The sequence below is a fragment of the Ips typographus genome, linkage group LG4 (genome assembly GCF_016097725.1).
Source record: "Ips typographus isolate SLU linkage group LG4, UJ_Ityp_2.0, whole genome shotgun sequence".
NCBI classification, from domain to species: domain Eukaryota; kingdom Metazoa; phylum Arthropoda; class Insecta; order Coleoptera; family Curculionidae; genus Ips; species Ips typographus.
The window spans coordinates 11,284,851-11,555,361 of NC_138425.1; the positions used below are offsets into that span (position 1 = coordinate 11,284,851).

Genomic DNA, 270,511 nt, shown 5'->3' on the forward strand with positions numbered 1-270,511 from the left:
TAGGTGAAATAATATTAAAAGCTATTCGGGACAGAAAGACGCTAAAGTTCAAAAAGGGGCAATTTACCGGTGCCCTAGCCGTTTTATTTTTCGTCGGCTAAAGGTAAATCAAGCTTATGCGGCGCTTCTTTTGCATAAACGTATCCAGGACGACCCAATTTTTCATTTATGATACGGATATATTCGTACGGTAGTCGTTTGGGACAGTGCCGGTATGCGCTAATTAAAATTTATCGACATCAAGGCCTGGCTCCTGAATTAACCAATGGTGTTTGATTTCAGCGCTTTATCACAAAAAAAGAGCTGGGGCAGTTAAAATCGCCAATTAACATTACTCAATATGCGATTTATTCACCAATGCAATAAGGACACATATCAACGTTTGGAACTTCGGTTTGATTGAAAACTTCACCAATTGATTCACTATATTGACTCGGATTACTTCAGATAAAACGGTTGATCTCCATTTTATGACTCCCTATCGGGTCTTCCACTGACATAAAAACAAATTCAATTTCCTAAAAAATGTTTGTTTTGCTTTATTTTTATATGCGATTCACGATTCAATCCAGATAAAACCCTCCCCTCAGACTGAAAGACAATACTTTCACACACGGGCACGGCAAACTTTGAAAGAAATCTGCGGGGTGCCACATCCGACACAACACTCAATGAGCAAGCTATTCGATGAAGATGTGTCCGTCACGACATGAACATCAACGTTTCAAATACGGGAAAGTCATTTAACAAATGATGGACCGCGGTCCAAAAACATCTGAATTATTTTTCATAAATACTTCCACGGAGTTAAGCCGAATACAAATGAATAACAGTACGAATCTTGACATAAAGACGCGGCTGGTGGTAGATTCTTTAGCTCGCCCGGTGCAACCGATGATTAATATTGCAAGACTTTAATTAACGTTATTTGTTTAGATTATAAATCGAGTTTTGGGTGTCATCCACAACTTCTTTGTGTTTACCGGTCGAGGAATTTATATGAATCCATTTCAATGATAACGGTAAAGAAAAATTACATTTCTAAAACTAAAAATTTGGCATGGTCCTATAACTATACAGGGTGTCAGAAACTGTAAGGGAACCGAGTATATCCAATAGTATGAGAAAAATTAATAATATACCTGTATTACAATATGATAAACCTACCCTGTTAAATGCCGCTTCTTCGAGATACTGTCAAAGCCGAGAATTTTGTAAATATCTCCGGAACCGTTTGTTGCACTCAGAGCAACTTTTGCAAGAATAGTTTCGTGGGAAACGCAATTTTTTTAGTGTCTTAGGTGATTGAAATTTTTTTGTTACTTGAAGTTCAGTCTGTTATTTTAGTGTCAACTGTCAAAAACTCCACCATGAAATTGTAAAGCTGTAAAACTTGGTTGGGAAAGCAGAATCTTCATCAAATGTAATTTGACTGTGTTTGATTCATCCATAAGAGTCTTTTGACAGTTTGTAAAGCTGTATAATTTATTTGACATGTGGTTCAGTCTGTTGGTCTAGTGTTAAATCTCAAAAACTCCACCATGAAGCTGTAAAGCTGCAAAATTTGCTTGGAAGAGCAGAATCATTGAGACAAAATAATTTGACTGTATTACAGGGTGCTGCATTTTCGATGGTTTTACGGGGTACAAAGAAAACGGTAATAGATAGAAAAAAAGTAGCACACGTGTTCTGATCTCTTTTTCTGAGCTGAGATGATTGGCGAAAAGTGGGCGGCGCAAACTTCTTTTGTTTCAAAGATACGGGGGTTTTTCGAAAATTGGTAATTTTTGAACCTCTACTGTATTTCAGTTGCTCTTAAAGTTATCAAAAAAGGAAAAACGGTTCTCGGTAGAAGTTTTCATGTAGGATCCAATGGCGTAGTCAGTTTTTTTCTATTCCATTTAGTTTCTGACATATGACAGTAAGTTACATTTTTTTAAATGAAACATCCTATATATTTTTACGTCATTTAATTATGTTGATTTTTACCTTTTCAACGGTGTATTACAACATATAAGTTTGTAGAGATTAATCCTGTTATTTAAAAAAAAGACCTTTGCTAAGCTAAAAAAAGGCCAATATCTAAAATACCAAACAAAATCGGAAATCATATAAACTAACACATCAGAAAATTAAATATTTTTAATAAATCTTATTAAAAATCTAAGTTACAAACAGGCCTACCGTCACTTTAATAAGAAAAGTGGCCATTTCTATTTTCTACTATTTTTAAGGTGGAAGTTGAAAAAAGTGTTTATAAGCGACATGTAACATGTTAATATGAACATAGCCAAATTTTGTTTCGAGTGTGGGTATTTTTATACATATTATTTAGCACTTTTTTGTTAAGGAAACGCTTTTTTTCTAATTACCAAGATTAACGTTTACAAACTTATATGTTTTAATACGCCGTTGAAAAAGTAAAAATCAACGGAATTAAATGAACTAAAAATATATAGGGTGTTCCATTTAAAAAAAAATCTTAGTGTCATATGTCAGAAACTAAACGTAATAGAAAAAAACTGACTACGCCATTGGTTTCTACGTCAAAACTTCTACCGGAAACCGTTTTTAATTTTTTGATAACTTTAATAGCAAATGAAATACAGAAGAGGTTCCAAAATGACCAATTTTCAAAAACCCCCCGTATCTTCGAAACAAAAGAAGTTTGCTTCGCCCACTCTTCGCCAGTCATCTCAGCTCAGAAAAAGAGATCAGAACACGTATGCTACTTTTTTTCTATCCATTACCGTTTTCTCTGTACCCCGTAAAACTATCGAAAATGCAGCACCCTGTACAGGGTGGCCAATTAAGAATGCGAGGTTCTGTATCTAAGAAACCAAAAATGATACATGTTTGAAACAAACATTTATTAGGTAATATGGCCATTAAGGATACATCTAAAATATTTTCGTGATTCTATATAAAATCAGTGGCAACAACAGATTTTTGTTCGACACCCCTAGTAACTGATGCTATTTCTTGATTCTGTTGTCTAGAAGAAGTTTTTGCTTTAGTCAGTTTTTCTCTACTAACATGTTGTCGTTTTCGAGATATTGACTATTAAACATTGGAATTTTCACTATTTGGAAGGCTGTAGCAGGCAAACGGTTGAAGATAGAGCAAAACGGTTTCCATGTTCCTATCTTACTTTTTTAAGATCCATCTTATGATGGTATTATAATTTTTTTTATTTTTTTTGATCATTTTGAAAATCGATCATAAGATAAATTTCAAAAAAGTAAAATAGGAACATGTAAACCGTTTTGCTCTATCGTCAACCGTTCGCCTGTTATAGCCTTCCAGACAGTCAAAATCATTTTTGGTTTCCTAGATACAGTATCTCGCATTCTTAGTTGGCCACCCTGTACATGAGCGTCTTTTGACATTTTTTAAGTCTGTATAATTTATTTGACGTGTGGTTTAGTCTATTATTCTAGTGTCATCTGTCAAAATCTCTATGTGGGTAAAGATCAGAAAATTAACAGTTATCATGATCTCATATGATGACTTTTAGTGCATAATCCTTGATATCTCTTTTTTTGTAGAAAATTGACTTTTTGACGATTTCATTACCTACTTTTTAAATTAGATTGCTTAAAGTAATCAGTATATTTCTGAAACTAGGGTTACCCTTCCTCCTCTTAAAAATTTAATAACTTAATGGAATGTATACCAGGACAGATATAAACGTTAACGTCTAGTGCCAGGTGGTGTTAGCGATGAAGATCATTATAATGCGTGCATAATGATCAAACTCACCCCCAGTGTTTACACGCTTATTAATTATTAAATATGTAAGTATGACTTTCAATGAAAAATGTACGAGGCCGGGTATTAAAATTCAGTGGCCGCGCCTTTGATGTTAAACGCCAGCTTTTTTTTACGGGCTTGCATCGAGAAATAGAAAGAAGTGAATGAGATATTATCGTCTTTAGTAAACGTTTTACAATACAGCAGAAACCGTGGAGTGTATGTATACGAGGCTCATCGGCAAAGGCAAAACCGAAGCCATTCAAGTTTGAAGATAAGGCCGATGGTAATTTATTTGCCGTTGTTGTCAATTGTATCTTAAATAGTCGTTTGCGCGTTTGTCCTCCGTGGTTGATGTACCGGCAGCATTGTCGGGCTTTGTTTCGACGATGCTTTAAATATCGTCACATCGGTGCGTTCATTTATCTCGAAGAATGGACAAGAGAGATGCTACCGGCTTAGGAACTTACATAATTAAGAGTCTCTGGCATTTTCGGCTTCTTTCATGCCACACTCGGTATTTGCCGCTTAAAGATCTACGGTATTTTATTAGCGGATGGTTCACACAGTTTGCTACGTTCGATTATACGATAAACTCTTCCGAATGGCCGAGTCTAATTTTATTTTCTTCATAATTTCGAATTCATAAAACTGGCTTATCTTTAGATTCGACGTTTAGATCGACCATCATGCACCAAAACCATAGGTTTATTTATATAATCCTGTCGTAGTGGTTAGTGGTGGAAACAGAAGACTCAGCAAAGAGAATCTCAAAAAAAATCATTAGCAAATATGTCTCTAGACATTAAAAGAAAACCTTGTGAAGAAGCTAGAAGTTAGGTTCAGGAGAAGCGGTTGTTAGCACTCATTGCTATTTCAACTAAACTCCTTTTTGTTTTTACTTAACTCCGATCAATTAAACGGAATTATAACTGGTTGTTATTGTGAGTCTAAGCAAGCCTCATTAATGTCCAGGACCAACAAATTTTGTCGCAAAAGTTGTCTTTACGAGAAAAGTCGGTCGACCTAGAAAATAGAGCCCACTTGCTCATTAAAACCATCTAAGCTCTTAAGCAGCCACTACACAAAACCAGTCTACGTCTTTTGCATCTGAAGGCGACATTATTTTAAAGTTACGAGGACGAGTAAATGAGTTCGTGGCCGAGTGACGCCAACACGTCACGGTCGGTAAATCAGTGTCGCATTTGCCTTTGTTGGGGTGCACAGCTTGTCAGCTACTTCCATTTTCTTCGGAATGGAAAGTCAGCACTATGGGAACATAGGACGCTTGTTCCATAAAGCGTATTTAACCGATCGAACTAAAAACCAGACAGTAACTTTTGGTTAAAAATGCATTTCGAACTAATCGGACGGAATTCGCTAACGATTCGAACCGTTAATTGCAGGTTTAAGTATCCAGTTTCCGGAGCGCCCGAATATTGCTTGAAATTATTGCCGGATAAAGTTTTGGTTCTACGAGCACCGATATTGTTATAAGGCTGTAATGTTCAATATATGGATTTTAAAAACCCGTATCGACAATCGTTAAATTTCTTTGAAAGCACAATCCAAACTAAAAAATAAAGATAAATTTGGTTTTGAGTGTGACAGAACGAGTGAAAAAGGACACAGTCTGAACTACACGTAAGTGCAACGGTTGCCAGTGACTCACTCAGAAAAAGCTACAATAAAGTAAACTCTAACACCACTGAGTTTCGTTCCCCTTTCTCTTCCGGTTAAACCGGAAGTGACAGAATTTTTTTCAGATTAGCCCGCTTCAAAATTATCTTATTTCCAAAAGTTCAAATTTCTATAAATATTTGTACCTAATATTATTTTAAGAAACTGTTTAGGTGGCTAACCCTGTATCACAATTTGACATCAGAATAATATTCTTTATGACAGTTACATCTAGAAAATATTTTGATAATGATTAAAAGTTAAAATCTAAAACAAAAACAGTTATTGATCATCCAAAGATGTTTTAAAAATTTAAGAAAATTCGAAACTTTACGATAAACGTGTATGTTACGACACTTTTAAGGTTCAATATCCCAACAAAACTTTGTCGTTTACCTTACCTAGATTAAAACTTTTCAACTTGCAGTACAAGATTTGCACAACTTATTAAAAGATTCTCTCATAATAATAGCTAATTTATTGAACAAATCATACAAATGGAGTTTAACTTTTTTTTAAATTGAATTCCCATGACGGTTGTTTGCAAAGCGGACCATTTAAGATGAACCATTCAGAGTCGTAATTGCTGAAACAACAATTAGCTCTCGGGTCGACAGGTCTAGGACGTAATTGCACTTAATAGCAGGATAGGGCTCGACCTGACAAAAGTAACAACCAGCAAGACGGTTTGATTGCTTGGATGTTTCGTGTGAATTGGGGCAGAAGGGCCCATAAGGTATCAAAGGCCTTCGAAATTAATTCTGGGATTATATTGGGTGTTTGGGTGGCACCTTGACTTTTAGGCTATGTAATATATAAAAGCAAAGCGGATTCAAAACAAGGAAAATCCATAAAGCGTTGGATTGAAAAGCAATTTTCTTGGACCGGTATACACATGCATATACAGTAAATTTTAAAACAAATACGATTTTCCTTTTGGGACCGATCGTATCGGGACAAATGCTTAATCTTCCAGTTTCAAATTTAAATCGAGCAAAGCTTGAGTTTCTGCGAGTCACCTGCAAGACAATGGCTAGTCATTTAAAAGATTAAATCCGAATAGTATTGATTTTATTCTTGCAATAAGGACAATGCTTTTTCAAGTCTTTGTCAATTTAAAAAGATATATTTTAAAATGGACTTAACGTCCTGATTTACGCCAGTTGTCGTAAAGAAAACCCAAAGCAATTTACAAATAGCTTTCCTTTGGGTTATGCTAATACCCTTATAATATGACCCTGTGAAACTGGCAAAGGAAAGGGAAAGAAAACGGAAAATAGAATAGTTATTTATTCAGCTGCTTTCAGGAAAAGGATATATGGTCTCAAAGGATAACAAATCTAGTCCGGCACGCACCCTTGGGCATTTAAAAGAGATTGGTCCTGGGTCAGAGTGCTGGATTGAACACCACACTCTACACTTTAATGTAATGGTTTCCCCTCCACTGAAAAATTGACCTAAGTGAAAGGTGTTTGAGCGGAAATTCCTTCAGATCTGATACGATCGCTTGGAACTTCATTTAAAACTTTGAATTCGAGGATTAACCGAAGCGAACCGATTTGCGTTTTCTCGAGAAGGAAAATCTTATTTGTTTTCTCGATCTACTGTTGCAACTTTCTTCGCTGTTCCTGAGAAGGAAAATATTAGTTTTCCATTTTGCGTGTCGCGATTTTGAGGTGTTTGTAAGACGGGGATTTAAAGAAACGTGCACAGTGTTTACGTGCAGTGCACCTCATTTCCAGTTCAAATAATAATATGCCAAAATGATGACGTTGGTGTACTTACGTCAATTATTCCAGTTTGGTCTGGAATTATTTGAATTATGTACAAAATCCCGCAATGGCAAGACAAGCGTTTTAGTTGGCTCATCTAATAGTGATGACGAAGCAGGTTAACTGCTCAAACAAGCGCTAACTGGAGCATATTATCCAGACATGTCATTAACTACTAAGTTAATAACACATAACCGGAATGTCAACCTTGTCAACCAACCAAGGTTTCCTTCCAAACACTGTTATAATAATATAATAATCAGCTGTTGTCCAAAGTACTTTAATTCATAAAAAAAAGTCTGAAATTGTATTAGATTAGCAAAACCTAAGCAGACCAATTTTTGTGCATCAAACTGCTTCACTTAATAACATACATTTTGAGACATAAAGTTTTAGGTGAAATGTCCATTAGATCGACTGAAAGGTTGCACACAAATTATTTAAATTATAGGTGTTTCAATATTTTAATCGGAGCGTTTAATCGTCCAAAACTGGCCGAGCTCCCCACGAAAACAACTAAAATTACAGAAAATTACCGCTCGAGACATTTGGGTCCACAGCCGAATTAAATGCAGCCTGTTCTTTTGTACTTCGATGTTTTAAGTGCCCTTATTTGACTGAAAGACTGCTCGCGCTTACATTATAATCGAATTAAATCGGCAGACCGATTAAAGTGCATTTTTCCTTGATAGGCGATTTTAATATTTAGATTAGCTGCCTTTTCAGCAAAATTATAGTACAGATTGGTCTCATCAATGATGCCTGAATCACTAAACGATCCAAAAAAATTGCAGCCTGATGTGTAGAAGCATTTTTTTACCCGTTTTGAAGAGAGTTTCTAAATGTATTGATTATGGAGATAGTGAAAGGGGTGAAGAAATAACTGTCCAGGGGTCTAAAAATGAAATTAAAATCAGGCAATCATTCATTTAAAACCAACCCTAGCTTTCACCCTTACTCCAGAATGCTATTACCACAGGTCCACCCACTATCAGACCGAAAAGGGAGGATAACGCAATCGTCATCACGTTCAATTTCATCTTAATGAATTCCTTCCTTTAATTTGAAACTTCCATTATTAGAATATCTGTTTATTAAATATCATGGATATGCATAAGGAGATGAAAGACCTTTTATCTGATAATGATAAGCCAAAGATTTACTCGTTCGTATAGATGGGTTAAGTTGATCCAAGATTAGTCAATTTTTGATGGAACTCTACTGAAGCTAAAACCACTTTAAGCCACTTATCATTGGTGGATAAAATGTTAAACACTAAACTGTCAGACCCCCCCAAAAAAGACCAAAATCACGAGAACTAAAGTCTTAATCAAGAAAAATTAAAAAGCAGCCGTTATGGTATTTATTCTCGAAAGTAGAGCAATATTTCGTTTCAAAATTAAGGAAGTTCTTGATATTAAAAAATCCCGGAAACAAAGCGGAAGTTTCGTTAAGATTAAGTAAGGCATTACTGTACCAAAACGAGGAAATGGTTGTTTAATAAAATATCGCCTACTCCGGTCTTACTTAAAACTAAAAGCCGCTTATTTGGGAAATATGTAATAATAAAAATGTTTCTTGAGTAGCTTAGCAGTTGCAGAAATCAGGGTCTGTGGCCTTTTGGTCGACCATATGCTGGTGGCCCGCGGTGTTTTCTTCCTTCAGTTTTTACCGTGTCATTATGTAATTAGACAAGATTGCTCCCCGAAAGGATCGGAAGGTCAAAATTACTCCGGACAATTTGAATTTTTATTTATATGGCATATGTGCGCGGTATCATTGATGCCATCGACCAAATTAGTCCCTTGGAGGTGTAAAAAAGACTTATTCTCGCCATAAAAACACTCGGTTCTAGCCTACGGCTAAGACAGGATTAATGTTATAAAAGCGGGGAGAAATCACTTTTGTCACACTGGCTTTCGCCACATAATACCGGGGGTGCATAAAATAAGCCCCACATAACTGAATTACTTTTGCTTATTACGCACTTTACTTAGGAACATATTTCAAAGGGTATCTGACAGAATTGTCAGTCCCCTCTCGCAAATCTCCAGACCGCAACAATCAAATTTAAACCGCACCACTATATTTTTCCAAGTTTTACTAACGAACTTTACTGCTTCAATATCCCAAATTTATGAGGTTATAAATTCGTTCGGAATGAAATTTATCTAATTATACAGGAAAATTTAGAGGTACTTCAGTGGTTTCCGAAACTTAATAGTTCACAGCACTTTACTGTAAAGAAACTAACTTTGAAGGTATCTGGTATATTTCGGCTTTTTGAATTCCAAAGCCCAAGCTGCTCATTATTCTTGCCATTCAGAAATATTAACAGTTTCCTTTGCCCATTCTTCATTATTTTTGTCATTGCTATAATTAAAGAAACCAGTAGCGTATACCCGGTTCATTTTACTTAAATAATCAATTAATTCTGTTAATGACGCGACTCTGGCGCCGTGAAACTAAATTTAAACAGACCTCGGAGTTTATTAATTATGCTATTCCTTTGAAGCAATGATACGCTAAGTTCATTCTTATTATAAGACGAGTACATTTGTAAGCAACGTGCTTGAAATTAGCGTGTCACATCTCCAAAATAACTGTACGTTTCGAAAATTGAAAAAATGCAATTTTTGGCAAAATTTAAAAAAAAATTTTTCATCCAATAAGGTTCCAATGCAAAAAATTTAATAAATGGGGGGATATAAGGGGTCTTTTTTTACTACTTTTTGAAATTCAATATCTCGTTAAAGTGAGGAGCTAGAGAGGCAAATTTCAGATTATTTTGTAGTATTTTTCAATCCTTTTCTAATGGCTATTTAGCGAAATTGATTGGAGTTCAAATAAAAAAGTTACAACCTTTCAAAAACTGAAAAAATGACATTTCCATTCAACTCCGACCTAAGAAAACATTTTTTTTTTCTCAAAAATACCAGCTCTAAGCGGATTAAATTCCTGTTTATTCATGTAAATTTCGTTTTATCTCTTTGTCTATTTTTCCTAATGGATTTATTTTAAGCTAATTGATTTCGGGATAAGTCGGTCGATCTCATGGTAGCGCGGCGGTAGTACTTATTTTCACTTTAATTCGTGGAGCTTTATCGGTACTAGGCTTAATCTTGACGGTTTTATGACGATATACGATCAAACCACCGCCATAAAGTTTTAAAAAATTCAAAAATAACTTGCATTGCTTGGTAATCTAGAATAATATAATGTTTAGGAAACCCGTTTTGATAAATGCAGCTTATGTAAAATATGTCTGCTTTAATCCTTAGATTAGGCAACAGTTTGAGTCAGTAGGCTACAAATGTAATAATGTGGTTTTCAGTGATTATATTTTGGTTTTTAACTCTAAAACTCATTTTAGCAGATGTTGGTTATACAGGGATTGAATGACTAAATTTATGAAACATGTTGAAATAATTGAGCTGGCTAAAGAGCCAACCAAATTTAAAATAAAAAATATTTTTTTCAGAGTCAGAAAAGAAGAGCAGAAGAATATGTTGATATGATGAGCTGGCTTATTGAACAGAAATTTTCATAGAAGACTGAGTCACCGATTTCAAAAACCAGAAATATTTTAAAAAAGATTTTTTTAAAATAGTTGATGAATATCCCTAGAATTTTGACAGTGAATGGTCTATCAAAATAAGGTTAACCTACACGTTTATTTCCTTCTTCTTTTAGCATGTACTGGGTCAATCCATCTAAATTACAGTTAAATATTAAAAAAGAATACTTGAAAAATGGAAAACTGTGCTGTCAGTAATTATTTATATTGTGGTCTATTTTCTGTACGAATAGATATGCTTTATTTAAAATTGGAACTACAAGGAAAACGTTTAAATATTGCATAAAAAAAACAATGTTCAGCCGGTCTCAGTTTATTTTTCATCAATTCAAAGAGTAGATCAATAAGAGTTACTACCTACAGCAATATGCTGTTGGCTCTCATCCAAATCGTTCTAATTTAGAGATTCCTGGCTAGATAAATGTACATTTTAAAGTTTACAAAACTCTAGAAATTTTTCAGATTTTTATCCGGATAAACGTTTTGTTTGGACGCTTTTTAATTGATTGTTGAAGCGATGAAAGAGTCTTTTCTTGTCGTGGTTCTGTAATTTATAGCTCAATGGAAGTATTTTTATCCGGTATCGAATATAGAAACAATCTTTACATTGTACTCGTATATGCCGTTAATGTCCGCTGATTGGCAGAATAATAGCTGACAACAATTCCGACATTTGTACTTTTGATTCGGTTTTTCTAATTTTTCAAGTAACAGAGTTGTATTCGAACTTTTTCAGTGAAACAATATTGCTGGAGAAATACGGTTACGTGCTTCAGTGGAAATCCCGAAGCTTCAACATACTAAAGCGATTACAGAGAGTAAGCAACTGGAATAGACGCACCCAACTTTTAACTAAAATATGCAAGAAATTTTAGGTCTTCGTGTGGAATTTGAAAGTTTGTAGGTATTGAGAGTCTTTTAACTAGACAACTTTACAAACTGCATTCGAATTATTAATCTCCCTATTCGACCGACTTAATCGAAAGTAAATCCTCCGCCTCTTGTTGCCTAGAAAGGTCTTTTAAAGTTTGATTAGTTTTCGACTAAGTAAATTCCAAGATTTTTACTTTTTGCAGAGAAAACTTATTGTTTAATAAGATTGTTGTTAAACCTGAATTCATTCAGTACTTTCGGTTGTTCTTTCTTCGGTTTGTTTCTGTGTGCACCTGACGCAAGGCGGCGTGAGAACTACAGATGCGCAGGTCGTGACCCTATAGAGTACCCCGGGGCTGTCTACACCTCCATAGTCTGCGCAGTATGAACTTTGTACCAATGGTACTCAAAGTTCCACTAGGCGTCAGACGTTAGGCGCAAGTACCTTCTTCAACGGCGTAGTGGGTGCAATTCACGCAGCTGTCCATTTTTTACCTTTTCTTCACATGTACCCTAGCCCGTGGCAGATTTATATGGGCCGTTATATAAGGCCTTAATGGCTCGGCTAAGGTGCATGTGGGTGTCAAAGGTAAAATTTATATTTAGCAATAACGACCCGAAGCGATACAACAGGCCAGTTCCTCTTTTATCTATGCCTATATATTCGTTTCGTGCTCGCAATAAGTCTATCCATTGCTGACCTACACTACTACTAGAGAAACAGGTTGATTATTATATCTTTTTATGGAATGAATGGATAATTTGTCCCAATTTTTTCTTGTTAGAAAAATAGTTGATTTCAAGTACAATAATTAAGTAGTGTTATTCATCAATTTTATTAAGCTGTTTATTATCCCTCTAACAAAACAAAGACCTATTTAAGTTAGTAACGTGATCCAGGCACTTATCCCAGGAATATACCGCAGCGTATCTAAACACATAAGGAAATTCCAAGTTAGAAGGACTGTTTGGAAACTCGATATCCTCTTGGAAGTTACTTGAATTTGCCGGATGATATTGGAAATTGGATGTAAGATATTTCTTTATTATTTTAGTGATGGTTTCGTATGGCCTTTATGAACAGACCTGAATCAATAATTCATTAAATCCACGAATGTACAAGGCACACTGCAATGTATTTTATTCTTTCAATTATGACTGACATGCCTGGAAGCCAAAATACCGAACACAACTTTATCCGAGGGGAATCAGTTCGTTTAGCTATCAGTAAGCCGAACATCCACGTAACAGCCTCATGTAATGTTAATAGTTTTGTGGAATTTAACATAAAACTTTTATCCAGTATTCAACTGGTTTAGATACTGAAATGGAATAACTTTTAAATTTTAATTAACTTAAGTACTGATGTACGCGCGTTAATATTCAGTTTAGGTCAACTAATTGGATGTTTTACCAATTAATTTCGTTAAAAACTTGAATCTGGTTTAGTTGTAAAAATTTCAGAACTACAAACTTGGAATTGAAATTCTGTTATAAGTGCAGAAGTTTTTGACCAGGAAATGATACTGCAGTTTAGATACAACTTAGTAATTGCTCATTAACTTGCTATATAAGGTGTCAAAAAATAAGTGCCACAATAAACGTGTACAGAAATTGCGTGTTAATTATGGAAATCTCAGTTAGAAATCTGGCATGTTGGAAACCTAAAACGAATGTTAATAAACAAAAATCAGTATAATCCACAGCCTTTTTTGTAAAATCCGACAAACAATACCTAATAATGAAAGAAAAACTCTTCAGGTGTTCAAAGTCGACGGATATGCACCTTTGAGAAACCTAAACGATCGTGACAACCCACGCAATGGGTGCATCACTTGAATCGGGGCTTCGCCCTTAATTTCTCGGCCCGAGACAGCTCGGAATCCATTAGCGGGCGAGCATCGCAATTATTGTTCGGGGGGCAATTAATCTCTCCATGGGGACCCCAAGGCCCATTGTGGTGCACACATGGAATACAGTGGTGTCCGTCGTGTTCATCATCTCGAGATTGAAGTAATATTTTGGTTTTGTTACATGTCTGGTCAGTTTGTGTTCAAAGGACCCAGGTAGTATCAGTCAAATATTGCAGAGTTTGTAAAAAGTCCGAAAAGAAAACTGACATATTTTGAAAGGACTATCCACCTGGAAATTAAGTGAAAAGAAGAATGTATACCAGACTTCCAAATTTTATGTTACAAGTTTTATTTATTTATTACCTCTTCAGACGACTACAGAGTAATCATATCAACCAACAGACTTTTTCCTGTTTGATAATGTCCTCAATTCCACTAAATATCCAGTACAATATTATATTTTTTGTATTTATTACACTTGCTTGATAATTGAAACTCTTTCATGTCTATTTATATGAAATTATGTTATTTATTTATTATATTTGTCAGATCTGTTGAAATGTTTAATAGACCGTTAATTTACAATGTTTGTATGGTTAATTCGATTTCGAAACCAGGAAAATTACTTAATTAGGTTGGAAAATTATATGTATAAACTTTCGAATATATAGTAATTATGTGTAATATTTGTTATAGAAGAGTGGCATCAACAAACTAGATTTTGAGATGTTCGATTAATTAGAGTCAAGAAAACTCAAAACACGAATGAGCAACAACAGTAAAATTTATAGAGAACGTTAAGATTAAATATGCAATATTTGACTATTTAACAAGAAAAACATTGCCTCTTTTCCTTTATACATATTTCTTCACTTCTCAGACAAACACAAACAAGTTCTTTGTTTGAAATCCCCAAAGTGGGTTTAATAAATTTTATTATTCCATTCACCTGCAGATTGAAATTTTCTCGTTCATACAAGTACTCGCCGGAATTATGTAAAGTTTTCCCGTCGCTCCACCTGAATAAAAAAGAACTTTTTAACTTTTCCGGGCTTAATAAGAAAAGTCATCGGCCAACTGCTGTTTTCCTCGAACTGTCGACTCATTGCCAAACTGTGCCGCCCTTCTTAAAAACGACGCTTTTCACGCATTTACAAGGCCCAATTTGACGGTTTTCTGGCAACAGGGGTATGTTTGTTCCTTTGTTTTCAAGGTGTCAGCTGCCGCACACATCGAGCAATGTTGTAAAATTGGCAATACTCTGGGGGATTTCTCTTTTGCCTTTTGTTTTCTAGGTGTTTTAGTCACAAAATTGTTTGTTCTCTTGGACGTAAATTCAATAAGAAACCGGGTTAAATTGGAGAATGTTTTGCGCAATGTTTTTTGAACTGATTTTGCACCTTATTTTTACTATTGAGTAGATTATTCACCAAGAAGATAAGTGAACATTGTGTTTCAAAAGAGCACTTACATTTTTTTTCATTTGATGAGTAGAGGGAGAATAACGATTAATGTCCAAAAAAGTGCTTTCCAAGAAAAGACCAAATTGAATTGTAACTAAATCTCTATTCTGGAAACTTGAATAAAAAATAAGGAAAAATGAAAATTTTATAATGTGAACCCTTTTAAACGATAAAATATATTGTTTGTTGTTTAAGGGCTACAAATGCAATCTCTTGACTAAAAAATGTAGACAGTTTGTCAAACTCGGTATCTCCGCCATTTTTGGGGTTTCAGAGACTAACTACTGCGCGTTCACCTCGTGCTAAGCGCAACACGATCGAACATCTACAGGGTGTTCAAAAAACAAAAATAAAAACAGTAAAATTTGAAACGAAAGCCTTGCCAGTTGTGACCGGGTTTACCCTGTTCTAAGTAAGTGTAAACTCAGCCCACTAAGTGCAAGTGTCATTCTGATCATTTCTCGTACCCTGCAAAATTTTCGTAACTCTAACCGTTTCCGAGATATTCGACTTTTTTTACTTTCTTTGAAAATTGTATCCAAAATTTTCAAAATTCTGTATCCCGGTTATTTTTTGAGCTTTAGGAACCGTAAAAAACTCAGAATGTTGTTTTTTCACCTCATACTAACCGCAACACTAACCGTTTCCGAAATATTCGACTTTTGTTTTTGTAAATTGCTATACAAATTTTGAAAATTCCGTATCTTTGCCATTTTTGGGGTTTCACTGACTGTAAAAACTTCAAAATGTTCGTCTTGAACTGCTTTTTCACCTTGTGCTAACCGCAACACAGTTGAACATCTACAGGGTGTTCAAAAAATCAAAAGCTCACTGGGCTCAAAATCTCAATGCCAACTTTTTTATTCCAATTCTAACAGATTTTGGACAAAATTTAAGTAAATATTTTACTCTTTACAGGTAATGCCTCTCAGAGTGCTAAACCATTAAAAGTTTTAAAACGAATTTAAAGTTGCCCAATTATGGTTGTAAGAGGAGATTTGGAAAAGAGTACAAAAATGGTAACATGTCAATAAAGAGAATTCATATTTCTTTGAGCAAAACTTAGTCTTTTTGAGCAAAACCAAGTGTTAACGTTGATAATAATGGACTGTATTTATTTCTTTGATTTACACTTTATTTCAACTGAAATATACGGAGCAAAGGGGAGGCTCGTGTCCACCTTATAAGACTTGTAGATGCTCTGTCGGTCCGCGGTGTTGCCACTTCTCTCGCACCTCAACATTCCGCCCGCCTTGGAAGTACTCCGGTACTTTCGAAACTATTTAACTAACAACTAATATATAAATTTACGCTTTAAGTCCAATGCTACAAGAAACTTGAACAACTTGCTTATAACTAACTTAATCTAATATTATGTACTACTGTTTCCTTAAAACTTACATTATTGTCATTTAAATAAACCTAACAGTAGCGAAAAAACAAGCCAACAGGCCTTTTACATATCCTTAATATCTTAATTATGATCGGTCTTCTGAGTCCAATCATCATTTGGCAAAACACAAAGCTTGTTTACACCTCTCGTTACGTTGTTATTTCTTACGCGCACTTTCACAACACGTACCACACCGTCCGCTCCAGGCATTAGTTCGGTTACTCGTCCTAGCGGCCAGTTGCAGGGTGGTGCATGATCCTCTTTCAAAATCACTAGCGATCCAATTTGGAGCAAATCTGAAAACTTCTGTTTCCACTTGACTCTGGTCTGTAGTTCACATAAATATTCTTTATGCCACCTAGACCAATAGTGTTGACCCATTACTTGGAGATTCTGCCAGTGTTTTAAACGGTTTTCTGGCACTTGAGTTAAATCTCTTTCTGGAAGAGCTGTTAAGGATTTGCCAATCAGGAAATGCGCAGGAGTTAAAGCTGAACAATCTTCAGGGTCAGACGTCATCGGACATAATGGACGCGAATTTAATATACCCTCGATTTGTGTCAAAATGGTCGCAAGTTCCTCGAACGTTAAAGTCTTATTACCAATTACACGTTTAATATGCGATTTTGAACTTTTAATACCGGCTTCCCAAATGCCTCCGAAGCTAGGCGATTTTGCTGGGATGAAATGCCATTGAATTAGTTCGTTTGAGAGTTGATTGGCAATAATTTCAGACTTTTGTTTTAAAAATTCATAAACAGCTTTAATTTCATTATTCGCGCCTACATAGTTGGTCCCGTTATCGGAATAAATATTTACTGGTCTACCTCGGCGACTAATAAATCGTCTAAATGCAGCCATGAAAGCCTCAGTGGTTAGTTCAGTGACGAGCTCTATATGAACTGCCTTGACGGACATACAGACAAATAAGCACATATAAGCCTTTGTAATCTTTGCTCCCCGAGTTTTTCTATCCTTGATATAGAAAGGACCTCCGTAATCAGTACCAACATTTGCAAACGGTGGTGAACTGTTTACTCGACAGGCAGGTAAATCCCCCATCAAATACTCTAACGGTTTTGGGTTCGCCTTAAAGCACACCACGCAATTGCGAACAATATTTTTGCAAACACCTCGTCCCGATATCGGCCAAAAACGCTCTCTGATTGAGCAAAGAAGCGTCTGGACACCGCAATGTAATAGTCGTTCATGTTCTTGCGTTATTATTAATTTAGTTAACCGATGTTTACTAGGGAGAATTATCGGGTGTTTTTTGTCAAACGATTGACTCGCGTTCCTTAATCTTCCTCCTACCCGAATTAAGCCATCATCAATGAATGGATATAAGGTTAACAATTTACTTTTTTTATTAATGGGTTTATTTCGAGAAAGAAGGTCGTATTCGAGTGAAAAACATTGTTTTTGAACGGCAATAATTAAACATTTTAAAGCTTTGTCAATTTCTAAAGGTAAAAGTGCTCCTAATTGTCTCTGATTTTCTTTAATATTTTTAGTAAACCTTAAAACGTACGCAAGGATTCTTACAATTTTCGGTAGAGACGAAAATCTATTTGTTAACTCTGTTATAACATCGTTTTCTTTTGTTAATAACGTGCAAGTCAGGGAATTGCACTGTTCTGGTATAATTTCTGGCAAAACTTCCGTTGGTAAATTCCATTCAGAAAAATTGAGCTTGAGCCATTTGGGTCCAAACCACCACAACTTACTCTGACTTAAATCTGTTGCTAAAGCACCTCTTGACAATAAGTCAGCGGGATTGTCGCCTGAATTCACATGTCCCCAGTCATTGGCGTTGGACAACGTTTGTATCTCACTTACCCTGTTTGCTACGAAAGTTTTCCATCTGGTTGGGGTACCTCTGATCCACGCTAGTACAATTGTTGAATCCGTCCAAAGGTACTGCTTACTGGGCTTTATTTCCAACGACTCGGCTACCCTTTTTACTAAATTACTCAACAGAACAGCTCCGCATAACTCTAGCCGTGGTATATTTATTTGTTTCAACGGAGCTACCCTAGACTTTCCACATAATAAATTTGCAACCCACTCCATCGAGGGCAACTGGCAACGAAGATACACGCAAGCTCCATAAGCTTTGTTTGACGCGTCGCAAAATCCATGTATCTCAAAAGCAACATACCCATTTATCATGGCATGTCTTGGGATCCTAATGCTACCAATATTGTCCAGATCTCGATGAAACTCACTCCAGGACTCCAGTACTTGCTGTGGTATTTGCTCATCCCAACCTACCTTGTGTTTCCATAAATCTTGAATGACTATCTTTGCCCTGATTATCAGAGGACCTAAAAGCCCTAAAGGATCAAATATCTGACAAATTATTGATAATATTGCTCTTTTACTAAGACACTCAACATTTAACATATTAGGAACATTGATTTTATAACAGATTAAATCATTGTTGGAATCCCAGTATATTCCAAGAGTTTTATTTTGTTCTCCTTGGCCAATGTGTATCATGCTGACATCTAAACTTTCATCCAGCTCAAACCTTTTCAAGATGTCATCATCATTACATGACCATTTCCGTAGCGAAAACCCGGCTGATCTGAGAACTGAAGTTACGCTTTTTTGGAGTTCTAATATTTCTTCTTGACTGTTCGATCCTGTAAGCAGATCATCCATATAAAAATCCCTTTTTATTATTTTACTAGTATATGGATGCTCGCTTTCTACTTCTTCAGCCAAGTAAAATAAACATTTTACTGCTAGATAAGGCGATGAAGCATTGCCGTAAGTCACGGTATTCAGAGCATAAATCTTAAGTTCATCGGTTTCTGAAAAACGCCAAAATATCCTTTGATATTTTCGCTCATCTGTATCCACCAGTATTTGCCGATACATTTTTGAAATGTCGGCTGTCATGACATATAAATGAGTTCGAAATCTAGTCAATATAGAAAAAATATCTTGTTGTAAGGTCGGCCCTACATACTGGACATCATTGAGGGATAATCCTGTGTCAGTTTTGCAAGAAGAATCGAAGACTACCCTGCACTTAGTAGTTAGACTAGTCGTTTTCAAGACCGCATGATGTGGTAGGAAAAAACCTTCACTACTTTCTTCATCACATTCTGACATATGTTTAAGTTCGCAATATTCTCTCATAAAATCGTTATACTCTACTCTAAGTTCTGAGTTTTTAATTAATTTTCGTTCAAGCAGCTCAAATCTTCGCTTGGCAATTTCTTGGGAACTCCCTAACATTTTTAGATTGGGCTTAAACGGTATTTTAACAACAAACCTTCCTGACTCATCTCTTTTGACAGTCTTTGTAAAATAATCTTCACAAATTTTCTCACTCTCAGATAATATTTTAGTCTTACTTAATTCTTCCAATTCCCAAAACTTAACAATAATATTATCTGTTAGTGCGTCTGAATTTATCACCAAATTGCAATAATTAACTTGTGAAATTTGTGAACTGCCAGACATTCCTACTTCTCCTGCAATCACCCAACCAAATAATGTATTTTTTAATACAGGCAAATGTTTTCCTAATGTCTCGTAGCCAGGAATTAAAATTCTCCAAACAATATCAGAACCCAACAGTAAATCTATGTCACTTACCTCGTTAAATGTAGGATCTGCCAATTTCATCCAAGTTGGAATTTTAATTATCTGTTTATTAAAACTGACAGTTGGTAATTTGCATATTATATTAGGTAAAACAAGACATTTTATTTTTTGCTGAAAATCACCATTACACGATTGAATAGTTAAACTTGCTAATTTATTTACATTTGTAACTGTTTGACCAATGCCTTTTACTATATGCTCAATTGGAGTCGATATTAATCCTAAACTGTCGCATAACCTTTCAGATAAAAAATTTGATTGTGAACCCCCGTCCAGTAAAGCGCGTGCCTTTATTATTTTACCATTATCTCCCATTAGTAAAACCATCGCAGTCGATAACAAAACTTGGGACGGTCCGCCCAATCGCGCAACGTCGCATTGCGATTCGATTATATTTCGATCGGCCCCGGTCCCAACGCGTGCAATGGCGGCGGTCGAATTCTCGGGTGATTCTATAACGTTTTCTTGAGCGCCAGCGGTTGGCACATTTGGTTGATTGTTAGGAATTTCTCGGTCAAAATGTAAAACTGTGTTGTGTGCCTTATGACATTTGAAACATTTTCTCATTTTGCATTTCCAAAATGGATGTGTGTCTCTAAGGCAAATAGAGCACAATTTTAATCTCTTTACTTCGGAAATGCGCCCAGCTACCGACAAACCCAAAAATTTACTGCAATTAAATACACTATGTTCTTCATGACAGAAGTAACATTTCATTTTTTCAATAGCCGAAAACCCGTAGCCTCGAGTTTTCTTGCTAACTTGACTTTCACCTGAGGGTTTATTAAGTTTGCAGCTTTCCAACTTTTCCAGAATATCGCATTTTTGTTTTAAAAATGTATTTATATCATTCATCGTTGGTAAGTCGCCTGTAATTTTAAAACTTTCCCAATCGCGTCTAGTAACTGCATCAAATTTATTACACATAATGTATATAATTAAACGATCCCAAGATTCAGTTTCTTCTCCTAATGCTTTAAGAGCCCGCAAATGTTTTGTGTATGTGTCAAATAAATTTCTTAACTCAACGTGTGACTCTTTAACAATCTTAGGATGTTCAAAAATATCTCGAATGTGACTGTGAATAATCATATTTTTGTTTTCAAAACGATCTGACAAACTTTGCCAGGCAACAGCATAATTATCAGAGGATACTTGCAACGACTTAATACTTTGAGCAGCCTCCTTCACTAAAGAAGCTCTAAGGTAATAAAACTTCTGTATATTTGTGAGTGTTTCATTATCATGAACCAGTGCTGTAAAAATGTCCTTAAACTCTAACCAATGATTGTAATCACCATCAAAGGTTGGTATTGATATTGGAGGTAATTTTACCATAGAGCGAACCTGATCGTTAGACGTTGAACCAACCACTGATTCAGCATGAACCGCACTCAACCGATCCACTGCAATTAAACTCTCAAAGCGAACCTTTAAAATAGCCTTAACCTCGCCAATCAACTCAAAATATATATTTTCAAACAAAGTTCTTTCATTTTCGCCTGCGTCGGAATCATCTAGCAACTCTATATCTGACTGTAGTGTTTCAAACTCTTCGAAAAGAGGTTCTGTTTTTTCCAACCTAACTTGTAACTGATTGTATACACTATCAGGAACATTAATTTTTCCTATAACATTTTCCTGTAAATAAGTTCTCAAACGAGTTAGCTTGGATTTTACAGCACCCCTTTTGGCTTTCAATTCCGTAATGTTAGCCATTTATGACACAGTCGAAGGTATATTTTACAAAATAATAAATAAACTCTACTTGCCGTCTGACCCGTGGCGCAAATTTCTTGAAATTGCGTTTTCCTTCAAGTGGCGTCAAGTGCACGACTGCACCGCGTTAATAACTTCGTCGATGTGGCCTTTAGTTTCACTAATATGGGCACTGTTTTTGGTTTATTCTTCTCCAAACTTCACCAAAATCCGGTCGATGGACCAATGTTAACGTTGATAATAATGGACTGTATTTATTTCTTTGATTTACACTTTATTTCAACTGAAATATACGGAGCAAAGGGGAGGCTCGTGTCCACCTTATAAGACTTGTAGATGCTCTGTCGGTCCGCGGTGTTGCCACTTCTCTCGCACCTCAACACCAAGTTTATCCTACTAGTCTGAGTAATATTGCTTCTGGATGTTATTCAACATATTTTTTTGGATTTGTTGGAATCTGGCAATCTTTTCTTGATAAAGAAAAAATTAATAAATGGCTCATAAAACAGCAACCCTGGCAGCAAAACAGCGGTAGCAAAGAACTCATTTGAGATAATGAAGAAATAGTTGGGCAATTTAACGGTAATTACGGTTTAAATCAAAATTGAGGGCCAGGAAACAATGCAGTTTGGGTTTGGGACGAAACAATAGCCCAATGGTATTCGCATGTAAATAACTTGCATGCACCTCCGATAGAGTTTTATATCAATAAGTAAGCGGGAGTGTGTCCGGTTTTGCCCCACGGGCACTGTAATATTTCAGTAGAGAGATCCGGCTACTGGAATATTACAACGACCCATATCGTGTTCGTTGGCCGGTACTTGGTATTGTTACGAATACCGTAAATTTTAGAGGTTGATTTACCGTTCGTTATGGCGCAGTCGGGTTGATGATGACTCTTTCTCCCAAAAAAAAAAAGAATGCCCTCACTAATGAACTATGTCATGTGATGGTGACGGTAATAAATATACTGCTCCCTGCCGAAATAAATAATAATGATAAAATCCGTCTTCGGCTGCATAAAACGCAATATTTCATCGCAGAAAACGAGAAGGTCGCTGACAGTTTTGTCGGTTGGAAATGTAGTTGGGGCTTTAATTACTAAAACGCCCCGCCGCACTTTTGTTAATTCGTAAAGTGACTTTTTGGCGGTGCCTTAAGTTTGATGCACGGCTATTGTATCCTCGGAAAACAAGTTATTAATAAACCTTAAAAATATCAGTAAATTAAAAAGCTTAAGTTAATCTTGCACAAAAAATTGATTAAATCAAATACAAAAGTTTGTAACGATTTAAGTCATTGATTGGAAACAGTTTGAGAATTCCGTAATTAGTTGTAGTCCGTAAAAGGTCTTTACAGTTGATTAAGTCCCCAGAGCTATAAACCTAATAAATCTCCAAAAACCATAACATTCTCTTAGATATTTGGGGTTGGTTGTGACTTAGTTGACTATCAATGGGTAATGAGCTGTTAATGTCCAAAATGTTATTCAATATTCAATATAAAGGTTGGTATTACAGGAAATTATGTATACATATAAATATGTCACAACTCATGCTAGTTTAAGCCTTTAATTTATTACATTATTCCAGAAGGTATTATAAAACAGGCTTTACGTGCTAGTCGAAATCGGCATATCAGTCGATATTTTTTGTTTAGAAAAAATCGAGCCTCCTAACGATCACGTATACTGTATTTTAAACCGGAATAAATGTATTTCACACGTGGATTGGAACTGTTCTTGTAAGCACGCACCTCATAAAACATTGTGCCACTTTTAATTTACATATGATAAACTTATTTATAACCTTATATCTTATAAAAGTTGGTCGTAAAAAAAATCTCAGTTTGCAATATTTAGCAAAAATTTCGATAAAACAATAACACGATATTAATGGCACAAACAGCAATATTAATTTCACGGTTGCGCTAAATTTTTAATGACGTATAGGATTTTAGTATCGTTTCATCCAGATCCGTGGCTGCTAAACTGGATCATCCAATTTCAAACAAATTAAAAAGCCATTTAAATTGCATACATAATCAATAAAATATAATTGGACGGACATGTTATTAATCTGATTAAATATTTGCAGTATTGCTGCTTCCATGCATTCCAGACTAATAATGGCCGAAAGCTAATTAGGAGGCAAGCACTGATGAGCTGGATATTGAATATGTAGCTTAATTAACTTTCCGGATTCCAGATTTGCTTGGACTACTATTGCGCTCTCTAAAAAAAACCTTTGCCAGTTAAAGCCTTAAGGCATTGAATACATTAAGGCCTCCCATTCTACCAATTTAACCCCTTGTTTGTTCAGGGATTAAACCGGGAGTGCGACTTGATATTCTAATTAAGCTTTTCGTCTTACTGGCCCTCAGGAGGATTTCCATTTGACATTCCGTGGATGGACATTCGGAAAGCTTTTAATTACACCAAATCTAGAAAATGAATGGGAAAGGACATCAGGTTTGGCGTTTTCATTTTACAGTAGACAAAACAATGGTGATGGACAAGGTGAATTTATTTCCGAACGATTATTTCGAACGGGGCATTATTTAACGCGGTTTGTTTTGGTTCTCCGAACATGGCATTAGGCTTTTTGTTTATTGGAACACTACTAGAGCGATCGTCGATAAATTTTTGTTTTTCCGGAGCTTTGAATTATTTACTGAACCGACATGACGTGCAGCCAGTTTATTATTGTTTTCGATTTCACCAGTTTGCGTAGGGGTTTTGATAATTTGCATTATTATTTGAGGTTAATGTTTCTAGGTACAATGAATGTTTCTCGTGTCATCGCTCTATAATGCAACTCAATTTCTAGTTTGAATTATAATAGACCTTTATAATGTTTTATTAGCAGAAATTTAGGTGCGTATAACAGGTGACTGAAACTTTTCTAATTATGGGTTTCTTTCATTTTGCTAATTTTACCAGCAAATTATAAACAATCAACATTTTCCTCTGGTGTGCTATTTCTAAATTTAAAGCATTACTTAGTATCTGAACTGAAATGTATATGATTAAAATATTAGTAAGTAAATCTGAGTAGGAATTACCAAGTTCAAAACATGTTAACTTATACCCGGTGACATCGCTCGCTTAATGCGGCTTCACTAACGAGGTTCAGGCAAAGACTTAAAAAGCTGCAGGAATTTAATTTAATCTCAACAGTTATTGCTTTAATGCCAAGAGTAGGGAATACATTACTGTTAATTTTGATAGACAAGGGGAAGCAGCTGAAATCTCCCCGATCTACGGAGTGACGAGTCTGTCAGAAGGCTTCCCCTTTAAACGTAATCCTTTAATGGAAACGGCAATAGGGCCAACTAAATAGCTGGAGTATGAAATGCTCGGAAATTTTGCTACTAATTAAGCTGGATTTAAGTTTTCTGTTATAAGCAATATTGTTTGTCAGTTACAAATTGGATTGGAATTCACTGATCTAAACCTACGTTTCGTTTTCTTCTAGTTTGTTGTAACGTAAAAGTATAGGTACTAATCCTGCTTGCGTATCAAATCTGTCTGGGCTTTATTACTCCAGAACACCATTTTATGTGCATCTCCTGTAATTACTGTTTGAAATGCAGTTAAATCCTAGCATATAGAATAATCGTCTCAAATTCCGTTCTGAAGTTGCAGCTGAAATACTTATTACGTAGGCTTAAAGTTCGAAAGCTGATTTGCCTGTCGGCAGTCTGGAAACTAGAAAAGTGTTACACAACTCTCAACTTTAGACACACCATAATACGTATATTTATAATTATAATCCCTTTGCACTACACATTTCCTTATTTGTCTAGATCTGGAAGAAGTTTGTTCAAGTTTGCAGTAACACCAGCTTGATATGCAGTTAAAGTGGGCACGTTGAGTAATCGCCAAAGTTTCACTGCTAATTTAATTTTGGTGCCAGCTCGCGTTCTAAGTGAAGGGTCTCTTCACTGTCCAAAGCCACGGACAAAGGACTGCATTGTTTGATATGACGACCCTAGTAATGTAGTCATTAGGACATTATTAAGTACATTTGATTATACTTTAACATAGACAAAATTAGTTTTTGGTAACTGGTCTAACTGGTTATTAAAACTTACGTGACAAGTAAATCGAATTACAGGAATTTTAACCACCAGTCAAAGGTCCTATAACTGCATACGCATAATCAAAGGTAACAATAATATCTATTGTTATACCTTTGCGTTTGTTGTGCCTGTTGAATTAACTAACTTAAGCCCCTTTGATATTTTGTATAGGCCACTCCTATTGTGCTTTCACTTTGACGAAAAATTGCTAGTTTAAAATGACGTGTTTTGTTTACCATACTAAACTGTATTAGCTATGTTCATCTAACACAATCATCTGAACGGATTTTTTTTTCAAACAAAAAAAATTATTTTAAACTTAACACTTCCTAAGACAGGCTTTTATTTAAGTTGCATCTCTATTTAAAGCAAATCAAAGTGAAGGAAGAAGGCCAAAACCAGAACAAAACACTTAAAACCCATTAAGTTTTTTGTATGTATAATCTGAATTCGTTGTGGTTTACGACTGCACTCCAAGAATGGTAGGTTAAGTTACAGTATAAGAATGTAAATAAGACGATAAATGTGCTCTTTGATATAAAACTTAATAGGGGTCTGGACGACGTAGAGTGGGATATTTTTGGCTGAGGAAAAAATGTTCTACTTGCTTGAAACATGTGTGTTACAGTTCTAACCCCTTAATTCCTTAGGCTAGAATAATCGTTTTTTCACACGAGATGGTTTTTTTAGGATTCCATAAAAACAGGAATTTGGATTAGATGTGTATCCATGGCTTATCCCACGACGATATCACTCTGGCCTAGTTTAATGCCCTGAAAGCTTTACTTCGGAACAATGTAACTCCCGGAGGAGTTGTGTGTGGCAAATTAAACTCCGTGGGACGAATTTCTGATGAGGTAGATTATCTCGTCATCAGGTGACAGCACTTTAGTATAGAAGATTGGGAGAGACTTTTATCTTACTGTATGTATATTTCTTGTCTACGACCGCTAATTTTCCGCAAGTATAACCCTAAACCGATAGCGAAACCCATAAATCAGAGGTAATTCGGTACAGGTGACGGGCGTTTAAACTAAACTAAGAGAAATAGTTTAATTAAAGGAATAAAGTGGCACCGAACTTAGAAACCGCATTGTAGGAGCAACTTAAAGCGATAAATTTGCGGCGTTTTTATCGTAGAAATCTGCTCGAAGTTGGAAGGCTTTTTTTGCAAAAAATATTAGACTGGAGCGAATGTTGCAAAGTGCAGATGAGATCTGATGGAAGTTCGAAGATGGAAAAGATTTATGACTAACTTTAAATTGGTGCGGTGCTGGATTAATTAACATGTTTCTTCAGGCTGTTCTCTGCTAATTAGAAAAAATATGATTTCAGCTAGTAAAAACTTTGATAATTGTTTGAATAGCACTGATTTGCTTGAAAGTTGAAATATACCATTAACGAATAATTGCTTAGTATTAAACTAGTATCTAGATAAAAATAAATTAACTTAATCGGAGCACCAATCAAAAGTAGATAAAGCACGCGCTTGTTTTAGTACAAAAGACAGTGGACACAATATCAATACACAAAGGCAAAAAAAATCAGATCTTTTAATCTTGTGCGTGTTCATCATATCCGAAGCTCCTAACCATTCCTAAAATGTAATTAGCAACATTCACACTAGTTTAGAGAGTTAATGGTAATATTTTGTATTCTCTAATGGAATATCAAAAAAAATCTGTTTAAAAGCTGCACACAACGATAACAAATTTGGTATTATTTTGCTTCTTTACATTAACAATATCTATTTGAAATGTATCAAATAAATAGACTGTTTTATTATTATTTGTTAAAATTACTGTGTAAAAGGTGAGAGCAAAGCTTCCTCAAACTTAATAATTTTGTCTTTCAGTCAGCTAAGATTGGACCCACTGTAGGTAGAGGTATATTCGTATTTGATAACTAGAGTAATACCCCGAATAGGTAGAACACGGAAATAGCTCATGCATTTTAATGGATTTTGACATTATGGCCATCCGTATTCGAGCCTCGGGTATTACAAACTGTATTAGTCATTCAAATATCGATATTGGATATGTATCTATATGGTCTAGTTTAAGGGGGACAACAATTATCGTATTGTTAGTCTCAGACGTATTCAAATGACTGTTTAGATTAGGATTTTAGATCGGCACAACCAACGTAAACATTTATCTAGTCATGTATTTTCTTTGATTAATTGGTCTCTATAAAGTCCAGACTAGAAAAACCGGAAGAATTAATAGATCCCCTCGGTTAATAAAATCACTTAGTTGATCGACAAATTAATAGAGATTTCTTTTTTTGGAAATTATTTAATCTAGTAAGTTTTACTGGTTTTCCTCAGCAATCTGATGTATCATGTTGGATGAGGTCTTGGAACTGATTTAATTGACACAAAACCTTCATGAACTTTAGCAACTCAGTTATTCAGATGGAAGTTCAGTCATAACCTTCAAACTCTTATCCAGGTTTTTCAATTCAGAAAAAATATACTAACAATTTGATAACATCAAAACCATTCACCAAGATGATATGCATAACAAATCATATAAGTGAACAATATTTGAGATTGTTGTAATTGACGATGGGTAAACTTCCAGGTGGTAAGAATAATTGGGAAAGTAAATTTTCCGTTAATTATCACGGTACTGACATTCAAGTTCCTTTCCTTCAGCTACAGCCATTAACATCTAACTTTAGGGAACAAAATTGCAGCAAACAGGAACACATGTGTTCCTCCCAGACTGGCAACGGTTATTCCCCAATTAGTGGCCGGCCACATATCCCTTGGGAGAGTAAGTGGGGCCTCGGCCTCGCTACTTATTTACGGATTAGGTACGTATTAAACAGGGAGTAAAACGCTTGTGATTTATTTCGAGTTTGTTTCGGTATATCCGAGTTCAGTCGTTCTCAGAAGGAGGACTTGTAATTTCTAGACAAACAAAGCACGTACAAACTCGCTAAGCAGTCTCAGACGAGTGTTTGTGTTGCTTCCAAAAAGCTCCAGCGATTCATGAATATTAAGCAGAATTAGCGACTGTAAGGAGACCCTAAAGTTTAAGCAAACGCGGGCTCTCTATTTCATTGTGAACCAATAAAGTTTTGTCACAAAAGCGAAAAACATCAGCTCCGAGACAAAGGACGGTTTTGATTCAATTATATTGTTATAAAAACTCCGAGCTGATTACCATTTTAGACATAACAAGTTTGCGGTCTAGCTTTCAGACTCGGAGCAAAATCACGGGCGTATTTGGCTAGAAAATCGGATTTTTCGTTGGCCATTCCTTTTTCTATAAATATTTGTACATCAAAGCGTTTTCGCCAGGCCCTTTGGGGGTCGTTTGTCGGCGACGGCAAATTGCCTCGTGCTGGATAGCTTCGCACAAAACAAACAAATTTAAGCGGTACCATTGTGGCTTTTATATTTAAGGTACCATACATTTCTAACGGGAATCTAGAAAATTCAATTTAAACGGACAGAAAATCTCCGTTCACTTTTGCAAAACGTTCTATGCACATTTCGGATGCATTTCAATAAACCCGATACACGTCTTCACGAGATCAATTCTCGTCCGATCATACACGCGTCGATTTTAATGGAAATGTCTAACTGGAAACTTGACATTTATTTATTGAGCTTATTTTCCATTTTCGTAGCAGAGAAATCTTGTCAGTTCATTTTAAATGATGCCTGATCAACTTTTATTAACTTAATATCAGCTAAAAAAAATTTATAATCATTGAACAACAAACTAGTAATCTAAAATTAAATTAATTAAAACCAGTTCTTATTAATTATATTACTACTCTTAGCTAACATTTTCACTGCTTCTATTCTTAAACCGGTTTTGTTTGGTTGTTTTATAGTTTCTCTAGACAATTCCAGACTTAATGTATCTAAACCTTTAAGCTAATTTCAAAAATTTCTTGCGAGAGAATTCTTGAAAATACATTACATTTTGTCTTTCAATCAGACAAATTTGTTATTTCTGCATTAATATTAAAAACAACATTATTTCTAAGCCACCAGTCAACAAATCCTAAATTGCTTGTCCTGAAATATTTACTGGTTTGTTGAATATAATTAGCTTTGCTACATTTTACAAAATACGATTTTATTACCGAGAAGATAAAATGTTACGTTATTTTTTTATTTTTAACGTCGTTAAATAAAACTACTTACCTTCCACTTATAATCCAGATATGGCAAAGAGTTTTTTCCATAAAATATTCAAGTTGGGTTGAGTACAAAAATATTGTATCTTTTTTATGAATAATATTAGAATTTCAAAAACCTTTTTACCAACGAAAACGTAAAAGCTTCAAATTATTCTTACTCGATAATTTCCTTTGAGAAATTCGTTAATACTTAATGGAACTGTTAGAACTTAGTGTGTAATCAAACGTAATTTAGTGGAGACGTCTTTATGGAATTGTTCATGGCCTTTAAACGTAAATCAATTATTTACTTTGTCCGCGATCAATTTTTGTTCGGAAATGTTTAGTCGACTTGCAATAAGAAGAATTTAACATGCATACACTTAATATGTAGGCCATTAATAATAGTTTTCCAACCAAACAGACAATACAATGGGCTATCTTGGATATATGCGGCGGCGTAACACGGTATTTAGAATCGCCATAATTCATAATGCTGGACTGTAATTAACGCCTTACAACCAGTAATTATAATTAATTGTATTCAAATGTATGCGGTGTATGTAAAGGAATGAAGGCGTCAACTTTAACTCCATTTAAACTGGTGAATGTCCGAATTATTATGTTCTATTATTTTAAGTAGCCATCATTTAGTAGAATAATACGGTATATACAGTGTAATTAGGCTAGAAAAAAATTTAACACAAACTTGGTTAAAATCAAGCAATTATTTCGGAAATTAAAAAAGAGGTATTCTTGCGCTATGCTCTTGTCTATTAATTAACATTGTACTAGTTCATCTGAACATTTTTCAACTAAAACTACGAAGAGAATCCGTTTAATAACAGCCCGATAACCGCTGGAAATTCAGAAGGTCGGAAATTGCAATATTTAATCTCTTTATCGGCGGCGTTATTAATCATCCACCTTAGCCATTGTTCTTTAGCGATAAAACGCCACAAATTTCATTTAGCCATGATTAATTACCCGGCACTCGAAATCAAATAATTAAATTCCACTATAAGCTAATTTACAGTGCAGCTTTCCGTGCAGTTTGTCCGCGCACCATTGCCCAGTGATCTTTTAGTGTCAACGGCATCCCCTCTAGTTATGAAACATCCTCCAACCCCCCCGGGTATCTACTAGAGAAAGAGAAATATGAGTAATGAACTGCCTTGTTATCCAAAGATACGCATCTGTTATTTCGTCCTTGATTAGTCGAAAAGTTTATTTACTCGAAGGGCCTTTAAAGACGTAAACACCGCAGTTTTATGAACTTAATATTTAGACCGAAATTTGTTCTTGGTAGAAGATCCTGCATAATTCAACGCAATAAAGCAGGAATCGGGCCAGTGCACGGTACAATATCTGGACGTGTTTCGAATATTTAATACTCCACAGTCATAAAGTGTGAATATCGGGAAATTCAGCAGGGTGTTTAATACGTGTCCGCATTGTTATGGTTTCATATAACTTTTCAAGTAAACAAATCAGAAGTTACTAACAAATGCAAGGAAAAGTTGTTATAACGCAATATCATGTACTAATAATAACCTAAAACTCCATTATTAACAAATGTTTGTTCAGCCTAACCCAAGTTGATGGTAAATCAAGGCTTAAGACAAATCGTGTCCAGTGGCATATACAACTAAATAATAGCTGTGATTTGCTTTATCTTAGAAACTAGTGTAAGATTGAAACATATTTCCATCAAGCCGAAGGCAGTCCAAATCCTTAAATCTTCTTTCATCTTCCGGAACCAGTGCAATATGGAGGAATTTTCGAAGTTTCTAGCACTTTGAGAGCTCGGAAGAATTTTGTGTATTTCTACAATTCGGTTTCAGTTCTGGTTAATTTATCTGAGTCTTTTTGGCATCTCATCTAGAGCATAATTCTGAAAGGCATGAATTCATAGATATTTGGTGCTGCTAACGTCAGTACGAGTCAAGGTAAGTCACCGCATTACTCATGCTTGAATCTGGAAGGAGTCACATGTTGAACAATATTTCACATTCAAAATTGTATGTAAAAATTTTTAGAGCACATTGTAGTCCATAATTTTTAAATAAAATGTATGTGTGCTGTACATACAAAGAAAAAAATGAAATTATGTTGTTTGTCTTTAGGCAAATTTTGTTAACTTTTGTTGTCTTTGAATGTCGTTGTGAAGCAAAGCAGATTTTACTATATTTCTAGAATAATACAGTAACTGTAACTTGCAATATTAGAAATATTCACAAAGAATAACAAATACTCAAGACATAGTGTGGTTCCAGGCTTTAAGGAAACATGCTACAGCTCAGAGAAAAAAATTCCTGGAGTCAGAACCAAGTGGGGATGGCACAGATGAGGTAGTTGTCGTAAAAGAAAAACAAATAAATCAATCATAATTTAGTTTTTTTCTATATTCCTCTTTTTCAAGATCCTCCATTTCTAGCTCTTTGTTTATCAGGCTTTTCTCCTGTTCTCTTTTGTTTTTTTCTTGTTCTCGCTCTGCTTGTCTTCCTTCTTTTTATTGTGATATAAAGTAGATTATTATTATACTATTATTATTTTCATATTTTATCAATATTTTCCAATTTTGAATGTTAAGCAGGACCAAATTGCAAGTTTTTTAACAGACCGTAACCAAACCTTTAAAAAACCAAAAAAATAAAAATAAGTCATACACAGATTACAAAATTTTTAAAATTACAAATAGTTTGGTTAAGTAAAGTTCTATTAATAGTATTTGTAGAAACCATTTCTTTTTTTCATTATGCGACCGGTTTTTGCTGTGTTTTTGTAAAAATTACTACCAAATTCATTGTGGCAATAATTTGAATCAAATGATTGTAAAATGTATGGACTTAAAACGGCTCTAAGACACTACACTGTTTTTCAAAGAGTTTAGTAGTTTTGGAGAATTTAGATTTTCCATGTTGATAATTTGGTTCCTAATATTTTATGGATTTAAATAATTTTGATAATTATTACCATAAAAAGTTACTCCACTAGTCTTTTCTCTAGCAGAAACTGATATTAAATATCCAGTACATTCTGAAAGGGATATAGTGTTAATATCAGAAGGAAGGCAATATAATTATAGGGGGTCCCATCTATTCCGGCGATCATTTAAACAAGGTCGGTCCGGCCATTACAAGCCATAAATTAATAAAAGGACCAGAAAATAGACGTTTTGGGGACACAGATTTTTAATAGAACAATAGCGCGTAATTGTCACCATTCAGAAGATAGTAATGTACCTAAATTGTCACCCGCATAGTTTTAATGCGCCTTGTTTATTGCCTGAATTTGGGACTCGGGATGGCGCAACGAGCACGGATCAAGTCCTATACGTTTTCTTTTGTGATTTATACGCAGCATCCCGTAAAATGCTAGAAAAGAAAATACGGCCCTTTCGACTGAATACATTTCCTTATAAAATATTTTTGAATTAAAACTCGCAGCGGGAATCTGCCACTGCTTTGCCGAATTACTTTACGATTTATGTCTTTATTTTCACTTGGAAACCACGCCCTTATTCTGAACTTCATAGGGTCGGTGCCAACATATTTCATTGGAATATGAATTCGGGCCAAAATCCTGATGATACGAGTGTAAAAGTACGCCCAAGGTTTTAAACACACGCCCGCTGTTGGATGTTCATTTTCCGATAAATCCAAAAAGCCAGTGGCGTAACGACGGCTCCAACTTTCCGAAATGCCAATGTTGTATGCGATAGCGTAAAGTCTTTTAATATTTAGGCGACATATTTTATAAGATTTTGTTAGCTGAAGAAGCTGAAATTTATAACTGCTTCAGATATTGGTTTCGCATGGTGTACGGGAGATATTGTCGCAGAGATTTCCATTCATGTTTGCTGATTTATGGACGCCTTTGCTGCACATAAAGAGCGGAAAACGCGCGCTCCACTTCTAATATATTTTCTTATTTCTTTCTTGCATGTTGCGAAATTAAAAGCCCTTTTGCTATCCAAAATTACTTTACGATTTATGCGTTTATTTTCGATTTAAAATTGTTTTTTCAATAAACGAGTTTACAAAAGATGAAAATGTAAAATTGCTTTTACATGTTGGTGCTGCTTACCCTACAACCGTGATTTTATGACAAGGTAAGATCACGTTATAAAATTTGTAGGAATCAAATCAGAACTAACACAAATCGAGTTTGGAAACAACAGCTAACCTATTTGTTATTGATTTAATCCAATACTAAAGCTAAGAGTTTCTGTCGAACGTATTTTTTTCCAAACTTTGAAAGCCTTTTAGAGTGATAAAGCCTGGTAAACGAACTAAGTTACTATCTAGTTTCAAACGCCAAATTAAAAAGTAATCAATGTTGATCACTATTTCTGCTCTCTTCTGAAAGAAAAGTATCTGCAATCTTATCCAACACTATTAAAGAGATTACTTAGCAAAAAGTTTGATTGCGTCCTTAAACTTCCAGCTTTTTACCAATGACTAGTACGTACAACTTATAAACCAATCACGATTAACAGTAACTCACTTTCCTTTGATTTTTATTTAATGCAAAATGCAAATTTGTAAATGCTTTTTTAATTCTCTCATTAAAATACCTAGTTTAATAACAAAACAAAGTTCATCTAGCAAAATTTGTAATCATAAAAACAACTTAAATTATTACATTTTTGGTTAAAAAAAGTTTTAATATCCAAGTAATTATTTTATTAATCAACATGTAATTAAACACAAACCCAATAGCTGCAGGTCCATATACTCATCGTAAATGAATATTTCATTTATTTGTATTCTCTAAAATTGTCAAATTGTTTTTTGTAGTGGGGGTTTTAGAACAAAGTCCTGTCAAAAACATTATAAGTTGGTGTAATGAGTACAATTTGTGATTTTAATTATCAAAACTTTTATAACAATAATTTTCGAAATAATACATAAATTGGAATATCAGACAATTAAAGGTTTTGCATTTCAAATTAAGTTTTTTTAGATAAATGACAAATATACGGGAGATTTTAGAAACAAAACTTGGTGTTCTAACTAGCTATATATAAAACATTAAATCGTGTATAAGTGCCTATTCAGTGAAAATGTCCGGTCATTTCCGTCGAAACACATGCAAGCTTCGTTAGGCGGACTAATGCCGAGGCAAAATTAAATTTGCCCTCGCAAAAGGGTCCAGATCGGTTGGTAATTGAGGGGAAAACTCCTTCGCACCCCCAAATATTCAAAATCAGCCTTACAGATTGAACAACAACTAAAAGTGCTGAGTTTTTAAGTTCCACTCTAAATGCAAATGCGGATTTGCTAGTTTTAAGACGAAAGTTTGTTTGTTAGATATGCAAATAAAACCGTTTTGTGCAAACACTTGAGTGTTAACTCTCGTTAGTTCCCTGTTGTTTTTTGGTTTAAAGTGAGTCTTAACATGGCAAAGATATCAGTGTTTTTAAAGCATGGAAGCCAAGGGGTACGAGGTTTACCCCCTCAATTCAGACATCAAAAGAAAGATTAACTGGAATTGTCGAAAGCAAGCATAGAGGGAGAAAGAAAGGAGAGAACTCCTTAAAGGATCAAATCCTTTGACTTCTTACATGCGGGGCTTAGGAATTACATCTCTGCAAGTGTTTATACAAAACAAATTCCCGAGTTGGTCTTAATACCCTGAACGTTGTTAAGGCTACGCCACTGGAGATATTGATCTACTTAATTCACCTCTGTAGATGATATTTTAATATTATTCGGAGTAATATCTCAAAGAGCTCACATCTGGCTTAGGGGGAAGTGCGATCTCCTGTGGCGCACCCAATTGATTAAACGCGACAAAGGGACGAGGGTTGGTTTTACACCTAGTCCTCTTCGATGGCCAATATCCAGGATACAACTTTAAATATTTAGCCTAAACGAGGAAGCCTTAATTCAGGTATGTGGCGTAAGGCTGAGGTTTTGGGTCATGCCTGAAAGTACGGCACATTCGTGTTAAGCGTAATTTACAAGCGATTTCATTAAAACAGCCAATTAGCACTGTTATCAAGATGGTTTATGGTTTTGCGTGATCTGCACCCCACAAATCTACCAGATATGTCCTGCTTTTACTCAAAAATATATTTAATTCCGTTGCCATTGCCCACAGATTGTAGTTAATTAAATTCACACGGAACTTGTGTTAATATTGGTTCCAAAAAGTCGTCTTAAATCATTATGATTTATACTATTTACCACTGTAATATCCAAGAAACTTAAAGTAAAATTGTACATGCAAAAGGTTAAATCTGGTTGACTAGAACATTATTATAATACTAACAAACTTTTCCGGCATTTGTCTCAAAGTTTCTGCCGCATAAACCGACTAAGACAATCTCAATTGTTCTTCAACCCTAAGGGAAGCGGCAACCGATATTGGTTTGGGGAGAAAGATATGTGCCGTTTGATTTATTTGTCTAATTGTAAAGTTTTGGTTCGATAAAATCTTTAAAGCTTACATAATGATATATTGTAACTACCAACTAGCAAATCACACTCTAAAATTCCAAACAAGAGAAAATGATCTTGAGAATGTAAGTCTAGCATTTTCTTAGAATACGCACTACACTGAGCTGTACTTCAACGTGTTATTAGCCATGTTAGGTCCAGTAGAAGCACTTAAGAGGGCCCTTTCGGCCCTTAGGACCGGCAGGAATTTACTAGTCCATTTTCACAAAACTAGGGCCGCAATAAATTTACTTAAGGACTAGCACTGACTCACGCTCGGTTGATTGAGTTTCACACCCAACGATATTCCACATAATTAATAGTTCAACTCGTCTTCGACGTCTAATTGAGTGCCGGACTGTCATTCGAGACAGACACGGCTATTATTCCGGCGGGGTTTTATTTTTCCCTGATTGGATTGGTATTTAATTGATTGACTTACGCAGGAAATAACGTGATTTTCCTGGAAAATGCTTCAGTAAAATATTCACTTACTACATCGTTATTCGATTTGGTAACGTTTCCCGTAAGCACGATGTTATCTTAAAAACTACTTTTCCAATAGACACACAGATGTTTCTTTTCGATTTGTCAGCATTTTGGCAAGTCAGGAGTGTCGATATTATCACAATTCCCCAACACTACCGTTGCAGTCAACGTGTTCTGCATTTTTGGTCATTATTTATACCTTAAAGTTTTGATATCTTAATCACAAAAGGTGTGAATAAATTCCATATAAATCATATTTGCGCCTCTAAATGTGCAGATGGCATGAAAGCAAACTTTACACTGGTAAGGTATGTTCCAATGAGGTTTAAAGTTAATTTTTCATATTCCTGAACTGGTGACCAGGGTTTCTGCAATGTGCACGAACAGGGCCTTTCTATTAAAACTGAATTACAGACATCAAAAATTTAAAAATAACCGTTAATGCGGAGGTTACGTGACCGCATGCAGTTGCAAATTTCAGTCCAAACTTTCCCCACAAAAGGGCAACTCTTACATTACACCTAAGGGTGAATTACTATAGACGCATTAAAAATCGATTTACATAATATTAACTTTTTACTTCATGTAAATGAGACATTCGATAAATTTACTGCGCTAATATAGAGCAACCATGTAGGCGTGCAGACCTAATGGTAACACCATACAGCTATTGTTTCGAATCTTGTAAAGTAAAACTTAAATCAAACAAGGTGGTAACGCATTGTTGACAACTCAATAGAGTTCAAACTAACGCCTTTTATGTAAAAATATTCTTGAGATTATTGTTAACAATAGTTTTATCTTTGATAGGAATGTTTGTAAGCCTAAAACGTAATTCAGTATCTTTTATTTTATTTTATAATATAAAGGTAGATTTAGTAGCAAATAATCAGGCTCATAATGGATCGACCCATTTTAAAGTACATAGTTAAAATCTCTGATAAATCCAGTTAATGCTTACCAAAAACAATACTTCTTTAACAGTGTTTTTTTCTTGTTTTTTGATCATCTTTATGCAATAATTGTACACTTTCTTACAACAATTAAAGAAAACACACTTAAACACTTACTTTCCAACATTAAACATGTACAATGCAACAAACAGAATTTCAAAGTCAAAGGCTTTAAGAATGTCTATTTGTCATGAATTTGGCCACCCTACAAACTAGCTGATATCTTGGAAATTATGCAAAAATTCTGATTTAATATATAATTTAGTAAGTTGAGGAGCAATTCAAAGTTAACAAATCTATAAATAACATAATTTTAAATTACCTACATCTAAAACCTCTTAATAATATTTCATTTGCATCTAGTTTTAATAAGAGAATTGAATAGGTTATTCCGATTACCCTATTAAAGAGCGCATTATTATATTATATTTTAAAATACAATTATAGAATACACAAACCATTATTGGATTGGTAAAGTTAATTCCCTTGTGGTATATTTTATATTAGTTTGCTATTAATAAACTCAGAACAGATTGAACTCGCGCTTCGTAAAACATATTACATTGAATGTAGTTTAGTAGTCATTTCCAATTTTCAGATATTACACACAAAAATAACTGATAATAATAAAATAAATCTAGTATTAGATTATGTGTTTTTTTGTGCATTTAATACGCATGGGATTATCTTCAGTATTACTTTAAAAATTGTATGGGTTTGTTTCCTAGTAATAGAAGATACTTATATAAATCTGCCACTGCAGAATTGAAACGTTAAATGTCAAATTTTCATTATGTTTTCAAAACCGAAAGGAGTCGTTAAAGCCGCGTTGCAATAAGCATAGTAAAGCAACTAGACCAATGAAACAATTCACGGTATTCCCGGTTGTGCCATAAGACCAGAAAGACAATCTCGCTTGCCAAATGAAATTTTTTCCCGATAAAAAACCAAGAGAGTAGAAAAAGTTCAAACCCCCGATTGTCAGCTATTAAAACGGTAGGGAATGTTTCAAAGAAACAGGAAAATCCTATTAAAGGTGTCACAGAGAAGAACAACAGCATAGCAGGAGCGCCAATAAAGCGCACAATTTGCATTCGCCGTTTGTCTTCAATTATCCGGGCGATAAAATAGTGGAAACTCTGCCGGAATTTCCGGAGTGCCCAACAAAGGTTTCAGGTAATAAAAACTATCTCAAACGTGGGGATTTCGATTCTTTTCCGAATCGAATACAGGAACCGATGAATCGATTTCGTCATTTATAACCGAGTAACCCTGGATTTAGCTCGTACCCGAGGCGATCGACTTAACGAAGCTTACGTTTGCTTTAATTAGTACACCACCGTTGGCCGTTCGTTTCCTTAACAAAATAAACATTTCGCTCGCCCTATGTTTATGATTGGATTACCACCCTCCATTTCTTAATTAAGAAGAGAGAGTCACAAAATTCTTTATTTTTATGTACGAACAGCACATTATCATTTGTTGTGTAAGCTTCATAAGAAATCTTCTGAAGATATAAGTAATGAAACCAAAGCGGAACGTGAAGAATTTTCCAATATTCACTTAACTGTACTCAACTGACTTTGTTACAAATTGTCAGTAAGCGTTCTGTAAACAGCAAATTCTGTTATGGATTTTCAACTGAAAAAAACAAAAGTTCCTGTTTTGTACGTAACAGCTTTATTGATCTTTTACTTACGATCGTTAGTGTAAATAGCCAATTACGCATATTACACACGTTTCAGTTACAGAATGATCTGCTTTACCCACAGTTGTAAAAAAGAGCACAAGTTTTAGGATAGAACAAAAATCAACTTGTTTTGTTTTCTAAAAACATAAAATTAGTAGTTTTTGAGATATTTGCAATGTTCAGACTTTTTAGACACCCTGTATAATACTTATCTAAGCACGAAAACAGATATGCCATTTTTTTAACAATTGTAAGGTCATCACAGAATTATTATAAAAACAGCACTAATAATAAGATAACATAATTATATGAAACAAAGCATTACATCCTATCTAGCTCTAGCATTTGAAAATATACTATTTTCATGAAAAACGTTACGTTACGTTACGTGAGTTACAAAAACAGGACTTTACACTAGGTGGTAGGTAAAGTACAGTTCATCACACATGTTCTAGTGCATTTTACGCACTCATGGAATTACAGACTTTGTTTCTTACAGCACTAGTTTACTGATCAATGTAATATTTTTATTAGTATAAAACCAATACTCTAAAGACAGTCAATTAAGTAGATTCAAACATAATTAGTTAGAAAGATTACTTCAATCTGCAATCTTGTGGAAATTAAATAATATTTTACCTTGATTGCAGTGTCGCAGATATAAATCATCAAACTAAGAACATTATTTCAACTGTTCTACATTTTGAATGGGCAATTAAAAAGATAAATCGTAACTTAACCCTTCGACCGCACTAATTTAAGTGTTTGGCGACTTGAAGCCCTAAATAAACCACCCCAAGTCATTCGATAGTTATCTGGCCAAAGCCAGCTGTCGCACTTTTTCCATACAATGCCCGAAATAAAAAACAAACAATTCACTATACTCCATGTCGGTATCATCATTTTTAATTTACGACGATTCGTAAATAAAGATCCCTTTTGCATCGCCACCACGCTGGTAGCCTATGTAAATAGAGAATGAGTTGTTATCTTTAACGCCCCGCTGCGACTTTGTGTGACACTTTCGGGTGATTGAGTAGAGCTGAAAAAGGGTGGTGTGTTTGGCTCTTTTTGACTTCCAGAACTGCTGCCAAACGAGGGATAACCAAACACAATAAATTTTTCATATTTATTGTTGACCTATTAAGACTAGGTCCGGTCTACATAATTTTTGTTCACCAAGAGTAGGTTTTTAAAGGAACGATGCCAAAAGTCAAGACATTTCAATTTACGGACAGAGCATTGCAACACTTTGCTTTGATTACAAACTTTGTCCAATTCTCTTCAATATTTATTTTAATTGCAACAACCATTTTCATTAGTGTTTAACAGTGACTTTATTTCTCCTTATCACTTCAACTTAAAACATAGTAAACACTTCCTAATCTACATCGTCGGTTTTGGGTACATGATGCATGACATATCGCGTCCAGGTGACCCTACTAAAGTTGACAGCGTTTAACCATTGCTTAACTGATTTAATTGTGGCTGTGATTTATGGAGGGCCCGTGACATCGCATTGTGCGAGGCCCTCGTTTCGCATAATGCGAATTACACACAGATTTTACAGGAAGATTCAACCACGGGAGAAATGTACTCATTTCGTACAGGTTAGTAAACTTTAAGTGAAGCTGAGTCGTATTTTAAACCGAGCTTAAGTTTGGTTTGGTTTTGAAGGTGGGTTAAGGGGTTGTTGCACCGTCCTACTTGTGTCCCTTAAACTGATAGACTAGATTGTCATAGCAAATATCCTTGTAAAATTTGCATAAATCTTTATTGAAGTTTGAATTATTGCTCAATTATTGCACAAAAGAATTTTTAGTTGAAGCAGTAATAAGTCAACCTTTCCGTATAATCACTTCTTTTATTAAGAACGCGGCCAATTTAGGGTTGAATAAAGCTTGATTTTATTTAGACATCTTAAGGAAATATGCTAATGAAAAAGTGCATTTCTCAAGTTTGTGCAGCCGAAGGCGGACTATTATGGTAATGCTCCGGAAAAATAAGTCCGCTTTGATGTAAATTGCTTACGGCAAAGGGCGGCCCTTTCTGAAGAGAATAATCCAGAAAAGCGCACCATTTTTATTCTAAAAGCTGGATTTTTAATCATGGAATTAAAATCATTATTTTTCCGAGCGATTTTACTATTTAACTTCAGTCTAAATATGATTATTACTTGTGGTTTTACTCTCTTGAACAAAACAAAACTTTGGGTATCAGTACTTACAATTAAAGTTTAAACACTTCTCTTTTACAAAACTGGGGTTAAGATGCCTTATCAATATATACTTAAAAATAAGTGGGTAAACAACTGAATAGCTGGCTTCGCAACTAAAAACAACGATAAGCTTTTATCTGGCAGTTAGGGCTTTGACAACTTTAAAATAAAGACACGACAAAGCGCTTCTTTCGTTCTAATTAAGTGCCGGAAGCCAGACTTCATGAAAACCAAACAATAAAACGTGCTGAACACAAAATATCCATTTAAAGATTTTTTGCTGTCGTAGTTTTTAATTTCATCCGACTTAAAAAAAACATGGGTGTCGTATAACCTAAAATTATGTGTTTTTGAAATTTGATTAGAAAAACCTTGCTTTTGACGTCATACGGGAGCTTCGTTTAACATTTTAATTAATCTGCAAGAATTTGAATAACTTACGAATTTTCCATTTTCTATTTTGCATTAAACAAACGCTCCGATGATTTATTGCTCCCGGGCGGCAATAGATAAAACCTGGGCTCAGACTCCGCCATTATTTTTGTCTGCCGCGTACCTAATATTAATTTTTACTTGACATTTAACTTTGACGATGAATAAAGCCGAATACGAAAGGGTGAAATAATCCCCAGTTTTAGGAATCGTTCCGAAAGATTTGCTTGTTACACTAATATTGTTTAATTGGACGCCCGAGTTTATGGCAACAACAGCAACAAATTTCCCCTCCTTAATTAAAGGAAATTCGAGCGCTCCTGAGCTGATTCGCTTTAAACTCGATTCATTCTTTCATGAAAGAAAGTTGGCACAGATTGAGGGGAGGAGGACCTCTTTCGAGATTGAGTTTAGATGATTTCATTTAAACTCGGTGATCTGCGAAGATCTTAAAATATTGCACAGTTGTCACAATTTTACTAGAAAAAGTTTTTTAAACTGTTTTTGTTACTATTTACTACGGCTTTACGTTTAAGTTAGAGTATAATAGAAGGACAAAAATTGCCTACTACTAATAAATCAACAAGTGTGTTCTTTTCTCTTTATTGTAATCGATTAATTAGCTTAATTTACTGCTGCCGATTTGAAATATTACATTTATAGTAATTGTAATGTCCAGAAAACTCGAAACATTTCGAAATTGTACTGCTTCTTTCCTATCAATCGATTGATGAGTTCAAATAGAGGCTATTAAGCAAACTTTTCTATAAGAAGCTTTTAACTAAGTTGCTCTAAAACTTGCGCTTCGTTTTGTTGTAATAACTTTGTGTCGCCAATAAATGTTGTTAAGTAAAGAAGTTAACACAAAGCTGTTTAATGTGACTTAAAACTCTAGAAAAACTACTACACTAATACTGACATAATAAACCATTTGCTTCGCGAAGCTAAAATGAAATTTCCAGTTTAACTAAATTTACAAATAATATTCCTTGGTAATGTAAATTTAGATTTAGGTATCAGGATTAATTTTCCCCGTTTTCCTCGTTGAAAATCTGAGTAAAATCTCCTCGGCTCGTTATTGTCAGAAGACAGGAACTTCCTACAGTTAATAATTATTATTACCGCTTTGAATTTCCTGCTCGTAAAATAAGTCGGATATATTTAACATAAACTTATATTATATGGCTTTAACAGTTCGACTTGCCGAGCGAGCTTTCGAGTTTAAGTTTTAAGGGGTTTATTATCTCGATTTTATGCATATAGCTGTTATACGTGTATGTTTCTCGAATTTAAATTGCTTGAAAGGTTTGTAATTGCGTTACAACTGTTAAGTTTACTAGTTGGAATGATTGAACTGTACTTATTAGAAGTGATATTTTAAATTTTTAGCTTGACATTTTCCACTTATCTTGTTCCAACAAGTCATCCCTTTTCCCGAGGCTCTCTTCCCTTATTCAGGTAAAATAGTTAAAGTTTTGCCGGAGAAAGTTGCGTCCCACCATAGCTTTTCTTGAAGATTTAAATCTGCCGCTATCTCTGAATTACCCAACTTTAGACTAAGTGCTCTAATCTAACACTATTAAGTATTTATTTATTGCCCCGGATGGGATGTGTAGACGGCGAAAGAGCACTTGAAACTCTAAACTTTGGATTAATGTTGCCAATAAATTGTTTAACGCTAAACGGCTCCATCTTCTTTGTTATTTTAGGATTGTATTAATGGTTTGGTCATTTACTCTTCTAGTTGATTTTTCCATTGATAAAACAACAATTAGTGTGATTGGACTTTAATAGGAATTAAACTGAATTGAACTGCAAAACTCAAGCTAAATAACCTCAGTATTGAAAAGGTTTTGGATCCAACTTTGCAGTAAATTATCGTAGCTTCTACTAGTTTACAAAATAGACGTGGACTGCTTATTTAGATATTCCCGCTTTCTTGAAAAGACGTTGATTAACCTATTCAAAGAGATACCAAGTGCGACGACCGCACTGGATTTCAATAGGAAATTGCTCTAAAATAGTACAGTCTTTTTATTTATAAAACTTTCAGAAAATTTAAGAAAATAATGGCTTAACCACCTATTATCGACCAAATAACTCAACTAAAATCAAGAATAAAATATATAAACACGCAAAGGCGGAACAGCTGCTGCATTACCGCAGTAATTCACCTACTAGCAATGCGTTATTTGCTTTTACGATTACGTACAAAATTTAAATTACATTTTGATATGATTTTAATTTCCAGCATATTATGGTCACATACTGAATAACTAAAAGGGTACACGCCCGTTTTGGATACATGTTTATCAGTAATTGATGTGGTATCGTGACTGTTATAATGTTTGTCATTTGGATGCTTTACTAATATTGTTTTGCTACTTTTTTTGTGAATTTTCAAACAAGCAACATAAAAATTGTTAATCTCTACCATTTTAGCCCATCTAATCTAGAGCAATAAAGTCTTTAAAAGGTTTATTTTATTCAATTGGATTCCGATATTCGACGGAAGAGATTCGAACGATTGGCTTAGGAATTTGGGTCCGAATAATGGCCTTTCATTCTACCTTACGAAATGGGTAATTTTGTTTGCAATTGACTGGGACATCCAAACTGGTCCAAAAGCTATTTAATAAAGCTGAAAAATAGTTGCTCGTTTTGATTGTAGAACAGCAAGTTTTACTTTACCGTGATATTTACACTAACACTGGTCAAGTCAGTAATTTTTGAGTTCGTATAAAGAGAAACGTAATAATGTTTTTTAAAGGACCAGTTGGTGTGCGACCAAATATCCAATACACAAGCGAATAAGAGCACAAGCCAGAAATAGTTTCTGTCTGTCGAACGGTCGTTTTTATAGAATGCAAAGCGATTTTCCATAAATATTCACTGAGGTTCTGACACCATGGAATTGAAAACCGGTAACTTCCACTAGGGCCGAAAATTTATCGGGTTTAAAACTTTATTTATAGGCAACTTTGCTAGCGAAATGGTGCAAAAACCTTTCTGGCTCAATTAGCTCACCGAATGCGTTTTATCAAAGTGCTTGTTAAAATAATAGAAAAGCTCGAATTAAAATTATCGCTGCATAATTAAACCGCTCGCTGAATACTCTTGGAGTGCTCTTCCACGAAGCGCTAAAAGCAACAACTTTACTTATAGACGTAGAATTCCACTACTTTAATAATTAGCATGAACGAGTTACTTTTCAGTGGTTTTCTTACGGTTTTCGAACTATTATTTTCGCTGAAACTCAGCAGAATAAAAAGTTACATAATCTAGAACGTTACGACTGCCGCTTTGTTGTTTTCACAATTTTACGCTTTACGATTATCACTGTCCTATTCATCAAATGCCACTAGAGCTATCATAAGCAGCATTTCAATTAACTTATATCATCACGTTTTGTCGCTTAAACGTTTGAAATTGCATTCCAAGCCGCCAAGTTTGAACGGCAACGGCAGCTATCAAAATAAAAATTTAATTTAGCCGAACCTATTAATGGCCGTTACGTGGACTACATTTAAGATGAAGCAAACCGGAAGAATTTTTAATGGAATACATTTAAGAGGCAAATCATCGACGGTTAGAAACTAGAGCAATGCATAATTAATTAGAGTTATTGCAGTGGAAAATTCCTTTAGAAGTTCAGACGCCCAGAAATGTTTTCAATTAGAAGCTAAAAGCCAGCGACTTTATTTCACTACTTTGAATTTGCGTGCATTTAATTAGACTCCTGTGTAGTGCCGGGTCAGGGTAAATTATTTTCCGAATTAGAACGGAAAACGCGCAATCTGACCCGGAAAGTTATAGACGGGGGGTGCCTTTCGGAACGGCCAAAGTTATTTTGCTAAGCTGTAGAAAGTGAAAAACAGCCCGAATTAAAAGATATATTAAGACAAATGCCTTTCGAACACATTAAAGCCTCTTGGGCCCCTCTACTCCAAACACGCCAAATTAAAGAGAAATAACGTTTTGTAACGCGACTTGAATTACAAAAGAACCGAATACGATCGATTAGGTATGTGTTTTTACCTTTCTTTCAGGTAATAGAATACCAAGATAAGGGAAATATATTATTTCTGTACAGTTTTAGATTTGATTTTGTCAGCGTAGTTAAAATTATATCCTGCAACTGTTAAACTTAATAAAGCACTAAAGAAAGGAAACAAAACTAAATATACAATAGCTTCTGGCATGTAAACTTTATTTTTTTTTACTAATTAAAATTTTGTTTGCCTTTAGCCAGATTCGTGAAAACGTCAATTTCTTCTCGTGGAAACTTAACTGTAAAGTAGTTTGAACGCTGAAATATACACAGAAATTTAGGGAGGACAATACAGGTCAGTATTGAAAACAAATTAAGCAAAATTCTCACTGCAGATTTCGGACTTAAGAACAAATAACCATTTTTAAGCGAATTCTTATTTATAAATTGCATTGGACTTTATGCTAAGCTGTGAAGCAGATGTGTTAATTAAAAATTGCGCCTTTTAAAAACTGAAATATTGCTTGGCAACCTAAGCAAACCTGAAAGTCGGGTTAGTATAGATTGAAACTAACTGAAAAACCAACTTTCATTGTGCACGCACCACTTCTAGAAAACAAAGGTAGGGAACATCGTCCTGCAATTTGATATGAACGACTATTCTGAAGAAAAATAACAGTTATAGCCCTACCTGCACATCACAGAACTTTCCCAATACTTGGTGAAACATTCTGTGAAAAAGTGGAACTTATGCAGATGACACAACATTTGTACTTGCTCTGTACCTGGTTCTTATAACGAATCGTTTTACAGTTTTCAGCATTCGAAGTTGATTCCAAGAACTTTTATTGGAAGTAACCAGCTTTCCGAAATTTTATAAGAGAAGAAATGGTTAAATTTTGTTTGAAGGAACAAGGTATATTTGTGTTTGTGATTTAACAACAAACCACAAATCATGCTGTTATTTACGCACACTGCACATGTAGACTTAGCATTACCTACTGGTAGCTCAAGAATATCTAGCAGCATTATAAGACACTGGAGAATTTGGACAGCCATAATCCCGACTAATCTCCAATTATTAACAACCTCAAAATCATATGTTAATGTCAAACAAAAAAATGCAGTAAAAATTAATTTGAGTAAACCGTCAAAATTGAAGTATGTTTATAAAATCAGCCTCCATAATAGGGAAATGCAAGCGCAATTTAGCGACGATCCCGTTCCATCACGTTCCTATAGTTGTACAGCAAACAGGCAAGGGCGAAAGAGCTTTCGACATTTATTCTCGTCTCTTGAAGGAACGCATCATTTGCCTTATGGGACCCATAAACGACGCGACTAGTTCAGTAACGATCGCTCAGCTGCTTTATTTGCAATCAGAATCGACCACCAAGCCTATTCATATGTACATAAATTCACCTGGAGGAGTAATAACGTCGGGCTTGGGGATTTACGACACTATGCAATACGTCATGCCCCCCATATCGACTTGGTGCGTCGGTCAGTGCTGTAGTATGGCTTCTTTGTTGCTGGCTGCAGGAACAAAGGGTATACAGCTACGCTTTTTCTATTCCACACATATAAAGTAATTATTTCAACCAGGAATGAGGAATTCCCTGCCCAATGCTAGGATTATGATTCATCAGCCTTCAGGAGGAGTCACTGGTCAAGCTACAGATATTAAGATTCAAGCAGAGGAAATTCTCAAAATTAAACAGCAAATTAATAAATTGTACGAAAAGCATACGAATATGCCTCTGGAGAAGGTGGAGATTAGCCTGGAAAGGGACAACTTTATGACCCCACAGGAAGCTAAAGCCTTCGGGCTGATTGATAATGTTCTGTGCAATCCGCCTAAGAGTAAGCAGATGTCCTCAGGAGTGGATTTATCGAAAGGTAAACCTAGTGGTGTCAAGGCCCCTTTGGAAAATATGCTGTAAACTTGTCTCACCCCACTTACCTAAATAAAAATTCAGTTAGAAGCTCTTTGTGTAATGGATCATAACATGCATGACCCCGTTGCAAAGCCGGTTATTTATGGGCTGATAATTTAACTTGACGCAAATAGGAGTAGTTTTTCTGAATTATAAAGTGCAAAAGGAAACAAAAACGTTCTGCGTTACTAAAACTTAGGAAATAGCGACGTTTCGGCCGCCACTAATGCTCGGATACGATTACGGGTCCGATGAAAGCGCCCCCTGCAGGTCACGTGCCGCACGCTATTCAGCGATTAGTTTTATTAGAGTTTGCCATTGTTCGAATCGGGTAAATACGACGTTCATCTCCGATTTGAATGTTAGTTTTAGTTCGTTTAAATTGTATGGGATCGTTAGGGACGTGTTAAATCTCGATGGTTTTTTTTTTGTTCTTTTATTCGTCGAGTTTTCCCATGACGATCGAGCGTTAAGTCGCTTTCACGCCAAGAGAAAAAGGGGCGCTTATTCATAATCTTTACCGATTATCAACGAATTATCGTTGCTTCATTTTGTTGAAAAGGTTTTTGAAACGTATTTTAGTAGTCACATGTCTGATTTTGACAGGTGTCAACTAGCATTTACACTGTTGCAAGCTCAGAATTGCATTATGAACGTCACGTGATGTGTAGTTTACAGTTTCAGCTTTTACAACTGTCTAAGTTTGATTTAGTCAATTTTCAAAGTTTAAAACTATGTTTTGAGAGGAGTTAACTGGCTTCACAGTGTTGCAAGCTCAAAAACTGCATTATCAAAGTACCGTGACATGTCATATGATTTAGGTATCAAATTTTCAACGTTTTAACTAAATTTTAAAAGTCACGTGACTGATTTTGATAATTGTCAACTAGTCTTTACACTGTTGCAAGCTCAGAATTGCATTATCAACCTCACGTGATGTGTAGATTACAGTTTTAGCTTTTACAACTGTCGAAATTTGATTTAGTCAATTTTCAAAGTTCGAAGTTCGAAGTTCGTGTTAACTGGCACCTACAGTGTTGCAAGCTCAAAAACTGGATTATCAAAGTGTCGTGTGACATGTCATTTGATTTATCAAACTTTCAACGTTTCAACTAGATTTTAAAAGTCACGTGACTGATTTTGGTAGTTGTCAACTAGTCTTTACACTGTTGCAAGCTCAGAATTGCATTATCAACGTCACGTGATGTGTATAGTTTACAGTTTCAGCTTTTACAGCTGTTTAAATTTGGTTTAGTAAATTTTCAAAGTTTGAACTATGTTTTAGGGCCACGTAATTGTTTTGACAGGTGTTAACTGGCCTCTACAGTGTTGCAAGCTCAAAACTGGATTATTTAAGTGCCGTGTGACATGTCATTTGATTTATAAAATTGTCAACGTTTCAACTAGGTTTTAAAAGTCACGTGACTGATTTTGGTAGTTGTCAACTAGTCTTTACACTGTTGCAGAATTGCATTATCAACGTCTAAATTTGTTTTAGTAAATTTTCACAGTGTTGCAAGCTGAAAAATTGGTTTATCAAAGTCTCGTGATGTGTATTTCAAATTTCAGCTTTTATAAATGTATATTTGATTTTTATCCGCTATTTTAAAAATCAACTTTTAGTTCTTCTTTCGAGCTTTCTGGAATGTGTGACTGTCTTCTATTCTGTTTGTAGATTACACCACAGTAAACTGATAATTTTTTTTATTTCATATTTTAAAAAAACATCAAAAAATAATACACACAAAAGACTCACTTCCAATCCGAAAAAAATAGTAATGAAAACTAGTATGTATATGTATCCTTCTCTATCAAACGTCAACGAAACAGTACAGAAATGCTCCAGTTGTGAACCTAACCCTACAAATACAAAAGTCAACCTAACCGCAACTGGGATGTCAACGTCGTAAACCACGTCAAAAGTCAAAATAAAAGATGGAGACTATTATACATCCAATTGGCGTTTCAAGTTAAGATTGCAGCGCCAGTTGAACTAAAATCGGACAACCCTTTTCTAACCTATTATTATAAATGATATGACACTGTCAATTCATATTTATGAAACCAGTGCTAAATTCCTAACCAAAATCAATGTAAACAAACGGAGAAATGACAGCTGGAATTCCCGAAACTGTTTTCAAAACTGATCACCAGAGGGAGTATCTCTTATCTTGAAACGCCAATAGCAACGTTCAAAGTTAGCTACGTCATTTTACCTGCATCATCTGCAACTAACTTGATTTTTGGTTGAAAATTGAAAAATATTATATTTTTGCACACGCTTTCTAATAAAATATGTTTTTTTTTTCAATTTGTGGGATAGGCCCATTATTCTAATTCGCTAATATAACATCCAGTGGGACAGATATTTTTAATGAACATTCTGAGAACAAACACATTATTTTCCAAGAGAAATTTTCGTTTAATTTTCATCATTCATTCATTGATTTTCATTATTTTATTTACTACTCATTAACGTAAAATTAAAGAAAATAATTTGCGATTAAGTTGTGTCCTATTATTGCTTGTAGATTTATCTCATTTTTTTCATTTCACAATCATTCCATTTTTATTGCTTTTCAAAATAACGCTATAATATTCAATGGGAGTACACGAATGCCAATCAAAACTATTTATCTCTCTGAAAATGCCAAACCAAATGAATAAATTCTTAAACAACATTGATTGAACTTTTTTTGCAACAAAACTCATAAATCGCGTGAAGAAATCTGTACAGAATCGAAATTTTTCAGGTAGACTGCCGCCAGGGCTCGACAAATAATAAAAGATAATCGGTTTATGATAATTCCGTTTCCCGTTGTGGAAAAATAACAATTTTCCTCAGATCCCCCGGCATTTGCGTCGCAAAAACAGGGCTCGTTTTAGTCACAAATGACTTGTGTGCGTTACGCTCCGCAAAATCCTTTGTGGCGTTTTTTGCGTTTAAGTGGCATAAAGGGGGTTCACCGAGGCGAACTGACCCAAATGGGTCGGCGCCTCAGTTCGCTTTCACGTGCTCGTTTCATTAGAATCAGATGAAAAGGTCCGTCACACCTGACTGTTTCTACCTAAAAAAGCTTTACTCTCAATATCGCTGCGATCCATTTATAACACTCTCAAAGTGGGGAAATTGCGTCCCCCTAATCTGGATCCGACCCCTCGTTTCTTTATTAACAGTTCCTAATCCTCTCGACGTCGACGATTGTTAAAAAGAGAAACAATCGTAATTCAAACAGACATTCGTGTCATTCCAGTCGAACTGTGCCACAAGCAACAATGGGCTAAAATTCATTAAACTTTGCGAACAATGGGGCGCACTCGAGACAGACACCCCTGCGGGGCTGGATCGGGTGCATAAAAAACCCCATTGCGGCAATTTAATAATGTTTCCGCTCTCACGCACTCTTGGGGCCCCTTCTGTATGTTTGCTTAAATTCGATTTAACGCAAATATTCAAAGACGTTTTTGTCAACTTACAGTTACAGGTTGAGCAAGTAAAACGACCAATCAATTCAAAGGAATCAAAATTGCAGTAGCTATTTATTTTGTTCTCGAGTGAGTTCTGCTAACAGTTTACCAAAGTATAATGTGTTTTGCGCGCAATTTCTAGAGCTTACAACATTCAATAGATTATCCGATATTTTCCAACGTCGTTCCACAAAACGAGCTGAAACCCTTTTCCATTCCATTTTACCGTTAGTTTCATAATGGGTCCTGACAATTTGATCCCGTCCTTATCTATAGAAAATACGCTTCCCGCAACTTCAATTCTAAATTGACCATTAGTGCGCGTCGTCTGCGTGGAGACGAGCTTTGTCGAATCTAATAAACAAATTCCCATTTTTGCTGCCGCCTTTTGAGGTCTGGCATATTGACAAAATTGTCTCACTTTGTTCAGGACGAACACCACAATAAACTAAAATTTTGTTAACCCCTCTCTAGGAAAAAACCAATTGAAATGGTTGACAGTACTCAAGGAAAATAATAGATAAGTAGCTTTTATTGGTAAATATGCAAAAGAACAAAATAAGCCATTATAAAACGAGAAAATTCTCGTCGTTAATCTCTAAAAAGCAGATGTGCCGGCATTGTATCCAGAAAATAGGAACCGACACCATAAATTGCGATAATTGCCATTTCGAAAACCGTTCACGGAACTAAATTGTTATGGCCATTGTAATCAGGCTAACAGCTTCATTGTTTAGTTTGGCTCCGAATTCCCTCGTTCCGACAATTAATAGAATTTAAAAGACTTTTATTTGCAAAACGGGACTTTTTCCACCTGAAATCTAGCGATTAATTCGAAGTGGTCAAATGTAAATGGCACGCCCGAGGGATGACAAATATCGGGGGCTGATAAGGGTAAAGTAGCCATCACGCGAAATGGTCCATTCGCCCTTCAAGTTAAGCGCTCAAATGCGAATTATTTCGCACAAAGGCGAACGGTCGCAAATTCAATTATTTAAGGCAGATGTCTCCGGATACGGACGTTTTAGTTTCTATAGATTAATTATTTGGAATAATCTGAATAGCGATAACCCAAATACCTGAGTAAATTGCTAGCGTAAATTTGATTCTCAATTCGTTACGGATCACCGACGCAAATTCAAAATGTGTTGTTGTTAAATGATTAATTACCGGTTAAGAACGATGGTTAACCAATCGTTGTTGAAATCAACTCTAAAGATAATTATCACGTTACTTTCACCTGTTTACAAAATTAAATAAAAATTATTAAAATATTTCTGTATATTCTAAAACTCTTAACCCCAATCACTTCACAGATTGTTAAAATTAAACTGGTTGAATAATTATTACTAATGTTTTCAAACTACACATTTATTCATTAGTATAATACAATTAATCCTCTTCAGCTTATTTGAATTAAACGTATCATTTGTCACGGCTGCAAATATTGTATAATTATTATAAATGAATGTTCAATTTCCACAATGGATTAGAAATAGCCTTTGTACGCCATTTATATTGAAATCGAAACTATAGCGACCCAATTCTGGTACATTAATTATGGCTTTAGGCAAAACTATTTACACCCTAATTGACACAAAGAGCAAAAATTAGCTAGACATAGTTACGTTAGATCTCATCTTGTACAGGTTTTAATTTAATCACGACGACGTTAAAGCAGAACACATACTGACAAGCAAACTTCGCTCCACGAAACGATATTTTCATGTAAATAGTTGCATTTCGTGTTTAGTTTACTGCAGCACATGCAACAAAGTGCTGTTCCTTAGCTATTCCTGATTTCATTACGGGCGGCACCATTTTGATGGAAATTACTCTCTAACCTTTTATATGTGTTAACTTAATGGTAAAACTCCGCAAACTGCCATTATGCAAGTTTAACTTTAATCGTTTTATTTATTTATCATGTGATCGTGACGACTTAGTACTGAATAATTTTAAACACCTGGTTTCGGTAACCAAAGTCATACTTTGAAAATAACTGTAAAAGGCGGTTCTTATCGTCACGTGAAAGTAGCATTAAGGTTTATTAAAAGTATGTAATTAAAAAGCCATAAAGTATGTTAACCGTATTGTTGAGTTTTAATAAAGTGAGAATCATACCCTGTTAAGTTGTGTGCTGAAATATTACTACCACGATTTCATTGTCGTTTGAAAAGTATTAACTTCAGTTTTAAGTCATAATACTATGTTGTAAGACAGTGACAAACCCACTCACATTGGAGTCACGTAAAAGAGTCATAAACCATCACTAAAAATGTAATTAAATAGCCACAAACAATTTTAACGATACGGCTGCAAATTAATTAAATCGCATTTATCCCACTTAAGGTAGAAATATTCCGAAACGACTTCATTTCTCAAATTGCCATTGTAAAAGTCATTAGCAATGAAAATTCTTTTGTGGAACACGCGATGCATTGCCCCTGCATTCGTCTCAGTTAGGTTTCGTAAATTATCTCCAGCGTAGACGAAAGGAATTTATTTTTATTTATTGTAGCTACAATATGGCAGACGTATAAATTATCTAGTAAATAATGAATTTTGTTGTTGCTTTGAATTAGACAAGACACAACTTGAGATACCAGATAACTCTTAATCTAAACGAGTTCTGGAGTAGTTCGGGCACGTAATGCGCTTATTTAGTTTTGTTGCTGTACCGTATGTAATTGGTTGGATTATCAAACGACAATCATATCCTAAAAGATTGTGAAGTTTTAGAAGTTCATTAAGGTCAAGCAGTTGGTTGCGTGTTTAATGCACATTAAACTTTATCGCAACAACAGTCTTGTCTGCAGGTATGCTGAACTACTTTGATAGTCATCTTCGCTGATCAACTAAAAGTGTGATTGTTGTTTAAATTGCACAGAGAGACAGGAAATTGAACTGTTTTACTTTGACGTAAAACTCTGAAAAGCAAAAGGAGCAGCCAATAAATATTTCAAACTAGACATTCGCATTCGGAGCTTTTCATCTTAATACGGATTCCGTTTAAGCGAGCACAAATATTCGAAAACCAACCAAAAGCAAGTAATATCTGATTTACATTGTGATCTCCTTTCAGGGGGAAAATATCCGTTTGATATCGGAAGCCCTTTTAGTGCTTCGAATGTTTCTTTATGTTTGTGTCCCGCTACGTAAACATTTTTCGGCCTTTTGTTGTCAACGGTGCACATCCTGAAGGATATCCTGTTAGTGGAGGCAAGTTTAAATAAATAAAAAGATTTCAAAGGTAAAATCGTATTAAGAAAAAATTCTTTTTTTATTACCTAAGCAGTTGATGAAAATAATTAAGTGTTCTAGATATTTAATAACGTTAAACAATAAAAAGCAATATAAAACCACACACTTTATTTTGTAATGGTGATTGATATGCTGCAGCATTTTAGAAAAATAGCTTGAGAGTAATGTTGTTTGGTCTTATATAGGTCAAATGATAATAATACCATTACTTTGATTTGCCGACGTTTTGGTAAATATACTTTCGGTATAAAAGGTCTACTGGTTGTAGTATAGTCTGACATTATGTTTTCGAACAATTATTGGTAATACAGTGTGTGTCTCAAGCGAGCTTGTCAATGTTGATGAATAGCAATTTGAGAAAGTAACCAATTTCATTACATTAAAGCTTTTGCAAGTTAGTCACCCCTCATGATTGAAGTTTAAAATCGGATCATATTATAGCTGATGTCATTTAAAATCCTCATAATAAAGTAGCTGGAGGCAATGGGGTGTGCCATAATCTTATTTGAAATTATAATTCAAATGACTTTCTCGATACAACGTGATGTAATTGGACTGATACTAAAAGTCTTAAAACATTTATGTGACCAGATATTAATTGCTTTTTAATGCAGAAACTAACTAAATTAAATCAATTAATTTATCTACCCTTGAGGCACAAAGTTGAGCTTTCATTCATTATGAAAAGATTCTACACCTTAGCGTTTTCATCACCTGAACCAAAGTCCAAAACATCAAACTCCTCAAAAAGGAAACTTTCTAATATTTTGAAACTCAAAGTTTGTTACAACTTTTTGACATCCGGAGTTATGAAACAGAGCCTCAACTTGAGCGATCAATACACATAAAAACGCTTGTAAGTTAATGTAATAACGATAATTGTTTTCACCCTGACAGGGAATTTCGACTACTCTCGAAATAATTTTCCACTCAATACCCTCAAAGTCCAGTGTAGGCTCAACTCGAAAATGTCTCCTTAATCCCTTTATTTTTCCGTTCCGCTTTGTCTGAAAGGTTATTTTTACGAATGTATGTATTACTGCGATAAACTCGTGTATTAAAAAGGGTGCACGCCCTCACAAAAGGGGCGCCCAACAAGGGAAAGGTCTGATTGACAGCGCCCTTGTTATCTGCCTTAACACTTGGCGAATGTAGGCCTTAATGTGGAATAAAAATATTTCTTGACAAGAAAACATCCGTTTTTATTATATTATGCTTACATTCAGATTACTTTTTTTTCGTCTGTTATGGGTTTTATAGGGAAATTTGTAGTGTTTTAAGTAAATCAGATATAAATTGCTTGCCTTGAAACTTGGGTTTAAAATATTATCTATGCCAGAAGGAAAAACTGAGCTTCGGGCAACATTTCATAAAACTTTTTCGACTCTAGATCCCAAACTTTCTTCATATCGTAATAAGTAACAAAAGATTTATATCCACTTAAGCAAGTTATCTCAGAGTGCTTCCAATTTATTATGTTATATGCACGAGAACTTTGATTGGAAACGTCTCCTAGACGATTTCTTCGATGAGAACGGTTATTGCGACGTAAAGAAAAACATTCGTCCACAAAATGGACGTGACACAAATCAGTCTACGTGCCCCATTACAAAGGGCTGACAGGACTCATCTCATCATGAGCCTGCGGGGCCTGTAGGGCCAGTGAAAAGACTTTATGGTTGCGGCGCTGACAGGATAAACGGGCACGTAAGCGGTGTTGTCGGGTTTAATGTTTTAGGCCCTTGTAGGTAATTTAGGAGAAATGTTTGTATGTTTCTCATTCATTTAGAGTACAGCTTGGATTATTTATGACAGTGATGAAGGACGATTCTGCGCATTTTTTATTAAATAAAAAAATTGTATGTTACTTATTTTACATCTACGGCATTCAATACTTTTATGCAAAATAGTGGTTTTAGTGTCATTTTGCTAATACCCAACAGCAAGCTGATGGTGAGGTACCACCACACGTTGATACTGAATCAAAATTAATACTTTCTTAAAATATCAAAATAAGAATAATATCGTACACTTCATTTAATGCAGAATTTTGACAACTTTTGGAGTAATAATTCCAGTTATCTCCTCATCGACTTCTCATATGATTATTTTCTTTTCAACGCTTTATTCACCTTTCAGCTTCGTATAAAAACTCCAATTAACTAATTTTTTATATTTTTCACTCTCCAGTATATTTGCTTCAGAATGATATTTATTTTAAAATACCCAGCAGGGCAAGGGGGAGAACCTATTCACTTCCTTTCCAAACATGGTAATTTTGAGCATAGTTTTTGACAGTCATTGCTTTAATTGAAAAGTTAAAAGTTGATTTTCTAGAAATGGATTTTCTCCCAAATACAACTTTCTCAGTTTCAGTGTTCATATGCGGATCATGAAACAAAAAAACTGCCTCCAACATTATCTAGTTACAAATACAATTTCATAAATCGTGCAACATCCTACCCCAATATCGAATAAGACACCCGAAGCGAAGAATTCACGGTTGCGGCGTGCGTGCTGCCAGGCTCCGGATGCGTGTCCAGCATTTTTCCCGGAAAATATGTGCACGATCCCGACCCTCTATTATGTGATGCACATAAAACTGGATCGTCTACGGAGGACGAAACGGCCCCGTTGGGACGCAGTGAAAACTTTAAAACCCTTGTCTGGCCAATTAACCCTCACGGAATTTACGAGGCCACTAAAGCAATAATTCAGAATTTTTCCGCTAATATTTTCGTCCGAATCCTTTTGTCCGGCAAAGCGAATTCGTTTTGCTATTTGCCGATGTGGCCGGCTCAAACACAAATAGCCGTTATTATTATGGTGCCGTGGAACAGCCCAAAGCGAACCGATATTTTCTATTGTCCGACATGACCGCCATTGTGTTCTAGCTTTATGGGATTTTATTGCTGCTGGATTAATACGGCGTTATGCCTTTATTTTGTCAGATTCAAATGTGCGGCATTTCGATGGATTCTTTCCCAATACGTGTGTAGGCTTAGTTTGTAATAGGTTTGTCAATCAAGAGAGCGCATATCCGCTTCGAAGCGCAATTTCCACTCCGGTTTCGCGTCAATTATGTAGACTAGCGCATATGCATAATTCAAACTAATGCAAGCAAAGCTATATCCGTTCTGTAAACAATGAGGTGTCGCAATAGATATATATATTGATTGAAATATTCCTATTACGCCTCTTAGAAGCTCGATTTGCTCAAGGAACAATAAATTAAGACATATACGTGTTTCAGACGTCATCTAAATTTATTACGTAAGCGAATTTATCAGATTGATATAGTACAACTAAACAGTAAAATGACGTAATGCCATATAGTAAACAATTTTTCTAAAACTTGGTTAATTGTTAAAATGCACGAAACCAAATACAATCATATTTGTGGTACCTATTGCCACACCATACAAAAATGAAATAAAACTTTTCCAATTAATATCAAAAAACAAAGATGAAAAAGTTACATTAATTTGGATTTAAATCAATTTATAAATAATAATAATTATCGAAAATTTGTGCGATGTATGTAATATTTCCATGAAAATATACATAATAGTAAAATTTTAATTAAAATATTTCTGCGAAATAATAATTGTTTACATGAAATATGTGTTAGTAAGTGCTTTATACATTTGAACATTCGATCAATAACGGTTATTAAAAATACTTTCCAATAAAGCCCTATTGAAATGTATGATTCCAACTACAGGTTGTGATATAGAAAAGTTATATTTTAGAACTAAAATTACTATACTTTAGGAATTACTAAATAAAAAAAAATTGAATTACTGGATCAAACAGCCATGACTGATATTTTGCAACCCTCTACATAGCAATCAAACAACCTATCTTGTCTGAAATAAACGTCATTAAGACTACCTACATAACTACAAAAAATTCAAAAATGCCCCTAATTTGCTTTCCCCTGCTAACTGATGATTGACAGTGCCTTTTATTTTGCTTCACCCCTCAAAATGCCCAAATACACTTGCCGACTTGGGGACGATAAAGTTTTTAACTAAACCTGGAGGGGCCGGAAATACAAATAGAAGTTGATAAAAAAATTCCGGGCGTACAAAACTGAATTAAAATTTAAAACATTCGGCTGTGTTAATAACCCAATTAGGGTGTGGTTGCGGAATATTATAACGAGTTTTTTATCTCGATTGCTCTCTGGAATGACCGCAATTCAATTTTTATTAAAGTCGTCTTTTCAGTATATTTAATAAGGGAAAATTTCCCGCTAGATTTATAACTAAAACTTTATTATTGTAAACGTGGTATTCTGGCTAACAAGCAAACCAACTTTCTATTGTTAAATCGGAATTACAGAGCAGATGACCGGGCGCTTGTGCCGTTCCCTGACCGCGGAATATTTTCCAGGATATAATACCTTGGTCCCTTTTGTCTTAATGGATTGTTTTGTAATTGGATTGGACCCAAGCCGAGCCAAAATGAAAACCACATCAGACGATATAGCATTGCGCTTGAAATATACTAACCAGACCAATACAAAAGCTACAATTTTATTTAAACTCTTATCAGAAATCTTATTTTAATGTTATAACTTGCTTGCAATAATAAAAAACAACTCCTAGCTAGCTTTCTAATTACTGTTTACTGACTGACGACCTCACAAACTTCTACCTTATATTGACTGGGTTAACAGAATATAAAACAAACGAATTTCTAATATTTGCACGGTTGTGCATGGTATTGGACTGTTTTGTGTCCCATAGCAACAATACCCCGTACAATACAAACAAACCCATTTCTAGTTTAGTTAGCCTGACATTACGTTCCTCGTTTGAAAAAAGACTATAATTTGATATTAAGAAAAAATGAAGCTTAAAGTAAATCTCAGCGAAAAGTTAGAGAAAAACGTACCTATTACTTGTGTGGGATGGACCAGCACTGAGGAAGTATATTCAATAAGGTAACCTAATTTGTCCAACATTGATGAAAGTAACGCACAAACAATGCATAAATATGAATGTTCAATTTGACGAAGCAAAATGTAATTTAGTTTTAGATAATATTTATTTTTCTACCAGCATAAACTAGTACAAATAATGTAAATTACATATTTCAGCTGAATATTATGAATACAATAAAAACCAAATGAAAGGTTTTATGTCCTGGTTTTATCAAGTTGAAAAAGATAGTACATTTTTGTTTTAACACAATATATTTCCTTCATTATTTTTATATTATTGCCTTTTTTACATATTAAAAAGTCATCATCTTAATTTTAACCAACAAAAATCTTCATTTTAGTGACGATAATCAGCTTTTATCATGGTCGGTATCAACCAATCAACCCACGAAAGTGGCCCAACTGGACAAAGAAATTTTTGCCACTGATATGCAGTTTTTATCCAAACAAGGCACCAGCTTAGGTAAACATGGTGATCTTATCCTAGTTACATCTGCAGATGGTCGTTTTCACATCATAAACCGATCAGGACGAATCGAACGTACTGTGGAAGCTCATAAAGGGGCTATTTTAGTTGGGCAATGGGGAAACGATGGCAGTGGATTTCTTACTGGTAAGATTAACCAAAAAAGTGAAGTTACAGGCGTTGTACAAGTGGTTTTAGGAGGTGAAGATGGCTTAATAAAAATTTGGTCTCGCAGTGGAATGTTACGTTCTACGGTAGTGAATAGTGACAGTTCGGTTTATGGTGCAGCTTGGTCGCCAGACAGCCAAAGTATTGTATACACCAATGGAAAATGTTTAGTTATTAAACAACTAGCACCTAATACAAAACCGCTAAGGGTAAACCTCTATTACCACCTTCTTCATACAATCTTTTACTTACGAGGATCTTTACTGTGGCTTCATAAACTTTAAAACTTTATATATTTTAGTGGAAAGCCCATGAAGAACTAGTATTATGCATAGCATGGAGTGCGTCAGCGGACATTTTGATTTCTGGAGGTGAAGATTGCAAATACAGAGTCTGGGACAGTCAGGGCCGTCCAATGTTTTCTAGTGTTCATCACGATCACCCCATCACTTCACTGGCTTGGGCACCTGCTGGTGATCTATTTGCTGTTGGCTCTTATAACACACTAAGACTCTGCGATTATTCTGGTGTATGATAAGTAATTAGCAATTTGAGCCTCCAGGAGACAAATATTGTTATTCTAGTGGTCCCGGTCACTTGACAAGCCCCAATCTGGCAGCATTTACAAAATGGCATGGTCAAACGATGGAACTCAACTAGCAGGGGCCTGTGCTGGTGGCTATGTTTTCTTTGCTCACGTTGTTGAACGACATGCACATTACTTGAATTTCAGGTTTGTTATGCTAAATATTCTGTATACAGTTAATCAATCAGATTTTCAGTGCAACAGTCAGCGAAAAGAAGTTGGTAACAGTGAAAAACGTTCTAAATGATACTGTTGAGGACTTGGAATTACCGGAAAGGGTTATACAAATGGTGATGCGCTATTCAAATTTAGTACTGACAACACCAACTCAATGTTACATCTACAGTACTAACAACTGGAACACTCCATTTATATTTGATTTGAAAGATGGCGCCGTATTTCATTTAGAGTTGGCTGAGAAGTAATTATTTGCTTATTTTATGATTTGTCAAGTCCTCGAAAACTAAAAATAGTACATTTTTACAGGCACATGATCTTAATTGAAAAAACTAACGTCGGAATTTACAACTATCAAGGGAAATTAGTTGGTCAACCGAGATGGCCCAACATGAGACTGGAAAATATCCGGTCAGCTCTCATATCAATATCTAATGACACATTAGCAGTGCGAGACGCTAACGATGCAAAAAGTAATTTTATAGCCGAGTAAACGTACTTTCCGTAAAATTTAACTTGTAGCGGTTCATCTAATTGACTTGACTAGCAATCGAAATTCCAATGAATTAACCAGTAACATCCAGCATTCGTCACCGGTTATTCAAATTGCACTGGACACTCAGGGACCAAACACTGTCCGAACAATCGCATTACTAGATAAATCACATGATTTGTATATAACTCGTGTTAAGAGCGGCAGTAAAACTTTTATGAAACTCGGTGAGATTGGCGTATCCCAAAGCTGGTTATTTAAAAATAACAATAATTTATAGCAAGGAAAATTGATTCCTTCAAATGGAACTCCACTATAAATATACTGGCAGCTATTCAAGACGCCCAACTGATGGTTTGGTACTGTCCAACAGCAGGTTTTAACAGTAAATTGCTGCATATTTGTACACTACTGTACGATTCTCCGGAACTGGGTAGAAATCCTCGTATTAATGACTTTGTTGGAAACTCAGTGTCAATTAGAAGAGCAGATGGGTCTTTGATTAACGTGCCGATATCTCCTTACGCAGATTTAATTCACAAGTAAAAGTTATCATCATTAACACTTTTAAAATTACTACGTTATTTGTAGGAAAACTTTGGAAAACAAATGGACAGAAGCACTAAATTTGTGTAGAAGTATTAACAATGAAATGGCTTGGGCCTGCTTGGCAGTACTGTCAACACAATCTAACGCTGAGACTATTGACATAGCTGAGGAAGCTTTTGCTAATATCAACCACTATGAAAAAGTGTATTATATTCAATACATTAAGGTAAACTACACTTTGTGTAGGCTTTATTGATAGTTAAAGCGTAACTGGCTAAAACTCAACAAAGTTAAGCAACAAAATTTAAGTGGTGGTCGTAAAAGTATAAGAATCTATTGAAAGTTTCGGGCCAAGGAATATAGTTTGTAGGATCGTCTATAATAAAAACTTCACTCTGACCAACTCCAAAAATACTCGACCTGCCCCATAAATTTCCCTTGAACGTTTGGGAAAATATATGCATTAGATAGGAAACAAAGGAAATATGAATTTATTATTGAATATACTGCATATATCCTTTGATATACCGTAAAATAGATGCAAATCTAAAAAAAAATAAGAATTTAAGTTTAAATAACATTCTAGAGTTTAACGTCAAAAGCTGAGAAAAAGGCTTATTTAGCACTTCTCGGTGGCAAACTCGAAGAAGCCGAATCAATTTTGTTGCATAACGGCATGGTTTTCCAAGCAATTTATCTCAATATTAACATGCACCACTGGATCAGGTAAGCTGTTATCTTTGTTTCAATTTTTTCAAGACCATTTAACAATTAATGTTTTAAGAGCATTAGATCTGGCCCTCAAGCACAAAACGCACATTGACACCGTATTATATTTGAGAGAAAAGTATTTGGAAACATTGGGAAAATCTGAAAATAACAACAAATACCGTACTTTGAAGGAGAGTACTATTGTGGATCCTGAGAAGGTGCAGGAAAAAATTGCTGCTGAACAGAGACGCAAGCTCAGCCAATAATATTTGTATAATAGTTGTTTAACCAATATTTAACAGTAAATCAAAAATACTTAACATTTAATTTTTTTTTTATCTGCCTCAGCTTTCAGTGAATATTCCAAAACTTTGATTTGTCTAGTTTGTCAGTTAATGTGCATATTTCTAAATGTATTTTTGGGTGATAAAAGTAAAAAGCTATAAACTGACCAAAAGTGAAGCTTTCTTGCCTCCCAAATAATCCATCAAAATGATGCCTTCATGTGAGCATCAAAAATTACTTAAATCTCAACACTCTACATAAAAACTGTAATTAAATACATAATTAAACAGTTCCAAAACTGTAACCCTTCAAGCAGTTATAAAGGCTTAAAATAAAACTCAATTCTGGGCAGAACCATAATAAAAACCACTGCCCAAAAATATTATAAATATAAAGGAATGTAATACCGTACTAAACTTGCTCATTCATCTTTAGTTCAGCCAGCTTCAAGTAGTCTTCATACTGTCCCTTGCGAGCTGGATCTAACTTAATTAATTCCTTATAAAATTGTACTCTCCTATCAACATTCTCACTGTCACTTAAAACCAAACTTCCAGTTAACCAGCATTTTGCTAAAACTATCCCTGCAATATGTAAGTTAATCACCCATTGCTAGTAAAATAGTCAAATATACAAACTAACATTTGCAATCAGGTTCTAACTCTTGCAATTGTTCAAAAGAATCTAAAAGTTCTTGACGTTTTTCCTTACTCAAACTTGGATGGCTCAGAACCCATCTCAAGTAAAACCAAGCACTACTGTCTCCAGGATCAGTAAATACAGCACTTTGCACCAAATTTAACTCTTCCTCTATGCAATTTTCATCTAAACTTCTTAAAGTGCTACGGTAATGCCATGAAGAATAGTTTGAAAAGTTGTTATTAAGTCTTTCAGTAGAAAATTTTAATTCCATTGGTAGAGTAATTCCTATTTTGTTTACTAATAGCCTTCGATAGTCCCAACAGTGAACTAAACTCAATAAATTCATTCACAAATACTCACTTACCCATACTAGGTGAACTTACAATTTCTATCATCATAATTCAAATACTTGGTGCACAAATTAAACTCTTTTTCCCAATCTGGTTTTGGATGGATCAGAAGAACCCAGTATCTATGATGCCAAGAACCATAAGATTTAGGATTAGCAACAAGACACTGTTCAGTAAGAGCAATTTCTTTATCTAAAAACTTTGCTAAATGGTCTTGTCCTTCATTTTCATCATGCTCACTTAAAATGATTCAGTTAAATACACAAAAAAATTATTTCTAGTTAGTTAGTACCTTTTATTTTTTTCCTTCAAAGCTACTTCCTTCCGATAGTTCCATAAAGTGTATATATCTGGATTGATGCACAGCAACTGGGTAGAAATAGCAAATGACTCAGGATCATAAGAATCTTGTTGTCTGGTTGATAAAATTTTCTTCATACCCATCCGATAAGCTTGTAATTTCTTCTGCTGCTCTCTATGCTTTTCAGCCTTTTGTTCTTCAGTTGATTTAACTTTTAGACGACCGTGCTAAATTTAAAGCAGGTTTGTGGTATAATTAATAAATACCATTAAAACATACCATTTTCAATTCAAATAGTTTCAGTCACTGGAACTGCAGTCACTACACAATTCAGACTTATAAAATCAAATAATTATCAAGCAAGTTATATTATAATAGAAAATGTATTAACATTATTAATTTTAATTAGAGATTAGAGATTGTAGTAAAAAATAATCATAATAATAAATACCTTTGTTTATTCTAAATTCTGAAATTTGCAAATAATGACTGACATGTGTAAATTCATTTCAATGTCTCAAGAATTTGGTATTTCAATTTTCGCTAGAGTTAAAACGAGACAGCCATATAACTAGACGAAGAGTGTGTGACATTTGACAGAATTCCTCTTCTTTGTTCTCAATGACTTCTCATAAGGTATAAGTTGGAAACGGAGAAGTTAAAGTTACTTATTAATTAATCAATTTGAATTATTCACTACTTGGTTCTTGCAAAAATATTAAATTATCATTCAAGCATGTTTCAATGCAAATGCTTCTCTGAATTTGATTACAATTCTTTCATCGATACATGTGTTGGTGTAATGGTATAAAGGCATAAAAAGACCAAAAGAAGATTAGAAGAAAAATTCCCAATTCCCACAAAAATCTGTGAGATTAGTGAAAAACCGAGTTTTTCTGATCCTGTTAAGATTATTTTGTTTAGTATTTTTCCTAGGATTATTTGAAAAATCTTTTGTGCAGAAACCGAATTAAGAAATACAGCAATCATTTAATACAATGGGAGTCCCAAAGTTCTTTAGATACATCAGTGAAAGATACCCATGTTTGAGTGAAGTTATAAGAGAGTACCAGGTAAAAATGCTTTTTTAGCAATAATTATACTATCTCAATTCTAATCACTTTCTTTCAATAATCAATTCACAACATAGATTCCGGAGTTTGACAATATGTATCTGGACATGAATGGTATTATCCATATGTGTTCTCATCCAGATGATAACAACCCTCACTTTCGAATAACAGAGGAGAGAATATTCAAAGATGTATTTCACTATATTGAGGTGTTATTTCGCATGATTAGACCACGTAAACTATTCTTTATGGCAATTGATGGAGTGGCTCCAAGAGCCAAAATGAACCAGCAGAGAGGTAGGAGATTCAGAGCTGCCAAGGATGCAGAAAAGCAAGAAGTAGAAGCAATCAAGAAAGGTGAAACCTTGCCCAGTGAGGCTAGGTTTGATTCAAACTGTATTACACCTGGAACAGTGTTTATGGCGCACTTGCATGAGCAGTTAAAGTATTTTTGTGTTAATAAGATCTCTACTGATCCTTTATGGAAGGATGTTTCAGTTATTTTGTCAGGACATGAAGTAATTAATTTCGTTATTTATAGCTTGTTGGTTTTATTGGTTCCATTTTCAGACCCCTGGTGAGGGTGAACATAAAATTATGGACTACATTAGATACTTAAGAGCACAACCTGGTTATGATCCCAATACCAGGCATTGCTTATATGGTCTAGATGCTGATTTAATTATGTTAGGACTTTGTACACATGAACCCCACTTTAGTTTGCTTAGAGAAGAGGTAGAATTTATTTTCTATACATAGTCTCAGTTCTAAAACTTATGAAACTTTAGGTTAAGTTTGGAAAAAAATCAACAAAAAGGCAATCAGTTCCTGAAGAGATTACTTTCTTTTTGTTGCATTTATCTTTAATGAGAGAATATCTAGAGCTCGAATTTGCTTGTCTGAAAGACACTTTAGTTAACTTTAAATTTGATTTGGAAAAAATTATTGATGATTGGGTAAGCAGTCATTTATGTAATTCTCATAAAAATTATTATTGTGTTGTTTTTTATAGGTGCTTATGGGGTTCCTTGTAGGGAATGATTTTATTCCAAATTTACCCCATTTGCATATAGCTAATGGAGCACTGACAATACTGTACAAAGCTTATACAGAAGTTTTGCCATCCTTGGATGGTATGTTACACTTGCATTTCCTATTTTTCAGGTGAAATTGTAACTTTAATTTTAGGCTATATAAATGAAGGTGGAAATTTGAATTTAAGCCGTTTTGAGAAATTTATGCAACAGTTGGCTAATTTTGATTTGGATAATTTTGATGAAATTAGGGATGACATGACTTATATGGAGTCTAAAACAGGAAGGAAATGTGATGCTCATATGAAAGTCTCTATGGTAAGATTTGGTCAACCTTAATTTAATTTTTGAATAAATTTGGAATACTGTTTGTTTTTATTTTTGTAATTGATTGAATTCAAGTCAATTGTTTGCCTAAGAGTTTTATTTGTGTTCTAGAAAAATGTTTTGGCAAGTTTAACACTTGTATATTACATTTTTTAAATGGTTCAATCTAACCAATTTTGAAGGTACAGGTTTATGTATTTACTGTGTGTTTATAATATCACAGTTCAAAGAATACAGACTTGTTCAACTATTCTCGCAACTCTGCAGGGTTTCTTCTCTTTTTCTATTCCCACCAAATCATCTTTTAACCTTCAAAAGATCGGCAAATGCATACACTGTTTTGATAGGTTTACAGCCGTTTATACGCGATATCTTTCTGAAAAAACTAAACGGTATATACATCTATTATTTATTTGTAATGCTGCTCATCAATTGAGTGAAATCTGGGCTTCAAATATTTTTGTATTTTTTAAATAAAGGGCTTAAGAAACTTAGAAGCGTGGGCTGATGATTCAGCACCTGTTGGCGAATTTGAGTTACTTGAACCTGAGGAGGTGTCCAAGCCTAGACGAGATCCTGGTTTAGACGCTTTAATTCAAGCCACAGATGAGCTGGTAGCTAGTTTTATCTTCAAATAGGACCTTATAAATTATTGTACTTGGTTTTCTTTAGGATACCAGTTCTGATCTTGATGAAGATTCTGATGAGGAAGATAAAGCGTTCAAAAATTTTAAAAAGGAGTACTACATGAATAAACTAGAGTATTCGAAAGTCACTCCGTAGGTTTATTTGTACAGTAGGTGGTAAATTTGTAATAACGATACTTTTAGTGAAGTTTTACGAGATCAGGCTGAAGGCTATGTAAGGGCTATTCAGTGGAATTTACACTATTACTACCACGGTTGCTGTTCTTGGTCTTGGTTTTACCCACATCATTACGCGCCTTACATTAGTGACATAAAAGGTTTCGCGGATTTGAAGCTAAACTTTGATTTAGGGACGCCGTTTCGACCTTATGAACAGGTACAATTGCGTTGAACTGTTGAATACATTTTCTGAAGTTGAGTTTGCTAGCTTTTGGCTGTATTACCGGCAGCAAGTAAAGTACTATTGCCTGAAGTATATCATAAATTAATGACAAGTGAAGAATCTCCAATTAAGCAATATTATCCTGAAGACTTCCAAACGGACAAAAATGGTAAAAGACAAGAATGGGAGGCCGTGGTTTTAATCCCGTTTATGGATGAGGTTATAGCGATTTTTTTAAAAAACATTGTGTTACGATGAAAGGAACTTTCAGAAATCGCTACTTGAAGCTATGCGAGAATGCAATGAACAACTCACAGAAGAGGAACGGCGAAGAAATTCGCCTGGACCTATGTTAGAATACAGTTACACGTCGGAGGATTTTGGAAAGTATGAAGCTCCGGCATACTTTCCAGCAATTAAACGCAATCATTGCAAAGTGCAAGCAATGACTGCGGACAGTATACGAGTTCCTAGAGATAAATTAGTAAAGGGACTTTATCCTGGAGTGTCTTTGGATGTGTATTTTCCTGGTTTTCCTACAATGAAACATTTAAAGTATACGGTAAGTTTATTTTTCCTACATCAGTTTTATTTGATTTTTGTTATCAACACTGCTATTTTACATCCCAGAACTGTATAGTGTACTTAATTTGTTTCGTTTTCCGGAAACTAGAAACTTCTGACAAAACATTGTCTTGCAGGCAGAACTAAAGAACGCTCGTGTAAAAGTATTTGAGCAACCAAGCCGGTCAGAAAGTATGATAATAAAAATTGAAGAACAATCTGAACCAGAGGATTTCCCTTGGGAATTAGTAGGCGCCAATGTTTTTGTAGGTTGGCCCCACTTAAATGAAGCCAGAATAGTTTCGATTCAAAACGACGAAACAAGATACGTCAGTGTGGGTCAAGGGTCACAATACAACTCCGAAGAAGTAAAGAACGGTAAAGCGATTCTCAAACAGGAATCCTCTGGTGTAGTGGAACGGTATTTGAACCGACTGGGGGTGGACGTTGGTCCGGTATATTTGCTGTGCAAAGTGCAAGTAATGATTGGTAGAAAGTACGTTTTTTCTCCCAATGGGAGAATCTCTTTGGAAAAGCAGTTTTCTGAACTGACCGCCAATTATCCGCTACAAACTGTGGTGTCAAAAATTACTGCCCATGATTCTCATCACACTTTGTATCAAGATATTACTGAAGTGTTTCCGGAAGGAGAAATTTGCTTTATTTTATGCAATCCTTACTATGGTGCTCAAGGAATAGTAAGTTTGTTTTACATTTAAATTATGTTTAGGTACTTTTTTTTGGGTTATTTCGGTTTTAAATTGACAAATCAAATAATTTCAGGTAAGAGATAACAAAGAAGCTTGTAAAACAGGCCGCATTAAAATTTCCGTTTTTATCACTGACGAACCAAACTTTGACATTGTAAAAGCACACAAAGAACAAATGATACGGACCTATAAAACCCTCTATAACTCCGCCAGTCAATTAGGCATGAGCTCCCATTTGTACTCTCGTATTACTGGTACACTGTTTCTTGAAATGCCCAACGGCGAAGGTGGTTTTAAGAATGTAAATGTTGGACTAGACTTAAAGCTTAATAAACGCAATAAGGAGACACCGGGATACACTAAAAAAATTGAAGCCACTTGGTATTACACTGATAAATGTACAGAAATGGTTAGGGAGTATTCGGAAAAATTTCCGGAAGTGTTTATTTATTTTGCTGATCATGGAGGAAACGACAACATAAAGGTGGAAGATGTGTTTTCTACTGATGATTGGTGAGTAGCTTAAAATTACTATTTTCTGTATACTTTAAAACTGAAGTCTGTTTACTAAACATTACTTGATGCTGGTAAGATAATAAAGCTATTAAATGCATACTTATAAACAGTTTAAGTGAAACACATTCTATAAACAATTATTTCTTGATGACACAGCGTTCTTAATGGTACTTTTAGGGAGGAAAAAATCAAAGAATTACAAACTTGGTTGCGTAGTCTTCCAGTAGCCAGTGTAGAAAGACAACCATGCGGCAGTCAAGTGACCGAACTAGAATTGGTGGAGGAAATTGAACAAATAGTAGACGAATTCTACAAACTACCAAATTTTAAAAACGTTACTATGACCATTAAACCCGCTTTTCTTTATAAAGTTAGTTTGGTTAACTTGTAAATTTGCTGATAGTTGAACAAGGGAATTATTTTAGCCGGATTTACAAACTGGAACTTTGCCACCGGATCCTAAAATGCAAGTGCAATTATTTGACCGAATCGTTAATACAAGAAAAGGGTTTAGTGTTCCTTTTGGTGCCAAAGGAACTATTATTGCCATCGCCGATTCTCCCACTAATAACGAAAGAGATACGATGTATGATGTGGTTTTTGATAAGCCTTTTGATGACGGTATGCAGCTGAATTGCTCTCCTAGACGCGGTTATAGATTACCCAGGACTGCGTTTATTAATATTTCGTACGGGAAGAGAGTGTACGAGCAAAAGTCAAATAAAGAAAGTGAGTATTTCATGTTGTCTTTATTGTTTAAGCTTAAGGTTTAATAATTAATCTATAAACTATTCTTAATTTAGGTACTCCTGTGGCAAATCCATGGCACAACACAAACGGACAGAAGTTTTTCAATCAATTCTTAGATACAGCTCAGTCTAAACCCAATCACCGGCAAATTCCTGATCAATATCAACAACGTCGTCGACCGTTATGTCCAAAACAGTCCCAACGAAGCGAAGAATCAGCCTTTGCTTCCTTCAACAGTAGTCCGAAGACTATTCACAATACTGGTTCTACTAGTTCATCGTCTGGCAATTCTTCAAATGGCAACTGGCGAACTGACGAGAAGAGTCTTAAACCGGAAAGAGTTTTTAATAAATCAAGGCAAGAGGAGCAGTTGAAGTCTAGTGAAAGTCAGGTGAGTTATGTCGCAAAATTTAAAATAATTATTTCGATGTGTTCTTAATCATAAAAAATTCTAATCAAAATGGGGTTATTACGGTTTTTGTGCTATCAGTGGTCAGCTGAGATTTAGAACATCCTGTACACTGACATGTTATTTATTTTCTTAAATTGTGACATAAGTGTAAGAGTAATAGGTACTGTTCTCGCGGAGTGAGTTTACCCGTGCGTCACGAAGGCTACGTCATTTATAATCATATGAATCAAATCAAGTTTTCGTCAACAAACCTGTTGTGTTCATATTATAGAAAAGGGCGTGTCTAAAGCTTCGTCACGTTTAAAATTTTGCGTGTATTGTCAGTCAGAAAGTAGAGATCTTTGCACTAAAACAACCTTATACCAAAGCAAATCAAAAATATCTTGACCGAAATAACATTTTTTATTTATGAGAAGTCTCCGTTTGGATCATACAATTCCGTCTAAATTTGAAACCTAATTTATTTACCAAAATTCGCAGAGATGTATCACCAACATGTAGTATTTCTTTAACTTTAAGCTCTTGATTTAGGTTCTGGATGGATACATGTTTCTCTAAAATAAATACAACAAATTAATAATTCAATAAGACATTCTGAGTGATGCTGTAGTATCTAATATTTCATTTTCAGGTTGCAATCCACTTATTTTATTTTAAGCCCGCTGGAAAACATTTTAGACGCTTATTTTATTTTTCTATGACTTTATTATTAATATGTTTCAAGAAATTTTTATGAAAAATCTATAATGCAACCCAAAAATCTCAGTCTTTGGAAACAATGAAATTTTAAGATGTTTCTATGAAAGTAGATATATTTTTCTATTCTTAGTTTAGTGTTTCTATTCTTAGATGTTTCTTACAAAAGTAGATATATTTTACTATTATTAAGATACTATCGTTGTACATATCATATAATGTATTTCGAACATCCATTTTAATGCTTTCAGATAAATCAGTGTTCTTGGCCCGTCGATAATGACTCGATTTACGTTTTCTAGGTGAGGAATTCATAAGATTACTTGCTTGCTTTTTCCGAATCGAATACAGTTTTGCGGGAAATTTTCAAAGCAGCTGCAACCTACTAGTATCAAAAAAAATACATCAGTAAGAATATGTAAGGTCTTAAAATTTCTTATTTTCTTCCTGAACAGATGATAAAGCTTCTAAGGGTCCTCCATTGGTTTTTTCCAATTCAAAATATTCACAAAGGTTAAGAATTAACTGCTGGGCTTGTCTGTGGAGAATTTTTCAAGGCATTTTCTAAAAAAATACTGTAATAGTAAGTAATTCCGGATTTACGAAAAACCAAATGGCTAAATAAAAACCATAATAGACACTCCCACTTTTTTTTCAAAACAGGTTAGTAATTGTGTCAATTTTGGTTAGATCGTGACAGCCGACATAAAAAATAAAAATATTAATAATAATATTATGAAAGTACTTACAGAATGTTAAAAGCGTAGAAACAATAGCTCTTAAAATAACTGTGGTGGTGTGGTAAATAGAAAACTTTATAAATGATTAGCAACACAAAGAAACGGAAAAGAATTAATAGTAAACAAATCAAATAAATTTCAATGGTTTTCAAACTGACAATGACTGAAATAGAAGCGCTAATCAGTAAATGTTTTTTTTTTGGAAGACATTCACTTAGATATTTACCCTTTCTGAAAGTGAACAATAGACAAGGATGAAGTCAATAATGCATGTCTACTTCTAAATCACAGGGGGATGACGCACGGGTAAACTCAGTCCGCGAGAACAGTAGAGTTAGTATTTCAAAATTATTAATATTCTGATGTTCTAAGTTTGACTTTTGCCAATTAGTTTGAGTTACTACAACGTACGATGAGAACACCATTACTTTCTAGCACTCATTGCAACCGTTGGTTGACCTGAAATCCGATCGACCCTCAGTGAATACAAACTTTTTAAAAGACTTACTGAAGATCAACGACACTAAATCAGACACACCAGCAAGTGAGTCCAAAGCTCGCAGTCCTCAACCGAATCTTAGTTTAAATGTTTCTTTTGAAATGCTGGCGGTAAGTTCATGTACATTTGCACTAAACTTTCTCTAATTGTATTTCTCTCATGTCATAATAATTTAGAAAAACGTTGCCAACACATCAACCAGTGTTCAACTTTTAACTTACTACCAATCTAATGGTTTGGGCATTCCAAGATATCAGTATTTTCAAAAAGGCGACAAATACGAGGCACAAATTACGCTTCCTAGCGGACAGCTAGTAAGAGGCAAAGCTTCTTCAAGTAAAGAAGAAGCGACAGAAAACGTTGCCAGTGATGTTTTGAATTTAATGAAAAAGGTATGTTGTCACAGATTTAAAATATTGTCAATACTACTAAACAATTTGTACGTATGTTTGAAACAAAAATTTCAATTTATTCCAGGGCTTATCAACTGTATCAACTTCATCAAGTGAAAATGGTAGTGCTTTGCCTGAACCACCCAAAACCTGGGTAAAATCACCAAAGGAAAAAGGCCGTGATCAAGCATTGAAAACTGCATTACACAATCCGTTTGTTCCCACTCAGGTCATCAAAAGACAAACAAGCAAAAACTCGGAAGAACGTTCTGTTCCTGATGTTAATAAAAAACTGGTAAGTTTACTATGATTTTGCTTTCACGATTTTATATTGTTTTGTTACTCAAAGCCTTCAGAGCCGACCTCTACAAAGGCCGCCCAGAAAAAGCAACCTAGAAAATCCAGGATAGCTGCAAACTTTGGAAAAAAAATCTAATTTTTTCTCTAAAGACATAACCTTTTTTGTTGTAGGGTATGCTTACACATTTGTTTTACATATTAAGCATATCTATAATGTATTTAAGGATTAACTATTTTTATAATTTAGAATATTCTTGAAGACATTATACACACTTTTGTTTGTGTGAACTACTTGCTCGTCCTTTAAGAGTGTTTATTTTGTTTTCTTCTATAGTTTTGAAAAATATTGACTGATTTTTAAATTGTGTTTAATTACCTCAAAATAAACTCAGTGGTTGCAGACTGTTAATTCCTGAGAAATTCGGTAAGATTTCTGCTTTATCTACACTGTACTGAGGTAATCAGGCTTTGACATATCTTTCAAAGTGGCTACATACGAAATTTCTTAAATAATAAGACCAATTAAAACTAGTATATTAGCTGAGTGAAAGAAAATTTTATTTACTACAACCGGTAACCATTTGGGAATCTTATTAGAAGTGTATTTAACAGTAATAAGGCATGTCGAATAATCGATACAAAATCAAAATTAAATTTTATTGCAACTATTGATATCGATTATTATCGTCCGTTTATCAATGTTTTTATACAATACAATAGAGTTTAAATTACGCGCAATCGTAACGACGAATTTTAAATCCGTTTGTTAGACTTATTAAATTTATAAGAATGACATTATTTCTGAGTAGAAATTGGTCACAGTTTGGGATTCCAGCAACCATTTTCGTCCTTTACAAATCTTAACAAATGTAACCAAAGGTGGCTGGTGTTCCTCATACATGTTTACACCTTAATTTACAGTTTAAAAACTATTCAACATTCCCGCTGAAAAAGTTTTAATTTAAAACAATTATCCAAGTAACAAGTGTTTTTTGCACTAATCGATGCAAATCTATTAGATTCAGGAAGCGATTTTCAAGCTCTACTTGAAAGTAAAATGGACGTGACAGCCCCGAGTATCACTATATGGTTGTGCAAAGGTGAACTTTTCAAATCCTAGCTAGTTATATACATATCATACGTAATATGTCATCTTTACAATTTTGAGGCAGCTTAATAGTTCAGCCGGCTCCGGAAGTTAATGAACGATATAAAATACCCGATTACACATCATTCGGAACAAGTCGTTGCCGCACAATTTTAAAATTTTATTTACATAGAAAAATACCGCGTTTACTTTTAACCTACTTTAGCTAGTAGTAACGTTCCTATAACAGACAAGTCGCGTGTACCCGTTTTAAATATCGACTCGCAAGAAATAAGTTATATGTATTCTAGTAAGAGGAAGAATTTTAGGAAAACGATCGCAGAGGATAATAAAAGGGATCCGAATGGAGCATATAAGTGCGATAAGACAAAAAAATGTTCAAAGCATAGTTACTACTGTACGAAGTATCTTTAAAACACTAATCAACAGACTTAATAGTAAAACTTCGAGAAAATTCAACAATCCTACCTAAAAACAGCTAAAAGTCACAGCATCCATTTTGATTCTTAAAACGAAGACAGATTTTCCTAAAATTTTGTGCTGCAATTACATTCATCTATGCAAGTATGGACAATCTTTCAAATATCATTTAGTAGTTTTGAGCATGAAATACGAACTGTCATTGTGAAAACTTGAATAGAGACTGTAATATTTAGGTAAAAGTGATTGCTCGCACCCATAAAGTTTTTGAACATTTAATTTACTTGTTATTAAGGCGTTGCCAAACAGAAATTTAAATGTTTTGTTTTTGATAAATCTGAATTTTATTGCCACGTAGGCACGAGCAATGACGAAAAAAGCATCCATTTTAAAAAGTTTTTCATAGATTTTCGGCTCACTTAATCTAACAACCGAAAGCACTTGATGCAGCTTGGAAAAACAAGTGGTCCAGTTCGTTCTTTACCGAAAATGACAGAAAACTTCTAGTTACGGTCTGGTTTGTAAAAGAAAGAATAGAAGTGTTAGAGTCTAAAATTATGAACTGGACAAGTTTGTATAACCACAACTAAGAAAAGTCATCTACAAATCACACACATGAATAATTCTAAATCAAAACCCTAAACAAGAACTTCCCGTTCCGCAATCATCCGGTCTCATACGTTAACTGGAGTGACTGCTTTCTTATCCTTTTTCTTGGACACAAATGGTTCGGTGGTACACTTTGGTCCTTCTTCTGGACTGTACGACCATCTGACTTTTTCTTTTACCGGCTTTTCGTCCGGCGTTTTGCTTTTACGAGTTTTTACAAACTCGCTTACCTTTTGTCACTGAATCTCGCAGAACGGAAACTTCTGACTGTCTTTCGTTTCTGTATCCGCGGTGCTCACGTCATCTTTCGGACTTTCGGCGTTACTGGTGCCACCCTGGCCACTAAAATCACAAACATTATTTTTAGTTGTCACTCTGATTATACGTCAAACACGCGTAACAATGATATGACATGTTTATGTGATGGCACTTACCTAACGGAGCCAGGGGGGCACATTGATTGTCATCTAAGCGCCAAAGTGGACACCATTGGTGGACGAGTAGGTTTATTTTCTAAGATTTTCTCGATATCTTGGACGATGTTGGTGTTTAGTTTCGGAATGAGCTGAAAATTAAAACAAATTTTCAGGATGAAAAATACTCTGGAAAACTATCATAACTAATAACAGAATTTGTTTGAAGCTCTCTATTAAATACATAATTAATGTTTATAATTATGACGTAAAAATTTTAAATAAAAAGTAATTTTCCAGAATGGTCTACCGGTTTCTCTCAAAAATTAAACGTTAATTATAAAGTTCTAGTTATGGACGGCATAAATGAGTAATAAGATAAAAAGGATTTTTTTATTAAGCTTCGGAACGAGTGCAGCGAACCAATTTATATGAAAAGCTTTTGCAGTAAGTGCTTGAAAAGTCAATTAGTTTAAGAGGGATTTTGTTCCGTAAACGTTAGACCACAATTATTTTATTAAATAAATGTTGCCTTTTAATGCTGAAGTCTGCTTTCTCGCTGTAACAGATCATTTGTAAACACTGTTAAAACTTTAGTCACAAATAACCAAGTAGGTCGTGCAACTGAAAATATATTTACCTTATTCTAATTTAAAAATTCAATATTATTCTAAACATGGTTTCGAAACGTTCATATTAGTTTTGGCAAGCTTTTGCTAATAAAAATATAAGATGAAAGAGGGTTGCACAGGATCCGAAATTGAGAGCAATTTGTATGAAGTGGACTAGTTATTCAGGACGCGAATTAACTCAATTAATTTGATAGCCACTTTCGATCACAAAATGTGCTTCATAGATAAGCTAAAAATGAATTTGAAGTACAAGTGGCTTTTAAGTCGAGGATTTTTAAAAATTACAATAACGAGCTACTTCAACTAACCTGTAGAGCTTGAATGCTTTCATATAGCTGTTCCACGTTGCTTGCGCCCAAAAGGAGGCATTGAACCGATTCATTCTTCAAGCTCCATGCTATCGTGAGTTGAGTTAATGAACATCCAAGTCGTTCAGCCAACCCATTTAATTCCCGGACTCGTTCTGAATGTTTTCGACTCTCTTCAGGCTGAATTCGCTCCTTTATCCAACCGTAATTCTAAAATTTCTGTCAATGCTCTTCAACTCTAAACTTAACAAAAGTACCTACATCTTTGTTTGCTGCTGCAGTTTCGTCTTCAGTCCACGAGAACGAACTGTACTTATTTCTAAAACTAGCCCGAGAAAACAACTGTATGTTGCTATCGTCTTTTCCTTGTGACAAACCCATGGAAATTGGAGACCAAGCCATCAAACCTGCAACTAGTTTTTTTAAACTCAAAGATCCAATCCGCAGTTGCGTTAGCCTTACCAACACCAATTTTATTATACAACTCAGGCATGTAAAGCTCAGTTTTTTCTCTGCAAAACAAGTGGTATTCGGCTTGTTCTACTATGGGGGTAACGCAGTTGAATTGCCTGCAGTTAGTGTAGGCTTCCATAATTTCTACAGGAGACCAACGGGCTGTGCCCCAGTACATAACCCAGCCTTGATTGATCACGTAGTTCATTGCCCTGACAACCTCTGAAGAAAATTTGTAGAAAGTGACTCAATACGAACAAAACAGTCTTACCTTCCATAGGACACATGGGATCAGCTTTATGAACTATTACCACATCGATATAGGAAATTTGCAGGCGGCTTAAACTAGCTTTCACGCTTTCAATTATGTGTTTCCTGGATAGACCTCTTTCGTCCGAACTGCAAGAAAAAAATGTGGAATTACTTGTTAGTTAAATTTACTGAATAACTCACCGAGTGCTCCAATATATTTTAGTAGTAACTATAAAGGTTGTCCTTTTCCAACCACGACGAGACAGAATTCTACCCAGTTCTACTTCAGCCCTCGTTCCTAATAATAATAAGTTTTATCAATCTTTGAAATAGTATTTAAAATCAGGAGACAATATTGTATGGTGCTAGGTAAATCTGTTATTGTAAAAGTCAACAAACTAAAAGTTCCATTCAGTTTATTGAGAAGTATGAAGTGAGACAATATCGAACTGAAATAAGTACTATATTATTGTCTCTGATATGGTCAAAATAAGTTAATATCTTGAACTGTTAGCCTAAAGACCTCTTATGTGCTTGAAACGCCAATTTACCAGTAAAATCTTATTTAAAACTTTAAAATAATAATGTATATCAATCTTACCTGAATGAGCTTCAGATAAATCAAATACGTTAATGCCACTTTCTACTGCTAAAACTATTATTTGTTCTGCTTGTTCCTCCGTTACATTTGGACTAAAAGTAGGCCAGGTACCTGGAAATTGAAAATGGTTATGGATTATCAAGTTGAATAATTAGTCCGACGTTTATGCAATTATGGAGATGGTCTTGTCGAAAATTTGGAAGCAAGGATTAGTGAAACAATGGAAACTCTAGGTTACAGTTTCAATTTAGTGACGTGGATTTAATAAATGTTCGCTTAGCCAATTTATGCTGATTATGTGAATATCAATTACCCAATGACTGGTTCATCTTAAATCAGTTTCACCTGAACCACAAGACGAATTAAATTATACGTTCTAAATCTTAATAATTATCAGCTTGACCTATTTCACGAAGGAAGATTAATACATTTTTCACTGAAGTAGGGTTTTCTTAGTGTAATTAAAAGTTGGCTCCATCGCTGATGTTTTGTGAAGTTAATTTAAGAAGAGGCATTGATTTTCCGGTGAACAGCACTGCATCAACTTTAAAATGCATTGAGTTGAGAATTTAATTCATTATTCAAAGGCTGTTTTATAAAATAATTTAAACATTCGATAAAGGGAGAGTAAATTAAAAGTTTCCACCCCAGTTAACAAATAAGAAAAAATAAACTATGTAGCTATTTTATGCACTGTATTTTAAAGCAGCGTAGTAATATATCATTAATACAGAGAATAATATATTTAGAAAGAGAGAGAGAGAGAAAATGTTTCTAATTAAAAAACAAAAAAGAATGATTATTTGGACTATTGAGATTTCTGTCAAAAATAAGTAATAAGCCAACCAATGTGTTCAATTCAGGAAATGCAAATCAAATTTTCATCTGTTCCACATTTTAATACTTGGTTCCATACTTATCTTTTCAAGTCACATGAAAAATTCAGTAGCTTCACTCAGAATTCTTACAGCCAAGCTATTTCTGAATATCAAAAATGACTGGAAGGTTTTATTTTCGTTTGGCGTATCATAGAGTGATGTCTATTAATATAAATAACTTAAAATGATGTTGCTATATTTGCAGCATTTTAAATCTGTAAATACTATAAGCCACATGGAAGTTAATTTAACTTTTTCAATTCGAAATTATTTTTAGATTTAGGCTGTCACTGTAAATTTATATGTATGAGAAAAAAAACTTTTGTAGAAATATATTTATCAGAAGAATATTTAGTTATCTTATTTTTTAGTAATGTGTAATAATTTTAGGAACAGCAAAAATTTATTTAACCAGATAGAGATTAATTAACAGTTAGTTAAATTATGTTTTGTTCTGAAATAATGCAGATCAATAGAAGTTTAACTTCAAAAACATATTGTGCCAAACACATCGATCAGTATAAATCGAACAATCGGCATTAAAACGATTGGCAAAATTCCAACTTTAAGAAAAATTACGATCAAATGGGGCAAATGTCCGATTCGAATTAATTTATTACTAGTATACAGTCTATTAATTTCAATTACCATATGGCTGTACTCACCTAAGCCTATATTTGACACTCTCAGTCCGCTTTTTCCCAAGTTCCTATAACGCAACCCAGGGGTGGCGTTCGTGGACCGACTCAGCTGTAGAGGCACCCCCGGTGCCGAATGCGTTAGACCACCCAGTAGAAGTTGTTCTTTTGTTAGACTACTTTCTTTATCGGCTAAACCACTCAGTCCGCTCCCAGTACTAAACTCTTCCATGCAATCTAAACTCGCGATCGGTGCCCGGCACCTGTAACAAACAACAATTTCAGAGTTTACAGTTTTTTATGGCACTGAAATATGTAAATTACAAGTATGTAGTACAAATTACGTTTTCTTCCACATCAATTCAATGCTAATTACTAATTAGATCGACTGTTGAAGTCTCTTATTAGTTTTGTAACTTGCTTCTTCTCCGAGTTCTTGTACATTCTTGAAGTAATTTACATATTGCAGTGCATTCCTGCTCAAAGTTCTCAAACTTTGCTTCCGAAACTAACATGACAATACCGATTAGTGTTATTTCAACCTTTAAGATTATAGCTAAACTAATTTCAAAACTAATAAGTGACTTACCTGTATATCGTGGGCGGATGTGAGTCTTCGCTAACATTATCGTTATTGTTATTGTCGTTACTTGAGTAAGTACATAGAGCTAAATGCGACATTATATACTGATTTAGATTCCAAATCAGCTTTTCACTTTTAAATCCTAACTATAAATTTCTTCTTAAACCTATATTATTTAATTGAGTGGATAAAATTTAGGCACTACTCGAACTCTTTATGGTATTAAGGCAAGTGAGCGTTTCGTAACAGGTTATAAGTTCTGAAAGTGAAAAAAAGCGAACATTAGAGGGGTGAGGATGGTCGACAGCATGTTACCAGGAGGCTTTAAAATTAGAATTGCCCTCGTCATAAGTGGATCAGCTCCCCGATGGCACTTGAAAATTGGAAAACTTTTCCCTGCAGGTCAAACACGACTAACAAAGAGAATGACAAATGGCTTTTGTCCAGTTAATCTAATCAAAATTGACTAAAAGTTTGTCTGTGCTAAAACTTGTGCCACTTGATAGAACAGAGTCCTCTCCAACTTACTTAAACTCTCTTAAATTTTTAAAGTAGTTTATTTTGGTGTTTGTATTACAGCTATTCACTTTGGCATCGATTCAAAGAAGAAACCTATAAACTATGTGCAGTGCATCAGCTTTATTTATTATACATCCATTATGGATTTAGTACATTTTCATCAATATTTCCTAGTACATTATATTTATCGCTATTGCATGCAAAGTTAAGTACGGTGAAGTAGCATAAATTTTAATATTTTAATTGGAAGCTTTTGAGGACAAGTATCCATGTCAGGATATGAACACTAACCGAGTCTCAAGATGGAAAAAGTATTTCAGAACTAAATAAAGGCCAGCGCATATGCCAAGCGGAAAATTGAAAATGTTACCTCGCATTTTCTTTAGGGAATATAGAATGACGTTTGCATAATTTAAAAATGCTTTGCTTAAGAATAAATCTACCGTAAAATTTATTTTCAGAAATAGTCTTCTTTCACAGAATATGTAGCTGCAAAAGATTATACTAACTGTACTGGAAGTCATAAATTTGTATTTCAAATGTTTGGCATAAAACAATTCAGAGATCCATTAAAACAACGAATTGGCCATATTTCAGTCTAAAAAAACATCATCATCGAATATACAAATTTTATAATGCTTTTGTGAATTTTGTTCACCAGCTGTTTGATTTTGGAAGAGTGTTTGATTGTTTTCTTTTTCCAAAATTGTCGTTAAGAAAATTCCCATTACTTACCACGTTCTGTCATTTTGGACAGAATAGTTGTTATCAATTACAGTAAATAAAATTTTGGTGAAATGCTGTTTCTGTTAAATTAAAAAAAGAACTACATTTACTGTGTTTTAAATATCTAAAATTTTGCGAAAATGATGATGCAATGAAATTTGGACATCATCTTGAAAACGAACTAACAACATAAGAACTTCTAGTGTCAGAAAAAGCCAAAACGGCCTCTTTTGGTTGTATATCATATTTATTGTGTTCACTGATATAAGTTAGGTTGAGGCAAATTACTAACTGGTTGTATTTAAGTCTGAGGATCGAATAGGTAGGTAAAGAGAATACACAATTTATTTAGTGTTGTAGTCTCTGTTCTGTTCTTGCTTTTATTTTTTTCTGAATACAGTAGTTAGAAGGTAAAGAGCCCATAAAGAGAAAACTTATAATACATTTTGATGATCTAATTAAATGGAAATTTGAACAAAGTTGGAAATAGTGTAGAATTCTTTGTATTTGTATTAGTGCAGAGACGCCAGGAAGATTTAAGAACGAAAGATTTTACCGCAATATTTTACTGTGATTTTACTTGTAATAACAGAGACACATAAAACCAATCTATACCAACCCATTTGTTATCGCTAACACTCTATCTCAATTCTATTTCGATTTAGCTACTATCCAATACTTTTCCACATATTTACTACTGCTATCGGGGACTTTCTGGGCTATCTATTTCTAGAAACAATATTCTGGTAACATGCTGGACAAATAATAAGTATGTAATTATTATTGCTACTGAAAGATACAAATAATGTTTTAAGATTCTAAAAAAGTTTTCATTATCAACGGAAAATTATTAAAGCATTATTTTCCTTTAGTTTTAGTATCTTGTTGTAATCCAGAGATTTAAAAGGTGGTTTTTAATTTTTTTAAAGTTTCTCTAAAACTATGAATTACTAAAAAAACTACTGTATGAATTTAGGAAATTATATGGTTAATAAAAGTTCTATGTTCTAGTAATCTTACGTATTTGTAAATGTAAATCTATTGGGACCCTAACTTCTGGAAGACCAAGCACTACTTTGATAATTAAAAAAAAACCGCAGCAATAACAGCACAATTCAAAGTATAACCTTTAGACGAATTGACAGACGGTGGAAATGGAAGGCCGCGGATCGTTCACAACCCTAAATCCCTTTAGGGGGGATTCGGCGACGTGGTCGAATTTATAAAAAAAACTACCGAATCACATCCTTTTAACTACTAAAATTTACAGTTTCGGGGGCGAATTGTGACACACGAACCGTTGGATTTCGTCATTGCAGCAACGGCTACGACTGCGTATAAGCCGCTTTCCTGCTGCTGTAAAACTGGAACGTGCACGGGAATTCACGCGACAACTTTCGTTTCGGGGCCGAACCGATGTTGTTATGTAATCGCCCCCCTGCTCCCTGGATATAGTTTTCTTTTGCTTGCGACCCTTTCCTATTTTTATGGCTAGCCCCACCGATGGATGCATTGCAGAGGACTGAGCTTTAACCTTATAGCCTCATCCTTTAAGCGCTCAAATTAGGATTGTTACAGGAGACCATCCAGAATAAGACACAAAGTCTAAATTTACTTATTATTTTACAGTTAGGTACTAATTTAGATTACTGGACGGTTTTCAATAATGGATCAGATGAGGTAGAGCTGTTATTGGCCTTAATGGTTACCAGACCTAAATCTTCTGGATTCGACCGATAAGTCATTCATGAACGAATTACAACAAACCTCAATAACTTGCGCCAGCTGTAGTTGCAGATAAATTATATAATCCCTCAGTAGCTTTTATTTTTAGGAAATTAGGTATATAATAGAAAATATTATATTAATATAAATTCAGTTCTGCTTGGAAAGAACCCTGAAACCAAGCGAATCTATCAAAGAGTTTAAATACATATTTGCTTTGATGCAAATCAAAAAATATCATGTTTTTATTACTCGGATGTATTTACGTCTGTGTTTATTCAATTCCTCGTACATACATATTAACAAATTTCCCTGTTTTCGCTTGTAACGATTTTAAATTGCAGAAATTTGATATTTAAATTGAATTCTAGAAAATGATTTAGTTCGATAATTGCAACTAGTTGCAGGCCACTATTATAAAGTTAATTTAATTGCATATTATATTTAGGCTTTTATTAAAACTAAACATTTGACATAATTGTAGTTAAAGCAGTATTTCTAGGAAACAAATCAATTTTCTTCTTGGCACCGCCACATAACTTCTAATCTCTATTAAGATAAGGACTGCGCCTCTAAGCTAGCGGATATTAAGCAATTAACCAATCACCTTAGGAAATGTTGCTTTGTCATTTCATTTTGAGCTAACTATATGGCACAGGTAATTACAACGTGTTAGCCTGGCTCAAAAAAATAGTACTCTATCTTCGTTAGTCGTTAACGGGTGCAAAATGTGCTCAAAAAGATTTACGATACAAAGTAATGCGATAGAACAAGCAACACTTTATTTTGTTCTAAATGTAGAAGCAACTTTGCATGTGAATAAATCTTGTTAATGCGTGTGTCAAGTCGATTTTTCAAATGTTGTTAGCTCTAATTGGAATATTACGTTAGAGCTCAAAACTATATCCTCTCTTATGTTAACCAACAAAAAAAAAACAATTTTGTGTAAGACACAACAACTTTTTTCATTACTGTTCCAGAAAAGCTTTTAACTGAGAAACACAAAACGTTAGCTAAAAAGTTTATAGTATATAAAAACAAATTGCCAAAGTATGTACATAAAAGGTTGGTTTAGTTACTCTGATCCACGTTTAAGAATGTTGTTAAAATAATTCACTCCATAAAGTTTATTTTCGAGCTATTTTCTTATTTAACCGTTCAAAATTTATAAACAAGTTTTTGTACTTTAACAAAATAGTATATTAAAAACAAAACTACTGTATTTAATAATGTAAATTTTTTTAACGCTTATTTGGAAGCTCTATTTGAGGTGATTGATTGTTAGATCAATATCACGACCTTTTTTGCATAAAAGGACCAATAATCAATCAATTTTTTTTGGTGAATACAGTGTGTTACAATTTTTAGTTAAACTTTCCTTTAATTGTAAAAGCATTATTTGTCCTCTTGAAACTCTTTTACAAGTCTTGAGTAATACCTTATTTATTTTCACACAAAGGTCAATATTTTAAGGATCCACTTTGTTAGATCTCAAATTCACTTTAAAAACCCTGACAAAACGCGAAACTCGTTTACGTGACCTTATTTAACTCAGTTTGGGGTTCTGTTACTTCTGTTAGTACAGAAAGCAACACTTTATAATATAATTTGACAACACCTACAAAAAAGTTTGAAAATTGAAAGAAAACTTACCATTAAACTTATACACTGCTTCTACGAAGCTCAAGAATGATTTTCGCAATAACATTATGTGTATACGATATAATAAAGATTAGATCCATAAATAATTCGTTTGATGTTCAAACCGTTTAATCTCTATAAGAAACAGGAACTAAAAGAAAAATTGCTTACTTTGATAATAGATTGGTGAAAATGTTTACATTGATATAAATTAACCACTGCAACATTCGAGTTTTAGTTTATTTAAGTTTGAAGTTGATTCATCTAAATCGAGGATTTAAGACTCCTCTAAACTGTTATGTTTGTTTCTATAATTATTTATTTCAGAAGTTTTTTGTAGTAAAATTACTTGACAGGTGCATTCTAATGGATTATTGTATAAAGGAGTTTTAGTGAAGAGATCTGAAACTGTCTAAACCTCAACACTATTTACCCTTCATGATTAACAGAGTAGGAACACATGAAATTTTAAGATATTGTTAGTACGTTACTTTACTAAAAGTACAGCCCTCATCACAGTCTTTAGAGTTTCTCCTTTCCCTATCAACTTAGTTGGATGACTTATTTTGTCTAGAGTATTACAACCATCCAAAGTTGACTTGAACAGTTCAGGTCCAAGAACAAAAGACTTAATGAAGTCACTTGGGAAATGGAGATTTATAGATATTAAAACTTGGTTTGAGATGTTCAGTGAGGAGAATACTCCAATATCAACTGATGTTTACTTTGAAAACTTTACTATAAATTTTAAGGTAGTTTTGTTTTATTACCCGCAATCTACAGTTGTTTCCCGACTGATTCATTATCGAGGAACGGATAAAGGTTTGCTTAGGAAAGTATACAGTGGCTTCGATCACGAATCGACACAGGAAAGTCAGGGAAAAAGAAACGACTTAAATACTAAACGTTCCAGACCTACGGACGTCGACGCTGGCCGGGTTTTGCGGATGACGTAATAGGCGTCTCGTGACGTCAAATCGGTAGCGTCGATACGGACAGCGTCCGTGACAACCGCACTGCAGTTTGCATTCACACCGTAATTCCTGTTGAGTAGCCTGTAAACATGCTTCGTATGCTAAGAATACTTCAAAGTAAACCAAACATACTATTGTCCTGTCGGCATTTAGTGACTCTTTGTGGTGTACCTTGCTTTATCATTTACATTCCAGGGAACAAAGGTGCGAAACGAACAATGACAAGAATTTTCCTTATGTAAAGAGAGAAATTCAATGTAACGACCATCAAAGGAAAAGGCATATAATTTAAAGTGTGTAAATATATTGTAGAAGGCTGTGAAGAATTCATCTTGAAGAATCGACTGGCCAGGAAGATTGCTTTAATGAAAAGAGTTTTTGTGAAGCAAAACTTTTACTAACCAAACCACATGGAAAGGGATGATATTATCAGCTTACAATTAAACCTAAAAGCTAAATTATGTCCTTGATAGAATAATGCATATGCTACTATATTGCTACATTCTATATGCTACTCAGTGCGGTTACAAGTATTAGTATGTTATCCTAGTTTTCAACAAACTACACGTGTATAGAAAGTACACCAAGATCGAGGTGATCACCTTTAAATTACAATTTCAATTCATGCATATGGCATAGTAGTCAATCATTTTATTTATGAATTTTCTTGTGTGAATCACTCATCACAAAAACGTTTTTCACTGAAAACTACGTATATCAATCACATGGATTCAGAGACAAATATAACTTATACGAATAAGATTAATTGAAATTTCGGGTATATTTTATCTGGCCAGGAAATATGATATGCAGAGATTTTCTTTTTCTAAAGTGATATAAAACTAAAGTCAGCCAGCTCGAGTTGCTGTAATCAGTCACTGTAGGCAAACTTTTTTACTGGTTTACAAAACAAAACAGGACGAAAATTATTTGCTTTTTACTTTTATGAAAGCTAGCTTATTCGTAAGTTATCCTAGTTTGCACATACGAAAAACGTGCTTCTTTTACTGTTGTAATTTGTGCTGCAATTAAACCCTTAATATACTGCACACAATGCTTATAACAAAGCATTTCAACGCCAAATTTTTTCCAGAGACTAGTATTCGTAAAATTATGCATCCACCAAATGCTAGGAAATTATTTCTAGGAATCCATTCCTAAAATCAACAAAAATACTTGTAGTATCATTTATAAACAGTATGCACATATAATATTGAAACAGTGTAATGTTCTACTATAAGTTTCTACAGAAATTTTCAAACCTTCCCGATATGGAGGTGAAGGAAAATAGCATATATCACTGGCAAACATATTCTTGTAGAAAAATAAGTATACAAAATGAAAAAATAACAGACTATGTCAACTTAATAAAATTAGCTGTTTAATATACCTCTGAATTACGACTTCAAGATGGAGGAGGAACATCACATGCAAAACCAAGCTATAAATCGTTCAAGGAGCCCAATTCCCCGCCTAAATTCGATCCCTAATTCCCTAAACTATAAATCATGGTCTAAAGTCGATATGTCTAGTTAGAGATAATGGATGTTAGCTTTAAACGGCAGTGTTTTATTCGTTATATGATTAAATCTAATCCACCGAGCTATAGATAAGAAAATAAAAAAATTCTTAGGACGTACACGTTCGCCGTTAGCAGAAGGAAATTGGGTTCTGCCGCTGCTTCACAAATTGCCCTTTGCAAGACGCAGGAAATTAGTATTTCAGGAGGCTATTTACACCTAATCAGGATCGCCTACAAAGCAGTTACCTGAACATATTTGAGGAAACGAAGAGCAAAGTGAAATTAGACTAGGAAAGTTACTTTAGTTAGTATTCTGAGAAACCTTATGGTGGTTCTATATTATGTAGAAAAATTCCTTGCTTTTATGTTTATACCTACCTTTTTATATCAGCCCTATTTATTTAACTGCATAAATGTGTATAGAGAGATTGGATAGCAAAGCATCGTTACAAGCAAACGTCTACCAATTGGAAAACTCAAAGATAACGTACCTTTCCTTTGAGAGAAGATTTCTTTTACTGAAAAAAAAAGAAATCAAGATTAGATTGTGGTAAACTCTACTTACATTGGATGTTATATTGAGTGCAACTCAAATGAAAATTGATTCAAATAGATTATTCCGGTTGGAAACAATTTCCGGATGTATTTAGAAGAGATTGCTATCCAGTTTTTCAGGCTCACTCGTCGGCACCGATTCTCGTTTACAGGATTGCATTTGAAACGGAAGTAGATAAAATCTGACTGCAAATTGGTTCTGCATCTTCAATTCCGTAATAAGAAATTGGAGTCCAATCAGCTGATGATGTAGAATTGGAGTTTTGTTATTAATTAATGTTAAAAATTTTGATAATAAAATAGTTAACATTAGAAAAGAAGGTCGTGAGTATGATTGATGTGATTATTAATGCAAGCTTTTGCGCACAAAACATAAAATCCTACCAGTCCCAGGGTGTATTAAAGGCTTTACTGACGCTTTGAGATGATCCCATAAAGCAAAACGTCGTAAATACGGAATATGTATTTTATGGGCCTTCCTTTTTCTTGGTCATGATGAAAATGGTTGATTTTCAGCATGATCACACTATTTTTTCTTGTCTTACCACGGATGCCTAAATAAATCCGTAAGTTGCACTTAAGATTTAAAGGGCTATTATTTCATCAATAATCATCATCATCAAAACCAACAGACACACCTATTAAGGTCAATTATCTAAGAAATAATACCTTAGGACGTAATTTTCCATAATGGCCTCAGGTGAGGGCATTATTTTCTATAATGCCCTCTGACCATTTTTTAAATACATATCTACAGAATGAAAGTCGGACATTAAACATTGAAGACACCACAGGCATTATAAGAAATAATGCCCACGGTCGAAGTAGACCCTATCGACCTCATGCATTATTGTCCTTATAATGCCCTTGGTATCTTAATTACTATTAATTTACACTTACTCTCGAATGAACCGCTAGAATAAAGTTGTAATGGCGCTGCTTCGGAAGTAAAATGATGAATGAATATTAATGCTCTAGGGCTCTTTTTGATAATGTGCTTTCAGGCAACAATTTTAAAAAGTTTCCTTTTTTCCTGTCCGCTAAAGCTACGCTTTGCAAAAATTATGAAACAAAAAAGTCCAATTTTTTAATAACATAAAGAAAAGTCAGCTTAAATTATTTAATTCTGGGAGTACAATGAATATTTTAAATGAGAGATTTATCACTCAAATAGAAAATTAAAAAATCCGGGAAGAAAAATTTGGAAAAATGAACACGAATACGATTTATGTTCTTTAATTTACAACCTCCTTACCGTGTTCAACTGAGTCAATTATTATCGAAAGTAGTGGTTATCGTATATCTTGTTATATCTGAGACAAGGTCAACAGTTTTATTAACAAAGAGTTAAGTAAAGAGTTAACAATAATTGTCGTAACTTAAGTCAGGGTTGTCAACTTCTCAAACACTGGCATTTAAGGATAAAAGTATTGATAACTAATTTTGGTCTAGAATCTTTGAAGGGTGCAAATTTTATTATTAGACAATATTTTTCAGATAGTTTTTGTGGCCTTTACAAGGAGTGCTCTTGACTAGTGAAGGTTGTAAATATAAGTATGGTTGTGTGTTTGACGACCAAATTTTTAAATTTTGATACCTTTTACGTATGCAAATGGTAACTTTTACATTACGATGAAAAGCCAGTGGCTTAGTTTTGATTACCAATTATCATTCTTTATTTACAGCAACATGCCAGATTTTTGTAATGTTGCATTAATTGATGTGATTAATTTCTAGTAAACACTGTCTTTATAGTGATTTTTAAGGCATATAGATAACGTCTGAATAATCTCAGCACTTTGGTAAATTGCTCGTTACAGAGTGGAAATAAGAGAACATCAATCTGATTCGAAAAGCATACTTAACGCAAAACTAACAATTAATCACTTACGGGAGTTGCACATTGGTGGCATCCTGCTCGTCCGCCAACAGGAGTCTCTGTTCAGCCAACTCCTTCAGTTCCCGTTCTCTTTCCCGTTCTGATTGTCTTTGTTGCAGTAAATCGTTGTCAAGTTGACGGATCTCCCACTGCTCCCTTTGGGAACGATGATGTTCCTGCGATGGAAACGCAATTTAATTGAACGTAGAAGCTGTCCGGCGCTTTTCTTCATTAGCGGTTTGTCGCAGCTTTCGTCTCAATTAAAAATAATTGTCGAATCATTGCTCAAACAAAACTTTTCCTCACATTCGCTTCTGTACAAGGTAACGTTTTTTCCCGCATGATTCGTTCAGGTCTAGAATTTTATGAGAGTGACAAAGTGGTTTTTTAATCACGCATACTGGGTGAACCAGAAGAACTTTCAGAAACAAAATACGTCAATATTATCAGAATTTTTAATAGTCACATCATCAGCGTAATCTAGTAAACAATGGTCTAGTTTGGTTAGATTTTTGCATTTGGGATTACTTAAAGACTAATTGCAAATGCATTAAAAGTAAATATTAATAACACTTTCTCAGACAGCACATATAAGAATAAATATATCTTTCTGCAACTATATGCAAGACAACAATGCAAATTTTCACCGCTCTGACGTCAATCTAAAGTTTGATTTTTAACTTAAATAATCATGCAATCCTTGCATATGCAGATGCGTGAAAATACACGTGTCTGTATGATATCAACAAGTTGATAATGTTAGATTGCATCATTGACACACACGAGTTTCAAACATATTTCAATGCATATTGCTTAGATAGTTATAAACTACACTTATTTCTAAATTAATTTTGAAAAATAAAAATGAAAAAAATGAGTAGACACATTTAGGATATGCTTAACTTACCACTATGACTGTCATTACTTATGATTTGTAGTTATTTAATTACGTTACTACTTAGCAAATGGACTATTATATTAGTAATTATAAGTTTACTTTAATCACTGTTTTTTTGTTGCATAAACCAAAACGGATTTGGTTAGCGGATATGCTTTTTAGATAACTAAGTTCCAGTTTTATGTTTAATCTATAAACTATAACGTACCCATCTAATTTTCCCTTACTGGTACGCGAATTAAATATATAGTATGAATAAACTTTGACTTAGTAATTACGTATGTGCAAATTGCATTTAAATTACTCTATAATTATCTGTTTAGGAAATTTTGGAACGTATCGTATCATCTTAAAGCATGTTCTCTGTCATTACTTACATAATTCAATACTCGCAAAGGTACATATAAATATGGAGGAAACTATAAATATTGCTATAGTACGACGCAAACAGTGATTGAAGAACTAAAAGTCATGCCGGACTGCATTAAAGATCTCGAGTCGGTGGTGTTGCCTAGTTTAGTAAAGTCTGCATCTAAAATTTACATTTCGGACATAAAAAGTTTAACGACCGCTGGGGAAAACTACGGTTCCATTTTACTGTCAGTGAATATTGTAATAGAGAATCGTTCCGATGGAAAAACCGAGACAATTAAAGCGGTCGCAAAAGCGGTGCCTAAAAACGACTTTATTAAAAACTTCTTTATGTCCTCTTTAACGTTTAAAAAGGAGCTTTATTTTTATCAGAACGTAATACCCGCATTGAAGAAGTTCCAAACCGATCAGGGAATGAAGAAATTGGTTGATTTTACCGCGGAATTTTACGGTGGTCGTTTAAGTCTGGATTCAAATCAGCAGGAATATGCCGACGAAGATGCCGTAATTTTAATGGAAAACCTTAAAGAGAGTGGATATCAAATTATGGAGAGAACTCTTGGCTTCGATTTTGATACCACTTGCCTAATTATTAAGGTAGGTTGAATGTGACTTTATAATATCTAAATGCAAATTTGCCAATTTTTTTTTAAAACAACACAACTGTATTAGAAACGTTATGTCTTATTAAAACTAGAGTCTAATCATCACACATAAATCAAATTAATAGTGCACGTACAACAAAATACTATGAATATAATTAAAATTTCCTGCTTTAGGTATTTAATATTATATCGAATGTATTCAAACAAAAAACTAATACTACAAATAGTAACACGAGCTAAAATAGATAAATAGCCAATTTCTTCAAATGACTAGTGGGTTTTCCGCCTGTACTAGCAATACAATTCTAAGTTTAAGAAAAGTGTTTGTGGCAAGCATTTGTGGAAATAAATGTCAGTGAATTATTTACTACTTGTTGACTGCTGAATAAGTAATGAAGCTTCAAAAGTCAATACCAGGCTTAATATTAAAGTTTGTGTAAACTGGTTAGGTAAATGCAGAAATTTTCCAAATAGTATCGTACAGAAGTGTTATTAATTAAAATTGATTATTAATGTGGAAAGCGTTCTAACTAAATCTATTACACAACAATTAATAATTAACAACCCGAAATTTGCGTTTCCTGGACCAGCAGTAGTCCAATTTGATTGCACCGGCTTTTCTATGATAACGCTACAATTTATGTTTATTTTCTGTATAAGTTTGAGCTTGTAATTTGCCAGTGCCTATTTTTTTTTTTAATAAATACTATTATTAAATTTCAATCAAAATACGACTTAAAAAAAAACTGTTTGAGGTAAAAATTATTGATGCAGTCTTGGAGAATAAACAGTTTATCTGGGTTAACTGGTAATTAAATAAAACGAAAGGTTAACACTATTTTTGTCGTAATTAAGGACACAATAACTATAAAATATAAATTATCTTTGGTTAGGTTAGGGTAACCGTATTATGACCTTTTCAAGGTGCTCCATAAAAAAACAAAAAGAAAGTAACTTATTGTAATAAATTACACAACTAATAACGGGCATTTTGGATACCTTGTAATTAAATGCCAACCTGTTAATCTTGACCAAATTTACGAATTGCAACAATGCAGACAATTTTGTAATGAATCATATTTTTTTCAGAATATTGCTCAATTTCATGCAGTACCAATAGCTATGAGAATTAAAAACCCATCCACCTTCATGGAACTAATTAAACCCTACCTACAACACACTGACTTATTCACTCAATCTATGCCTGAAGAAATGCAAAACTCATCTGTAAGTTTACTTTACAATCACAAAATAATACCTGAAATCGTTGTTGTCTGCAGACTGAGGATATCATAAACTTGGCAAGAGAAAATCCTCAATGTGCTCCGTACGTAAAAGCTTTAAAGCGAAAATGCGAAAGCTGTTACCGAAGTAGCAAAAACCCAAAAATAGGGAGAGAACTATTTGCCACCATAACGCACAACGACATATGGGTGAACAATCTTTTAATAAAATTTGACGAAAACGGAATACCGATCGGGAATAAATTGGTGAGTACAGTGTTTTTCACACAAAGCGCTGAAACGACTGTTTATTTTTGTTGTCGCTCTATAATATTAGATAAATCAAAACATTTCAACTCAGTTAACAGATGATTAGCAGGGGAAACTTGGCAGAAATTCAACTAGAAAATATCTTAAATAAATGACTACTATTATTTTGGTGTAGAAGTGACTGAAATAACATTAAATTTAGCATCAAAAACATTTTTTTAGGTGGACTATCAGTTCCTTAACTACGATTCCCTAGGGAAGGACCTGATTTTCTTTCTATTTGATAGCGTCCAAAATGAAGTTATTAAAAGAAAATACGACGAAATTCTTCGAGTATACCACGCCACATTTATATCCACCCTTAAGCAGCTTAAAGTTGATACTACACCCTACACATACGAGAAATTGTTGGAGGAATTGGATTTGGCTGCGAACAACACTTTCGCCATAGGGCAAAGCTTGGCAATGCTACGGCCAATTTTTGCTGTAAAAGAAAACGTCAATGAAGTGGAAAACTTACGCGACGACAATATTCTACAGTACAAGGAACCTACCAAATTTCACAAGGAGAAATTTTACATGCTGATTGAAGAGTTTGCAAAAAGAAAATGGATATAGTTTTTGATGTTTTGTTTTAATTAAGCCAAAAATATATACTTTATTTTTACAGCAAAACTTTTTTATCAAATTTTTCTGACGGTGATAATTTTTTTTTTATGTGAAACGTTGTAAAAGCGCCGTATCCCAGGGGTAAAACGAATGAACCACATAAATTAAAAAGTTATATACAAATCCTGGACAATCCGGACCGTAACATGTTTACAGCGTTAATTAAACAGAAGTTTAAAACACACGTAGCAATTCTGGTTTTAAAATAAAATTAACAACAGAATAATTGGAAAAACAATTAGAAGTTAATTTATCAATCAGCTGAGAAAAAAGAACAAGTTATCCACCACCGACGATAAAGGAAATAAATTGCCAAGAAGATACGCTTTTGTCTTTTTTTAATTTCGACCTTTCTTACTTTCCAGCTTCTTTGTGGAAAAGCCCCGGATAGCATTGAAACATCGATTCATTTTTTGCCTGGGATCATGTTAGGTGGAGCTTGTACCACGCCGATAAGGCCACAAAGGACTACTTTTCAGAAAAACCTAGTCTTGTGCAGTTAACTTTAGAAAAGAATGGGAAAATTCTGGAAACGGACTTTATTGTAAAAAATAGATAAAGAACCAAGTGAAATAAGAAAATGCAAATCGGTCTTATCTTTTATCGATTGTATGCATTCTTACTCTAAAGCAGGTTTTAAACCGCAGTTTGAGATCAAAGAATTTATTCATAAAGCAGCTTCAAGAACGAATTTCATCAGTGTAAAACTAAATTTTATGTACGAAATAGGATACGTTCCAACTTTTTTCATATCAAATTTTCTCTTGCGAAAGTTCTTTACTTTTTCAAAGATAATTTTTACGTTTGCGACACATCTGTAGGTTGTTGTGAAAGTCATCTGTAGAAGGTTTAATTAAGTATTTCATTTCATTTCATCAAGCATTCCAAAAACCCTGAATTACAGCTTTTATTGAATCAAAACATCAAAAATACAAAACAAAGAAGTACAGACAGTTATTAGAACCTAAACACTAAACTAAATTCTCTTGGTTGGTGAAGCTGTTGCAAGCTGTAAAGGGGATTCGTATGTATAGTGAATTAGAACAGCTGCCAAACTGTACCCTGTACCTTATCCAAGTTATTAGATTAACGTAAATTTACTTATAGAACATAGTTTGATCTTGAAATATATCAGATTGATCCATTTCTGATCGCTGAACCTATAAAATGAAAAATTTTCCATAGAATTGAAGTCAAGATTTTCTGTGTGTCACAACCACTTTGATACAAAACATCAGCAAACCAAGCAAAATAAATAGACGTCTGAAAGTTATTCAAATCGAAAAATCCCAAAACACTCCGTCTCTACGACATGCAGAGTGCCCAATATAAAATCGGTGGCTGTCAACCCGTTTTTACGAGATTTTCAATAGTTGACATCGAGACATGTATTATACCTTTATGGCAGCATCGTATTCGATCTGACGTTGCTCTTTGGATAGTGGCTTTTTATCGTCGTCCTTTTCTTTTTCCTTATCCTTAGAGCTGGTCGAACTTCCCGCCCCCGGCGGCGGGTATGAGATCCAAAACTGATGGGCCAGTTTGAGCTCGGAATTTTTCTAGGTAGGGACGCCACCACGTTTAATCTGAAATCAAGATGACCAGTTTATGGTAACCTTACCATTTTAGATAAACGTTAAAGTTGGAGAAACCATCAAATAAGTCATGGAGGAAAAATCCTACACTAGCAGATCCTTGGTTAATCATTGCAACCTCTGCAATAAATTCCAATTTTTAATTAAAGTGTTTCTAGAATGTTATCTACTTCTTCTACATTTTTTGTTATTTAGTTTTGTCCACCAAGTTGATAAGCTTGCATTTTTTCCTATTGCAGCCATTCAAATAACAGTTAAGTGCTAAATTTAGAATAATCATCGATAAACGTTCACATCAAAGTCAGGACCAACTATTTCTGCATTTAATTAATGAGGCCGCTGATTTATCGACAGTGAGTCTGCATCCATTTACGCGGGACTAATTGCATATACGAACTCTGACAAGTCAAGGAAAAATTAATTAAACGTGTTCTCTTCATTGCAACTGTGAATTACTTTAGCTTAACAAAGATATTTTATTTAATTATATTTTTTATTACGAATTAGTAAGCAAAATTTAGAAATGTTTGATGATTATAAAAACTGATTATTGTGTTGGTATTTTAGTTTAAAAACTACCACAACGTTGCTACTAAACCGTGATAGAATCAATTATACGGTTTATAAGGTTTTGAGTTCCTCAGGCTCTTTTAGGTCCTTAGGTTTACATATGTTGCAATCAAGCGTACTAAACTCGATTGCTCACACTCGGAGAATTTCCGGATTTCCATTATTATTAAATGGGTTAATTTGGCCTTTACGACAAAACAAAACTTTAACAAGTATAATAACATTCAAAGTTGTCATGCTGCCTTAAGGGTCCACAAATTGGACGTGCTTGAAAGAACTAGATGGAGTGTCTCAACTCAATTTCAAAACTAAACGTTTGCAGATATAGAGTTCTGTGCGTCTTTTCTTTCTATTAATATTTTATTGCCTCCAAGCAGTTTACTATAACTTTTGCTGCACACAGACAGTCTGCTATAAACTTTTGTTTTATATGAAAATGCTTCCATGTAGACTAGTGATTGAATTGCAACAATTGCATTTTAAGCGTAGCGAGTTCGACAAAGTTATTTATTCTTTTCGTGTTTATTGCTCACATTAATTGATGTTCAAATAAATTTATAAATATTGTTCCCTGGTAATAAATAAGTTAAAAAAAATAATTTTGCTTTGTTCGGACTAGGCCATAACTTATCACAATTTATTGCTTTTTCTATTCTAAACTATTTTACAGAAGCTTAAACAAAAACAATCATAATTCAAAATTTCCAACAGGATAACAAAACATATTATATTAATAACCTTAGATGGCTTGTAAGTGCGTTATAAAGATTTGATCGATATTCCAATCATCAATATATCCCCAGTAAGCACCTATAAATAAGCACTAAAAACAGAAAACATAAATATTATACTTAGTTCAAGCAATGTTTAGCAGATACTACTAGATCTCCATTAAAGCTCCACCTTTCACCAGGTCGTCTGTTAAACGGGAAATCTACTTAGGATAATAAATAATGTTATAAACCGAGAAAACCAGGAAAACTCGACGTTCTCAAGAAACGTTCCTCAAGAAGTCCTTACTCACGTCACTTACAAATTCTTAATGAGCAATTGAAAGCTTACATTAAAGTCGATCATGAAGTGCTTTTTGAAGTTTGAAGTAATTTCCTTTCATCGCAAGATGTTTTTCCAATAACACCACTTTGTTTGCTTAAAGAGTGTTACAGTTTGATGATAGATTTATGGTATTGCAATTTAACGAGCAATTTCAGAGCGGACAATGCGTCAAGTTTATGTGCAGTTGCGGTATAACAAAGTTGCAAAATTTTAGAACTGTAATTATTCGAAGTTTAATCATAAATACCGCAATACGACTGAAACGTTTATGTGTGAATTTATTACGGATCCTAAAATTCAAAATAGTTGTTTATTTATGGGACGTCTCTGGAAATCGATCACCACCGATAAATTGAACATATGTTTGCAGTATTATTTTTAACTACCAATTTTGGGTTTTGGTTTTTATTGTTCAAAGCTTTGTACACAAGGTTTCCTAATATTGGAAAACAATTTAGATGATTATTGCTACACAAAGTTGATAATGTGTTTAAATTTGCCTTGCATTAGCTAAATATACTTTCAAAAAGTTGGAGTTAAGAAGGTTGGTTTCTAATTTTTAATTTTTCATAAAACAGACAATTCAGTGGGACATGGTATGTTAAAAGTAAACAGAGATAGGTAAATTTCATTAACAATAATTGGAGCTGATGAAATCAATTAAACCTTTTAATGTTTCGGTTAAGCTCGGAAATTTGTAACAATTTAATGACAATGTGTAGCTATTGAAAAAACCAGTCAATTTCTATAATTTCCTTTAGCGGAGTTGTTAGTTTATTATACCAAATTAGATGCAGGTTATTCGTAACTAGAATGTTTCAGAATTTCAAATCAGCTAGCATTACTAAGTTAGTTATGTCATTCTAACATAACTCTATACAACTGTGATATATACGACAAAATATTGAATCGTATGTTGAACGAAACGTTTAAAACCTGTCTGACAAAATCAATGTCTTAAGTCCTATTCAAATAAAAAGCATGAATTTTTCATCAAATTAAGCAAAGCCCCTGAATTTTAAAACAAATCCATTCCCTAGATCTCTCTGGTTTTCCAGATTATTCTAAATAGGAACAAACATAGCCGCAAAATGATACTCTCTGTTTGCAGGAGCAGTTTAAATTAAAAACCAACCAATAAATTGTGTTTATCCCGAGCGCAGCGCTGCACAAACTTCATAACTAGATTAGGAGTCTAGAGCTAATTGGTGACGTCAAAAGCTGCAAAGCTAGCTATTATTTATCGTTTTGTTCTTTGGGACGCATGTCTAGGGGCAGTTTTATCTGCTAAAGGGAGTGAAACACAAATATTTTATCAGACGTGACACGTTTCATGCATAATGCAATAAAGGTCTCATAAAAATGTTACATAAAGAGCTGATGATCGATTACCCCCGATAGCGGTGTCATCGTGTCGTGTTTGGTCTTTTCTTTTGCCTTTCAAGCCTGGGTAGTATCCTTATACATTTTTTAGTAAAAGATCACGATGTTCCTGAAGAAACGTCGAACTCTATCTGCTGACTAATCCAACCCTGAAAGTACTTCCGGTAATCCAATAATAGGGGATATTTTTAAAACGATGTTGTTTGATATCTATTTTCAGCTATAGATCGATCTTTGTCAAATGTCAAAACTGCAAGGTGAATTGTGTCCATTAACTGCTACTTCGGTTGACCAATAACGAAATTATTTACGATGCTTTTGACAACCGTTCTCTGCTCGTATTATGAATTTTTTAGACACTTTATATTGGCCGATATCTGAAAATAAACAAACGCTACAATTTTACTAAACTTTTTATCGACTGTAATATATAACATGCCGTCTAATTTAGCTTTCTAATAATTTAATGGGTTTTCCACGTCCCGGTTTTACTTCCCAGTTTGAAATTAATTTCTCGTTAAAGAGGTGCAGTATATCAAGGAAACATGCTCCATTTTGCCTGAGCCGATCATGCCTTGAGCGATTGCACAGTAATGAAGAAAATCACACTTAATCTAATAAGTTTCCTAAACATTTTTTCTGGCATTGCTACAAAATTCTGTAAGTTGTTTTGACAATAAAATTAAATAATGGTTATGTATCGTGGGATCTCAGCGAAAAACTGGGGACCTGGGCGTATTTTTAGGTTTAGAAAAGTTGTTTACAGTGTTAAATTAGCTAATTGGATGAAGGTAGAGTTGGTCAAAAGAAAATCACGTTATAAATTTGGAAATTTAATTAACCCAGCTGTTAGTGCATTTCAAATTCAGTGTGTGAAAACTTCATTACTGTAAACATCTAATCTATTTCTATTTTTATGAACTTAGAAGTAATCAAATAATAAACAGTAATGAAAAACGTTCTGTAATAATGTAATTAAATGAATCTTAATCATAAAACTCTAAAGGATTTAAGTCAGGAAAACTAGCCTGCTAGAGCTTTTCCGACAAAACTAACCACAATTTTCATAGAAATTTATTTGAAATTAGTTTATTCTGCGGTAAAAGTAACATTTTCTGCACGAAAATTTTAAGTAATATTTTGCTTCATAGTTTTAAACTGCAAGTGGAAAACCATGTTTCTACTTATTGAGATGTAATCAATTTGAGACTCAATGTGAAGAAACTTGGCAAATTTGCAAAGCAATTCATTTAATGCATTTCATTGAATTCAAAAGTAAAGCAGAGGCATTAGTAATTGAAGCCAAAATCCCCCGTAATATGCTAATAATATTAACGCCCAAAAATCAGATATCTTTCTAGAGTGAAACAATCCGAACGAAATTGGCTGACATCAGAAATATGTAACAAAATCCCGAATTTCATCTAGGCTGTTGAATAAATTTCATTTAAAATTCTCTCACGTTCATCATAGTCACGTTATTCCGGTTGGAGAAAAATGGGAAATATTTATTAGACTGAAGTTCGAAATAAAATCAAAATTAAACTTTCCGTTGGAGAATTAATGTAATGTAATAAGTCTGCCCGCTTTTAGTCGCGATAAAACAAGGTAACCCTTGGGTTTCTGGCTTTAAGCTTTATCAGCCAACTGGAAAAGGGCACTAATGCGCTCGATATGTGTTGCTTTTCTAGTTAATTCAACATTGTAGTTAGAGGGTTGGTGTATGTAATGTAATTAAATGAGGACCGAATTTATACTCACATACGTATTATTTTTTTCTAGTTTAGTTTCTAGTATCAGTAAATAAGAAAAAGCACATTAGTCAGTTTAAATTTTAGTTATATGTATAGTTACTACTGTGAATATTAGTGTAACAAGAAACCCTCAGATTTGTGTGAATATTAGTAATTCCGTTGGCTGCATATTGGAGCAATTTATAATGTCTGGTTGCACTCTCAACCTTCATTTTTAAATATTTTAGTAAAAACAGTGTTTATGTTCTTTTGCGCTCTAATTTTTAACTAGCAAGCTTTTATCGCCCATTGAACAATATTTAGCTTGTAAGTTGCGTATTTTTTAAACTGGGTGTGCTTTTTACATAAAAAATCCAAATTTTATGTCTGTTTGTGTCTGCTAAAAAGTGCTGAAAGCTTCAGTAAATAATTGAACTGTCGTGTCTACTGTCCATTATAATAAAAGAATTCAATACCATGGTTGAGTAAACGTGACAATTTAAACCAGTCGCCTAGTATCATAATTTTGAAAACAAAAATGCCTGCCATATTCAGACAAAAATGGGAAAGAGACATGATTGTTATTTACACGTAAAAATATTCAACAAATGCAAACCTATGTGTATGATTAGTGCGTGGGCAGAATTGCATATTTTAGAGTCTAAATTGCAAATATCGGATTTGTCCAAACCTAAAATACTTCAGTGGCAGAAACACTCTAAAATTTCTCAAGCTAGTTATTTCTTTCATTCATAAATTTAGACAAATCTTAAAAAGTGTGCCTGAACATAAACATATCTGGAGGTAATTAGAAGAAGTAAGAAAGTAAGAAACATTTTGAAAGCGGTGGAAAAGGTTCGAAAAACCAGACAAACTGTTTTGTAATTGGAAATAGATGGATGCTGCAAGCATATCGATCCTCCAAAACCTATTAATAAAAATGTCTTTCAGAGTGTCAACGCCAGATACAATTCACTAGAAAAATTTATCTTCAAACCAATATCCATGTTTAATATAACATGTTTTTAACTGTACAAAATCTACTAACAATGGAACATTAACAATTAAAATTAAATTCAACAAATATGCAATAATGTTTCGCCTCGAACATATACGACATTCTTATTTTTGGAACTGTTTAAACTTTGTCTTAAATTTCTACATGATGGAACAGTAACAAATAAATACTTGCCAACTTTATGGCTTTTACGTATTTTCTTAACTAAGAAGGTTTGTTGGGATATCCGGTGTTTCCACTATGAATATAAATAGTTTAAAATAAGTTTGGTTAGCAACTCACAGATTAAGGTTTAATTTAATGATTGTTCCAATCAAACTGATTTTGTTCAAATGATATTTTGTGTTATTTTCTGTATCAATTTTTCTAGAGTTACACAGGGGCATTCTGAATAAAATTACACTATACATTCCATAAAAAATAGACTGATTGATGATCGACTGATGTGAAATCGGAATTTTTGATCCGTGTTGTGGAAAGTCATTTTTGACCGGATGCACCGGATGTACGATCATTTATTTTTTACAGTTACTAAACATATGGATTCAATGCAGATTTTCCATTTTGCTTATCGAACGTAAATACAGCAGTTTTATTATGATTGGCAATAATAATTAATGAAATTATTAATTTATTCGTAAGTATATAGCAGCATTTAAGCGAAAGTTATGTTTTATTAAGTGGGTTAATAGGAAATTTACATTTTACTGCAGAAATTAATGCTCATCAAGCATTTTTAAACTCTTGATTTTACTGTAAACAAAGAGATTTTCATAAATGCACCTGCTTAAAACCCCAGGTGCTTAAAGTAAAGTTTACGATCCATCGTTGTGGTTTAAACTTCTGAAATATATAATGCGTTTATTTTACAACTTGCGTAAAAACAAACCTATAAGAACAGGTTTGTGAATGGAAACGCAATTTGTGCCACTATCTACTTAAAACAAACATACAAAGAAAAACAATCAGGTTAAAGTTAATAGTTTTACCTTGCATAAGGACCTAATCTAAAAAGCATCTATTATAAAGATTAAATCATTCCATTAATGGGTTGATTAATTAATTGCATGTTTCAATGTTAACGGTATATCAAACGTGTGTTTGTATATGAATATGAGTAAATTGACATAGAACAGGAATTATATCTGAACAAATAACAAGTTAATTAATATCCTAAATCCTACCTTTTAGAGGATAAATTGTATTAAGCTTTTCACAAGAAGCCGTATACAGCCAAGTGTATTATTTAAGACAAAATTCTAAAAAACAGTTTTATATTAAAGTGACTATAATGCTCAGAAAACTTCTATTCTTATAATGATAAGCACATATTTCTAATCATTTTCTATCAGAACATTTAAGCTTATACTCGTAAATTATGCAACTAATCTATTATAGTGCTTTCATCAAGCTCTTTGCAATCACATTCTCATCTTCTGTTGATAATAATTCCAATAAAAAGTTCAATTTATACCTGAAAAAACACAAACATATAAATTTAGCACATAACGGTGTGTATCCCGTAGCGATTTCAGTTATTGTTTTTATTTTAGATACACATTTTCTCTAGCTATTACATAAGTATTTGCCCTCCTACGCACTCTTGCGTGTGTGTTAGACAAATGTTAAAACTGAAACAATTTTTGAAATACTGCATTATTTGGTGTACTACTTTTAGCACCTCCGCACATTGACAAACCAGATCCATTTGGCCACCAAGTTCTCCAGATCGAACGCCACCAGATTTTTTCTTGTGAGGAATGTGGGGACATCTACTGTAGCCTTTACTCTGCCTATGTGTGATTTTGTTCATTTATTGTCTAGTGCTAATAATGCTTTTAAAAAATATAATATTTTTTAACAATTACCATCCTGCACCCATAATATCCTGTTGTAAACTGGCTATGAAAAAAAGCAGAGCACTAAATTGATCAATTATTAAAGACAATAACCACATAATTCACGCGAGTGTAATGATACAAATGCAATATTTGAATCTCATTCGAAATGTTGATTGAAATATCATCAGCTATTTTATTGGTCAAAACAAATTCAAAAAATTATATTGAATTTGAGATACAGTGTGATACCGATAAGAAACCCTCATCTCAAACCCGTCAATTTTTATTGTGCAATTTTTAAATGACATAAAATTTATACAGAATGGTTAAATTGAAAATTACAACTTAGCACTCTCAATGTGATATAGTTTTAATATATCTGAATTTAACAATGACCTTTTTTCAAGGTAATTCTTTTTCTTTTTACTTAAAACAACGTAAAATAAAATGTTTAAATTGAGGGCACTTTCTTTTTTTCAAACACGCATGCAGTCGTTGCGTTTGAGCGTAAAATTGCATTTTTAAGTTTCTCTACACTAATTTTTACTTGACGTCAAAATAAATACAGAACCAAAACAACTTGTGGATTTTCTTTAAGTCTAATATTATATGCACTCTGCTTAAGACTTATAGGAATTTTATCAATGACACTGATCTACATTTACTACTAGTAAGTCATTCTCATTCACTACAAAAGTGTGCATTTGCCATAGTAAAGAGAAATTGTGATTCTACCTTAAACTGACAAATTGTATTATTTATCCATGAGGGTATTTTTAAGGTTAGCGGAGATAATCGATGCGCCTAATCGAGATGAGGGTATAACGAAAAGATGACACCGCACTGCACTGACTGATTTCGATCTAACGCACACCTAGATAACACTAAAAAATAAGGGATTCGCGGCGTTTACGGGTGGGTTTCACATTAAAATACACGCACGCCGAGAGGGGGTTTAAAAATAACTGTTCATTTTCCACGGAGAAACGTTCCTGCTTTGATCCTGCGGTGCCGCATCAGCGCCCGTTGCGGAAAATCCCGCGAACTAAACCGGGAGAAACGGAGTCTGGAGCAACAGGATATGGCAGGACTCTAATTTGCCACTTTTTTTCAGTCAATATTTAATTTTTTTCTTGAAGTAAAGTTGTAATTTTCAGTCAGTTTTTTTATTTATGGTATCTTATTTTTTTTCTGAAATAAAAAACAGCTAACATTAATGATTTTAAGATAACTAAAAACCATGTAGATAGTTTTTGATTTGGGATTGCATTATGTAAATGGTTTAAATTGGTCAACGCCAGTTACTCATGTCAAGTTTGGTAAAAGTAATAAAGGATGGGTGCAAAACTTATCATTTTATTACAAAAAAATTCGACAATTAAGAATGTTAAATAATAAGTTTACAGTAAAAATGATTCTGTCCTTAAAAGTAAAATAACAAACACTGAACATTCTTCTCAACAAAGTTTTTTTTAATGTGGAAACTGACAAAATTATGGAGTAAGTTCATAATATTGTCAAAAATTCCATGATACTGGACAGGGTGTTCCAATACGCCGTGCGGCTGTTCTTTTATTTTGAAGAAGTATTGTAGAAATGTAAAAGAAAACAATCTACCTTAATGATATTATAAACAATGAACAGTTTCTAAGAAACAGTTATTGAAACACCTTGCCCCATAATAAACATTTTGGAGATCTGCTACTAAAAACATACGTTAACATAATCTTAATTAGGAACATTTTACAAACTCAACTAGTGCAATGCACATTTTAATTAATTATTCTACATGCTTCAAGCTGTATATGGTTTTTAATCAAATCCACTTTGATCACCTTGACTTCCAGTACGTTACCCAAATGCACGTTCAAATTGTTCATAAACTTATTATGAACCAAACCGTTATGTTGCACTCCAATGTCTACGAAAGCACCAAAAGTCGTGACGTTCATAACGCGCCCCGTAAGTACATCGCCAATTTCCAAAGTGTTAATGGAAGTTACGTTCTTCTTAAACAACGGAGTATTACTGATTTCCGTTCGTAGGTCGTGGTTTAAAGTTTTGCTCAAAGCGTCAAATATCAGTTGTATGGTCGGTTTGTCAGTTTTTAATTCTGCACTCAACTTGTCGATATCCATCGTTGCTGTACGAAATTGGAAAGCTGCAATAAACTTTTCACTGCCTATGTGTTTGACTGCCAATCCCATTTTACCTGAATTTTAATGAAAGTATTCTATAGAGTATCCTAACAATTGTTAAACAAACAATATATAAATTACGGATAACTTACTAAGAATATTCTCTACAATGGGGTAAGATTCGGGGTGAATAATTGTGGCGTCTAGAGGAGTCGTAAATGGCTTTGAGTAAAAATCAAAGTCGCAAAGATCGATAGGACCGACCCTCAAAAAACCGGCACATTGCTCGAACACCCGATCCCCAATGCCGAACACTTTTAGTAACTCGCGTCGATAAGTAAACGGGCCATTTTTCTCCCGATAATAGACAATTTGTGTGGCTTTTTTATCCGACAAACCAGCTACCCTCCTGTAACCGCCTACTTCTAACCTAAACGTTCAATTGGCTTTAAACTGATAACATACCGTAACAAACATTGAGAGGCGGTGTTGAGGTCCACGCCCACAAAACTGACACACTCGGACACGACTTCGTTCAGTGCTTCTTCCAACTGTTTTTTCTTTAAGTCTAATTGATACATACCAACGCCTAAATGGCAAGGTTCCACTTTTACTAATTCCGCCATAGGATCTTGCACTCTTCTAGCTAAAGATACTGCAAATTATAAAATATTAGTTCAATCCCTGAGTTAAACAAAATTATTACCAGCACTAATAATGTTAGGGTCGAGACTGCCAAACTCTTTCTGAGCCTCAGGACTGCAGCTATAGATCGAGGCACCGTCTTCGCTGATAATAATATATTTAACATCCAAAGGTGCAAAGAAATGAGAGCGGATTAGGTTTGATATCCACTCTTCCGTTTTACGACAAGCTGTGCCGTTACCGATAGCTATAAGGCTACATCTAGAAAAGATCAGTCTTATACAAACACTGAGTGTGAAAGAAACGGGTGCAAAAAAGTTAAATTTTCAAGTAGTCCCCAATTAACCAATCATTTGTTTTGGTTTTAATTTATCATAGAGCAGTGTTGTCTGGGTCCATATTTCGGGACGTTTTTGACCGTTTCTCAATTAACGTCTTGTGTCTCAAGAAATATCGATTTATCCGGAAAAAGCAACATAGCAGTGCTCAACCTCGAATTAAGGCAGTAGCTTTGATCTGTCATTATATGTCAGATGTAGGACCTATATTATGTGTTACAATGGTCTAGTTTACACCGTTAGGTAGCTTGGTTCGGTACACCGGAACTAAAAGGGAGATAGGATCATATGATTGCTTCTTGATCGTTTATACCGCAAAGTCGACTAAACAAGGAAAAAGTCAATGACTGTTGTAAAAGTTGTAATAAACATTAAACAAATAAGCATTAAAACATCATCAAACACAGCCTATAGTATAGGTTTTCTATGGATTATTATTTATTATTATTATTATTTATCGATTTTCTATTCGTCTACTAAAGTATGCGTGTACACCACTCCACAGAGCAATGGTTCGTATCAAAATGCCTTGCGTATCAAACTTAAAATAGTTCGGTACACATTTCTAAGAGTACCAAACCAAAAGTGAACTAGCTTAATACACCACTGTTTACACCGAAAAGGCTAGAACTTTGATTCGGATATGGTTCGGGGTAAAACGTTAGTAGGAATACCAAGTTAGCGGTGTAAACTAGACTATTAAGTCAACTCCCTTGACCGATCGAATCATACAGGGTGTCTAGGAACAGTTAAACTTATTCAAACAATTTCCAGCTTTACTCACTGTCTCTGGACACCATGTAACTATCAAACATAAGGCTTGTCCTGAAAAGTACTCAGATTATGTAACAGATAATGTTGCATACAACCGCATTTAAATGACATTTCTAAACCTGTTGATATGGCTTTTAATTCAAGATTGAACACTATTATATCCAATTTTCGGATATTCCTTACGTTAGAAAAAAAATTTAAAATATTTATGGGTAAAGTGACTGTAACTTAAAACTTTTTTGCTAAAAGTTTTTTTTTCTACTTTGACTGTTGTTAGACACCCTGTATGGTCTTATCGGTCATGGGGTTGCGTTCAAATTATATAACTAAACACCATGAATAGAACAGAGCGTAAATAGTAGAATATAGAACATAATGTGACTAGATTTTGGCCTAATCCGACATAATCAATCAAAACATTTTTTGGTTTAAAATCAGTGAAATACTCACTTGTTTTGCATTAGCAGATCCTTAACAATCTGCTCTCCCTTGTCATTATTGAAAGTGTGAGGATAAATGACGTTATGGGCCAGTAACGAACCAGTAGAAGAAATAAGAGCCAGTTTGCAACCGTTTCTGTAACCAGGATCGATTCCCAAAATTGATTTTCCCTTCATTGGAGCAGCGAGCAACAAATGCTTTAAGTTGTTACTGAATACTTTACACGATTCTTTTTCCGCTTTCAGTTTAAGAGCGGCACGAATTTCTCGAGTCACAAGAGGAGTTACTAAAACAGTTTCATAATCACAAACCGTCAATGACTATTTAACTAGTTAATTACTTATTCTTTGATACATATCCTCGATAGCCGCGTTGATAGTTTTCTGCCGATATTCATCATATTTGGACAAATTTGTCCATTTTTTGGTACAAAAGTATTTAATTTGCTTTTCAAAAAACTCTGGTATTTCAATTTTTACACTGATAATCTTTAGTGCCTCCCCTCGATTTATTGCAAGAATCTGGTGTGACTTTAAGTAGTCAATCCTTTGATTATAGTCAAAGTACATATCAAATTTTGACTCTTCCGCAGCAGGGTCTTTAGCGTGACTACCTTTATTTTGTAGGGTTTTTGTCTTTTCCGTCTTACCTTGGCGAGCTTTTTTGGTTTGAAGACGAAATACAGTTTTGGATCGTCTAAAATTATGATACAAGAATTAGCAAAAATTAAACAAAACCAACCATCATACAAATCTCTTAAAAACTCCAGTAAGTCTGGTTCCACGGACATTTCAGCAGCAATAATGTGTATTAAACCCTTTTCAACTTCTGTGATAGTTTGAATTTCTTTGATATTAGTATCAACAAATTCATTTGGGTTGATCATTGATGTATTGTTAAGCAGATGCAAAGCAGGTTCATCTAAACCACATCGCCTAGCTCTGTCTGCTAATGAGCCTTTGGAGTCTGGTTTATATGGAAAAAACTGCAATATTACAAAGACATATTATCTCACAAGATAAGTAATATTACATGATTCTTACTAAATGGTCCAACTCCTCAATAGTCCGGGCAGCACAAATGTTCCCTTGCAACTTATTATCTAGTTTCCCCAGTTGTTTTACCGTTTTTACAACAGTGCACATTTTTCTCTTTAAGGTACAAATTTCATCATAACTCTCTTTTACTGTTCTCAAAGCATCAGGTGTTAAATTACCGATAACATTCTTCCTGTACCGCGCTATGAACGGTATTGTGTTGCCTTCTTCCCAAAGCTTAATTAAGTTCTGGGCTACTTCTTCTGGGGTTTGTGTTTTTTCCGATAACAATTCAGCATCACTCCACGCTGGTGTAACTCCACCAGCTGGGCTGTCAGACAAATCTAAAGAACTTGAATTTCTTTTTCGTTTGACTGGCAAATGTGGTGATGTATTAGATGATTTTCGTTTCTTTTGAGCTGTAGAACTTGATGCAGTTTTTGGTACTTTTGATGTGACCCCAGTTTTAGTACTTGCTTTGTTCTTTTTCTGAAAGTACAGTAATTTCATAAAAAAGTTTGTGGTGTTTTTTTACTTACTGTTTCAATGGGTTGAGGATTTATGGGCAAGTCATCCTCATCACTTGTCAATAGATCTATCGTTTTGATTTTCTAAAAGAAACACTTTAATTGAGTGATCTGTATTTAAAACACAGTCATAAAACATTTATTTTTTGGGGTTTGGTACATTATGAATTAAAAAGTTTAAAATGCATAAACGTAGTTTACCTTTGGTTTAATATTCTTCTGAGTCTTCTTGGGTTGTACTTCATCCTCTTCATCACTAGTTATTAAAGATATTTCTCCCAGTAACTTTTCCTACAGATAAAATAACAAATCACTACTTCAACTATTTGAAGTCAAAGTAAATGAATATTAAATTTACTTTCCATAGTAGTTAATAAAACATAGCAATTTAACAATTTAATAAAAGTGGAATTTTTGTATGTATTATCTATTAAAATAAAAATCTTTCTAATCATTTTTATAGAAATATACAAAACAAAATATTGTTTTTCAACAGTATGTTTATATGTTCAGGTACAGATAAGGATAAATCAATACTACACACCTTTTTTGTTGAACCTGAGTGAGTACTTTTTCCGATATACATACTCACTATGAAATATATTAGATGTATTCAAACCAGCAAGAGGGTGGTTTCATTTTGTGCGTTGTACGCTGTATGTCTTCTTTTAAACCCATATTCCAATAGGTTATGGGCCCAGTCGCGCTGGTGTAGTGAGTTAGTGTTGTGAAGTTGAAATGGAGAGTGAAAAGTTGACAAAGCGAAATATTAAACCATTTAATGGTGAAAAGTATGCTGTATGGAAATTTCGAGTGCGTGCCCTCCTAGCAGAAGAAAATGCATTAAATGTTCTCGACGATGAAGAACCTGATGTGCTTACCGAAAAATGGAAGAAATCGGAGCGTATTGCTAAAGGCATTATTATCGAACATTTAAGTGATCAAATGCTTAGTTTTGCGACTGAAAGTGAAACAGCAAAAGCAATAGTTCAAAAATTGGACTCTATCTATGACCGGAAAAGTTTAGCAACACAACTAGCAATGGAAAAGAAGCTACTAACTTTCAAGTATCGTGGAGATACCCCTTTAGCAAATCACTTCATGTTGTTTGATGAAATGATAGTTGAGCTACAAGCAGCTGGAGCTTCGCTAAATGAAATGAGTAAGATAGCGAGACTTTTGTTAACTCTACCAGCATCGTATGACTCAGTGGTCACCGCAATTCAAACAATGTCGGACGAAAACTTAAGCCTAGGTTTCGTTAAAATTCGCTTGCTGGATTATGAAGTAAAACTTAATAACGAACAAATGGATACCAGTGGAAAAGTGCTTCTATCAAGTACAGACTCTACAAAAAGAAATCAAAAACCTGGTGGTAGCAAAGGAAAATGGAAGAAGTTTAAATCAACCCATCAGCAGAAATTTTCAAGAGCCTTTAAAACTCAGTATCAGAGAAGAGGATATGATGGCCATTCAAAATCCATGAAATGTGATCATTGTGGCAGAAGAAACCACGAGAAGAAAAATTGCTATTACTACAAGAAAACGTTACAAGTACCGGATGAATGTCCTCAAAGGGTGGCTCAAAATACCCTATCGGCCGGAACTAGTGGCAGCTTTGTTTTTGGAGCTGCAACTACATTTTCTGAATTCAATAACAGAACTAATTCAAGGGAAGTTACATTTCTATTAGATTCCGGCGCAACGGATCACTTAGTCAATAGTTTAGACTACTTCTCCACTGTTGTAGATTTGCCGGTACCTCTCAAGATTTCAATTGCAAAGAAAAATGAGAGCATTAGTGCTTTGAAACGAGGATCAATTAACGTCATTACCAATCTGGGAGTTTCTGGCACACTGGAAAATGTTTTGTATGTACCTGATATTCCGTACAACTTACTATCTGTTCGACGAATTCAGGAAGCCGGGATGAGTATTCTGTTTAGTGAAAATGGACAAGTAACAGTAAGAAAGGATGGCGCTATTTTACTTACTGGTAAGTCAAAACAAAATCTAATAGTTGTCGATTTCATTATAAATAACATAAGCTGTAACCAAGTTATTAACGACAAAAATGAATTAGATGCAACTTACCAGTTATGGCATGCAAGAATGGGTCATATTGATAAATTAAAATTTCTTGAAATAAAAAGAAATAATTTATTCTTAAATATGGAACCAATTAAACATATTAACCCATCAGATAAACTTTGTGAAGCATGCATTTATGGTAAACAATTTCGATTGCCTTTTTCAAAAACACGAGATAGAAGTCATGTAACAAGACCTTTATTTATTGTTCATACTGATGTATGTGGCCCTATAACACCATCAACCATTGATGAAAAAAATTATTTTGTAACATTTATTGACGAGTTTACGCATTATACTGTTGTTTATTTACTTCAAACCAAAAGTGAAGTCTTTAACACCTTTCAAGATTTTTTGGCAAAGAGTGAAAATCACTTTAATTTAAAATTGGCATATTTATATTGTGACAATGGAAAAGAGTATCTGTCTAACGAGTTTAAATCATTTTGTGGGACAAAAGGCATTCAATACCACTTAACCGTACCATATACGCCTCAACAAAATGCGGTTGCTGAACGCATGAACCGAACCTTAACAGAGAAAGCCCGTGCTATGATACATGGAGCTGAATTAGGTAAGGAGTTATGGGGTGAAGCAGTTTTAACTGCTGCTTATTTACTGAATTTAACACCTACTAAGTCTCTTTCTTCAAATAAAACTCCTTTTGAACTTTGGCACAATAAAAAGCCAAAGCTAGACCATTTAAAAATTTTTGGGTCTACTGTCTATGTTCATGACAAGAACAGAAAGAATAAATTTGACAAGAAGTCATATAAAGGTGTTCTTGTAGGCTATACGCCTAGTGGCTATAAGGTACTAAATGTGGAAACGAACAACTTTGTTATAGTTCGTGACATTATTGTCGATGAAGTAAATTTCAAAACTTCAAGGCCTACCTCACAAAATGATTCTGATCTAAATGATTTAGTTGTCAAAAGACAGAAACAAAATCATATCAATGTCGATGAAAGCAATGATTTAATAGAAGTTGCTAATAAATTTGATGTCTCAAAATCAGATGACATAACTATTAGTACGAACTCTTTTCCGGACACACCCAATTTACGGAGAAGTGCACGACTCAAAGGCAAACCAATTGTCTCTTATAATGAAAATGACAGCATATTAAACAACTGTTATATAAGTGCTCAATCTGTAATTGGCGATGTACCACAATCCTATGCGGAAGTAAAAAACCGCGATGATAGAGATCAGTGGGAGAAAGCGATAAATGATGAATATAAATCGCTAATTGAAAATAATACTTGGACAAAAATACCTCGTCCAAATGACAAAAATATTGTCAGTTGTAAGTGGGTGTTTGCAATAAAACGAAATGCTAATTCTGTACGATATAAGGCAAGGCTGGTAGCAAGAGGTTTTAGTCAACAGTATTATTTAGACTACTTTGAAACTTTTGCACCGGTTGCTAGAATTACAACATTTAGAATAATTGTGGCTTTTGCAAATCAGTATAACCTGTTAATACACCAAATGGACGTAAAAACCGCTTTTCTAAATGGCGAACTCCATGAAGAAATTTATATGATGATACCTGAAGGTGTTAAAGCAAAAGAAAACCATGTATGCAAATTAAATAAAGCGCTCTATGGACTAAAGCAAGCAGCCCGTTGTTGGTTCCAACATTTTGACACTCTAATAAAAGAACTTGGTTTTGAAAGTTCATCTGTCGATAGATGTTTATATATTTTAGATAAAGGAAACATCTCTGAAAATATTTATCTATTGCTTTATGTTGACGATATCATAATTGTGACTTATAAAATTGATATTTTAAACAAATTTAAACATTACTTACAAAAGCAATTTTCAATGACTGACTTGGAAGAGATCAAAATGTTTTTAGGGATAAGAGTCAATAGAATAAACAACATAATTACCTTAGATCAAACTAACTATCTTGAAGGTGTTTTAAGTAAGTTTAATATGACTGAATGTAACCCAATAAATACACCTTTACCAACAAAGTTAGATTATGTAGCATTAAATAAAGATGAGTTTTATGATGCACCATGTAAAAATCTTATAGGTTGCTTGATGTATGCAATGCTGTGTACTCGTCCAGATTTATGTATGGCTGTAAATATTTTAAGTCGTTACCAAACGAAAAACAATAAAGAGCTGTGGCAAAATCTTAAACGAATATTAAGGTATATTAAAGGATCAATAAACTTAAAGCTAGTATATAAAAGAAATGATTTTAAAAATATTTTATATGGATATGTTGATGCTGATTGGGCAAATGATCAGTTAGATCGTAAAAGCACCACTGGCTATATCTTTAAACTGTTTGATCAAAATACAATATGCTGGAATACCAAGCGACAAAACTCAGTAGCAACTTCATCTACTGAAGCTGAGTATATGGCCCTTTATGAGGGAATTAAAGAAGCTTGTTGGTTGAAAAGTCTTTTAAACAGCATAAAGTTGGAAATTTTAAATCCAATAATTATCTTTGAAGATAATAATGGATGCATTGCTATCGCAAATAATCCAACAGATCACAAGAGATCAAAACATATTGATGTAAAATATCATTTCTCTAGGGATAAAATAGCCCAAAAGGAAATAATGCTTAAATATATCTCTACAGATAAACAACTAGCTGATCCATTTACAAAGCCACTTCCTGCAGTACAGTTTCAAAAGTTGAGAAATGAATTCAATTTAATATTATGAATTTAAGATAAACTTTGATATAACTGATTGATTTATGCTTGTTCACATTGTGATTATAGTTTTTGTTTTGTTTATTAAAGTTAAAAAAAAAATTATATTATTAATTAAGTTAAACAGTTGATTTGAATTGTTAAAACTGTATTATTATGATCTAATTGGGTTTTTCTGAGGTTTCCCCAATTCTTAGCAACAAATGTTGGATCATTGTATTTTTCCTCAGATTAAAAATTATAAAGCTGGTTTAACTATAGATAGTTAATTAGACTAGAATTTTTGTTTTGAGTGGGAGTATAGAAATATACAAAACAAAATATTGTTTTTCAACAGTATGTTTATATGTTCAGGTACAGATAAGGATAAATCAATACTACACACCTTTTTTGTTGAACCTGAGTGAGTACTTTTTCCGATATACATACTCACTATGAAATATATTAGATGTATTCAAACCAGCAAGAGGGTGGTTTCATTTTGTGCGTTGTACGCTGTATGTCTTCTTTTAAACCCATATTCCAATAATTTTTAAATCAATACTTCTCAAATTTACAAACTGTTTCAAAACTTTTTCATTTACCTTAATATCTTCATTCTCACTGTCAGAAGTTAGTTCAGGTTCCTGCATTTTTGCTAGTGTTCCCTGAAAAAAAAAACACAGTAAATTCAGATTGAAAAAAAAGCTATAGAATAGTGAAAATTATTTTTTGGTTTATATAACAATTATTATAACCAAAATTAAATAATATGTAAGGATAAGAAGCTTATAATTAAAATAAAAAACATGATACATAATAAATAGACAAATAATATATTTTTAAAAACAATAAATAAATGGCACAACAGTCAGAAGTCACAACAGAAAAATAATGTTTGTTTTGAAGTTGTTCATCTGGATAAATTATAAAATAAATTGGATTAACTTTCAGGTCTATAAGTTTTAAAATAAAATTATTGCGTTCTGGATATATATTTAATTTTTGAGTAATTTTTTTAGGACCTAACAGATATAATGTGAATGCAAACTGTTTAAAATCCTCAAAATATCTGCTTTTTTTAGGAGTTTTGTTTACAACAACATAACAGCTTGGGACCCCTTCTTTCTTCTAAATAACTTACCTTGAAAACCTTTATTTTGAAATTCAGGTTGTTTAGACACTCCAGATTGTTGAATGTCACTTAATTTGTAGTCATTAATAACACTTGTTAAAAGTAAAACTTCTAATTCAAGGATCAAGTTACTTTTAGGTAAAAATGCGGAAAACGGATGATGTAAAGCAGTTATTATCAAAGTGGTTCCTGCAGATTCTTATTTTCTTGCATGCTTCTGTTGTTAAATTTGCGTATCTATGATTTCCAACAAAACCTAAAATAACCTTCAATTTTTGGCATCTTAAAATAATAGTTAATAAATGATATAGTAAATCAAAACTAAAGATATATTTTATAGTTTACAGGATCCTTAGGGAAATTTCTATCTCACAGAGGACAAAATAAGGTTCCAGCACAAACAAGGTGTAGGAACAAAAATGCAATTCATAATATTCAGTTAGGAACTGCTAAAATTCAATTGCTATTCCGTTAGAATACCTAGAGCGAGAAGAAAGGCACAAACAGGGGCTCTAAACTTTTACAATGCTGCTCAAGTGACTGGACTGATATCCTAGGTTTAAGTAGATGTAAGGTAGGAAAAAGTATTATAGTGCAATGGGCCTAAAAGCCAGGTTAAAAGGTACATCTTGTAACAATAAAAGACTAGAAGTATTTTGTATTAAGAAAAAAAATACCTTTGCCATGTTGGTAACAGGTTCCCTCTTTGAATTAAAATGGTATACACTGAATTTTTAATAATACTTCAGCGTTGGTAAAAATTTTGAATATTATTATTATTATTATAAATTAACAGTATATGCTTAATAATAATGTTTTTTAAAAGAAACAAATGTAATTCAAATGTTTTGATTAATTGGAGACGTTGAGCGTTGAGGTTAGAGTGTTAACTGTCAAACTATTTTTTTTTTTTTTTTTTGCTCTGTTTAATGGCGTTACCAACTAGGGTATTTTGCCAGCTCGATACGAAAGAGGTTCAGATAGTCGGGCTTGTGCCCCTGAGCCCCAGATAGCTACTAAAAGTTTTAACAAATCGCTTAAAGGCACGATCCGAGCAAAAGATGTAGTCCTTCCTCGTGGAAACTATAACCGTCACTGTCACATCCACGTGGTCTTCTCCTAGGTTTTCACCCTTTCCGCCTTTTGGAAGTGCACCGCACAAGACAATTCCCCGTAAACTTTTAGGAATCGACGTTCCCACTTAGAGCTCCCACCATCTCCACTCGACCGGCTGCGGAGTTCGGTCGTCAACTTCAAATTTCTCTGAGCACCGTTTCAAGAAACGTGGTTTCTTAGCGACAAAAAAATGGCACCCACGAAACAGACGTGCGATACGTTTCAAGTTGAAAACCGGACTGAACTGTCAAACTTAAAATATTCTTTTTTTTGGCAGTTGCCTATCAATTAGAAAAGAAGAAGTCAATATAAATTTAAACGTCAACATCTGTCCCTTCTGTCACCTGTCAAGGTGTTATTGCTGTCAAACAAAAATAAAGAGTTTCTGTATCATCATATAATTGTTTTTGTTTTTTATTAATAATATAAGGAAATGTTGGTTAGTTAATTCAGTTTATTGTTCTTATAGTGCATCCAGGAGAGTTTGCAGTACTACTAACTACGAAATGTAAGTACAATCTATTTAAAACAATGCCGTAAACTACATTGATCATTGATCCACTCCTAGTCAGCTTCAAAGTTTGAATTTTTTGTTTATTATGGGATTTCAGGGTTTATTACATACAATCATACTTAACATACATAACGGACGTTTAATAAAATATATGGTAGTCTAAAATTTATTATACAAATATCACGCATTTTTGGTAAAGTGAAGGGTGAATTCCTAAAAGTTGTGAGAGGATGTTAAGCTCCAGTTTAGTACAGTGTCCATCAGATACTTAAAACTTATAAACAATTTATAATTGTTTTTTTATATGGTAAATTTTTCACTTTTTATATGTTATTTAGTTGCTCTATTACACTCTAACACCTCTAACACAAGCTGATCAAAATCTTCCTCCAATTCTAAATTTTTGTGAATGTGAAGGCTAAGATTATAAAAGCTTCTTTTCTGGAGTGATCTACTAAAACATGCCAAAACATTATTTTTACAATAAAACCAAAACAGCAATACTTATATCAATGAGTTTATTATTTTTATACAATTTGCAATGTTATAACAATTTTTTGACAGTCCTCATTGAGTTAAATGGATGTAATCTACACTAATAAGCCAAGTGCAAACAGAGCACATTAAGTTTGTCCTACAATACAATTACACACTCACACTCATTCATTCTATGTAAATTGAGTTATTCTTACTCTAATAGATTAATGGGTGTTTACATGAAATTTTAACCTACCAATATAAGGCAATCATAACTGTAATCAAAAAGTGTTCTTGGCAAAACAACATCAATTTCCTGTTTGGCGGAAGAAAATTGAAACACGTAATAAGCCGGAAAATCGAGAAAACACAACGAAATTACAAGTGCAAAGACTAATGAGCTATTAAGGTCTCCAGGAGAGTTATTTTTAGCGCCATTGTATCCCTAGGTTTAAAATAACACGCACGCACACTCCACATAACAATGAAAACGGTGAAGGATTATAAACTGAGATTTCCCGCTCAAAGTTTCCATTTTCTGTCCAGTGTCGCGTTGTCAAGACTGGTGGGCCGTTTATAAGCGCCAGTCTAGTGTACCGGTCCGATCCCTGTCATAGATTCGTGTCTATTTGTCAATTTATAATTGGTTTGTCGGAAGTAAGTTTTTTTTTGGCATCCTCACTTTTGTGTACCTACATCATTAGATGATATAATACAGGCAGTCCAATTTGTTTAATGTGAGTATTTATTTTAAATTTAATGATATTGTGTGAATAATTAGTTTGCATAATATCAGAAAGTTATTAATTTAATACTTCCAGACTGCCTGTATATTTCTTTCGGCACAAGGACTAACGTTTTCGGTTGGACTTCCAGAAGGACCCTTTGGTCATATTATGCCTGAAACCCTATGGACCAATCTAAAGACATATTAGAATTAAGTCAGACTTTCAAAATCGACCTCAATCATGTGCCCTATATTGGCAAAAGCAGTGAAAAGAAAAAGGTGGCTAGAAGACGGTGGGCGATCTTGGCCAAAGCCCTAAAGGTATAACAGTGTGGTTTTTAACCCTTATTGTCATTTAGACCATGAATGTATGACACTGTTTTAGACATGTGATCTTGGGTAGTTTGTAGTGCAACTGATTTTTAGCTTTGATAATATTTTTTTGTCAATGTGTAGTTTTTTAGATGTTTTATTCTGAAATAGCTAGCTCATTACACATTCCAATTTAGCATGATTGGATTAGTTTGATCTGAGGAAAAGTGATGGTAATAAATAATAAATCAACCTATTTCTATTATTCTTTTAGTGCAAAACTTTTACAATGATGTAACCCACAATCAATACCGTATAATGACGCATTTTGGACATTCTCGCGTGTTTTCTTTTTTGTATTTGATTTATTTGTCTTTCTGTAGGTTATCGATATTTTCACGCGACTAGGGCGGTGACGCCGATTCCTATAAATATCTTGAAGGGTGACATTCCCTGCCACACCATTGAAAAATGTTAAATTATGTATACAATATAAAACCACCATTACAACTGGAAAAGTTTTCCTCATTCCGCAGTTCTATATCATGTCCTTGACCGTTTGTGCAATAACTCTAGAGTTTGTTTTCCCTTGTCAAGCAAACAAATCATCCCCCTTTTAATGACAGGAATATGTTTGCTGATACAGAAAACGTCCAGTCCATTAACTTGACTGATTGGTTTTGAAGTTCAAAGTATATCATTGGATAGTAAAAAAATATATATATGTCAAATACGTTTCAACTTAGGTTTATGACCCCATTGTTTAGGAAACAATAAGAAAATCCCACTATTTAGGCTGTATAGCCTATAAAAACATCAGATAAAGTGTCAAAGCCAACGTAGCATTGTGTGTAGGTTTTCACGTTCCGGAAAATCATCAAAAACACATAGATACACCAGGCCAGAGAGAAGTGACAGGTTGGATAATAAACAAACTTTTTCATGTATTACAGTAATTTACAATTTTTGCTACTATTTCCACTTTGTAATAGAGATTCTTGTAGGTTGGTACTTACATATTACTATACTTATAATAAAGCAAACAATCTTAATCGTAGTAGCTTATAATTAGACGTTCTATTGACCTAGGATTCTCCTCCGTGGTTTTAGTTAGCTAATAGTGAACATTTCAGAGACGGCACTAAATACACATACACAATGTTGTTTCATTTATTAGTAGATATAAATATACATCCCATTAAAGCGTCAACTTGTCAAGATTTGGCCTAAACGGAGACAGGGATTTTGACTTAAAGCTATTTCGGTACGGTTCGATATTAAACTTATTAAGGCAAGACGGTAAATCCTGACAAGTTGGATAAATGAATCAAATTGCATTTTGTCATCTATTGTGTTTTTTACTGCATTATTTTGATAGATAAAATGCACGTAGGTACAGTGTACCACATGTAGCAATAAAGATGAGCACTTTTTTAATGATTTGGGCTAAAGCCAACATGCTCGAGCCAATAGGTATTCCTAAACTTCAACATATATTTCACATTCGCACCTATAAAATTATTATTATACGGGGTGAAGAAATATACTTATTGGGCCGAAACGAACGGTCCAAACGCCTGATTGAAACTGTTTTTTTATATTCTCAGAGTCCTTCTGGAAGTCAGCCTTCGAGTCCCACCGATGAGATCTCCGTTCGAAGGATATCGTCGTTTATGCTTTTAGAAACTAGAGAATTGTTAGGCCCTCCCATTGAACACGTAACGGGCCAAATATCTAAGAGAACTTGGTTTGAGTACTCGATAAGTATCGATCAACGGGTATTCAAACTGAATATTGGTCATCGCAATCGGACATTTAGCGCCGAAGACCTTATGGGGTTTAATAACACTGGTAATGTTTGTATTTGGCCTTCCGAAGAGACGTTAAGTTACTATGTTTGCTTAAACCTTCCAATTTTTGCTAATAAGAGTGTACTGGAATTGGGTGGAGGCATGTCGTGTCTTGCAGGGTTGTTCGTAGCCAAGTACAGCACAGCAAACGAGGTTTTAGTAACTGACGGTAATAAAACCTCCATGGAGAATGTGGAGGCAATTTTACAGTGCAACTCTTTTGCTTGCAATACTGATTGTACTGTCTTAAAGTGGGGAGAACCCAACAACTCTTACAACATGTTTGATGTGATCATATCAGCGGATTGTTTGTTTTTCGACGATGCCAGATTGGACTTTGTCAACTGTCTTCACCACTATTTAGCTCCGAAAGGATTTGCTTTAGTGATGGCCCCCCAAAGGGGCTCTACTCTAGACCGTTTCATACTTCAGTCTGAAAGTCGAGGTCTAATTTGTAAAAAAGTTATGAATTACTGCGATATAGTCTGGCAGAAGAGATTAGATCTTCTGAATAATTGTGATTATAACGATAATATTCATTATCCGATACTCATTGAAGTGACCAAACCCTAATTTAAGTGTCCTTAGATGTTTAATTTGTTAGGAGGGATTTGACCGCTGTTTCATGCAAATACCATGCGGATACATTCCATAGCACATTTACAGTATTCACATTCTCCACGTATATGCAATTAAGTACGGCCCATTAATGTGATAAATTGCTTTTTTGTTACGTTAATGTGCTGTAGTTCATTTAAAAGTTGTTATTTGCGTGAAACAGTTTTTTTGGCAGATCTAAGGAGTGAATACTTCCAAGCGTGAAGTTTTCTTGTATAATGGGTGCACTCAGTTCGATTTGAATGGCTAAAGTAACATTTGTGGGGTATACACACTCAATAATTTAAACCGAATTGAGCGTTCAATCATGTGTTAGAAATCTTAGATATGCCCTTATTCCTATATACCCTAACTCTAATATACCTATATCTAGTCTGATTAACCTAATCTGTGATATACGATACCAATTTTTCCTTGTCGAATTATTGTAGTTAATGACGAATTGGAGGTTGTTAACTCAAAAAGTAACGGTTTCTAGTCACACAAAGTTTAACATGTTAACTGAAGTTTGTATTGTACTTGTATGTTGGTGTGTTATCCATGTAGCTAGTCAAATATTGGAAAATGTTTATCTATAACGTTATAACATTGGGTTTTGAATATTTTTCTTGATCCTGTACAATTTAATAAACAGTTTATTGTTACTGGCATATCATTGTGGTAATAACAGAATGTTAGCTTATTGTAATAGTTCAACCCATTAGTTTACATAGAGTAAAATTTTCTAGTGAGCTTATATTTATTTTGTATGATCAGTGCAGTTGCGTCTTTGGTTACGTAAAGCATACCATTCCAACTATTATCATTTATTAACATTTTGGCACCCATTTGTATTTAGAGCGTCATTACAATAGACGTACAGTTTGATGGACCATGTTTTGTAATCATATCAAAATTCTTTCAATTTAATTGAACGCGGTTTGTGCTACCAAAGTTGAGTTCCTATATTATTATAGAGATGTAACGGAAATTACAGGGATTATCGTAAGATATCATTGAGTACAGGTTGTATCATCGCCAAGTTTCGAAGTAATAAAGAACTTATATAAAAATGCTTTTTTATTTTAACTAGTTTCAAATAACGACCTAGTAATCCTGTTAGGAAATCCAATTTCTTCACAGTTATTGAGGTCGATTGGGAAATACAGATTATTTATATTGGAATATTAAATATCCAGATTTTCACCTTAATGTCAGCTTTCCAGACGCTCAATAAACATGCTTCTATAAATAGGTCAATCCATTGTTATTACGGTCACACATAGAAAAATATATTATTTGTATTATGCCGAAAATTTCCAGTATTAAATTTTTGAAAAGTGCAGAATAATAGCAAGAAGGCACTGCGGAATAACTAACAAAATTGTATTGATGAGACAAACCGCACTAGAAACACCCTGTATATTCGCGGTAAATAAAAATAAATCGTTCCGGATATAATAAATTTCTTGAAGCCTTATTTATTGGCAGTTATTTCAAAAGGGTACTTGAAAGTCCGATTATCAAAAATATAAATAGATCAGACATAAAATCATTAGTCCCGTTTGTGTCTGGGATCTAAAACGATCACGGCAGATGCTCGGATGAGTCAAGGATTGGAAGTAAATTACTTGTTCGTTTTGACGGCAGTGAGTTTCGATTGGCGTCCATTTCCCGAAATGTGTGCGGACTCACATCGGTGCCAAAATCTCAAAAAATGTGTTACTTTGCTGACGTTTTTGATTATCTGTTTTTAAGAGGAAAACGCAATTTCTTCAACCCCTAATAATACTCTGTTCTGATAACATTGTGATATTTGGTATCATACTCAAAAAGTTAGATAAAATCTCACTCACAATCAGGCTTGTCTCTTGATCTCACATTGAAACAGCTGCGTTGTTAATCTAATGCCATTTTTTACTGCAATTTTAAATATTACAAGGTTTTTCCCCCCATTTTGATTATATCATAAAGTATAAAGATTTATAAAATAATAGCTATCATCGTTTAGCTTTAGGTGGAACAAGATGAAAGGGCTTTTGTTTAACGAATCACTATACGAGGTGCTTGAACTAAAAATAATCGACGTTTTGCGTAAATGGTTGTCGGTTTATAATATTTCAACGTTTCACCTTTTTACAAACGTGTTGTAGAAATCTGTCTTCTCTTAATGAGCCAGAATAAGTCGATTTTTTGTATAGTTTATGTAGGTTTTTTTTATTATATCGTAATGCTCTTCAAACTTACAAAATGCTTAAAAATACAATGTTTTAACGATCTTTCATATAATTTTAAAAACCAATAAACCATCTTGCAATAAACTAACATTTTGTTAGAAGTGGACCACAGTCAATAACTTAAAAACATGCAGCTCCTAATATTATTTATGTTCAGTTGTTCAGTGCAAACTGCTGTCAAAATACAAAAACAATCATCTTTTTTCCTTTGAGATTTATTTTTCGCGCGGTTTGCGATGTGTTCATTTAATGTTTAGTTATTTGTTATTCGAAGCAGGTTACACATATAAACATACATTAAAGCGGAATTATCTTTTGTCTAAAGTAACAAGATTATTTTGAATGGAAGCCAAATTTATACGGATATATAAAAACACTATTTATAGTGTCTGTTTATATCTATAGCATGTGTGTATGTTTAATATATTGCTAACGGTATCAAACCGAATGATTAATCTTTTAGAGAGAAAGAATTATGGACAGTTTTTGAAGTTTTATAAACATAACACTTAAAGGAATGTGTTTTATTATGCAATTATTGGTTATTGAATTATAATGTAATAAATTATTTTTTAGGGCTGACTACTGGAAATCTCAAGATCGCAAATATTGCGACTTTTGTAAATGTTGGATCGCTGACAATAAACCAGTAAGTAGTTTTTGGAAAATATTTACAAACTACAACGTTTTACCTTTTTCAGAGCAGGGATTTTCATGAAAATGGCAGGCGACACAAAGAGAATGTCAAGAAACGGCTCAGGAACATATCCAGAGAAAGCGCTAAATCTTTCAGGGAAACTGAAAAGGTAGAAAAATATATAGAATTTTTAGTTTCATTAACCAAATTTAATTCTCTTCAATAAGGTTGATGCAACAATTAAAGCTATGGAAACCGCAGCACTGGATGCTTACCGAAGAGATGTAGAACAAAACTCGACTGCTGACCTGACCTCTATTGCCATAAACAAAAAATTATCCGATGATAATCTGCAAATCGCCGGTGGTAGCAATAGGAAAGTATGGCATGAAGTGGTAGGCAGAGATGGTAAAAGTTACTATTGGAACACCGTTACTAATGGTACTTACAGCAGTGGCTTACCAGTTGTGTGGGTATTAAAATGTTTTTGATTATATGCAGAAACCATATGGACGCCTCCACCTGAAGGATACATGACAATAATGGAACAGAAATTTGCGAAAAGTCAGGAAATAGCCAAACAGTATCGTGAAGTTGAGAGGTTTAATAAAAAAGAGGAGCGTCTGAGGTTGGGTTTTTGAAGTTTTGTACTCAGTGAGCGTGGCAAATGTGTTTTTTAGGATGCAGGCTAAAGAGCAGGAAGATGCAGAAGAACGAGCCCGATTAGCACGTGAAAAACTGAAAGAAAGAAGAGTGAAAGACGACACACCACCTCCATCTTATGGCCCCATATTAGATCCAGGGAAAAATGACCCTTACGGCAAATGGCAAACTGTCAAAGAAACGTACAAGTTCTCTACTCATTTTCTATTACTTGAAATCAAAAGTATTCTTTTTTAGTGTTCCTACTTTTGATTTGCAATTGCCTCAGCAAGACTATTACGATTGTCCGATTGTAGTCGAACCTGAACCAGTTGTTAAAGAGTTTAAAGAGAAAACTATTGAGAGTTTGGATACTTCAATAAAGGAAGAGAGCAGTTTCAAAAAGCGTAAAATTCCTTCAGTTTCTAAAAGGAATATGAGACAGCGACTAGATGATGATTAGTTTGTAGTAATAGCAATTTTTCGTTCTTAATATATTTTTAACTGAAAATAAAAGATTGGTAAATGGCGGTTTGTTTGTCCTCCACGCTTCTCCCGTCTAGGGGGCGTGTCTATTGTTTATATCAATCAGCTGATCTGTTAGAATTCTCTAAAAGTAGACACACTAACCTAACCTCAACTACTCTAATAATAATAACAAAATAACAGTAATTTTAAATAAATCCAAACAAAAATAATGAGTTTTGACTGGGCAAAACCATATCCAGAACTATACAAACAATGCGTTCTATTCGACAGAACCGAATTGCAAAACCCAGTAAAATGGAAGTATCGTCCTTTAGGCAGCTATTTGCAGAAAGGTCCCCAATGTGGACTAGTGGCTCTTGCTATGTTAATAGGTCAACCTTGTAAAGCCACAGTCAATTTACTGCTTGATCATGCTCTTGTCTCTAGATACACTTTTATGGGTGAAATATTCAGCTGCAATTACATGCAATCAATGGCCAATGAATTTCTTAAAAATGCAAAGGTTGAAATTTACACTGGTAATATTAATACTAAAAAAATCCAAGACTTTCTTCTGAGTGGTGGGTGTCTGCTAGTACCGTATCCTTTGAAAACAATCTGCTTTAGAGTTGCAACTTACTTTTATGAACCTTAATTGTTTAATCCAGTTATGATACAGACAAGGATAATTCTCCAGGCTTGCATGGTGGGCATAGAGCTCACTGGTGTGTGGTTTCTGGAGCAGTAGACACTGGTGATGAGATTTTTGTTCTGGCAAGACATGGAAAATCTCAGAATGTAGCAATATGGCCATTACATACTTTAGCACAGAGTAACCAACAGCTACTAGAGTTTAGTCCAAAGAGGCAGTTATATAAAATTGATTATAAACTGCCTGAAGGTGGTATCCAAGGACCTTTGGGTCTTAATAATAGATGTGTTTTAATTTATGAGTATGGTTTATAACAAATATTTTTTTATTACAAAAGTATTAATACAGTGAATGTTGCAATAAATAATTTAGATTTTAAGATTAAAATTGCTAACTTTACGAGAAACAAATATTCTAATTAATTTGTCCCAACTGCAATCTGCTATCCCCCCCAATGAATTTGGACACCAATCAAGACCAGTGACTACTCCCAGATGGTGCGTAAATTTATCTATCAAGTGAGACCCTCTGATGTCCCATATTTGTGTGGATCCATCATCCAAACCCACAGCTAGAATGTTAGGAATATATGGTGAAAATCTCACTCTTCTGACAGGCCGGTCACTTGCTTTAAATTGAGTTATTGGTAATCTGGGATTCCTAAAATCCCAATACCTTACTATACCATCAATACCACCAGTTGCTATACAATTTAAATTGAATGGAAAGAAGTCACAAGATAAAACATCCACGTCATGTGACTTGATGGCAAAAATGCATTCATTAGATTTAGTGCTCCAAAATCCAAGAGTGCCATTTCCGCATACTGACGCAAAATAGCTTTCTGACAATCGAACTTCATGAACTAAGTCATGGTGTCCTTCAAATGTAACCAAGTTTATTCCCTGAGTTAGATCCCAAGTTTTGATAGTTCCATCCCAAGATGCACTCAAAACATTCTTAGAGTTCCGGCAATCAATGGATGTTACCTCTTTAGTATGTGCTGCAAGACTTTTAATAGGCTGATCATAAGGATTATTCAAGTCCCAGAGTTGCACCTTGCCATCCCCACATGCAGTAATAAGAATCTGATCAAAACTGCTTTGTGGGATCCAACAGACATCAAATAAAGCATTAGAAGTGTTGTACGATTTTATCAGTTCTAGTCTGCTGTAACCTGGTATATTACGCAGAATATGTAATGTTCCTTTACCATATAAACCAAAATTTTCACTACTAACAGCAGCTAGAAGTTGTGGGTCCTTAGGCCAAAATTTTACATTAAACACGTTTTCTTTGAAATTAAAAAATGAGGAATGTGAAGGCATTGACAAATTGTTGTTTTATTTTTCCTACAATTTTCTCTGGATCATCTGATGGAACACAATTAAATAGACACTTTAAAGAAGATATGATAACCCCTTTTTATATTATATTTTGTCACTAAAATAATCAATTCCCACACAAATAAAAAGCTGTATAAATAAACGTCTCACTTAAATTACACAACTACTTTTTTTTAATCCAAAAGCTCTCAAAAATCTTAAAATTAGCAAGTTGATAACTTTAACAGAGTTCTTGAACAGAGCTTTTTGACGTCACGATGACGTAATTTGGGAAAACCATAATTTGACCAATTGTCAAATTACGTCATTATGACGTCAAAAACGCTTTGCTCGCTCCATGGAGTTTGAAAACGAATGCGGCCTACAATTCTAACCTAATTTTTGCAATTGTTTAAAACAGCTGATGATACGTATATAAACAGAAGAAGAGATAAGTAAAGTGAGGTTATGTTGTATTTCAGCTATTATTATGTCAGAAGCAGAAGTGTTTTGTGTTTACATAAAAATGTTTTAATAATAATTTGTAGAACAAACAATTATAAATTATATTGTGAGAAAATGTAGGAAGTGTCTAAACCCATACATTGTCAAAAAATGACCAATTGCGTGCTGATTTTATCCGTGAAATGAGCAAACCAACACCGGAGAAGAAAAAACGGGAAACCAGGTATATAAAACAGAAAACACCCCTAGCCTAGCATACTTTTCAATTTTTTTTTAAGTGTACTAATTTAAACTTGCAGTAAAACTCGAGTGTGGGAGAAGGAACGTAGAGATCGCATTAATGATTACTTTAAAAAACTATGGGAAGTATTGCCTATGTATGATGCTTCTAAGCCCCTTTCCAAACCTGATATTCTCATACATGCTGCTTCAACCATTAAAGAACTTGACGAGAAACTGAAGTCACTGTTAGTTAACACAGAAGGCGAGAAAGATACAGAGAAGAAGCTGAAAGGTACATTTGTATGCTTTGGTTAATGTTAAGTGGTAAAATTATGAATAAACTTTGCAGTGTTAGCAGATGTGGTCAAAAAATTGCAAGATCGCGTTAAAAAGCTTCTTTTACGCAATGAACAGCTTGCTAGTTTGCTTAGTACCACTGGCATCAAAATACCATCTGAGTGTGGTGTTGTTAAGAAATCCAAGAAAACTCACAAGTTTTTAAATGCAATTTCTGCAGAGCAACAAACTAAACTGTTACAAAAGGAAAGTAAGTACAATTTTTATTGAACAACCAAAGGTGTGATGATTGCATTTTGTGGTTTACTACTAAAGTTTTCAATTAATAAAAAAAATCATAATGTTCATAAACTTTCACTTCAAAGTTATCAATTAAGCTCATTATTGAAGTTTAACTAAGCTTCAGGGATATTTTCTTGTATGTTTTAGCTTAATTTATTATAAGATAACTTTCTGATAGGCAGGTACAAATTCTCGGAAAAAAACCCATGCAATTGTAGATCTGTAAATATTCAATTTAGGTGTTTAAACTGGGAGCTACTCTGTCTTCTAACTTACTTAAAATTGGTTAACTATATTATTTAATATTGTTGTTGTAGAAGAAAATCAAGCAAAAGTTGCAAAACCTAAAATACCTAAGCCAAAAGGAAAAGCAAAAAAGCCATTTGTCAAAGCCAAAAAACGGGTTTCAAAAAAGGCTCTACTGTCTTCAAATTGCTTTCTTGTGCTGTCACAAGCAAATTTCCAAAGTAATCCATACTTTATATTGTCCAAACCAAGTCGACGTTCGAATCAAACAGGTAACAATATTTTTTAATAATTTAAGCAAACAAAACTAAACCAAAAGAAATTTTAAAATTGCTTTTTTCCAGTATTGACAAACTCATTATTGGTGAAAACTCCTTTAGTATCCTCACAAGTCAAGTCATCAATACTACCTGGATCATCACAGTTATCTAGTTTGGGACCAGGCACTCTAGTTTTTGCCAATGGGGCTGTTCTGCCTTTACTTCCACCTCCTATTCGCCCTTTTTCATTTTTTCCCACCCCCACGCCGGCTCCCATTTCCACTCTTATTATAGTGACAACCAAAAATGTCACACACCCTCCAACTGCCCCTCCAATTGACACTAAAGTAGTTATTAAAGATGTTGCCACTGCCACTAAAATTAACAGTTATCCGGTGTTGAAGCCTAAATCAATTACTCAAACCACTCAGGTCAATAAGGTTCCAATTCCAGCTCTCACTGCAAAGTATAATAAGCATAAATGTTTGGAAGAAAAGAAGGCTGTATCTGTCAAAAATAGTGACGTCAAAGATGTGGGTGGATCTGGGAAGAAAGTAGCTGAAAGTGACAACCCTGATAAGGGTGCTAAAAAGTTTAAAAGTAGTCAAATTGAGCACAATACTGAAGAAACTATTGATGTTGTAAAAAAAGCCGAGGTAGCTCCAAAAAGTTCAGCAAACACAGAGAAAGAAGTAGCCAATCACAGTGAAGAAGTTATTCCAGAACTCTCCAGATTGTCACACAGAAAATCAGTTGAAAATGTTTCTGAAGTGACCACGGCTCCATCCAAAATCACTGAAAATCCTTCATCATCACAAACAAGCTTGCAGATTGATAATCCATTCCAGTTATGCTCTGAACCGGCCATAAATCAGCCAACAATTAGTTCAGCAAGTTTCGTGTTAAACGAGTTAGCCAGTCATGAAGAAACCAAAGGGCAACCTAAAGACTCTAGCAAAGATTGCGTCGTCGATTCTAGTCAAAAACACGTTTTAAACAACGAATTGCAAACTGAGCTAAAGTCTTTGGAGTTGCACTTGCCTTCTGCGGAATTGTCTAATGATATATTTGCCTCTTTTCACGTACCACCAGGCTGTCAAAACCAAGAATCAACATCTCCCACTGCAGCATTTCTTCTCGCTTTTCCTTTGGTTTCTTCAGGTACTAAAGTGGCTGAGGTAATGGAAGAAAATGCTGAAAGTCAAGCAGGCACACCAAACTTATTACAAATTGGTACTATGGACATAGCCAAGCCGACTCAGTCGTATTCAGACGGATTAACACCAAACTTGTTGAATTTCGATAACTTCAATTTTTTTGGGTCTAAAGAACCCTGCAGTGGATTTTATAACTCTGGAAGCTCTGTCAATACAACAGGAAAGAATATGAGTAATTTTGCTGTTAGTGGTAATTTTGTGCAGAATAAGAATACTAAAGTGTCTGGTGAGAATAAATTCACGGCAGTTGCTGAGTATAACAGGAAAACTGAAGTAGCTCAAGATACCAGTAAGCAAACGAATCACAGTGGTGGCAGTAAGTTCCCGGATTATCACATGCAACAAGTGAAAGAAACCAACAGTGCTAGAAGTGCTAAAATGCAGGGATTGATACAAGGAAACACTGTGGATATTAGCAGCGATATTTTTTCGTTTAAAACTCCAGTTAATGACAATTACACGAATAAAAATTGTTCTGGGTATCCTACTGCTAAGTTTCCATGTAACTATACCAGTTACAAGACTGGTACCAATTCCCAACAATTTATGATGGATAGTACAAAGCACCAATACACTCCAGTTTACACTAGTGCCTCTGTTAGTAATAATTTTTTCAACTCCTTCAGTGCTGATGATTACATTAATACAGATGGTTACACCAATGATTTTCAAACTAAAAAATCCTTGACTTGCAGTGCTCAGTCATACCAAAAAGAAAAAGCTCAACATAATCTGCATCAACAGAAGACTAAGCCAGTTACACAACCTAACAAGCTGATCAACTGGATGACAACTCCTACTACAACTACTACAACAGTTTCGTGTAAATCTGACTACTTTTTACCACCAGCCCTTCCATCAACAAACTCCACATTCACCAACACCATGTCTTCAAATAACTACTTTAACTCTTCAGTATATTCGAATAGTAATGATCATCTTACTCATCAAATTGATCCAGTCTTTAATAAGAAAACAAGTGATACCAACTACAATACTAGCGACGAAAATCAGTTTACTTGGTCGCCTAGTAAAATACCGCAATTTTTGGACACTCAAAGTCATTCTTTTGTTCCCTCCACTCTTCCAACTTTAGTCGGAGATTTGGCTTTGAATACCACTCCGTTAGTGGAAAATAAAACTTACAACAAAGAAAGAGTGAGCAACACATTGAATCGTCCAAGTCGGAAAGTTGGTGCTTGCGAAAATCAAAATCAGACCAGCTTTTTTTCAGTCAGTCAACTGGTGGAAAACCAAGAAAGTGGACCTGCAAAAATTGTTTCTAGGAGAAATAGTGGTAACAGATCCAAGAATAATACTTCTAAAGGTAGTAAGAGACCTGGAACGCGTTCTGATGGTAATAAGGAAGTGTTAAGTGGTTATCAAAAAAATGAGAAAAGCGGGTTTAACATTTCGGTTGCAAACAATCTGTTTAGTGGTGATAAACAACCTTCTAGGGCTAATAATTCCAAAAATATTCGTAGCAGTTATTCCGCTGAAGCTTTGATCGGAAATCACGTTCCGACTGAATCTTCAGTAGCACAGCGAAATAACTTTTGCCAAACACACTCAACTAATAAAGGGTTAGTTTCTAACTTTATTAATGAAAGTATGTATTTTCCTTCTATTGAAGTAACTCAGGATAACAGTTATTCAACTCAAAATTACCATCATTCGAATGTAACCACATTTCCTCAACACTTTACCACCACTTTCAATTCCGGGTATTCTGGTAATAATTTTACCTCGACTTTTACTTCTTCTTATATGCCAAGTAATACATTTATGACAAGTAACACTCAAGATTTTTTGGCTGATACCTCAAATTTGTTTCAAAACAATCCAGCACCAAGCAAGGAGAAATGTAATTTTCCACCTAAAAATTACTATAAACATACAGATAAAGTGGCGGATAAAAACCAGAGTTATAATTGTAAAAAGTCAAAGAAACGTCCTATTAACGATAACGTTTTACCTTCATTGGACATTCACTTTTTATCAATGCCTGGAACAATTAACTCTCCGATATTACCGGACGATTTCCACGCTACTTACTTGCCGCCTAACACGTTATATCCCTGCAAAAATCCTTTGTACACCAAAAATTCCGACACTGTACCAAATACGTTAATTCCTCCATTGCATTCGAGCATTTCGGGGGGTAGGTCGGCGATACAGCATCCACAGATGTCACCTTCTGTCAATTCGGCTGGAAATACGTTGACTAACTTTAATTTGAGTACCATTTGTCCTGAGATTGATAAGGTATGTATTTGTGTTAAATGGTGCTAGGAAATGGTCAGAAGTAGAAATTTACCGAACACGTGCAGAAAGCTGTTTTTTTGTCAGTTTACCTGCAATAGATAGAGTCAAAATATTTATGGGATTTTACTTTTTGCATAAGAGCAGGAAAGTAGTATTTTTTTCACTACACCATTTACACATGTAGTTTAGCAAATATCACTTGGATTTTAGAAAACTTTTATTGGTATAATTTTTTTTTGTTTCTATGTATGTGTATTTGTTCAATTTTTTTTATCACATAATTTTAAACACTTTGAGTGATTACAAGCTTCCAACCGAAGAACATAGCCTCTTAACTCTGTCACATCGTTTTTAAAAACTTACTAAAACTACATACATACATAAAAAACAGCACAATTACCTTTCACTGCAAATGTTAATATGAAAATTTCTGAAATACAACCTAAAATCAAACTGATCTTTTCTGTAATACAAGAACCTTTTCTGAAATACAACTTTCTGAAATCCATCTTATGGTTTTTAAAATCAACTGACGCTTTCTAAACTACATGTGGAAAGGGTGTAAAGCTGTAAAGTTGGACTTTCTAAATTAAAACGCTTGCGGATAAAGTGAACTTTTAAACAAACAAGTGGAAAAAACAATTAATCATTTTGTGAATAATGTACGAGTAATTTCACAAAACATCTACCTACTAAATTACCATGTTCTTTTGGAGCATAGCTAGTTATAAAGGGTATAAATTGTTTTTAAATTTTAAGTAGGAAATACATATTTTTACCTTTTAGGGTCTGGTGCAAGAGTCATTTCCTCAAAGTAGAATTAAAGACTACAACACGTCAAGTAAATCATTCACCAACACGTCTTCGCATCATATTGGAAGTTTACCATTTGTATGATTGATCTAATGAGATTTTTGTATATGTTAGTATTGTTTTCAAGCAACGGCTGTGATTTTTTCTAAATAGATTTTATACAAAACTTTATAGTTCTTTGATCGTTATTGTGTAGTTTTGTAGCGTTATCGCAATTCTGACGACTAACCATTAATAATTCTCCCCAGGCTACGAATATCATAATTTCGTTATCATAATAACCACTATTGAAATAGCGTCTTATTACAAGGATAAGATTTATGAAGCATTGAGCCCGCGCAACTGGGTAATTAGGCTAGTAGGGAATTTCTTGCCAAACAATAGTCTTTGTAACCATCACCAATCAATTATCCCAATTTCGCCTCCGGATTTCTACCTTTCCCGCTTACGATATTGTTTACATGTACTATCTTATTATACTAAGTGACTGATCGGTTACAGTGCAGTTGAATAGTGTCGACATTATAGGCTACACCATTATCACTACTAACAAACCATACATTTCAGACCATGCTGTTCAAAAATAATCAGCGCATTTGTAATTTCATCTTAAAAGACAAAAAAACAACGGTTCTTTATAGGTTGGATGAAAACTGGTAAGAATTACCTAGCTTTTGTTCACACTGATGCAATCTCGGGCTTATTACCTGCTAATCTGATCCGCTCCGTTTTCATATTATTCGCTCGGAACATTATCACCCGACTAACTCCAGAGATAGAGGAACGTAAAAATTAATTTAAGTTAGAGGTGGAGATATTCATCCCAACGTGTAACTCTACACAAAGTTTCCTATTTAAAATGAAACTTTTGACTTTATTCCGGCCCTTATCGCGCTGTTATTTAAAAGGTCTCCTCACTGCTTTGAGCCGGATAAAATTTTCACTTTGTGTCCATTGGACTTGGCGTAAAAAGTTTTTGTTTAAAAAGTTCTAGCGCGACTCTATTATCCGATTCGAGATTGTCTCAACTTTGTTTCGTGTTACACTTGTCGTTATTAAAAAATCATGACAAATGGCAGCACTATAAGCATTATTAAAACATACTTTATTGTTTTTTTCTTGTAAACTGCTACTAATTTAATACTTTTTGTGATTTATAAATAAAACGCACCCACTGCAAGTAAACGCAGTTGAACAAAATTGCAGTAAACTTGCTTTCCGTCTCTTCGGGCTGACACAGCCAACTGTTTCAAACAACTCGGAAAGTTTAGGACTTGTATTAAATGTTCCAGTCTTATAAACTTCATGTTTGAGAAGAAATAATTATCCAGAAGGGTGATAATATTGCTTGAGAGTTAACGCCCAATTATTTTGTTAATAATCGTTTTTTTTCAATACTAACATGATAAACATATCATTATTGATTACGATTAGTAACTTGAGAAATTAGTTTTCTCTACCTTAATGGTCATTGTTGACCTATAACAAAAAAGAAAATATTATTAACTTAATAAACTTAAAATTAACCTTGGTTACTATTATTGTATTGTGTTTTTAATTGTTTAGTTTATTCAAACTGAAAAAAAATCGTTATTTTAGTATAACTTATTGAATTTACCTTCTTACGCAAACATTTTCAATAAATCAAACAACAAAAAAAAAGAAGAGGAAATGAAATATTTTGGTTCAACAACCGCTTTAGGACCTACATATTATACGAGTATATGAAAAATCAAGGCGCCATAACTGAAATAAATCTTTGGCACAGCGGAGTGTAAAGAAAGCAATAATTTTTAATAAAATACTGTTCTGCCCCTTGAGCGTTCGTTTTTGGCATTTTTGTATTCAGAGATAGTTTATTATCTCTTATTAATATTCCGGAAAAATACCGGATTTATAACTGGCCCAGCGCGGCAAAGGAAAATATAAATTCTTGCTTGTACTGCGACAAACCATGGGTGGCCAAAAGAGTTTTTGTCTAAAAAATTCAACTGTATATGATATTCTTCAGAGCCAAGTATTTTCCAATTTTTGCACCACTTTACTTTTTAATAGGGGGTCTTTGATGACATTTAAGACTATAAATATTATGGTGGTTGAACATAAAATGAGGTCGTCGATTGTGTTTTATTATTTGGCCGCAAATTCAGCTCTAAATTCTTGAAGTAGGGAAATATATAGCCGGGCATGCAAATTGAATTGTTTTCGATTTATTGTCTTATGCTTAAGTTGATATTTTTCCGGAGGGGATTTATTTTATTGCTTTCCTGTATTTATGTTTGTTCTGGAAACACTAGTTTATACGCATATCAGTTTCCGGCTGATTTATGCGTCCTAGTGCCGCTTCCAACATTTATCTTCCGGTTTTTACTTAAGCCATCGCCAGAGCGATAGCAATTTTGAGTTAGACTTATCGTTCATCTCTCTATGTTAAAGAGCCCACTCTGATCTGCATGGGATTTTTCGGTTTTAGCACGGAAACAAATGTTGCCCTTTATTCTTCCGTTATAGCCGAGAACATTAATTGAATCTTTCCAACTAAAGCAGTCATAGTCTAATGGGAAATTTCCCTCTATCCATAATTACGGTATACTTGCTAGCAGTTGGTGCATCATAAATCTTACCCTCGGAATAAGGTTGCGCTTCAATAATGGAAGTAATGATTATCCGAAATTTTGCCCCAGGAATATTAATGTGAAGAAACACCCCCGTTAGTAGATATTCCCTAATATTTCAGAAATTATTAGCTACGTCATTTATTCACGCCGGACTAGAGAGGAATTACCGCCTTCCTAAATACCATTGAATTCGGATATTACTACTTCTCTCACACTTTACTGAATATAATGTTTAGTGAATGTTTTAATAAGCAGTTTGGATCATTTATAGTGCAAACCAAATAAATGAGTAGTTGATACCATTTTTTTGTCAAAAGTGCAATTTATTGAATAAATACGTTAAACTTGTGTCTTATTTACCCCCAGACCTTCCAATAAAGAGTTAAGCTAGTTTACCTTCTTTCCTTTAACGTATTTAGGTTTACGGAGATTCCTGTAGTTCCAAACATCCCTAAAAGCGACATGGTGATGGTAGTGACATAACTTAATTGTATTTTTATTTCATCAGGCCGCCCCCCACAAACGATCGGTAATTCCCATTACTAAAAACCGGCAATTTCGTCCGCATGGGCATGTTCATTAAACTAACAGGATCGAATACGATATTGGCATTAATTAATTCTCTGTCAACAAACATTTACGAGTAAACGTAGCGCATACATTATTGTAAATAGGTAGAGCGGTAATAAATTCGGCTAAATCGTTATAAATCGCCGAGATTAGAATAATACATTATAGTAACTAAATTTAATGAACTTTGCAATTTATTTATGTTTCTCTCCCCTAAATAAAATTAACCGCTGACAGAAACCCTAAATAACAATAAATATTCGGTAATTATAATGGCTTCCTAACATTTATCACCGGAATTATATGGAGAGCATACATATTTAATGTTTAAACGGGTGCAGCGGTTAAACAATTAAATTTTAGGTGTAAAAATATGGCTGTGGGTGACAATGATTGTTTAATGTAATTTAAATATTGGTTTGTTTTATTATTTTATATTTACAAAAAAATACTTTAAAACATTTGGACAGAAGTTCACTGACTTTTTACACTTAGAGAGTACTAAATATTTTAAGAGAAACTAACTTTCTCATAAAACGAGTAAACTAAGAAGACTTTTCTAACCAAACCGCTAACAAAACCATCAACGGCTGAACTTTACGGCTTATAAATGAAACATTATAATTTTATGACATGGTTCATGAGTATTCCAGCTTCAAAGAAATATGGCATGGCAGATAGCATCGCCTTAAATCTCCAAGCTGACATAAACTTAAAGTGGACTTTTTTAAATGGGATATTTTTAAGATGGTATACGTTAAAGCGCAATATAAAGTAGAAAGTTTCGTTTCAAATAGAAAACTTACTCGGTTTATATGCTTTGAGATAGAAGTACATCTTCTCGAGAAACTGAAATTAATTTCCCGTTTTATCAGGATGCAGTTTCAATATAAAGACTTGTTTTTCTCAAAAGTAACTAGAGTTTTAGGGGTATCCCCATTTGTCGATCTTGGACCGACTGGAACTAACCTTGCAGGAGAAAATGTATTTTTCCTCGCTGGCTTGAACAAAACTAAACCCGTTATATTTTTCATCAGCAGCTTTATAAATATTTCATGAGTTTAGTGGTTGTAAAAGGACATCAGGTTCTCAGGCAGACAATTTGCAATTTCTATTTGTAACATTATACTAACAATGTATTCCAGAGCATGTCTCGCGAATATCGGTTATAATTTAGTGACCGACGAGTCTCGTACTAATATAAAGCAGATTGTTTTCATAGTTCAAGGTCCTGAAAATGTTTGTTGTTAGCAGAAGAAAAGTTTGCTATAAGGGAGAAAAGATGATTATAAAATCAAGTCTGGAAGAGTACTCATTTTAGTTCATTCACCATCATCAGTTCATAGTTCATCTAGTACTACTAAATGATCATTCCTTTATTGTCAGTTCTAAGAGCTTTTAGGCATGGTAGAATAATTACATAAAGTGTAAAGCTTAGCTTATTATTTATTTCCTTCACCCTCAAGTGTCATCCCCTCTGTGCATCTTCTCCATGTAGTTAGTTGGGAAAAGAAGACTTTTCAAATGTTTTTACGTAGAATAGAGAATATACAATTTCGACATAAATAAGAGTGAAATTTTTGCGATGAAAGTCGGTGCCCAACACGTCCATAAAACTTCATTTACGTTAACTGGGGAAGTTTAAAAAGAGATATAACTTAAAAAAGGAATCTCTTCTGGCGTCTTTTACACCCCCTGACTTAAAGTTCTATCCCGGCGAGAGATAATATTTTTATCCAGGTTTATGAGCGGCATTAGTTTTAGGCTGTCTTCACGGTACCAGGCCGATTAAGGCACAATTAAGATTGTCGAGGAAAAATATAGGGTAAACTTTATTTTTATATTAACCCACTAAGGTAATCGAAAATCTGGAGGTGAAAAATGTGTAATAGTGTAATCAGAAGGGCAGAGAATAAACCCATCTTATTATACAAGAGAAATATTACGTCGAAAGAATTTTGGAAAGGAATTTCTAAAGTGTGATCGACTATTTCTGCTCATAAATATTTCATGAATTCCGCGATAAAAATAAGGCTATAAAATTTTAAGTATTTATTAAAAATCGATTTAGGCCAGACAAGTGCTCTTTATTCGTAAATTGCCGAAGATTTATTGTGAACGACGTCTTGTTTTTTTTTATTCCTCGTAAACTCTCATTCGACATATTTAATTTAAACCCTCAATTATAAAACCGTAGTTTATGTTACTGTCACTCTTTTCATTTGGTCTTAGACTTTACTGATTGAAAAATTTAAGCTCCTTGACTGAGAAATCAAAAGAATTCTCGTTAAGACTGTTTTTGTCAATGGGTATTCCTCAAAGAAAAATTATAAGTTTGCGTTTGTATTGATATAATGGTTTTTTTTTGAAGCTTGATGCCGATATAATGACCGGACAAAAAAAAAAATTTTCTATGGTAAAGTATGTAAATGTATCCACGAATGGAAATTTTCAGGTTTTACCGCTTATGTTGGAAAAGGGGAGCGCCAGATATTTTTAAACTGTAATAGTCTCAGACCCTAAGCCTAAATGCAAATATTTCCAATTATTGTTTTTATTAAATGCCTAATTGTTTAAAATATTAATTACTCTTTACGAAGAAATTGGATAGATAAAGCTGGATTGAAACAACATAAATTGAGCATAGCTTATTGAAATTTTAATTTACAGATTTCTTTGGCACAGGTCAACAAAGGGTCTGCGGTCTGAGAAGTAAGTTAATTAATAAATTATTAGTTTTGAATGACATTTGAATATAATTAACAAAAAAGGATTCTTCTTTACCATAAAAATAACTCGTTATGATTATTTAGACACAAGTACATAGCACAAAATGGCATAAGGCATAATTTACATGTGTATGTTCTATGTTTTAAGTTGTTATATGTTATGTTATGCTTGTGCTTGTGTTGTGTTGTGTCGATCTAAATCCAGCTTTAGGAAAATTCATGAATTCTAATCAATATTAGTAGATAACTAGATGAAAATTCAAATTAAAGAAAACACGTGCACTAAATCGAATGTATTCGTTTATCAGGATATTTTTCCATAAATTTACGGAACCAGCTGACGATCTTTTAATTTCATTAAATGGAAACCATTCGAAACAAAAACACGATGTTAATTAGTGCACGGGTCAACTTCGTATATTCCGCGTAATATACATTATCGCAATTTGTTTGCCTCTATTCTGGGGACCGTAATTACACCAAAACAACAATACAAAGTCGTAAATTTCAGTTTGTAGCGGGCTTACAAGTTAGTTCCTTTATGGAATCCAAAAATGCAGTCGGTTTTATTCGATTAACATCAGCTGGGGCTTGTATTTTTTGGATCTGTGCCCATCTACGTCGAAAAATGTATCGACCACTCCTTGTTATAGGATACTAAAAGCAGAACCGTGTCGGCCGTTAGATTTTATCGTGTTGAATACGGTCCTGGTTTTAGTCAGTTTTTTTTCGGAAATTACTAGAAAATACTTGTTTCAGAAGTGCATATACACTTGTTAAGCTCTGATGATATTTCCAATATAAAACCAAAACTAAAGTTTTTCCTTGTTTATTTCTGGAAACAATTTTTTGGCTTAAGGGATGGAGTTAACTGTTTAATTGGTTTCGACACGGACGATTCCATGTTCAAACGAGTTTTGAAAACTTTTATGAAATCACATCAGAAGTTCACGGGCAATTAACAATGGCACGTGCTGTGGTAAACGAAAAATTAGGAAAGTTTAGATAAGCATTTTATTGTTAGTCGTAAAAATAATTACGCTGATTTGATTAAAAATAAATAAACCTAGACTACTAGACATAAGTTATTTATTTTCAATCTATTTGCCTCATCTGGATATTTGCCTGAAGTATCAGTGTTTACTTTTCATTGTCCCTTCTTCCTTTTTGGATATGCATTGGAAACTATTATGTCCTGAGCAACAGAAAGACCTGATTGTCTTGGATTGACCGTATTCATAATAAGCTTAATTGTATTTTAAACAACAATTTTCAACACACTGGCACTTTATAAACTTGCCAGTTTTTTACGTCCCTCTTTAGAGTTTAATTTGAAATACTAAGGAATTTCTTTTCAAACTTAAATAGACACTAAAAATTGGGTTATTTTTTGTCAACCTCGGACGTTCAAACAACAACAATAACAATCGCCACTCAGACTTGAAGGAGGTACCAAGACGTAAGCCGGAAAAACGTTCAATACATCACTGGAAGGCAGGACTTTTAATATTGTTTTCTTTCCATTACGTAGCTAATCCGGAGACGTCCTTTTCCATTCAGGACGACACGAAAAAGGTTACAAAAAAGCAAGCAAAAACACTGTTAAAATATGACTAACCGGCTACAATCATGTGAGCCGACCAAGATGTCGCGGCGAGACAAAGGGGATTCGTCCGCAGACATTTCGCATTTGTAATCCCCTGTCAGCTGTCTTTGAACTCCCCAGGGGGTGTTGACGCCTTTCGGCCCCTTCTAACTGGCAACTGATAAAAACCGGTTCCTGTGAGAGAATGGCAGGAATGTTGCTCGCATTCTTCGGATCCCTTGAATCAAATTAAACGCCTCGAAAGTGATTTTTTGAAGTGCGTCTGATACTGATTTTGATGCTTTGAATTTTCAGGAGATTTTGTGAAAATGTTTTGTCCTGTTCTTCCTACTAATGATGTCAATTTACTGAACTAAATATAAGACAAACATGAACTGACTTATAAATTGGATTATAAGTGAGGGGAAAAGAAATGAAATCTATTACAATCTTGACGGTAGTACATCAAATTTTTACGGAGAGACATTGATTGGGTTTATCGTATCACAACTTTGACTCGATTTATCTTTCGTGTCAAGATTTAAAATCGTTCTGTTGCAATGAAATCAATAACGAACGGCGGCTCATTCGAAACACATCAAATGCAAAAGCACTCTATCAAAATATTTGAAATGCGCCCCCCAACTTTAATCTTTTACCGCTCTCTGATATCGTGGCATTTTCAGCGCTCTGTCGATAAAATCCTTTACTTTGGGTACATTAAAGGTTTTTATGCGGAATTAGTACGTTTCAATGATGTCAGATGGTCTGACAAATAGCGAGTATTTTGAGCCGCTGAAAATGCATTTCTTCGATTTCTGTAAATAAATGCTCCATTTGGAGACTTTATTTCCTTGGAAAAATGTAAATTTCATTTTACGCGCGAAATCTACGTATCAAAGTGCACATTCAACATTTCTGAAGCAGGACTTGGTAACAGACAGCTCAATTTCGTTCCTTTTTCGTTATTTTTATATTATTCTACAGCGGCAGTGTCTTTAAATACAGAATAGTTTATCAGCTGAATAAAATCGTAACGTGTGGTTTTTGGTTCAGTTTAATTAGTTTAACACTAGGTTTGTCGGCTGTGATATTTACGTATTCTTGCATGAAGTTAAATTAATTTTACTCTGCTCTCGGTCAGACGTTCTGTAGTTTTGGTCGATTCTAATTGTGAACTCATCAAAGCATAAAACCAGAACGGACCGCAAATAAGCAAACCACAACGAGATGTAAGTGAAAATTACGTATTTTACGTTTGTCCAACCCTGTGGCGGTTGCTAAGCTTAGTGAATGTGTCAACGCTAAACTAATCAATTGATTTTGTCTACGACTTCTGTAGAAAATATAAATTTTCTCCTTTATTTGAGGGGTGAAAGTATTTTTCTCCCTAGAGAGTAAAAGGGCCACCAGTAAAAGTAAAATCATGCAGTGTCTCTGACGCTTTCTTGACAAATTGACAAACATAATATCATTGACTTGTAGTAGTAGTCCATGTTCTCAGAGTGGAGGTAAATGAATACAAAAGGGGGTGAGGAACACTCAGCCTGCTCCACAACAAACTTTATTAAACCTCAATTAAAGAGGGTACGCTTACTAGTTTCGAGTACATAAATACTTATCTTCAGGAGCTTAAGATGTAAAATTTGTGCCGGCTGTCTTTTTTAAAAAAGGGTGAGACAGCGAGACCCAAGGTAAATTAAAGATAAAAGCATGTGTCCAATAAAGGGTTAAATAAAACTTGTCATGGAGAAAAAGAGAAAAGAAATTGACAAAATTCACTACATACTAGTACAAATCTTTAAAAGTTTGTTAGTTACACATTACCAAAAAAAAAAATTTATTGTTGGGGTGACACTTAAAATTTACGGTCGACATTATCAGGAATGTCTAACTGCAGGACTCATAATATCATTGGTAACATCACCTCCTTTTTCATCCAGGTACCATTATTACCTATCCATTTTTATACATAACGTAGGGTGTTGTTTGTTGTTGTATAACCCAGCAGAATCCTGAGTCTTTAAATACAGCTTCCAGTTTCTTCTAGCAAAACTCTGATAGTAGCTTAGTTAAAAAACATTTTGTAACTCTTCTACTGGGATGATAACTAACTCCATATCATAAAATAACTTGGACTGATTGATATAGAGGTACTTAACTAATTTAGAGCAACTACATGCCGCACTTCAGAAATTCGACTAGCTATAAACTGATAAATCAATCAAATTTCGCTTATAAATCCCCGAATATCGTAAATACTCCTCCGACGTAAAACCCACGTCTGTTGTTTGAATCGAAATCGACCCCGAAACTATGATGTAACACATTCTAATGAGCTTCGGGCATGTGTGCATTCTTGTAAGCCCCTGGCACCACGTTGGGTTTGTTTTCCGAACCTAATTTTCTATTTGGAACACGTAACTGCATGACTGATTCGGTCTGAGGGGAGTTGCGGCTTAATCTATAATAATTTTCACTTACACCCCGTTTGCGGTCTGTTTGCATTTTGTTGCGCTGTTTAGACTCCCTTCTATTATTAATGTTGCTCTATCTAGTATTTAGTAGTTTAATAATTAAATTCCACACACTAAAGGATAACTGTGAATAATATAACTTTACCATTATAATCGTATAATACTATAACAAAGGAACTAATCCGGAAATAATAAACAATCTAGTACATCCTATAATATGTTTATTTAACGATGTAGATTGCAATAGTTACTAAATATTCAATTAAAACCATTATTGGGTGTTCATTACTAAACCATCATTTCCTACCAAAATATTACTAACACTGATTTAAGCAAAACATTATTGTATATTATTTCTTTGAATGTTCTACGAATAAAAAGAATAACATCAAAACAGCAGATTTATAAACATTCATTATGCATTAAGAGAGAAAGAAATGCAGCCCGAGAAAATTCCGATCGCAACTTTGGACTAATTTAAATTTAAGCAGCAAGCGCTTCTATTTATGTTATTAACTTCGATGAACGTCTTACTTTAACATCCACTCGGGATTTTCCTAAAATATGTAATTTTGAAATACTTTCGTATTGAAAGTATGTTGTAATAAAGGCCAAGTATGCACGAAAACTCGAGGGTGTAATTACGTGAAGTATTATTTATGGATGATAAGACGTCGAAGTTTCTAATTGAATCGGGAATCGATCGAGTTGAAATTTAAGGCTCTAGAGAGTTAATCAACTGTTTTTTTTGCTTCCAAGTAATAAATAAAAGATGTGGCATCTAGGGAGTTCGGACTTGTTACATCCATTCCGAACTTATTAAAGTTACAGTCAAAATTTCTCAGCACATATAAATCCGCAAACAGTTAATCAGCTTTGACGTTGTTTCGTGCAAACGAATAACAAAACTTATCTTCTTCTTCAAGGAGCTTCACTATCCGCTAGTTAGCTCTGGGACATCACTTTCAATAGATATTATTCTGCCAAGCGAAAAATTGGAAAAGATTTGTTTTTCTTATTTTATAAAACTACGGTCGCAAGTCGAAAGTGTATTTCATTTTTCAGCGCTCTTGGCAGTGTAAAATAAATTGTACTCCTTTTACGTGCTTTTTGTTTTCCCCCTGAAAAGTTCCGAAACTTTTCTTGACGGACTTTCCCAATTAAGGATTACAATCACCTTGCTGGAGATTTTTTTTTGTTTCCCGTAAGCACCGTAACTTATAAAACACAGGTGTTTGATCGATACCGGTATAAAACAGCTTTAAGTAGCGTAGAGAGGTTAGTAAACGGGTGTCAGTTGTCAGTTACCCAAGGAAAATGCCTCAGGAAGACGAAAAAAGAAACGTAAGCTATTCTAGCATTCCTAGAAGGAAAAAACGTAGGAGGAAGAAGCGTCAAGATTTGTTAGATATTCCTGGGGTTAGGAAGATTACCTTATCGGAGTTAACACAAAAAATAATAGAGTAAGTTTCTATTTAACTATAAAATAATTGTATTAAAAATTTGTCACTTATAGATGTGTGGTAGGCGAGGACGTAACATCCGAAAGTCCATGGAAATACGTAAAGAAAGAACTAGTGCAAGACAACTTAGAACTTCACGAAGAAAGTTCCGAATTTTTACCCTTAAGGGGTCTCATTTTAGCTTACCCCAGACCAGAGCTTCTAATTGGTAAGCGAAACTGACACTGCTTTTTCCTCTAAAATAGTTTGAATCTAATAGGCTATATCGTTGACGAAACCCAAGAAAATGATGATGAATTCTACATTTCCGTTACTGAAGAAGCCACTGACACTGTACAGAAAATCATCGAACGACTTCGTCAAGAACAAGAAGACCGCCTTTATTATCAACTGTACAAAGATATTCGAGAATGGTACGTGTTACCACAAAGTTGCTCAATCTTGCTTTGACAATTTCTATTTAAAGGCAGTCGTTGGGTTCTGAATTGGAAGTTGACGAGTCTTTAGTGAAAAACAATCGACCATTATTGGAAGTTGAAGTGGAAACTAAATATCCAATTTTTCCTGGACGAGTTCAGTTTAGGTTGCTCCCTGCTGAAAACAAACGTGATGGATATATGGAACTCAGATGTTCTGCAGAAGAAAATTTATCTAGCGTTCATATGAGAAGAATTGACAATGCAATTCAAGTTGCACCTGCCATAGTATCTGCAGAAGCTCAAACTACCTGTCCGTCAAATTTTCCAAACCAAGAAAAAAAGATTATAAATATATATTTCAGGTACTTATCCTAGAAATGCATCTACACAATACTTGTACGAAACTGGACCTACTGATTCTCTATTCTCCGAATGTCAACCGAAAATTGTTAGATACGCCAACGAGCACTTAGAGGACTTATCTGATTTACTTAGAGTAAGCAATAATTGCTTAGTTACAACAACCATTAATATCGTAAAATTGTAGGTTAATGGTGATATCGATTTATATGCCAACGATTTTGATTTGCTGGTGAAAAATGCGGATTTACATGAGACTTGTGATTGGACAGAGTTTTCTAGAGGTTTAATTGAGTACCAGTCTCTTATGGATGTCAATTTGTGTAAAGGCAAAATGATTTCCGATATTTGCTGGCATCGAATGTGGTCAGGTACTATAGCTATAGCTTATTGCGACCTTAGCCCTAAAATCTTTCGTGTTGGCCCCAATAAGGATGATGAGGTAAGAATATAATTATTTTGTATATAATTAAAATTCACTCATGATAGGTTCATAAAGCGGTGCATTCAGTTAACATAGTCCTGATCTGGAGTTTTGTGGATGCTTTAAAACCAAAACTTATCCTAGAGTCCCCTAGAGAAATCGAGAGGATATCCTTTTGCAAATTTGATGAAAACATCTTAATTGGTGGTTGTAAAAATGGACAGATAGTACGTTTACTATTATTTACCTGGTTTTTCCCATTGTTGAATATTTTGATAATAGGTCATATGGGACATAAGAAATAAATTGCAAAAAGTGGAAGAAAAAGAAGTTTTGACAACTGCTCAACAAAAATACAGGAATTTTATGCATAGCCTTATGGGTTGGATGAAGGATACTCATAATATTGCTATTGTCCGTCCTGCTGCCGTTTCTGACTTAAGATATTCCCACAAAAATATTATCACTGGTACGTTTTGCCTTTAATTTTTTTATCCACCCTGACTTGGTTTCCACAGGAATATCTTGGGTTGAGCCTCACCACCAATTCTCCAAAACTGGCAATCTATTTCAGCTAGAATCAGAAGAAGACGCACCACCAAAATATTCAATGCAATTTTTAACTAGCAGTTTGGATGGAAGTATTTTAATCTGGGACTTGAATGACCGGCCTTCATTTCAACATGGCGACTACAGACCTAAAAAATTGAAGCGACTTAAAAAGAAACCCAGCGCGTTGCAAGTGGACGTTTCGCCTTTCAGGGTGTTAAATCTCAACTTGAAACCCAAATATCGGATTAATGTCACTAAAGAGAATAAAAAGAATAAGATTGTGGCTATAACGAGGAGTAATTCAACGTTTTGCTCACTTCGTTATGAGGAGAAAAACCCCGTTCAAGTTAAAAGGAGAGACGTAAAAGAAAGGGTGATATTTAAGCCTATTATGACGGAGATGACGGGCATTCAGCCTAAAATTAAGATAGGAACTGTAGAAGGTCAGTGAAATAGTTTATTAAATAATGCAGTAGAAAACTGGTTTTTTTAGGTACGTATGCGGAGTTACAATGGGAAGGACAGGACTTTGATTCAGGAGAAATGGTCAATTGCGAACAGGCCAAATATATTTTCCAAGCAAAATATCACGACGGACCAATAACTTCTATTTATACGTCTCGAGAAGTTGGTTTCACTTTAACAGTCGGTGGTAAAGTGTTTGCTTTATGGAGGAGTGATTTTCCGGGCAGACCAGTTTTATGGAGGAGAAGTCGACAGTTTTACACAATGGGAGAAGTTACTTTTTTTCAAGTAAGTTCAAAATAGTATCGGTTACTTTACCTCTAATTGTCTGCGATAGCCCTTTAAACTTGTTATGCATTCAGTGACTGGAGTTCTAAGTAGATGGATACTTACGATTAACAGTAAAGCTCCTGTTTCTACTCAAGTCATGTCGAATGGTTATTTGACAGCTTCAGCAATAGAACCACAAGCTAGAGAAAGAATTATTTATGGTATTGGTGATGAGCAAGGTAAGATCAGTCCAATAGGTTTTGGTTTAGTATTTTATTTGCTGGATTTTTTTGGACTAAAAAAGTAAACTTTAACAATTCTAAAAAAAGTAGTAACTTAATTACTATTAGATGTGATAAAAATTGTAGGAGCATTCCGTTTATTCTACGTTGATCACTTTTCCCAAACTCAAGTGGCAATTCTATCCAAAGCAATGAAAGATTTCCTGGATCGTGAAGTGAATCGCAAAAATGTATTTTTAAACTGGCAAGTATGTAGTGTCAACTTTATGTCTGTCCAGTTGAAACCCATACAAATTTTAATAGGAGAACTTTAACAAAAGGAATCAAATCAACTTGCAACGAATGAAGGAAGAAGCTGAGCAAAAAGCAATAGAAGAAGCAGCTAAAGAAGAAGCTATAAATAAAGAGCAGCAAATCGTTGAAAAACCTGTGAAGAAAGGGCCTCAACCAGGTTATACTATGCTTTTAAAATGATTTGTCAACCAGTCTCACATATTGTGTTATTAGGAAAATTTGTGGAGTGGATTACAGAACAACGTCAGCTAACTGAGGAAGCCAGAATCAAAGCTATGATAATAAGCAAAAAACAGCTGGATACTAAAGAATTGGAGAAACGTCGAAAACCCTTGCAGAAGCTGGATGAAGAGAACGAACGAAAAAAACGCAAACAAAAAGAAAGGTTTAGTTTTCACCTCTTTTCATACCTTTTTAAGCAAGTTATAATAAAAATAGACTAAAGCAAGGAGAGACCATTTTCAAAAACACCATATCCAGTCTCTTTCCTGATGTTGTTAAAGAAAAACCGACTCCCCCACCTGATCCTTATGCTGGAGGAGATTCGGATGAAAGCAAGGAGAATTGTTACAAATCCTTTGAGGCTTTAATCGAAGACACAGACGCTTTTATCGCCAATCATCCGTTTCACTATGACTTTAATTTTAAAAATCTCTTTAAAAAGTGGGGAGTTACAGCTAGCAGAAACAACAACAAGAACAGTTTTTTTCAACATTCCCATGCTAAACGCTACGAAACTGAGAGAAAATTGAAAACAGGCGAAGGAAGTGATGAGGATTACAGTAAGAAAATTGCCACTGAGGAAACGGTTCTTGAAGAAGATGATGTTGATGTGCTTTAAATGAAAGTTCATTAAAAAATTTGTATTTGTGATTTGCAAAAACGTATTTTTTTTTGTCAATTTTACTACAAAAAAGTTTTTTACATGGAACTTGCATTTAGTACTTGGAAATAGTATATTACATACTCAGGTGGAAAGTGTTTGATTTCTGTCTAGAAATTCGGTTTTCGTTTTAAGTTGAACTTTATCTCGAGACAGAAATTAATCTTTCTGCCGTGGTTTGTATACTATTTTATTTTCAACCATTTATCAAAATCTCATCGAACTTTTAATAAATTATTCGGTTGAAATATTGATTGCTAATAGTCTCTAGCAATAAGGTAGTATAGGTACGAGTAGTTATGACTTCAACAATAATAAACGACTGGTGATTTGTTTACAATCTTGACAACGTCATTATTGTGCTATTCTGTCTTTAATATTTTGAGCTGAAACGTTTCTTAAAGTGCTTTTAACATGGAGATTTCTGAAGACGCAGATGTTATTCATCATCACCTGAGCTGCGAGCTGTTGCAAAGGTGGCGGCACAGTCTCTTAGCTATAAAAAGTAAGCCCAGATATGACAAAACGCATATTGACATTCATCCGGGTGGAAAGTGACATTTACCCGGGGGAAAGTGAGTACTTTCCACCCGGGTGGAAAGTAAAAGCAGGTAATTTTCTTCTCCAGGTCTTTCCACCTGGTTTACACATAAGAAATAACGTTATTGCATACCTGGTTGAAAATAAAACAATTTTAGTGCTTTGAGGATCATATTATTAAGTGCTGTTTAAGCATAGTTATTAAGTATAGAAGAGCAACATACTAATTGTTAAATACATGCGTTTAAGAAAGGTTATAGATTCAATTTACATATTTTAATTGAGTACAAAAGAAACGTTTGTGAAATCCATTTATTCGTAACCAAGTTAATAAAAGTTAGCAGAAGAGATTTTTTCCGGGCTTGAACGGTTGAAAATACTTTCGAAGCTTGGAAGCGTTATTTACGTTTGGAAAAATAAAAACTTTTCTATATCTCGCTCCGCTGGATATTATCAATGGATATTGGAGGTGCTGTCTCGGGGTTAACTAGACGACGTTTTTAAAGCTGGCGAAACCTCATTATCTATTTTCGTTTTGCCAAGATTTTCCAAAGGAAAAATAAATACGTGAACGAAATTGAATTCATTAGAGCACCTACTGCGAGTGGAACCATTAATTTCGAATAGGTTATAGTTTAAGAGTTTGTAAAAAGTTTCGGCAAGCACCCACATAATAATGAGCCACGAAACCCTGAAAGGTAGATTCCTCAATAGATGATGTGCTCTCGGGCGTGAAATGGGAAAACCTTTTATTTTTCTAACTTAGGTGAATACGTTTTTAAGCTCAAAGGTATATTTCATTTTCAAGCGCAGAGCGGGAGCGTTTTTAAAAAGACCCTATTGTTAACTGTTATTAGTTTTTTTTCCCTACAAAGAAACCACCGTGAAGAAAAAGACTGATTTTATTATATGGATATTTGCAGCACCAGCTACAGTAATCTTGAGTAAATTATCTCTGATTGTTTGCTGTATTAAAATCATCGGATTTGCCGCTGAGATTTAACAAGATTTTGTAAAAAAAATTAAACTGAAGCCTCATTACTGTAAAGTACACTATACAATGTTTGCATTTTGTTAGAAAATTCTAGGAATACTGATTTTTTTTTAGTTTTAATCTACATATTTTCTGTAACATGCAGTGCGAGAATATGACAAAATGTTTCCCTGATTCTTGCTAATTGGATGCCATTAAAATCAAGAAGCATAGTTAAATAATTAGACGGAAAACTCAACAGCATTCCTGCTACTAATTAATAAGTTTGCTCCGAAATTGACGTGAAACTCTGAGACAAGGTATTAACTGACAAAAATAGCATGCAAACCTCGGACCGAGTTTCCTGCCGGAAATTAAGCCCGGCAAGCAAACTTTGCTTTAATAATTTCCAATCACTTTGCAACATTTAAATATAATAATTTAGAAACACTTTGAGTCGCCTCTCGAGCTTTCCTAGCAGCCGAGAGTCAACTTTATGTCCGCTCGGGATCAATTGCCTGGCAAATTAAATTTCTGAAGGGCTTTCCAGCTTCTCTGTTAAGCTCAGTTACTTAGAATGATACCGGGGAATTAAACTTTATTGAAGACTCTTTGATTTTATCAAAGAACACATCATAAAATTCACAGTTAATTAAGAAGTTTAAGAAAGAATAACTTTGTTTTCTTATTTCAGATTTATTGTATGAGACAAGCTTTTCTCTTAAATCCATCTACTTTCGCTCCTCCAAAATTGGAGAAAAATCATCCGCTGAACTAAAACCCGAATCGTTTTAAATTTTGTGGGAGTGGAAATTGTGTACTTTGAGAGTAATTTCCTAATGTCCGTTTTAAAAATATACATCCGACGACATAAAAGCGAACCGATTTTTATTTCGGAATCGATTTGGGAGTAACAAAAAAAATAACTCGAGTCAAGAACCACTCCAGTCGAAGGCAAGCAGAGCCAAACAAATTGGAAAATTTTCAAAGCAATTTGCAAGTGAAGGAAATTCATTGCAGCATCTATAAAATACTTTCCGGTTGGCTTGACAGTTTTCTGCTGCCGGTTAAAGTTTGCGAGTTGCTAATAGGAAAGTCTGACAAAATGTTTACATAACGGCCCTCCAGGGGGATTATGTTCCGCAATATGTAAACCTTTTAAAGGGATATATCGCGGCCATTGTGCATTATAAGTTGGAGTTCAATACCAGTTTATATTTACGTATTTTTAGCAAAAATTGAATTAATCCAAAAATCATTCAGAACTCACCTAGATTGTCCTGGATTTCAACGCAATATATTGTGCGGAATGGAACCGTACAAAATTGGTTTCAACGTTTCGTCCGCAAAATATATTTAATTATTTGGAATTACAAATGTAAACTAATGGAAATCCTAATAAGTCATTGGTTTGGAAATGGATCGAAACGTGTAACCGGGCAGTTTGCGATACGAACTTTAAGCGCGATAAATTGCTAAACATTAGCACATTTGGTAAAACCGCGTTGTATTGAAATAGAATGTTAATAGGTTTATGTTTGGAAAATTGTATATTACACACTTTCAGTGTATTTTTTAAGTATTTTATACATGACAATCGTATATATCGGCATTTTAAACTTTTGGTTTGTCATTGAGTTATAACAAAGAATTGAACTGGCCTGTTAATTTTATTAAATTAAATTGTTTTTTAGCTGTATCTATTGATATTGTCTTCTGCTAACACATACATATACAAATGTGGATATTTTTTGCTGTCTAAGAATTTTGTTGTCCTTTTTTTCGGTCCGATGATTTCTTCGATACATATATTATGTAGCCCTTGACAGTTTTGGGTCACCGGGCATTTCTGTAAACGAAATTGATAGATTCCAATATGTAATGGAAAGTATCGAGCCAAAAAATATGATTTTAAAAAAAATCAATCAACTAATCAAACACTTAATTCGAAAAGTAGAGCGTAGTCGATTATTTCAGTCAATTTTTTTCGTTCAAGTAATTCCGCACATCCATTACTTTAACACGATAAAAGGTCCCGTCCGTCCAAACTTCAATTTGGTTGGCAATTCTTTTCCCAGTGACAGCCGGATTAGGCGATACCAACGCCTGATACTTTAAAAAAAGGCACAAAAAGAAAATGCAATTTAAAATTTTGCTTTGATGTTAAATTACGGTATTTTTAATAAAGGAGAGCGCTATATCTTCACCTAAACGGCAGGTTTTAATTTCGAAGAAGAATGGCGGGACATTTGTTAGGTTTTACTAAATAAATGTCGACTTTTCGAATTTTGTTCATCAGTCAAAGCGCAAAAGTTGGATGCCAGAGCTCCAGTTTCTCGTTCGCGATAAGGAAAATCGGATTTTTTTCTTTTGATATAAATAAGATTCGCCTGCGATATCGCGTAAACAATATAAAGCAAAAAAGCAATTAAATTTATCTGTTGAATAAAGGCGGAAAATTTATTTTAACAATTTAAAAGTCAAGCAGCCATTAATAGTTCAGAAATGTCTTGATTTAACAACTTTGTAACCCAACCTTGTTGATGTTAAAAACACGATTTAAAACTACAAATAATTCAACTAAAATTTGATCAAACAGAAAATAACTGTATTTTGAGTTGTTTGTTTATAAATCGTTTATTAGAGTAGACCAAAATTGTCCCTTTTTCAGCATAACAAAACTGAAACCTTTCAGTGACGTTTTCCCATCAACATTTCCACCCCCCATCATCGTTCGCTTTCGCCTAATGATAAACTTTAGACCACGGCGCCTGAAAGGGTAATATAAATTCCTCTTAATATAATTGACGATGTTTATGAAGAGAAACAGATGGGAGTAACGATAAGAAGTAAAATATTTCCCTTATAAATGGCCTTTTAGTACCCCTTAAAATATCGCGAAAAGATTGGAGGTCGTAATAGCTTTCCCTTTAGTCGGGACTCTTACAACTTCTCTCGGAGTGGTATTAAATAGCTCCTAAATTTTATCTCTCTACGAATTTAACACCCAACCTGAAAAATAAAAGCCACTGGTTACTCTACGTATACTTTCTAGTAGATTAGAGCTGTATTCAGCAAAGTGTCGTTGTCCCTTGACGAATCTCGTTTCACGGTTGAACATGAACCAAATAATTTATCTGCATTACGTGACACTTCTGTGCAAAGAGCTGCATTATTAATACTTTCGTCACTTGCTGACAGGTTAAATATTAATCTCAACCCCAGCCGGAAAAAGAAAAATAAGTTACAATCCCGACGTTTCTTTCTTTATGAAGCCGTAAATAAAATATTCCCGGGGTTTTCTCTCTGTTTCCTTGTATTCAATTTTTTTCTCCTAACGCGAGATGAGTTGCTTCGAGATGAATTTCTCATCTTTACTGCTTGAGAGAAACAGACACAACAGAGTCGTGGGAATCTGATATTTTTAATGGGATTGGTTTTAGTTTTGGTTCTTAACGCAAACGTGTTTCTTTGTGGCTTTTCCAGACGTGATCTTAATATTAATTATACAGCAAGATGAGTTGTTGAAGGACTAAAAATGTACAGCATTTTGACATGAAAGTCTCGGGTCAACGTCGTAATAAATAGGAATGACACGTCATAGAAGAACAAAAAAGAAAGGCTGTAAAATATGCTGTATTAGCTAACAGCCACCAGATGACTCAGCCACATTCCCAACAATATCGGTTTTAAAGTTGAACCTTAATAGCGGTTTTTTGCTAAACGGCCGAGCTTCATGCACATTATTAATCCGGACAAAGCCGTGGTGCCCACTGTTGAAAATGATTATTATTATACCAGTGAGATTTATGATCCTGCTTTATTAAAACCCAAGACAGACCGCCGCACAATAACTTAAAGGATAGGATATGCCGCACTGACACGGGTTACGACACGAGGATGACTAATATTTTCTAGTTATCGGTTTCACGCCTTTTGCTACAATGATTTTAATCCGGTAGTTAAGGTTGATTGAATAATGACCTAAATCACTCATATGCAGTTCTAACACAACGTTAAAAAGCCATATTTTTACAAAATACTCGCTAATTTGATAATCAGAACTAATAATTTAAAAGCACCATTTAAAATAAATAGGTTTCAATTCAATACTAATCAAAGTAAGGTAAATGTTAGTACACCTATTAGAGCGATTAAGGGTAAGAGTTTTAAAAAAATTACAAATTAGTTATTTTTATTATAATTTACATTGAGGTTCTTAACAAATTGACTGATAATATCTTCTTTTTGCAAATTAGGGCCTTATTATACCTATTCAATGTAGGTCCTGTCTCATTGTTGTTTTTTTTTTTATTCAGTGGAATATTACGCTCCGTTGTGTCATAAGTCTTGGCGTGTTGGGAATTTGCGGGCCGAAAAACGAATATAGTGAGGAATATTTGAAAGTACGACGCAAACGATAAATCACACACTTAATGCCTCGGACTAATTCTGGAATAGATCGGTTCGCATTTTTGTATTGGCTCTAAATCAGTTTGCCAATTTAATATCCCGGAAAATAAATATCCGACAAGGGATTCCGCTAAAAATATATCACTTTGCTTTTATAGCGTTTTCCCCAAAAATAACTTTTAAATTTGACGGATTTACACGTAAGCAAAAAGAGCCACATTGCTTTTTAACTGCAATTTTTATTTTTAACGTATTAAATACTTTTGTTATGAAAGGTGTGCATTATTCCACTACTGCTTTCTACCAAAATCCTGCAGATTGTGGCTCAGATGTGTACGTAGCCAAATTAAATATTTGATAACATTTTAGAGAAGGTCAGCAGCAAAGCATTTTAAGTTTAAGCTGCTTCGAATAATTTACAAGCCTTTGCCCTTACAAATTACTTTAAACGACGCTACTCTTGAGGGCACTCTAACAAACTAATAAAGAAGTTAACGGTTAATGTAATAATTTAGAAAAGAAGTGCCCCCATTTATTTTTGGAATGAGCTTAATGAACACTTGGCACGAAACTCTCTGATATTGTTTCAACCGACTTAAAGATTGTTTTTACGACGGGCAATTACCTAAGAGTTTTGTCTTCTCGACAGTTTTCACGTCCCAGTTTTATTGTTCGTGAAAAAATCTGCTCGACTTTTAGTGTCTTTTTAGTCGCTAGTTTTTTTCCCCCCTTGGCGCGGAGGCTTAAAAAAATACAAGTGTTTGAAAGCGGTCGATTTTCAAAATGGAAACGAATTAACTTTTGACCTCAGCTGAGGAAGCCGAGTAATTTCCAATTTAAAACGGATTTCCGCCTTAATTGGAATTTTTCTAGGGCGTCGATACAGATGAAATAGCCAGCAGAAGTCGAAAAGGATTAGTTTTCCTGACGGTATGATTATTGCACGAAATCTTAGATTTAAAATTTTATATCAGAAACCAATCAAACGTTAAAGTTAATATTTTCTTCCTAGTCTAAAAACTAGTTATTTTCAAATAAATTACTGCAAATTTTTTGAACAAAAATTGTATTTTAAGAAATCTTGACTCTTATCTGCTATACACATTTAATACTTTAGCTGAAATTAATCACAAAAATATATGCTCTTATAAACTTGATAAAGGTTTCACAGTTAATCGCTGATTTCTGAAGGTCCATTAAATGAAAATTTGGCTCTCTAACCTACTTTTCCTTAATTTGCAGTCTCATCATCCGACCTACTAACATTTATATTTACGTTGGGGGCGCAGACTGGAAGAAAACAAATGATTTAATTATCTTGGACCTCCATAATTAGCCGAAATTGGCAACAAATCGTCATCCAGACCCCTGGAGCTCGTTAATCTGGCACGTGAAGGCTGTCGACTAAGGCTTGTTCGAATGGGCCAGGGTTAGCGCGTTACCCATTTTAATGACCCACGCTTAAGACTAAGTGATTCATCTTAGGTAAGAAAGGAAGGCTATGTTTTACTTTCTCCACCTGGACACAAAACATTTTTTATAAAAACTAAAAAACCAAAACTAGCAGCTCTTTGTTACCGTTAACGAGTTCAGTACAAAAACAAATACACCAGATAATCGAAAAGGGCCACTGCATTGTGGCAATTTAATGTTGCACAATCTGGAAAACAGCTTACAGTACCGGGTAGTGTTGCGTTAAGCGCTGAACGATTGAAGAGATGTGATTTACAATGGTAGATGGATGTGAATGCGGCTTGAAAAGCTTTGTTCTAGCCATGTTTCAGTCTAAATACTGCAAAATGAAAACAATTAGTAGTGTTTTTAAAAGAGGTATAAATGGGATTTTGCTGCAACATGATATTTTCTTTTTTTGCTATACATTCTTATGTAATGGAAAAAAATCTCAAGTTTTGATTGCCTGAAGGATTTTTGACCACTTTAAGCTTTATGGTAAGTCCTCCAGTATTTGCGTAAATCACAATTTCTGAATCACATAGTTTGTAACTGATCATCATCATGTGGACTTACCATAAAACTTGATAAAACAAATGTACCCAAATAGTCAACTAATAAACAGTTTTTATTTAAACAAATCATTCTAATTATTATATTTTTACTTTTGAATAACTGCTGCAACAGCGTAATTTAACCTCTATTTTATTTGTCAAAAACGTTGCACTAAATTTAATGATAAACCGAGTTAAAACGTTCCCCAACATGTAAACAGCATAAATACACAAGCGAAATTAAAATAATGAGAGTTTATTAAAACTTCGGGTTTACTAAAGTTGGTTGCAATATTTTAATGTGATCGTAAAACACCAAACTGTCACGTGCCTGCTATCCTAAAAGTTTATTAGACGATTAATTACTATAAAATTGCAAAGAAAAATTGTTCATTAAACCCTTAATCAGCTATATTCTGATTAGTGCCGACGTCCCGTTTCCCGAACATCAGATTACCTCAAGGAAATGGTGTTTTAATGATCTTTCCCTAAGATTAAGCGATTTGTCTGGTATAGTGAAAACGAGCAATCCTGTTAATGTACTTCAAGAAGATTGCAGACTTTAATGGATGGATATTAGATAACTAATAATAGAACATAATCTAATTTTCGGTGGTTATTGTTACTCGGTGTGGAATTAAATGAACGTTTGGAGCTCTGATTGGAAAAAATCATAGATTTATTAGCATATTTTCCAGCGTGAAAGGCATATGATTTCGAAAGGTTTGTTTGATAAATCATCTAGTCAATCCGGTTATATCGGTGGCAAATAAACGAGTCCGCTTGAAAAGTGGCTAAAATGATTTTGGCCGAACATCGCTGAAGAAGGATGATAAAAAAGCGAGAATTAATTATCAATCGTTAATCTGCAATTCAATCTTCAGCCCTTAGGGCAGGCTACCAGTTTTATTAGTGAATTATTTCCAGCCATTCATTAAAAAAGTGATGGATTGGCTTAAAAGTCGAGAGTTGTCGGATTATTTACTGTAGGGCCGCGATTTTTACGTTTGGCGAGAGTTTTTTGGGTGGAGATGTTTATAATTAAATAACCCGAATGATAAATTGCCACATGGGGACCTAAAAAAGCGGAGAAAATGCCATTTACCTAAATCCTTTGTAATTTATACGCCAAATTAGCGATAATGGTGGATGATTAGTCAAAATATTTGGGAAACAGCGTGGTCGTTTGGATTTTGACCATTTACCGTTCAAATTGCTTTGTTTTGTACAACAACTGACCAATATTTTGCCTGTTATTTACGCAACGTCCTGTTTAGTTCTCTAACCATGAAAGTAAAGACCAAATAAAATTTTGGTTTGTCACAAATACTGGAAAAATACACATGGTTATTTACTCTGTTAGTGAGTATCATTAATCGATTTTACCAGCAAACAAACTCGTATATCGTCCTGTTTTAATTTTTTTTTTGAAAATTAATTTTGCTGGATACAGCTGTAATGAATTTATTTGGAATGTGTCTAAAGAATTTTTGGCGAATACAACGTTAATTGTGCTGAAATGTTTGTGTAGGAAGGGTGGAAAGTGCGAAAGAATTTCTAAATTAGGATGCTAATGTATTTTACAATTTAACAAAATACTGATCAAGTTTGCAGACATTGAAGTATCATAATATTTTTGTGAAGATTATAATTTAACTATTTCGTGACTTAATTAATCATTTTCTTTAAAAATGTACGGATTAAAATTTACAAAAAGTGATTTAACCCCCTCTAGAATAAAAATGGGTTTAGCGGTCTCAAATTCGAGATTGCGTAATTCTACCAGCTAATCAAGAGGGAAATGAATATTCGTCAGTTCTAGTTAAGAAAGATTAATTGCGGCCCTAAGTTACTTTAGCTTTTTTTCGTCTTTTCGTGACGGTAATTCATATTTTTTTAAACAGAGGGCGTCGGTAATCTAAAGGATAACGGACGTAAATGAAAGGGGATGAAAACGTGCGTTGTTTAAATTGCCAACCCGACGCTAAATTATTATCTTGATTTTGTGCACTTTTGGGGTTAGAAATTTTAAGTGTATCATTGGATAATAATAGGTATTAGAGCCCTTTTTGGCTTTCGACCTTCGGGAAGACGCAATTTATTCACCCTCAATTTTAAGGGAGAAGAAACCCCTTAAATTTAGCTAAGCCTGAGAAAATAAATGTTCAACAATAGAGATTATTAAATTTGAAGCGACTCAATTAAGTATTGTTTAGTTAGTAACTTTAAGAGTAATTTGAATAAACTTACTCTAATGGATAACAATAAATAAAAAAATTGATATATCGCTGTTCCTGTATGTAAAGATTACAGTTCAAACCCATATTAAATAATTTAAAATAACTAAACGGTTCTTACAAAAACAGAAATTTTTAGTTTTGGCTTATTGCACCACTGAAAACACCATTTTGTAAGAACACAACGTATTTACGGTCAAGAACCTTTTGTAAAATTGTTTTTCAGTTTTCTATACTTCATAATTTAAAATGATCAACAAAATAAAAAAATTAGGTTCCACCGAGATTTGAACTCGGATCGCTGGATTCAAAGTCCAGAGTGCTAACCATTACACCATGGAACCTGAGTGATTTTGAGAACCAATTAACCAAGCACAGTCTTGTCAATAGATTACTTATCTAAAGTGAGACACAATAACCAACAATAAAGTCAAAAACTTTTTATTTCACTGTTTTTTACATTTTCTTCTTAAAATTTGTCTTCTACAAATTATTGAATACCCTATTTTTAAACTAAATACAAACAAGAGAATTAGCAGGGATAAAGCTCCTAAAACATCCAACATATAAATTTCCACTAAAGATAAGCTTACAGCTGCCACTTTTAAATGATCAGCACCATGGTACTTTACCACGTACTCTATCCAGTAAACCGCATTGTCTATAGGTTTCAATGGTCTATCTAAGAACATTTGAGAGCGCATTTTTGCGTTGTTGCTATATTTTGGGTTTTCCAACAATTCCTGAATCAATGCGTAGAGGTTTTCTTCAGTAATCTCCTTGTAGGGAAGGTTTAAGGAGTATCCATACAATTCGGCTTGAAGTGAGTTTTTCAGTTCATCTGGGAAGACTGGTAATGTGAGTGTTGGGACTCCACGATGAACTGTTTCAAGAAGACTGTTGTAACCTCCTTGATTGATAAAGAGCCTCACATTTGGATGTGCTGAAAAACTTACTAAATAACTCTAAAATCTAACTTCCTGAATTAACTACCTAGAAGATCTCGTTGTGGGGCCCATCGTGTGGTAAAAACATTCTTCAAGTCTTCAGGCAATTCCTCACCGTCAATCTTCCAAATTACCGTAAGTTTCAGTTTTTTAAACACATTCAAGAAAAGCTGTTTCTTAGATGTAGGAATGTTTCTGGTACGTACACCCAATCCCAGGCTAAAGAATATCACACCTTGGGTGGCTTCATCTAGAACTTTTTGAAGGTTTTCGTACAGTTCTTCAGGTGGATCAATGTGGAACCCGGCAATCTCGATTGCGTTAGGTACTAAAGGAGTTGGTCGAAAAGTGGGATGTGAGTTCAGAAGAAGTAAAGAAATCTTCTTTCGTAGCTCTACAACATCAATCTTGCTGTTAAATCTTTTCTTATACGCTTTTTGAATGATTGTGTTATGCACTGGAATTAGGTAAAATTTGTCATACAGAATGTTTCGAAAATACACTATACAGTTGTGGATTCTCTCTTTGAAATTTATTTGGCTTTCTAGCAAAGGGTGCTTGACGTATGAAGGTGGCAATAAATTGGTAGAAAAAAGGTCTCCATTGGAGGAAAATATTACAGCAGGACAGTCAAATATTTCGGAAAATACCAACAGGCTATCACTCCATAAGTTGTCAATTATGACAACATCAAAATGGTTCTTTTTACTTTTCTTTATAAAGTCTCGAACCTTTCGGTGCCAAAGTGTTTTATTATAAATGTGTAGCACTTTCTCCACGGTAAAAACAGGTTCATGAGCATCTTCATATGATATTTCCGCAAGTTCTCCTGAAAAGTCACGTTTAGTTCAATCAGAAAATCTTAACAACGTTGTCAATACTCACTGTCGTATTTGTCAGAAAACCCCGTCAACACCACATCCCTAACTGACCCATTACTAATTCCTAAATCAAACAAATAAGGACTGATGGAAGTAACAGTATGACCGGCATCAGCAAGCCCTTTCAATAGCCTTTGGTATAAATAATTAACACCTCTTCCGGGTAATGGAAATACTGCAAGAATGTTACTTCCAAATGCACTTTGAATATAAATTAAGTATAGTATTAAAGTAATAACTTCTAGCTTCATAGCTGGACAATGTTTTGACTGCAAGTGGAAAAATGATCTTACAAAATTGATAAGGGATTTGCTGATCTGTAATCGAATAGTTGTGTTTGTTTAGTGGTGATTATTGGATTAAAAACCGTTTAAAAGATAATCATTATTTTTATCTAAGTTTGGTGTGTATTTAAGATCAAAAGAGTAAGTTCCAGAAAAAGTAGGATCTGTTAGGTGAGGTTTTATATTTGACTAATTTAATTAAACATTTTGTTCGATTATGGTGTAAGACGATGGCGCTTTTGTCATAAAAGAGAGTAGTTGGGAGAAAATTAATTACTCAGGACGCACTTACTTACTTTATATCCTTAGCGAGGATTAATATGTTTCTTTACCTTCCTCGGAACAATAGAAAGCAAAACCGGAAAAAGGCGCTGCAAATCTGGGTTTTCAACCCTGATGTGGTAATTATGTAAATTATTCAGTTAAATTCGCGAAGTGTTGGGAAGTCTTGCTGGATGGGTCCGTTTGTTGCGGCTTAAGTTGTTTCCAGACAAACATTAGAATAATGCAGTGCTTTGTTTAGGAAAATAAAATCATGTCGTAAATACGTGCCGTAGAAACAAAGGCTGATGACAATAAATTTATCGCACAGGGAGAGAGTGGAGAGACTTTAGATTAGAAGCCACTTTTCTTACTTGGGGAGAGGTATTTACTAAATGAGTATATTCTTCACTAACAATGGATATGTCGTCACCTCAGCCATTTGCTTTAATTGACAAACAAAATTATACCATTTAGTCGAATCGTGCTGTCGGGATGGAGTCATAAACGAAAAAAAAATCCATACAAATAACCCCCTTGGAGGATATGACGTTATTTTCGAAACACACCATAAATCACGAAATAAATTGCACGACATAAACCCACCCAGTTTTTATTACATGCATACATACATATCCTTATCTTCTTTGTCTTTCTGAATCTCCCTTGATATTATTTATGAAGCTATAAAAGCGCGAAAATACGTAAGGGGTCCCCCCAGAATATAAGAACTAATTCCGGAAATAGGATAGAAAAACCTTAATGTGCAGTAAAACTTAATTATGTTGATGACTATGTTTCAGACTTATCAACGTATCTCAAGTTAGTTTTACTACTAGTCCTCCTCCTAAATAATCAATTGTCTACGCTTTTTTACCTTGTATAAACTCTTTTCAGGACTTATAAAGCAAAATAAGTAAGTAATCTTCAAATGGTCCTACGTAAAATTTACCTTAACCAGATCTTATACCCCCCAGGGCTAATCAATTCGCGGATGAAAATCCTAAAAAATTACACTTTTACCCCGTAATATCGTGGAACTGGATGTCAATATCACTTTATTACAAAGTCGTTCCGAGAGTTAAGTATTATTTGATGGTGACGAACATTTCATTGGCCATATAAAAGAGCTTGAAGCGACAAGACAGTTTTGCAGCGTTAAGGCAAATATAAGCAATAAAAGACGCTTTGAAAGGGGTGACGAGCTTGTTCTGGATTTTTAATAACTTTCAGTGCTCACTAAAAATGACATTAATATATTCTTCTTTAATCCTAAATTGGAAAAAAAACAAAAACTTTGTCTGAACCGTCTATTCATCAAATTAAAATCCACATGATGCACACAGCCGATTGTGCCAGAACTCCTTGAAAAGTTTGTATTTGACTGCGGTAGCCGCCAAGAATTTAAATCCGGCACAATCGAACAGACATATCCCATAAATTATCCTTCAATGCATAATTCAAGTCGGAGGACTAGCACCTTATATCCCGGAAATAAATTATGAATATTTCGGAGCAGTAAGCTGCAGAAAAGCCAAACAGGAAACACTTCATCGCTTTATTAGGAAATATGTCTTGTTCCCAGATAGTTTTAGTTCAAAGTAAAACGGAAATATTTGTTTTGTTATGAGGTGGCATAAGTTTTGATTTTATTTTTTGTTTCAGTATTTGAGTGAGAATTTTACCTACGAATTGTAATAAGTATGATCATGTTTTAAAACTGCAACATCAACCGAATTGATTCATTAAAATTCGAATCTATTTGAGGTTCACATAACAGGTGTCCAATCAATACAAGAGAGCCATAAACTAAATTAGGTTGGCTCAGATTTATTGGTACAATTTCCACATTGTCATTTGGCCTGGAAACCCCATAATCTATTATACATCACGACTATTCGGTTAACCGATCGCGCGGTTTTAATTACTTTTGGTAAACAAATTAAGTGCCATTACGACGCTAATTTGCTGACCAAGAACTGGCAAAACTAGACATTCCCTCAATTTATTGTTCTTGTTTGTGTTCTTTTACTAAAAACGGGCAGTTGCCCTTAAAACAAAGAAAAATCGCAAACAAAGTGTATAATTTACTTCGGCATGGTGTATCTAAATAACTCTCCAAATTAAAGTCTTGAAAAGTTTCATTGCAACCGAGGCGATATTTAATTAATTTTCCGGAGTCGGTCCGAAATTGTTCTTACTTGTTAAGGCCGCCTCTACGTTAATAGGAAATGCATGCACAACTGCGAGCAAATCCATGTTTACACCAACTTCTGATGTCCAAATTCGGATTTTAATTAAAACTAATATTGCCCTTTTAAATGAACTAAAATGTGATTTAGCTTTCACCGCAGCCACCTTTCATGTGTTGTCTCATTTAGGAACTTACCAATTTTCCTGTTTACCTTTATTGGAAATTCGTGTTTAACGTTACGAGTTGCAGCAGTAAGTGAAATTTGCGATTGCACATTTCATGTATGAAAATCTTCAAATTGTGTCTTTCAATGGATGAAATTAATATTGAAAGTATGACCTAAGCTATTTCATATTCTGGTTCATAAAGGAAAGCGATATCATTCTGCTCATATTCTATTAAATATGATGATGGAAGTTTATTAAAATCCACAAAAAGTACACGGACTTTAACGAAGTATCCCTCGTACATTATCAAATTTCGTTTGCTTTCCATGGCACGATAACGGTAAAGAGAGAGCATCTAATTTCAGGCTAAATGGACTGAAAATCATTTTACGGTGTCGCTATATTCACTCGAATTTCGGTCTTATCGGATTTTCGCGCTTTCGAACTTACTAAATCTTGTAAACTATATCGCTGTTATTCAAAATGACCCGAATCCAGTTAGAACATAAATTTCCTTTTATGGATGAAGCCTGGATGCAACAAATTTGCCTCGGTTAAGGGTTATTTATCAACCTTCTTCAAGTGCATGCACACTTTTACGGGATTAGTTTATTTAAGTGGCGTATCTAATTTGGAGTGGCCGGTTTTATTTTCAAATTTCCAGGATGGAACAAGAAAGTACCTACCGTTTTTCAAATCTTTCCGGTCGATTTACACGAGAATAAGAAGGCGAGAAAAGGTCTAGAAATGCCATAAAACTTTTAGTGGCTTACTTCCTGGACTAATAGCTTACTAAAGACCACTGTGAGTAATGTTACTGAAGTTATTAAGGATCTTTTAAATTATTATAAACTAACCTAGATGATTATCAGTAATTCAAATTGAATATAAAGATTATCTATCTGGAGCAACTTCCGTGACAGCTTTTAAGTAGTTTCTGGTGAATTTCGAATATCCACTTGAAGATGTTTCTAAACACTAAATTTAAGGTAACTGGAAATATTATTTATCTATTTAATTTAGATTCCAGAATGACTTTAACTGACATTTCTCGGTTATTTCTGGCGACACTATTTTGAACAAAATATCCGGGAAAGACAAAACCTTCTCCTAGCAGGTACTCAAAACACCATCGAGCCCTCACTCATTACCGTCATTGTTTCGAGTTATTATTGTTTTAATTTGCAGCCTCTCGCTCTAACCTCTTCATAATAAACGTGCGGCTCCTGCTTGGGATACAATTGTGGAGTATTCTAAGGATTAAAACCCGGTTTGAAAGCGCCAGAGCCTTGATAAGTCGCTACTTTAAACGGACCTTTGTTTATTGATTCCGCAGAATAAACTTCATACGATAACGGTTTAACGACTTAAATTATAAGAGAAGTGGGTTACGTGCTGTTTTTATGCTACAAATTGACAACTAAATAAGCAAAGTTGAAAATTAATATTACTTTATCGTTATCACTTTCGCAGAGTATAACGAAACACTGTAAATGGATATTTTACTCTCAATAATATTGCTTAGTTTTCTAACAGTGTAGAGAACGGATTGGGCAATTAGTTTTAGCTAAATCATATCCACCGTTGTTTAAGAAGAGGTAGTAAGTAAGGTAAGTAGTTTGTCACTCAAACTCCCAGTCGTTTCTGTCTCTTGGAAATTCTGGACAATTAGCCATCAAAATCATTTTAATACATTTAAACATCAGCACCATATTATAACAATAGATAAAAGCAATACATTTCACGGTGACATCTATACTTAAACACGCTGTCCGTTTTGATAAATCCATTCGACCGAAAACCAACAATACAGCCGGGGGCCCCGAGTCTCCCCAAGCAACTTTTTGTCGGCGACGAAATCCCCCTTCACATCTGAATGTATTTCCCCACAATACTTTCGAGAAGGCGAAAACATGCCTTTTCCGACAAGTTCGCTCTGGAAAATCGCACATGACGGATGTGTGGTGGTCGGTCGGCTCGGCTGGAGTTCCAAACACACTTTCCAGAAAAGCGGAAACTGTTTATTAAGTAAAAAGGGCCAGAAAGTCCGCCGAGGCCGGAACTTTTCGGCAAACTTAAAAAAGCTCAGTCTTGACGAGCGTTTGAACGCTTCGAGTGTCACGTTCAACTTGAAAGTTTTTCCGATGTCTGGTATAGTTTTTTAATATTAAGAAATGATGATTTATTTGGCTAACGATTTCGATTTTTAGCGAGAGAACCTGCATCTTTCAGTAATTGGAAGAAAGAGCAATAGATCTTCGAGCAACTTGTGTATAGTATTCCTAAAGGAAAGCTTCGACAGGAAATTAAATTTTATGGTCGGCCATTTGCCATCTCCAATATTTATGTGACAATCCTTTACTCTTGTATTTTTATCTGGAAACAATTTAATGGATGATTCTGCCTTGTAATGGAGAACATTGCTTTTATAGATTGCTTTCCAGTGTGCTTTATGTAAATTCTCTTTGAAAAATGGGCACTTGCGGAAAGAGTTTGATAAGGAATTTTGATTTAATAAGAAAGGTGGCGCGCTATAGATTTTACCCTTTATTGGAATTTTATTTATTGCCCCACATATAAGTGAATTTATAAGGTAACTGAGTAAAACGCTTTTTAATGTACGTACGGTTAAAAGCGGTACACTGGGTAAAAAAAACCAGGAAAAAGGCACAAAAGTTTCTTTTGTCGATGAAAAAATGCGGACAAAACATGGGGGCGATATTTTAAAAGCACGCCCCATTATTAAAGAAATCTTTCAGGGCTGAATAATGCGTTTAAATCAAGATTATGAGCACAATCAGTTTAAAAGCGTTCCCTAGTTTCTTAGCAATATGACTTAATTAGGATGCGCTGATAATATTTTGAGCTAGCGTAGGGGTTTTAAGTTTATACAGCCTCCCCACTTCTTGATCCATTTTCTTAATGAAATTCGCAACATTTTAATTCTGTCTTACATTTTTAGTAATTTTTTCCGAGTTCTACTTAAATTAAAGGAACTGGAAAAACAAAATATATGACAAACCATGTTTTAGGGTTGTTTCAGAACAGATTACACTCTACTACAGAAACGGTTAACGATTTAATAGTTTAACAAGATTATACTTGCCGAAATTCGTTTTTATCAAGTCTTCATAAAGGTGTTGGAAAATTGACATTATTCACACACAAACACAAATCTGTGCAAATTTTCTTTAGCAATTAACCTATTTTATTTGAATAAATCTTTTTTTTTTAAATAATGTTGTAAAACCTGTTTATATTGTTGTTACTTTCATATTTTTAATTAAACAGTAATTTTTAATAAAGAAAACAAATTAGCCTCCACCTGAAAAGCAAAAACGATTATAAATTATATTCTCACTAAATGAATTTTCACTTCCTCTTTCAGTTTATTATCCCGAAATTTACTACAGTTATACAACCGGCGGCCACCGAAAACTCCGGATTTATGAGACATTTCAAAGGATGGGAGTGGAGTTCTCTATTAAGTTGACTGTTCAAGTTATTATCATGCTAATTCAGGCCTTTTTGGTCTAACAGAGACACCAGCAGCCGATGCTAGGTTAAGCTGTGACTACAATACCGCCGTAATACGAGAAGATTAACTAGAGGGTTAAAGAGTGTCGATAGAGTGCCATTTTATTATAAAATCGTTATTGGGTTTTGTATTGAATTGGTTAATAAGCTAACCATTTATAAGAAACTTAAACCTTTAAAAAATGTGAAATGTGAAAAATACTATTTTTTTTTTCAAAATTGTCAATTTTGATTCCAATGTTCAGCAAAGCACATCATAACAACACAACATATTTGACAGTAGTAACAAGAATATGTTTTATTTCAAAAATTATTATTTCCTCCTTGTCAATAATAAAAATAAGCCTGATTCTCATAAACGAATCGTTTGATTGATTTAAACTTTTTACCAATTTCGGGATTTTTGCAATATACATCAAGTTATTTTTAATGGTTATTGTGTCTGTGGCACCTTTAAGAACTCAAATAATTACCATGTTAATGTGATAAAACATCCATTAAAAAGAGAGAAATTGAAAAACGTGGAATATGGGTAGGTACGGATTTTTCAGCTTAGACCAGAACCAGAAGCTTACCACACCCTTAATCAAGAAATGCGTTTGGATGATATTTGAATGACTTATGACATCTGTCACTTTTACCAAATTTTCACACTTTTCGTCCAAATATTCGTTTATGAGAACCAAAAAAACTAAACCTGTTTCTCCCATTAAATTAATTCTTTATAGCATTCAATTCATACAAAACAAATGCGTAGTATAAGATAAAAGAGCCTTTTGCTTGTCCCTAAATAACTAGTTTGAAAGAATAAATGCTGAATGTTAAAATAATTTGTACTTTATGTGTGGATGAAATTAACATTTTTGTAGGCTAGCATGAGAAGATTGGCCCTTTAATCCTGCCGAAAAGATTAATAATAAATCAGTTTTAAGGGCGCGGGGAATAATAAAACAGCGATCTTTCAGATTTATGACCCTTGCAGATTCGTACGAGATTTGTCTGTTTCCGGCATAAGGGGAATATTAGAAATGAAAAATTAAACAGGCCGTAAGATCCTTTCGTGCTTTATTTAGGTAGGTGAAAATATTTCTCTGCGTGTTTATGTATGTAGTAGATTTATTCACTCGTTACGGACCCTTTTTGAATAAATAAACGGAAATTTATTACTATTATTGACATTTTTTAACAGCCATTAAAGCATTCTCTACCATTCGATAAAAACCGTTTGCAATCGTTGAAACTGATATGCATTTTGTTTGTTGTTGAACGGACGGTTTGGTTGGAACACGAAAAAATTAAAATTTCCCTTTGAAAAGTTTTTATTTGGATGGTTTTCACTGGTGTTAAAACGATAACATTCAATTCACGCAAATTAACAATCAGTCATAAAATAATTTACTTAATGTCACAATGGTATTTTGTTAAAAATATAACAAAACCAGTTTTGAATATAATTTTTGTCATCACCCAGAATAACAAATTTGTGAAAAAGAGAAAGGAAAAATTCCAATTTCGGCAAGTTTCCTGTCTGCGATAACCAAAATGGCAGTAGTGCATCATTAATTCCCACACTATTTGTACTTAACAAGATGCCAGTTGTCACACCTGACGACTGTAATTAATGGACTAACTTTCCTGCCTGCCAATCGGGACAATTTGTTACCTATTCCTTGCTGATCGAGTCCCAATGGGAACCAGTCGATATAATAGTAGTAATTCTCATCAACTTTCCTCAAATCAAATCCTGTTACGTAAAATAACCAGGCTCTGAAACTAGGTCGAATAAGTTCGATTGAAACTAGTTTTGTTCGAAAAAACATCGACTCCTAGTAAATAGGATTTTCGAGAACGATTAAAAATAAGTTACTAAGCTTCTGGTTTTCGGTTTCCTGAAAAATCTATTTTTAAACATCAACTTTCCAAGTGCTTTTCGCGTATATCCGGGGTACAAGAAATACCAGGAAAAGTTTCGTGCCACGTTAACTCAACCCTCTTCGTCCAACTTTTGTAGCTTAATATACTCGACTGAAAATGACTTTTTGTTGTGTGTTGCGTATATAATTCTGACATTCGGCATAAAGTTTCTTCCGGACGTATTTATACGAGCAGGTTTGCTCCTGGATTTAATTGGAGGAAACTTTTCAGTAACTCAGTTAGGACTTCTCTCGGCTTTTTCACCGATTAACATTTTGACTTTCCCTTCTTTCGCTCTTAGATAATCCGAGCAATAATTCAATCGCCAATTCCCTACTGACTTTTTTCTCTCTGAACACGCCTACACATGTCATATTGATTACAACGCAGCAAAATAACAACCCTCTTAGTGTTAAGTTTCCCCAGATTGTTTACTACCCTCAAAACCCAGCCCCAAAATAAATCACAGAATCAAAGCAAGAACTCGTTAATTCCTACACCTTGTTCCATGCAGGATGCCTCTTGTCGCCTGTGACGTGATGAAATTAATGGGCTACTTACGGAACCGTCAAATTGAGTGATAACAATTTGTTGCCGATTTACTGCTGATTAGGGGACAGTCCGCCTAATTGTGGCTATTGATCAATGTCCGGATAAAGGGTTACGCTAAAACAACAAACAATTAATTCTTTTTTGACTGGATTTACTACTCTTTTTGGATGTTTTTTTCTTGACCACTCACTGTTTGAAAAGGATGAAACAGTTTCCATCGAAAAATCAAAACAAACAACTTCCTCTCAAAAGGAATGAGCAATTTTAAACAGTTATCGAAAGGTTTAACACACTTGTATGCTCTGACACTTTTTAAATGGTTTTCAATAACATTTATAGGTTAATGAAACTTTTAAATTGGTCCTAGAGGCCTCTGGAAATTTAAAACAGTTATGGGGAGGTTTAAGACACTTGTAGAGGGCTCTGGAAGTTTTAAGAAGGTTTTCAATAGCATTTAGCGGTGTATGGAAGTTTCCAAATAGTCCTAGAGGTTTCTGGCAATTTCAAACAATTCTAGGAATGTTTAAAACACTTGTAGAATCCTCTGGCACTTTTAAGAAGGTTTTCAATAGAATTTAGAGGTTTCTGACTTTCAAGATAATTCTAGAGGCCTCTGGCAATTTAAAACAGTTATAGAAAGGTTTAAGACACTTGTAGAATACTCTGACACGCTTTAAAAGGTTTTCAATAACATTTATAGGTTTATAAAACTTTTAAATTGGTCTTAGAGGCCTCTGGAAATTTAAAACAGTTATGGGTAGGTTTAAGACACTTGCTCAGAGGTCTCTGGCAGTTTTTAGAAGGTTTTCAATAGCATTTAGAGGTGTATGGAAGATTCCAAATAGTCCTAGAAATTTCTGTCAATTTCAAACCATTCTAGGAACGTTTAAAACACTTGTAGAACCCTCTGGCACTTTTAAGAAGGTTCTCAATAGAATTTAGAGGTTTCTGACTTTCAAAAAAATTCTAGAGGCCTCTGGCAATTTAAAACAGATGTGGAAAGGTTTCAGACACTTGTAGAATACTCTGACACTCTTTAAAAGGTTTTCAATAACTTTTATAGGTTTATAAAACTTTTAAATTGGTCCTAGAGACCTGTGGAACTTTAAAACAGTTATGGGGAGGTTTAAGACACTTGTAGAGGGCTCTGGCAGTTTTTAGAAGGTTTTCAATAGCATTTAGAGGTGTATGGAAGTTTCCAAATAGTCCTAGAAGTTTCTGTCAATTTCAAACCATTCTAGGAATGTTTAAAACACTTGTAGAACCCCCTGGCACTTTTAAGAAGGTTCTCATTAGAATTTAGAGGTTTCTGACACTTTGAAAATAGTTCTAGAGGCCTCTGGCAATTTAAAACAGTTATGGAAAGGTTTAAGACACTTGTAGAATACTCTGACACTCTTTAAAAGGTTTTCAATAACATTTATAGGTTTATGAAACTTTTAAATTGGTCCTAGAGACCTCTGGAAATTTAAAACAGTTATAGGTAGGTTTAAGACACTTGTAGAGGGCTCTGGAAGTTTTAAGAAGGTTTTCAATAGTATTTAGCGGTGTATGGAAGTTTCCAAATAGTCCTAGCAGGTTCTGTCAATTTCAAACCATTCTAGAAATGTTTAATACTTGTAGATCCCTCTGGCACTTTTAAGAAGGTTCTCAATAGAATTTAGAGGTTTCTAACACTTTAAAAATTGTTCTAGAGGCTTCTAGCAATTATAAAACAGTTATGGAAAAATCTAAGACACTTTTTGGCTTTTTTTTGGATGGATCTCAGTAGCATTTAGAGGTTTCTGACCTTTTCAAAATGATTCTAGAGGCCTCCGGCAATTTTAAACCCTCATGGGAAGATTTAAGACACTAGTAGAGGACTTTGGCAGTTTTTAGATGGAACTCAGTAACATTTAGATTTCTCACACTTTCAAAATGGTTCTAGAGGCGTCTGTCAATGAAACAGCTATGGGCAGGTTAAGACACTTGTAGAGGCAATTTTTGAAAGGTTTTCAATGGCTTTTAGGAACTTTCCAAATGGTCCTAGATGCTTCTGACAATTTAAAAGAATTCTAGGAAGGTTTAAAACACTTGTGACACTTTTAAAGTTCTCAGTAGCATTTAGAGGTCTGTGGCCCTGGAGAAAGTTTTTTTAGTTTTGGAAAATACAATAATACAATAATGTTTTTTTGAAAAATTTTGAAGTGAAATTGATTGTCAACTTTTATGATATTTCCAGGTTATTTTCAGTTTAAACTGGTATGATAAATTTGAAATCTTTTCCGACCTAATAAAGTAAAACACGAACACAGCATCTACCAGAGTTTGACGAAAATTTTAACCGATAATTGCGATGACGTTATTGGCTGGCAAAGAGCGAGCAAACCTCGCCGACGTATACAACTTATTGAATTATTGCTGTTGAAGGCGTCAACGTCTTTCTTAATTAATCATTTAAATTTGCAGCAAATTTTCAATAGCTTATTCATCTTGTGACTTTTTAAATGGCAACCGTGACGTCCGGATTAATATGGTGAAAGATACGCGTTGCAAGCGACAGTTAACTTGAAAATTAAATTAATGATGTCCCCTTTGATACTGTCAAGTATTAATAGAGATACAAAAAATGGGGAGAAAAGTTGTAACCGGGGGCAAAGGCAAAGTGGTTCTCTTGAGTTTTGCGTTAGTTTTGTTGGGTAAGCCCTAATAAGAAAATTAACTTTTAGGCCGAGTGCAAATTGCCAATTAAAAACGCCACGTTTCTAAATAACCATTTAAACTGTTGCCGTATTTCTGAGAAAGCGTTAAAAATTACATCTTTTATAAAAGGTTAGCGCCGATCGGCCAATGTCGATATCTCTTCTGAGCACAATGGCAGAACAGGGATAAATCGTCTGTCTGGAGAAATTAAGAAAAATAAATCAAGGACTCAATGCCCTAATGGGTGATCTAATGGTCCTGTTACAACTGCGTTGGCCATTATGTTCGTCCGTGGTGTGAAATGTTATCTAAATTGGGTTGTGATTACAGAGAAGAAATTCGCCCGGATGATTTAACATGGTTCACATTAGTTTAACAGCGGACATTAGTAACCGGATCTGATAGGTTAAGAACACCTTTCAGTAACCGAATACGGTCAACCATCAATACATTTAATTACACCAATAATGTGAAGATAATTTTATGCAATTTCTTGTTTGTAAACTACACAATCGCTCTTTTACGCATTCTTGTCGAAAGCTTGAAATAGTGGAGATGAAATACTTGTTGGCTGAAATTCTCTAAAACAACCTGTAAAATTTAACTGAATTTTATTGCATTTGTCAAATATTTTTGCCCCTTTTATTGTAACAGAATTTACGACCCCATTACAATAACTTTTCATGATAGACTGGTTTTCTCGTTATCATTTTGAACCGCACTGTGCCTTATAACAATTGAAGTAACATTCTCAGATAAAAATCCTTAAAAGATTGGCAATAAAGTAGTACAGTCCAATAGAGTGACAATCGATAGAGGAACACAAGGCGAATAGCCAAAAAGAAGTCGGTTTGCCGCAGTAACGGCAGCCTTTCCAATAAACCTCCTGTAAATTCATAGATAGTGCTTGACTTCGAAGGAAAATTAAATTTTATGGCCGGCCATTTGCCATATCCAATATTTATGTGACAATCATTTATCCTTTTATTTTTCTCTCGAAAACGTTGGTAATGGATGGATTCAAATTGTTTCATTTGGAAATTAGTTTAAACCACTCTATTTTTAGTTTGGAATTTTTTATGATGGGCACGTTTCAATTATTATCTCATACATAATCTGTGGTGATATGACACACCAATAATTATTGACACAGAAAAATGCTTCTTTCTCTGTCGTAATTCCAACAAAATGTTCTCCCTTTCATTAACACAGTTGAGCAACTTAGTTAAGAAAACACCCTCCAACCATAAATTTTCAGACTTCGTCAGGTTCTCATAAGGCATTCGCGAGTATTCCAAAGTAAAACAGCTTTTTGTTTGCATTCGGTGCTCGGCCCCCGCCAAATCCGCAACGGAAATAACTTTTTGGACTTGATCGTGAGCTTTCACCTTTTCCGGGTGTTTATTTTGACGCCTCCCTGATTTAATTTAACTTTTCATTGAAGGGGCGCACTAGATGGGCGACAAAATCGAACTTTATTGTCTGGAAATATTCCACGCATGACATTTCGTGATTGTGCAGATTTGATGCCTGGAAAAATTTAACATCCTTGCGATAATCTGCGACCTTTGTTACCCGAGAGGAATAAAGAGAACAAGGAAAATGCATAAACCTGCGAAACATGGTTTTTAGTACATTTTTAAGTGCATTTTTTTTTTAATAAAAATCGCGGTTTTCTGACTGTCTCTTTTCCTCGTCTCACTTGTGCCGTTGAAATTACGTTACGAAAGTTGGAAAGACGTGAATTTTGCAAACGTGCATGTCTTTCAGGTCGAGAATGTCAGGAAAATGTATACAAATAGTCTTTGTGCAATTTGAAAGCACTTAAGGCGTGCTGTATGTCGTTTCAGTAAACAAGATGTGCACTTACTTCGCACAGGAAAACCTTAATAACAGCGAGCAGGATTTTTCTTTTGTGCATACAGTAATTACATCAAAACGACGACGTTATAAATTAAAATAGCGATTAGGGCACTATAAATTCTACTTAACGAACCATTTAATAGTTGCTAACATTAGTTTTTTCGTATTTAGGAATATGATGGTAATGCAGAATTGTTACCTTAACATTTTCTTGATAGTCAAGCAGAATAATAACACATTGAACACAAAAGCCAAACAATTGAGAAATTTATTCAAGGTATAATTTTTGAATTATTATAGTAACTAAACGCTCTTGTATGCATTTAATTTATCATTTATTTTGCACGTCAAAAACTGATGGTATTATGCATTTGTGCAAGAGTTAAATGGGAATAATTTGAATTTTCACTAAATAACTTAAATTAACATTAATGATGGTATTTGTAATAGGCAATTTGAAAAAGGTTTTCTAAAGTAGTACATACAAAGCACTTAATCTATATTTATTTCTAAAAATACCTAGAAACAGCATACCTAACTTAACTTTTTAATGATATAAAAAATGAGAATACATATTTACTTGAGTATGAAAAATAATTAAATCATAGATTGAAAACTACCTAAAAACTTACATAATAAAAATAATAAGCATAAACACGAACCAACATTTTCGCTCTAGACTCCATTATCAAGAACAAACATAATTCTACCGGTAGTTGCATGAATAATGTTATGCAAAATCTCTTGCATAATGTATCGTTTAAATGTTTACTCGATCCAGAGCAATGATTTGCTCCCTGTACCAAAATGAAAGAATATTTATGGCAAACTTCGCCGAATGGCCGACAATATAAATCGAATCGATAAATCTGAACAACATGACGTGTGAGAAGTAATAATTCGTAATAAAAGTGGTTATTTGGGTATGTATGTAGCATTCCCTTTCTGTGTTTATTTTTGGCCTTTGGGGGCGTTTTGTTGGTGTCTCTCGTTTTCCGCACCGTAAATTATTTCAGTATTTACATATTCAAGGGTAGTTAAAATAAACTAACATTGTAATACCGCTTAACGTCCGGAGATTACCTTGAGCTGCAGCACAGTGCAGATTTAATAACGTAAAATCCTTGGCAGGGTTTTTTTTTTTTAAACCTTCAGCGCGGCTCTTTTGGTTCCATTAACATTCCGCTCTAAGTAGTAAAGGGATACATATTTTTTCCGTATTCCTACTTAAGCGAAATTAAAAAGGTTGCTCACTTTTAGGGATGTTAATAAAATTGACTGCTTTCGCAGCATTCCACTTTAAACTCGAATAAAACACACGATGAAATTGTTTACGAGCCTGTAAAACTAGCAATTTTAAACTAGAGGAAACGTACTTGACCTAATCTCAACATTTGAACAGTTCTGGTATATCATAAAAACAGTAATTAGAAATGTAATAATAAACTGGAATCTTTGACAATACAATACGTTCCTACATCATAAATCATCCTAGAAAACATTCTTCATCATGGTGTTTGTGACAAAGGAAAAGTTTGGTGTTGGAATGCTCTGTTTCTAAAGTTTTCATCTAAACTCTTTAAAAATGTCCCCCCATTAATAAAGAAGGTTTCAGGTATACTTGTCGTAACATAATTAAATGGGGCGACACCGAAGTTAAGAGGAAAGTTTGTCATTCTTTATGAGTGCGAGACTGGCATGGAAGAAAGTTTGAGAATTAAACCACGTTATTGTTTTGTTTACGTCGAGTTTAAACTCTGAATTTGAAAATATATGAACCGAGTATTATTTTGATATTTGTCTGGCAAATAATCTTAGTTTGCCAAATATTTTTTTTGTAAGTAAATCCTCACTTGGTTTTCGTTTAAGAAACAAGAGTGGCACAATATATGGCTTCGTGGCAATCATAAAGCATCAAGGGCGAAGAGAGAGGGACTCCTGTAGGAAATTGTTCCGCCATCCGCGCTTCGAGTGCTCGTTTAGGTTAAAATTTAACCTGCAGGGCGCGGAAAGAACGCTCTTGAACCGCGTCGGAAAAAATAAATATTGCATTAGCCCCAGGGGAAAATGTAATAAAATTGCAATTTTTTATTACCTATTTACACAAAATGGCAGTTTTGGCCGCGATGTAGCGGCGACATCTTCGAAATATTATGCTAATGTCAAACGGTGCTGGAGAACGCGTTAGTGAAGCCTCAAAGTCAGGAAGTCACCATCACAATTTATTTACATGCTCATGAAAATTTGCTTATTATTTTCGTTACTTTCGGTCAAAGCTGTTTTTTGTTAAAAACCGTCTTGTACTCCTCTTTCCAGTGGTGTAGACCAAAAAATTATAACTTAAAAATTGCGTACAGGGTGGCCAAAAAATCTGAATCACTACAATTTTCATGCACCCGCTGTATAATAGCGGCACTGACAGACTGTAAAACTTCCAGAAATAAGCTTAGCAGTTCTTTACGAACATTTAGAGTATTTTTCACATTTTTCGTAACTTTCACCGTTTCTGAGTTATTTAGCAAAAACTGGTTTTGATGCAACAAATTTTCAAATTGTGGTTTGAAATTTGAGCACAACTCGGTTATTTTTGGGAGTTTAAGGACGTTGAATCACTCAAATTAATCGTCTCGAGTTCCTCTTTCCAGTGACGTTGAGGAACAAATTCTATCTGAAAAATTGCTTTATACTGGAAGCCAAAACCATCTTGAAAACTTACTGTGCTGAGTTAAGGAGTTGATTAGGAACATTTTCGGGCTTTTGCAAATTGGTGCAATGGTGCAAAATCAGTAAAATTGTGATCAGAAACTTGAACACGGTTTAAAGAACTGCCAGGGACAAAACCAACTGTAAAACCCACTTGGAGAGAGAAAATGACTTTTTTAAGCACATTTTTGGAATCTTCATTAAATTTCCTATCCACTATCATAAAAAAACTACAAAATTTGGTACAGTCCGTGAGAAAAGAGGTGTCAAACTTGAAACTGCCGGAAACTCAGTTTAAAAGGACAGTAAGAGATAAAATCGTCTGTAAAACCTACTTGGAATGAGAAAATGACTGTTTTAACCACATTTTTGGAATCCTCATTAAATTTCCCATCCAATAACCTAAAAAAATCTTACAAAATTTGGTACAGTCCGGCAGAAAAGCGGTGTGAAAATTTGAACTGCCAGAAACACAGTATTTGTAATTTACTCTTAATTTACCTTTCAAAGAGACAGACAAATGTAAGTATTATTGTTATTTATAGTTTGTATATTACAACAATAGTTACAACAATATAATAGTCGACCATGTATCAAAACGAAAAACTTTAAATCAGTCTGATCATTCATCCTGTATATAATCACATCACAGTGTTTAATGGGTGGAAATAAACTTTCCAAACGACACATAGAAAAGTTTTCAACAACTTTTTGTCAGCGCGCTTATAAGAAATTGCATTTGTGATTCAGCGAAGTGAAAACGTGATTTACGATTTCATTTATTCGTACACTGAGATGGTAAGAATACATCCAGGCCATCCTAAAGGTTGAACATTTTAAGGTTTTTGGTCTGATATTGACAAAACTTCTTGTTCCATTTCGTATATAAAAAAAAATGTAAATATGAAAGGACACATACGTATCAGACAATAATACCCAGCTTTTCTCTGAATAACTTAATGTGACGCAATTTATTTTGATCGTCGAATGTTCATTCGTGTAACAAGATACCGAGAAATTTATCATCACGAAAAGGGACTTTAATCCGGGAGGGAGAACAAGCTAAAAATATTGTCAGATAACAGAATGACTCTTAAAGAGATTCGGTCCCATTTGTGACAGAGTTCCTTCTGCTAGGGCTCAACAAAAGGATAATTAATCCCCAAAGCTGATTATCCTGCGAGTAATTTCATTAACGCGACCAATACATTACTTAAATTAAGAGCAGGATCAGAGATAATTGAATTCGCTACTTTCTTTATTCTGACGACTCTTTGACTGTTTTCCTGCAGTTTTGGAGAGTAAATGGATTGCCTTTCGGTAACTAAAGTTTTTTTACGATGCAAAAAATTACAACGGAGAAACAACTTAAATGCAATCAAGAAAAGAAGACAAATTATTCACTGAATTCAAACTCTAAACAATTATCTAATAGTGTTTTTCTTTTTTATGATTAATGTTTTTTATTTCGATATTTGCGGAGAATTTCAGAGTTTTTGAGTATAATGTTTTAAATCTAAGTAACATATCGAAACAAACAACGGAATGTAATATGAAATTTCGAGCCATTAATAACTCTTCAGCGATTAAACGAGAAGCAAGTTTGGAACAAAAGCAATTTTCACGTACGAAGCTAAAAATCTGGAACGGTATTTTCCGTCGATAATGCGGCTTTATCTGCTGAAACTTATATCCGTTCCGCACACCATAAACAACTCTAAATCATGTGCAAAGTAGAAACTCCTTCCACAAACTGATGCCGAAGTGAAACAGCTTGTATTGACGAGCGCGTTTTGGGCAAATAGCCTTCTGAATAAACTAAGTTTGCATAGAAAATCTTCTTGGGGGCGTTTCACAACAACTGCATCAGTCAGCTACAGTTTTGACTTTATTTTGAATATATCTTAATAAAACGACCAAAATGTATAATTAATTTTTATGTCAACTTAAAATTTTAATTGTTTCTGATGATCAAAATAATTTAGGTAAAAAAAGTTTATAAAAAAAATGATTTAATTTTAGTGTTAGTAATAATTGAATTTAATACTAATCTTTTTGCGTTTTTCGCACCTGCGGTATTGACAATCCAGAATCGATAGATGAATATTATCACAAAAATGATAGTTTTCATATGATTTAATTATCTTTTCAGTTTCGTTTTGGGTCCTGGCTTAAAGTAAAGGGATTGCTGCTACAAGCTACAAATTTTTATTTAATATTTACTATTTATGTACAGGCACTTGCCAGTCTGTATGTCATGTAACAACCACCATAAATTTATGATTTATAAACACAGTTAAGATTAATATTATTACTAATTTTGTTTTATAAACCAGGCTTTATTTTAAAAATTTGGTGGTTTTAAAAAACTAAACTATTCTCCAACCTGTAAAACTTTTAACTTATCCGGTACTAATACTAATTTGATACTCAATAACCTGTTATTCTGAAACTTAAAGCCCTTTAGATACGTTGCTGAATAAACAGTGAGTGGTATACCGGTTAGGTCAGTTAAATATTTACCAAGTTTCCATGTGGCAAAGCGCTAATTTAATCGGTAAATCGTAGGTTCAAATGTAACAGCTCAAATTGACGGCTAAGTTTCAGAGAGGTCGCTTTCAAAATTAATGAAGTTTACGTAAACTTTAGCGAAACCGGCCGCATACAAATCTTGCTAGTAAAAGGTGAACTTAGTTTAAGAACTACAAGTTTACGGAGAGCGACTCTTTGTGCGGACGTTGCTTCTACTCGAAGTTTATGTACTTTTCTATGGATTGTTCTTCTAATTTCTAACTACGTTTCATTTAGATTTTCCGTAAGTTAGTTTAGGGTTAAACCAAGAAATCATTAGTATTTAACCTTGGACAGAGTTAAAACATAAACTGTTAGCTGCACTAGCTGCAGTTTCAACTGCTATCAATACAAGAAAAGTTCTTGTCACCTGAACAATAATTACCTATCAGAAAATCCCAACTCAAACCGCAAGTAACTCGAAAAGCAATTAAGCCCCGGTTTCAATTGCGATGACGTGCTAAACTCAGCTGACCGCCCGGCATTAATTCGAAGTTGTAATTTCGAAACTTTATTGTATGGAGTGCGCCTTAAGAAACTCCATTTAAGTTTTCCCCTTGAATTGTTATGTTGTTGGTAATAGCGCCGATCCTTGGCGAAAACGAGCCTAGTTTCCTATCTTGGCTTCGGTTTTAGTACCACTCTAGATGAAATAGATTACCGCTCACTCAACCCTCTCAGTATCTAAACTTTTATTATTGACTTACTACATTGATTAAGGCGAATTCATTCCAATTTAAAAGGCAGAAAACGTAATTGTGACGTGTTAAATTACAAAGGAAAAAAAGGGAAATTCTACCGTTCGATTTCAAGGAGCTAATGAAAATCCTGACGGTGAATGAATCTTCAGCACAGCTGAAGTGTGCAAAAAGCAATAATTTCTAATAAAGCGCCAGAGTGTCGAGGACAAGGCTTTTACAGTGGCTGCCAATTTAGGATTGTTCCCAGCCAAATTGCCACGTATTCTATGGAACGTAAGATTCGTTTTTCCCTATTGTAGTTTACACAATCACAGAAACATTTAATTTGCATGGTTTTGTGTAATAATTGTACAAAGATTGTTTTAATTAGGACTTATTTATGTGTCAACTAATATATTTTCAGAGCGATGTGGGGAGAGAGTTTCTCAACTTAGCGGCTTGAATATTTAAAGTGATGATTAGGTTAAATAAGTTAAGCCGGTTCAATACTAATTTTAAACTTTTTTAAAGATTTTCGTTGTCTTACTTAAGATAGTGCAATTTCCCAGTTTTTGCCTTAACTGAATTATTAACAATTTTATGTCAACCTAAACATTTTAAAAAATTCATTGTGACTTTCTTTGCTACCGTAAATTGAATTAAATTTGGTTGAATAATAAATGTGAGCTCACGTCGCTTTGCCTTCTCCCATCTTAAGATCATAAACTAATAATCGCATGCCTGTTCGCGCTCAAAATATCTAAATAAGCTGGGAAATAGAAACTTTTGTTCTTCATCCGACACTCAAGATAATATAAATAACTTAGTGAAGCTACATTTAACTTGAAAAGCTCCGCTAATGCAATACAGCGCGATGATTTTTGTCACTTTTCAAGAGTTTTCCTACTTGAATTATGATGGGTCTTTCTGTCGTTAGAAGTTTTTGTTACCTAATACGGCAAACTGGTCGAAAACAATGCAATAAAGCTTTGCAAGTTGCAAACTTTAAGCTTGTTTGCGATTTTGGAAGTTTCGAATATCCCGCGATTAATGGCAGCTTTAAGCGAGTTCTTTCGACCCCATTAATACAATACTTCAGTGCTGACTGGAATGCCATAAAACATTTTTCAATTATTATAGCCGACGATAAGTAAACTTTATGGTTCTATAAACTAGCGAGTTGGAACCCCGGCTGACTAATTTTGTTTCGCCGGGTTTAGAGTCTCCTCGGGGCTAACTTATTTATCGGCGTCCTCAGGACATTAAGGTAGGTGACTTGAATTTTGAGGAGAATGCCAACTTTGGGGTAAGTTTTCTTTGAATCGGAGTTTACGTCTAGTTTAACCTACTTCCCTCGCAAGAGCTGTTTCTAATGCGTCTTGTTAACGTGATCCAAAATTTTTCAACATACGTACAACTCAAACTTTATGGTACATATAAAATCACTGAAATGAAACTGAAAAAGTAAACGTGCAGCAAACTTTTATCGCGTCACATTTGAAGAATATAAATAACGTACTTGCCAGATAGGGTAAGTTTATTTCGAGTACTAAAATTATCTCGTCGTTGGAGATCTCTTCAAAATTCGGGTCACCTACGTTAATGTTGCACGGAGGCGGTTAACTAATTTAACTTAAAACTTTTTCGAGATAGTTGAGCCAGAGTAAACCGAATGAGCCGGCAAACAAAGTTCACTATTTCACTCTACTGGATTGATCACTAGTGTGATCTTTCACGTTTTAGAGGCAAACATTTAATTGCATTTAAACTTTTATGAATATTTTTAAGGTGAACAAAAATCAGGTTTAACTTCACCGGAGTATCGGTTTTCCAGAAATTCCAATATCCAACCAGTGTGGAAACAACAGGGGAATCGTTAAAATTTTATGGAGCGAAACCGTTCCAATGATAACAGTAGTTTAGTTATAAATAACATATTTGCAGCGTTAAGCTTGTGCAGTGATTTGTAGCTGTTGCACCTTATTCACTCCACGATTGAAGCAAAAAAACACCACTTTTTTACTTTATTAGGGTGGCGTCTGGAATTAACAGGAGGCGCCGTTGTTCATTGATATTTGGCACGCATCCAAAGTGTGTCGAACACATTCAAGCCACTAGGTAAACAAATAATATGAGTCCTGGAAATCTAATATCCTGTAAAGTGAGCTGCATTTTAAATAGAGCCACCGTTGGCGTTTAATTAAAGGCGTATAATCTGACGACGTTTCGTGACGTTACTCTGTTCTGGTAATGCTAATTTGCAATTGGCCCCGTTAGTAAGTCGTCTACGTTTGCTTTGAATTGAATCGTATATAAGATTAGAATATTTGCTTGTGGCGCGAATTCGCAGAAGCATCTGCCGAGTATTGTGCAGATATTGCACTTTTTGTTCTCTCCCAATTTTCTCCGTTTAATTGAGCATTCTCGTCGTTTAACTGAAATGTTCACTTATTGCTAATCGAATTTTATTTGCTTTGTTCGATTATTTGTTCGCGTTTCGTTGTATTATATTTTTTTATACAGTGAAAGCTACAGGTATTGCATGTAATTAATTAAGAATTAGGAATATTTTTTACTTTTTGAAATTTAATATCTCGTTAACACAAAGAGCTAGAGAGGCGAGTTTCGACTCATTGTGTAGTTTTTTTTATCCCTTTTCTAATGCTGATTTAAAAAAACTACTTTGAACCTTTCGAAAATTCGAAAAATGTCATTTTTTTTCAAAATTTTCAAATTTTTTTTTTGCTCTAAAAGGGTTCCAATGCACAGCAAAGGGCATAATTATACCAAAAAACCTTAAATTAGGTGAAATAAGCACAAAAAAGCATTTTAAAATTTTTCATTTTTCAGAAAAATTTAAAGAATGGGTTTTAGGGGTCTTTTTTAACTACTTTTTAGGTTACAGTATCTCAGTAACATCAAGAGCTAAAAAAGTTACAATCTTTCAAAAATTGAAAAAATGACAGTTTAGCTCAAAACTGCATTTTTGGCAAATTTTTATATTGCTTTATAAGTTAAGTTAAGTACATACAAGTTATACGTATGGTTAACTATACATGATTTTGCACCATTTTTGATGGAGGACCTTTTCAAATATTTGGACACCTATTGCAGAAGATCTAAATTTCCCTTCCATACTTGTATACATTAATTTTCCTCTAACTTAGCTAGTGACGTACTTTTTTTATTCTAAAATCCTTTTTTTATTGTAAAAACATCATAATGATAGATGGTTGGCAACTGGAATAATGTAACGAGTTACACTCTAAACGAATCTATTTACTTGGCAGCATCACATTATTCCGCGACCATAATACTCGTGCCACAAAGTGCAATCGCTTTAAAACCTCATTTAAATTTTCTCGTAGAAAAGCCGCTATTGCCGGTTTTCGTAAATGCTCCATCGTCATTATAAATGAAAAGAATATGTATTATACATAACGTCGTTAACGAGAGTTGTAAATTCGAGACGCCTCGCTAGTAACTTTCTTGTAACGCTATAGCGGATAATTAAATTATGCCGCGCAAAATGTTAACAAAATAATTCGAATTGCCCAATTTTCTATGCCGGGGAAAACTTTCGGGCTCGGCATTGTCAATCAAAACACGTAAATGTAATTAGGAGCGGGAGAGCTTTTACACTAACTCGATACAGTCTCTATAATTTTGTTAAAACAAGGTTAGGTGGGATTTATGTTTTCACTTTTTAACCCCGAGGGTTAATATTATGTTTGTCATTTTTTTACTTGTTTTATAGTTTTTTAAAATTAATTCTTAAACTGGTTACAAATTGGATGGTCATATCATAACCAACATGCTCCGCTTCAACATTATGACTGGCAATTTATTTGAAAGCCCGATTACATCTATATTACATTTTTATTATCTTCTGAGTGTCCTTATCTCTAAGCAGCTCATTTATTTTAATTTCAAATTTATATGACGTCCTTAAGGGCATAACGAGTAGTATTTCTGCTTTCTGGAAGACTGAGTATAACTAATGTCTTAAGGCACCGAAAGAGCTCTCGAGATTTTCTCATAAATCGGATTTTTCGAGGAGAAGAATTTGTGTAAAATTCGATGTCTGGTCGGGGCTCCGGGACGCTGTATACGATAAATAAAATCCGGCAGCATCTTTCGGTTAAGGTTATATCCATACAGGTGAAACGTATTCCAGTCGGCTGATTTCAAAACAGATACCGAAAATATATCGTTTCGAAACTAATTGCAGTTTTAATTTTGACGTTTCAGCCATTAATTTAAAAGAAACGTCCTGGCAGGAGCATAGCTCGATATTGTGGTTTTTACAGGATTTGAAACGCAAAAATTTAATAGCTAGCAATTTCATTTTAGAAAGTTTTGTTTACTTTGTAAAAGCCAATTTTAACTCAGCTATTTCTTACTGACGCCAAAAAGCTGCAAAAGTTTAGAAAATCTGTTAATATTGCCCACTTTTTTCAATACCACATTTCTAGTGAAACGATTTAGTTCAAACTTTATAAATTTCATCGAAAATTAATCAGCAATTTACGCTAATAATTTTGTAATTAATTTTACATACCGCAAAACAGCAACGCAAAAACCGTTATTATAGTAAAGTATAAATAGAAACCCGGTTTATAAATTAAAATTTAATTGATCTACCAGTTCAACTGATATAATTATATTAACGAGAAAATATGTTAAATATGTTAAACTGGGCTTTAGTGTCACATACATAATATTTAATGGCACACTTTGTGTACTTCTTGATGTAAAAAGAAATCCAATTTGACATCGTTGGGATAAGGAAATTCGTCGTCGGATAATAAAAACCTCCGTCACCAAATCGTAAGAAACGATTTGTCTTCACAGTTTCCTACTTTTATGTTTCATTAAGTTTTTCCAGATATTTACCAGCGAGACATATCTTTTGTGCCTTGCCAGCAATAAATTGTGGCAACTCATCGTCTATCATTTATTCCATTAATCAGTGCCATCACGTAAGATGTTTGTCGTATATCACATATTAAAAATCATGTGAATTTGAAGTTTTGTTTAACTAATCCAATTGCGTGGTAAAAGAAAAGTGGAAGCAAATTTCCATTCATAAAAATAAGTCTTAATTCAGCGGTAAACGTCATTACGCAAACCAATTTACATAAAAATTGTCGTCGCTTCTGAGACCTAGGGCCGGAATGTCGTCAATAAAATCTAATTTTCAGTAAACACGTCGTATTTTACGTGTTCCTTTATCTCTAACGGCAGCTTTATGAAATATTTATCAGCCGGAATATTACGTGATTATGCATTCCGTAAATGGCCAGCAAACTGGAAAAATTCTGAGTGCGGGCTCTTCGAGCGACAAATACAAGGGAAAAACAGAGGAAAATCAAGGAGTCGTCTAGGAGACATAAATCTAGTTTCATATCACCTGTCTCGCTTTTTATCTCTCTTATGGAAGTTTACTATTGCATTTTATTTCCTTCGTTTTTGAAGTGCGACGACAAAAATGGAAATTTTCCAAACGAGGTTTTACGAGACGTTTGCCGGTTCATTATTATGTTCTCACACTCACTGTTCAAAGCACCCTCAGTAAAATGACGATTATTTTGCCATTCTTGGACGGATGTAACTGCTTTTTGTATCGTGCACATTTCACTGTGCAATTACTCTAACTTTAACAAGAAATGTCATTATTATTTTTTTTTTGCTTACTTAGGGTGTTATTCAGCTAGAGAGCAGACTAGTTGCAACTTTAAGACCACACTAGTTCTATCAACATTTCCCAAATAACGGTCTTTTTTAAGTTTATTATTTTAGTTGCACTTATTTTACTAATAATGAAATTGATAGCGTATGGCACAAAGGACTACTATACAAACTACACAAACTGAATACTCCAAAATACCTAATCCACATTATTAGAAACTTACTGGAAAACAGACAATTAGAAATACGTATAGACAACACCCTTTCCTTTCCTTTTATTCCTGAACAAGGACTACCACAAGGATCGCCTTTATCACCCTTCCTCTACAATATCTACTGTCATGACATATACAACCACAATCTACTTGACAAAAACTACATAAGCAAACATGACTACATTCTACAATATGCTGACGATACAGCACTCATAGTTCATGCCAAAACTACGGCAAAAGCTGTAGAGGAGCTTCAGACATTAACAGACCACACGACGGCATGGTTCTACAAATGGAGATTAACACCAAACCCCACGAAAAACCAATTACTCTTACCAAACCACAAAATAAAAGACAACTCTCCTACAATAACAGCAGACGGTAATGTAACTACACCAAGCCCAGAAATAAAATACTTAGGGATAACACTTGACCAAAAACTCAAATTTACCAAACATACACAAAACGTAAGAAAAGAAATCATAAAAAGAACAAAACACTTCAGAACACTTACATACAAAGACAAAGGAATAAGTACAAAAACTGCAACTAAAATATACAAATCTATTTGCAGACCTCTACTCGACTACGGACACATACTAAGAGTTAATGCGACCAGCAAAACAAAAAAACACATACAAACTACAGAACAAATTGCACTTAGACTAGTAACCAAGATTAGACATCCTCAAAACCCGCTACATAACCCAACCAACGACTTACTCTACGAACGGACACAAATGACAAAAATAACAGAACGATTAACGAAACTAGAGGCAAAATGGAAAGGCAACCCCCACAACTGGACAATTATAAACCCCATCTCCCTCACAAGACCAAATAGACAATCTCGCTACGCCTTTCCTCAATATACTCTGTTGGAACATTTTACCTAAAAAAACGGACTAACTATTAATTTTAACCTTTTCTTTGTAAAACATTATCTTTTTTTTTTTTTTTTAACAAATATTTATGTAGATACATTAAGTTTTGTTTCTGTAACATTGGCAGAAAGACCGGTAGGTCGATAGTTTTTTTCCTCGGAAATAAAGATTGTTTATATATTATATATATGAAATTGATAAAAATGACACTTTCAGTAGAAAGAAACGTTAGGGGCTGGAAAAATAAAGAGAGAGACACTTAAAATTGATTTTTCTCAAGCAACGTTTTTATCACTTGTATAAAAATTACTCATGTATGTTATTGAAAGAGCTGACATTAAGAGGTCATAAAATTGCCATTTTGAAGGCTTTGACACACCATAAGATTTCGTAAGCGTCATCCGATTTTTCAATAAACATGTACACGTCCTCGGCAATTTAATGGCGCAATGTTTGCACTCGTTCCACACGTACACACACGTTATTTTCCTTTCCATTACTGCATTTATTTACCTCCATTTTCTGACCCAAAACGAAATCACTTGCGTGCAAATACAAAACTTAAATGGACGTGCCCCAGACATCAGTTTGCCTCGCGTTTTGAGAATATAAATAAACTAAACGTTGGGATAAGTGCGGGTCTATTTTTCTGAAAAGTTTAAAAATTCCAGAGCGAAAAGTTAAAATTCCGCTCACCTACGTTAACGACGTGAGGTGTCGGATAAATAATTTAACTTTGAGACGTTGTAGAGATAAGGGAATTTCAGGTAGTTTAAATGGTGCCGTAGTGTAAGGATAAAGGAAATTCCGGAAGTTTCACTCTCATTACATGTATAATTCAAATAAGAATAAAAAAATTCTTGAAATTGAATATCATAATCTGAATGAAAATGCATTTGTTGGCTATCCTGCAGATCAAAATCAATGCACGTTTTTAAATCAATAAAGCCGGATACTTCATTATTCGCCTTTAGAGTTTGGTCTAATTTTCCCTCAGACCGAGCACGTTCATTGTGCTAAACCGATATTCTCTGTTTGCCTTCGATAAACAGGTAAATGAATATTTCATGAGTTCGGGAAATATAAAAGTGCCCTGTGGGGCTCTGAGGAGACTCAAGCGGTTGCTATTTATGTCATTAAATTTACAATGTATTCCACAGCAAGTTGCCAATATCCATGGATGTAAGCCAAATTGCAGGAAATTCGGTTTTATATAGTTCCTTCGGGGACATTTAAACTTTATCGTGTATTATTATAATGCTTTTAAAACTCCAGGTCCAGTTCTTAAAGGTTGTTCAGTCTAGCGGTATTATGCGGGTCGCGTACAATTTTAAACTAAAAAGAAAAATCGTTAAAAACAAACGTCCACTGGTTTGAATGCCCTTTAAGTGTAAAACCTTCTAAAGTACCTTCGTCGTGTAATCCTTTAATTAAATTCTCATGGGCATGCCGGAATCCGCTTAGTTAGGGATTTGGAAAATGCAAGGTTTAAGCTGCAACGAAGCATTTTCTACATAAATGTATAATATAACAAAAACGAGTGTATGGGTGGGTATTCAGGCAGGAACTGATAAGTGTTTTAGTGCAAGAATCTTATTAACAAATTTTCGCTGCTATGATTTTCTTTGGTATTAATTAATATTTAAATAAACCAGATTCTTTCAGAGAAAATTACGAAATTCAATTTCATTAAATCAAACGTCCAAAATATTAGGAAGTTAAATTATTTGCTTCAGTATTTGTGTTCTTAATTCATTTTTTTTAGATATTCAATTGAAATAAAAATATTGTTGCAAATTAGTTATTTGTAATTTTCCATTGAAAGTGTTTTTCTTCTAATTAGGTTTTTATTTCAAAATCGAAATTTAAAGAATATATTTTCTTCAATTAGCTGGTATAATATTTCAATTTCGTTAACATATCCTCGTTATACACCCTGAATCGATATAAATCTGTGTACCTAAGTAATTAATTTAGCAGCAAGGGGGATACGTTCGTTAACACAATTAAAATCAGCACCAGAGGGAAGCTGAAAGCAATTGCTGAAATTAGCGAACAAATAATATGGGATATAGGACCGAGGGGCGTCTAAATTACTAGGTAGAATTTTAAATGTTTATTTTGATGAAAGATTCATCAAACAAACTCGCTGGCTACAAGGACGACACTAATTATTGGGTGCGTCTCTTCTTGGTGTTGATTTCAAGGTATCTTGCGAAAACAAAGTATGCTGGTAGGCAAAATTGCATTAGCTATCAAAATATTGAGTTTGTTTCGTTATTTCTGATTTAAAAAAGTAAGTAAAAACTTTCTAATTAAATTCAAATGAAATATACCAGCAAATCAGACTGGAGTTTTAAACAAATACATAAATACGCAAAATTAATACTGCAATCAGGTAATTAACTAAATAAACTAAAGCTGGTCATCCATTTACTCTCAATTAATTAGTTTGTATTTTCCATTAAATTCAGCTTTGTAATGCATCGCAGCAAAAATAATCTAGCAATTCGTTATTTTCTCAGAATTATTTTAATATAATTGTTCTCTTTCTAATCGAGTTGCAACAATTTTTAAAACCTGGAAATGAATACTTTGCAAAATCAGTCCTAGATTGACCTTAATTAAACTCTCCCCCAATCTAATATTTAAAAAGGAAGATCCCAGACTAAAAAAGGGCTAATTAATAATTATCCGTAAGCAAATATAAAACGAAAAGCTCCGATGAAAAATGGAATTAATTTTTCTGCCGCCAATTTGCAATTCAATTCCCCAGGAAGGGGAACGGAATTAGAAACTCATATTAGGTCATTTATTATGTAAAGGTGATAATGGATCGGTGGCCCAACACCAAAAGAATTTTAAAACTTGTTTTAGAGTGTTTTACTGCTCAGTCAAGATTTGAAACAGCAAAGTTTACAACTATAAACTCGCAACAATTTCGAATCAAAACTAGAGCCGAAAGAGGCATTAATGTGACTTAAAACGCAATTAACAAGTGAAACCTGAACTTCTGCAGACAAAGGGAAGTTGCTGAATAAACTTCGTTATGTTAAACAACGAGATATTGTTTCATTTACATTTCATTAAATTATAAATCTTGCGGCTTGTGCTCATTAATCTACAGCAAAGGAGCCAGCAAAGAATTTACTAATTGTTTAATTTTTGACTTGTTGAATTTTCAAAATAAAATAGTTTAATACCTATTATCCTGGTTGCATTGGAAAGATTCACTATTTTCCTGACTGACTTTTGCAGATCGAATTTTCAATTATGGTATAACACAATAGAAATCGCAACGAGATTATTGAGACTACACTAGCGTACCATAATTGCCATTGTAAATTTAATTCGATCTTCTAAACACGCCAACCGATAACTGAAGTGTAATGCGACCCCATTCAGTGCAAAGGTCGTAAACTTACCGAAGAGGCCAATTACACCCTATCTGGAACACCACAATGGAGATAGACTTTCCAATAATAATTATTATTTTGTTTCGGCAATCGGAAATAACCCCCATTTCGACGATTAACTAGGGACGTTTATAATTCGTTGAGCAATTTTCGTGTGCATAAACAGAAGACAATAAAAAACGAGCAAAAAACCTAACAGTTTGCGTTTTCAGCGCTACAATAACCGATTTCAAAATCCATCCGAGCTGCAATTAAACTGGAAATAATAGACCAGTTTCAACTGGCCGTGAATTATAACTTTTACCGGTCGAGTTAATTTTTTAAAAACTCCTTTTGACTCAATTAATTTAGAAATAACTGGAAGAACCGTCACGAGTATAATTGAAGCAAAAAAATAGTCAACAGTAGTTGTATAATCTGCATTTTAGCGTGAATTCATTTTTAAAACTATTCCATCATTTCCGTACAAAACCACTTTAAAAACTTCCATTTTTCCAACGGATTTTCCTCTCGACTTTAATTAAATTCGCGTCTGAGGAAGATTTAATTACAAAGGACAGACAGTAACTTTTCGATTAATTTCCAACTGCTTGCGGTATGTGAAAAATTGCCATTCTTAAATCGTTACAGTGTCATTGTACTAGTACCGACTGACGCGTTATGACGTGATAAGATTAATGTTGAAGAGATTAAGGTTATTATGAAATACTAAGTCAAAATAAAATTACATTAATTTTCAGAGAAAGTAACAAACTCCAAACCAATCTTGAAGAAACCAACTAATTTGGCGTAAAAAAATTTGATATATCACATTCCTGCTGTTTTTCGGCGCGAAAATAACCGGGCACAGTTATCGTATGTAAATTAGTGCTCGCAAATGCACATACAATAACAGCGTCAGTAATTTATATCCCTAAAGCCAAAAAGTTCTGCAAGCATGTAACCTAAAATTATGAGAGTTTTAATTTACACGATTATTGCACCGGGTGAGAGAGCTCTGGCGTTTTTAACGACTTTTTGAAACTAAAGTGAATATCACATTTATCTTGTAATTGCCTTTTAATTGTAGAGAAAATGAGGAATTGATGTTTTGTTCGAAACAATTTTTAACTCGATGGAATCGGGAGAGCGCAATTTGTACGTCGTTAAGTCACAAAGAGGTCGTTGGTATTTGGCGAAGTTTGTTTGCAGAAAGTAACATTTTCATTTTTGCCGCTTCGTTTCACTACAAAATTAAAAAGGAAATAGCAAGTTTGTCAGGAAATAAGAAATCAACGTTTTGTTTGTCAAATGTAAAAAAAAAACGTGAATAGCTTATTTATAAATAAAATTTTAGGCCAAAAATTTAAAGGTACTTTTTTGCTGTGTAAGGTTTAAACTCCAAAAACCTGTTTAGTTCTAGAGTTTGTTAAGTAAACACACGCAAATCGTCTATACTTCGAGCAAATAAACCAAATTGCTACTCATTTAGAATTCCTACCAGCCAGTAATAAACTGAAAGGGATATCGGAAACGTTTCCTAATATTTACTTAGTTGGAAATACTTTATTTGCGACGATATTTCGAGTTTCCACCGATATCGTTCGGATACCGTCTACGTCGCGTATCTAATATACATTTAAGCCTGAAAATAGGTGTCTGGAACCGTTTTTCATCTGATTAATACCCAGTACTCCCACCTTTTTATTTAAATAAATACTCAAGCAAAACGAAAATTCAGACTGTCAGCAAATAGAAAAATAATTAAGTGCCAACCCACTACAGCCAAAAAAGTAATTTTATTTTAGATCTGGTTAAGGCCATGTTTTATAGTTTATAGTTAAACATCAATCTACAGATGTCAAAGCTATGTCAAGTAGTGAAGTGCTTTATTATTCTATTTTCTTGGAGTGGAAATTTTAAGATTAACTAAATCAAATCAATGGAAAAAGTAGAATCCATGTAAAGCAATACAGATCAACGAGAGTTTTAACTAAAGTTGGATTAGACTTTTGTTTTGTTTGTATTTAATAAAACTTTGTAAAGGTATTCAGCATAGAAATGTACCTTACACCTCCATGAAGCAAATTTTGACAGTAAGACGTCAAAAGTGACAAAATTAGTTTCATAAAGTTTGCAAGTGCATTTTTTGTTTAGTGACACTCGTATACGTATTCAGCTAAAAAAATCACTTTATACCTCATGAATCAATATTTGACAGCTGCTTGACACAGAAAATGTCAAAATTCGCTTGGCTGCACGATTTTCAGTCAAGAAATATACCTTAAACTTCAATGCCTCAAAATTCTCTAAAACTTTTGTATTTCATCTTATTGGACTCACTTTGTACGCAAATCTGGTACATGTTTAGTTTTTGAAGCTTTAATTGGTTTCATACTAGATTTAGCCAATAATTCCACACTAATTAGTTCAAAAATGTTTGCCGAGTGAAGTAGCATCGGAATCTCCAATATAAACGCGGTTGCAATACTGTTTCCATATCGGCAAAATTACGAATAGAGTCGCAAATAAAGTATTGGAACCTGAATAAATATTAGCGAGAGCATCCGATGTACATTTTAGTTTTGAATTACTAGCAATTTCCCTCATAGCACACTGGCTGTGTGATTTTGTTTTGTTTCAACTTCCAGATTACTGCTGCTACTGTTGTGGCAAGAACTATCGAGGGGGATTTCCCGAATTTTATATGGAAAAGACTAAAATCCGGTTGTTTATCAGTTTGGCGCAGAATTTTCACTGCAGTTAATTAATAGCATTTTTAGGTGTTTGTGGTTTTTTTTTGGCAGCCGGAATATAAATGAATTTTCTCTGAATAGAATCGTTTAACTTTTAATTAACCAGCGAGGGCACGTCGATGTTATAAATATTCATCGGGCTTGGCACTATATAAACTGCAGCAGTTTAATTCTGCTTGTAAACCAAACAACCGCATCTATAGCATATGATGAGTTTGCCGGCTTTAATTTAACCATCCGAAGGGTTTTTTCTGCTGAAAGTTTTATATCGAATCGAAGCAGCAACAAACCAAACCGCCACAAAGCGAATTTGGCGGTATCAGGAAAATTCAATGTGGGCAAATACTTGAGACGTGTAGGATATGAATTCACGACATGGCGCAAATTGCAAATATATTCCTTCTTTTCCCAACTGAAAAGTTCGCCGCTTGCGATGCAATGACATGAATAAAATATGCTGAAATAATTTACCTTTTCGTAGCGCCGAAGTTAACGCATCCTCAAACTTCTAACTTTCAATGACAAGTTTTGCCATGCACTTTGAGTATATTTTATGCATTTGCAGCAAAAGAAGTTAAGCTGTTTATATGACGGATTTTGCCAAAAGTTTCTAATTTAATATAAAAAAAACCGATCCATCTAGCTGGAAAATCAATATTATTTTAACATCACCTAGAAGAATTTTAAATTAAATTTATGCAAGAAAAAGGTTGGTACTCTTTATTCACCTTTCAGTGTGCAAAGGTTTTGTCCTGTTTTGTTGGGTAAATTATTTTTTATTATTTATGGTTTGCTCAAGTTTGAGAGAATTTTTCAGATTTACTGATAAATAATTTACATTTTAGTAAAACATCGGCAATAGAATTGCCTGCAGCTTCTATTTCACTAAATAATTAGAAAAATTTAAATTTATTTAAATAGAATTCCGTACGTTTTTCGAGAAACAACCGCCTCTATTTAAATCCGCCACCGGGAAACATTACAGTAAAGAAAATCAAAACGGAATAAATTCCGAACAGTCAATTCCTCCAAATCAAAACATTCGATTGCCATTGAGATTCCAAACTCATAGAGTTCTTCGAAAAGCACAAAACAAAATACAACAAACTGCAAAATGCATCCCTTGCGCGATTCTGGAAAGCGACGGGCTCGCGACGCTGCCTCAGTTGCCTGGATAGCTGAGTTTCTCTCAGTCTCATTCTGGATGCCAGCATCCAGACGTCGGATTTGCTTTGAATTAGTCACGCGACGATTTCTTACCGGGCCGGTTCGAAAAATTCGTTGTCGAGTGACGAATAGTTGACAGTGGGTGAGTGAGTGAGTGGAAAACGTGAGTGAACCAACTGGATTCTTATCTAAGGTGTGTCTCCTTAAAGTGGTTTTTCAATTGTTTATTAATTTAGAGTGACATTAGTATTATTGTCAAAAATAGAAAAAGTGCACCAAAAACCACTTTGTTACAAAATGTTTTACCAAAACTGTGTACCTAAATGAGTTTAACACTGATTACAACGAATGAGAAAATAATTAATGCGTTTGGCATTAAATGGATTTGTTGGAAATTTACCTGTTTAAAGTAAATTGTTGTTGTGGTTGGAAACTGTAAAACGTACATTACAGACTTCCACTAACATTTTTGCTTAAATATTGTACATTTAGATTCTCCCCCGTAATATATTTTCTGTTTCCGAATAGTCATTCCTGTATTTGTCGTTGGGGAAATCTGAATGTTCGGAAATTGAAGCACCTCAAGTAGTCACATATATAAAGTATAGAAGGGCAGTTGTCTCGAATTGCGGAATTGTGCAAATAATAGAAAATTCAGTCGTCTGGGAGGCAATAGAAGTAGCAAGTTATATTGAATTTTTAAAAGCAAGCTGTTTATAGCAAAATGTGACTGGCAGTGAAATTTTCTGTCAATTTAAAACATAGCTGTATGTACATATTACCAAAAAAAAAAACGATATACGAATCAGATTATTGATTTTTCAGTTACCAAAATTTTAATTTTTTTTTCATTTAGCCTAAGATATTTGATATCATTTAGATAAACCTTATAAAAAAAGAGCAAAGATTCTCCCCTCACTAACAAGTTGTACTGTCAAAGATATCTCTATCTCAAGGATATCAATATCACGTTATCTTAAAATAAGTGGCTAAAGATGAAAAATCCCTGCTTCTCGTTAATTCAAGTTACAGAATTGAATCCCAGGAATATTAAAGTACAAATCAAAAATTTAAGCAAATATATAATGTTACTAACCCATGTTTTTTGGGCTTCTAGACTGTCACTGTCTTATTAGTTGACTTTCCAGAATTTGGAAACATGACCGTACCGTACTAATAATCGCTCTTTCTCGACTCGATCAATCTTAATAGAATCAATCAATTATTCTAGCAGATTATTCACTGTCGGATAATTTACTTACACTGTATTAATGAAGCTACTCAATAATACACAGTAATAATTAATTAAACCGATCACATCACTATGAATAAAGCCGCAACTGCAACATTTCAGTTGCATGTAAACAGATACGAACTGAATTAGTCCTTGGCTGGCCCAACTAATTATAAGACAGGTATTTGCTGCTTCTACGTTTCAATTTCAACAATATTCATAACTTAATGGGGTATGACATACATTGGTTCTTTATTGACTGAACAAACAAATCTAATTAAATTAAAATCGATTGGGAGTTACACCTGATACAGAAACTGATATTATTGATACCGTTTGAGTAGGATAATGTCAAACTAGTAATATCAATCCAGTGTAATTTGTACCTAAATTACAAATATCAATTAATAGAGATGGGAATTGCGGCATGTCCATTTACCCGATATTTTGGTAGTTATTTTAACATTAGATCTGGTAATTACACTGCAAAATGTAGAACTGTTTGAAAAGCTTGCAATACTACTGATTTCGAAAAAAAGTGTTTCAAATACTTCAAACTAAATAGATTTAAGTGATCGGACTTTTGTCGTAAATTTGCGTATTTCAACAAGTTGTTGCCAAGTTTCCTCCCCGACTATTAATACATCAACAAGCAATAAATTATTTTTAAAGCCCTTCGGTGTACGATGAGAAAACCCCCGCGAAGATTTGGAATCCCTTAAATTAGCGCCACTCTATTAATCACAAGAGAATTGGCAACCAATCAATTCCGACGCGGAAACAATTTCGGGGTGTTCTTAATTCTGTGCTTCAGTAACAGGAAACTCCGCGAAGTTCGGGCCAGAGCTCCCTTTGGTTTAATTAAAAAGCGACAAAACTTTAATAAAGTACATTTTTGAGATGCCGGCCGGGTCGAAGCTAAAGTGTCTGAAATATCGCTTTAAGAAGTAGTTTCGTCGATGTAAACTTTGTTCTGGATCGGTTCTGGAAGTCATTTAACTTGGCACTGATAGTCGTCATTTTTCTTAACAATCAAAAGTATTTGTTTTTAAAAATCTTTGAAACAAGTGTTGAAGTTAATAGAATAGATTTCAATTTTTATTAAAATTTGAAATGTACTATTTTCTTACTGTTGACTTTAACATTTGTTTGACTATTAACTTGTTATGTTTTAGTTTCAATATTTTTTCATGTACCTTTTGCGTCTAGTACTTTTAAAATCATTTTTCTCTTACAGAAAACAATTTTTGGTAAAATCTCTTTTTTGTCATGTGGCTCATTGTACCAGCAGAAACGTTCATCGAACTAAAACTCCCTTAATATTCATCGAAGCGTAACTCTCTTTGGAGAAACATTAAATTAGATCCTTCGAGATAAAGGGAGTCTCGACGCAATCAAATATGTCACAATCTCTTCTACGTTGTTCTCAATTAGCTCCTTTATCCTGAAATCCTTGGTCCCGAATATATATCTCTAAAGAAATAAAGTAAAAACCGTTTCCTTTCAGCGGACTAAGTTATTTTCTATCTATTTCCTAAATTGGACCCCCATTGTCGTCTGTAACTCTGGATGAGACTCGCGAAATATACTTAAATTTAATGTTCCGAAAACGGTTCAAGGCAGTTTTTTTCGCAAGACAAAGCACCTGCATATAATTTCTATGAAAAGAAAAATAACACTTCTTGAACCGGGCACGTGAAGCATTTCACGTGGGTTTTACACGAAAGTCACGTCTTTGATCGATCAGAACCGTTCTGTTGTGAAATTTTTCAATAGCCGATTTTAGTGTTTCATCGATTCGCATCAATCACACATATATCAGCGTAAAAGGCTTTTTGTGCAGCTTCACGTAAGTTACCGTAATCAGTCAAATAGTGATGTATCAAAGAAACTTTGTGTAAACGTGACTTACTGATGATTTCTGTCTTAAATAAAACGAAAACAAAAATCACAACTTATCATAAAGGTTTCCTAACCATTCAACAAATCCATTACGCAGTTGCCTACATGGAAGACAAATTCCCTCAGCAACTCGAAACCACATCGAAACTTTGTAACCCCGAAGGAAAAGAATGTATTATTTTATAAATTTTTAATGTGGAGAATGAGTTTTGCGGAACAAAACTTTGCTAGCGGGGGTTTAGCATAAAAATCTGAAGTGGCTTTTCCTTTCCAGATTACTTTTGGACCGACTGCCTTTTTATTGTGCTCGAGTTCGGAATACGAATTAGATTTGTGCAAAGTTATGCATAAAAAAATACCTTTATATCCAGTTACGCGAGAAATTCATTGCATTAAGGTTGACTTAAATTGTTTCGAAATCGAGTTTAATCCACCACGAAATGGAAAACGTTTTTTTCGTCTGTTCCGCTCGGTTTCTTTGAATTTGAGGTAACCCACGGAGATAAAGGTGCTAACAAATCTTCGTACGTTAAGGCATTCCACGGAAACCTTTTCCAATTGCGGAATGACCATATCTTGGAAAACCCTGAAAGCACCGATCCTATTTTCTAAAGAACATCGACAATAACCCCCCACGTTCTTTTCTGTTTTCAAACGTCTACTCCTCTAAAGCCGTTCAAAGAAATATCGCCTCCGGAACCGTAAATTGGCGTGTGTTTATTTCGTTAGTCTGATTGGAAGGCAGTTTAACACGACAATATAGGGCCAATTTACGATATAGATAGAAAATAAGTCACTCTGGTAACGGAAAGGCATTTTTTTCTTTTCATTTTATCAGCTTTTGCTCTTTTACCGTACTTCACTTTGACTGATTCAACTCACACTTATTTTCAATATCACATTAATAATTTACACACAAGTTTTGCAAACAATTCCTAGTCATATAAAAGAATAGAAAGAAACAAGAAAGGCACCGAAACGAGGATTCATATTCTGCCGCTTTAATTTTCCTACTTTACCTATATTTTTCTTTCCATTATTTTCTACTTCTATTTCTGAGCTTCAAGTGTAAAAGAGTAAAATAGTAAATAAAGCTGTAAACGCTGTTGCCCCACGTGTCATTGTTTGCAGTTTACTCGGTTTGATTCACTTTGCCAGATTAAAAAGAACTAAAAGGCGAAGAGAAAAGTAGGAAAAGAAGAAAAGGTTAAAAGTTATAATTTTTGCGCTAAGAACTGTTTTCTACAATATTAAAAGAAGAAGATTTGAAGAAGAAGAAAAAAAGAAGAATAATTATCTAACCTGTTGATTATAGTTTTGTGCCAAAAATTGTGCTTTTACCAGATTTCAAAAAAGTAGTAAAACTAAAAAAAAAGAATAGTCACAAAAATTATAGGTTATAATTTTTGCGTCAAAAACTGTTTTCTACCTGATCAAAAAAAAAAGAATAATTGAGAGGCAAAAAAAGAGAAGCATAAAATGTAACAAAAATTGGTTATGGGTTTTTGCGGAGAAAAAAAAGGGAGAGAATACTTCTTTTCTTCTTCTCAAAAAAAGACTTGAATAGAAAGAAAAAAATAGAAAAATAGCTTCCAAAATTAGAGGTTATAATTTTTGCAACAAAAGTTGTATTTTAGCAAATTAAAATAAAAGAGAACTGGAAAGTAAAAAAGGCACCAAAACTAGAGATATTTTTGCGCAAAAAGTTATATTGTTACCAAATTAAAAAAGAAGAATAATTGAGTAAATCGTGTAAATGAGAGGTTAGAGTTGTGTATTCTACCAGATTAAAAGAAGAAGATTTGAATGGAGAGAAAAACTGGAGAAGAATAGTCGACAACATTAAAAATTTTATTTTATTTTTTTTTAAATTGGTTAAAATAGTATATTCTATATTAAGAGCGGAAAGTATATATTTGCCGCTTGCACATGAAATTTGCAGCTTGAGGCGAAGCCGAACGCTGCAATCATGTAAAAGCGGCAAAAGTACTTTTGGCTCGAAATATAGACGATATTTTTTCGACGACTGCTGTGGGGTGGATTAGAAGGACAACTCACATCATTTTCGTCGCTCGAACTCATTGTCACCGATAAATCACTTTGACGGAATGTGGTTATTTCAAACAGGTATGTCAAGCGTTGTTATGGAAACGCCGAAAAAAGTTGGTGACTAGATTGTTAGTAGAAAGCGAAAACGCTCTAGAGCAGAAAATGATTCACTTTCTGCGCACGTGCGGCGAATGACCACTTTCTGCTTTGAAATGGAAGCGTACATGAGGTACTTTCAAAGTCAGTCGTCGAAAAAAGATTATTATTTTTTAAAGCTTATTTTCGTTTAATTATATTTAATTTATTACCTCCAGTTCAACGGTATTTCATAATTAATTCGAGTCCTTTAATCATCCCTGTACAATTTCTGAGCAAAATCGAAAAAAAAACTTATTGAAATATTTTAAGATCACTTTTTCGTTATATTCAAATTACCTTTTAATACCACTTCATAAGCTTTCGCTCGTTATCCGTCCGTAACTGAAGGATACTCAAAAAGGTTACGTTAAAGTTTAATTACTTTTTTTTATAAGACTCCAGTAAATTTCATATTACCGGTAAAAAGCCTTCCGCCCTTAATTGTGTTTTAATCTTCCGTGTGCCGTAAATTACGAAAAATTTGCCTTCTAAAATCCCGAATAATTATGGATAAAATTTGGGCAATTAGTAGCGGCAGTTTTTGCCAACTTTGATGTCGGCGATTTGGGCAATTAGTACCCGCTAAATTATTCAAAAAAAAAAAAACACCAAAATTTGGTTTACGCTTTTTGTTTTGCGGCACATTTCCATCAATGTCCCAAATAACGAGACACGATAACCCGGTTCCTTTACGTGCGGAGTTTTTGAATACGCTTAAAGCCCACTTGAAAGTCCGTTTCTGTCGAATATCTTCGTATCCGCACTTTGCTGTGGAAAAACTTTCACGTTTCAGTTTCCCTTTTGAGCGTCTGGAGATTTCGAATCGTGATTCCGATGATAATAGGATTAAATCGAGAGGGGGATCTGGATCTCTCGGGCCGAATTAACGGTAAACAAATTCTCCCTTATGTGGACAACTTTTCGCTTCGCTAAATTACCGTTTTGATGTGCGGCAATTTTTTTCCTTTTTCTCTGTCTGTGCACTTTCCGTGTTAAGGCATGCAAATAGTCTGTTGCGCGGAAATGCTGAAAGACCACAGGAAATAGACGAACGATTGCTTTGGTTCGTACATTTTGAAGTTTCGTAAAGACTTTGACAGTTCCCAACTAGCCATTGTGGTTTAGATGTAAAGATTACATGGAAAACACAGAATCGTAGACAATCAAAACCAAAGTTACTCATTGGGTTTCCATTAGAAGTCTGTCGCATAAATCTAAATTAAAACCATAAAAAAAACCCGACCGTCCATTATCCTGACAACTCCAATATCAAATTAAAATCTCAATTCAAAGGATCCTCAGGTTTTAATTAAAGGAATTTCCTATCTGACCTGACCGAGCGTTGTCCATCACGTAAACCAGTAAGCACAAACCAAACTCGTTCACTTCCCAACTAATCAAAATTTGCCTTTTATTTCCCCGCTGATTAAAAGGGATAAATCCGCACCTTAATCAAATCAAATTGCTCGTAAAAATATGGTTTTTGTCTGTAATTCTACTATTAAACTTCAGTAAAGTATCATAGGTTTTTCAAGTTTTTCAAAGTGATAAAGAGTTTAAAATATCAAGTGATATTTGATAATCAGGATGAAGAAGAAAAAAAAGCTCCAAGAACTGTATTTTACCAGATTCAACGAGGAAGAAGTGTAGATAAGTTGCCAAAATTCGGGAATTGTATATAATTTTCACACAAAAGTTGTATTTTATTAACTTGATAACTACATTATTTTGAACACGAAAAATAAATCTGCAAACTTCAACCACACAATTTTTGTGAAGCAAAGGTTCTTACGTATCTAATTGTTACATATTAACCAATATTATACAAGTAACCATATGAATGTTTCCGAGTTAGTAGATGTCAGATATTCTTCTAAACTTGCAAATTCAATCCTACACAATGGTCAGCTTGTCATTAAACATTCTTCATAGGGCATTCCGATTAGCTTTTGTGGTCAGGGAATATTTGACGGGATTGATGTGGGTTCGGCCCAATTTCCTGTTGATTATACGCAGAAATCCGTTGGGATATAGGTAAATCAGAATCGCATTTACTTTGGAGACTCCGGTTATTAAATTTGGTATATGGGCTTAATACGTAATCAGTGTAAAACACTAAAGACACACCTCATTCAGTGTGAATAAGTTTATTTAAAGAATGTTCAAACTCCCTTAAGTCCATATTTCAAGTTTTCCCTTATAAAGGGAGCTCTAGATAAACATAAATAACCGGTAAGATATCTTTAGGGGCTTTCAAAGTTAGTATATCTAGATTTTTTCTGCTTGAGAATATCGACACAAAAGGAAGGGCTGAATACGCTTTTAAAGCGGCGGTAGTAAATTTAAGTCCGTGTTTTGGATCAAGTTGTCACTGGAAAAGTTTCGAAAATTTGGCCTCTTAAGGGCTTCGCTTTAACCTGATTTAGTTTTTGTTTTATTAAACTACGCAAAAAACTACTAGTTTGAAGTGCCTCAAAAGCGAACAACGACCATAAATCAGCAGAAACTAAGTCTGATTTCTAGCCGGTCCAATAAATTTCTCTTATCGAAGAGCCTTCAGGCGTTCTTCTTTAACCACGTCTTCTACTCCACATCGCCGAATACTTCTAATTAGCAGGAAATTGGTAACAAATCTTGAACGGCCCTAACAGTGAACCCTTAGTTCGAAACGTGACTGACGCAAAATCCCGTATATACAGGTTAAGTAAGCAAAGAACCGTTTAATTAAAAAACCGACTACATTTTTTTTGTTGGTCTTGTTGATATTTCAACGGCTAAAAACGAAAAAAAAATGTGTGTTTATTTTTTAAGTAAACTATCAACACACCACAAAAATCTCAACTTAATTTTGAAATTGATAGACTGATTAGCTACAAAGAATAAAACCTACGATAAACAAGAATGCTTCTAGACAGCTGCTTTTCAAAAACTGCTTAATAATATTATCACTGTAAAGTAAATTCCAAATAATTTGAAATGATGTTTTATAAACTTAAGAAATGCTAAAGCACTCAAGTATTCTAACTTCAAAAACAATTTTAGAAACTGCAAAAAAGAATAATGAGTATAAAGATTTTTGGGACCTGGAGATAACACAATATTTAAACCTCCTGTAGATGTGCCAAAAACAAAAAGTAAACTTCACCTTTGTTTGTTTTTAAGTATGGGCAACAGGCAAAACAGCAAGTGTGATCAAACATATTCGATGAAAATAGTATAATAATTTCGTAAAACGTAAAATTATTTGAAGGTAAACTTGACAAAATTCATTCTTCAAACAGCTTTATGATTAAAATCATAAAGTTTTTTGATATCAAATTGAGGTGTAAAATTTGCTTTAAGTTTTTTGTTTGTTTTAAATAAAATGCCAGTAATATTTAAAATAATCATCTAAAAAAATTAATCAAACAACAAAGCTCTTACGTTAATAAATAAATCTCTATTTTCTTTTGAACAACAGAACTATAAAACTCCCTGTATATGTACCGTATGTGAGTTATGATAAATCACTGTTGATTTTGTCGTAAATCTCTCTGATGATAAATGAACGTGCCGTATCTGGCTGCAAATAGTTTATTGCGTTATTATTAAACGGTTGTGGACAAAGCTAATTACAAATTACAGATGTTGCTATCAAACTAGGACATCTAAGGAGGTCACAGATGAAGGATTATAATATCCGTTATTGAATGAATACTTAACGTGTATAGTAAATGTTTCATTCAATTCATTAAGAAAATTATCTTCTAAACAATTAAAATAAAACGTGTTTTCTTTATTTTTAGATTAACTTTGCTTGGACCAAAGTTCTTCACTATGATACCCAGTAGTTGGTTGCTGGTTGCGGTAGTTTCTCTGTTAGGAAAAGGTAAGTCCCAAGATGTATTGTACCTAAAACCGAACCGTACAAAATCCGATTTGAAACCGACATCCATTCAGCCAAAACAATCCCCATCCCGTTCTACTCCATTCCAGAGTATTTACAGGACGTTCAAATAATGTTCCTCTAATGCCTCTATTCATTGCGAAAACAATCGATTTGTCTTAAGACTGGTTGGTATATTAGAAATCCCACTATTAATCATATTCGAAATTTCATTTAAGTCTCGGCTACAAATCGATAGGCCTAGTGCTGATTGGAGCTTCGCTTAATATTCATCAATAAGGAAACGCTTAGGGGTTTGATTATTCCCAGGAAATTGCGGGAGAATCCCTCACTGTAAAATAGGTTTTATTTTGGTATCGACGAAGCTAGACATAATAACGGAGCTCGGGGAAAACTTTAAAACTTTTAGGAATAAAGCCACATTTGCCATAGATTTGCTAAGCGAAGTTGGAAATTTCGTAATCGATTTACGAGAAAAGTCAAATGGGTTAGGTTTGTATGTTGAATTAGTTCCGGACTGATATTGAAAAATTTTGGTGATCCTTTTGCCAATACCAAAATTGAATGACTTAGTTCCAAACTTGAGTAGTTTTATAAAGTACTTACTTCAAATACATTACGTAATAAAGTTGCCAAAAAACGCAACTTTATTGAAAAATATTGGCCACTCAATTCGATAAAACACTAACTGGCCCTTTCACGTTGATTGGAGTTAATATTTGAACTTATCTCCAGTGCAGACCCTTTTAAACTTTTCAGGCAAACTTCTTATGTACGAAAAGTAAACTTTCTGAAAACTACCGGATAGAGCTTAAAACATTTTTCTCGACGTTTGTTCATTACAGTTAATTTTGCCGGGCATACTCCCGCGTCTAATGAACGCGCTAAAATCTGTCCAGAAAGTTTAAACTAATTTAGTTCAAAATTAAATCGTTTTGGGGCAAATTAGCCAGTTGGCAAAAGCGCTGAGACTATAAATTTATTTGGTTCGGACATTGGACCAAACGATTTTGGCGCATGCAAACTTCTGCACTAAACTTCCTATGTGCATAAGCAATTTAAGTTTCCACGCTCGTATGGATACTTAAGGCACATGAACTTCCTCGTTATGGTTTACGTCGATCTGTTTCATTGCTTTTATGGTTTGCCATTTTGATGTTTATCTTCGTATTTTATTATGCACCTCATCCGAAACTCTGAGTTTTATGGTATCTAATTTTTTTAGAATCCACGTCTTGCAGGAATATTTTTACTTACGTTTTACCAACTTTATAGGAGTAATCAAAGTTTTTAGTTTAAACCTTATCCTCTTCCTTACTGAACTTGTAAATTACACACAAACAGATAATGTGCTTAAGAGTCAAACAATCAATGAATTGAAAAACTCTTGCTAAAACTAACTAAATTGCGTTAGTAAATAATTTCCGTCTTGTTGAAATCCGTATCATTTTCGGTGTAGAAGTTAGCCTATTAAAAGTTTTCGTCGTCAAGTATACGCCTTCGGGATTTTAAAAAATTCTTCGTTTTCCACTTTTTCTTTTGGGGAAACTCCCCAGCGCGCCCATTCAGCTTTGAATAAACATGTTTCAGACGCCCTTTTTCCTTTATATGATAGAAGAACTCCGAAAGTGCTTGCATTTTAAAAGATATACGATAGCGTATTTTGTTTCGCCCAGATAAATTTCGTATGCAGCGTGGATTTTTAAAGTGTGAAATATTGAACGGAAAAGACCAAGGGAAATATTTTCTAAACTGCCCTGAATATATTCGGCAACCAATTTTCCTTTTTATATTCTCAGCAGTTTATGCGGGATATTTATGGCAGAGAAATCGAAAACGTCGGAAAAAGAGACCCTTTAAGTTTGACGCATTTCTACAAATATGGGGATAATACTCGCAGTTATAACAGCCCTTATTCGAGTTTCCATAAAAGTCACGCGTTGTTTCTAAACTGTTTGAGCAGATATTTTAGGGAAAAAAAAACAAATCGCAAAACTCAAAAATGTTTTTACTGTAGGTGCTTTATTATCGTTGCTTTCATACTCAGCAAAACAAAAATTCAGTTCACTGAGCTGATTTGCTCACATTGGAGTCATTCGATTAGGGCCTATTAATTTAGTGCGATGATGGAAGCAGATTGTTTAGCGTTGTTTGTAATTGGGTTAACAACTTTTTATAATACGTTAACGATGCTACAAAAATAACGATACAATTGTCAGGTATTTAACATTTTGGCTCACATAACTAAAGTTCGAAAGTTAGGCTATTGGAATAGAGGCGTTAGTTTGCGTGATGGGAAACGCGTCTTCTCCTATTTGAATATTTAGTTATTTTAACAAAATTTCGCATCCGGTTGTTGTTGAGTAGAACTCGTCGCAAACTAGCAAAACTATTTCCATTTCGAAAACTTTCTTACGTAGTTATAAATTTATTTCAGTTATTTGCTATGCAGCAGGAGAAATTCTAGCAAAAACGAGGGCAGATAGTGTTTGAAACTAACAAAATTAATTATTTCGACCCGAAGGAACTTATTGTTTTATTTTAGGAAAAGGGGCTTTGTTCCGGTACCGGCGCCGCTTCTTTATCTGACTTATAAGGTTAATTAATTGCTTTAAAACAGCGGCAAAAATGTGCTTTACTACTACAAGCTTTCTAATTTAATTGATTTGGTTTGGACTTAACCAAACCGAGAAGAAATCATTTTTAATTAACTAAACCTAATCGACATGTATGCATATTAATGAGCCTTACGGTGGCTTATTCGTGACGCTAGCTCGTATTGCCAGTCAAATTTCAAATTTGCTGTGAAAATTAGGTTCGAGGTGGATTATCACATCGGTGTTGATTATTATTTTGCTCTTGTACCCGAATTCGAGGACTGAGCAACTCTTAATTAGATTTAATTGGAAATAAACTTTGCAAGTTTTAATTAACGATACTGAATTGAGCGGGGAAAAATAAATTTTAAAGTTTTGCTTGGTTTTGATAATGAAATAAATTTTTAGGCACCAAAAATATTGAATATTGAAAATAGAAAAAATAATTCAATTTCGTTGATTTGTAACGGAAAATGTAATAAAACGTTTTACAACATTTGCAAAGTGACGTGATTGCAAAAGTTAAATCACTGCTTATTGAGTAATGACGTTAAATAGACGTTGATAAGAGTATTTCTTGCAAACGTTGAATGACATTTGCAAATCAACGTTGATTCAATGGTAATGTTACAATTAAAAATAACATACTTGATGTTTGTAATTAAAATACATTAACAAATCTATTGTATCCTTATTACATTTTATTTTGACCAGTTTTTTAGGAGTAAGTTTAATTTGTTTAGGTTTCTGTCAATGTATTTTTAGTTTAATGCATGATTTTTTAAAGTTATTTCTTAAATATAATTTGTTTTTTTTTAGCTCTCTTTTCAATGTTAAGTCACTTTTGAGGCATTTTACAAGGTTTTGTAAATATCAGGTCTAAAACCATTTGTTTCACAAAGTTTTTCAAAATAATTTTCTAGCACTTTTAGCTAGCTCAGGCTCTTGAAAAAACAATTTCGAGTGTCCCCTTAAAATATCATCTTCAAAAAGTTTATAACATTTTTCTTAATTCGTTTTAAAGGTTTCAGCTTTAAAAAACTAATTTTAGTAATAATTTTAGATTATTTTAGAAATCAGTAAAGCAAAACCATTAAAACTCCTTTCACTTTACTGACATGGAATAAAATTTGACTGAAAACCAACCAACACTGGTTGAAAGTGTTGAAATCACAAACCATTCAAAAAACCACCTACTAGATCTGCAAATATCCATGTCGAGGTAGCTCGAATAGAAATCCAATCAACTTTAACAGCCACACAACGTCGACTTTTACATGGAAACATTGATTCTTTTATTTCTGTTTCGTGTTTGGTTTTCGTGGTCAAGGCACAAGCGTTTCAGCCACAATGGATCAGACAAACAGTGTTTTCCTGGATAATGGATTGGACGCCGTTAAAATGTGATTTCCAGAAACTGTTTCTCTCCTACTTGGCGTAAAGTAGACCAACGCGGCTCAATAAAATATTAGTGTCACTTCTCTCCATTAATATCGCGTCTGAAGGAAAAACCGAGGAGTGAAATATAAAATCGGATTCAACGAGAAACGCTGATGTTCTGTCTCGCTTGACCAGTGGATTCAGACATAAAATAGGAATAAAAGAATCTATGGCTCGCAATGAAGTATATCCGTCGTCAAAAGTCTTTTATAGCGTTGTCAGACGAGCTGGACACAAATAGAGCCGACTAAAGTTGATTGGATTTCTGTCGGAGATAGTATAACATGAATCCGGTCCAACTTTATAGATTGTTTTTCGTAAATTAAGTGCAAAATAAAACAAGTTTGACCGATAAATATGTTTCAAGTTTTTACAGGCCATACAGGATGGTTATTAGGACAAACTAGGATTTCTCTCACTCCAATCCTAAGCAGTGTAATAAAACTTTATACAAATATAAGCCAAACAGTGCATTTTGGTGAGCCAACTGAAAACTCCTGCATCCAAACAATTTCCATAAGTTTCACTCTTGGGTTAACATGAGCAGAAAATGTGAAACTGCTGTCTTTGGCCGATGCCGTTGAAAATAATAGTCCCTAAGGGTAGATACTTTCTTTACTGCTTGCCTGTGCAGGATCAATGGAAATTGTTTCCGGAAATCGGCATTTCGGGAGTTTACATAATACTCGATATTCGCTTGTTAAGTTTTATGCAACATTTCTCTTTGATGTTTTTTTGTTATACTAATCCACTTAAATTTCAACGTAATTGAAAGTGGCTTGCTCCAAATAAAAAGGTTGGATTACATCATCATTTAAAACACTCTAAAAAGTGCAAACAAGTCAGATAGAGCCATTAGGATAATATCGATTCACCAATAGCACCAGACTGTTGAAGTTTCCAATTTCATTCTAAACCTTTTCAAACTTTTCCTATCACAAGACGAGATAACAGTTTTATTTGAATATCCGCAGCTGCCGCTTCTATAGAAATAGCCTGACCTTAGGCGTTCAAGTTCTGGCAAATTGTTTTCATCAATTAAAGCTCTTAAATTTGCTACCACCACCCTTATGAAGATTAACCCCGCCATTATCAGGGCAGCAATTTTCAGGGTGGAAACATGAATACGTCAAAACCGAAGGGGGATTTTTAAATTGGTTGGTAACCTGAAGAATTTAATATTTCATCGTCCAAAAGCAAAATTTGCTCGATATTTTGAATAATTGGGGTAATGACCTGGAAAATTAAATCTCACCCCACTTGTCGGTACCCTTAAACTGATTTTTACTAAAATATGACTATGGGAAAAAATCCCTTAAACGCGTTGTTGCAACACAATTAGGTTAGATCACTAATTATCTGAATGACTGAACCGGTGTTTTCTGAAGCTCGTTTCCCTCCTTAACTCGTCAGCATGAAGTTCAAACACCAACTGCAATTTATAGTCACAAACTTTCGGTAATTATGCAGCTACAAACTTGAACATTAAATTTCTGTCTTGTTAAACGTTTGTGTTTACATGTTGTCCTGGTTTAATTGCAAATACAAACCTACACAGCCATTGGCTAGTTATATGTAAGAAATATTAATGTTACATGAGTGATTTTCAAACATTTTGACAATCAGATAAACTTTTCCAATAAATGTGACCAACGGTGCAATGTAATTTCACGAAACGATAACTCATTTTTAATAACTTTCATCTCACCCTTTTTGTTGGTGTAAAAAAGGACAAAACGCGACCGCAATACATATTGTGCAGCCTCCATCCAAAGTAATAATAATAATAACCTCAAAAGGCGAGGTTGTACAGTCGACAGCTGCATTTTATATTAAAAATTAATTGATGCAGCTGGAAAGCCCATTTTCCGGACCCCCGTCAAAAACTTAAAGCGCCGCAGTAAATAATGCTGACTTATCCTGGACACTCGCAGAGAACTTAGAAAAGATCTCCGCAGTATATGGCAGACTTTTATTGTTGTTTTCATTTTATTGCGCTGTAAACTAGCGTAAGAACATCAAAAAGTTTTAAGTTATGCCGCTGCGCCTATCAATGTTTTGCAGCAATACTATGGGTTTTAAGGTTGTTTCTAGTTTTCCACTCGGGACTAGTTTAGGAAAGTTTCTTAAGGAAGTTGCAGGAACTGTTTAACATATATGACGGTCATATCGCGTATTCTTCACGTTCAACATTGTAATAAATTGTCCACTTTTATTGCCTTATTCATGCTTTTGGTCGGTCATAAAGTTTACATACTATACAACACATAAACAACTTTACAATCAGTAATGCAATTAAGGTCATTTTTGATGGTTAGAATAAAGGAACTGACGTCCAAAAATACTTTTGTTTACTTAAATTAGTACATACATATTCAGGAGGATAATCAACTTGAGGTCGATACTGACTAGATGTTTAATAAGCAAACTCTCAGTTTAATGTTGATGTTTCATGACCATGATTAGCAAACCTTAATGGATGAAATGATACCCTTGAGTTTGTGTTTGCGTATAAAATTATTATACCAACATACAACACTTCTGTATGTGTTTGATTCGCCTGAATTTCATGGTATGTCAGAAAAATCTAAGCAAGATATCACGGTTCTTTATTTCGATTGAAAAGCAGCGATCGCAGGCAAAAAGCTGAGACTGAGAAAACGATTTGCCGAGTGTCGTTAATTGCTAATAAAATTGTCAAACGCAGGCCTGCCGGTCCCGCTTTTACAGGCTGGTCATTGATTTGTGAGATCGCATTGTTTGATATGCAAATCCCATTCAAAATTATTCGGATTGCCTGTGCAGAAAATAATAAAGTAGCTTTTGTCGCGGTTAGTCCTGCTAACGTTTTGTTGTGGTATTTACTTCCATGTAAATTAGTCCCATCCGAACTGTTCTGTAGTTAAAACGGTCTGTTGATGCATTAACATTCATTGCCTTTAAAAGTAAATGATTGCCATCCTCGAGGTCTTTTTATTATCCCAAATAAAAAAAATTTGGCTCTCACTGGGTCTAGTCAGAAAAACATTTCTGATGAAGATGTTATTAGCATTTCCATTGTGACTCTTTAATTACTAATAAAGTTGTCACGAGCAGATTTCCTCGCTCCTGTTTCGCCAGCCAGTCCCTGATATGTGAATTAGCATTGTCAAGAATGCAAATTCCATGCAAATTATTTAAATTAATGCATGGAAAAGAGTTTCACATCTGTTGCAATGCTTCGACGATTTCTTTAAACAGTCGGCATTTATGGAAACTCTTGTTTACACCCCGGAGATTAAACTATAAACATAACAAATTACTTTCTACTTTTTGTTACTAAAAATCTGAAAATTAACAGAGCTGCAATATGGACCAAAATTTCGCACCGGAAATGATTTATCCATAGTTTGCCTCAGAAACGAACAATGTATCGTTGAAAATATGCGAAACCGTCCACAAGAAAAGACGAATAAATTTAAAATATTTTCCATCCTCGTACGTATATACGGCAAAACTTTATTACGCCGCAAATGAAATAAAGAACTTTATACAACACATTGTGGACAACTTGGATCATAATTCTTTGCAGTAGCGCCAGACTTTATTTAACGATTATATATTATATTTTTAGATAAAGAATAATTTCCTGGTTGGAGAGGTCATTTTGGCATTTTATGAGCCCTCGCTCACAGTAATAACTTACACTCTTAAATTCATTTACTCTAAGTTTTATATTGTGGAGTGAGTGTAGCAGGAAAAATGAGGTCAGGCTAAAGTGAAGATAAAAATAATTGAATTAGATCAAATATGAAAAATGTTAAAGTATAAATAGCCTTGTCAAAACGTGTAAATAGCTATTACTCACAAAAATGAAGTTTAGGACACGAGAAGTAGACCAGGAAGAAGACAAAAATTAGAAGTCTTATTGGAACTAAGAAGAAACTCTTCTACATGAAGACATCGAAGGTAATCATCCTACTGACTGCGCCAATTAAAATGTTTAAAATTAAATTTAGGTTTTGAATTTTTTTCTGCCAAAAAACGAGAAAAGAATGGTACTAAAGAAGTTAGGAATAACATGGTTAACGTATATTTATTAAATCCTCATTTGCTGGGCTTGCATGGCAATATAGAATACGTGAATAGCATGGAAACTTAACTAAAGTTAGGTAAAATAACTTCGTGGGAATGTAACTCTAGTTATTCCTGATTATGACCATTTGGACAAAAATTGGCTAAAAAAATATGGATGTGAATTCTGATGGAAAATTTGTTTTGGAATGTTCTTCTAATTCAAATTTGAGTTTTTTTTAGAGAACTACTTACAGTGCTTCTACGCAATCGTTCATCAATGAGTACTTCGTAAAAATCTTCCTCTCGTGTTTTTTTGGTACAAATATTATGACAACAACGAAAAGTTTTCGTGTTTGAACGAAAAACCTAATCAAAATCCAATTAAAAACCAATTTCCCACGAATACAGTCCCAACGAAAAAAAAAACATGTAATTCGTTTTGCGCAATTCTTTTTGCGAAAATTTTCACCTTTGAACGTCTGCTGAATGGAACAAAACAATCCATTAGGAAATTGACAACAATAATAACAACATACTTTGCAGAAAGACGAGGGGTGAAAATGTATCGCAGCAGGAAAGTTGTCCGAACTGTGGTCTTTTCCCCTTTTCTAATGGATTCTCGAGTGCTAAGTAATGGAAACCAGTTGAGATTTAATTACTCGTAGCTGAGTAATTTAATTCTCTCGTAGTCGTTAGAGAATTAGTATACGGTTAAGTCAAATGTCGACTCCGTAGCTATTTGTCTGGCAATTCTTTTTCTTAATGTAGGTTTTGTGACCGCGTATAATTAAATGCTGATTTTTCAACTTGGTAGAGTATCCAGCCTTGGGAGTTGGTATTAATTGCTAGCTAACCGGAGGAAATGTTGTTCTATGCAGGAAATTTGTTGTTATCTGCTTAATATTCCTTTACAGTTTGCGGACGTCTCGAAGGAGAATTGACCCTAATTTCCCGAACAGTAATACAGCTACACGGAATTTCAGTGAACAATTTTAATAACAATGTGGTTTCCCTCTGAAAACCACAATTATGCCTATTTAGTAGAAATATAACATTAAAGCTTTACAACTTCATTACAAATTCACTAATAAAATAATTATTGCTTTCCGCATTTCAAAACTGAAATAACAAACATCAGTTTGCAATAATATTATATACGCATATAAAGGATAAATGTGGTAGAAATATTAAATTTTAATGTTGCATAAATAGCATCAGTTTTTCCACACAAAATACCCAGTTCCGACAATGACGTATTGAAAATGGAGATTAAAACTTTATTATCGAAACAAATATAATCAAATCAGTAAGTTTTCGCTCTGATAAATATTGTTTTTTGTGTAGTTTGTTAATTAAATTTTGCTGTGGTTTGTTTTGCTGTTTTTGGTTAGTTACTTGAAAAAGGACAATGATGTTTTCAATAACAAAGTGTTTTAAAAGCCTTTACAAAACAATTTATAATTGCTGGGCAGCAAAACGATCGATAATTTTCAAAAAACCACCCAAAAAGTGAAACAGAATAAATCGACAAAGCGTTTAAGTTAAATTTGCTTACTTAAACAGAACTGGTTAGCTGGAAAATCGTTCCTTTTGAAAACTCCCTCTTTTCTGCAATCTTAAATGAGCGCCAGAAGGCAAATTAGTATTTCGGCTGCAATTCTTCCATTCTTTAAAGATTTTAAGTTGCAAATAAGAGCCTCGGAGTTTAAAAGCGCATTTTCGAGCTGCCTCGGTTTTGTTGCTGCAATTACATTTTTGTTGCAGGGACGTCGTCCCTAAAATCGATGGAGATTAAAGTACCAGAAGCCGTAAAAGTGGGGGACACTGCCACGTTAAAATGCGAATACGATCTAGAAGGCGTTCCTTTGTATTCAATCAAGTGGTATTGGAATGACGAGGAGTTTTATCGGTACATCCCGAAGGAGTCGCCACCATTCAAGTCTTTTCTGGTTAAAGAAACGGAAGTAGACGTAAGTTTTTATTAGTTAATTTTTGGAAATTGAAAATCGTGATCGAATTGAAATTCCCACCCGATAATTCCAACCAGAGTTTTGTAGTTCGCTCTACAACACCAGGGTTTAAAATCATCAATAAATTACCATTTTCGCTAATTGGCGCAGGAATAAACCGCTCTAGAACGAGTGATGAGAGCAGGATTTGTGGAATTATCCCTCTTTTGATTCGCTATTCCATTCAAAATAGCAACTTTTGTTTGCACTTGATTTGAATATCGAGTAGCAAATAAAACTAAGACAATATAGTTTGTTCTTTTTTTAAATCTTTTGAAATAGAAATACCTAACTGAAACTAACTGGATTTCGGAGTAGCTAGTTGAACTGTATCGCAAATTGCCATTTCAAGCTAATAAACTACCCTTGTAATCGAAACGTTCCATGTATAGGCTCTGATTATTCCAGTATTTTGAACCGTAAGTGCCATAAAGGGTAGCTACCTTTATTATCAGGTCAAATCATTCAATTAGCATCGTCCTCATACATTAAAGCTTGAACAATTTCGTCCTTTTGTAGCCGTATTTTCTAGTTAACAGTCAAGAATGTACGCACCAGGCACTTGACAAATAATGCGATTAAACACTATTTGCAATGTTAGTGTGATTAAATTAATTAACAGGTCCAGTAAGGCTGTTGTTTCATTCTAATTGCACCGACACATTAAATAGGTGTAAATAGTAGAACTAATTTGAGTCCAAACAATGTGTCGCTATGTAGCTCACTTGCTTTATCACGCTACCATATTATTATATTACTAAGGTAATCTCAATTAATCTCTTCGTGGATACTGGCAATCATGTATGGTATTAAGGGAAACAAGGTGCTTAATTATTTGCTGCAAACACACCATAAGAGATTTCTCTGATACTTTAAGACTAAGAAAACACTTTGTTTTGTGCTTCTAGAAACTTGACGTATCATAAACTTTCCAGCCAGTATAATAATTTTCAACAAACTAATTTATTAGCTTTAAAGATTAAAAAATTCCGGAAAGTCCGGCGTGAAAACAGCGAATTCCTGCGCTAAAAAGTTACTGGTTCGCTGTGCAACAAAATACTTGCAGCTAGTTCAAAAACTATTTAAGAGCCTTAGCAAGTGGTGTCAGCAAATATTCTCCAGAGGAATATGGTAATTACCGAGTAAAACTTTAAGCTCAACTAACGGTCTTATTAATTAAATCTTGCTCTAGCTCCCATAATAAAACTATTAAGTACATAACTTTGCTGCATGACAATGTCGTTGCTCAAAAATAAATAGAGGCTAGTTTATGCTCAAGTTCAGTTCAGACTAAAAAATTTAAATTATCTACTCAAGAGTGTACTTGCCTGAAAATGATTAGTTTTAATGAACTACTAGGAATCACGGTGTTGGCCAACAAAAGATTGTTAGAGCCATACAGAGTAGCACAAATTCGTGTGTAGGAAGTATAGATAATTATGGCGCAATTTGGAGTAACAATATAATAACATGATGTCTGAAGATTTCGAACATATCGATTACTTCCTGGGATATCTGAAAGAAAAACAGAATTTTTATTGATTTATTGGATGATATAACTTTGCCTCTTCTGAAACGTGGCCATATCATATTTACGTTCAATTTTTTGGTCACCATAATCAGCTTTATTTTATGGATTTTGACATTTTCGAATAGGGTTTTTTCCCACCAAATTATGCCATAATTTAACCAACACTGACACACACGAATTTGTGGCACTCTGTAAAAGAGGCATTAATCACCATACGTGAAACATACTCAGTGGTTAATGGTACGAAAACCATCTTATAAACAAAATTACTCACACCTTTGTTGTGTCTGGGCAGCTTAAACGGCTTATATTTTTCTACTCAGTTTAGCCCTCTATCGCAATAAATTGTGGAAAAGGTACAAGAAACGATGGCAGGATTTGGACAAAAAAAATGGAAGATTAGGGACGAGTAAAATGGCAATAAAAGTAGTCGAATATCTTCGCTTACCGAATGCATAAATCTAGCGGAAAAATTTATTCATTGCGCAAAGTTATGCAAGCATAAAACGTTGTTTTACCTAAAGTCCTTGTGCTATTTTACCTGTCGGAATAACGAGGGTGTGCTCGTCGAAAAATGCCAACAAAAACACGACAATTTTCTAGGAGGCAGAGTAAAATATAAAAATTTATAATGATGCATTTTCCATCCAGATAGAACACTTTATTATCTAGATTCGCAGGACATCGCTTTAAAATTCAATCTCGGTTGAAACGTAACGAGGAAGATTTTACTCCTGCAGACAATAAAACAAAATTAAATTCCATTAAGAAGCCTTTATCTTGATTGGTAAGGAACTGGGACGGCCGGTTTGTATTTCACTGTACAGGTCCGTACGTGCATTGGTTTCCAATTTCCCACGGGTTGTAAAAGACCCAGAGGCGACTTTCAAAATGTTCTAGTGCTTTTCTAGACCGTAAACGCTTTAAGTAAAAAGATTAACATTAATAATATCGTTTTATGGAATCGTAAAACGTCCTCTGTTTCCATCATGTGATAAATAGCACACTCCTATATTTCTATTTTAGACTTTCAACTGTTACGTACAGTATTATAGTCTTGAGCGTGCTAGGAAATTCTCTCAAATCTCTTCTTAAATTTCCTTCATTATCTCCGGGAGAAAAATGTGTGCTCGTTACGTGCTACTCAGATTGAATTTTAAAGTGGTGTCTTAAGAACCGAAATAATAAAAGGTCGTTTCTTGGCTATGGTTACGCTCCACGTTTTAAACTTACTTTCGGGGCTTGTTTGATTAGGGTTTTAATTAAAAGCAACGTATATGTTTGACCCTTGGTTTTCCACGTTTCAGTCAACAAAAAGTTACTTTGTTAGTAAATATTTAAACTAAAATTTTGAATTTACAGTAGTTTTTTTGGGAACATTTTATTGCAACGTTGTTTCAAACAATTTAGCTAACTAAAACAAATTCAGATAAACACTTGCTAAAATTTTACTATATTCCTAAAAAAAGTAACCAATTTCCGTTACCGCAATAATAAATTGGAAATATTTTGCAACGGAAAAGTATCTAGTTTAAATAGCTCGTCTTTCTCGAGCTGCATAACAATGCCAGACTATTATCCCTACTTTATTACCTCAATTCCGGGAATAATATCATTTTAAAATCCGATTTAAGACCGAACCAAGCTGAATAGCGACTTTTCTAACAAAGCTTTTAAGGGAAAACTTAGAATGCTATTAGAAAACGCTCGTTCTTTCGATGTCAATGACACCGGAAGGAACGATGGTGAGCGGTAAATTTTCTTTAATGAGATTCTATAAAAGTGACAAATACTTGCCTGAAAATTAATTACAAACTTTTGTGTTAATATTTTTTTATCAAAGTATTCAAGTCCAATCATAAATATGTAAATACTGATGACACTCGTGACAGTGCTCAGAATCTGTTTTAAAATTAAATTACAATAAAAGGTAACGACTTCCAGAATTTGAAATAAAAATCACACATGTATTCATTAAATTTACAAGCCTAAAGTACAGGTGTAAACCTCATAAATGTCCAAATGTCGTCCCTTGAAACCCAAAAGTTTTAAAGGAAATTTAATTGCCTCCACTTGAAAATCACATAGTTTGCATGAGGCATGTTAGGCTAAAGGAATTTGTGGGGTAATTGGTAACGGAGGACAAACACCCAACTCGGTTAAAATTTTATCCCTCAACTTCCTTCCACCTTGAATTATTCGTGGACCTGTGTTAGCAACCCATAGAACTTTACAGCATGGCAACCTGAAAGTTTCTTGAAACGATTTAGGTAATGGAACTTTAGTGATTTTTTCACATTTTTATTTGACCTGCTTTTATAGCTCAAATAAAAGCAAATTCAAGATAGTATACAGGGTGGTCCAGTTTTAAGTGTCAATAATTGACCATTTGATAGCCAATCAAAAAATAAGTTGACTTGCATTGTGTCATTTTTCTGAAAAACGTTTCCTAAGGAAGATACAGTCCTCCAAATTTCAATTTAAAAAATTGTTTTATAGTTTAAAACTGAACATTCAAGACTTGTGAAAGTCCAAATTTGTACTGAATAGTCTAAAAACTTTTTTACTACTAGGAATGGTCTTATGATTCGCTTTCTCAGACTGCCATCCTGGTTGAGTGTCTGAAACTGGCATTCAAGAACTAAAAAAAGTCCGGAAATCAAGACAAAGATTGTATTGTGCATGAAACTCATTTTTTACTACTAACAATAATATAAAAGTTGACTTTTAATGCTAGAACTGACTTTACTAGGACTAAAGAGAGTCCAAAAGTATATTTTCAAAACTTTAATTGGTGTACAACTCAATTTTCGGACTATTTTATTTCTAAAAATTAGTTCTCAAGACTATTATTCTAGCATTTGGTACCAAAATTGTTTACTTTTATTACTGAAGAAACTTGACTTTTGAAAATAGTCTTAAACTCGATTTTTCAGTCTTAAAAAGCACTAAAAACTAAGAATTTCTTAGAGATGCTACAATTTATTGCACCTATGTAGTGTAGAAGTCAATTTAATAGTGAAGAAGCTTGGAATAACATTTTCAAGACTATGGTCAGTGGACAAACTGGCTTTTAGGCCTGTTAAGTCAAAAACTTTGTAAAGATAGTCTTGAAACTCGATTTGAGGCACTGAAAACAGCCTTAAAATACTAAAAACAGTCTAGTTTATTAAGAAATACCCGAATTTTTAGCACTGAGGTGTCTAGAAGTCGATATAATAGTGACAAAGCTTGGAATGCTATTTTAAGTCTATGAAGAATGTAAAAATTGTTTTTTAAGTTTGCTATGTCAATAACTTGGTGAAGATAGTCTTGAAACTCGATTTTCCAAGCTGAAAGCAGTTTTGAAGCACTAAAAATAGTCCAGAATTCGAAGAAAATGAAAAGCAAAGTAAAAAGCACGAAAAGTTCGTTTTCAAGACAATTTTCATGAATCTAATGTCAATGTCCTGCATCTAAAACTATGTTCAAGACTAAAATATTGAAATTTGTCCTCAAATTATGAAAACTTACTTCAAATGCAAATTTTAAGCTTCTGATGTCACTTTTCATTAGTTCAGACACATTTTTGGGGTTCAAGTCAATTTTTAAGATTTAAATGTATGAATTTGTAGTAACAAATTCTTGAAAAAGTAGTTTTTATGTCTACAAGTCAATTTTTAGTATTAAAGTCTCTCGATTTGCATGAAAACTGGTTACAAACACAATTTTTAAGCTTCTGAAATTTTTATTTTTTCTAATTCAATTTTCAAAAGTCTTTTCGTTTGCCTGGAAACTATGAAAACTGGCTACAATAATATTTTTTAAACTTCTTAAGTGAATTTTCCGTTTCCATGACAATTTTTAAGTTGGGTTAGGTTAGTTTTGGGTCTTTGACCGTAATAACGTGTAATAAAGTGCTTGTTCCAAATTTGATCAATATTGCTCCAACGGTCTGACAGTTATGACAAAAAAAACGATTTTTTAAACAGAAATTATCGGACTGTATTTTCCTTAGGAAGCACTTTTCAGGAAAATGATATAATGAATGTCAACTTATTTTTTAATTGGCTATGGATTGGTGAATTATTGACATTTAAAACTGGACCACCCTGTATATCAAGAAGTAAGAGTTATGAGTACTTTATTAGTTTTCGAACTAACTTCGGTTTAAATTGGATTTTAGAACGTAGAACGTAGGTAACGAGCAACTCGTTCCTAACTAACCCAATGGCAGCAAATCGACTCGAAGTCATCATTTTGTTCCTCTATTGACGTTAATTGCTGCACTGAAATCACAAAAACCGAAATCTTTCAGGATTGGTAAATATAAGTCTTTCATTAAAACTTCACCTATGCAAACATTTTATCTCGAGTCAGCGTTTTCGAAAGTTCCGCAGAAGTTCTGCATACGTGGGGATTTCCGTCCACGTCCACTCTTGCGCAATTACTTAAAACACAATTTTATCTTTAATCCCCTCGTCCTCCAAGTCAATCCTTAAAAGTGATTTTGCTTGTCTTTACGTCCTGTAAAGACTTGTTTATAGGACACCGAGATTCTTTCATATAGTGTTGACCCAGTTTCGTCCAAAGTAAATTACAGGTTGCTCTATAAAGAGAAGCTTTTGGGTGGAATTTCCGACCTGTTTTAAGTTTTTTTTCTAGTATAATATGCTTGCAAAATAATTGAAATCATAGAAAAAATAAAACACATCATCTATAGTATTAGCTTTTAATTTTTTAATTATTTATGGATGGTCTGTAATAACAGCAGCAACGTGTTTCATGTGCTTTTATCATAAGTTTCAACAATAATATTTGATCTAATACAATACAAACAAGACAAGAATACTAGATTTAGAGGAACTTAAACGTTTTCCTCTTGCTTCTCAGTCTTCCCTAATAAAAATTCGAAAAGAAACACCAAACTAGAAATCAAATAACCCAGCATCAACGTCTGCAATGCTCCTGAAAATCTTGCTGGTGTAATCCTGGCATAACCGACCCCCAAAATTTCAGTAGAAAAAAATTTGTCCTGCTCTTTCCTGTTGGACCAAATAACGTCTCGCACCCATTTAGACATAATTCCTCCTTCTAAAATTCGCTTGGCAACTGCATCAAATCTGTTCTTAAACGGGGAATTTTTTTGTAGAGGAAATCCAATGTAGTTGTTGAACAAGCATTCCTTCAAAGCTTTATACCCTGTCAGTTTCCGTGAATTTGTAACTTGGTTCAGGCCCGTAACCTATGAATTTTCGAATGTTCTTACAGCCAAAGCAGGATTGTCACCAGGTTTAACGTTGTTTGTATAAAGCTGATCCAGTTGATGAAACAATGACGAGTTGATTACTGATAGGTCTTCTTTCAAATCAGTGAACTCTATGATAGGCAAATTGGCATCCACTACATCTTGCAACGTATTAATTTGCCTACTATAACGAATCACAGCCAAAGAACTGCTAAGCCTAGCACTGTAATACGTCACAAGCAGAAAACTATGCAATAAAACTGACAAGAAAAATATCCTGCAAGATTGCCAAGTCAAGTCAAATGAAGTAATACCACCAGCGCAGTAAATCTTCACCAAATTTATAACAACAATACTGTAATCTACCTTAAATCCAATCACCCAGAATAAGAATTTTGACATGAAAATTAATAAAATTAGACAAACAGTGAAACAACCCCAAACTCCATATTGGTAGGGATGATACAGAAAGTAGGTATCTGAAGCCATTTGGGGTTTTGGTACCAAAAAAGTTCTGCAAACTTGGTTTTGATTGATCGTGAACGATACGTTTCTTGCCCACAAATCCCTGATGAATTGGGCACAACCTGCCATGTCGGAATCAAACTGTTCTACCGAGTCGAATAGTGATTTCCATGGATTCTCTGAAACAAAAATAAAGTAGTAGTAGTTTGTCAGTTTTTTACAACTTTTGTGTTGGTTTTTTAGTATTAATCAAAACTGCAATTTTACACCACTAAAAATGTAGCTGACAGTTAACAATTACCTGTTAGATTATCCACATAAACAAACTGAACGGGAAACCCCTCAATCATTTCCCTAGCCAAATTCATTTCCAACCCGCCTGAAATATTGCCGGTCTTATCGAAATTAAAGAACGGATCGCAGTTGAAAACGGCGAATCGAAACGTGTAATTATTCCTTTTAAACAAATTATCCGGATTCCATTCCTTCCTAACAAACTTTTCCCTGTCAATAAGGTAACTTTTCTCACTGCTGTTCCATTGGAATAAAACTTCGCCGTTATCGAAATTAATGATTCGATAGTATCTTTTAAGGTCCGGATTAAAATGAACTTCAAATTCAATGACGTCCAGTGCATAAATTCCAAGTAGTTCCTCGAAATGAACTTTAATTGGACCAGGGTGTAAGAATATGATCGTCCTGTGGGGTAGCATAAATTGCTTACTTTGAGATATGTTTGAAAGAATATTTTTAAGGGGGTTTAGGTTAGTGGCCCCTACAATGTAACCCTCACAATGGTGAAGTCGTCGTTCTGATGCTGTTTTTGGGTCACTAATCTCTAAAATCACAATTGATCGCCCAATATGAGCAATCAGTAAGTCAATGTTGGTAGAATTGGGATCACAAATGAAACACACAAATTTTTGGATGGGGAAAAAGAGCTTGAATATTTCTTTCATCATTTCTCCTTCAAAATTAGTGATTTGGTGATAAGTATCGAAAACTACAGCTTGGCTTGTGATAAAGCACAGTAGAACGAGTAATAACATGGCTAGTACAATAACTCTATAATTCTAGGTTTCAGTTCTTTTATACTTTTAGGATTATAATAATTTGTTTATTCAGTCTAGATAAAAATCGAAAGGACATAAATAAAATTGAATAGAATAATCCATTATTTCAATTAAAAACTTTTGTATTACTAGGAATGATTTGCAGCTCTGATGTGACTCTGTCAGTCAAAAGCAATTACTTTATTACTCTATTTTTTTTGAATTGACTAACACTTATCAATCTTATCATAAATCTATATTCTTATAACCTTCTTACCTGCTTCACTATCCATATAAACAAATCGAACAGGAAATCCCTTAATCATTTCCCGAGCCAAATTCATTTCCAACCCTCCTGAAATATAGCCAGCTTCATCGAAATTAAAAAACGGATCGCAATTGAAAACGGCAAAACGAAAGGTGTAATTATTCCTGATAAATAAATTATCCGGATTCCATTGTTTCCTAACAAACTTTGCTCTATCAATCAGATAACTCTTTTCGGTGCTGTTCCATTGAAATAAAACTTTACCGCTATTAAACTCAGTGATTTTATAGTGTTTTTCCAGGTCTGGATTGAAGTAAACCTCAAATTCGACGACATCCAGAGCGTAAATTCCTAAAAGTTCTTCGAAATGGATTTTAATTTGACCTGGATGTAGGAAAACCATTCTTCTGTGTGGTAGCATGAATTGTTTACTTAGAGATATGTTGGAAAAAATGTTTTTAAGAAGTTGGAGGTTGGTAGCCCCTACGATGTAGCCTTCACAATGATGTAATCGTTTTTCAGTTGTGGTGCTTTGATCACTAATCTCCAAAATCACTACAGGTCTACCAACATGTCCAATCAACAGATCAATGTTAGTAGAATTGGGATCACAAATAAAACATACAAAATTTTGGTTGGGGAACAGAAGTTTGAATAATTCTACAACCATTTCTCTTTCATAGTGGGTGACTTGGTGGTTTGTGTTTAAAATGGTGGCTTGACATGCATAGTAACACAGTAAAATAAGTAAGAACATTTTTAGTTGCAACCACATCCTTACTTCTGTTCGTTAAAAGCTCAAACACGGTTTTATTCAAAACCTATTATTTTATGTTTAGTTAAGAAATACTACTTTCAAATGACACTTTACGTTTAAGTGCTCTGGTGGATAGTTTGGATATTTAAAGTCTTGTTTTCACACGTAATTGATAGTCAGGAATATATCGTGCTGAATGTTAATTTCATTGCATAGAAGTCGGTGTTACGGTTAATATGGTTTGAAACACTTGCATGGCATGAATAGGCATTACACATCCTTTCTTCAAACATCTCTTTTCTATTTATTCTGTAAATGGGTTTACTGAGACAATATACTTTATGTAAAATATTTCTAGAACAAACACAATAATCGACATAACATAACCTGTAACAAGTAACGCAAAACCCCCACTTAGCCGATCAGCCGAAATGATACTAAATTTCATATTGTTAACGTAAGGATTGAAAAAGGAATCTTGCACTTTCTTTTGGGAGTACAATCGGTCCATTAACCATTTAGTCAAAATGCCACTCTGCATAATTCTCCCTGCGATTTTGTCAAACTTTATTTTAAATGGGGAGTTCTGTTGCAATACTAAACCCATATACATATTGCCTACACAATCTTTCAAAGCTTTGTACTTCTGCAATTGGTTCAAGTCAAAACCGTACAAATCCGTAACATACGAGTTTTCCAAAGTTTTAACTGTTATAGCAGTGGTACCATCCAGAGGTGTGGTAGCTCTGTCACCTTCCCTGTACAGTTTAGCCAACTGCAAAAATAACGTAGAGTTGATGAACTCAAAATCAGATTTTACGTTTGTCCATTCCTGGAAAGTAATTCCATAAGTCACCATGTCTTGCAATGTATTAATTTGTTTGGTCAAGCTTGGTATGGCCAATCTGCTGCTCAATCCCGCATTGTAATACGTTGAGATAAGCTGACTAAAGATCAAAAAACAAACAAAACAAAACCTCAACGACATGTTAGTATTTGTCTTCCAAAATACGTGCACGTTACCAAAACTGTACAATCGTACAACCGACAAAAAAACCAGACCATACTGAGGGTTTCTTTTAAGTTGCTCCATCACTTGTTTATGACGAGCCAGAAAAATAAGATATCCAATAAGAACAAACAGGGAAAAGACGAACCAGACGAAAGTGTTGAAAGGTTCAACAAGGAAAGTGAAAGAGGTGATCGGTTCAGCTTTGGGGACCAAGAAAGTGTTGCAGATTTGGTTCTGGTTCAATGTAAAGTCGACCTGCTTCTTCCAGAGGTTTTTGATGAATTGAGAACAGCCGGCCATGTCTACTTGTCTGGTTTCTACTAATCCTAGTACATGACTCCAAGGATTTCCTAAAAGAAATAAAACTAAAATTTGTAAAATTTTATATAGGAATAATATTGACTATGAGATATGGTAAATTCAAAAAAGGTCTTATGAGTATAGTATGAATAAACGTTAACTTGCATGGTTAGGTTTTACTAGTTAAATTAATTCCAGCCTAAATAAATTTACATTCATATATTATTAATTAAAATATTTTCAAACACATTGTCGATTCCAAACTGTTTTTGTAATAATTGTTAACAGAACCACTAAATTTACTTTAGTTGTTTTTGTTTAATTGTTGCAATAATAATTCATATTTTTTTTCCAGTTTGATATTTATTCCATTATAATAATAATAGTTTTAAAAAATACAATTTTTTTAAATGTTTTGAAGTATTAAAGTAATCATACTTACTTATTTTTTCGTTGGTAAACACAAATTCCACCGGAAATCCTCGGGTCATAGCTTGAGCTAAATTAAATTCAGTACCACCAAGCAGTTTACCATCTTGAATGTAAATGAATGGTTCGCAATTAAAAACAGAAAATCTAAACTTGTAGTTTGTAGTTTTAAAAAATTTCTGCATATCCCAGGTTCTGTAACTGAAATTTTCCGGATCGATGTAGTAATCTGGTTGTGGGTGTTTCCACTGAAACAGCACTTTGTCGTCATACAATCTAACGACTCTACAGCCCATAAATTCCATGTGCTCGTTATAGTATATCTCGAACTCCATCACATCGATCGCGTATAAGCCTAACAGTTCTTTAAAACGTACCGGTGCTTTGCCATTATACAAAATGGCCATCCGCCTGTGACTCTTGATAAATTCCACGCTCGGATCTCGGTTTTGCAAAAGCATTTTAAATGCTTGCAAGTTTTTAATATTCAAAATGTACCCCTGGCATACGGTTTGGTTTACTAAGTCGGTGGTGACGACTTTACCATTGAATTCCACCCTTAAAATCGGAATTTTAATGTGTTTAAGAACGATGTCACTATTTCCCATATCTTTTTCGTAGATGTAACACAGTGCAGTGCAGTTTTTGAACGTTGCTTTGAACAGGCTTACGCTAACGACTGAGGATGATGCATTTATACTTAGGAAATTTTGTCGTTGGGTTGCCGCTAAGTAACGAAATGATAGAAGGAAAAGTAAAAGTTGCATGTTTGATGCTTGAAATGTAACAGAACCAGTGATAACTGGATATCATTTCTATAATCTGAAAGTAATTAGAAGGGTGACAACTTTTGTGTTTTGTGTGAAATAATGCTAGAGTTGGTTCAAGAAAATTAGAGACTACTAAATGACAATGTTGTTTTGATCTATTATTAAATGTAGCTAGAAATTTTCTATCTGTCTGTAATTTAGACATTTCTTAACAACTAAATTATTCAGATTAAATAAGCAAAAACTTGAATATGGTTTTTACACTGAAATAACAAATCAACATCCAAGAGACTACGGTCTTTTAGCCATTCTATTAAGAAATTAGGGTCATAAAATGAATATTAATTCAGTCCCGGAGCGGAGGCCGATATTTTCCCCGGGAACTCCCACTCTCCCGAAATAATAGCCACTCCTCGATAGATATATTTGCGAGATTAACTTTATTACACTTTCAAGTAAGATGGAACAATAACGATTAGAAACTTTGTTCTCTGAGGCAATGTTGCAAACTCGTATTACTGTAATATGGGCAAAACGACATTAAAGTTTATTATCTTCCAACCACACTCGAACGTTGCCTATCACTAAATATAATCTATAATTCACATTCAAAAAATTTTTAAGTATAACAATAACAAACTTTAAAACTTTTTCTTTTTGTAAAAGTCTTGTCCTTCATCGCTTTTTAACAAATTGTGCATGTTTCGGATATTGTTAAAATTATGTTTCGAAGCAAAAACCTGATTTATATTCGACTAAACGGATAAAAATCTGGTTATATATTCAAAACGTAGGCCTTCAAGTATAAAAAAATTTGGGATGATAAATCGAATTTTCTGGTACCTAAAGGGGGCCCAGATACTTGCCGATTTGTTTGACCTTAGCCTCACTCGATAAATTTGTTCCAGCTCACAAAATCGGGCCCGAACTCCGTCACCTTAAGGAACCTTCATCGTCAACAGACAGGAGATTACAAATGTGAAGTGTCCTCGGACGCGCCCCTTTTTCATACGGAAATCCTGATGGCCCATATGATCGTAGCAGGTGAGTAATTGATGATTACGCACGGATTGGTAAAAATTGCAAAACCCAGAAAAAACTCTCGAATATGAGTGTCTAAGCTTGAAAAGGGACATTTTACGGTTTCCGCCTCGCCGGTCTTTGCTCTCTTTTCTAACATGGCAAAAAGACATCTAAATCCTTAAATCAATAAATGCCGAAAACTCCCAAGTTATTTTCTCCATCCATTTATATTTCAGAGGCGAACAACTTAACTGTCAGCCGGGCAGAAACATAAATTCCCTAATCCATTACGAAATTACATTTCCATACAATTTTCCATTTCCGACGTTTTGCAGTAAAAACAGGTTATTACTTAGATACGCAACTGTGGGATTAGAGCGTTACACGCTTAAATGTTCTCTGGTTCTGTTTATGTCAGAATGTTGCTTTTTTTAAGTTTATGTAAAAGTTTTGTGTTTTATTGCAGAATTGCCAATGGGCGATCCAATAATGCGGGGATTAGATCCGAAAACTGAAGCCGGGAAAATGGTAAACGTGGAATGCATTCAGTCTGGATCCTATCCAGCAGCGAACTTTACATGGTTCATCAACGGCAATCAGGTGAGCAGTGAAATACGATTGTTATTCCTCATTAAGCGAGTCAATGTTGGAGAAGTAATTGGATAAAATATTAAATCCCGAAACCCGCTAATTTTCTATCGACATAGGAAAGATTCTATTTAGTCTCTGAGTTAGCCAAACCCCAAGACAGTTTCCATGTTCGTTTACGTAATCTGTCAGGATTCATTATTAAACATTTGAGTCTCGTTCGGTCGTGATTAGGGGCATAAGGATGAAAATTCAGAACTTCTCGAACATTCAAACACTACCAGCTGCGGGATAATTGTTCGTGTCGTTTTCCTAATTTAAAGCCCCGGTTTTAATAATGCCCGGATCAAGTCCGGATAAATAAATTACAACTAAACTGGAACTAATGTAACATTGATATGCACTGTCATCTTTGAATGATTATATTTACTCGCGCTTTCCGCCCTCGAGGCTTTCTTCCTGTTCGTCTGCGTAATCTGCCAAGATCCGTTATTAAACATTCAAGACTCGTTTATTTGTGATTTTGGTGAAGCCTGAATGGGATTTTGCGGATTGATGAAAACATTACGCTGAATTAAATACCTGGAAAAAATTATCATACTTTTTTTAGACCACAATATTTTTTCAATGCTTGCGCATTAAGCATGTTCTTCGACATCCTAAACTCCTACCAAACCTTCCATGACTAGTTTCAAAGATCTTTGTTTAGATGACAAAATCATTATTTTTCTTCACCACTATTGCCACTATTCTGATCTTTAAAAATTATTGTGGCACTACTTTTTCTTGTCACAAATTTCTTAAAAAAAGCGTTTCTTTTTGTGCTTTCAATGAAGTTTTGTTTTGATCAGACCAGAAAGAAGCATCCAATGAAAGTTCCTGTTAAGACTATATCTTAAGAACGTTGTTAAAATATTTAGCTATTGATACCTATTAGTCAAAAATACAGTAAAGTCACAAGATGAGTTACATTGTACTTAAACTGGTTAATCAACCTACTCTGAAACCGAGTTGCTGCTATTTACATACGATAACGCTGAAGTGTTTCTGCAGACCATTCGATACCAACCTTCGTCAAATTAACAAAGGTGCTCTAATTTTATTCAGGTCTATACGTCCTCGGGGCTCAGGAGCCGAGCAAATTTGATTAAGTCGATCGTCGGTCAGTCTCCTTTAAAGTTTATATGCCTATGAAGGTAGGTAGGGTCTGTCTGGAACATTCGGATAATTTAACTTTCACGGACTAAAGGAGTTTAGACGCTTTTCCAGGGAGAATTTCAGCTTGGATGTTCACGCCAAATTTCTTTTACATACAAAAAAAATTGTTACTCACCATTGTGTTTTCCATATGAAAGCTCTGGAAAATAACAATCCAGTTTATGAGTGATTTATGTAAGATAGGTCGTTTTGTGAAACACTCACCAATTTACGGTAGGAATCAACATTTGCACTTAGACAGCATGTATTGTGTAACATAAAACGTATGTACATACAATTAGCTAATTTGGAGTTAAATCAATACAAAACAAAGATTGAATGTTTCCCCAAATATGTTGCATACCTATATGAAGAGCTTGTTGTAACTAACTTTTACACTTTAAACATGCAGTCAACCCAAATTTTCGAAACTCTCTAAAATATGCATTTTCCGGATAGGACAAACGCAAATATTTACCGTGGACATTGGGTATCGGAAAATTTATAGAGAAACCTAAATAAATTCAACGGTCCCGAAAACTTTGGGTGCTTCTAGCGCGTATAATTGTTTTTGGCATAGGCGAGTGAGAGACCAAACAAGTTAAATGAGTTTATAAACAACAAATTTGGTCTAAACTTTGTACGAAATACGAGTAATAATTATTTTCGCTCTGGTGAATCGGACATAAACATTTTAATATTAACGAGATTTAGCTGCGTTATTGTCCACTAGCATGAAACCTAGTTAGTTAACCTCGTTATACTTGTTCTGGGGCTTATTATTTTCACTCTGAGCTAATCATTTTATTTTGTTGTCCTTTCTGTCGGTCTTCACTTGAAATTCTATTCACGTGTTAGCTTTCGAAATCCACTATACGAAATTTCAAAACTATGCGGGTGTTAAAAATCGTTACTCATTCTACATGAGTATAATCACGATAGAGAAAATGAGATCGTAATACGTTGTTTAGAAACTAATTTAACTTGCCCTGCTTCAACCTCACCTAAAAACAATATCAGTGTAGAATAAGCTTGAAAGTTTCTAGGAGTAAATATCAAGGGAAAATATTTAGATGTGGCTGGTTCGTGTCAATTTTAATTTGGAAGTTTTATGGAAAAACTGGTTTGTCTCTACCTTCATTAGGAAAGTTTCCATTTTCACTAGCTGGCATTTATTCGAAATTCCGCACTCCAACGACAATTTACAATAACCCTATTATCTCCACCAGTAGGGGAATTACACAATAATACTTGACTCGATAACATATTTCCCACACAAATCCCCAACAGATTTCCCCTTAACACATTTCAATGGGAACAATTTACTTTGTAGGTTTCAATTAAACTACGTACCCTAATAAAATACGTCAAAAGCTACTTTGCTTATTAATATAGGATTTAAACTGTATTATTGTAATTATTACTGTCCAGTTTATGGACGATAAAAATAAATTATACGCCAATATTACTACGATATATTATCATGCAGTACATCGGCAGCGGTATTTATGGCCGTGAAATTGCAATTCCCTATCTCGATCAATTTCCTGTCTGTGTTTAATTATTGCGTTAGGCAAAAATTTATCATTTTTGGTTAGAAATGCTGAATCTAGTTTTCGTTTTACAGTTGTTTAAATGATTGTCTTGTTTTACCAAATATAAAGACAAACATTTTCTGTTGCAGGTTTTTTCCAACTCCAGTAACATCACAATCCACCCGACACAAATAGATTTGGATAACGCTCTTGATCTACAAACATCCAAATCCAGAATTACTATCCTGACCAGTAAGCCTCAGTTTATCCAAGGCGGTATGACAGTTCGATGCGAATCGTCCATTTATAATTTATGGAAAGGAAGTGCCGAAGACGTCATCAGAGACGAAACTCCGAAGTTGGCTCAAGTTTTGGGGTCTACGCAGTCTCAAAGTCAACTGGATCCTTCATTTGGTAAGACGATAAAATACTCTGGGCACTTGCAATAAAATAAAATAAAATTTACTTGTGTACAACTTGGAAAGCAGTTTAAAATTTCATAAGTCTATTGGTAAAAGTTTGAATTAACTTTGTACAAAACTGTTTGAAACGTCTGTAACTAAGTTTACACTTGTAAACATTTATTTAACATGATTTGATGGTTGCATACTTCGCTTGAGTTTCAGTTTGGTATTAACGAAATATGTTGAAACTTACGCTTAACGTGGTTAGGATAACTAGGCGCAGTTACAAAATACCTCGTTAATTAAGGAAATTAATCTTTATTGGATTCACCGTAGCAAATCAAATCCCACTTTAAGCCACAGTCACTGCCATCGAACAAAACTTGCTCTTTGCTAAATTGGGAGCTATCGCAACAGCACACGCTCAGTAATTAACCAACTAGGTGCGGATAAGTCTTTAGATCATTAAAATACGTAATTTTTTATTTTCTGCTCAGGTTGTTAATGCAATGCAATCACTAATAAAGCAAATTTATCACTTTCAGCTATAATGACAATCTCAACTCAACCCAAACTAAAGTCATTAAAGCAACTTCGAAAATACCCATTCGGGAATAAGTGAAAAAGTTTATGGGCGAGATAATGAACGTCCATATGGCACGGTTAGCTGAAGATCTAATAATAAAATTTCGTTAGCCTGCATCCTGGCTGCAGGGATAAGCAGAATGAAATTGTTAATATAGTCACGATGGAAAATTTCTGGATTATGCCGGCAATTTATTTGAATGTGGAATTTTAGAGTGGAGCCTAATTTAGATACTTTAAAATGCTAAAATTGGAGTTTTTTTGTGTTTTAGAATTGAAATTTACACCGAATGCGCAAAGACAAATTTAGAAAGTACTTAAAAGTGAAAACAAATCACTTATTCCTATACATTGATTGTGATTGTGTAGTTCTCTTTAGTTCCTGCTGAAATATGTTAAAATGTATCCCACAGGCTGTAATAAACCTGACTTTGTGAAGTTTGATGCAAATTTCTAACACCTACTCAATATAAGGCAATCAGCCTTTGTCTAAACTACACCTGAACTTCGATAATATACCGGCGAGCTTCTTTGAACCTAATTTGACGGGTACATGTATGTAGTTAACTATAGCGAAATAGTTTGCTCTAATAATATATACCACAAATAATGCAACAATGGACTCCTATTCTGATCGTGCATAGTTTCAAGCATAGTTGCGATTTGCAGAGAAGCCAAGGATCATGTTAATTAGGAAAATTATTTCTCATTAACCCGGTGTCTTCGTATGGTATGTCTCTCCTTCGAGGCATTTTCGTATTAATAAAATTATACTATTTCTTTCCTATCTAACTTTGATGTTTCGTTGTAAACTTGGTTTCGAAATAGGGAGGAATTGCTCTGCTTCGGTTAATTAGGACAATTAACAAAGTAACGTAGCACTTATTAATTTTGGTTTATTGCATTGGAGGAACTTGCAATTACACAGAATTCGAACGTATATTGTTTACTTTATGCAAAGTTTTGTTGTAATTAAATAGTTCGTAACTTAAGATTACCTAAACATAATAGCTGCACTACACTAATTTATTATAAGTTAGATTCAAATAATACGAGCAGTTACAAAGTAAAAGTTTCTTGAATTCGACCGCCTTAAAAACACTTACAAATTTTTTCTTTTTTATTTGTCACTTGTAATTTCAGTTAGTTCCTTCTAAAAATTTACAATTTTGGACTACCTGCTACCCCATTAATTCCAGCTAATGATTCAGTGAAAATTAATGAAAACCACTTTGGTTTATATGTCTGAATTGGTCCCATGAATTCCAAAATGCACAATTCAATGTGGTTTAATGAAGCCCAAAGCGCATAGAAAATTGATATAATCGAACAAACCGTTTAAATAACCCTATAACCGTGTTACCTTCAAAACTAACTGACCGAACACGAAACGCTCGATGCAGACGCTATTCCACGTATGTTAATATTTCATAAACTGGTTCATTGCAAATGTGTAAACCTGTTTAGCGGCAAAATATATAGTCGTGTGTTAGTAGCAGTTTTAAAACGGCATTACCGCCATACAGTAAAGCGAAACTTTTGTTCCAGAGCCGGGAAACAGCGCCAGATGGACGTCGAGCATTTCCAACATGACGATGTTCTTTTGTTTGCTGTCGTCCATTTTGAAAGTTGTGTTCCGATGACTTAGTGAAGTTTGCTTTAGTGAATAAAAGAACGAACGGAAGAAACTGTATTGCGATGTTGGAGAGACTGCGTTATTGCTTCAGGTCTGGACTGTCCTTTACAATGCATATTTCTTTTACAAAGTTTTTAGACCAGATGGTTTCCGATACAGGGTGTTTCTATCTTTAAATTAAGCGTGAAAAACAACTGGTTGTTCAGTTGTTTTTCATGTAATACTGCAACGAATCTACTATAATAGTTCAGAGATACGCATTGAGTTTACTTACACCTGTATAATAAGAAATTCACACTCAAACAAACATTCCTAAGTAGGTTTATGATTTTATTTATTTACAACTCTACTCTGTCTCCAATTAAGCAAAAAGTCAAAGCGATTAAGGACAAGAGTTTACTGACACTACCTAATGTAATTTGTAAATTTCTGGCAATAATTTACCAATACCTATCCAATCAATAATAGTAATAGAGTTCAGTGCTGAATTTGCCCCACATCTGTATAATATTAGTAATAGGTTTTAACAATGTAATTGTTGTAAATACTGTACAAATATAGACATAAACTATTGTAAACATTACTTCCTAAAGGTTATTAAAATGTTGTTTATTAATGAATGTTTTATGGTAAGAAGTTTTTAGACACAATTTAATGGTATACAGGGTGTTTTATAGCTATCTGCTAAATCTAAATGTGTAATAGAAATACCCTGTACAGGGTGACTCAAATTTGTCCTATTTTATAGTTCCAATCGAGTCCACCCAGTCTATCCACAGTAACTTCAAGTTGGCACTATTCTTTTAAAGATTAAAGAGTGTAATTTTTTAACAAAAACTATTTTATTGTAAGAAAATTATGATTCTAAAAATTTTACTTTCAAGTGACTGGTTATTTGATAAAAGTCTTGCAATATTTTATGATAAACTGAATTCCTTACTAAAATATTTCCCTTTATACAAAATGAACGTGAATAGAGCGGAATCCATTGTTGAACCAAACCATAAACTACGAAAAAAACTTTGATGTAAACGACGGCATTTTGAGTCTTTCAAGCCACGATTGTTGGCTGGCATAAAGTGAAAGCTTCCTTTTCTGACATACTGGCATCTTAAAGCAGCCACATACATAAACTATCTGGCATTTACATAACAAGCAGTCATCTCGGCACGCAAGATTTACATACATTTATTGATTTTCATAAGCAGCCAGAGGTTGTCATTTTCACAAAGGGGCCCCGAGTTGGCCCAAAGGGAAATATTGTTGAAGGAGAGATGCTGGTGTTAGTCTTTGGCTAAATCCTGTGGCGGAATTTACTATTGAAATATACGTGTTCATTTCGGCTTATTTACACTGCAACGTTTTGGGTTGACGAGTATAAATTACCAGGCGTCAAAAGTTATATGTGTGTATGGATCTTAGAACATATTTCATTTAGGGCTCAATGCCTTTCCGCTAGGTTGCCAACCAATTAGTCTTATCAAGACGCTTTTCAGCCCGTTTCGTATACAATAACGTTAAACCGGCTATATCCTCGTGTGCGTTCTAATTTCCGAAACTTCCGGAAGTATATAGAAATTCAAAAGTTAATATTGAGTTACGACTGCTCATAACCCCCCCAACATATTAGTGCTGGGGAAAATAGGTTTCGCCATTCGACGACGCGCTTAATCCCCCCAAAATCCCTTAAACTATGGACCGCCCTATTTTAGGTACACGCTCTGTTTACTGCCTTGTCGGATTCTCAAAATGAACTCCATAGGTTCAATGCCGACAACGGCCAGCAACCATACTGTTATATTCATAAGTTTGCTCTTGATTTTAATCCCAGTTTAGGGTATAAATACCAAGTTTGCTTAGCTTTCCTAGTTTGCTAATATTACCAGAATACATAAGTAACATAATAGGAAAGCGGTTTCCTCTATCTTTTATTGTGTAATATTTTACTAATTTTACAATTATTAACTAACTAGAAAGGATATCCTATAATTGTGCAAATTGAGTTGACCCAAATTTGTTGTTTAATTACTATTCTCATTTACTGGTAAACAATTTAACTAGGTCGATAAGACAGAGAAATTCCGTTTCTTAAGACCGCTAATTAATCCAGGGGGTGATTACTGAGCCTTGATAAATTGAAACGCCGTGGACAGTCCATAGTTTAAAGGATTTGTGGGCTTTGCATTGTCGTCGACCGATAAACACACAAGAGACCGGTAAGAAAGAACCCCAAAGCCATTAGCCGAAAATTATAGGCAGCCTCGCTTATCAGCTAATACTGTGCCAACCCTTGTTAAGTCTCTGTGGATACGTAAATTGTGCTCCATTTATTTGTGTTTAATTTTATTAAAGGTAAATTAATTACTCTATTTTACGGCTTTGCTGGATAAGCGAAGAGGAAAGTGCGAGATAAATCCGCAAACTAAAATTTGTTTAACACCCTTTACACTCCACTACGTGTTTGTAAATAGTAGCTGGTATAAATAAATAATAATAAAATCTCTCGTAACGTTGACTTAAAAGTGCAGTTCAGTGTATAATATGCTACTAATAAGGTGTTATTAAAATGCAACTTAATAAGGTAACATGAGGGCCTAGGTTTAATAATAAATGTAACATATTTTATGAACAGCTCAATAGAACAAACACAGTTGTTGTTCGAATAGACACACACACCTGTTGTATTATTAAACAAAACTAAACAATTCCTGTGCAATGGCTAAATTATACTTAAATTGTATTATATAATAAGAAAACTTCGTCAATATTTAGGAAGTACTAATACCTATCTAAATGTTTATTGTTAATGAAAGTATACTTACTATAAAATAAAAATTTATAGTGAAACATAACAGAGTTTTATTTCACCAGGTTTAAAAAGGAAATCATAATAATTGTAACAGAACATATCTGTATATGTATAATTTTTGTGTAAGTGACGTAAATTTGTCTAACCAAAATGTAATCTTTCCTTATTGTCTCTCAATCCGAGTTTCTCTCAAATTAATGCACTTTTCTTAGAAAATGGACATGAGTAAACTTTCCAAGAATATGGTCATCAAACACTTCATTAACGGATATTTACTTGCTAAACTGATTAACACAATAGAGACTGTTTCAGTTACAGTATATCCGTAGCGTGTTTATCGGTTCAAGGGATTGGTTTACTCAATGGTGGAAACTTGCAACTACTTACCTGTTCATAGTTAATTAAGTATATTTGCTCAGTGCAACACTGTTTAGTTGGTTTCTTAGTTACCAAAGAGTTGATCACCTCTCAAACATTACAAAATAAAAATAGCACACATTTCCAAGAGAATAAAATGTAGGTTTTGTATGATTAATGCTAGGAAGCGTCGTTTGCGGTTTATTTTCACTCGAAAGAAACTTTCAAGCCACCCACACGTCCTTTTGTAAATATTTCACCCTTAATAAATCCCTTTTTTATGCTCTTCTTTTGTTACCCATTGCTACACAAAAATCCTTTTTAAAAACAACTCCATCTTTAATAAAAGCGTAAACCAACTGAGTGTAGTTCAGGATTCAATATACGGTTTCAGGAGTTCAATTATATCAGTGTGGAAGCCATTTTCGAATGTGGGAATTGGAAAATAACTCTTACGCTCCAATACCTATAATGAGTTCTTTTGTCAACAAACTAATAGTTTCTTCTTGGCACGGAAGTCCTATTCTGGCATTCTAATTTGTCACCGAAGGAAATCATTTGGAATTTTTACAGCAGTATTTACAGTTTGTGACTGAAGATTTTACAAAATCGAAAAAATCCACGAAACAAAAACAAAGCCTAGAAGTGTAACCCATCTTAGCTTAAACCTTGATCGTGGACAAAAGCTATATTTTCCGTTAACTAACCACTATTATATTGTGTACTTTTCATTACGAGCCCTTTATCCCAGCTTAGCAGGTTCTTTCTTGTAAATAAAATCCCCTTAATCTGGATAAGCCCGTTCTGATAAAAGCTTAGAACTTTGAAGCCAAATAAAAGTGTGTATTCAGAAATTAACGGCCTGTAATGAGGAAACTTTGACATGGCCGAATGACGGTCTAGTTTCCAAACTACCGAGGACTAATAATATAATCCTGAATTATATTTCCGGGCTTAGAACTGATAAAGGACGACTAATTTCATTACGACTTTAACATTTGGAATATATGCTGCATCACTTTTGGTGACCAAACAATTACAAATTAATTTACAAAGTAAACTTATTCATTCAACAATCATCCTTTAGAACAAAATTATATGCCTTATCTTAATAAAATATTATTTTAGTTTCCTTCCGGAACAAAAACACAGAGCTAAACTTGTAATCCCATCAAACATAATACGTAAACCGTCTAATAAAAGGCACAAAAGGTAATTTCATTTCCCATGGATCGGCTTAATTATTTAATTTTCATTTTCAAGTGCACCACTAATACAGGTTGAAACATTCAGAACGAAAAGTCGGAATATTGGACTCATTATTATTTTACTGGCCGCTTTCATTAGAGATTTTCCATTCAGGCAAGGATCGATGCAACATAAAATCCTCTTATTTAAGATTAGCCTGCACCCATGAAGGCTTAAAACTTTGATACCACGAGTAAAGGTATTTACCAAAGGATTAAAGATCGCTGGGTAAAGGGTTTATCACTTGATCGAGTATTGGCGTAAGGTTTCCTGCTTAATTACTTAGTAGGCTTACCAGAGCTACATTTGTTATGGGTCACCAGGATGGCGGCGAAAATCGTCATATTGACGAGGCAGTAAATCATGTGATGCTTCCTCGAAAATCCCGAGACCACCCTTTTTTATCAGGAACAGAAAAACTGTCACAGGCAGCCCAGTTTTATGAAAAGTCCCTCTGTTTGGGTTTTATTGACTTTCTTTCATTTCGTTTCCAAATGAAACGAAATATAAATGATTTATGTTAGTTTGGTAATAGAAGAAAATCGGGGCCGTTTACCGAATATCTGCAACAAATAAAAATCACTGCGGAAACCAACTCTCTAAACATTTACCGCGAAAAACAAGCAACTAAGCTCTTTTACGATATAGAGCCCGTATTTTATTATTTTGGCCGCAGATTGTATCTAAAAGTTCCCGATCGGAGGGAAAGAATGTTTGGCAAGGCATAAATATTGAAGTGTTCGCAATTTATTGTTTTATTTGCAAATTGATATATCCTGCGAAAATTTATTAGATTGCTCTCTCTTTTAAATTTAAAACTTTATTCCCTTTTGCATTCTCTTTTACTTGATTTGTTTTATCAGTTTATGGATTTATTTTCTAGGCATTTTATACTAAAAGGAATAATGGCGGTATGTTATCCATGATTAAAGTTGTATTACGAACTGAATGATATAAATGTAACGCGGTCTAAAAGGCCATTTCCCGTATAAATAGACAATAACCTAAAGGTCGATCCTTTTTCCCAATAAAGGCGAGAGTCATATATCGCCAGCTGCAAGACACTCAGCAGTAAATTAAGCAACATCCGACACCAGGAAGCAATGATTCCTAATAAACCTGTCGACGTTTCCTGAATAGTTTCCCAAAGCGACTCTTATTTTCCGGGACTAAAGCAAGGGTCCTTGTTTGTGGTTTAACATAAGGAAGAAAACCTACCATTTTCCATTATGGGTCCGGATAAATGGAAGACGAAAAAAATCCATTCACTTCCTCGCAAAATTAACCGCATTGCGTTTTTACCAACAACGAAATTCGGATTAGCGAATAAAACGAAACGTTCTTTATTCTTTCTAAACTCCCTATTATTTCTCAACATGCCTTATTTTCTCCTTTTATATTTCCGACATAAAACCTAAAACTTCTGTTCGTAAAAAGTCGGAAAAGAAAACTAAGATAAATCGGCCATTAGAACGGATGTTGTTTTGTTTGGAAAATTGAAGTTAAACTGTCGGTGTTTACAAAATCAATGGCTTGTCCATTTCACCTATTTACCTTTTTCCGCAAACTTTCCGGGCATGATAGAAAATTCGAAAAGTTTCTCCGTCAATAATTAAGAATCGATAAGTCCAGAAACTCGTGTAAGTTGTGATGGATCGCTTCTACCAGAAGTTTATCTCAGGTTTCTCCAGATTTTTTTATTTATTTACCATATAAAAGTTGCTGAAACAACTTTACCACCAAATAATACAAACTTTTTTTAATTTTGTTGTTGTTTGGAACTTCCAGTTAAATTAAATGGAGTTACGTAGAGTGTTCTCAATTTATATTTTTAAAACTAAAAAAACTATTTAATAATTATTAGCCTTTTTATTTCTCTTCAAATTACTACATCATTTTTAGAATTCAATATAACTAATTAATGGTATTTTGATAATATCAGTTTCAAACCTACATTTATAAAGGTGCAGTCTTGATTCCAGCATCACGTTTAATGATATCAGACAGTTTCTCAGCTATCATCACCACAGCTGCATTGGGATGTCCAGAAATATGGTCAGGAAAGATTCCAGCATCAATCACTCTCAATTTTTTGATTCCGTGAACTTTCAAGTTGTTATCCACCACTGATGTTCTGGTGTCATTACCCATTCTTGTGGTACTGATAGGATGGAACAACTGTAAAAAAATAAATTTAAAACCTACAACTCTCATGTAGATCCATTTTACGTACAGTACTAGATAGGGTTTTAATGGCACAAATCCACCAAGGTTTACTTAATTGTGTGAATTCGCTGTCACAATTTGGATAAGGAATGACAAGCAAATGAGCTTCCAGATCACGAAACGTGGGTGTGTTGTTGAATCTTAGAGCTACTTCAACTCCTTTGTACACGTTTTCCAGATCGATGCCTTCAGGATCGGAGAAGTAGTTAGGATCAATAACGGGGAAGTCTAAGGGGTTACTGGAAGCTAAAGTGACGCTTCCACGCGATCTGGGATGCAGCAGTTCGATGTTCACAGAAATGTCTGTGTATTGGTCCAGTTGTTCAAAGGCTTTGATGTATTCGTCGGTGTATCTGTTGAAAGTTTTGTTTTATTATCTGGTCTAGTAAAATATGGTGTTCTTTCTAACCCTAAAATGAGAGCAATATCAGGAGTGATTAAGGGTGGTCCAAAAAAGAAGAATTCGATTTCAGGAACGCTGTCTGGAGGTCCAATAAAGTTCCAAAAACTGATGGTTTGTTGTCCCAGACTAGGTGTCAAAGGTCTCAGATTTTGAGTCCACAGCCTCACATCTTCCTTCAAGGTGTTGTTGTAGAAAGTACGGTTAGTCCTAAAACAGTTTTTCAGCACCTGTTGTTTTACACAGAATCAAAAAGTACCTGTAAAATATTCCAGGAAAGAATTGATGGTCCTGCATGAACTTTCCGACAGGCAAATCGGCAATAACTTCAATCCCAAGCCTTTCCAACTCCTCTCTAGGACCGACACCAGACAACATCAAAACTTGTGGTGAGTTTACTGCACCAGATGACAACAACACCTCTCTGGTGGCCCTAACTTGACACTCAACACCATTCTTTACATATCTAACTCCAACGGCTACATTGTTCTCGATGAGAATTTTCGTAACGTATGATTTGACGCTAACCACCAAGTTGGTGCGATTTCTAACAGGGTTCAAGAAAGCATGGTTTGAACTTGAACGAACATTTCTATCCAAGAAAAATTGCAGACGGCTCACTCCATCTTGGTCTTTGCCGTTGTAGTCTTTCTCTGTTTTGCCCAAGTCAATATGACAGTCAATTAAGGCTTGAGTCTGTAACAAAGTTTTTGTTTTTTGTATTAAAAAAACCTGCAAACTAGTCTCTTACCAGTAAAGGAGTATCATTAGGAACACCAGTACCCTGAGGTCCGCTGAATCCATGGTAGTCACGATCAATATCTTGAGTAAAGCTGGCACGTTCAGGTTTAATGAAATAAGGCAGAACATCTTCGTACGCCCATCCAGGGTTTCCCAGAGACTCCCAGTAGTTGAAATCTTTCCGATTACCTCTTACGTACATTCCAAAGTTGATGGAACTGCTACCTCCCAACATTTTGCCTCTAGGATAAGGACATCTTTGGTTCACAGAACCTGAATTAACCAGTTTAGCTGTGTGATGAGTAAAAATAAAACTGTCTAACCTAAACACATGTTCTTCTGGACTGTGGTGTTATAACCCCAATTGTAGGGTGTTCGATGAAGGTAAATGTTTACCCCTAACATGTCAGATAATTCTGGAGTTTCGTCACCAGCTTCTAAAGCTAACACTCTGAAGTTTTCAATTTCGCTCAGTCGGTTTGCCAACACTCCACCTGCACTTCCAGTTCCGACGATAATGTAATCAAAATCACCTTGAGCTAAGTTGGAACGGTATTAAACTCTGTTTTGGTCTGATTAGTAGTTTGGAAAACTTACCACAAACATCACCAGTAGATCCGTCAGATTCAAAAAATCTGGCATTGTTTACAGGGAAAGTATACGTTTTAGCTGATTGAATTAAGTCTTCAACTTTTCTAGTCAGCGATTCGACATCGTCCTGGCCTCGACACAAACCTAGTATAGCTAGGGCGAAGATTGGCTTGAACTGCATGACTAGTTTTCTGCAAGTGTGAGGTAAATGTTGAGTTAAACTCGATTTCAGAGTCTACTTATATAAGTGAAACTATGGCAAATTATGATTGCTGGATTATCTATATGGGTTTTTACGTGATGCATTTTGCACAAAAAATACTGAAAAGCGCTTTGTTAAATTGCTCAATTAAAAAACGATATGATATTAAGTGATTGATGCTTGACTTTCTAGTATTAATCTTTTTCTCGTATGCTTAATGTAATGCATTATGGTTTGCGTTGTGGTTGAAATACCGACAATAGAATTAAGTCATAATCATTAATTCTACTTCAGAATAATTATTTTAACAAATGTCGGTTAATTACAGTGCTAATGTTATGTTTACCGTTCAGAAGCAATAAGCGCAAGTAGAATAATAAATTTTGTGTGGGTCACGTGACTGTTTTGACAGTTGAAGCGTAATAACAGATATAAAGACGATGATAATTAAAAGTAACGTAAAAATAGGTTTAAATTAGTTAGTTAGAGAAAGGTTTAACTTGAAAATTTCTGAACAATATGGTATTTGCACAAATTAATTAGTAGGTTAAAGTAGGATTTTTGACCTGACAACAGCAAATAAATTTAATTTAATTAAAACTGATATTAACATATACTTTATATTTTTTTACTGTACATGCATCACTGATAACACTTATCTAAATGTTACAGCACTTTCAGGAAACTACATTAAAAGTACAGTGTCTTTTATCTATCCATATAACCACTTTTCTTTTATTAATATTTGAAAGTACATACTTACACGCTTTTGTGGGAAAATATAACAATTAACCACTTAACACTAAATAGTGCAACCAAGGACATGATTGAATGCCTGTTGCAAACACACTTTATATTCTAAAGTTTTATAATATATGACGAACAAAAATTACATGACACTACATAAAAGAAATACTAATTACCTGAAACTGACAGCTTCTAACACTGAAATCTGATGAGAAACTCCAAAACTAAGTTTACATTCACCCAACCTAGCACAAAGCTTGCAAAGCTGGGCAAGACAACTGTGATTTGTTGAGAAAAATCTTCATGTTTTATACCTTACTGTATTTGTTTAAATATCGTTTGGTGGATTGATGAATTACAGTATTAACTGATTTTGGAAACAATAAAAGTGTAACAAAAATCCAAAAACAACAAAAGAAAAGTCTTTCTTTTGTTTCTTTCTTATAATATTTGCACAAGATTTTAAATAGTATAATAACTTATCAAAACTAGGTTTAATTTTTTTTTCAGGATTTTTATCTACTATACTATGTTTTAATGAACTTGCTGCGTTAACTACAGTTATTCTAGTAGCTCTAAACAAAACTATAAAATTAAATTTAAGCTTCAAAAAAGCGCATTAAAAACTCCTGCAATTAGTAAGTATAAAGTTGTATTCTTTTTTCCTTTCCAAAAGGTAAATTAACAATTTAACAACATTACAAATTTGAGCAGACTAGGACGGATATTTATTTATTTTAATTACGCCGGCAACGTTTTCGGAAATGGCCGGCACAATTTTGTTTATTTATTTTTCCGTAGTTAGAAAAATAAACAAAACACGCTCTAAAGTAGTTTTAAATTTAAAACAACCGACTTGGTGAATAAGCCAGGCTCTGAGTGCGTTTAAAAATTGTCCAACGAACGTATAGAGCGCTATAGAGTTTCCGCTTTTTTAACTTTGTCTAAATATGCTTACATGGCTGTGTCATTCTAATTATTTATTCCCAACTAAGTAGGTTTATTAAAAAAAAAGCTCAGCTTATTAATTAAAAAGTTCCAACGTTACAAACCACTTGAACAAAAATATCCGGAACTCTTTACATTAATTTATAGGCAAGCGGTCCATAAAAGCTTTTCAAGTTTTCCCAATTTATCAGGGAGCAGTATAAACTTCAGCCCATTCAGCTGAAAGGAATTTAAAATGCAACAACATATGTACGTACATATCCGAAAAGAACGAGGCCAATAAAATAATATCAAAATTTCTGTTTGTCGTACAACGTTGTCAGATTTAAAGACACCACAAGTTGTGAATTTTTGATCTTGTCCCTACAAATCTAACCGGAAAAGTTAGACAACATCAAATGAAACAAAAAGGGATGCGATATACGATTGCGGGGCTCTACTAGGGACTTAAGGATTCCCTAAAAGGCTCTATTTTTGTTTCATTGTACTTAAGCGGGTCGTTCTCTGATCTTAATGGCATTTTTACATTAGGGCCACATTTGCTCCTGGCTTTTGCTAAATGCAGCACGAGCAGAAGGTATTCAACGAAAGCTGCACAGTTATTTCACCAAAGCAAATGTTTCGACTTTCTATGCCCGCTTTAACTTCCGGAAAATCCTATTTCCGGAATAGGACTTTGTGTATGTTATAATATAAAAGAATTTTCTATTGCTTTAAGCAAATTGAACTTGCAGGTGGCAATAGAACGGAAGTAAACTGTATGAAAGGGTACAAGAGCATCATCCAGATTTTTGTCATAATCGTTTCGAGTCGTAAATGGCAAAATGACGGTAATAAAAGATCTTTTGTAAAATAAGAAAAGTTTACAGTTAACAACATAGTTGTATGAGTAAAAATGACGTAACAATGTTAAAAAGCAAACGTGACATTTAAAACATTTACCATTTTATTACATCATTAAACAACATGTTAATTTTTGATTAATCCTCTATTCAGTTATTACAATTATATGAAAAAACAAACTTGGCTTATAATTATTTATACTGCTCAAGTCTCGCATACAATACAAAGTTTACGTAAATATCTGGAAACTGTAATACAATTGTGTTCTTCCATGGGAACAGTTTTTAAAATCTTCCTAGTGAGCCAATATCTTCCGCTATATTAGGTTTTATTTCCAATGCATCTGGTCGTCAATATTAAAAACTAGATAATGATAATGACATATTCGGGCATATATCATCCTTCTTCTAATTTATTTTCTTTTTGAGGATTTAGCATAGCAAATTCAACTTTATTTTTCTAACAAAAAAAACTGCTGAGATGCACGCCATCTTGTTCCACATCATATTTCCTAAGCCCTCAAAAACCACCGTCAATAAAAGAAATTCTCGCCAGGTTATAAATCATACAGTCGGTTCGCGAAAAAACTGAAACGACGTCGAAATTTCACGCTCCGCTACTGACAAATATCGAAAAGAATGATAAACCGTATCTTAAGCTTAAACTGTATCATCCCCCTTTTGGAAATACGAGAGGTCTAATTCCCGTCTTGGTGTCGCGACACAAACATAGCAAAAACATATTTTCTGACTTCGGAATCAGTATGGAATAATAGATATTTTTTGCACCCCCGTCTATATTTCGACGTCGTTCTTCCAAAAAAAAACAACGGACGTCAAATGATGTAATGTTTTTAGGCAGGACACTTTTATAAGCCATCATCGGCTTTGTTAAAACGGACAGAAACAATATATCAGACCTGGATCAGGGTCGAACAAAAAGTACACAATGTTGGTCCTGAAAAGCTATTTTACTGGGTAAATATTTAGTAGTTGACATTCAGCCTATAAAAACCTAATGCAATATAAATATGAATAGCATTTATAAGAAAATTTGTTTCTATTTTGTTTATGAAAGGGTTTTAGAATTTTTTTCTTGTCATCAGTGTCCATTTTTAAAGAACAAACTCGTATTCAAGTTTAATTAAAACAAAATCATCAGTTTTGTATTCCAAGAATGATTTAAAAGATGTTGTGGAAAGTTAACTTTCCAACACTGTTTTCAGGTATGATCATTTAGCAAATTATGCAATTCTTATTTTCTGAATAAAATTGATTAAATACATACAAGAAAATTAAAAACAAATTCTCTAACAGCGTTTACTACATTTTCTTAATCAAATACGTGAGAATCAAAGTTCAAACTTGTACATATTACATAAAATGACGTGAATGAAAAATTAATTAATCTTCAATGTACTTTGAGTAATTAAACAAAATACTTATTTTTGTTTGATTAATTACGCTAATATAAGTTAAACATTTTTTATCGCAAAACGTAGGCTTTTTGATTTTTTGATATGAAAAAAAAAGTTAAAAAAATAGAATGTATATCAGGCTAAGTCATATCATTGTAACTTGAGCCGAACAATCTAAATTCTTTATTACTATGTGAATAAGTGATTATTAACAATAGAGTATATCAGGCATTTATGAGATTTTAACCAAATTTTTGAATCCAAACTTGTTTGTCTTATTTACGGTCTACGACTCGAGACATTTTAAAAGTACACGGTGAATCTTATTTGCACTGAAAAGACAGGTTGCGTTTTCAATTTGCTCGCGGTTGAACGGGAAAATTACATTATTTATCTTCGTCGGTGACAAATTGAAAAGCTCGAGAAAGCTTTATTTGTCGGTGCGAAACGAAAACTATTAACGCAAAAGAAAAACTTCTGGTCCGTCGGAAACTCACTTTTTCCGATTAAATCGAAACAGGTTTTCTTTTTTTAGGCTACTTCCAAAAATTAATCGTTGTTTTTTTTTTGTGTTATATGAGTGTGATTTATTATTATGGAAAAAAGAAAGAAAGTGCGTTGTGGTAGTACTCTTTCAAACAAGTCGTACTACTTCCGTCCTATTTTTTGCTTATTGTAATACCTTATCTTCTAGTTTCCTCAATTAAAAAACTCAATCTAAATTTAATACTTTTTTAAATTCGTTTTAAAAGAGCTATTGCCCGAAGACATGTAGGTAAAGATCTAACTTTACCTGGCCCTCTCAGAACCTTAAATCTCGTAAAGCTACATGTAGACGATACCGGTTTATGCCGAAGCTGTATTATCTAAATCATCCAACTTTAGAAATAAAAATTTATACGCCGTAATGCTCCATCCGATAAGGTTTAGCGCGAGTTTAGTAGGACGGCGATAAAAATGACATTTTTATAGAGAAAGTTCGACTTTATTGTTCGTGGGGATGGCAACCAAAACAGGCCGGTTGGATTTAGGGTGTTTTAATTGGTTTAAAAATGATAATAAAGCCCTTTTTCACTACTTAACTTAATAATTTATTATTAATAATACTTTTGTGTAAATTCAAGTTAAAGTGAAAGGTACTGTTTTTTTATTTCATCCGACATTTTCTCAGCTATCATCACAACAGCTGCATTAGGATGTCCGGAAAGGTGGTCTGGCATAACGCCAGCATCTATAACCCTTAAGTTTTTGATTCCGTGCACCCTTAATTGAGCGTCGACCACTGAAGTTTTAGGGTCTGGACCCATTCTCGTTGTGGCAATAGGGTGAAACAGCTGTAAATTTCCTTCTGTACTAAACCTTTTGCTAAAACTAATTAACAACACTTACAGTACTGGACAAAGTCTTGATGGCACAGTACCACCAATCTTTTGACAACTTCTCGTATTTGGCATCACAATTAGGATATGGGATTACGTAAAGTTCTGCCCGCAATTGTTTAAACGTTTCCGTCTCGTTGAACTTCAGCGCCACCTCCACTCCTTTGTACATAACCTCCAAATCCAGTCCTTCCCGATCGGAGAAGTAGTTAGGATTGACCACGGGAAAATCTCTAGGATTTCTCGATCGCAAAGTCACACTACCCTCAGATTTTGGATGAAGCAGCTCAATGTTGACGTTGATGTCTGAGTGTGGATTCAGATATTTAAATATCTCCACATACTCATCATTATACCTGAAGAAAACTTTTGTGTAACAGGAAAACGGCTGAGTCATAGCACTTACCCAAGTACAAAAGCTAAGTCGTGCCAGTTGACAGGAGGACCGAAAAAGAAGAATTCAATTTCAGGCTGGCTGTCTTCAGGTCCAAGGAAGTTCCAAAAACTGATTGCTTGCTGACCTAAACTTGGTGTTAAAGCACGTTCGTTTTGCAGCCAGGATTTTACTTTTTCTTGCAGTGTAAAGTTGTAGAAAGTGTGATTTGTTCTGCAATAATCAGCCAATAATAAGGGTCTAGCTAATACACAAGCTGAGCAAAAGGACTTGACAATGAGTAACAACTATAGTCAAAAAAATTGTGTTAAAACAAAGTTGCTGTGAATTACGTTGCATTTAGCTGCAATATTCCATCATTCATTTAATTTTTAATATCATTCCAATATAAATAACATTAATCGGTCCGTAAATGTCACCAAATATTACCATTTTCATGAAAAATAAAACTAATTTAAACTCTGTTAAAAAATTAAAATATGGAAATTTAGATAAACGAGTTAAAATCGGTATTTTGTAATAGTTCTACAATTTTTCAACTCACCTATAAAATACTCCTGGAAAGAATTGATGATCCTGCATATATTTTCCTACCGGTAAATCTTTTATCACTTTAATTCCGTGTTTTTGCAACTCTTCCTTCGGACCAATTCCAGAAAGCATCAAGATTTGAGGGGAATTTATAGATCCAGCTGACAAAATTACTTCTTTCCTAGCTATGGCGATATATTCTTTTCCGTTCTTCACGTATCGAACTCCATAAGCAGTGTTGGTTTCGTCGATCAAAATTTTCGTGACATAGCTTTTGACGCTTACGTGGAAATTTGGACGAGATCTTGCCGGATCAATAAAAGCGTGTTTAGTACTGGAACGGATGTTTTTATCCAGGAAAAACTGTAGTTTACTAACTCCATCCTGCTCTTTCCCGTTGTAGTCCACCACCTTCTTTCCCAGTTCTCGGTGACATCCAAGTAAAGCTTCAGTCTGTTGAAGAAAAAAAATTATGAATTTCAGTTAGAAAAAATAGGGAAAGTGACCTACCAAGTAAGGAGTTTCATCAGGAATACCAATTTTCTGAGGACCACCAGATCCATGGTAGTCAGGGTCGATATTACCAGAAAAAGTGGCGTGTTCAGGTTTTATGAAATAAGGCAAAACGTCAGCGTAGGACCATCCAGGGTTGCCCATTTGTTCCCACTTATCAAAGTCATCGCGGTGTCCTCTCACGTACATACCAAAATTGATGGCACTACTACCTCCCATCATTTTGCCTCTCGGATAGGGACATTTCTCGTCACGTGATCCTAAACACATATTCTTTTGTTTGGTAGTGTGATAACCCCAGTTATAGGGTGAATGGTGCAGGTAAATGTTCACTCCTAGCACATTGGATAATTCAGGCGTTTCATCCCCAGCTTCCAAAGCCAGAATACTGAAGTTTGCCACTTCAGTAAGTCGATTGGCCAAAACTCCACCAGCAGTTCCGGTACCAACTATTATGAAGTCATAGGCTTCTATGTCTGCATCAGAAAAAAAATCTGTCTTAAAATTAGCAATTTGATTAGCTAGCCACTCTGTACAGAACACATTAGATTTTTGACCGATCTTTGTTCAGACTATCTTAGTTGAATGACCATACTGTAAACAAATGTTAATGTTATCGGCATCAGTAAAATGCAGCATATCATAAGAAACAGAAGATACGTATATTATAACACGTTTAATTTAGATCATAAATAAAATGAAGTAAACAAGCAAATCAAAATTATCTCTGTAAGTACATCAAATCAGTTGAATGGCTTAAACTAACGTGGTTTGGAGAGGTCAGGTTAAAAGGATTCACATCCGATATTAACTTATCAGTTTCCTTAGTAAAAAAATTCTATTTCGGTTAATTTGTAGATAATGCATAACAATATGTGTAATTTACATAATATTCTTCGAGCAAAGAAAAGTATTGTTTAGATGTGCTATTTAGCTGCATTGACAGATGATGCCACTCATTTTTACTTTTATAATAGTTTACATAACAATTTATGATAGAAATTGCTGGAATGTACTTACCACTTTCGCTGCATCGTTCTGCGCCATCATCTAAAAATAGACAAATTATGAAACAATACCAAAACTTTCAAAATCAGTTATTTGATAAGAAAATAACGACTGAGCCTGTAAAAATTTAATATAGTCGTTTGAACGTTTTTAATATAACATTTTAATATTGCTAGCTATTGAGAATTTTAGTGAGCAAAATATTACTGCTTATTTTTTAATTCTTGAAAGCAGAAAAGAATTCTGATAACTGACTGGTATTTGATCTTATCTATTCATGCATAATTTGAAATCTTACCAGGTTCCTCATCGTATACATCTGTAAAAAGAAAAACTTTTCTTAAAAAAAACTGTATTGAAGACTGAAACAGCAACATTATTTAAAAAAACAAACTTACCGCAAAATCCATTTGTACTTTCCTTGAATTGAAAAAACTCCTGGTTATCTTTAGGAAACTCGTACTTCTTGGAATCGTTAATTAACTTTTCTATTTTTTCAACTAATATATTAAGTTCTTGATGTTCACTGGCACTACATAATATGATACATATTAGCATACCCACGACAAAAATAAATCGCGACATTTCTTAAGAGAAATGTATTGAACAATCTATTATCGAAATTATAATATCTGCATGTTACTTCAATCCTTTCTTATTTATATACACTTGTGGATGTTGTAATGCGAAACGTCATCATAGTTATCTCTATATGCATTTTTTGTTCTGGATTAGAGCAAATCTGTAGTCACTATTTAAAAACTATTGTAAGTAATCCCGAAATTGCGAAATATTTACCGGAGCTTGTTATCGGACACACTTTATGCATGTATTAATCATACAGGACTATTGTGATTATCTCTAACTCCAATATTTTTATCCAATTAAAGGAGTCACCAAATATTTTGCAATTTCAGGTAAAACCTGGTATAAACTAATTTGCTACTACAAAACATTCTGTTGATTCATGCATTTAACTTTAAAAACAACAATGTATCTCAATGAGTAGTTTTCTAAAAACAGAACTGTTTTTTGCAATTGTATTGAAGTTGAGTAAAGGTTAAATGTTGAAGCCACCTCAATGATGAGATATGACGTGTCAATTAAAATAATAAGGACTAAAGAAATTATAAATAGAACTGCTCTAGAATGATTTATTACAGCTACTACGCATATATCGGCCAAGTCAACCTATTAGATGACCTGTACGTATCAATTGAATGATTTTTCCAGGATAATGATAATATAAGGATAGTTTAACATAAACAGTAAACTAATTATCCTTGTTATCTTCAAACCTCTTTTTTTAAGGATAGTTTAATGTAAACAGCAAACTGAATGTCCTTGTTTCGTTATCCTTATTAGAACAATTTAAGGCAAACATATTACCAAACAGTTTCGACAACTTTAATGGCTGCGTAAAGATAATATGGAAAGGATTCGTCAGATTCGTCTTGAAACGTTTCATAAACGCACTATTTTATCAACGTAGATGCAAAATAAAAAACTTATCTCTTTCAAGGCATTTTGTTAATCAAGTCAAGTGTTTCTGTGTTAAAACACCAATTTGTGTTTTTTATCCAATCAGTGAAGGCAAATACTCAACTTTCAATGATGCTAAATTCACATGTGCAGCACTCTTTGTAGTTTGTAATTGGTCAAAAAGCTGGTTGTCGCTGCTTTTTCTTCGTGCAATCACAGATCCTAAACAGTACTGCGATTTAAGCAAGTCATTACAGATTTTGAAACGTAAAATTTGTCAAAATATTTTAGAGCAGTGTACTTCTTGTTCAAACACTGCTTGGGATTAAAAAATGTAATGACTGAATAAACAGATACAATTTAAACATTATTCTATTAACGGACATGTTTACAACAGTTATTATTATCGAAATTATTTCCAAAGCTTTGTCTTGCTCAAAATTAATATATAATACGACTATTTATGTCCACATTAAACATTAATGACAGATATTCCATTAAAATCGTAGGATATTAAAACTGTAAATTATGGAGTGGAAATGTGCGCCCAAACAGCTGTTGAAAATTATTACCTCTAAAAGGTCGTTAAAAATGATTTTATCGATAGATTATATTTTACAATCAAGTTGCAACTTGTACAATTTCTCTTTTTTGGACGTGAACTTGACACGGCTTAACAGATGTGGCGTTAAGATCTGAAAAATAAAAGACCCACCCTCGTTTTGTTAACATCCTGAAAACTTTGTTTAGAAAATACTTTATAGATAACTCCTGAGAGGAGATAGTAAATAGTGGTGGGAGATTTATTTTATCCCTGGAGATTCGACCGGTGTAGTAACTTTATGACCCAAGGTGTTGTAGTTTGAACGCCGATAAAGGGAAAATAAAACCAGTGAGGTTTATTGTTCGCCTATAGGGAATCGAATTTCCCTAGCTAGAAATCATGCATCGATATTATTTATCAGTTAAATATGGAGTTTTCCAAAACGTAAAATACGCAGTGCTCTGGGTTATGTATTAGATTAATCAATCCCACTTGGGGTATTTTTCTAGGTCAATTACCGGATCTATTTGGAAAGGTAATTTAAGGGGGTGAAAGAAGTGAAAATTGGTTGGAGAGGCAGCTACCTATTTTACATTTAAATTAGGCACCACTTTGAGCTTTGGCTCTAAAATTACTTTTTACTGACAGGAATTCTAAATCACTTTTCTTATTTTATGTGTGTGTAGTTGGTTGACCAACGCTCTAAACTATTCACAAAATCCTTCCAAGATTTATAACCTTGTATATTTTCCGTAGGGATTTGACCAGTGCCAGTGAGTTCTTTCTATATTACCTGAGGGGGCAAAAATTGAGAATTTCATAAATCCAGAAGCGAAAGGTTCAAGCGGAAAATCCAACATTCGATTTAGGAAACTTGTCAACAAAGCTTCAGGAAATTTCTTGCTCGACAAGAATAATATTTGTAAAGTATTAAAATACTGAATGTAGAAAGTCTATTGAGTAAATTTCATTGTCCGTGAGAAGTTAAACGCAAAAAAATGTTCGAATTTAATTAATCATAATAGTTGACTAATAATTTCAAATACCTGAACAGCCTGTTATTGGATTACTCACATTTCAATAAACTTTATTATCCTTTACAATAAATTATATGATTTTGGTTTTTGATATGAGACTCTTTATATGTCCTCATAATTTTTCCTATAGAAACAATAATATACTAATATAACTTTTAACCAGTCATTAATCATTATTTTTTCTTCATGTAATATGCAATAAGAGAGGTCAAGCACAAGCTTTTCTTTCTCAATAAGAAAAATATAAGCAATAACGCGTGTCATTTGATTTACCACAATTAGTTAATCAAATTATTAAATATAGTTTTGTTACCATAAAGGATTTATCATATATTATTATTATTTTATATCTAAGAAACCATACTTAAAAATATACAACATTACAATTTGCTGACGTTAACAAAACAATGATAATAATAGTAATTCGATTCTGAAACATTTAATCTCTGTATTATGAAAAAAATCTGTATAAACATATGTGTGGTTTTTAAAATCCAATATACAAAAGGTTATTATAGTATAAAATCTTTATCACCTTGGATTTTTAAAATAAAATACACTTTAATTTATTTTGAAAGTTTATTTCTAAACTAAACTTTCCGGGAAATATCTCAAAAACTGTGTAAAAAGCAAAAATGGTCAACATTTTCAAAAAGCTTGACTTTGACGCCCTCTAGCAGTCAAACTATCACACCAATGACGTTTTTTGAGTCAGTCTTCAGTGACCTTTTGTTGTAACTGTTCAAACAACTGAATTATTTTACGTTAAAAAAGGTTTGTGAACCTTGACTTTGACGCTCTCTAGCGGCCAAACCGTGCAACATATTAACTTAAATGAGCATAGTTTTGGATAGTATACGACCTGTGCTATCTTTTCACTTCAATCAGTTTTGGTCGTCAACTGTCAAATAAGCAAGTTATGGAAAATTTTTGGAAAAAGTGCACGAAAATTTTGCTCAAATTGGGAATTTAATTTAATAACAGAAGAAAATTATTTTTTTTTTCAATTTTATATAATTTAATTTTTTATTTACTGTTTTTTATTATTATTGAACACTATTTTCAATAAAACATGTTATATTTATCCACCGTTATTTTCTCGAAAACAGCTGAATATCGACATAGGATATGCTACATTAAAAAATACGCAGAACTTTACGTATCAACCATAGTTGAACAAAAAATTCTCATTTGAAAATGTCAACTCGAAGGTCACATCTCAATTTTGGGACTCCCTGTATATGAATTTGATTCATCAAAGAATGTGCGTTTAAAAATAATAACAGACGTGCCCTAGCTTTTTTCTGAAAAATAATCGAATTTATTCCATACTTTATGGACACACTGTGTATGTGAAAAAAATTTTAAAGTGTAATAACTCACTGTTAATGTAGGAAGGTGACTAAAACATCAAAAGTGACATAATTCTGTACTTTGACTTGTACATGCAGCTTCAACTTTTCACTTCCAATTTGCCAATATTTCTACGACTAATTAGAATTATACCAAAGATTCATAATACCAAATCGATATATTTGGATCATTTCGATGTGTCATGACAAGATGCAATGCAATGTTTTGATGACAACTGTCAGTATAAATGACTGAATCATGTTTCACGATCAAAATTAACTATAATATATCAAAGATTTCATATCCGTTCAGCCAATTGTAACTGCTTGCTTAACCAATCCTAAACTTCTTTTAAAAAAAGTTTCTAATTATTAAAACACAAATAATTTATAAATGAAATGTTAAGGGTAACAAATGTAATTATTACAGGTTACTGGGTTAATATTTCACATTGGACAGACATCACATTTGAGTTTCAAAGTTAAAAGCAATATTTATGGTGGCACACTAATTTAATGCGATAATCATAAAAATATGTAAATATTATGGAATCTAAACGCAAACTGACTTGAACCTGAATCCAGCTAATGTCAGTTGGTTACGTTAGTGTACAAGAATAAAACTGTTGTTAAGTCACCTTAAACTATACTTCACTTGTGCGCAGTTCGTTTTTATGAGTAGTAGATTTTCTTAAATTTAAGAACGCACGAGTTGATTAGATTAATTAGCGTTATCAATTTTAACTAAAATAAGTTAGAATAAATCTTATGGTACCGTTTGTTTTTTACTTCAAAGTAACAGTCCCATTGGATAATCTAAAAATCTTACTTTAATTTGGTTCACACTAATTCAGATGCTATCTCAAATCGTTCACGACTCAGACCTGATAAGGCATAAAAAGTTTTTTCTGCTACTACCGCACTGGCAATGAAAGGAAAGTCAACATTTCAATGTTTGCGAAAATGTTTTGCTGAGCTTAAAAGAAAATATTTACTTTAAAATGAAAATATTAGCAAGAGTCCTAGTGGCAATCTTTCTATACAAATTTAACTTCGCTCGGAAAATTAAACATAAAATTACCTTCTGAATGAGAAACAAATGACTGCTTGACGCAGACCATAACTGGTAAATTTTACCCTTATAATTACTTTTTTGCCTCGTTTACTTGCTTTACGACCAAAACTGTGGGGGAAAGGTTGTGGACAAGGAACCGCAGAAATTCCCCCTTCCAAAAAAAAGTGATTAAACACGCAATTTTTGGGGAATTTAAGGTCAAAAATGTAATTCCCAGTACTTGGCACACTTAACAAAAGAGGAAAAAATATATCCCATTTTTGGACCCCTGGTAAACCGGCATGCATTTCTTTGTGCTTATATTTGACCGTTATTAAATTGCGGCTACAAATCTTTGTCCCTGGACGTTTCGGGATTCATGTACTCGGTTTTGTCAGTTTGGGGCAAATCCTCGCATTTTATTATGTTCCAGTTTTTTTTAAGGGAGCTTCTGTCATTTTTCTGAACGAATGACGACAAGAGTGGTCGGTTTATATTTTTAACAATGTGGCATTTATTGAGACATACAAGCCTGAAAGCAGGTTGTATAACATTTTGGTCTTAAAAGTACTTCAATAGGTAAGATTTTATTGTAGCAGTTAAATCATTGTCTTACATTTTGTAAGGCATAAAGGTACAGTTTAATTTATTACCTGCAAAGTAAATAACTCATTTATAAGAAGACGTAAATTTTAGTTATTTTCCTTGAGAAAATATGCGTTTCCCAAAATAACAACCCCGAGCCGGGCCTAGGCCCCATCAAACCAAACTTGAAAACACTTTAGGAGTTTATCTAAATAATTTCCATAATCTTGATATTACGGCAGAGACTTGCCTTCCAAATTTACGGAGTTCTTCCCCTTTAGAGGGCATTCTTTGTTTTGTTGTGGCTCTAAGCAGATTTATCGTCGCGCCAGTATATAATACAGATTTATTTACCGAGCTCTTATCCCCTAATCACTGACAAAGCAACAAACATTACAATAAACTCAAATTTGAAAACGATTCCAAAAGACTGTAAATCCGCCTTAATCTCTGTTTAATAAGCGCCAGCTTACGGGAATATTCTCTAAGAGGTAATTAAGTTTAATGCTAAGAATTGTACAGTTAATGTGTGTTAAATTTAGACAATGTTCTCGGGGACAGATTCGTCTAACAACTTTAATCTTGGTGGAGGCGTAACTTCAATAAGCCTGGACAGATTCTAGTTAAGTGACATAATCTCCTAAAGTTTGTTGCAGTAGGCAAACTTAGCTAGAGAAACGGCTAAACGACGCGTCTAGATACACACAAACTTCGAAACTGCATTATTTAAAATTCAAGCTCAGTTAATTTATGTACATTTAGAACGTAAATGGCATTTAACGACACTGATATTCAGGAAATAGACTCCATTTAACACTTAACACTAAAGCGAAAATAAATTTCTCAGCCTCAATTTTTTTTATTCTAGATAAATGCTAGAAAACATTAAGATTACCAGGAGTTATCTTAATATGTCTACCAGCAAATCCCATTAATATGTTTTACTTATTAACGCAGTCTAGATACAGAAGCAAATGAAGCATCACATTTTGATTAATTTATTGACTGTTTAATGCATATTTTCTTAATTTAATTAGTTATTACAGTCTGAAGCTATAATGTCGTGCATTGTTGCATTAATGACTGGTAAATTTATCATTTTTTAACTGATGAAACGTGTTTGTCTCTCGTAATTAATAATAGTGATAAGTGTAAATTTACCAGTAAGGTAAAATTGAAAAATCATTAAAAATTTTAACCATGAAATAAAGGAAGTAAAACAATTTGTAATATACCAGTTATTTAATAACAATTGTCAAAATAACTGTCATAAATCTCAGAAATACGTCATATGTAAGAAAACTGTGTTAAACTGTAATTCTTGCAAATTCTAGGCAAATTTTTACAGTTTTGACATAAGTGACAGGTATCACGTGGTTTTTGTAGGATAACTTAGCTAAGCAGTTACTTACACAGTATAAATCTCAGAAACACGGTTTGTATCGAAAACTACAAAAAAAAGTTTTCTAAATCCTAATATGCAATGAAATCCTAATAATATTAAAAAGCAATGTCAAAATTTGGACTGCTAGAAGAACAGTATTTGTTATTTACTGACTGACTACTAACTGTTACTTCTTAGTCTAATAATTAACAAATTAACACAACATAAACTTATTTTTCCTGCTTTGAATGTACCGAATTTATATACACATATAAGATAACTTTGTTTGCATTGATGATAAGATGTCCATGCTCAACAAGTGCGATAATACAAGAGCAGCTGCTGACAGTTTGCAATTTTTGAATTCCAATAAAAAAAAAAACAAATTGTTTATTAAGCTCTGACCTGATTGACACTTTGATTTTATTCAAAACATTCACTCACAAAATAAATACTAGCTAGTTATATCACAAAATTTAGCACTACACTTTGATTATTTGCTATTTCTCTTGTATTTTGCCTGTACCATCCCCTTTAACCCTGACCATCCTTCTCACTAGGTCTGAAGACGTCGTTTTCAGGTCGTAAGCCCAACCGATTTTAGCAAAAAGATCCAGGCAAAACGTTGTAAAGTTTGGCTGATTGCCTATTTCAGCCGCCCTGTAATCCCAAGGGAATGAATGATGGTAATTGTGCCATCCCTCGCCGAAGGATACGAAGGAAACTAGTTTGTTTTCCACCGGTCGAATATGCCTAAAGAAGTGCTAATTGTTATTTTCTTAAAAACCATGTAAATTGATACGTTACCTGTTGTAGGGTTTGCTTCCCCATATATGAGCAAAACTGTTAACACTCCAAGTGAAGTTTAAGCTAAGGCAATACCTGATTAGATTGGACCATATGGAAGGCCACCAATCCTGGTTGAATACCAATGGTGGTATAATGGTGGGGAGGATAAAACAGAAACATAATTTAAACCAAAACCAATACCTATAACAGATTTTGTAATGTTATCTAGTCTACTAGAATATCGAACCTACTTTATGTGAAATGCCAGTAATGGATCCGAAGAAATATCACTAACATCAATCAGTCTGCCTTTGCGCAATACTTGGGGGTGTTTCTTCATACAAAGCCAACCCACATGGGAGAAAAGAAATCCTCTATGAGAATTGTGGGGATCAGCATCAGTTTCGCTGAATTTGTGATGCACCCTGTGGTCCCTGACCCAGTCTAGTATGGTATTCTGCAATGCCAAAATTGAGCTTTAAGCAACTGAAAGTCAGAACTAATATTTACCTGCCCAGCTATGGAGTAGCACATCAGCAGTATAAGCTTAAGGGGTAGTTTTGCTTTAAAGCATCTGTGAGTCCAATATCGATGAGCTCCAGCAGTGATTCCGAAAGCTCCTAAAGCTCCAATAATCGGAGCTTCAACAAAAAGTTATTTCTAAAATACGTTCAACTTTCAAGAAGAGAAACTCACAGTAAATGAAAAAAAAGGGATGACCAAAGTAGTCAAAATGCAGTAACTGATATACGGTCACTAAATGAAGGGCGGTGATTAACACTAAGTTTCCCCAGTAGATTGGTGTTTCAAATTGTCCAAAAATGCAATGATACTTTAATATTTCAAGTGACTGGTCATTTTCAGGTTTAAAGTTGTTACTGGTTTCGGTTATTTGACTGTAAGAAGTCATCATTTTGCGAACCTGAAATAAAATATACTAAACGTCAAAAAACTTATAGTATTTTAAATAAACAGAGTATGCCATATTGTATTTTTGTTTGTTGTAAAGCAAGTTAATTATACAGCTTCTAAATGAAATGTAGCAAACTAATAAAATTTAAAACGTTATTATCATCCAGGCAATTACAATTTCAATATTTTATTTATCATTGCGGTTCAGTAATTTTGCATTTATTATTTTAATAAACGTGGACTATAATAAAATGATTATCAACAAAATGCTACCTGCATTATTCAGTTACCAATTTGGTTAAAATTTCTCTTAAACGTTTATAACCAAAATTAAGTAATTACCGGTAATGCAACTCTTTCCGTTTAATTATTGCGTCGAAAGCAAAAATTGGGTTCATTAAAATTAGTAAATGCAGCTGTTATTTCCCATCAATAATTTTTCTTTTAATGTTTTTTTTTTCGACCAGTAATTGAATCTACTAGCAGAAACTCATTAAGCTTAATTAAATCCCCATATTTGTATATACTCACGCAAGTTCTTAAGGAAAGTTTGATGGGTAATTACAGTATCCAAGTTCAGTCAGCAATGTCGTTTCACGTTACAACGTTCCTGATACTAATTCTGTTCGCTGATTTTTATCAGTCATCTATTTATGATGGGTACCAAAAAGCAAAATCGTACGAATCCACAAATCGCCACGAAAAACTGAATTGCACCACAAAATTCACTCCAGAAATCATTCAAATGATTGTCGACTATGCATCGTGGCGTAGAATCAGTCTACTGTACATCGTTGACAGTTCGATAAACTTAGGTAATGTTTGTTTTGAATTCGCAAACAAAGTGTAACCAAAATAAAGATCATCTGTTTATATATTGCCAACCTTCGATAATGACATTAACGCGATTTTCCTTAAGAAACAAGTTAGTAAACTCCTGGAGTATGTCACGTATTTGGTGTCACTGTATCGAAGGAAGGTCACTTGAATAATTACTTGACATTTTCATTTTTAGCCTGTAACATGAAAGCTATTCAACTCAATCTGATTAACTGTTTCAACAACAATGGTTTAAGGGTGGCTTTTCAGAGAAAGTTTTATAGAAACTCCCTGATCCAGGCTAAGAATGTCTTGATAGTATATTTTATTAGTAAAAGTATGGATATGCAACAGTATTTGGATCAGGTTGTAATTGACAGAAAATGTACTCAATGTTTTTATTGCTGATTCAAATTTCAGTTAAACCTTTTTGATGATGACATGTACTTTAAATGGATTCATATTTACGCCGACATTGATCCAACAAACAAAACTGATAAAGCAGTTCTAGACAAGCTAAGAAACAGCGACATAACATTAGCAGTAGACTTGGTCATTGCAATAGCTGCGTCAAATACTACCAAAACTGACTCGGTATGGTTCACTAAATAGGTAAAATTGTTGCTAATATACAATTTTAGAAAGGACGATTATTAGAAAATTGCAAAAGGTCGTCAAATTTTCCAATGCACTGGGCTGACCCAGTAGTGCAAAAACTACTACCCTTCAACCAAACGTTACAGAAAAACGAAACGTTCAATACGACTTTTGCGGACTTGTGCCACTCAATGAATGCAACAGTGGCAGGAAGTTTTTGTTTTTTGCAAATTTATAAAATTCGCAAAAATATCAACGCTACTATGGTTGTCAGACCATTAGGTACTTTTTATACTACTAAACTGTGACGTAACACTAATTAGTGTGATTAGGTTTTTGGAACTATGAAGTAGGAACCGACAAGCTGAAAAGGTTTCAATCAGTGGAAACTAGAATAAATTTTATGAAGAACTCGTTGATTTTTGGTATAACCCAGTCGAAAACTGACAATAAAATTATGACCGATGAGAGTCTTGCTGAAGACATCAACGATATGGAGAACCTGAATAAAATTGCTGATTTTATCACGTCCTACCTTAACGCAACGTATTTACACAACTAATTGCATAATAATAGTTGAATAATTTGGAAATTTTAGGCAGAAAGAGAAAACATACCCAAATTTGGGTCTTAGATCCAACAATGGTAATTGGAGTGGTCTTTTAGGGGCTGTCATAGACCAAGAAGTGGATATAGGTTTGGATAGCGTTATTAAAAACCCGGATTTTTATAGTGTGTTAATTTTTACTCATGATATAATGGTATCTCAGTAAGTATTTATTACGTACTATTTAGGTAATAGATTTGTTATTTAACTGATTTTAGTAAACTAAATATTTTCTGGAGTTTTGAACTGGATTAAAAATCCAGGTCAAATATATCCATAGATTTTTCCGATTCGAGGTTCGTGGCCTTATTAGCGGATTAACTTTTAGACGAAACATATACCTAAAACCAGAAGCTTCAACGAGTGCTCGTGACATCTTCATGGCGCCATTTTCACCGGAATTGCTGTTTAACGTCATGGCGGCCGGAGTAGTATTCGCCGGCGTAATGGCGGTATACATTGTCGCAGGCTTGAGCGAGTACAAACGATCATCCGGTATATATTCGCACGTTTATGCCTTGTCCGACGCTTTGTTCTGGATTACTGGAGTTTTTAGCATGCAAGGTAGATAAATTTCAAATAAACCACATGCGAGATTTTTTAGTTAACAGCCAACTATAAAACGTAAAATTTACATTTTTTGAACGCACATGCTAAATCAGTATTTCTGCACCAAACAAAACTAATACTATTTTCAGGTACCCAAATACAGGCTCGGACCAGTTCAGGCAATATGATAATCGTTATCTCCTTATTCTTTGCTCTGGTAATTTACAACTCCTACTCAGCCACTATAACTTCAATGCTGTCTGTGAAACTGACCAAAATTAGAACCATTGCTGACTTGCTTAACAGTGACTATGATATTGGCTACGCTAAAAATAGTGTAGATGAATCTTTTTTAAGGGTAAACTAAGTTATCTCTCAAGTCAACCATAGGTAAATGGTGATTTCAGGCCGTAAATGATACAGAACTAAACCAAATCTACCTAAGAGGTTATCTGCACAACAACATTAAAAACATCACTGAAGGTTTGCTCAAAGCAACTAAAGGCAATTACGGATTTTTTGCAACTGGACACGCAGCCCGGAAAGAATTGCTCAAAATTAGCGGTTACAGATGCAAATACGACATAGTGGAGTTACCAGCTGCACGTGCCACCAACAAAGTTGCTTTTCCTATGTCCTTAACCTCTCCTTACAGAAAAGTGATCAACTTATGGTAACCATTGCGTACACACTTAAGCTTATAATGCCTTAAAACTTGCAGCTTGATCAAAATGATTGAAAGTGGGATTCATCACTATATCACCGTAAAACGAGCTCCTAGTTTGCCTCAATGCGACCAGCAATCCAGTTACCAAAGCGCTAGAATCAACGATATTGCCACTGCACTTTTATTATTTTTTGTAGGGGTTTTATTGGGTCTTATGTTGTTATTGTGCGAGTATTTATGGAAAAAAAAGAAAAGGATATTTTCGAAAATGAGAAAAACCTACAGGTCACTATCGCAGAGCTTTGAGTACGTCAATTAGTTTAATTTATATCTTGGAGGATTAGAATAGAGGCACTTAAACTGGTTTTTGGACTACACACTACACTCACCCAGCCATCAATGTTCATTCCAACGCAATTTTGCCAATCTGAAACATTGTTATATCTTAACTGTGAAAAAAAACTTTAAACTTAAAAGTTACTTACCTTGAAGCTTTAAAATCACTATTTGTGCTTTTAGTGATCACTCACGACACATAACACCGGGCAGTACTGCCAGTACGACCGATTAGAACTACTTAAAAGTAATGACGGGTTTGAATTAATAAATATGATTCCTGTAATTGCCGATTTTCTTTTCTAATTATGTACTTCCGTTAATGCTGTTTTTATGAGCAATAAATTAAACAGGTTGACACTAGAGGCAAAAAATAGGGGCCCTGTAAGTGGATATGGCCGACATAGTAAAGTGACCATTTCTAACTGTGTGTGTGCGTAATTTTGAAAAAAGCTGATAACAGCACTAAAATTTCATGAGTAATAACAACAAAGTTTGTTCGAGTTTGCAGCGAATTACACGTGCATTTAGTTGTCTTAATTACTTATGAAAACACCTAGTTAAAAGTGTTGCTACTAAACTTTATTTGGGGCTGCAAAAAGACTCTAACAATAAACTTAGCATAAAGACAAAGAGGCTCTTAGTTAAGTGCAAATCCCTTACGACCTTTCCCACTTTTTTCAACTTTTACACTATTTCCATTGTACGACAGAAAATTTCTAATGAATCATCGTTTACCTTGCCAGCGGTAATCCAAGGATAATACCGCAAAACAATAGGGAGCGTCGACACTGAAGTGAAGCAATAAAATGTAAATCTGCGGTGTTTCTTGCATGTCGATAAATCTTTTGCAGATACCCGGAAAACAAAGAAAGTGTAAAAGGGAACAACACCTTAAATTTAAATGCAAACTCCGGTCCCGAGAATCTGGATTATGCTAATTTTTCTGTTAAACTTTCGATGTATGCCCAATTTTGGGGTTCTCTTTAAAGATGAGTTTTACTTAAATGTTGCTTTATACAGGGATATGAAAAAATAATCAAATGTAACCATATTCTGAAATGCAAATCAAGTTGATTTGCTTTTTTTGAAATTTTTTTCGCTTAAATATCGTTACTCCAAGATGGCTACGGTTAACCCCACAAAACATCAAAAACTTTGTTGGTCCCGAAACTTCACTCCTAATCCTCGACAAAATATAATTTAGATTAAATGGCGTAAAGATCCATTCAGAGCGTTACTAAAGGTGTTTATCAGCCCTCGACGCTTTCATTCACAATAAAGCCCTTTAAACCACAAAGTTATTATGGAGAAAAGGTCTAGAAACTTGGGAAAATGTACGACAGGCTTTTCGCTCCAACTAAAAATCGATTTCTTTAGAACTGTTTGGACTTTTTCGGTGTTTACTACAAAACACGATATCAATTAAGTCGTTGGCGTTTTAATCCAAAAAGTTTCCGGAATGACCCGAAAACTTCAGTTTACCTCTCGATAATAATATAACGTAATTTCCTCGGTTATCGATTTCAAACGTTGGACAGTACTCGAACGCTCGTTACTACAAACGTTATCATTAGACCGGCCGATCTTAGGTACATTAACTGCATCCCTTCAAGACCAGGACACGGAAATTAAAGCCTTCTTGATAAATAGTTAATTTTCTGTCACTGGGTTACATAGGGAGAGAGAGAGAGGAGTTTATATAATCAAAATCCGCCCCTGTGCTGGCATGATTTATCCTTTGTGTTCTCTCAGGCAGCTCAAATACAAAAATCAGTAGGTCAAAGACATTTCTGGGTAAAATCTGCATTAACAATTTTTCACACCTTATTACCAAAAACAGCATTTTAGTATAATTAGAACCAAATTAAACAGTCAACTTAATTGATCATTAAGAATTGGACAGACAGATTTAAAAGGGTTTTTGCCACACACATCCAGATTTTCTGAGCCAAGTATTAATTTGTGTTATATTTCAACGAAACCTACTTTATCACCATATAATAACGACGGATAAAGAGCAAAAATAATGGATTGAACCTGTATAATAAAAGGTAACGCTTTTCGGGACAGGAAAAGGATCGTTGCCGAGAAAAATGGACCCGAGCTAGTTTATTGTGTCCAACGGCAAACACGTCCGTTCCAATTGAAAATGTGAACAAACAAGTACTTGAAAACGTTACACGTGGCACTGATTGCGACCTGAACATATTGGAAATTTTTTTGAAAGGTTTGAGGGTTGCTAAAGTGGAGTTTTAAGGTTAAGGAGAAAATCGAGTGGGATATTTTGAAAAAGAGTGCGGATTTAATGGTGCAATTTAAAAACGTACTAATTGTATTACTCTTTTTTTGAAACATTTAAATAGAGTAAAGCCTCAATCAAGTTTAAAAGCTGAAACGGCGTATAAATAAGCATTTGACGAACGAGAACGTATTTGGAGGCATTTCATTTTCGCGCAAACACTCCACGAAATTACCGCCAATTTTTATCATTTGTCTTGGGAGCGAAAAATATTTCCTTAGCATAAAATTCATTTTACATGTGACAGAAAACATCGCTCTTTCGGATTTCATCCCGAATAATCAGGCCCAGGCTGGGACAGAAAAAGTGCCGATTTGTTTTTTCACCAAAATTATCATAAATTTGCATGTATCTTGTTTCCCCCTTAAAGTCGAAAAGTCATTAGCGTAGCTCCCTTGAGGGTTAGTCTTTTCATTGCCCATTTACCATAATTTATTGGAAGTTTTGAGGTAATTGCCTATTTTCATTAGATAATTGACATCATTAAAGGAACATTAAACGACTCGGGAATGCGCGTGGCATTATCGGGACATTTCTTCGCAATTTACTTACGGCATACATCCAATTAACAATTCCTCAAATTAATTTGCAAGAAACCGTACGAAGACAATAGGAAATTTGCTTGCTGGAATCAGAAATAGAGCGCACCGAGTCGGCCTCATTAAGCCAAACTTGGAAACACATTGCGGTCTTAAGTAAATAATTTCCATAATTTTGATATCACTGCAGGCGTTTGGCTTTAAGTTGCTCTACTCTCTGCACTCTCTCCTTGTTTTCTGGAAAACTGACGAGATTTATTTCCACCCTCGGGATCATTTGCAATTCATTAACGTTTCATACGAATCTAGAAACTGGCGTAACATATTAATGATACAGTAATTATTTTAACACTTTGCAATTAGGATAAAAGCGTAAAATATATTTAGTATACACCCTTCACGAACAAAGTTTGATTTAACTTCGAGTTTTGTAAATTACACTAAAGTTGTTTCCATTTGTTTTGATATAAAATTAATTAGTACAAAAAGAAATTTGTCATTCAAGAAGTTTTTGTTTTCAAGTCAGAATTTTTATAAACCAGAATTAAAATATCTGAACAATCTTTATTAACAGGGTTATTGATTGAATTTAGACAACTTTAGTTTCAGTTACGAATATATACTATATTTCTGGACAAATTTTGAACGACATTCCTTAATGTATTTCATTACAAACCGTTTAAAATAGCAACTTTGTAGATAAAGTTTATTTATAACCTAATTAAATTAGGCTTATTTGAAAAACATCCAACTTATATTTAAAAAAATACAATCAATCTGTTTTATTTACTTGTAATTGAGTAATATCTAATTATATTAACTATTTGAAAATAAGAATTGTTTAATTTGATTTATACCTACTGAAAAGGCGTGATCTCTCATTTTTGGTAGCATAAAAGTAGAAAGCAAGGAAGTAGTAAAAAATTAATCTTTGAAGACTTTAAAATGTAAATCCTTTGTGAAATATAATTGATTGATTTGATTTAAATAACCATCATCTTTTCAAAATGGAAAATCATTAGAAAGCAGGACAGAGTTTCTAAAGCATTGCTGAATTTCAAACAGAAATCCTTTTTGTTTCATTCTTTTATAGCACTGAATAAACTGCATTCAGTTTTAAATCTTATTTAACGTAGAAATAATTCCGAAGACATAATTTAATTTCGGCTACTTGGTGAATAGCGAGGCCTTCATCAAAGCTAGCGGAAAAGAGACACAAGTTTGTAAATTGCTCACCAAAGACCGAAAAGACCTTTACGGGGTCCTTTAAGGTTTTGCAAATGACAGTCCAATTAAAGAAGCTTTACATTTAACTTTTCATTACTGTAAATACCCTTTCGCTTGATACCGAAGTCGAAATTGCATTTAATTTATAAAAGCAAAGGTGGGGGGAACGTTGATTTGGTTTCTGTTTTGAGAATACAAATTGCATTTTCTTTGGAAGTGAGAAAGACTAGTTTCCACCTTTGATTAGTTTATTGAATAACTAGTTTGAATACACAAAAAAACCCAACTCGTTTTTTAAATAGTGTAGACCACTCTCAGTCTTTTTAAGGGTTCGTAGAATAAATAGAATAAAGAACGACAAAACTAAGCAGGGAATAAAATTATTCGAATTTGATTCGGATAGCGCTCTCGAACCGTTGTTAATCTCATCACGTCGTTCTTCCCTGGTCGTGGAGTTGGAGAGTCCTTTTTCGGATAAGCCCTCCGAATATTTATTTCCTATTTGCTTTATTTTACATGATTACGTGCCTCTCGGACCGGGTTATCTACCGTAGAATAAAGGAAAACTAACGCCCCGTAGAAAAAAATTGTGTAGAAGAAGTAAATCGATTTAATTTCGGGTTAATTTATCGTGAAATTCCTTTGAGAAAAACGTGTTGTTTTTTGTTAGACGATGCAATCAAGCACTTGACTTGATTAAATTTAGATTATTTGTCAGTTTAGCAAGGCCTGAGAGACAAAGAATGTTCTAAAAGATAGTATATTCGTTTTTCATTCGCGATTCTATCAAAATGTATTACGCTCTGTGGGTTCGTTTATTCACGTTTCTTTTGATGTAACCTATGCGGAAAACGTACGTTTTTATTAAAGAATGCAAACACGGCGAACAGTAATTTACCCCAGGGCAGTTTTATACAAGACTGGAAAAAAACACGTTTCAAAAGCAAATAATGAAAGGTAAATTAGACGACCGGCTTTTGCGGCAGTAAACGTCATATCCAAACTTACTTTCCTGGGAAAAGGCTAATTTATAAAGTAACAGAAAATAATCAAATCCTAAACGATCTACAGGCAGTTTCAAATTATTCTCGTCACTCATTTTGAAAAAAAGGCACCCTTTCCGTCCCCAGCCCTATTTTAAGTGGGCGGGACAAGGAGGTGGTAAAGCGGTAAATACATAAAGGAAAAATAACGCCAAGAACACGTGAAAAGCGAATGTCAGGTATCAAATAAAGATAAGAACCCTAAAGTTACAACATTCTTAGAGGCAAAACGCTTAAATGTTAATAAAAATTTTATTTATGTTTTTAGTTATGAAATAAGAAACTGTAGGATGTTGAATTTTTCATGTGGGTTTATAGTTTTCTATTGTTGTGTTGTAAGAATGTTAAATGGTGATAGAGGTTCCACCTGTACAAATTTGCTCTAGAAGCTAAAATAATTCAGAAACTCTCCCTGCAGGTAATATAGGCACAGGAAGACGTCGTTGACGATGCCGTCCCCTTAAACGATAATAACCCAGATTAGGTTCGAGTGTCTTATAATCTTTGCGCCAAGCTTAGTGTAACTTTGCAGGGTTCAAGGTGATAATACCCGCCCTTTATAATTACGACGCAGCCTTATTGTTCAAAGACAACCGCAATATATCATGTCGGAGATTTCGCTAGTGAACTCGGTTTAAAACGCATTATTATTCACGGGGGGTTATTATCGTTGGGTTTCAGAACCGTTAGACTCTATAAAATTAGTTTATGACGTTTTGCATTAAGAATATTAGAATGTCACTTGCAAATGTTCCAAAAGAAGGAACGTTTTCATTGGAACATCATTTTCATCAAAGATAAAGGGATTTGCATTAAAGTTACATTTATTATGCCGTATCATGTTTCTAAAAACAAACCAATGGTGTCAAGGGCTCTCCAGGCTCCAGATCACCCTTTTAGCTTATTTTACATAAAAAAAGGCAAAACATATTAAAGCAATAATCTGACACATTTTACCTGCAATAGCAACAAACATGTCTGGCCTTTCAATTCTTTACTTAATTTTGTGGTTGTTAAAAACTTCTCCTTTTATTAGTTCTCCAACTTTAATTAGTCAAACTTCGTCACCTCGCCGCTTTGATTAACTCACAATTAAGTTATAAACTAATTAAACCCCAGAAAGGAGAACCAGTCTGTGACACCTGAAAAGTGAAAATAACAAAACTTATAGGTTCGCAGTTGGAGCAAAGCGTTCGCAGGTGTAGGTAAATGGTTTATGGACCATAACGAATAGTTTATACGACACTATCCTGGATTTTAGGTTAGCTACATGCATACACATATTAGGAAAAATACGTTAACATAAAAGGTCACTGAATTGTTTTTTTACTAAAAGAGTGGTTTAGAGAAATTTCCTCGTGTGTGTTAATGTAACTTTATTACACCTCGGTGAATAATCTAAGAAAAAAGTGTTTTTTAAGTCACAGAACAATATTGGCCTCCAGATAAGAAGAGGATAACCGTTCTTTCAGCCTTTATAAAAATTAGCCATAAAAGAAGTATAATATGAACTTCCGGAGAAAACTCGCTTCCATTATTTGCGATAAAATCTAGACAATTTAGAAAGTTTTAGAATAGAAGTAAGAAATAAGAAGCTTTTAGAGCTGAAATCTCCAGAGAAAGCCCCATATGTCTGTTTAAGCTGTTGTTTTCCTAAGAAAGCTCTCTGATAAACCGTGGCCGATGATAATGAATGGGCCCCCCCCGACCTTTTCCTCTTTTTCGGTTTGATAATAACCGTTTTCCGTTTACGGAGGTGTGTATTTATTTAATTTTCCAGAAACGGTAGCTTTAATTCGTCCATCTCGAGTTCATTGTTCCTCAAACATGTTCCGAATGAATGGCTCTGAATTATTGGCGAACATTTATAAACCGGCCAACATCAAAAGACAAAGGCCATAATTTTGTATTGTAACCGGTCGGGAAAATAAACAATTCACATCAAAGAGTTTGAATCAATTCCGAATCATAAATCTTGTAGTGAATCTGTTGTTGACAGCCCAATTAGATGAGCTTTGTATTAATCCTCAATTTATATAAATGAATCCCGGGCTTTTAAACAAACGACCCTTTCGACAGGTCCTCGGAAAGCGCCCTTTGCTTCTGGTTTTTTTATGTAGGTCGAGAAACAAAATTGTACGTTTTGATTTTCTCGATTTAATTTTGTTGTGGATTTTGGATGTCTCTGCAGGGCCACACAATATACATTTTTCTACTCTTCTCTTGAACACTTTAGGTTAGGTTAGGTTACATTAGGTGGTTGTGGTATCACAAAAGTTTCAATTTCAATTTCTTTTTCATTTTTCAAAAAAATTCATACACTTTAGAAGAATTTTAATACTCTACAATTATTAGAAAACACTCTTCTACTATTCTAGATCTTCTTCCAACAATAACGAACATGCCAAAACATTTTGGTCTTTTTTGAGCGGCTGTTTCTTTAAATTGATTCACTCAATTTTAATTTATTTTTTTAAAGATTAAACGGTATTTTCTTCCTCTTTCTGATGACCTGAATGACCTTTTTGAAAGTTGCCACGGATCCGAGTATACAGGGTGTGACTGAGGTGTAGTCAAAAAATGAAAACATTTTTACATTTTCAAATTTCTAACCTAACCTTTATCGAGTCTTGTGGTCAATATCTTTACACGTAAAACAGTAAAAAACTTAAGCTGCGTTAAACATGGTCACCAAAAAAATAAAATCATATGTTTTATCATAAATCTTACCATGTTCAGTAATTTTAATGAAAAATAATGAGATTGGATAAAAAAGCACACTATTTGTTTAATAATCCATTTCACATCTCTAGACATTTACAAAATTTATAGGCCGTTCACAAAATTTTTAAAATATTGTTTTTATTTCTCTTGTTTCAAATTCTTTAGAACGCGGTTTATAAATGTTCACTTAAAGTGTGTAAATTGAAATGTAATTTTGCTAAAAAAAACGTATTTCTATTGAAGAGAATGAAAATTCAAATTTCGTGTAAAATAATCATTTTATCTTATTTTTGAGCCCCTCCAAAAAAAAAAATCTTGAAACCGCGATTTATCTGACAGATCTTCATAATTCCATCACTTACCGTGCAAATATGCAGCTGTTACCGCTCCTAACCTTTCCTTGCTCGTTTCCCCCGTTATTTCACCCCTCAAAGCCAGAAGCTTCACTGTTGGACAGATTATTTTCTAAACAAATGTGTTGGCTTAACATGGGAAAGTGGAGTGAAATATTAGAGAAAAGAAAATTGTAATTTCCTTGGGTGACTGATAGATTAATTATAGTGCTTCTGGATTTGCTTTATACCCTTTAAAAAAAAAACATTTTGAAACTGTTTTTAAAGTAAAATCTCGTTTTGTAAAAAGGAGATTTGTCTTTAAAGGTTCGCCACTAAAGAGTGAATTTAAGATTTGCTGCATAAACTTCAGCGGCTTGGAGTTGATTATAACTGAATAAGCATTGGGGAATTTAAATTTGCCTGAGCATGCTTAAACTGTTCAAGCTGGATTTTTCTACGGAAATACTAAAACCGCCTCTCGTTCCTGAATATCTAAGCGAAAAGTGGAATCAATTTGCAAGCTCATTAGTTGTTCCACTATTGTTTCTGACTTTAAACGAGAAGGCATTTTTGTCAATAACTTCACTGCTGAATTTAAATTAAATAGAAATTTGAGAACAGACCCTCACAGATTTCAAGTCAAAGAAAGTTAAAAGCCATTTTACTTCTGTTTCAGTTAATAACTTTTACTAGATAAATACTGGCGCCTCACCTAAAATGAGTTTGATTAAACGCAAGACACTTGTCACTGGTTTTAATCCAGCTGTCCTTAATCTTCTGCAGGCTTTAAAGATAACTCCCTTTCGGCTCTTAGACACGTAATATTCAGCTGCAAATCCTGTCCTAAACAGTTTGTCGAGTATCGGTTTTGGCCCGTTGGAGAACTGCTCAGATAATCCCGGTAGTTGCATCAAAGGTTCTCGTATAGCCCAAACGCGAATTTAATAACCGAACCACAAGGAACTGAAACTAATTTAAAGTTATTCGCCCAAACAACACTGTATAGTACAATAATTAGACTTAAATGTGCTTTTTAAATCCCGACATAACTTTAACCCTTTCGGGTGAGAGAAAGTTTCGTGCAAATGGGGCGAAAATTAAACGAGAGTGAAATAGATTTTAACGATGCTAAAGGGTAGATTTCAGCGTTTTAATGGAAAAAGTTTCATTGTGCTGATTATCAGTGTTTATCGTATCTGCTGTTCAAGTTTCAGAGGGCAGAAAAAAAAACAGGCAATATTCATTCAAAACACGCAGCCAGACGGTCTGGAAGTTTTACATATCATCGTAAAAATGTGAAATGGCAAGTAAAATTGCAGTAATTTCGCATTCACTCCGGTTTAGGAATAAAATGTAACAGCAAGAAAAAAGCTAACTTAATTTCCCGTCCCGTCGTTTAAAAGCTTTTGAAATTATAAATAAAAGAACTTCCGGGATGGGAGAAACTCAGCTGATGAACACTCCACTAAAAGACGAGTTCAACGTTTTAATTTAAAAAGTTTTTCCGAATTGATTATTGCAGTTAAAACGGTGGCGGATGAGATTCCCATGAGCCCGATGAATCAATTTGGATTGCATTTATCTGGTAAAACTGGCTGTTTAAGGGAGTTCAGCACTGTTTGAAACTATCACGACTTTTTCGAAAGATGGACTTTAAATTACTCGTTTTCAAGGATTCTCGAAGGGAAAGAAAAC

At 34.1% G+C, this 270,511-nt stretch overlaps 20 protein-coding genes and 1 non-coding gene across 36 annotated transcripts; 10 read left to right on the forward strand and 11 right to left on the reverse strand.

Annotated features, from left to right (window-relative positions):
* Positions 1 to 16,445: 16,445 nt before the first annotated feature.
* LOC145727793 (uncharacterized) lies at positions 16,446 to 17,575 on the reverse strand. The gene is made up of 2 exons (XM_081977615.1): positions 17,498 to 17,575; positions 16,446 to 17,453 (listed from the first exon to the last, which is right to left on the reverse strand). Exons 1-2 carry the CDS (start codon positions 17,573 to 17,575, stop codon positions 16,446 to 16,448), a joined length of 1,086 nt encoding a protein of 361 aa, XP_081833741.1.
* Positions 17,576 to 47,287: 29,712 nt separating this feature from the next.
* Positions 47,288 to 48,134, forward strand: LOC145727987 (ATP-dependent Clp protease proteolytic subunit-like). Its single transcript, XM_081977881.1, has 2 exons — positions 47,288 to 47,700; positions 47,755 to 48,134. The coding sequence occupies exons 1-2, from the start codon at positions 47,313 to 47,315 to the stop codon at positions 48,090 to 48,092; spliced, it is 726 nt and encodes a 241-aa protein (XP_081834007.1). The 5' UTR covers positions 47,288 to 47,312; the 3' UTR covers positions 48,093 to 48,134.
* An 11,406-nt stretch (positions 48,135 to 59,540) lies between these two features.
* Positions 59,541 to 63,376, forward strand: Oseg5 (intraflagellar transport protein Oseg5). 2 transcript variants are annotated; one of them, XM_081978282.1, is made up of 12 exons: positions 59,541 to 59,769; positions 60,111 to 60,382; positions 60,434 to 60,612; positions 60,705 to 60,932; positions 60,988 to 61,136; positions 61,186 to 61,410; positions 61,476 to 61,639; positions 61,689 to 61,886; positions 61,940 to 62,201; positions 62,251 to 62,434; positions 62,795 to 62,934; positions 62,993 to 63,376. In XM_081978282.1, exons 1-12 carry the CDS (start codon positions 59,675 to 59,677, stop codon positions 63,183 to 63,185), a joined length of 2,289 nt encoding a protein of 762 aa, XP_081834408.1. In that variant the 5' UTR covers positions 59,541 to 59,674; the 3' UTR covers positions 63,186 to 63,376. The 2 variants fall into 2 exon arrangements, with proteins under 2 accessions (XP_081834408.1, XP_081834407.1); XM_081978281.1 differs by having other exon boundaries at positions 60,111 to 60,612.
* Positions 63,175 to 64,982, reverse strand: RabGGTa (Rab geranylgeranyltransferase subunit alpha). The gene is made up of 5 exons (XM_081978298.1): positions 64,777 to 64,982; positions 64,489 to 64,724; positions 64,230 to 64,435; positions 63,847 to 64,173; positions 63,175 to 63,788 (listed from the first exon to the last, which is right to left on the reverse strand). Exons 1-5 carry the CDS (start codon positions 64,777 to 64,779, stop codon positions 63,616 to 63,618), a joined length of 945 nt encoding a protein of 314 aa, XP_081834424.1. The 5' UTR covers positions 64,780 to 64,982; the 3' UTR covers positions 63,175 to 63,615.
* A 241-nt stretch (positions 64,983 to 65,223) lies between these two features.
* pcm (5'-3' exoribonuclease pacman) lies at positions 65,224 to 73,901 on the forward strand. The gene is made up of 20 exons (XM_081978275.1): positions 65,224 to 65,570; positions 65,648 to 66,088; positions 66,141 to 66,305; positions 66,359 to 66,526; positions 66,583 to 66,703; positions 66,759 to 66,922; positions 67,411 to 67,545; positions 67,604 to 67,710; positions 67,762 to 67,954; positions 68,006 to 68,179; positions 68,232 to 68,522; positions 68,662 to 69,222; positions 69,308 to 69,747; positions 69,928 to 70,120; positions 70,176 to 70,479; positions 70,554 to 70,891; positions 72,784 to 72,957; positions 73,024 to 73,239; positions 73,325 to 73,534; positions 73,589 to 73,901. Exons 1-20 carry the CDS (start codon positions 65,496 to 65,498, stop codon positions 73,673 to 73,675), a joined length of 4,557 nt encoding a protein of 1,518 aa, XP_081834401.1. The 5' UTR covers positions 65,224 to 65,495; the 3' UTR covers positions 73,676 to 73,901.
* Positions 73,902 to 74,075: 174 nt separating this feature from the next.
* On the reverse strand, positions 74,076 to 93,249 carry Hk (potassium voltage-gated channel subfamily A regulatory beta subunit hyperkinetic). Of its 6 annotated transcripts, none has more exons than XM_081978284.1 (12): positions 93,109 to 93,249; positions 89,988 to 90,151; positions 88,033 to 88,059; positions 79,879 to 80,114; positions 78,336 to 78,446; positions 77,936 to 78,032; positions 77,754 to 77,881; positions 77,492 to 77,704; positions 77,291 to 77,436; positions 77,030 to 77,239; positions 76,111 to 76,241; positions 74,076 to 76,018 (listed from the first exon to the last, which is right to left on the reverse strand). In XM_081978284.1, exons 1-11 carry the CDS (start codon positions 93,142 to 93,144, stop codon positions 76,140 to 76,142), a joined length of 1,470 nt encoding a protein of 489 aa, XP_081834410.1. In that variant the 5' UTR covers positions 93,145 to 93,249; the 3' UTR covers positions 74,076 to 76,018; positions 76,111 to 76,139. The 6 variants fall into 6 exon arrangements, with proteins under 6 accessions (XP_081834410.1, XP_081834411.1, XP_081834409.1 ...); XM_081978285.1 differs by having other exon boundaries at positions 77,030 to 77,221; positions 77,291 to 77,442; XM_081978283.1 differs by having other exon boundaries at positions 77,291 to 77,442.
* On the forward strand, positions 91,292 to 94,018 carry LOC145728223 (uncharacterized). The gene is made up of 4 exons (XM_081978290.1): positions 91,292 to 91,842; positions 92,940 to 93,077; positions 93,131 to 93,340; positions 93,566 to 94,018. Exons 1-4 carry the CDS (start codon positions 91,345 to 91,347, stop codon positions 93,959 to 93,961), a joined length of 1,242 nt encoding a protein of 413 aa, XP_081834416.1. The 5' UTR covers positions 91,292 to 91,344; the 3' UTR covers positions 93,962 to 94,018.
* Positions 94,019 to 104,548: 10,530 nt separating this feature from the next.
* Positions 104,549 to 116,370, reverse strand: LOC145728220 (S1 RNA-binding domain-containing protein 1). 2 transcript variants are annotated; one of them, XM_081978279.1, is made up of 12 exons: positions 115,681 to 116,370; positions 114,474 to 114,536; positions 109,310 to 109,399; positions 109,121 to 109,192; positions 108,588 to 109,070; positions 108,294 to 108,529; positions 107,885 to 108,240; positions 107,554 to 107,830; positions 106,053 to 106,252; positions 105,812 to 106,001; positions 105,499 to 105,755; positions 104,549 to 105,420 (listed from the first exon to the last, which is right to left on the reverse strand). In XM_081978279.1, exons 1-12 carry the CDS (start codon positions 115,687 to 115,689, stop codon positions 104,981 to 104,983), a joined length of 2,673 nt encoding a protein of 890 aa, XP_081834405.1. In that variant the 5' UTR covers positions 115,690 to 116,370; the 3' UTR covers positions 104,549 to 104,980. The 2 variants fall into 2 exon arrangements, with proteins under 2 accessions (XP_081834405.1, XP_081834406.1); XM_081978280.1 differs by lacking the exon at positions 115,681 to 116,370 and adding an exon at positions 115,013 to 115,259.
* Positions 116,371 to 116,452: 82 nt separating this feature from the next.
* LOC145728225 (calmodulin-lysine N-methyltransferase-like) lies at positions 116,453 to 124,640 on the forward strand. 6 transcript variants are annotated; one of them, XM_081978296.1, is made up of 7 exons: positions 116,468 to 116,627; positions 123,410 to 123,482; positions 123,535 to 123,639; positions 123,698 to 123,911; positions 123,972 to 124,098; positions 124,151 to 124,315; positions 124,371 to 124,640. In XM_081978296.1, coding segments are annotated over exons 1-7 (891 nt in total). In that variant the 5' UTR covers positions 116,468 to 116,625; the 3' UTR covers positions 124,576 to 124,640. The 6 variants fall into 6 exon arrangements, with proteins under 6 accessions (XP_081834420.1, XP_081834423.1, XP_081834422.1 ...); XM_081978294.1 differs by lacking the exons at positions 123,410 to 123,482; positions 123,535 to 123,639; positions 123,698 to 123,911; ... (1 more) ...; positions 124,151 to 124,315; positions 124,371 to 124,640 and adding exons at positions 117,987 to 118,158; positions 119,757 to 121,669 and having other exon boundaries at positions 116,453 to 116,627; XM_081978293.1 differs by lacking the exons at positions 116,468 to 116,627; positions 123,410 to 123,482; positions 123,535 to 123,639; ... (2 more) ...; positions 124,151 to 124,315; positions 124,371 to 124,640 and adding exons at positions 116,909 to 117,847; positions 117,987 to 118,158; positions 119,757 to 121,669.
* Position 124,641: 1 nt separating this feature from the next.
* Positions 124,642 to 125,642, forward strand: LOC145728228 (actin maturation protease). Its single transcript, XM_081978300.1, has 2 exons — positions 124,642 to 125,180; positions 125,249 to 125,642. Exons 1-2 carry the CDS (start codon positions 124,810 to 124,812, stop codon positions 125,544 to 125,546), a joined length of 669 nt encoding a protein of 222 aa, XP_081834426.1. The 5' UTR covers positions 124,642 to 124,809; the 3' UTR covers positions 125,547 to 125,642.
* On the reverse strand, positions 125,521 to 126,917 carry Pex7 (peroxisomal biogenesis factor 7). The gene is made up of 2 exons (XM_081978291.1): positions 125,918 to 126,917; positions 125,521 to 125,860 (listed from the first exon to the last, which is right to left on the reverse strand). The coding sequence occupies exons 1-2, from the start codon at positions 126,558 to 126,560 to the stop codon at positions 125,601 to 125,603; spliced, it is 903 nt and encodes a 300-aa protein (XP_081834417.1). The 5' UTR covers positions 126,561 to 126,917; the 3' UTR covers positions 125,521 to 125,600.
* Positions 126,918 to 127,054: 137 nt separating this feature from the next.
* Positions 127,055 to 132,793, forward strand: LOC145728219 (uncharacterized). 2 transcript variants are annotated; one of them, XM_081978276.1, is made up of 6 exons: positions 127,055 to 127,245; positions 127,322 to 127,536; positions 127,594 to 127,791; positions 128,141 to 128,341; positions 128,414 to 131,811; positions 132,598 to 132,793. In XM_081978276.1, the coding sequence occupies exons 1-6, from the start codon at positions 127,205 to 127,207 to the stop codon at positions 132,706 to 132,708; spliced, it is 4,164 nt and encodes a 1,387-aa protein (XP_081834402.1). In that variant the 5' UTR covers positions 127,055 to 127,204; the 3' UTR covers positions 132,709 to 132,793. The 2 variants fall into 2 exon arrangements, with proteins under 2 accessions (XP_081834402.1, XP_081834404.1); XM_081978278.1 differs by having other exon boundaries at positions 127,063 to 127,245; positions 127,301 to 127,536.
* An 11,088-nt stretch (positions 132,794 to 143,881) lies between these two features.
* mmm (missing minor mitochondria) lies at positions 143,882 to 147,975 on the forward strand. Its single transcript, XM_081978352.1, has 15 exons — positions 143,882 to 144,066; positions 144,120 to 144,274; positions 144,326 to 144,479; positions 144,533 to 144,795; positions 144,848 to 144,981; positions 145,033 to 145,287; positions 145,335 to 145,496; positions 145,552 to 145,738; positions 145,788 to 146,264; positions 146,315 to 146,574; positions 146,624 to 146,795; positions 146,925 to 147,046; positions 147,102 to 147,249; positions 147,306 to 147,477; positions 147,531 to 147,975. The coding sequence occupies exons 1-15, from the start codon at positions 143,921 to 143,923 to the stop codon at positions 147,931 to 147,933; spliced, it is 3,210 nt and encodes a 1,069-aa protein (XP_081834478.1). The 5' UTR covers positions 143,882 to 143,920; the 3' UTR covers positions 147,934 to 147,975.
* A 10,441-nt stretch (positions 147,976 to 158,416) lies between these two features.
* TRNAQ-UUG (transfer RNA glutamine (anticodon UUG)) lies at positions 158,417 to 158,488 on the reverse strand. Its single transcript has one exon. It is a non-coding gene; the product is annotated as a tRNA-Gln (tRNA).
* Positions 158,489 to 158,572: 84 nt separating this feature from the next.
* Positions 158,573 to 160,255, reverse strand: LOC145727523 (UDP-glycosyltransferase UGT5-like). The gene is made up of 3 exons (XM_081977122.1): positions 159,977 to 160,255; positions 159,138 to 159,920; positions 158,573 to 159,087 (listed from the first exon to the last, which is right to left on the reverse strand). Exons 1-3 carry the CDS (start codon positions 160,221 to 160,223, stop codon positions 158,591 to 158,593), a joined length of 1,527 nt encoding a protein of 508 aa, XP_081833248.1. The 5' UTR covers positions 160,224 to 160,255; the 3' UTR covers positions 158,573 to 158,590.
* A 33,260-nt stretch (positions 160,256 to 193,515) lies between these two features.
* LOC145728179 (uncharacterized) lies at positions 193,516 to 234,430 on the forward strand. Its single transcript, XM_081978220.1, has 7 exons — positions 193,516 to 193,681; positions 202,597 to 202,679; positions 212,555 to 212,760; positions 225,519 to 225,654; positions 226,100 to 226,233; positions 229,103 to 229,367; positions 231,491 to 234,430. The coding sequence occupies exons 2-7, from the start codon at positions 202,628 to 202,630 to the stop codon at positions 231,583 to 231,585; spliced, it is 888 nt and encodes a 295-aa protein (XP_081834346.1). The 5' UTR covers positions 193,516 to 193,681; positions 202,597 to 202,627; the 3' UTR covers positions 231,586 to 234,430.
* Positions 219,555 to 224,500, reverse strand: LOC145727726 (uncharacterized). The gene is made up of 7 exons (XM_081977542.1): positions 223,854 to 224,500; positions 222,438 to 223,461; positions 221,352 to 221,905; positions 220,747 to 220,860; positions 220,324 to 220,686; positions 219,984 to 220,201; positions 219,555 to 219,923 (listed from the first exon to the last, which is right to left on the reverse strand). Exons 1-7 carry the CDS (start codon positions 224,446 to 224,448, stop codon positions 219,555 to 219,557), a joined length of 3,237 nt encoding a protein of 1,078 aa, XP_081833668.1. The 5' UTR covers positions 224,449 to 224,500.
* Positions 234,431 to 237,841: 3,411 nt separating the features above from the next.
* Positions 237,842 to 241,178, reverse strand: LOC145728093 (alcohol dehydrogenase [acceptor]-like). The gene is made up of 8 exons (XM_081978089.1): positions 241,076 to 241,178; positions 239,957 to 240,141; positions 239,683 to 239,898; positions 239,370 to 239,632; positions 238,878 to 239,314; positions 238,628 to 238,828; positions 238,226 to 238,571; positions 237,842 to 238,170 (listed from the first exon to the last, which is right to left on the reverse strand). Exons 2-8 carry the CDS (start codon positions 240,129 to 240,131, stop codon positions 237,949 to 237,951), a joined length of 1,860 nt encoding a protein of 619 aa, XP_081834215.1. The 5' UTR covers positions 240,132 to 240,141; positions 241,076 to 241,178; the 3' UTR covers positions 237,842 to 237,948.
* A 3,996-nt stretch (positions 241,179 to 245,174) lies between these two features.
* LOC145728098 (putative GMC-type oxidoreductase Mb1310) lies at positions 245,175 to 248,570 on the reverse strand. Of its 2 annotated transcripts, XM_081978093.1 has the most exons (8): positions 248,331 to 248,570; positions 248,231 to 248,251; positions 247,945 to 247,974; positions 246,922 to 247,400; positions 246,425 to 246,864; positions 245,893 to 246,093; positions 245,497 to 245,842; positions 245,175 to 245,441 (listed from the first exon to the last, which is right to left on the reverse strand). In XM_081978093.1, the coding sequence occupies exons 1-8, from the start codon at positions 248,515 to 248,517 to the stop codon at positions 245,232 to 245,234; spliced, it is 1,914 nt and encodes a 637-aa protein (XP_081834219.1). In that variant the 5' UTR covers positions 248,518 to 248,570; the 3' UTR covers positions 245,175 to 245,231. The 2 variants fall into 2 exon arrangements, with proteins under 2 accessions (XP_081834219.1, XP_081834220.1); XM_081978094.1 differs by lacking the exon at positions 248,231 to 248,251.
* Positions 248,571 to 255,209: 6,639 nt separating this feature from the next.
* LOC145728044 (acyl-CoA Delta-9 desaturase-like) lies at positions 255,210 to 261,076 on the reverse strand. Of its 2 annotated transcripts, XM_081977970.1 has the most exons (7): positions 260,796 to 261,076; positions 260,700 to 260,737; positions 256,856 to 257,081; positions 256,670 to 256,800; positions 256,411 to 256,616; positions 256,178 to 256,360; positions 255,210 to 256,123 (listed from the first exon to the last, which is right to left on the reverse strand). In XM_081977970.1, exons 2-7 carry the CDS (start codon positions 260,715 to 260,717, stop codon positions 255,871 to 255,873), a joined length of 1,017 nt encoding a protein of 338 aa, XP_081834096.1. In that variant the 5' UTR covers positions 260,718 to 260,737; positions 260,796 to 261,076; the 3' UTR covers positions 255,210 to 255,870. The 2 variants fall into 2 exon arrangements, with proteins under 2 accessions (XP_081834096.1, XP_081834097.1); XM_081977971.1 differs by lacking the exons at positions 260,700 to 260,737; positions 260,796 to 261,076 and adding an exon at positions 257,603 to 257,795.
* Positions 257,926 to 260,692, forward strand: LOC145728046 (glutamate receptor U1-like). The gene is given in 8 exon segments (XM_081977972.1): positions 257,926 to 258,484; positions 258,532 to 258,769; positions 258,820 to 259,033; positions 259,086 to 259,256; positions 259,423 to 259,658; positions 259,793 to 260,001; positions 260,051 to 260,316; positions 260,365 to 260,692. Coding segments are annotated over 8 exon segments (1,989 nt in total). The 5' UTR covers positions 257,926 to 258,094; the 3' UTR covers positions 260,630 to 260,692.
* Positions 261,077 to 270,511: the final 9,435 nt, after the last annotated feature.

Bases quoted from the DNA above. Each gene is read 5' to 3' on its own strand.
- LOC145727793 (XM_081977615.1), bottom strand. From the start codon at position 17,575: ATGAACGACTATTACATTGCGGTGTCCAGACGCTTCTTTGCTCAATCA. The intron at 17,454-17,497 runs GTGTTTGCAAAA...GTGTGCTTTAAG, and splicing joins TTGGCCGATATCGGGACGAG to GCGAACCCAAAACCGTTAGA.
- LOC145727987 (XM_081977881.1), top strand. From the start codon at position 47,313: ATGTTTATAAAATCAGCCTCCATAATAGGGAAATGCAAGCGCAATTTA. The intron at 47,701-47,754 runs GTATACAGCTAC...TATTTCAACCAG, and splicing joins GCTGGCTGCAGGAACAAAGG to GAATGAGGAATTCCCTGCCC.
- Oseg5 (XM_081978281.1), top strand. From the start codon at position 59,675: ATGAAGCTTAAAGTAAATCTCAGCGAAAAGTTAGAGAAAAACGTACCT. The intron at 61,137-61,185 runs GTTTGTTATGCT...TCAGATTTTCAG, and splicing joins GCACATTACTTGAATTTCAG to TGCAACAGTCAGCGAAAAGA. The intron at 62,935-62,992 runs GTAAGCTGTTAT...TAATGTTTTAAG, and splicing joins AACATGCACCACTGGATCAG to AGCATTAGATCTGGCCCTCA.
- RabGGTa (XM_081978298.1), bottom strand. The intron at 64,436-64,488 runs GTACTAACTAAC...AATCATTTTAAG, and splicing joins TTGAAGGAAAAAAATAAAAG to TGAGCATGATGAAAATGAAG. The intron at 64,174-64,229 runs GTAAGTTCACCT...TATTGAGTTTAG, and splicing joins GAATTATGATGATAGAAATT to TTCACTGTTGGGACTATCGA.
- pcm (XM_081978275.1), top strand. From the start codon at position 65,496: ATGGGAGTCCCAAAGTTCTTTAGATACATCAGTGAAAGATACCCATGT. The intron at 66,527-66,582 runs GTAAGCAGTCAT...TGTTTTTTATAG, and splicing joins AAAAAATTATTGATGATTGG to GTGCTTATGGGGTTCCTTGT. The intron at 67,955-68,005 runs GTACAATTGCGT...TGAGTTTGCTAG, and splicing joins CGTTTCGACCTTATGAACAG to CTTTTGGCTGTATTACCGGC.
- LOC145728223 (XM_081978290.1), top strand. From the start codon at position 91,345: ATGCCGGACTGCATTAAAGATCTCGAGTCGGTGGTGTTGCCTAGTTTA. The intron at 91,843-92,939 runs GTAGGTTGAATG...TATTTTTTTCAG, and splicing joins CCACTTGCCTAATTATTAAG to AATATTGCTCAATTTCATGC. The intron at 93,078-93,130 runs GTAAGTTTACTT...TGTTGTCTGCAG, and splicing joins AAGAAATGCAAAACTCATCT to ACTGAGGATATCATAAACTT.
- Hk (XM_081978283.1), bottom strand. From the start codon at position 93,144: ATGATATCCTCAGTCTGCAGACAACAACGATTTCAG. The intron at 78,447-79,878 runs GTGAGTACAGCC...TTCAATTTCCAG, and splicing joins AGTGTCAAATATAGGCTTAG to GTACCTGGCCTACTTTTAGT. The intron at 77,705-77,753 runs GTAAGACTGTTT...AATTTTCTTCAG, and splicing joins TCCCATGTGTCCTATGGAAG to AGGTTGTCAGGGCAATGAAC.
- LOC145728220 (XM_081978279.1), bottom strand. The intron at 109,400-114,473 runs GTAAATGAAAAA...TTTTATCTGTAG, and splicing joins GTGAGAATGAAGATATTAAG to GAAAAGTTACTGGGAGAAAT. The intron at 107,831-107,884 runs GTAATTAACTAG...AAACTGTTTTAG, and splicing joins GGATATGTATCAAAGAATAA to TAACTCCTCTTGTGACTCGA.
- LOC145728225 (XM_081978294.1), top strand. From the start codon at position 118,021: ATGGACCAATCTAAAGACATATTAGAATTAAGTCAGACTTTCAAAATC. The intron at 118,159-119,756 runs GTATAACAGTGT...TTATATTCTCAG, and splicing joins TCTTGGCCAAAGCCCTAAAG to AGTCCTTCTGGAAGTCAGCC.
- LOC145728228 (XM_081978300.1), top strand. From the start codon at position 124,810: ATGAGTTTTGACTGGGCAAAACCATATCCAGAACTATACAAACAATGC. The intron at 125,181-125,248 runs GTATCCTTTGAA...TGTTTAATCCAG, and splicing joins GGTGGGTGTCTGCTAGTACC to TTATGATACAGACAAGGATA.
- Pex7 (XM_081978291.1), bottom strand. From the start codon at position 126,560: ATGCCTTCACATTCCTCATTTTTTAATTTCAAAGAAAACGTGTTTAAT. The intron at 125,861-125,917 runs GTATAGTAAGGT...CTCAATTTAAAG, and splicing joins AGCAACTGGTGGTATTGATG to CAAGTGACCGGCCTGTCAGA.
- LOC145728219 (XM_081978276.1), top strand. From the start codon at position 127,205: ATGAGCAAACCAACACCGGAGAAGAAAAAACGGGAAACCAG. The intron at 127,246-127,321 runs GTATATAAAACA...TTAAACTTGCAG, and splicing joins AAGAAAAAACGGGAAACCAG to TAAAACTCGAGTGTGGGAGA. The intron at 127,537-127,593 runs GTACATTTGTAT...TAAACTTTGCAG, and splicing joins TACAGAGAAGAAGCTGAAAG to TGTTAGCAGATGTGGTCAAA.
- mmm (XM_081978352.1), top strand. From the start codon at position 143,921: ATGCCTCAGGAAGACGAAAAAAGAAACGTAAGCTATTCTAGCATTCCT. The intron at 144,067-144,119 runs GTAAGTTTCTAT...TGTCACTTATAG, and splicing joins TTAACACAAAAAATAATAGA to ATGTGTGGTAGGCGAGGACG. The intron at 145,497-145,551 runs GTACGTTTACTA...TTTTGATAATAG, and splicing joins GTTGTAAAAATGGACAGATA to GTCATATGGGACATAAGAAA.
- LOC145727523 (XM_081977122.1), bottom strand. From the start codon at position 160,223: ATGAAGCTAGAAGTTATTACTTTAATACTATACTTAATTTATATTCAA. The intron at 159,921-159,976 runs GTGAGTATTGAC...GTGACTTTTCAG, and splicing joins GTTTTCTGACAAATACGACA to GAGAACTTGCGGAAATATCA. The intron at 159,088-159,137 runs GTAGTTAATTCA...TAAGTTTTTCAG, and splicing joins CCCACAACGAGATCTTCTAG to CACATCCAAATGTGAGGCTC.
- LOC145728179 (XM_081978220.1), top strand. From the start codon at position 202,628: ATGATACCCAGTAGTTGGTTGCTGGTTGCGGTAGTTTCTCTGTTAGGA. The intron at 212,761-225,518 runs GTAAGTTTTTAT...AATTTGTTCCAG, and splicing joins TTAAAGAAACGGAAGTAGAC to CTCACAAAATCGGGCCCGAA. The intron at 225,655-226,099 runs GTGAGTAATTGA...GTTTTATTGCAG, and splicing joins GGCCCATATGATCGTAGCAG to AATTGCCAATGGGCGATCCA.
- LOC145727726 (XM_081977542.1), bottom strand. From the start codon at position 224,448: ATGGGAAATAGTGACATCGTTCTTAAACACATTAAAATTCCGATTTTA. The intron at 223,462-223,853 runs GTAAGTATGATT...TATTTCTTTTAG, and splicing joins GTTTACCAACGAAAAAATAA to GAAATCCTTGGAGTCATGTA. The intron at 219,924-219,983 runs GTTTGTCTAATT...ATTGGATTTAAG, and splicing joins GAGTTTGGGGTTGTTTCACT to GTAGATTACAGTATTGTTGT.
- LOC145728093 (XM_081978089.1), bottom strand. From the start codon at position 240,131: ATGCAGTTCAAGCCAATCTTCGCCCTAGCTATACTAGGTTTGTGTCGA. The intron at 238,829-238,877 runs GTACTTTTTGAT...AAACTGTTTTAG, and splicing joins TTTCCTGGAATATTTTACAG to GACTAACCGTACTTTCTACA. The intron at 238,171-238,225 runs GTACGTAAAATG...ATTTTTTTACAG, and splicing joins TTAAAACCCTATCTAGTACT to TTGTTCCATCCTATCAGTAC.
- LOC145728098 (XM_081978093.1), bottom strand. From the start codon at position 248,517: ATGTCGCGATTTATTTTTGTCGTGGGTATGCTAATATGTATCATATTA. The intron at 248,252-248,330 runs GTAAGTTTGTTT...TTCTTTTTACAG, and splicing joins AAGTACAAATGGATTTTGCG to ATGTATACGATGAGGAACCT. The intron at 246,094-246,424 runs GTGAGTTGAAAA...TGATTATTGCAG, and splicing joins TTTCCAGGAGTATTTTATAG to AACAAATCACACTTTCTACA.
- LOC145728044 (XM_081977970.1), bottom strand. The intron at 256,361-256,410 runs GTAGGTTCGATA...AATCTGTTATAG, and splicing joins TTACTGGCATTTCACATAAA to GTATTGGTTTTGGTTTAAAT. The intron at 256,124-256,177 runs GTAACGTATCAA...GCACTTCTTTAG, and splicing joins GGAAGCAAACCCTACAACAG to GCATATTCGACCGGTGGAAA.